Source organism: Muntiacus reevesi, chromosome 9 (assembly GCF_963930625.1).
Source record: "Muntiacus reevesi chromosome 9, mMunRee1.1, whole genome shotgun sequence".
Taxonomy (NCBI): domain Eukaryota; kingdom Metazoa; phylum Chordata; class Mammalia; order Artiodactyla; family Cervidae; genus Muntiacus; species Muntiacus reevesi.
Window position 1 is genome coordinate 82,775,757 of NC_089257.1, and position 288,358 is coordinate 83,064,114.

The following is a 288,358-nucleotide window of genomic DNA, read 5'->3' on the forward strand; positions in this document are numbered from 1 at the left end:
TTATTGTTACCACAAAAACGTTGACAAGAAACAGCACCATTTTTCTCCAAAGCTATATCTCAAAATGAAAATGGTGTTTGGGTTCCTTCTTTAAGGTTAGATGGATGTGAACACAACTCCAGTATTGATACCTGTAAAACCAAGGTTTTAGATTTTTACTACCTGCAAAGAAATGTATATGCCCTAAGCATGCAAGGTTGCCTGTAAGGTTCCTTTATGGTTCTTCCTCCTCGTTGTCCAGTCACTAAGTTATGTCTGACTCTTTGCAACCTTATGGACTGCAGCACACCAGGCTTCCCAGTCCTTCACTATCTCCTGGAGCTTGCTCAGACTCATGTCCATTGAGATGTTGATGCCATCCAACCATCTCAGCCTCTGCTGCCCACTTCTCCTGCCTTCAACTTTTCCCAGCATCAAGGTTTTTCCCAGTGAGTTGGATCTTCACATTAGGTGGCCACAGTATTGGAGCTTTAGCATCAGTCTTCCACTGAATATTCAGGGTTGATGTCCTTTAGGATTGACTGGTTTAATCTCCTTGCCATCCAAGGGACTCTTAAGAGTGTTCTCCAGCACCACAATTCAAAAGCTTCCATTATGATTCCTACAAAAGAATAAATCCCTCTCCTTCCAAAGGAGTAAACTCTCAATCACAGGTCCCTGTGCACACAGAAAAAAAAAAATAGTTTTTTTTAATGAAAGTTGCCATGAGACATGATAAGCCATGGTCATGGGGGTTGGGGACAACAGAGACTAGATCTAAAGCAATGTCCAGAGCAAGTGGTGGGACTGGGAGAGCAGGGACTTGTGGAAGTTCCCCAAGGCAGCCCTGAAAAATGAAGAGAGAGATACTTTGGTTCACCTGCACCAAGACCAAGGATGGAGGGCTGGGGGATTGAGATATTCGGGCGGTAGTAGAGTCAAGACCTGATGGTTGAGATGATACCTGCAAAAGCAGGTAGCTGAGTTTTAGGCTATGCCCTGCCCCTATCTCAAATATGATTCTCATACAGAGAAGCCCCAGGGGAGTAAGACTTCAAGGACTCTGTGTGGGCTGCTTCCAAACCCAGGAGGAATGCAGCAGACTTGCCAAGAGATGAGTTGCCACTGCCTGAAAGCAAAGGAAAACAGTTCTTTTTATTCTTTCCTTCTCCCATAGCAAAATGAAAGTACACCAAAGGCCATGGAGACCTGTTCTGCAGGACGACATGACCTTTCATATTCAAGCCTGGGCCAGGAAATAAGGCAGAATCTGCCACTTAAGCTATATATCCCATTTGGGAAAATATTTTCCTTTCAGATTTCTAGAAAATGCCATATTGCACACTGTATTTTTTTTAAGCTTCTCCTTGTTTAAGATTTGAGTAATGCAAGCATTTGGCTATGTGATAAAGAGACTTTAAAGGATAACATTTAAGAGTGTTTCTTTGTTTAATAATTTAGCATATTCTTCAATGACTTGTCAATAAATGTGCAAAATTGATCTTTATTTTTAAGCAAAAGCTTTACAAAACATTATTCACATGCTGATGAAGCAATGTTATTGCCAAAGTTGTGAACTGTACTGAAATAGTTGAATTGCTAATGGACATCTCTCCCACACTGGGTGCAGGAGTTTTATCTGAGGGCACTGGTAGACAAGCATGATTTCTGCATGTGTTGTTGATACAGCAACTAAGTGGACATCTGAGAAAAGATTCAGGGAGTGGAAACTAGAAGCATTAAAACATGAAAAACATCACTAAAGCAGTTGAAGATGCTGACAGCAAATCCAAAATGACTTTGTTGCCAGTTTTTGCTCACTTACTCCTCTTTCTAAAGACACGCTGTATTAATCAGCATTCAGATTCAATAAGTACCTCACAAGGCCAACATAAGCCAATAAAAGTATGTCAGACATGCTTACATATTATATCACATGATTCCTACCACAAACCTCTAGAGTAGGCTTTATTTCCACTGTAACTCAACTGAAGATTGCATTTGCTCTGTAGCTTTGAAGTCATGTAATTTTATACAAGGCAACTGACCTGTCTTAGACAAGGATTTTGTTTTGTTTTGTTTTCCTTAACTGCTTTGTACCATAAAATCCCAGGCAGACATAATCAGTGGTTCTGTATCTGGGGTGATTTTTACCTTATGAGGGACATTTGAATGTGTCTGAAGACATTTTTGACTGCTACCACGAGAGAGCTACTGGCATCTAGTGAATAAGGCCAAGGGTGGTGCTGGACAGCCTTGAACAGGGAAGCCCCACAACAAAGAACTACCCAGGCCCAAGAAAGTCTACAGTGCTGAGGCTGAGAAACTCTGGACAAAGAGAAGAAATTGGGGAGGCTAAGTCATGAAAGAGTAAGTCTCGCATTGTCAGTAGTTCATGGTAAAAAGAAAAAAAGCATTTTTAAACTGCATCTTTCTCTCAGCCCATCCATTTTTTGACAATCCAAACTTGTTTCTTGGAAGGAACAGTGAACACAAAATTTCATTTATTCAATATTTATTAAACATTGTTTGTGTGCTAAATATTATCCAGGAGGACATAAAAATTAAATAACCCATTGTTGCTGATCGCAGGAAGCTTAAGCTCAAATGAAAGGAGGCTGACTAAAAATTCAATTATGTTTATGTAATGTTAGTGTTGTACTAAAGGAAGGAAAGTCAAGGAACCCTGTCTGGGGTAAGTGGAAAAGGCTTTCAGTTATGAAATTTTTTTTTAAAAAAACGTTTTGAATATTTAGGAATGTTGACTCCAAGTTGAGACATTGTATGCTGGTTGAGTCTCAGTCTATTGGATTTTTAATGTGCTTAGTCATTATGTACTTGCTAATATGCTTTTAAAACCCCAGGTTTCATTTCAAATGCATTCATATGGGCTTATGCTTTTATCAAGTATGAACCAACTAAAAGTTGTACTCTACTATCTTTGTGAATGGGGTCATAAGTTAATAGTCTTTCTCTATGGAAAATGGCCACTCCAATGCCAACCCATGCTCTTCAATGCTTAGAATTTTGATAATGCATTCACTACAGCCCTTTTTAATAAAAAGCAGGAATCATAGTCTGCTTATTAATTTTTTGTTTATTTCCTTAGCAATTTTTACATCTGCTGCTGTTGCTGCTAAGTTGCTTCAGTCATGTCCAACTCTGTCAGACCCCATAGAGGGTAGCCCACCAGGTTCCCCCATCCCTGGAATTCTCCAGGCAAGAACACTGGAGTGGGTTGCCATATCCTTCTCCAATTCATGAACGTGAAAAGTGAAAGTGAAGTAGCTCAGTCATGTCTGACTCTGAGCAACCCCATGGACTGCGGCCCACCAGGTTCCTCCGTCCATGGGATTCTCCAGGCAAGAGTACTGGAGTGGGGTGCCATTTTCTTCTCCAAATTTTTACATCTAGATACTTTTTTACTAAGTAGCAACACCTAGAAAATAGATCATCATCTCTTGAGCGCTATTTGAGAATAAATATGTGTTGAGTGAAGCAATGAACAGGTCACAGAATACCTACTGTGTGACAGATGTTATGCTAGGTTTGGGGGTTATGAAGATAATCAAGTGAAAGGATGAATATGACCAGTTTGCTGTGCAGTCCCTTTCCTTCATCTACTCAATCACAATCATGCTGATTCTGTTCAATACCTTTGAAACTACCCACATCTCTTTAACTTCACTGCCACTACCTCAGTGAGAGCCACCAACATCCTTTAGTGTCCTGTAATAGTTTTTTAGCAGCATTCTCTCTAGCTTCAGAATAAAGAATGACCTGGATGGAGACTTTTAAGTGCAACTCGAATCACTTCACTTCTCTGCTTAAAACTTTTCAGTGACTATGTAGGCCTTTTGTGACGAATGAACTCTTAGAAAACCTAAACAGATCAATGCTTTACAAGAAATCAAAATGTTATTAAAATAACATGTGATAAAGAATTTCTATTTCCTTATGAATTTATCCATCTCATTTATTCATTTCTGTTGTCATATTTTTCAAAGTACTCAATAATTTCTGATAGAATTCATTTTTTTTTTTTCGTTTAACTGTTCAACTTTTTGCCTTTGAGTATTCTTATTTTTCCTGGTTAGGTTAGCTACTGTCTTTTTATGTGTGTTTTATTGTGTACCTTTAAAGCACATCATACATGTTTTAGTGATCCTATTGTTTTCCTCTTCTCTTTCTTTAACTTTTAATTTAATTATGTTGTTGTTGTCATTCAGTTGCCAAGTCATATCTGACTGTAGGCTGCCAGGCTATGGGAAAAATCCAGGTGTGGGTTGCCAATTCCTCCTCCAGAGCATCTTCCTGACCCAGGGATCAAACCTGTGTCTCCTGCCTTGCAGGAAGATTCTTTTTCATCTGAGCCACCAGGGAAGACTTATTATAGAATATTAGCAAAATTTCCTGTGCTCTACAATATAACATTGTAGATTATTTATTTGATATATAGTAGTTTGTGCCTTTTAATCTCCTACCCCATCTTTCCTTTCCCACCCACCATTCCTGCCTCCCACCACTGATAGCCACTAGATTTTTCTCTGTATCTCTGAATCTGCTTCTGTTTGTCATTCTTTGTTTACTTTTTAGATTCCACTTATAAATGATACCATACAGAATCCACATGTTCTTTATCCATTCATTGGTTGATGGACACTTAGGTTGCTTTCATATGATGGCAATTGTAAATGATTCTGCTACTAACACTGGGTTGCAAGTATCTTTTTTAATTATTTTCATTTTCCTCAACTATATACTCAGGAGTAGAATTGCTGGATCATATGGCAGTTCTATTGCTTTGAAGGAATCTAGACACTGTTTTATGTGGTGACTCCACCAATTTACATCCCCACAGGAATGAAAAGGTTTCCCTTTTATCCACATTTTCAGCAACACTTATTTGTGTGTGTGTTTTTTTAATGAAAATCATTATGTGACTATATCATTCTGTGATAGTGCAAGGTCATACCTCATTGTGGTTTTGTTTTGCATATCTATAATGATTAGAGAGGTTGAGGATCTTTTCACGGACCTGCTGGCTATCTGTCTATCTTACTTGGAAAAATGCCTATTCAAGTCTTCTACTTTTAATTAGGTTGTTTTGTTTTTCAATACTGAGTTGTAAGAACTGTTCATATATTTTGGATATTAACCCCTTATCAGTCCTTTTATCACCCCTTATAACCCCTATATTTTTTGAGAATGCTTTTTCCTTTCCAGTCTTTCTATTTTGCTAATGGTTTCCTTCACTGTACAAACCCTTTTAAATTTAACTAAGCCTCACTGTTTATTTTTGCTTTTTTTCCCTTTGTCTTAGGAGACAGATCTAAAAATATATTGCTACAATATGCCACTTTTCTGTTTTCTTCCAGGAATTTTATGGTTTCCAATCTAACATTTAGGACTTAAATACAGTTTGAGTTTATCTTTGTATATGGTATGATAAAGTATTCTAATTTCATTCTTTTACATGTAGCTGTCCAGTTCTCCCAGCACAACTTATGAAGATCCTGTCTTTTCTCCATTGTATATTTTAAAATCCTTTTTCATAGTTTAGTTGACCATAAGTTTATGGGCTTATTCCTGGGCTCTCTCTTCTGTTCCACTGATCTATGTGTCTGTTTTTGTCCCACAACATACTCTTTTGATTATTGTAGCTTTGTAATATGGTCTGAAGTCAAGGACCAGGATACCTCCAGCTTTGTTCTTTTTCCTCAAGATTTCTCTGACATTCATGGTCTTTTACCAATTTTAGAATTACTTGTTATAGTTCTGTGAAAAAATGTGATAGCTATTTTGATAGGGATTTCAATATATCTATAGATAACTCTGAGTAGTGTGTACATTTAAAAAATATTAAACTTCCAATACATGAACATGGGATATCTTTCCATTTCTTTGTGTTATCTTCAGTTTCCTATCACTGTCTTAAAAGTTTTTAGAATATAGATCTTTTACTTCTGTGTGATGTTTATTCCTAGATGATTTATTCTTTTTGATGTGACTTCCAATGGGATTGTTTTTATTATTTTCCCTTTTGGATTGTACAGATTTCTGTGTTAATTGCTTATTTATAGGTTCTGAGAGTTTTTGATTGGAGACATTAGGAGTATATGCCCTATATATATATAGTAACATGTTCTCTGCAAATAGTGATAGATTTATTTCTCTTCAAGTTTGGATTTCTTTTATTTCTTTTCTTTATTATGTTAAATGAAAGGGACAAGAGTGGACATCCTTGTCTTTTCCTTTATTTTAGAGGAAAATCTTTAATTTTTTCACCATTGAATAAGATGTTAGCTATGGGTTTGTGATAAATGGACTTTATTTTGTTGAGATATGTTCTCTCTCACAGACTTTCCTGAGAGTGTTTTTTATCATGAATTTTGTCAACTAATTTTTCTGTTTCTGACATAATCATGTGATTCTTACATTTCCTTTACTGATGTGGTATATCATATTGATTAATTTGCAAATATGAGCCATTCTTGGATCTCTAGAATAAAGATTCTTGTGTATGATCCTTTTTATATATTGTTAAATTAGATTTGATAATATTTTGTTGAAAATTGTTGCCTCTATATTCATCAGAGATACTGACCTACAATTTTTTTTATTTTTTGTAGTTATTTGGTATTAGGATAATGGTGGCCTTGTAGAATGAATTTAGGAGTGTTTTATCCTCTTCAATATTTTAGAATATTTTGAAAAGGTCTTTTTATATGCTTGGCAGAATTTCTTGTTAAGCCATCTGGTCCTGGACTTTTGCTTGTTGAGAATTTTTGATTACTGGCTGAATTTCACTACTAGTATTTGGTCTATTCAGACTGTCTGTTTCTTCCTATTCCATCAAAAAAATTAAAATTATCCATGTTTTCTAGGTGATCCGATTTGTTGTTATGTAGCTGTTTATATGTTTGTCTTTGTGGTATCAGCTGTAAATTCTCTTTTATTTCTTACTTTGTTTCTTTGATCTCTATTTTTTTTTCTTAATGAGCCTAGCTAAAGGTTTGTTGAAGCTGAAACTCCAGTACTTTGGCCACCTCATGCGAAGAGTTGACTCATTGGAAAAGACCCTGATGCTGGGAGGGCTTGGGGGCAAGAGGAGAAGGGGACGACAGAGGATGAGGTGGCTCGATGGCATCACCGACTCGATGGGCATGGGTTTGGGTAGACTCTGGGAGTTGGTAATGGACAGGGAAGCCTGGTGTGCTGTGATTCATGGGGTTACAAAGAATCCAACACGACTGAGTGACTGAAATGAACTGAACTGAAAGGTTTATTAATATTTCTTTTTATCGTTTTAAGAACAAATTTATTGAGTTCATTAGTCTTTTTATATTGTTTTCTAGTCTCTACTTTGTGTATTTGTTTTCTGATCTTTATTGTTTTTGTCCTTCTGCTGACTTTTGGCTTTATTTGTTCCTTTTACTAATGCCTTTAGATAGTATACTGTTGTTGTTCAGTCTCTAAGTTGTGTCCAACTTTTTATGACTCCATGGACTACAGCAAACCAGATCCCTCTGTCCTCTACTATCTCCCAGAATTTGCTCAAATTCATGTCCATTGAGTCAGTGATGCTATCTAAACATCTCATCCTCTTCTGCCTCCTTCTTTTGCCTTCAATCTTTCTAAGTATCCATCTTTTTCAATGAGTTAGCTCTTTGCACCAGGTGACCATAATATTGGAGCTTCAGCAGCAGCTTTTCCAATGTATTCAGAGTCAATTTCTAATTTTCAGATCACTTATGCTTTCTTATGTGTCACCTGACTTGCTGTTAATTCCCTCCAGTAAATTTTTTATTCCAGTTATTGTATTCTTCAGCTTTGACTGGTTCTTTTATATATATTTTTTCTGGGTCCTTGTTAAAATTCTCACTCTGCCTATTATTTCCTTCAGTTCTGTTAGCATTTTTATTACTAATACCTTGAACTCTTTATATTGTAAATTATTTATCTCAATTTTGTTAGTTGCTTTTTCTTCATTTTCTCATTTTGCTTAATGTTCTCTCTGTGTGAAACTATGTGAAATAATTACCTTGGTCTTGATGTGGTGTCCTTGTGTGAGAATGTCCCTGTGAAATCTTTGGTGGGAGAGTTTGACCTGAAGTTAGTGTGAGCCACATATTCCCCCAGGAGGTTTTAGTAGTTATCACTTTGATGTAAGCTGGGGCTACTCCTATGTTCAGTAGCTATCACCAGCTTATTGTAGTTTCAAGGTGCTAGAACAGAAGTCCTGGGGGTCATGTCTGAGCTAGTTCTATTCCCTCTAGGTGTGCTGTTTTCCTGCTCTCATCAATGGCAACTTCACCCCAGAAAGGAGCAGCACTGAAGCAATAGAGGCTGGAGTGATTGCTTGGCATGGGCCAGGGGTATCCTGAGACGATCCTGTCACCCCAGGCAGTGCTTCCAATGTCACCTCCATGAAAGCTTGTAATGGCTACCCTCACCCAGTTTTAATGCTATGTCAGGTGGAGGGCATCTCTACAACACACAACTGTGCACCCTTCTCAGCAGAAGCCGCTTTTGCACTAGTATGAAGCTGTGCAGGAGCCAAACCTCCCAGAGTGGGTTGATGTGGGTGTGCCCTGGGGCAGTCATGGGAAACTCATCAGAGTCCCAGACATCTCAATTTGCTTTCTCCACCTTGTTTTGTGAGCAAGTCAGCATGTACACATGGAGTCATACACATTTCTCACAACTCCAATGTCAGTCCCACTGACTTTCAAACCAACTAAGGATCCTTGCCTTTCTGCATCAATCCCCAGAGTAAGGGCATCCAAGCTTCTTACTCCCCAGGGAGGATCTCCAGGTCTTTGTAATTCCCCTCATTCTCTATGTCGCCTCCCAGGAGTGCATGTCCCAACCTTCACTTCTCTTCCCTTCCTACTGATTCTGTGTAGAACTTTTTAACAGCTTTAGTTATATACGAGTCTTTCTGCCAATATCCAGTCTGCTTCTAGGGAAAATTATTCCACATATAGATGTATTTTTTATCTTCTCATGGGGGAAAGTGAGCTCAACATTCTTCTACTTCACCATCTTGATTTCCAAGGCTGTTTTTCTATTGTCTAACTCATTAGTTTCTAAGAGTCTATCATTATTTATTTTTCTCTAATTGCTTAGGTTCATTTCTTCACTTTTTAGTGACTTCGTTAGCTAAATGCTTCAGTTCAGTTCAGTCGCTTAGTCGTGTCTGACTCTTTGCGACCCCATGAACCACAGAATGCCAGGCCTCTCTGTCCATCACCAGCTCCCAGAGTTTACCCAAACTCATGTCCATTGAGTCGGTGATGCCATCCAACCTTCTCATCCTCTGTCATCCCCTTCTACTCTTGTCATCAATCTTTCCCAGCATCAAGGTCTTTTCAAATGAGTCAGCTCTTTGCATCAGGTGGCCAAAGTATTGGAGTTTCAGCTTCAACATCAGTCCTTCCAGTGAACACCCAGGACTGATCTGCTGCAGGGAAATAACTGACTGGTGGCCTCAGCGGCTGCCCTTTTGAGTGGCATGCTAAGACCATGCTTCCCGTGACTTCCTCCTAGCTAATAGATGAGCATTGTTAAGGAGCTAATACAGAACTATTCCTTCAAAACACAAGACTCTTTTAGCATGTGGCTTTGCTTTAGAACTTCCACTGGGCCGAAATTTTCATAGAAGTGTTCTGTGGTCTAAGACCCTTATTACTTAATTCCCTTGACTTTCTCAAGACCTCCTTGTCTTCACAGAATTAAGATTTGTGCCATGGGCTAAAGGTTCTCCCTGCCTTCTCTGGTGTCGTCACTTTAATTATTTTTTCATTTAAATTTATTTTTAATTCGAGGATAATTGCTTTATAATACTGTGTGGACTTCTGCCATACAACAATGTGAATTGGCCATAACTGTACTTATATTCCCTTCCTCTTGAACCACTCCCTACCCCTCACCCCATCTCACCATTCTAGGTGGTCACAGAGTTCTGAGTTAAGCTCCCTGTGTTATGCAAGAACTTCCTGCTATCTATTTTACATATGGTCAGGTGTATGTTTCGATGCTACTCTCTCAATTTGTCCTACCCGCTCCTTCCCCTGCCATGTCCATGTTCTCTACATCTGCTTCTCTATTTCTGCCCTACAAATAGGTTCATCCCTACCTTTTTTTTCAATTCCACATATGTGTGTGTGTGTGTTAAAGAAGTTGTGGTACATATATGCAAAGAAATATTCAGTTCAGTTCAGTTCAGTCGCTCAGTTGTATCTGATTCCTTGCGACCCCATGAATCACAGCACGCCAGGACTCCCTGTCCATCACCAACTCCTGGAGTCCATCCAAACCCATTTCCATTGAGTCGGTGATGCCATCCAGCCATCTCATCCTCTGTCATCCCCTTCTTCTGCCCCCAATCCTTCCCAGCATTAGGGTCTTTTCCAGTGAGTCAACTCTTCACATCAGGTGGCCAAAGTGTTGGAGTTTCAGCTTCAGCATCAGTCCTTCCAGTGAACACCCAGGAGTGATCTCCTTTAGGATGGACTGGTTGGATCTCCTTGCAGTCCAAGGGACTCATAAGAGACTTCTCCAACACCACCGTTCAAAAGCATCAATTCTCCAGTGCTCAGCTTTCTTCACAGCCCAACTCTCACATCCATACATGACTACTAGAAAAACCATAGCCTTGACTAGACGGACCTTTGTTGGCAAAGTAATGTCTCTGCTTTTGAATATGCTGTCTAAGTTGGTTGTAGCTTTCCTTCCAAGGAGTAAGCATCTTTTAATTTCATGGCTGCAGTCACCATCTGAAGTGATTTTGGAGCCCCCAAATATAAAATCTGACACTGCTTCCACTGTTTCCCCATCTATTTCCTATGAAGTGATGGGACCAGATGCCGTGATCTTAGTTTTCTAAATGTTGAGCTTTAAGCCAACTTTTACACTCTCCTCTTTCATTTTCATCAAGAGGCTTTTTAGTTCCTCTTCACTTTCTCTCATAAGGGTGGTGTCATCTGTATATCTGAGGTTATTGATATTTCTCCCAGTAATCTTGATTCCAGCTTGTGCTTCTTCCAGCCCAGCATTTCTCATGATGTACTCTGCATATAAGTTAAATAAGCAGGGTGACAATGTATAGTCTTGACGTACTCCTTTTCCTCTTTGGAACCAGTCTGTTGTTCCATGTCCAGTTCTAAGTGTTGCTTCCTGACCTGCATACAGGTTTCTCAAGAGACAGGTCAGATGGTCTGGTATTCCCATCTCTTTCAGAATTTTCCACAGTTTATTGTGATCCACACAGTCAAAGGCTTTGGCATAGTCAATAAAGCAGTAATAGATGTTTTTCTGGAATTCTCTTGCTTTTTTGATGATCCAGCAGGTGTTGCCAATTTGATCTCTGGTTCCTCTGCCTTTTCTAAAACCAGCTTGAACATCTGGAAAGTTCACAGTTCACGTATTGCTGAAGCCTGGCTTGGAGAATGTTGAGCATTACTTTACTAGCATGTGAGATGAATGAAATATTACTCAGCCATAAAAAAAAAAGTGCATTTGAGTCAATTCTAATGAGTTGGATGGACTCTTAATTCTTAATTAACATTTCCTTCACTAAATCAAATCCCATCTTGACTTCTGCTTCTGAAAGGAAGTGAAATGAAAGTGGGTAGCCTCAGGCACAAGCTGGCATCTGAAATGTTAAATATTTCACAAGCAGTAACTGGAGAAACTCCTCAGTGGAGGGGAACATCACTGCAGGTACAAGATTCAAGCTTTTCCAAAACATGCCAGTGCAATGTATGGGACAGAGAAGTTTGTCAGTGGCTGCTAAACTATATTGATGTCCTGGGATAAGATATTGAAAAACTGAAGAATTTTAAAGCATTTAAAAACTAAGTGTGAGTGCCAGAGGTCTTCTTTAGTACCTCATGTCCTGCAGTGGGAAAGTTGACACAGTTGAATAGCTGAACAGAGATATAAATGTTGAAGTTGGAACTCCTAAGATGTAAAAATGATGAGAAAGCTTGGAAAAAATGGAGAAAACTTGGGACCCTGAAAAATGGAATGGGGGCATTGAGAAGTACACCAATGAGCATGAGAATGTTGGCTCTGTACACACACCCTGGACAATCCTCAGAATTTGCATTCTTTAATAAGAGCCAACACTTCCCTCTATCCCGAAAGATGCAACAGAGACTTCTGTCCAACCAGGTGAGAAGCACCACTTCATAAGAGCTTCTCCAACTTTATCTCCTATATCCCAGACTGATAACCTGTTGAAGATAAGCTGGGCTTGATAAGAGAAGGAAGAGATTATATACTGAGAGGAGCTGCAAAAACTGGCTACCCTATACTATATCATTACTGGATTTTGAGAGTATTTGATCAAAGGTGATGGAATTTAAGAGTGGTCATGCAAGATTTCATTGACTTGGGGGAAATTTCTCAAGACACTGAGTTTAACATCCACCCTGGCAAAAACCCTAGGGGATGAGGCAAATTCACTACTAGGGAGGCTATTGGAAACCTGGAGAAAATGATCGCTCAGATTGAGTCAAGTGCAAATGCTCAAGTCCTGGAAGACAGTGGAGGAAGGAATAAAGAGGCTGAGGGATGTGGGCATGCCAGCAAAGATTTATTCTGGGAGGGCAGAAGGGCAAGAAGAATTCTGTTCTGCAGGAAGATCAAGAGGATTCATCAAGGTCGACAGTAAGGTACTGATGACAAGGACAGCAGTTTAGGGGCAGCTCTCCTCCACAGGCCAGTGCTAGCAGTAGGAGAGGCAGTCACAGAACTGACAGAGCTGGGCCTACTAGTATCCATGGAGAAGATGGAACCTTGGGGTATTAGAGGTGAGGTGGCAGTACTTAGCACTTAACTGCCAGAAGCCAGGAGGCCATAATTACCATAATAACTGGCATGCACAGAGGGCTGCCAAGAGGGCCTGATCTTCAGGGAGTTTTGTAGATGGTCACTTGAGCATATCGTTCCCAGGAGCATAGTGGACAGCAGCCAAAAAGGGAGCTATAAAAAATCTACTGCCAGAAAAAGGAAGAATGGAGGAGCAGGAGGCTGGGGACAGTTGCTCCAACACAAAACCACAATTCCGTGCTCAATTTCCAGACCCCAGCCAGACGTCAGATGCTGATTGACATAATCCCTCCGGGGAGGGGTGACGTCGCCATTAAATCCCTAAAATATGAGCACTCATGGTCCCTATCATGTCTCCATACAAGTCATAGTCTGGCCTCCACAGAGACAAGACAGATCCTGGACCTAGACCGCAGTGTGCCGCAACTCAGAGGCCTGGTGAACCTGATCAGTGACCAAGAGCTGACCAGACAGGATGAGGAGAAGGTGGCGAGGGTGGCAGAGACACGGTACTGTCTAGGTTGAGTCAGCCTCCTCACCCCCGACTGCACCATCCTTCTCGGCCCTTCTACTCATGGGCGCCTGACTCTGCCCACCTCCCTGACTTCTCTCCCCTTTATCCTTGGAGTAAGCCTCTTATGCACCAATCCTGTCTTGAGTCTGCATTTAGGAGGGTCCAAATGAACAGAGGAGCCTTTGGTGTTGATCTAAGAGGGGAAAAAAAACCCAGAAAGTAAGAACCTCCATCAGGGCTTGTTTTTCCTGAGGAATTTTTTCTCTTGGATATTTTCCCCAGATCTCTGGTAAACAACCTCAATTAATGACTTGTTTGTCCCCAAGCCACTCTTACACTCTTAGGCTAAGAATTCTGTTTCCCAAGCATACTCCCATCCACAGCAGAGCTATAAATTACAACACTTAACTACAGCAGGGCTGGAAGAATGTGAGCCCACTTCAAGCATCCCAGGCCAGAGTCTCTCAATTTATGCTCAGGGCTCCCCTTCCAAATCTGCTTTAACTGGTGATCATTAAAGGGCAAGGAAACTTCTGATCTTAGTCTGTGTGGTCTCCCCTTCCCTCCCCTCACTTAGTCTTCTAGTGTGGTAGGTGGCCCATGAGGGAGCCACAGGCCTGTTCCACATGTGGCCCACCCAAGGCAAATTGTTGTGTGGTTCTGTTGAGGATTCAGAATCCACCCAGCCCAAGGCTTTTGTGATCTGACAAGAAGAGCCCCTATGTGGTCTGATGGAAAGACCTGAAGGTTCAAGCCCTTTGATTGCTGTGCCAATCACCTTTTTTTGAGCTGAAATTAATTAATGATCACTTCTACCAAGTACACCCTCACCTGTAAGCAAAGACTCACCTGGTCATTACTGACTGTGTACATCACGGTATTCCTTGAGGCTCTGAAAGCATGAATTCGTACAAATATTTGTCAGTATCCTTCCTTACTCACAGGTAGCTTTGTACAACGTTTATTTGTTGTGTGAGGTGCATGTCACTTTTGCGTACCACTGAACACTCATTGCTTGAGATGCCAGTAATCGTTCTGCCAAAATGGTTTCATGGTATAAAATTAATTAAACCTGAAAGCCATTAGACTGAAGTGACTCTAACATCACAGTGACCCATATAAGCCAACCAAATCTAAGCCTGTAATGACCTTAAGGAACTGAAACCTGAGGACAACTAGTCACAAACAGCCTACAGGGCTTTAAGCCATAGCCAAGCAATTATATATATATATATTGTTGTTGCTGTTGTTCCTCACTTTATAAATCTTTCTTCTAGCTCATACTGGAGTTCTCCTAACCACTTCAGCATTTTGCTGCCTGATACAAATTGATTTTGCTCAAATAGGTTTCTTTCCTTAAAAATTTTTAAAATTAATTAATTTATTTTAATTGGAGGCTAATAACTATAATATTGTGGTGAATCAACCATGGGTGTACATGTGCCCCCATCCTGAACCCCCTCCCACCTCCCTCCCCATCCCATCCCTCTGGGTTGTCCCAGTGCACTGGTCCTGAGCACCCTGTTTCATGCATTGAACTTGGGCTGGTCATCTATTTCACATATGGTAATACACATGTTTCAATGCTATTTTCTCAAGTCATCCCATCCTCACCTTCTCCCACAGAGTCCAAAAGTCTGTTCTTTATATCTGTGTCTCTTTTGCTCTCAAATAAATTCTTAAAATATTCAATATGCCTCAGTTTATCTTTTAACAATGGTTAAATAAAATTTTAAAATGCTGGGCTAAAAAAATGTGTAAAGGAATTTAAAAAAATGAAAATGTTTTGATTTCAGAATTTCTCAGAGTCTTTAAAATAACCAAGAAGCAATATTGTGATTCTTCAGGAGGAAATACAGTAGATAGTATTTTCCAAGATTATTTACCACAAAACCCATGGAGTCCATTCTGATTTCTATAGGGTAACTTTCCACAAATAATGCCCCAGAGACTGACACCTGCCAAATCCAAGGTGGAGGGATGAAACAGATGTCGGATGCCATCCTCTGTCTAATGAGTGAGGCGTTGAGGTTCCAGAGTCAACTGGAATAGAGCTGATCCCTGTTCCCCCGCTCTATGGAGCTTCCTGCAGCCAGAGCCCTCAAGACCAGAAACAATTTGATTTTTAACATCCTGGCTGTGTCTCTTGCAACATAAGGGTCTAACTGTAGTCCCTGCTTTCAACTTTCAGTTCAGTTCAGTCACTCAGTCGTATCCAACTCTGTGACCCCTGCAGCACACCAGGCTTCCCTGTCCATCACCAACTCCCAGAGCTTGCTCAAACTCATGTCTATTGAGTCAATGATTCCATCCAACCATCTCATCCTCTGTCATCCCCTTCTCTTCCTGCCTTCAATCTTTCCTAGCATCAGGGTCTTTTCCAATGAGTCAGTTCTTCTCATCAGGTGGCCAAAGTATTGGAGCTTCAGCTCCAGCATCAGTCCTTCCAATGACTATTTAGGACTGATTTTATTTAGGATTGACTGGCTGGCTCTCCTTGCAGTCCAAGGCACTCTCGAGAGTCTTCTCCAACACCACAATTCAAAAGCATCAAGTTTTCTGTGCTCAGCTTTTTTTATAGTCCAGCTCTCAGATCCATACATGACCATTGGAAAACCATAGCCTTGACTAGATGGACCTTCACTGGCAATGTCTCTGCTTTTTAATATGCTGTCCAGGTTGGTCATAGCTTTTATTCCAAGGAGCAAGCATCTTTTAATTTCATGGCTGCAGTCACCATCTGCAGTGATTTTGGGGCCCCGCAAAAATAGAGTCTCACACTGTTTCCATTGTTTCCCCATTTACTTGCCATGAAGTGATGGCACCAAATGCCATGATCTTAGTTTACTGAATCAACATTCAAAAAGCCAGTTTAAGCCAACTTTTTCACTCTTCTCTTTCACTTTCATCAAGAGGCTCTTTAGTTCTTCCTCGCTTTCTGCCATAAGGGTCATGTCATCTGTGTATCTGCAGTTATTGATGTTTCTCCTGGCCATCTTGATTCCAGCTTGTGCTTCATCCAGCCCAGCATTTCTCATGATAGACTCTGCATATAAGTTAAATAAATAGGGTGACAACAGTATACAGCTCTAATATACTCCTTTACCAATTTGGAACCAGTCTGTTGTTCCATGTGCAATTCTAACTGTTGCTTCTTGACCTGCATACAGATTTCTCAGGAGGCAGGTAAGGTGGTCTGTTATTCCCACCTCTTGAAGAATTTTCCACAATTTGTTGTGACCCACACAGTCAAAGCCTTTGGTATAGTCAATAAAATAGAAGCAGATGTTTTTCTGACACTCTCTTGCTTTTTCGATGATCCAGTGGATGTTGGCAATTTGATCTCTGGTTCCTCTGCCTTTTCTAAAACCAGCTTGAACATCTGGAATTTCATGGTTCACATATTGTTGAATTCTGGTTTGGATAATTTTAAGCATTACTTTGCTAGCATGTGAGATGAGTGCAATTGTATAGTAGTTTGAACATTCTTTGGCATTGCCTTTCTTTGGGATTTGAATGAAACTGACCTTCTCCAGTCCTGTGGCCACTGCCAGCCTTCAACTTTAAGTGTTGCCAGATCCAGACTGTAAGGTGTAAAGGTGCTTGTTTTCATCACTTTTTCCAAGGTTCAGCTGAGTCTCATCAGAAGACAAAGTCATGGTGGCAGTGGAAAATAGGTCACAGTGTGAATTCATTTGGCAGTGAAGGCAAGTGGATTGTGTCCCTGGATATATCTTTGGCAACACTAAAACTTCCAAGATTTTGCTAAATAAAGGGTTCTTATTTATGTGACACACTATAACAGCCAGTACTTCTTCCCTCATTCGGGAAGATCCTCTGGAGGAGGAAATGACAAAACCCTCCAGTATTCTTGCCTGGAGAATCCCATGGACAGAAGAGCTTGACAGGCTACAGTCCTTGGGGTGACAAAGTGTCAGACATGACTGAGCATGCAGTCACATGACAGCCATGAGTTCACACTGCCCTTTGGTTTGAAGGCCTCCCAAGCTGTGGTTTGTCCTTAAACCTCTTGTACACCACCATCCAACGTTTGGCAAACGTCTCCAGGATGCATATACATGCAGAGGCTTCCTGGTACGTGCTGTGGCCTAAACATGACCTGGGTTGATTCAGAGTGAACCCCTCTGCCAAGTCCTCTCTGGACTTGGCCACACAGATGAGCATGACAGACTCAAGTAGAGAAAAGCATCTAAAGACTTAAGTGCTTGGCTGATACAGGAAATTCTAGGGTTTGGGAGGAATATCCCTGTAGGAACATTTGCTGTTGGCTTTCTGTCGATCATGAGGCTCCATCTGGCCTCAGGGGACTGTCCACAAATGCAAAGTGACTTGCTGCCGCACAGTGGAATGTTCCAGTATGGAATGTTACATGTAATGTCTTCTAAAATCTCCATGAATTTTCTTCATTTAACATGAAGAATTTACTTCAATATTTATGAGATTATTACTTTCATTAAGAATCTGAAGGCATGTATTAATTCCAAGAATATGAGGCTTTCCGAGATACACAGATTTGTTTTCCATCCCTACCCTGTTTATTCCTCATCAGTGTCCAGAAGTGAATACAGTGACACTCACATAGCAAGAGGACATTAGGAATGTCCTCTTGGCCATCTTTTTTTTTTTTTTTTTTTTTTGAGATGTGTCAGATGTTGATAATACTCATTCCTATATCAAGACCACAAAATGGAAGCTGTCCTAGACACCCAGCACAGATCTCAAATCTAAACCTATGTCAGCCTGCACTTAGGAGAAACTCTTGTCAAGGAAACCTAACAAACACCAAATGTGGTCCTCCAACTCAACTCTAGGTACCTTACCTTTCCCTGGGAAATAGGACCTGCTTGGCCTTGGCCTTGACCTTCCAGCCAATTATGTCCTGTTTCCATGTTGCTACTTCTAAGTCTGTTAAAACTCACTCCATCCCAAACATCTTGGGCAGAATGCTCCACTGCTATGAGCACTGTTCTTCCCCAACCCATGAATTCAAGCCTTTAAATAAAAGACATAAAACTTTGACTACACTGTTTTAATTTTGCCAAAATTTGACAGTTTACATGAGGAGGCCTGTGTTGAGGTATCAGAAGCAGGCAGGGAAAAGACCTGTGAGAGGAGGGCTGGGGAAGGTGTGGGGAGGAGTGGCAGACACTAGGGGAAAAAAGAACACAGATTTAATGGGCTTGCAAAGAACAAGTAGAAGATGTCAGGAAACCCTGTATGCTTGACCCTTTAAACTATTGCATTTAATTACTTGCATTCACTTTGTGACTAAATCCATGGAGTTTGCCAATGCCCTTTTCTTAGGGAAAATGTCAGCACTTCTGGCCTGTAAAAGACAAAAGGAATTTTCTAGGATTTTTTTTTTTTTTTAATGTCTAAAGTAAATAAAATGAAGATAATCATTTTGCAGGAGAAAAAAGGCATGAAGTAAAGCTGGGTGCACAGACCCTATAATAGTACCATCCTGGGAGCACCAGTGGAGCAGCTGCCAGTGGAAGAGCCCAAGGAAGGAGGGTCACCACTTGGCACAGAAGGGAAGACGGGGCTTGGGACATGCTGGGAGGAATTGATTGCTATCTAGATGTGTCCTTTCTCCTCTCAGCTCTTTCTCATCAATTTACAGGAGGGGAAAGTTAGAATTGTGCACTGGGAAGCCATTTGCATTTCTTAGTGCGGTCTTCGGAGAAGGCAATGGCACCCCACTCCAGTACTCTTGCCTGGAAAATCCCGTGGATGGAGGAGCCTGGTAGGCTGCAGTCCATGGGGTCGCTAAGAGTCAGACATGACTGAGCAACTTCACTTTCATTTTTCACTTTCATGCATTGGAGAAGAAAATGGCAACCCACTCCAGTATTCTTGCCTGGAGAATCCCAGTGACGGGGGAGCCTGGTGGACTGTCGTCTATGGGGTCGCATAGAGTCGGACATGACTGAAATGACTTAGCAGTAGCAGCAGTGTGGTCTTCTCATGTCCATGAATTGAGAAGTTTTTTACAGTTCTTATTTATGAGATTCCATGCTGGGAGACCCAGGTTCGATCCCTGGGTTGGGAAGATCCCCTGGAGAAGGGAAAGGCTACCCACTTAAGTATTCCGGCCTGGAGAATTCCATGGACTGTACAGTCCATTGGTAGCAGAGAGTCAGACACGACTGAGTGACTGTCACTTTCATTGCTGTCTCAGACAGTAAAGAAGCTGCCTGCAATGCAGGAGACCTAGGTTCGATCCCTGGGTCAATAAGATGCCCTAGAGAAGGGAAAGACTACCCAGTCCAGTATTCTTGCCTGGAGAACTCCATGGACAGAGGAGCCTGGAGGGCTTATCTACAGCAATAGAATAAATCTCTTCTCTCTCTACTGCATCTTGTAGCTTTCACACATATATCTATTGTCACGATTACCACCCTATATGTGCTCACTTGTCTGCCTTCTGCATTAAACTAGTCCTGGAGGCACAAGAAGCCACAACTCACCTCACTGTCTCAGCACCCAGCATCCTGCAAAGCCTAAGAGCTTGGTTGATGTTTGTTAGACTTAATTGAACTGAAGCTGGGAGAGGAGAGGCAAGAGAGAGGCATAAAACCAACTTTCTTTTCATGCTCAGAAGGAAATTAAGGACAGAGCTCTTAGAATCATTAAGCTTCATTTTCCCACCTGCAGCCAGAAATCTGTTCACTGTAGTTATATTTTCACAGATATACATGCACTAACCCCACAGGCTACCTCCTGTATAGCTCAGATTGAAAATCCAGGCTCTACCTCCAGAGTTCACAGTCTGAACAAGCCAATCTGGGTTTGTACCAGCTACCAGCTGCTCCCTGTCCTTGTCAGACAGAAAAATAGATACATGACCTATAGCTGTCACAAATTACAGTGCTCATACTACCCAGAATAGTACAAGCTGTTCTTTCTTTTCTCAACAGTCAATCAACCTAGATGTGGAAAACCCATTAGAGCATCTTCGCTGTGCTGCTTCTGCCTCTCTCACCCTCTCATTGCATCCTGCAAACCGGTCTTTGGGCCGAGCTGTTTCTTTTTCTAAGTTAATTAAGGTGGGGGGGACAGCCATTGCTACTGATGGGAGGTGGTTACACACGGGAACGCATTTTACCATTACTTTTTCCCATTTAAATTGTTCCATCTTCAGGTTTCCAGGACTCAGTTTCACCTGTTACTCCTAATTAGAGTCCGCTCCTACTTATTCAACTCACCAGGTATTTATAAAGCATCGACCAGAAGTGTGAGCTGTGTCTGTAACCACTGAAAGGAAAAGGACAAATCTAAACATCATCTATGCTTGATCTTCAACACGCTCACTACTGATAGGTGTGAAGTGGACAGCTCAGGACCTGTGGCAGGAGGCATAGCTGGCAAAGGTCACCATCACCTTGTTACTGTCAGGGATACTAGAGCAGAGATTGGAGTCTTTTGGGTAAGTTTTCAACCAGCAGTTATGAAGGGCTCAATGTGGACAGGAGTCCCTGTATTGCTCACTGTTTCACTCCCCTGTCCAGTAAGGTAGCTGGATGAGAGTTTAGAATTGATGGTGGGGAAATGGGGTTAGAGATCATTGTCTAACCAAGTTTAAACTCTGATTTTCCTGCAAGAACTGGGTTAAGCTGCTGATTCACAGACTAATCCACTCTGCCTACAAAGAGAAAATTAGAATTATTTCAATTCTAGGTTCAATTAGCTCAATTTCAACATGAGTTACTGTTTCCCTCCTGGGTTTCATTTAGTCACTTATTTTAAAATATTTTTTAATGAGTTAGAAAACCTTTTCAAAGACATCAAGTTATCTGTAACCATAAAGCACCATTTTCTGCTTGCTAAAAAGAACATTTTCTTATTGATTTCCTGGATTTTCTGGAGAATAGATGCAGGAGCATATATCTATATTTATCTATCTATAGAGAGACAGAGACAGACAGAGACAGAGAGAGAGTTTTGGGGTTCTCTCACCTGGATCTCTTCAGAACGTAAGTGGGGTAACATCCTAGGAGGGTTTTACAGAGTGGGGCAATGGCGCCCTCTAGTGTGTCTGACTTTTGTCAAGATGCCTTCTGTTGATCTTGCCTGGTGACTTCAAAAACAGTTTCTTCTTTGTCTAACTTCACTGCGGATAGACAGGAGCAACTTGACCTGAACTGGATGATTGCTTCAACACTCCTCCTCTTGAAGATAGTTTCTTCTTTTATGGTTATGTAAAATGCAAGCATAAAGTACCAGCCTTGCATTAAAAGATCTGGAATTAGAATATTGGTCTCAAGCAAGAAACATGTTCACTCCTTCTTTTCTTTAAACCTCAGTATGGGAACTACTAAGAAGACTGAAATGAGCAAATATGTAAGGCATCACATGAAGCACACCCAAAGAAAACTAGTGCACATTAAACAAGCATTCTCCAAGGGGACTACTCATTGACATTTTCTTACTCTGAGTATTAGAAAATTGACTTTAATTGTCAAATGGGAAATGGGATTCCAACAAAAATGAGCAGAGGGGCACAGTGATTATGAACAAATATTTCAGTTACCTTTATATGATATTGAGTTAAATGCTTTGAAAGGAGAATTAAACCAAACTTACTCTGTATACTTAACAGAACCTATGTATCTCTTTTATCAGTTGCAGAGCTCGAGTGCCAATTCATTCCTACTGTGGAGCTGAGGTTTGTTTTAACCCATACGACAAGGAAATGGAAGAGAATTCTAATGGGATAAGCAGCAAAACCATTCTTTGTATGTTAGCTTCTTGGGCCCTTTGGGACCAACTGAAGTAAGTATTTCATATTTGTGATCTTAGGACCTGGTGATGCAGAGTGGGAGCTGTGTCTGCCGCCAGGGGCTCTGCAGACCTATCTGCCATCACACCCAGCTCAAGAGCAGTGTTTTCCGTGGGTTGTGAGAGTGTGTGGGATGGACACTGTAGTGGGAGCTGAGACGTATCCTTCCATTTGTGCGGTACTATAACACTCCCTGTGCAACGCCATTAAACACATGCAAACCACCCTCTATCCATCTGTCCACAGAAACCACCACTGTGAATCACAGGCATTTTAACTCCAACACCTGAACTGCCTCTACAGCGCTGTCATTTTCAAACAGACCTGTATTTAAGTCCTGATTCTACCACATTAATACGAGGTGCAGTTAATGCTGCAGGGCTTGGGGCAAATTATGTGATCTATAGTTCTACTTGTTTGTTTATTTTTGTCTGTTCTGGGTCTTTGTTGCTGTGTGGGCTTTTCTCTAGTTGCAGTGCACAGGCTTCTCACTGCAGGGGCTTCTCTTGTGTAGTATGGGCTCTAGGGTAGGTGGGCTTCAGTAGTTGTGGCTCCTGGGTTCTGGAGAACAGGCTCAATTGTTAGGGCGCCTGGACTTAGTTGCTCCGGGGCATGTGGGATATTCCCAGCTCAAGGACTGAACCCCTATCTCCTGTATTGACACATTAATTCTTTACCACTGAGCCACCAGAGAAGCCCAAATTATGTGATCTGAGTGAGCTTGAATGTTCTCACTTCTGCTAAAACAGTAATACCTACTTCACAGGGGTGTCTGAGCAGTACCTGAGACCACAGAGGTAGAGACCTAGCACAGAATCTGGCCTTGATGAGTGATGTATAGGTGACAACTGTCGATGACGATGATTACTAAATGTTCTGCAAGTAATAAGGATCTTTGAATGATGAAAACTTAAACTATAAAATAAAAATGTTATCATTTAAGAATCTCTGCAGTTTGAGAAGTGATTTATTTTATATATGAATGCATCTACTTGCAAAACTCAAATGTCACAGCAAAGTCCCATGCATTGTTAGGGAAGAAAAATGTGATGGAGAAATTTGTGTGTGGCCCTTGTACAAGTCAAGGCCTTCATGGCATTCCCTCTTTACACAGGCTTCAGGGCACCTTCTCAAAGGCCATGGTTATGAGCAGGGTTATTAGAGACCACCAGTAACCTTGCAAAAGCCATGGAGCTAGCGCTGGGCTACCAGGCAGGCTGCTCCAGAGGCTGGAAGACACACTGGTACTCAAGCTGACTCTGCCAACTGAAGAACCACAGTATCGACCCTTCTCTACCAGGGAGTGATGCTGGAGGGTGACCCCGATATATGGCTCACACCAGCCCTGAGTTACCAAGTGCATCTTGCTCGTCCTGAAATACTGGCTCAAGTCAGTCAGTTTTGTGAAGAAAATAATGGCAAGTTCTTCTTTTCTTCCTTCATCAGCTCCCCTCTTGACCTGTAATTCTTGGGGCAAGCATTCTGGTACATTTATTGTCATTTCTTGATAGAAATGGGCAGAGAAGTGGGCACAGAATCTTCCCATTAATCACCAGGCAGCTTGGTAGCTGTCACTAGCTTCTAGTAGATATTCAGAAAGCCCTGAGAATATTGCCAGTTTCCTGGAAAGCTAGGGCAACGTAGTCCATGTTAAGGAAGTTACAGGGAAAGAAAGGGGAAAGAGAGAATTCTTCAGCTAGACGCTTGCATGTATAAGCTGTGATCAGAGAGTATAAACGGCTGTGGCTGACCCAGTTCAGTTCCTGCAGGTATGCCAAGAGCAAATGTGTGCGGAGAGCATCACCACGTGGACTCTGACCCAGCCAGTTCTGCTGTTCCTGACATCTCACCAAAGCGCCATTCTGGGATGATGGCGACATGAGAGGAAGAAAGACGGCTCAGCTTCTAGAAGGGGTTTCCCTGAAAGTTTAGCGGTAAAGAATTCACTGGCAATGTAGGAGACGCGGGTTTGATCCTGCGTCCGGAAGATTCCCTGGAGAAGGGAACAGCAACCCACTTCAGTGTTCTTGCTTAGAAATCCCATGGACAGAGGAGCCGGGCAGGCTACAGTCCATGAGGTCACGAGTGTGACACGACTTAGCGACTAAACCACCTCCACCCGTTTCTAGAAACGAAGGTCTGAAACAGGCCCCAGGCAGGCAGCTGGAGAAGAATGGTGCTCTCGCTGACTTGAAGATCCCGCTACGGCTCCTGAGGAAACTCACAGTAAAAGCCTGGCCCTCTATGACCTCAAAGCTCCTCCCACCTGGCCGGCACGCATTTCCGGTCCGACCTCCTCTCTAGCTCTTCTGTTCGCGTTGTCTCAGCTCCAAACCTTCTCCTTTCCTCACTGTTCCTCAAATACAGCACACACTCTCCCGCCCTAGCGCCTCTGTTCTCAGGTGGGCCCATGAGACTGTTCTCCTCACGTACGTGCGAAACTCCCTCCCTCACCTCCGTTCGGTCTTTTCTCACGAGGCCTTTTCCACTCTGCTTAAAATTGCAACTCCCTCACCGCCTCAGTTTTCTTCATAGGACACGTCACCGTTTAACACACTGCGTACTTCACTTAGTTATGCTTCTCGGCTACTTCCCCTTCCTGAATGCGGGTTCCGTGAGGAGGCAGAGGTTCCGCGCGCCCTTCGCCCCCCAGGGCAGTGCCTCCTACAGGTGAGCGCGCAAAGCGTGTTTGTTCCACAGCAAATTTAAGTGTCGAACTCGCTGTTCTCAGCACGGTGTCTCAGGTAGGGCACGGAAACTCCAGGAGACAGGAGGCCTGAGCACGAGGGGCTCACCCAGGGTTGTCAAAGAGGTGTTTCTGATCCAGTGGGCTTTCGGAGAGCCGGTGTGTTTAGGACTCATCTGTAGAGCCCTTCAGTCTGTGGGGTGGTAACTTTGAGGAACGGATATAAGACTGAGGGTGCCAATAACTAAGCCCCTGCCATCCGGACCCCGGGGGTACCGGAAAACAAAGCCCAGGATGAAGCTGTCGCCATCAGAAAGAGCAACCCTATACTGAAGGCAAATTATATGTGAAGTTTGGAGGGGAAACGTAGGATCCCAAGGCCTACAGACAAAATGGGGTTGTGGACCTTGATATTTCTCTGGATGACTGCCCTCCCCCAAACACCTGGCAATGGTCAGTGAATGCCTCAACCTGGTCTTTATTGATCCAGATACATATCCTGAGGTGTGTCCTGAGATTATTTTATCTCAAAAGTGAGTTGGGCAACCTAAATGACCATCAACGGATGAAACAGATAAAGAAGATGTGGTATATTTATAAAACAATCCAATATTACTATGTTATAAAAAAGAATGAAATAATTCCATTTGTAGCAACATAGAAGAACCTAGAGATTATCATACTAAGTGAAGCCAGAGAAAGACAAATATCGTACATCACTTATATGTGGAATCTAAAAAACTGATGCAAATGAACTTATTTACAAAACAGAAACTGACCCACTGACATGAAAAACACTCTTCAAAGGGGAAGTGGGAAGCGGGAAGCAATAAGGAGTCTTGGTTTAATATATACACACTACCATATATGAGATAGGTTACCAACAAGGACCTACTGTATGACACAAGGAAATATACTCAATATTTTGTAATGACCTACAAGGGAAATACCCTGAAAAGTAGATATATGTGTACATATAGCTGAATCACTTTGCTGTACACCTGAAACTAACACACCATTGTAAATCAGTCTACTTCAGTTTTAAAGTGAATTGGGTATCTGGGGAGGACGGAAGGTGAAAGATGTCTGACGATTGTATCACCCAATGTCTGACAGAGATGCTCAGTTGTACTGTCCTTAGAGAAACAGTGCTTCTTGTACATGTTCTTATTTAATCCTTATGCCAGCCTCATGAGGAAGGCATTTTTAAATAACTGAGGAAAATGAGCCCCTTGGAAATGTTCAACATTTGTCTAAGCTCAAAGCAGTATCAGCATGTGGGGGGCAAGTGTCCTTCCAGGTCTGTCTCAGGAGCTATGTGCATCTCTCTGAACCACATTGCCACACATTGGCATCAGCAGGGTGGGGCCAGCTTGCCCAGTTCCTTGCAGGTCCTGTCGCCAGCCTGCCTGAACTGTGTCAGTGTGACCTTCTAGATCTGGGATAGAATACCTTGTGGTTTGGTCAGCAGCCAGGCATAATGGGAACAAAAAAAGCCCAAGTTGGATGTCATGTACAACACAGTAATTATAGTTAATAGTACTGTATTGTATATTTGAAAGTTGCTAAGAGAGTAGATCTTGAAAGTTCTTGTCACAAGAAAAAAATTGTAACTATTTGTGGTGATGGATGTTAACTAGAATTATCGTGGTGCTTATTTCACAATATAAGCAAATCATTATATATCTGAAACTAACATAATGTATTATGTCAATTACACCTCAATTTTTTTAAAAAAAGAGAATGAAAAGAATTCTGAATAGTAGAAGCCAAAGTGGACCCACCGATTAGCTCCTTTCAGAAAACCAGTCAAAGACTGGATTGATATTTGCTCTTTTCCCAGTACTTATCAATGAGATTTTGGTAGAAGAGTCTTAATTATTCCAAGCAAATGGCAACTCTAATGGGGTGAAATTCCATCACGGACATTCTGTTCAGGGAGGCTGCCTTGCTCTGTGGGGCAATTTGTAAACATTTTAGATATAGCACTTTTTTCTTTTCTTTTTTTGCACTTCACCATAATCTCAGGATGTCAAGTGTACAGTAAGGATTACTCCCCTCCTCTGATGATAAAGGAAACCAAAGTAGCAGAGATAAAGGCAGCTTTCTGCTTGTCCTTCCTCCCTAGAAATTCTGATCACACTGTATCACCCAGGCAGACATCTTCTCAACTCTAATCTCTCTTCTGATATAGCTGAAAGGTGGTACCCAGAAGGTTGGGACCAGAATAAATTCCTCAAAAAGTGAATAAAAGAGCCCAAGTCAAGCCAAACGTGTGTTCTGTCAGTCTAGGGTAGACCCCTATGGTGACCAGACAGAGATAGCTTGCAGCATTAGAAATCTGTGTCCCTCACTAGACCACAATGCTAACCAAGCCTGCAGGAGGTCACTGGGGTCTCCTGTCAAAGTGTTTGGACAGCAAGTCTTGAAAGTGTTTCTCTCAGAAGTTTTCTCTGTCCAAGGCCTGTTCTGTTTTTCTTCTCCTATGGAATAGCAGACCCTCTTGGAGTAGCAAGTGGCACCAAACACGTTCATCCAATATATATATTCATTCAGGAAATATACTTTGAGCACCCAGTATGTGTTGGGAACCCTGTAAGTACCTGTGACACGAAAGAATCTGCCTGCCAATATAGGACGTACAAGAGACACGGGTTTGATTCCTGGGTTGAAAAGATCCCCTGGAGAAGGAAACGGCAACCACTCCAGTATTCTTGCCTGGAAAATCCCATGGACAGAGGAGCCTGGCAGGCTACAGTCCATGCTCAGTCAGACATGCCTGAGCACACAGACACAATATATGTTTTTGAGGGGTCATGCAAATTGTTTTTTGGTGGCAATAGTGTCATGAATATTGTGAAGTAGGACATGTAAGCTAATCATTAGTCACTGATGCTCTTCAATGCTTTTTATTAAGGCTGTCCTGGGCTGTTGCATTCTCCACAGCCTTTTATTACATTTCTGCTGTTCTTTAAGCTAGGGATACTGCTATGATGTTCTTGGTTGTAAAGTGGTCTAATTGAACAGTCCCATATTCTCGATTTTTTCTTGGACCCACTTTCATCTAAAGTTACCAATTCTGGGTCTCATTCTTCTTTATGAGGAATGAGGACCTCTTTATAAAGGACCTCTTTATCCAGAGGTCTAGATAAATTCTTTAAGTTTGATGTTCATAACTGCTTAATATATCATCCTTATTAAAATTACATTTCAAAGAAATGCATTATACCTCTACTTGAAGGAATGCCAACTGGTGGGCAATCTGAAGGGCCCAGCTGCCTCATGAGGTGTGTCAGTCCAGCATGCGTGTTTAACTCTCAACACTTACCTAGTTCAATGGAGTATGCAGCCACCTCTGGAAACAGCCCTGTTTCTGATGCATACAGACACTGCCTGGTTTAACCCCAAGTATGACTAACACAGAATCTCCTTGGTTTCAAGAATCTGTTGGGGCTTCCCTGTTGACTCAGTGGTAAAGAATTTGTCTGCCAGTGCAGGAGATATGGGTTTGATCCCTGGCAAAACATGGGAAGATCTCATAGGCTGTGGAGCAACTATGCCCGTGTGCCATAATGACTGGCCCTGGGCATCGCAACTACTGAGGCCAAGTGTTGCAACTACTGAAGCCTGAGTACCCCCAAGCACCCTAGAGCCCATGTTCCCAACAAGAGAAGCCACCACAATGAGCAGACCATGCACCACACGTAAAGAGGGGCCCCCACTTGTGGCAACCAGAGAAAAGCCCACACAGCAACGAAGACCCAGCACAGCCCAAAAATAATTAATTAGAAAAGAAAAGAAAAGTACACGCCCACTGCACATTGGAAGTGGAGGGGATGCTGTCGGGGCTTCTCCAGCTGCTAGCAGACGCCTTTACAGTGCGCCCTCTCTGACATCTGTGTGCTTTTGCTTCTAAGTGTCTGTACCTGAAACGTGCTCTCTGCAGGCCTGCTCTTGGGCTACTGAAGCCTTACTCAAAGAGCCTGGATGAAGACCAATGGACCAGAGACAGAACTCCCTCCAGGTTGATGAAATATTTTAGAGCAGGTACTCTATTAGATCTCAATCAAAAACATTTTATTTAAAACCTATTATATTCTTTGCAATGTGCTGGGTGCCATTGCCAATAGCAGTACTAGAAATAGAAAATAAGTAGTTTATGTAGAATCAATAGTTCAATGGGGCCTACTTTAATTTATTCATCCTAGAGAGCTATACAACACTTAAGAAGAAATTCTTTACCATCTGCCAAGTGGAAAATGAAGCCTTAGTGGGATTTTGCCTGCATCACATGTTTGTGAGGATTTCTCCTTCCCTGTCCTGCTTTTCCCAGCTCTTCATCAGTTTATCCTGGGCCTGGGAGCATGGCTTCATTCCAAGTCTGCTTCTGGGAAACATTATTTAAGACAGCCTATATGAGAGCAAGCCTCGTGCCAAGCCACCACAGATGTATTTCCAATACTGCTATTTCCAGGAGGTGGAAAGAACAGTGTGTCAGCCTACGGGCAGGCTTGTTTGAAATATATGTTACTTCCAACCAGAAGTCTCATTGACCTGAAATAACACACCTCTCCCCCAATACCTTGATGCTCCCCCTGGGAGCTTTCACAGCATCAGACAGGTGACATGTCTGACTCCTGTATCTGACTAAGGCTCCTGGAGGGTAGAAAATGAATCTTGATTATTGTTTGAATTTTAAGTGAAATGACTGAATAAACCACCTATTGCTGACACTCACAACATTCCAGGATCTCCCAGGATCTCCCAGGCAGGGAGATGCATAAAAGTGCCTGGAATGAAAGTAGCATTAGATACTCCTTGTGTAAAGCCCAGGTCAAAGCACACTGAAAAATGAGTCCAGGCTTCATTTTCTACTTGGCAGATGGTAAAGAATCTCTCCTCAAGTGTTGTATAGCTCTCTAGGATGAATAAAGTAAAGTAGGCCCTGTTGAACTATTGATTCTACATAAACTACTTGTTTTCTGTTTGTAGTACTGCTATTGGCAATGGCACCCAGCACATTGCAATGAATATAATAGGTTTTAAATAAAAAATTTTTATTGAGATCTAATAGAGTACCTGCCCTAAAATATTTTGTGATAATATTTTATAACAATACAAAATTATCAAATCAAAAGTAACAAATATGCCTTAAGAGTTTTCTAAATATTATTCAAATATGATTTCTTTTTTCAAGGAAGGAAAACCTTCCTTGAAGTTGGGCAAGAGGGCCAACTTCCCATCTATATGGCAAGAACTGTTTAAATAGTGACTGTATATTTCTTTCTTACTGATCTCAACAGATCCCTTCTCAGCACAATGCTCCAGACACATTTTCCAACCGATCAGAGCAACATGAATTGAAACCTAAATTTTATACAATATTATGAGATTTAGGAGGGAGAGATTTAAGACAGAGTAGAATTTGAGAACCACATTCTTTCTCTATAATTGCTAACATTAACTGAATACTTACACACACCAAGAATGATTTTCTGAGTCTAAAGTGTATTAACTCATTTTATCCTCACAGAAACTTTATGCAGGAGATGATGTTAACTTCTTTACATCTGTAGAATTTAGATAATTATACCCAGAATGGTTAAACAGCCTAATGACAAATACACAGCTGATGATTGTCATAGGTCAGATTCAAGCCCACATGTTCTGGCTCTAGATCGTATACTCTGGACTACTAGGCTGAAGAAACTCAGTAAAGGAGGTAGATAACATACAGAGACTAGAAGAAAAAGTTGAAATCATTGAAATGAAAATGAAAGAAAAGGACAAGTGAGAAAAGAAACAGTTAAAAAGTACAGCTTTGTAAGCATAATCTATTTTTTGTGGCTGTGCTTGGTCTTCATTGCTGTATGCAGACTTCTCTCTAGTTGTGGCCAGCAGGGCCTACTCTTCACTGCAGTATGCAGGCTTCTCACTGCAGTGGCTTCTCTTGTTGCTGAACATTGGCTCTAGAGCGAGCAGGTTTAGCTGCTCCACAGCATGTGGGATCTTCCAGGAGCAGGGACCAAACCCATGTCCCCTGCATTGGCAGGCAGATTCTTAATCACTGGACCATCAGGGAAGCCCAAACATAATTGTTTTTTTCTAGGATTATAACCATATTTTGAAAAATGTCTTTGTTTTGATTTATATATATATATATATAAAACAGACATATTTTATACATGCATTATATGATTACAGACTAAATATAATGACAAACTATGTATATGTGTGTGTGTGTGTGTATTATTCTACATATTAATAGTAACAGCAATATGACAACATGTTAACATTTTTTAAAACATCATGTAACACTGAAATTTTACTTCTTCCAATTATTCTGAAGGATAGTCCATTTCCTGAAGGAGAGTGAAGGGTAAATGTCAGATGACCAAATCACAAAATACTGGAAAGGTTAAGGCAGAAGCAGAGCATTGCCATAGTACTTTTAGTCTCAGACACGATAATTAGTAAGCTTAATTTATTCTGAGACTGTTCTTGTAGTAATATGGAAGTCTATTTTCATGGACAATGGTGAGGACAAAAAGGCAGGGCAGTGATGTTCAAGACTCATTTCTTGAATGTTGTCATCAAGGTTTCCTCTAATGATTTAGGGGAAAAAAATTAATGTTCTGTGCATTTACTAGAGGGCACTCTACCTTTTACACACTGTTCCTACAGTTTATCAGTAGATAATGACAGAAGCTTACAGCTTTCAGAGTGACCATTAGAAAAAAAAAGAAAGTAAACCATTCTTAGATTCTGTACATACCAATATTTCTCTTAGTTTTTATACTTCAGTGTCTTTGACAACATTATACTTAGGGAGTACGATGACTATTATGAATCTGAAAAACTACTTTTTAGCACTATGACTAATACAATCTCTCTAGTAGGTATAATTCCCCTTATCATTGAATAAGTTGGCTGCTTGCTTTGTCATTTTCAAAGAGTTTGAAAAACTTGAATCAATGTCCCCATGATCCACCTACACTGGATAAATGTCTGTTAAATGGCATTAATATAAAAAAAAAAGCCTATCATACAGTTGGTCAGTGTCTCTAGCTATTTACTCAGTTGTACAAGAGTCTCATCAAAAATTGATTTCAAAAATGAAAGCTTTCTGTGATTTGAGTATTCAGTTCAGTTCAGTTCAGTTCAGTCGCTCAGTCATTTCTGACACTTTGTGACCCCATGAATCACAGCACATTAGGCCTCCCTGTCCATCACCAACTCCCAGAGTTTACTCAAACTCATGCCCATTGAGTCGGTGATGCCATCCAGCCATCTCATTCTCTGTTGTCCCCTTCTCTTCCTGCCCCCAATCCCTCCCAGCATCAGGGTCTTTCCCAGTGAGTCAGCTCTTCGCATCAGGTGGCCAAAGTATTGGAGTTTCAGCCTCAGCATCAGTCCTTCCAATGAACACCCAGGACTGATCTCTTTTAGGATGGACTGGTTGGATCTCCTTGCAGTCCAAGGGACTCTCAAGAGTCTTCTCCAACACCACAGTTCAAAAGCATCAATTCTTCTGTTCTCGGCTTTCTCTCACATCCATACATGACTACTGGAAAAACCATAGCCTTGACTAGACGGACCTTTGTTGGCAAAGTAATTTCTCTGCTTTTTAACATGCTATCTAGGTTGGTCATCACTTTCCTTCCAAGGAGTAAGTGTCTTTTAATTTCATGGCTGGTTTCTATCCGCAGTGATTTGGGAGCCCCCAAAAATAAAGTCTGACACTGTTTCCACTGTTTCCCTGCCTATTTCGCATGAGATGATGAGACCAGATGCCATGATCTTAGTTTTCTGAATGTTGAGCTTTAAGCCAACTTTTTCACTCTCCTCTTTCATCAAGAGGCTTTTCAGTTCCTCTTCACTCTCTGCCATAAGGGTGGTGTCATCTGCATATCTGAGGTTATTGATATTTCTCTCAGCAATCTTGATTCCAGCTTGTGCTTCTTCCAGCCCAGCATTACTCATGATGTACTCTGCATAGAAGTTAAATAAGCAGGGTGACAATATACAGCCTTGACATACTCCTTTTCCTACTTGGAACCAGTCTGTTGTTCCATGTCCAGTTCTAAGTGTTGCTTCCTGACCTGCATACAGGTTTCTCATGATGCAGTCAGGTGGTCTGATATTCCCATCTCTTTCAGAATTTTCCACAGTTTATTGTGATCCACACAGTCGAAGGCTTTGGCGTAGTCAATAAAGCAGAAATAGATGTTTTTCTGGAACTCTCTTGCTTTTTTGATGATCCAGCAGATATTGGCAATTTGATCTCTGGTTCCTCTGCCTTTTCTAAAACCAGCTTGAACATCTGGAAGTTCTCGGTTCATGTATTTCTGAAGCCTGGCTTGGAGAATTTTGAGCATTACTTTACTAGTGTGTGAGATGAGTGCAATTGTGCGGTAGTTTGAGCATTCTTTGGGATTGCCTTTCTTAGGGATTGGAATGAAAATGGACCTTTTCCAGTCCTGTGGCCACTGCTGAGTTTTCCAAATTTGCTGGCATATTTAGTGCAGCACTTTCATACCATCATCTTTCAGGATTTGAAATAGCTCAACTGGAATTCTATCACATCCGCTAGCTTTGTTCATAGTGATGCTTTCTAAGGTCCACTTGACTTCACATTCCAGGATGTCTGGCTCTAGGTGAGTGATCATACCATTGTGATTATCCGGCTCGTGAGGTGTTATCAAATTCATACTTGGAATGTTTTTAAAAGTGTCCAAAGAAATATTTACAGTTGTTGCTGTAAATACAAAGTAAAGAAGAAACTTCAAGCAATCATTCTAATGATTCAATTAATTTGCCTTGTTTACCTGGGTCTTTTGTTTGTGGTGTATCTCTAACCTCAGCTAGTCACATATAAAAGTAAACATTCAGAAAAGTCAATGTTTTCTATGGTAACAGCTGTTTAGCTGAATTTTGAACTTGACTGTCAGTGGTAAGATGCTGAGCTGTACTGCTACACAACCTGTGATTAACTTGCTCACTTGGAAAGCAGCTCAGATTAACTTTCCCAAGAACAACACAGAGGTCTGGGTCAAGAATTCACATCCTTTTTGCTAGATCCTAGCATTTTCTTGTTGATGGTTGTACAGCAGTTAGTTGTGATTTTGGTATTTTCATAAGAAGGGGGTGAACTTCTACTCTGCCACCTTGAGCTATTCTCTAGATGACTTCTTCTGTACAGTGATAGATGCTCAAAACAGATGAAGACCAAATTTTTGATATTGTTAATATTTTAGTTCTGACATTTTTGCTATTTTTTCTTATTGCTAATTCAACCAGGAAATAAAATTACCTTTTTATTCCATAATATTTTATTGTTCTGTACTTTAAATTGTCTGCCTATATTGAAGTGGACTTTTTGTTCTGGTATTCTGTAAAACAGAGATTATATACTCATTTCCTTTATCTCACTTTCAAAGGAAATATTAATGTACACTATATCATTTTTAGATTAGGCTAAACTGTTAAAAAACACTAAAGTGTACTTAAAAATAAACAGTTTTAAACAATGTGTACTTACTAAAAAAGCTTTTCTTAATTATATGAAAATGAGATTCAGATCTAAAAAAAAGAATTCGTATCTTTTTCTGCTTCTTTAGTGATTCAACCTGCAGCCTCTAGTTGGGCGGAGGCTCTAACTTCAGTAGAACCTCCCACCCAGCACCGGTCAGCAGAGCGGTGGGAACGCCTGGCACGTGACTGCAAGGGATGATTTTGGGGTGAAGAAGGAACACATACCTGCTTGTTGGAACAGATGAAGGTCATACTTAGACTGTGGCACTTGGAGAAACCTCTCTTCCTTGGCCTGAAGCTAGATGTTGGTCCAGACTGATTCTATTGGAGCATTTGTAGGTCAGGCTGCCTGGTTGGCAAATAGTCTCTCCATTTTAATTGAAATTTTAGTATATTTTTTTGTTTTTTAACTATTCACAGTGATAAGACTCTTCCATACAGGAATAGTGCTGGATGGGTGGGATAGATTGTCCAATGTCAATCTGTTCTCCTTAGACTGAGTCACAGCCACTGAATTCACTCTCTCCCTCTGTGCCCCACACTCATGTCCAACACTTGGCCTCGCTCACTCTATGCTCCCTCCTCCCTTAATATACATCTCCATCTCTTATTCTCTTTTATATCTGCAATCCTTTTGAAATCAGATCTTCTCTTTACTCATAACCTTCCTTGATTAATGTGATTGTGTGCCTCTGGACTGGGTATACAGTGCAACTGTGGGTTTTCAGGTACAAGCCATTTTTCTTTCCCTACAGATTGAACTTTGAGTTTTCACACTGAGGCAATCACACTGCAGATTAGCTGGTCTAGATCCCAGGTATGTGTGAGACCTCTATTGTGAAGCAGGCCTAGGTTTTAGTCCTGATTCTGACACTTACTCTATATGCAAGGCTTTTATACCCTAAAAGCCTCTATTTTCTCATTTCTAAAATGAGGATAGTAATAATAGTTACCTTATACAGCTGTTGTAAGCATTGTTTGCTGTTGTTCAGTTGCTTAGTCATATCCGACTCTTTTGTGATCACATGGGCTGTAACCTGTCAGGCTCCTCTGTCCATGGGATTTCCCAGGCAAGAATACTGGAGTGGGTTGCCATTTCCTTCTCCAGGGGATCTTCCTGACCCAGGGATTGAACAGCATCTCCTGCTTGGCAGGCAGATTCTTTACCATGGAGCCACCAGGGAAACCCATTGTAAGCATTAAGTTATATTAAATTACATAGAGCAGAGAAAGCATTTATCACAGTACTTAGCAGATGGTGGGTGTTTAGTAAGCACTTCTTATAGTTGTATTAAGTCCCATTTCTTTACTTGGTTGCAGTCTCCTTGAGGTCAGACGCATTTTCTCTCTCTCTGAATCCCTGGCAGAGTTTTAAGTAGACAGTGGATTCTGGTGATTAATTTTATACACCTAGTAAAATCGCATTGAATTTGTATTATTTCTCAATTTCAGAGTAAGAACAGCAGAGAGTAAAACAGGTCAGGGAGCAGGCAGGCTTGGCCCTCAGGGAGAAGCTGTGTGGTCAGAGTATCAGACATCACTGTTCTGTCCTCCTCCTGGGACCCAAAGTCCAGAATGCTCCAAATCGCAGAGAAGAAGTATGAGATAGAACAGTTTGGGTAAACACATTTAAATTTCTTAATCACCTAATTGTAAAAGGTTAAGCAGATTCAACATGAATACATGATTTAAAGCCAGTGGTCTTGAGAATTTTGAAGGATGGTTGTGCTTTGACCATCCTTTGCCAATATGCCTTGAATTAAGAAGCTCTTGCTGGAATTCTTAAACCCTTTCTTAAAATATGCTTGGTTTCTCTTTTCATCTTCCAATTAAAAGGAAATGAGAAGAGATGCCAATTCAGCTGCCCTTTGAAGGAAATATGTTGACTTCAGGACATCTAATTTGAATAATAGCATGTATCACTTTGCCTTTTGAGGGAGCCCACCATCATGCCTGTTGTATTTCCTAAAACTTACATCTTGTCAAGTCAATCCCACTTAAAAGTCAGTCCAATTCACCAACTGTTACCTGGTGAGCTTGGTCACCATGCAGCTGCTGGTGCTTTAGGTGGCTAGAGTGCTGAGGAATCTAAATGTCTTCTGTAGAATCTTCTAGAATCAAGCCCATTTGCCGTCATAGAGTGCTCCTTGACATGGAGGCCAGTCTCTTGCATGGCACAACACACAAGTTTTTTGCATTTAGGTTATTTTAATTCATAGGTAATGCATTTGGTATGAGTTTGATTTTTACAGTTTCTGATTCAAATATTGTCAAGAAACATTTGAAAACAGACCTTTTCTGTATCACTAATTAACTTTCCAATTAAGTAATAACCATAAATACAAAAATCACCTAATATAAAATCTCAGCTAAATTTTTGCATCTGGTTACATAAAGGTATTTTGATGTAAACTAAATCAAAGTTGGGGCTAACCAGATTCTCTGTGACCATTTTATCTTTAAAATAAAATTTTGCATATGAAGCCTCTCTTTATTGAGTTTAAAGAAGTACTTCCAGTCAATGCCCAGCATCATCTTAAATATTGATAGTCTTTGGGTAGCTGAAGTGTGAACCTTCATTTCTTTCTTTTAGTTGTTCTAGATATTGCATAATACATACATAATTGCAACCTCTTGGTAAATGCTCATGAATGCAAATTCTTGTTTTATATATTTTGAGAGGAGGGTAGTATATACTGAGAATAACAGATAAGCATTTGCAAGTTCTGTCAACACATTTTTTTCCTTTCCATCTGATGCCGAATTTGGGAAATCACCTATAAAGACCCTTGGAAATGGTACAAAATTGTGCTATCATTGGACCAAATAATGACAATTATCTGTGGCTCTGATGCTTATCCAATAAAAGGTTCTTATTTGGCCAACATCTTTTTAGTTACAATAAAAAGTACAACTTAAAGAGCTTTTAAGTGTCTATACTGGCTGCAAAATAAAACAGGACAAGTATTTCATATGCCCGCGTGCACATACACACACACACACACACACACACACACACACACACACACACCCCACACTGAACTATGTTTCCAAGGTTCAGTGAAGGCAACACTTTTTCACTGGTAACATATCCAAAGAGATGAATCAGAAAATTTAGGAAGGATTTAACACCACTTTGCACAGACAATATCAATCCTATTTTGTGGGGACTAAGAAGGGTGGATGATGAAACAGTATTCTCTAAATGGCAAGGGATTATTTTTCTCTAAATTCAAGTCTGGAAGTCACCATCAGGGGGTCCACGGAACAGGCAGGAAGATGCCTGAAGTGACCATCAGGGGAAATAACAGTGCAGTGTGTTTGCCCTGCCAGCTGAAACGATCCCCAGACAGACACTACGTGGCAGTCACACCATCACAACAGTTAGACCCAAGAAAGCAGTTTATGAAAAAAAAGCACCAAACAATTGGGTGTAATTTTCATCATAATCTGCAATCTTTGACCTGAATAATGAATTTAATCACCAAGAATATTAAATAGTAGAATTCCAAATGATAGGATGACCCAAGTTATCTTTGAACTTTTTCTTTTTTAAAAGCTGGTCACAGTGGCACTTAAAAAAATAAATCAGAAAATAATATGGCTTCAAGTGGACGAATAAATATGAATTTTTAAGAAAGTCTCTGCATTATCTATTGCTTTCCTCTTGATTTGACTCCATTGATAATTTCTCCCCAAGTTTTCTAATAAGTTCTGCCAGGTCTTCTGAATTCTGAGTTTTTTCTTCAAGAAGTTCATAGCGGAGGCTTGAGATGTCTTGTTTAATTTCTTTCAGTTCCCCTTTGAAAAACAAGAGTGACAAGAAGTCAATTGTAAATGTGTAATGCAGAGAAACTAGTGATTCTGTATAGATCAAAATCTTTTTTAATTCCACACGTATCTGTATTTTGAATCTTTTCAAAGGAAATCACTCTTAATGGGGGCAGATTTCTATTTTCTCAGCTAAGTATTTTGGGTAATGAAAAGATTATAGAGAAAACTTATAATGAAAGTCCTCCTAAAATAACTGAAATGGAAACACTGGCAACAAATGTTACAGGGTTTGGGGGCAATGGACCCTCACTTTACCCACCCACTTATTTCTCCCTCCAAGTGTAAGTGAAAGCGTTAGTTACTCAGCTGTGTCCAACTCTTTGCAACCCCATGAAGGCTTCTCTGTGCATGGGATTCTCCAGGCAAGCATACTGGAGTGCTGGAGCCATGCCCTCCTCCAGGGAATCTTCCTGACCCAGGGATTGAACCCAGTCTCCTGCACTGCAGGAGATTCTTTACTGTCTGAACTACCAGGGAAGCCCTCTCCCTCTAAACCCCCCACAAAAATAGTACAGTCTACTTTCCTTGTCTGCAGGTTCCATATTTGAAAAATGAAGGATAGACTGGAATACAATACTTACTCCTTTTTTATATAAGGAACTTGGTATTGACACAGGTCCTAGAACCAATCTCCCACAAATACTATGGGATGACCATAGATACTTATCTAGCCAATGGCATCTGCCCTATGGAGAAATAGCCTCTATTTCCCCAGCATGAGGCAGTGCCAATGCCTGGTGAGATGCAGTCTTCTCCCCTTGAAGCCCACCCTTCCCACGCCCACCTCTCCAGCTCTCCCTCATCTCGGCTTCAGGCCCCAGGTCCTGGCTCACGCTCATGAGCTGACTTCAACTCACCTTCATTCACTTCATCACTCTCCTTGTCTATCTGGGCTTGTAATACGTATCTTTTAATGAGCCTCTTCATTATTTTCTAGACAGGGAAAGGAGAAATCCATCTTAGTTTTATGTTCATGACCAATCTCTCATTTGGAATAAACTTCTGAATCTTTCTCTCTTTAGTCAATACTTTGAAGTGATAGCTATGAAAGATTAAGATTATTTATCTGATAGAGAATGTATACGATCTACAGATTTTAAAGTAAATTTTCACATCACCAGGGCCAATGACTCAAAAGTTAATTTGTGAGAAAAGAGTAAGTTTAGAGCAAACATATAATCCTTGATGTTCATTGTTTGTATTTTACATGAAAAATGTTAGAACAAGACACAGCCTTTCAGCTGGGCAGGTCAAAGGTATGCAATTTTGTCTCTGGGAATGGAAAGTTAAGTAAATGTGCCTCATTTATGGATGTTCCCCTTCATTACCAAGAAATATAGCCAGTTTTGATTGTATACTTGCTAATAATTTAGGAATGGCTAGTTTCAATGTAATAATATTTCTCCAGCACTTGACTTCTACCACGAGGATACTGTTTTTACTATATCAGTTCAGTTCAGTTCAGTCGCGTCCGACTCGTTGCGACCCCATGAACTGCAGCACGCCAGGCCTCCCTGTCCATCACCAACTCCCGGAGTCCACCCAAACACATGTCCATTGAGTCAGTGATGCCACCCAGCCATCTCATCCTCTGTGGTCCCCTGCTCCTCCTGCCCCCAATCCCTCCCAGCATCAGGGTCTTTCCCAATGAGTCAGCTCTTCACATCAGGTGGCCCAAGTATTGGAGTTTCAGCCTTAGCATCAGTCCTTCCAATGAACACCCAGGACTGATCTCCTTTAGGATGGACTGGTTGGATCTCCTTGCAGTCCAAGGGACTCTCAAGAGTCTTCTCCAACACCGCAGTTCAAAAGCATCAATTTTTTGGTGCTCAGCTTTCTTCACAGTCCAGCTCTCACATCCATACATGGCCACTGAAAAAACTATAGCCTTGACTAGATGGACCTTTGTTGGCAAAGTAGTGTCTCTGCTTTTTAATATGCTATCTAGGTTGGTCATAGTTTTCCTTCCAAGGAGTAAGCGTCTTTTAATTTCATGGCTGCAATCACCATATGCAGTGATTTTGGAGCCCCCCAAAATAAAATCTGCCACTGTTTCCACTGTTTCCCCATCTATTTCCCATGTGATGGGACAGATGCCATGATCTTAGTTTTCTGAATGTTGAGCTTTAAGCCAACTTTTACACTCTCCTCTTTCACTTTCATCAAGAGGCTTTTTAGTTCCGCTTCACTTTCTGCCATAAGGGTGGTGTCATCTGCATATCTGAGGTTATTGATATTTCTCCCAGCAATCTTGATTCCAGCTTGTGCTTCTTCCAGCCCAGCATTTCTCATGAGGTACTCTGCATAGAAGTTAAATAAGCAGGGTGACAATATACAGCCTTGACATACTCTTTTTCCTATTTGGAACCAGTCTGTTGTTCCATGTCCAGTTCTAAGTGTTGCTTCCTGACCTGACCTGCATACAGGTTTCTCAAGAGACAGGTCAGATGGTCTGATATTCCCATCTCTTTCAGAATTTTTCACAGTTTATTGTGATCCACACAGTCAAAGGCTTTGAAATAGTCAATAAAGCAGAAATAGATGTTTTTCTGGAAATCTCTTGCTTTTTCTATGGTCCAGTGGATGTTGGCAATTTGACCTCTGGTTCCTCTGGCTTTTCTAAATCCAGCTTGAATGTCTGGAAGTTCTCGGTTCATGTATTGCTGAAGCCTGGCTTGGAGAATTTTGAGCATTACTTTGCTAGCATGTGAGATGAGTGCAATTGTGTGGTAGTTTGATCATTCTTTGGTATTGCCTTTCTTAGGGACTGGAATGAAAACTGACATTTTCCAGTCCTGTGGCCACTGCTGAGTTTTCCAAATTTGCTGGCATACTTAGTGCAGCACTTTCACAGCATCATCTTTCAGGATTTGAAATAGCTCAACTGGAATCCCATCACCTCCACTAACTTTATTCATAGTGATTCTTTCTAAGGCCCACTTGACTTCACACTCCAGGATGTCTGGCTCTAGGTCAGTGATCACACCATCATGATTATCTGGGTCGTGAAGATCTTTTTTGTATAGTTCTTCTGTGTATTCTTGCCACCTCTTCTTAGTATATTCTGCTTCTGTTAGGTCCCATACCATTTCTGTCCTTTATTGAGCCCATCTTTGCATGAAATGTTCCCTTGGTATCTCTAATTTTCTTGAAGAGATCTCTAGTCTTTCTCATCCTGTTGTATTCTCTATTTCTTTGCACTGATCACTGAGGAAGGCTTTCTTATCTCTCCTTGCTATTCTTTGGAAGTCTGCATTCAGATGGGAATATCTTTCCTTTTCTCCTTTGCTTTTCACTTCTTTTCTTTTCACAGCTATTTGTAAGGCCTCCTCAGACAGCCATGTTGCTTTTTTGCATTTATTTTACATGGGAATGGTCTTAATCCCTGTCTCTTGTACAATGTCATGAACCTCCATCCATAGTTCATCAGGCAGTCTGTCTATCAGATCTAGTCCCTTAAATCTATTTCTCACTTCCACTGTATAATCATAAGGGATTTGATTTAGGTCATTCCTGAATGATCTAGTGGTTTTCCATACTTTCTTCAATTTAAGTATGAATTTGGCAATAACTCCTTATTAACTTTTACTATATACTTTTTATAAATAATAAGAGGCTCAGCACATATGTAGGAAGTCCTGAGTGGATGCATATACAGGAAAACCAAACCTTACTACCTAAGCCCAAAATTAAATGATAGACAGTAAAGTCCCACTTTCAAGAACTTATTCTAAGGATGTAATTAAGTATACAAACAAGTCTGTTCATAGTAGTACTACTTATAATAGCAGAAAAAATAAACCCTAAATGTCCATCAATAGGGGATTATTTATTTGTACAAAGGAATACAGTACCTCCATTAAAGTTAATATGAATATATGCTTTGCAAAGTGAAAAGCTATTACTCATTATATATTATTAACTCATTTAGATAACACTGCATATTTGTTGCTGTTGCTGTTTAGTCACTAAGTTATGTCCGACTCTCTTGTGATGCTATGGAGTGTAGTCCTCCAGGCTCCTCTGTCCAGGCAAAAATAATGGAGTGAGTTGCCATTTCCTTCTCTAGGGGATCTTTCCAACCCAGGGATCAAACCAGCATCTCATGCATTGGCAGGTGGATTCTGTACCACTGAGCCTCCAGGGAAGCCCAATGTTGCATAAACATTTCTATAATAATATTAAAATGTATGTAAAATTATATACATACATATAATCATCTGGCAGAATATTCACAAAAGGTAAGTAGTCTTAATTTCTCAGTAATAGGGTTTGAGGTGACTTTTACTCTCTTCTTTATACTTCTTGTAATATAGTCTTGATACAATAAACATGTAGGGTCTAAGTTCCATGATGGCAAGATTTCATCTATTTTATTTACTTCTATATCTCTAGTACTTAGTGCATGGTATGTGGTAGTTACTCAGTAAATATTTTTTGTACTAGTGCATTATTACTGAAAAAATATCATAACAGGTCATTATCCTTTCAATAATTGCATAATGTGAGTTTCTAAATATTACAAATAACTAGTCTTATTTTTTTAAAACCTCATGCTTACCTGATATTGTCTTGGAGAATTAGTGAAACTGTTTAACTGGAAATCTTCTGAACTCCTTATACTTGATTGTTTACTATGTGCAAACTGTAATTTGAAAAGAATTAGAAATGGATTCTTATTTAATTTTTAGATGATGTGATAGCATTTATCTCATAGTTACATATGTGATAGTTACATATATGAATTAATAGTCTTATATACATAAATAATCTTTTCTATATTATAGTGCCATTTTAACTTAATTTGCTTAATATTCTGTCTTCCAACACAAATCATAGATGTCTTAGGTGTGTTCAGCCTCTTGGTGGCTATTAGAGGTTGTCTGAGGACTGTCTTAGACTTTGTGGCTGTCAATCATGCTGTCATGAGAGTCATGCTTTAACATTCCCACAGTTGTATACTTGTAGAGGAAGAGGCAAACACATTGAGAAAATAATAGTGGTGATCTCAGGAGTCCACTGGTGAGGAAGCCACAGTCCAGCATGACTGACAACACCATCTGCACATGCAGCAGACTGTGATGAGACTCCTGAGGAAACACCAGGAGACAACTTTGTTGAGGGATAGGAGCCAACTGTCAAGAAAGCACTAATAAATCTATTTGAATTTTAGGATCTGTATAATATCCTATCTGGGCAGCACTTTTCAAATAATACATATGCCTGAAGAGGCAAATAACAAAGAAAGCAATCTGCAAGAGAGGTGGTAAAGCACCATACTAACATGCTAAGAGAAAGATCAGAAACCTCTTTAACACATTTTCTAAAGGGAAAATGGCCTTACAAAGAAATTAATAGGAGAAACTGAACAAAACACAGTATCTCCAGATATATATTTTGCAGGGTGCAAAATTTTTTCAGGGTAAAGAAACTTCAAGACCATTTACTAAGACAGCCATGATTTCTATTTCCCAGTGATATCTACGTTGTTAGAGCTTGGTTGCTTCAGTTGTGTCCGACTCTTTGTGACACCATAGACTGTAGCCCACCAGGCTTCTCTGTCCATGGGATTCTTCAGGCAAAAACACTGGAGTGGGTTGCCATTTCCTCCTCTGTTAGAAGTGAAGTGAAAGTGAAAAGTGAAAGTGAAAGTCGCTCAGTCATGTCCAACTGTTTGCCACCCCACTGGACTATACGGTCCACGGAATTCTCCAGGCCAGAATTCTGGAGTGGGTAGCCTTTCCCTTCTCTAGGGGATCTTCCCAACATAGAGATCAAACCCAGGTCTCCTGCATTGCAGGTGGATTCTTTACCAACTGAGCTATCAGGGAAGCCCAATGAAATTCAATTAAAATCCTTAACTCCAATTCTTTGATGCTGTAAATGGCCACACATTGAGGTAAAGCAACTATGCACACATTCATCCATTAAACAGGTATTTTATGAGCATCTTCTATATGTAAAGTACTGTGCTATGTCCTGGGTATTTAATGAAGAACATAAATAATTATCTAGCTGAGTTATAATAATAGGAAAAATATGGCAATACTGACAAGATTCATAAAAATATATATAATGGTGAAGATATTCTTTAGATTACATCCTTTTTCATGTAGCTATTTCCCTTTCTCTTTCACCCTTTCTAAAAATGTCAAGAAAATATCCGTATTTTTTTAACTTGATATCGACTTTTAAAAAAATAAGATAAAATTATACAATTGACCAGATTAACCAGAGAGATGGCTTAGGTTCTGTAGAAGAACTCTTGACAAAAGCCTGAAAACGCAAATCTGGTTCTGCCTTCAGGTTAGCCGTGGAACATTAGGTGAGAAGCTGAAATCCTATAATCTCTCCTGATAGTGAAGAGAATGCCCTAGTTAATCTCTGGAGTCCTTCAAACCCTATTAACTTATGAATTTGTGAGACAAATGCAAACTTCAGCATATTTTAACATTTAATTCATTTGCAAATAACATAATCATTAATTTTATAATGATATAAAATGGAATGATATTAACATATAATATTAGATATGATTTCTGAATTTCAAACTGTGACTTATGCTTTAAAGACATCATTAAACATGATGACCAGAGTCAAGCTCACTTTCACCCCTCAGTGTTTAAGACAAAGCATGGAGGGTGAGGACAGCTTCATAACCAGAGGGAAAGGATCCAGACAAAGGGAATTTTGGGGCATCATGGCCATCTACTTATGAACACCTAGCCTCATGGTGGCAAGTTATTAATTTAATGTTTTCTTTTGTTAGAGGCCACGAACACATCCAAATGGTGTTCATGGAAATAAGAAAGTGAAAATTTATACTTCTTTGAGATTATTTTAGAGATGAATGTGTGGACTTTAGTACATGATGACAAATTAAAGCAGCTCCACAACACACCTTTTTTGAAATAATCCTTTTTTGAAAACTTAATAACCACACAGGTGTCTTTCATTTGCTCTTTTCTAACTTAAGGCCTTTGAATTTGTTGTTCTCAATTCCCAAAACATTATCTTCCTGGGCTTTTGCCTGACTCACTTGCTTTGTCTGATCCTCTGGAGTTGAGGTCAACATATAAGCTCCTCAGATGGCTTTCTCTGCCCACCCCATGAAAATAGATCTTGAGAAAGCTAGGCCTTTTGTATCCTTTGTGCTCTGTGCGTCCTAAGTTGCTTCAGTCGTGTCTGACCCCTTGTGACCCTAAGGACTCTTGCACACCAGGCTCCGCTCTCCATGGAATTCTCCAGGCAAGAATACTGAAGTGGGTTGCCCACCAGGGGATCTTCCCAACCCAGAGATTAAACCCATGTCTCTTATTTCTCCTTAATTGGCAGGCAGGTTCTTTACCACTAGCGCCACCTAAGAAGCCTCTTGTATCATTCATAACATGCCAATTGCTTTATTCATTGGCTTGCTTACATGGTTATTATCTACATCCTCCTGAGCTCCACAGAAGGAGGGACTTTGTTTAGTTAACCTCAGTGTCCCCAGAGCCATCACTCTGTGACAGAAGTTGTTGGCTGATAAAATGAATGAAGAAGTACTTTTGTGTAACTAATGGAGATCACTTGGTTTCCAGACACCTTGCTGTACAAGGCATGTACAATCTAGGTTCATGAAACAGCTGGCTGCAATTCAGCCACATGGGAAAGTTATATCTGAAACCTGGAGAGCTGGTTTTAAGGTCTGAGGCAGATGACTTACAAACTAACATCCTGGATGACACAAAAGAGGCTAGGGAAAGCCAGGAAACAGTTTGAAGAATGCGCACAATTATAGGTTTCTTTTTTTTTTTTTTTTTTAAATATTTATTCATTTATTTGGCTGCACCAGGTCTTGGTTGCAGCATGTGGGATCTAGTTCCCTGACCAGGGATCGAACCTGGGTCCCCTGCATTGGGAGCTCAGAGTCTTAACTACTGGGCCAGCAGGGAAGTCCCCAATTATAGGTTTCTAAAGTGTAGATCTACAGGGTGCCATACAGTTTTAGCATAACACATGGATGTACCCAGTGGGCAGAGTCTGGCATTTCTCAGTTGCAACATTTTTGACACTTTGGGCTGAGTAAATTTTTTTTTACTATAAAAATTCCATGTATTTGAAAATTAAATGTCAATGACAGGTGTATCTAAGAAGCCATTACAAGGAAAATTAGAAAATATTTGTAACAGAAAATAATAGAATTTTATATCACTAACACTGCCATTTAATATAAAAATCTATAATCACTTTTTAAAATCCAGATGCACATTGGAATTTTTTGAAAACTACAAATACCCAGGTATTGTTTTTTTGCTCCAAAACTCCAGATGTAATTCCAATGAGCAGCCATGTTTAAAAAACAAGGTTTTTAATTTGATCTTTTACTATTATCTAGCCTGTTTCACTTTTTCTATTTCATGTTCAGTGCTCCCATTTCATTTCATTTATGGGTTGGGCAATTCCTTACTGTGGGGGTCTTCTAGTGCATTGTATAATGTTTGCCAGTATCCCTGGTCTTCACCCCTAGATGCCAATAATATGATCCATCACTAATTTTGACAACCAAACCTGTCTCCAGGTATTACAAATAGACTGCTGGTCATGTGGAATAAAAATCAGATCTCACTGGGAACCACTGATATAATTAAATGGCACCTGACTAAACAGTAATAAATCCACTTGGATCTTTTTTATGTGATGAGTTCTGCTCTAAATCTGCAATATGAATTTGAATGCAAATCTAACATCTATACAGCAAAAATTTCCAATCAGTTTCTAATACGTAATAGGTATTCGACAAACACATATTTAAAAACTTAATAACCCCAAGGAGTAATATGTAAGAAGAAATGTACCCAATGGTGCAAAGAAGCATTTTAACCACTTGGTGGCAGAAAATTCTAATTTATATTTGTTTTGATGTACGGCCACTAAAATAGACTGAGAAGTTGAAGCGATTCAGTGGGCAATATGAATAGCATTTAAACCTTAGTGATTTGGACATTTACAGATGATACTGATGTATAATATGTGATGGGAGTGAGGAAGGGGGTTTGGTGAGTGGAAGCAGGAATGATTGGGTGTGAGCTCTGTACCTGACTAATATGCAAATATACACTCCAGTTCTGAAGGAAGCACCGCCTGCTCCTTTTTTTTCATACCTTCTACCACATTTCCTGCATTCTTTATGCTGTCTTTCTTTCACTTCCTAGTAATTAGTTTGATATTAGCATTTTTCATCTTGCTGCAGCTTCACTGTAGGATGGGAGTGAGGAATGCTAAATAACTATTGTTATTTATTAAGTGGAACAAGCAAGCTTCAGTCTTTGGAATTTTTTATGTTTGGACATAGCAACAGTTCTGAGTTTCCCACTCTCCACAGGCATTGAAGGGTCTGAGGCTGGGATCAAAGCAATGAACTGAAAAGGTATAGGCAATATGATTAGTCAGCAGTGGATGCTGAAGTGTGGGAAGGAAGCCATGTGGTACAGTGTTTGTAAAAAACTCTTACTTTGGAATCAAGTAGATGTGGATTTGAATTCTGGCTCTGGCACGTGTCTGAAATGGGACTTTGAGCAATTCATTTCACTTTTGTTATCCTCAGGTTTCTCATGTATAAAATAGGGAAAATAATATTACCTACATCCTAGAACTAATGTGAGGATGAAAGAGATAAGTGCTGTAGAATATGTAGCTTGACATACAGTTGATGTTATACAAGTGTCAACAACTATTTTTACTGTATAGAAGGGTAAATATCTACTTTGTGGCTTTAGACCTGTTTCATGATTAGTTTGAATCTGTTTGTGTGTGTGTGTGTGTGTGTGTGTGTGTGTGTGTGTGTGTTTCCTGGAGCTACTTCGCTGAATATTGCTTTTCACTTATGTGTCCATGACTAAGGCATTCAGGCAACGAAATATTCAATGATTCCCACATCCAGATGAGCATTAGACTCTCTTAAGGACTTAATGAAATACACATTTCCAGGTCCCATGGCCAGAGATTTTAACTTGATAGCTCTAGAGCAAAGGATGGGTAATTTGCACAAATTCTTCTGGCAAAATGACCCTGGTGATTATACTTGGAACCACTATATTATATAACTGTTTCATCAGATGACTAAAAAGATAGCCTCTGACCTAATTGAAAGCTAAAGGACATAGTTCTTGGATATGTAACTGATGAAAAAAATCTACACGTCTCATTCAATATAGTGCAGAATGGACCCAAAATGCTAAGATAATGTCTTTAGGCTCCACTCTGGCCTATGGCCTGGGTCTCGTGAAACCTGCTCTGAAACTGACACTTGAAGGTGATCTGTTCTAGAACTGGAACAGAGCAGATCTTCAAGAAGCTATTTGGCATTTCAGGTTTACATATGTAACATAGTACAGCAGAGACTGAATGTATGCTGTCCTTTCAGACTCTATGTCTGAAAAGCTAATGCTAGAGACCACCAAAGTGAGTGACAGAATTAAAAGCAATGACTAAAGAGAATGAATGCTTACTTTGTTTCTAAAAGTATTGTTATATGGCTCATCTGACTGATTTCTATAGTTTACATGGAGCAGATATGCAGGAAGAAGATGTGAAGGAATGTTCATGTGACCTAACCACTTTAACCTTCAAGGAGTCAGAAAGAAGACCTGAGAGAAGTAGAAAGTAAACATCGACTTCACGAAAAAGTGAGCAAAAGCGACACAGAATGAGTAAGGGAAAACACACCATGAGAGTTTTTCTTATTACATGACAGCGTCAAACATGTTCCAGTAGGAGTTCGCCTCAGCAACAACAGGCAAAAATAAATGGAACTACAAATGGTCACTTTAAAAAATATTTTCTCGGGCATATCATTAATGTGTCATGCTAAAGCACGCTACGTGAAATGTGCCTAGTTTTGTTAATCATAAGCTTACATGGCAAGGGGAAATAGACATCTGTGTTGGTTTGGTCCTCTGGGAATCAAATGTCAAGACAAAGTCAGGAATATGAAATGTGTTCAGAATCATGCCTCTGAAAGATACTGGGAAGTGTGAGCAGATGGCAGAAAAAGCTTCCAGACCATGAGGCTTGGCTCACTTGTGAAAGAGGGAGAGGTAGGAAGATGGAGAAAGCTGGGCACAGAGTGCCCCAAGAGGTCTTGTGCTGGCAAGAAATACCCAGGACCCAAAAAGCATGACCGTGGTGGGAAAGCTGAGGGCACCTCAAAGAGGCTGCTGCAGGAGGCTGCCAGCTGACAGAGCTCTCCGAAGCAGGTTCTCTCTTGAAAGAAGACACGAGCCACACATCTCCACGGTTGCCAAAATAAACAGTCACTCTAGAAGGTTCCTTGGTGGCCTCCCTGGTGACTTGGAAGGTAAAGAATCTGCCTGGAATGCAGGCGACCTGGGTTCGATCCCTAGGTCAGGAAGGTTCCTGGGAGAAGGGTATGGCAACCCACCCCCGTATTCTTGCCTGGAGAATCCCCATGGACAGAGGAGCCTGGTAGGCTGCAGGAAACAGGGATGCACAGAGTTGAACACTGCTGAAGCAACTTAGCACGCACACACCAGAAGGTTCAGCTGACACTGGAGTCAACATTTATTGATCCACTACTACGGACACCAGAGGCTTTGTATTGATCTTAAAGAGTTTATTTTAATCTGGGGTTGAAATATATGCCACTAGAAAGCATAAAGCAATCCAAGTCATGTTAAAAGGATAGAAAGTGTATTTTTCAGATGATTTAAGCAAATTTTAATTTTCTACATTTTTGGAGAAATTACAGAGGTAATACAATTATTTCATTTGAAAGGTACTACAGATTCTATCTTCCTGGAGAATTCCATGGACATAGCCTGCAGGGTTACAGTCCATGGGATCACAGAGTTGGAGACAGTTAACTGATTGACCAACACACACACATGCTGCTGCTGCTGAGTGGCTTCAGTCACGTTCAACTCTGTGCGACCCCGTAGACGGCAGCCCACCAGGCTCCCCCATCCCTGGGATTCTCCAGGCAAGAACACTGGAGTGGGTTGCCATTTCCTTCTCCAATGCATGAAAGTGAAAAGTGAAAGTGAAGTCACCCAGTCGTGTCCAACTCTTTGCGACCCCATGGACTGCAGCCTACCAGGTTCCTCCGTCCATGGGATTTTCCTGGCAAGAGTACTGGTGTGGGGTGCCATTTCCTTCTCCAACACACACATAGATTCTATCACAAAGGGAAAAAAAGGCATTTTGATCCCCCTTAAATTTTTTATACTTGTTCAATGATTTATTGTTATCATTCACTCATCATACTTTCAGTATAAGCAATTTCTTACTGCAAAGTGATAAAATCCAACTTGAAGTGAAAGTATTAGTTGCTCAGTCATGTCCACCTCTTTGTGACTCCATGGGCTGTAGCCCGCCAGGCTCCTCTTGTCAGTGGAATTCTCCAGGCAAGAATACTGGAGTATGTAATCATTCCCTTTTTCAGGGGTTCTTCCTGATTCAGGGACAAATCTGGGTTTCCTGCATTGCAGGCAGATTCTTTACCATCTAAGCCACCAGAGAAGCCCCAAATCCAACTTACACTGACCTATTTTTTTGAAAAATTTTATTGAGTTAATTATAACCAAAGGACAAAAGCTGCTTCTCTGTAACAGGTACCTACTAGTGTTTGTGATTTACAAAGCTTCAACTGAATCCTCCCAACGATTTTGTGTGATGGGTTGTACAACTTGATCAGAGGTTCAGAGAAGGTTCAGAGAAGTTAAATGAATTGCTAAAGTGGCAGAGATGAGATGAGATCTTAATCTTCTGACTACTTAGTTCAATGCTCTCACTATATCAATATTATATCAATACTTAAGAGTATTCCTATTTTGTTAGGGGTGGTAACACACTTGGCCTAAAAACAAAACAAAATCGCAACCCTCCTTGGTATTTGTGTTGCATGTGGTGGCCCTGGAACAGAGTTCTGGCTAATGAGATATAATAACAGAGGTTGTTGGGAGGCACTTCTGAGGGTGGTGACCGAGTCCTCTGGTGCTCAGCTTTTCCTCTGCTCCCTTGCTTCTTCATGTCTGAATAGTGGGTGTGATGTCTGGAGGTAAAGGTGTCATCTTACATTTGCCTATGATAAAAATATCCAGGGGAATCACAGAGACTCACTCCTGACAAGAACCCTGTACTGCCAACTCTGGGGAGTTAAATGAGAGGGGAGAAAACAACTGTCTTGCTTAAGTCGCCATGTGTTTTTTTTAATTATTATTATGTGCAACTGAATGCAAGTCCCACCTAACACATTGCTCTTCTCCTAATTAGTTCACTCATAATTTCCTTCTGCCTTGTGCCCCTACTATGTGCCTGCTGCCAGAACAAAGCAAAAGTCCTCATCATGAGGGATTCTGCCACTCCAAATTAGGGAGCTGAGGTAGCTCTCGGGTACACTGCTCATTATAAACTGTGCTGACTGGAGCAGCCACTGAATTCTCAGGGAGCCTCTTGTGACAACTTCTCGATTACTGACAAATAATGGGGCTCTGCTAGGTGTGCATAATCGCCACCTGAGCTGTGGAGAATTAAATTAATTATATCTCCATCAGGTCCCTGACAGGTTCCTCTATTGTTTTAATTTTTCCTTCTCTACATCACAATTCTATATTTCGTCACCCCAAAGTACTCCAAATATATGTTTAATATCTGCCTTAAACAGCCATGGAATTCTTTTTGCTGATGCACTGGACACAGGCTTGTTTTCACTTCTCAATAACAGATTCTTTGAGCACTGCCAAATTGTTAATTCTTTAATGTGTCTACTGTTTCGTAAAATTGCTTCTGAATATTTGTCCTTCTCTCTGAGAAGATAAGCCAGATCATAAGTGTGGCTCCATATTTTCAAATGTGATCTTACCTGTTTTCTGTCAAGTGATAATTTTGAAAGGTCTTCATGACTTCCCAAAATTCCAAATTTCTTTCCTTCATTTCTCTTTTAAAGATAGAGAGTAAAATGAGTACAATCACTAATTATACATTGAGAACTGTAAAATGAATTTCACTCTTCCTTCATCCCATATTCTAAAAGCCATCTGGTCTAACCCTTCAGCAAGTTTCTTTGAGAGGAACATATTCTTAGTAGTGTCTTCCCTTGGGTGAATACTCGGACATTTCGTTTGGACACTGAATTGTCTGGGGTTGCAGTTTTAACCACATGTTACTAAGAGCTACATGCTTAGTAACATGGAGTAAGGTTAGGGAAATTTTTGCTATTCAACCTATTGAGTTCTATAAGGGATACATCTGGGAGAGCACCAAAGATCACATATTTTTTCCAAAATTCCTATCCAAAATAATCACCATACATTTAAAGAAAGCTTAAGGATTCTCAAAGCACTTTCACATATTTATCTGATTTGATTTGCATGACATGGATATAACTGTAATTCCCGTGTTACAGGTGAGGAAATTGGAGCTCAGGGAGCTTAACTTGAGAATCCCAAGTAGTAAGATGCAAACCCAACAGGAATTAAAATATTTCCCTTTTATTCAAAAATAGAACCTTATAATTGCAAGGGACCATTATGATTATTTGGCTCAGCTGCCCACCCAGTGCAGAAAATCTATAAAATCCTAATATTGGTCATCTAGCATTTATTGATTACTTAAAATGATAGGGAACTGACTATTTCATAAGAGCCCACCATTCTGTTGGACAGATCTTGTTTTTTTTTTTCCAAACATATAGCTAAAATTCACAGCTTTTGCACATGGCCTCTTTTCCTATATTTGAATAAAAAACTGTGTTTCCTCATTAAAATTGGAAATTGTAAAAAAATATTTACTGTATTCCCCTTCAGCCTTCCTTCTAGAAGCAGCCGACTCAGCCACGTCCTTATCTGTGGCGCTGTATCCAAACCCGTCTGCCTCCTGGCCCCCTCTGGCGGCATCTAGTCTCTGTGCTCCTCCTGGATGCAGAGTTCTGTCCCCTCGGAACTCCTGGCAGAGAATAGCCTCCCCACCCCCACGCACTCCCAGAGCGTTCCACCTGCTCCACACATTCCTTCACCCTCCGGGATGGCTCTACTCCTCCACCTGGGCACCAGACAGATCACTTCCACGGAAGCTTAAGAGGGCCCTGCTTCATGAGATTACTGTTTCCACTTAGTACCCTCAGATGTATCTTTCTTGAACTATGTAATGCCAAGCCTCATCTCTCATAGTACATGTGAGCAACTGATTTCTGAAATTCTCAGTGTAGAACTTACTTAAGAGTCTGTCAGAGTCCCGGAAGACATAATCAGCTAGCTGTATAAGCTAAAGGTGAAAAAACTGAAGCTGCATAAACTGAGGTATATAAGTATACCCAGCTGTAAAAAGTGAAGGCAGAGTGAGGGATATGTAGCTACAACAGCAAAAACATGCCCCAGAATAGCTCTCCCTTTTAATACCCATTCTGGATAATGTGACACATTATTCTAGCTACATTTCATGGATTTTTCTTATATTTTTTAGCAAAAAATGTAAAGTCAAAGGACTGCTCTGAGCTAAGTGACTACATTTGGGAATGGAGGGGCATGTCATCACAAACTGCTTCTTTATAAAGGGATGTGGTATTGTGCTTATCACGGTTTTAGTTTAAAAACATAATTTCAGATTATCAAGTGAAATCACCTTGTTCATTTCTGCATCCTCCTGCTCCTGGAAACCTTTTTTATGGCCTTGGAACAATTCAGAAATCCATTTTTTAAGCCTCAATAAAAGATAAAACAGGGACTTTGGACTTGGCACCAGGTTGAAGGGAACAGGAAGAGTTCTTCCCTCCTCAAAGTAAGAAAACCAAAGCTTGGCCCTTGCAAACTTCCATTCCACATCAGCATCATCCTATACAGATAAATATGACAGGTCAGCAAGGAAATGCACAAACAATTACTGGGATGCTTCTGACACTGTGTGCTAGATGGAAGTAATGTCACCTACAGCAACCTCAGGCCCCAAACACTACCCCAGATGGTCTCAAAATGTTAAGGTTCTACTCACACACTCTTAGGAAAGAAAATTTACTTAAAATTTTATCATTCTTACAGATCTACAGATCTCAAAACTTGCATGTATTTATAAATACACTGAAAGTTATAAATCTATTTCCTATATTCTGAAAAACACTATGAAAAATTATTCACTCTTATGTTTTGCAACAGATCACTGCTTTGATGAATGTGGGACACAGACCAAAAGATTCCTGGAATAAAAATCACTCTAAATTTGAGAAAGGGTCAATTTTGAACATCACTCAAAGCAATATTTGGAGAATAGTGGCATTTATGAGCAATAATTTTTGAATGAAATATAAATTCATGCTGATATAGTGTTTCTAAGAATTTATAAATAATAATACCAAATCATACAACATTTCTCATCCTTATTCCTTACTATCCCACCACACCCATAGATGTTGTGCTTGGAAGCAAAGGATTAAGATTGTCTAGATTACTACATATAAAGAATATAAAAAGTATAAAATTTTCTATAAAATATATAAAGAAGCATATAAAAAGGGCAAGAACAGATAGAAAGTAGTCTATAATATCACCACTATTGCTGAGCTGATCCCTGGAATAGTTAAAACATATACCACACAGTATACAAATGTATAGAGATTATACCTCAATTTCCTGGAATGAACTGTTGATCATTGCAATTAACATATTTAGCAAAACAATGACCATCGTAACATTATAGACTCCATAAAGAACATAACCGATGTTTTCAATGAATTTGTGATTATAGTTGATGACCACGGATTTCACTTCAGAAAGTCCAAATATAGCCCAGAACAGTGTCTTAAAACTCTCTTCCACTCTGGGTAAAAAGAAGGAAATAAAGGAAATGATAAAGCATACAAATGAATGACAATGATACCATAATAAAAACAAGCTGATTTAATGTCTGAAAATTATTAGATATTCATGAGAAAATTCTTTACTTCCCCGAGCCTCAGTTTTCTTTTTTGTAAAATGGGACAATAACTATTTCCAGGATTGTTGCAAGGATAAGGGAATATTTTGCATATGAAGCACACAACTCACTATCTGGTACATAATAAGTGCTCAGTAAATGCTAACATAACTTCAAACCACAGATATTAACATTTAAATAATCCATAGGTTTGGTAAAGGAAATATTAACTGTATTACTTAATAAAAATAATGTAATATTTTATAGTCCTTTTGTGTTTCTGCTCATCTACACTTCTAATATCCAATAAATAGATAATAGTATGTGTCTTAAGTGTCTTAAGGAAAATATGACAATATAAACATAGTCAGTGTTACTAAAGTCACTGACATGTCTTAGGAATGCCGAGGCTTTAGGCATAATTACTGACCAAAATGAAGTTCCTCTGCTTAGGTCAGGTGGTTCAGTTTCTCTGACAAACTGAACTTTACAGGAATATGAATATAGGTTATGCTTCCATCAATACTTCTCATCGTAACATTTTTTTGTTGTTCTTCAGTTGCTCGGTCGTGTCTGACTCTTTGTGACCCCATGGACTGTGCATGCCAGGCTTCCCTGTCCTTCACTATCTCCCAGAGTTTGCTCAAACTCATGTCCATTGAATCAGTGATGCCATCAATCTTTCCCAGCATCAAGGTCTTTTCCAATGAGTCAGCTCTTTGCATCAGGTGGTCAAAGTATACCTGAATACCTAATATTTGAGTAATGTATTCCAAACACACTTTATAAAAAACACATGTGTCCATGGTGAACATAAATTAAAACTCTTGTCACTGCTGGTAACTCAGATTGCTTTTGGAAGCAGCTGTTCTCGTGGGGCCCCAGGAATCTGAATTGAGCAGGACACAGAAGTGAAGAGCACAGATGCTAGAGTCAGTGGACAAGGGACTATGTCCTGGCTTTTCTACATACTAGCAGCTATGAGGCATTTAGCGTGTCATTTAACTTCCCTGAGCTTCAGTTCCTTTTTGTGTGAAACAGAAATGATCAGATGATGTGTGTGAGGTAGCTCCTGGCCCTAAAATTGTTAACTATTATTACTTACTATTAGAAAGGTTGCCCACATTGTTGAGTTCTTACAACACATTCCAAATTTCTCTCATAATGCTAAAGAGTAACTGGAAATAAAGTCTTTACTCAAACATTATTTATCCCACTGTTGCATATGAACACTATTAGGCTAGAGTTTAACTGACAATCATCATGATTAAAAGAACCAAAATCACCTACGTTGTGAAGGCTTCGTTTTGCTTCGCACCAATGTAGTAGGAATAGAGGTTGAACATTCCAATCATAAAGGCCACAAACACCATGATGAATATGACCATGAACTTGAAGATATCTTTTACTGTTCTTCCAAGTGATATCTGCAGAGGTCCAAAGCTTTCATTTGCTGGTAAAATGTAGGCTATTCTGGAGAAACTTAAAACTACAGCAATTGCATAAAGACCTTCAGATATAATTTGAGGATCAGAGGGGTCCCATTTTATCCTGGCTGGGAGGAAGGAAAAACAAAAGTTATGGTGAGTTTATTTACATTTTTTACTTGGGGCTTCCCTGGTAGCTCAGATGGTAAAGAATCTGTCTGCATTGCAGGAGACCTGGGTTTGATCCCTGGGTCAGGAAGATCTCCTGGAGAAGGAAACTTTTTACTTAGGTAACTTCTTTTCTGGGATAGAAATATAATTATATTAGCAATCCAGTTCCTGATGAAACTTCTTTAAGTGTCAGTTTCTGAATTTACAAAGAAAATTATCCCCCTGGTTTGCTGGCAGTTTTCCATAATGGTATAGCACAATGGTTGAGAGTACAAACTATGGACTTGTCATATGTAACCACTCCAATATTCTTGCCTAGAGAATTCCACGGACAGGAGAGTGGTGGGCTATAGTCTGTAGGGTCACTGAGAGTTGGACACGATTCAAGCGACTTACCACACATTCCTGCATGCATCTATCTAAAATCAACTAGAAGAACTAGTACAAATTATTTATCTTATTAATAGTTTTATTTTCCCATCTTTAAAAATTACATACTGCTTCTATCTATCATCTGTTGTGAGAATTTAGTAAGTCAACATACATTTAGTGTTTAGAAAGTGCTTAGCACTAGCTAAATAGTAGCATTTACTATTTAATCTTAAACTATAATAAAAGAAAATAAGGCCCTAGTAAATGATATCATTATTTAGTCTTAAACTATAATTACACTATAAAATAATTTGGGGCCTATGCAATACTTGTAGTTATTTAAACTTACTAAGGTCATTTATATTGGTCATTCAAGTCTATTTTTATCATAGAATGTAGTAATTATTCATTTATGAATTTTTCTGACATTATTACATCAGAACATCAAAAATCTAATTAAAAAGCCATTATGAAGAAAAATGCAAAGCAGTGTGTAACAGAGAGGAAAAATATAATTATAAATTTGTATTTGCTTATTTGCTGAGAAGTAGAATTAGGAACAATAAAGTAATAAAAGCAGTTTCTTTTTATATAGCACTTTGAATATTAGTACAGTATATAAATAGTTTGACTTGTAAAATTCCATATATTAAAATTTTTCTTATAAAATAATGGCTATATTCCCTGTGCTATATAATATATCCTTGTATAAAAGCCCTACATATGCTATAAAAATTGTCAAGTATTAAAATATTAAAGAGAAATAATAAAAAAGAAATCCCTATGTGATACAGCCAATAAAACTCATAGAGATGTCAACCGTATGTTAAATGACACCTTATCAGAGGAGGACTTGACGTAAGTAGTTAAAGAGAATGTTTTTCCCACCCTAGGTTTCTACAAGGAGAGATTTCCCCTAAGCAAATAACTGAACCTATTTATACTCCTAGTCACTTTCCTCCTGGGGAGACAGAGTGACTTCTCTGATTGCTGACTGGGGTGGAACACTGAACAGGCTTGACTCAGCTCTGCCCTCTTTACCTTGGGAATTTTCCTCTGATCTTCCATGGAGGAATCTCACATGACCATACCTGCTAACATACCCACTTCAGGAATGACTGCCCTGTCCATGGCTGCCTGGAAATTGGAGGGTACATCTGGCTAAGCCTGGGGTTCAGTATTACTGAATCACTTGACTAATAAACTCAGAACTGTATCATCCACGCTAAACTTTGTCAATATTAAAGGTGATGATTTGACCTAATGTTAGCACTTTGTTTATTTCTCATCTAGTTCAAAGGCTTCCCTAATGGCTCAGCAGGTGTTTATTTCTCATCTAGTTCAAAGGTTTCCCTAATGGCTCAGCAGGTGGGTTTTACCCTGGGTCAGGAAGATCCACTGGAGGAAGAAATGGTAACCTACTCCAATATTCTTTCCTGAAAAATCCCACGACAGAGAGCCTGGTGGGCTACAGTTCAATGGGTCGCAAAGAGTTGGACACAACTGAGCGACTATCCCACGACAGAGAGCCTGGTGGGCTACAGTCCAATGGGTCGCAAAGAGTTGGACACAACTGAGCGACTAAACACAGCACAGCACTAGTTCAAAGTCTGGGTGAGAAAAGGGGGAACTATTTATTAGCAGCCTTCGATGATTCCCTTGCTTTCAAGTAGTTTATATGCCTTAGACAGAAATGGTACTTAAATGTGTACTATTTTTAATAGACAAGAAGAAAAAAATAAAACCACAACATAATACCAGCATTCTCAATGAAGTTTGGTGGTTAGCCAACTAATCCCAGAGATAAAGTGAGATGATTCTTGTAACTGAGAGGTGTTCTGCCAGAAGAAATATCAGGAAAGAAGTAGAAAGCATGATAAAAAGATATAGATAATCTGAAGAAGCTGGAAACTGACCAATAATTTTTCTGAGAATTGAGTAATAACCAAACTGCTACTGATGTGTTCCTTTTTTATTCTTTCATCATTTTATTTATTTCAAAAATTTAAATAAATTTTTATTGGAGTATAGTTGATTCACAGTGCTGTGTTAGTTTCTGCTACATAGTAACAAGAATCAGTTATACATATACATATACCCACCCTTCTAGATTCTTTTCCCATATAGGTCATTACAGAGTATTGAGTAGAGTTCCCTGTGCTATACAGTAAGTCCTTATCAGTTATCTATTTCATATGTAGTTGTGTGTATATGTCAATTCCAACCTCCCTCTTGTGTTTATTCCTCCCCTCCCTTCCCTCTTGGTAACCATAAGCTTGTTTTCTACATCTGTGACTCTATTTCTGTTTTTTAAATAGGCTCATTTGTACCATTTTTTTTTTTAAAGATTCTGCAAACAAATGATATCATATAAATTCTACATTTTATAAACATATTGACTGGGTACTGTAAACTCACCCAAATTGTAGTATTTCACATTGTCTCCCAGTGTGACTTTTGTCAAATCCTTTAAAGTATCATTTGCGTCAATGATGCTCTGGGCTCTGGAAGCATGCCAGAACGCCATGAATCTTGCAATGAATGATGCTGCAAAGATTGCCAGCATTCCAAAGTCAAGCATATTCCACAGCTCAAACAAGTACTCCTTGGGGCCTTGAGTCCAAATTTCTTTACATTCAGCCCATATCATGCCTGTATGGGAAAGAGGTTAAAATAGCAATCCAATTTCATTCCAGCCTTAGTTTTTCACCAAAACAAAACAAATTTAAAAGGGCTCAGGCTGACATTCAAAACCCTTCAAAATGTGACCTCATCTTACACATTCAGCCATCATTATCCTGTACCTACAAATCCTACAAATCCTGTCCCTACAAGTCTAAAAATATCAGTGCATTATCTTAAAGCAATTTGACAAAGTTAATTAAGGACATTCAAGCAGCAAACATGATTTGATCCATTAATTCTATACATAAGATGTTCATTATAGGATTCTTTATAATAAAAAATGTAAACACACCCATACTAACATCCTCAAAATAGAAGTAATCATGGGACTTTCACAAATAGACTATTGTGTAGCCATTTCATATGATATTTTAATTACCATGGAATAGTGGCCACAAGAATGTGCCCCACAAGCCTCCAAATACGGGAATTTAACTGGCCATGGGCCAAAGCTGGAGCACTCTGAAAACTAGAGACACTTTTGCCCTAAGCCCATGGGAAGCATGGGTTGCTCCTCACCAATGACTGAGGGCACCCCTTCTTGGGACTCATGGGACTCCTCCGATGGCTGACCTCAGCTCAAGGATCTCTTGACAGCCTTGTCAAACTTTCTTTGGACGGAATGGAGATCTTCTGTCCTACTTTCCTTCCCTCTCTCCTGCCCTCAGCATCAACCTTGCATCACGGTCTTACAGCCCTTGCAGGTTTCTTCAACTCCTTCCCATTTCTCTCACATAGAATTTCTCTTAATAAAATTGTTGCATGTTAAATTCTGTCTTTGCATATGCTTCTTGGAGGACCTAGACTAATATACAATGGGAAATGTTTATGTCATAAACATTCAAGCATGCCAAGTAAACATTTTATATATTCTATGATATTATGTTTAAAACAGCATAGTAAAAGACTAGAAGGAATTACAGGAGTATAGTAGTAGTAGTTTCTTCATGGCAGAATTATTATTAATGTTGCACATCCACTCTAAAACTTAGTGTATTACTTAGGAGCCTAGGTTTTGAAATCAGACACCACGGCATCACTGATGCAATAAACATAAACTTAGGCAAATTTTGGGAGATGGTGTGGGACAGGGAGGCCTGGCATGCTGCAGTCATGGATGGGTGACTGAACAATCACAGTCATCCATTTGTTAACTGTGTAATCTTTGGCAACTTACTGAAACTTTCTAAAACTCAACTTGCAAAATGGGCATGATAGTAGTTTGTACCTACTTCATAGGATGGTTATGAGACTTAAGTAACTTATGAAAAATGCACAGCACAGTGTCTAGCACTTGAAAAAATAACTAATTTTATTGAGAATTTACTATTTCAAATTTTCTATGTCTGGCACATATTTTCTTTCTTTGCTAAAAAAGAAGTAACTTTACCTCTATTATCTTTAAGATACACTAATCTCTGGTGTCCTGTCTCCTCCTAGAGTGATCTGGAGAAACACAACCTGAACCCCAACAGTTCCTCAAAGTCTGCTTCCATCAAGAAGTCTCCAGGGTCCCCTCGTTGAAATTAATCTTCCGCTCTTTCTCCCACTAATCACCTTCCCCAAATGCCCATATTTGTCATGAACCTTTATCAAAGAACCTATGTGAATCATTGTGGGGCCCTATAGGGGTTTTAAAAAGCCATGCTCTCTGTTCTTCCAACAACTTGTGCGTGCATGCTAAGTCACTTCAGTTGTATCTGACTCTTTTTGCCACCATAGACTGCAGCCTGCCAGGCTCCTCTGTCCATGGGATTCTCCAGGCAAGAACACTGAAGTGGGTTGCCATTTCCTTCCCCACGGGATCGTCCCAACCCTGGGATTGAACCTGTGTCTCCCGTGTCTCCTGCATTGGCAGGCAGGTTCTTTACCACTAGCACCACCTAGGAATCCCCTTCCAACAACTAACTGTGCTTTTCTCAAAATCAGCATTCAATGTATCACACGACTTACTTATTTTCAAATTATTCCAAATTTAGAGAAGGCTGGGATTGAATTCATATACGCTTTAGTCGATCAAATTTATTAATAGGAAACACTGCATGTGTACACTCATGCACACACACATGCACACACACACACACAAACTATGAGCAGAAATGAAAAAATCTGAGGGCAATCTTTGTGTGGATGTTGTCCCTGGATTCCTGCCAACTTCCTCAATAGGAAACAAGGGTAGTTTAGAGTAGCTGAAAAATGGATTACTGGGGGTTTTAAACTCATATAGTCTAGCTGTTTTCAAAGCTTGTCTCCTTCTTCCCATTTCTCCTCCATCTTCTTCTCTCTTTAAAGGGTACAATTCTTGATAAAAATTATAATCTTCCCAAAGCTTAAAAGATAAAACAGATACAGCAAACCATTCTGTTTGAAGGAAGAATTTCCATGTTATATTTTCTGGGGACCCCCAGGCGTTGCCAAGCATGGTTCAAAATCCTCCATCTAGTCCAGTTTCTCCACAAGTAGAGAACTTTTCCACAAGGTCGAGCCTCTGAATATGTCCTGAGTTACTCCTACTGAAGACTGCTTATCCCATTGTTGACTTTGCAGAAAGTATCCCTTCACTGTGAACCTGTTAGTACTAATTCTGCCCTCAAGAGAATGAATCTGCTCCCTCCACTTTTAAATTTCTTAAAACAAAATTTTAAAAAAGCAAAAACACCTGTGCACTCATTAAATCTATTCTTCTAGAGCAGAGGTGGGGTGGCCATGAAGCTAATGAAATTTAAACTCTAGGATGCCTTGTTTGCCCAGGATCCTCTGAGGTCTCTGTTTGTCTTCTTTTTCTCTAAATGGGGCCCTCCAAAAAACTAAATTTCAGGCTTCACAATCCCCAGGTTCCGCCCTACCTCCCACCCTCCAGAGGAAGCTTCTCCAGTCCCAACAAGGGCTTTTCTATGGAGAAGCCACTCACTTTTCAGACGGCTTTCCACTTGGAATGCTCCCTATTTTGCCAATTGCCTGCAGCTGTGGTCTAGACAGAGTATGGATCAGGGACGTAATTACAGCCCTTGCCTGCAGTCCTTCCCTTCTGTTGAAGAGTCAGTCCAGCATTGCATTTCCTTCCTCAGCGCTCACAGTGGACATTAGGTTAAAACTGCTGCTTAAGACCTTTTCCTGTGAAGGTCACCAAGCACGTCTCCCCTTCCCTGGGTTCCTGCTATGCTTCTCATTTCTCCTTGGTTTGAGCTCGCCACTCTGTCTTGTCAGGATCTGCTGGAATGCAGATTCCATCATTCAGCTTTTCAACTTTTCACTAAAAATTATATCACTTTGCTTTCTGTGACCAATAATGTCAGCCTTTTCCTTCAAACCAGCTAGCATCTGACCTAAGTAGGCCACTTAATAATATTTCCAGAAGGTACAACAACTTTCAAGAAAACTCAAGAAAAATAAATATCAGTGTTAAAAACTGAACCAGGAGTCTAACACATGTTACAAAGTACCAGTTGTCCATTCTGAGTTGTTCATTGTTTTCCCTTTAAATGAACACTAAGATCATCTCTGAATCACAAATATAAAGGTTATTGGGCCAGTTGTTCCAAGGAAAATGCTTTTATTGGTAAAATTAAAAGTTAACATTCTTGGTTTAGGTTTCCAAGTGAAAAAGGAAAAACTTCTAATGCTTATATTAAAATAAAATATTAGTATGAGAAGAGCAAATTATCTTTGATAAAGAATCAGATGAACACAGATACATGTATATGTACGGCTGAGTCCTTTTACTGTTTATCTGAAACTATCGCAACCTTGTTAACTGGCTATGCCCCAATGCAAAAGAGAAAGTTTAAAATAAGAGAAAAAATAAAATGAACATTCATTATATCTAATCCCCTTACATAAAATTAAATGCTTTCAGTGTTTCACCTTGAATGAAAGAGTCATATCTTGATTAATATCTTTTCAGTAGGAAATACCACTTCTATATAAAACATAGGAACTCTTAAGGAAGATTTTAAAAATAATCATAGCCATTTCAAATTTATTAAACATTTCCCATGTGCCAAGTACTATATTATGTATGTTACACATACTAACACACACAAAATATGACGGCATATAGGCATTTAGCTTGAGATAAAGGCAATGTCCAAATGATCGTTCTTATTTGAAATCAAATATTCAAAGTGAGATGTAATATATTTCTAAGAGCTTTATAGCATAAGAAAAACCAATTAAATTAGAAAAGAAAGAGTGGATAATCAAACTCTTCTTTATCAAAGATTTACCTTAGTGATGCAATTCACATGTTAAGACACTATATTTCTCCTTGGAACATAACCAGGAAATGAAGTGATTCAGAAGTTTTGAATAACTCTCAATGCTGTTGAATTACCTCATATGCATTTAAAATGCTCATATGGTAATTTGTATAATGCTTAATAACATTTCAATTGATTATTCTATCAGCCCCAGAATGAGGAAGCCACGAAGATATCCCCTGCCACAGATGTGACATAAACCCGACTACAGATGCTTCTCCAGATCATTGGGGGAGAACCAAGCTGATGGACTGCCAGAGATTTTGGATTAAGATTCCTTGAGCTCTCTTCTCACGTCCTTCTCCACACATCTACCCTGCAGGACTTCCTGCATAGCCAGGACCTTATGGAGACAGCTGAAACTTTGTCCACAGCCTGGCTTCTCCCTGGGGTTGCATTTTCTATTATTTAGTAGACATCTTCACCTGGAAATCCCATGGGCACTTTAAAGTCAATCTCAACCCAAACTTCCTTACCAGCTTTTCATCCTCCTGGTCTCAATCCTTATCTTCCCTCTGTATTCTTCCTCTCAGAGACTTGCAGTCAGCACCGAAACCCAGCGTAGAATCCACAGCTCTCTCTTTCCATGTGCAATACATTACCAGGTTTTTTGAAGAGTATCTTTTACAAAGCTTTCAAGTCCTTTCCTCACTCCCTGACTTCTGGCCACACATTCCACACACGAGTCACTTCAGTTGTCTGCCTCAGAGCCACCCTCGACCTCACAGCCAACTGTGTTTTATGAGAGGTGAGGAATCACAGCAACCAATAGCTGAAAATCATCCTCTGGCCATGTCTCCTCCCCTCTCTCCCATCACTCACATCCATCAATGTGCCTGCATTATAGCTGAGCCTAACACATGACTTGGCAATGAGGTCTCAGGTATGGACCTAGTTCCACATCTTTGCTTTCAACACTTTGACTCATGCCTCGTAGGGTCCTCACCTCCCCATAGACAGTCAGTAGGATTAACATGCCCTTATCTTTAAAGTCCAGAGAAAGATATGGCAACCCACTCCAGTGTTCTTGCCTGGAGAATCCCGTGGACAGAGGAGCCTAGTGAGCTGCCGTCTATGGGGTCACACAGAGTCGGACACGACTGAAGTGACTTAGCAGCAGCAGCAACGGTATCTTCAGATTTAATGTATTGTCTAGGGAGACCTTCTCTGCCCCTTCCACATCCCACCCACTCAGATTTAGGTGCCCAATCTGTGTATGTTCATGACCCTCTAATAGCTCCTCAATAATATCATTTGTCACATAGTTTTCTTTGTTGACCTTACTTGCTGACCTGCCTGCCCCCCTCCAGCAGACTTAACTTCCTTGACAGTAAGGACTACAGTTTATTCACATTATTATCCTCAATAGGTAATAGCTACTGAGTCTATTCATTTATAAATATCCAATTGAAATATCTTTCATTTGCATTATATTTAATGTCAAGTAATATGGATGACTGATTGTAAAGACAGGATAGTAATTAAGACTGCATTCCCTCTGTTTCATTTTCCATCTGGGAGACCTAAAACCATAGTGTAGATGTTATTATTATATGATAGATTAGACCACTAAGGCACAAAGACAGTGTGTAATGTGATGGATGTAAAATGATCTGAACAGTTCTTAGTATATAACAAATGTTCAATAGATGTGAGTGGCTAGGACCTTCCGTTCCTATTAAATTGCAACATAAAATCATATGGTTATTTTTAAACTTGAAGTCACAGCTGTCCCAAAATATGAATGGCAGTTTTTCATCACTGGCAGGGTTTGATTCATACTATCCCATTCATTTTCTTCCTGGGTGTTTCTTGGAAATCTAAAAAGCACATGGCATGTGAGAGAACTGTGGTACTGAACATGAACCCTAGATAACTGCACTTTAAAAACACAAAATCATGTTGTGCAGAGCATTGTATTATGCTGCATACATTTATATAACTGACGTGTGAGGGAACAGGTGTCACTCAGTCCTATTGCTAAGGCTGCAAAAATAAACGATGAGAGAAAATCAGTCTTTACCTATTACCCAGGAAATAATGAGCATCTCCATCCATGAGAAGCAGGATGTTTTCATCCTGAACAGCTGTTTTGCATGATCTGTGCTGGTTTCATTAGGAAGGATTTTGGTGCCTTCGAATCTGTCAGCTGCATTCATGACTAGCAGTCCCAGGAAAATGGTGAAGGAGGCTGCGTGTGCTACAAACTTCATGAACGGTCCACGCATTATCTTCCCCATCTGCCACAAAACACACCAAAGGGAAGTCTTAGCTTTGTTCTGTGCATTTTGCAAAACACACGTGTGTACACACAAGAACAAACATCTGTGCTGTCCAATGTTCTTCTAAGATAATTATGTATATTTACAACTGATAATAGAAAAGTAATCCTTTATGCTAATATAAAATTTGGTCTCATTGCTCATCTACATATGCTGATATTCTGAATTGATAGTTAAATACATTCACTTCTATGAAATAATATTTAAGTTCTTAAAATATTATATGTAATACTGACAGAATATTTTATTAGTATAATAACAAAAGGCAGAGCAGAGTATCACAATTACTCATGAAAAGCAAACTAATTTAGTGGGCAAGAGGTGCTGAGGAAGAAGCAATGAAAATATTAAACTGAATCTACCTTGCCATATATACACCTTTGGTTGATATTTGCCTTGCGGGCTTCCCAGGTGGCATTAGAGGTAAAGAACCTGCCTGTCAATGCAGGAGACACAGGAGACATGGGTTCAACCTCTGGGTCAGGAAGATCTCCTGGAGAAAGAAATGGCAAACCACTCCAGTATTCTTTCCTGGAGAATCCCATGGACAGAGGGACAGAGGAGCCTAGCGGGCTACGACCGATAGGATCACAAAGAGTCAGACACAACTGAAGTGACTTAGCATTAGTACTATCTGCTTATGTACTTCATTGATGTGGGTGCAAAGAACTGACTCATTTGAGAAAACCCTGATGCTGGGAAAGATTGAGGGCAGGAGGAGAAGGGGATGACAGAGAATGAGATGGTTGGATGGCATCACTGACTCAATGGACGTGAGTTTGGGTGGACACCGGGAGTTGGTGATGGACAGAGAGGCCTGGCGTGCTATGTTTCATGGGGTCACAAAGAGTCAGACACGACTGAGCGACTGAACTGAACTGAACTGAACTGCTGTGGGTGCAGGTCAGGCTTCAAGTGATGTTGCATGCTGGAGATGCTGTAAGTGGAGCAGAAGTCGGGAGTACTGAGAAGAGGACGACCAGCCAAGGGCAGGACAGCAGGGCAGGTCCCGTCATGCACTGGACCAACGTCCTGGAATGACACTGCAGTGACAGTCCAGCATTTTAGGTTCAGGTTCCAGTTTCATTCCCTCATTAGCAATGAGTGAACTTTCTAAATTATGTGAAAATCAGATCCTTCATTAAAAATATGGAGACCATAAAAGCTCCCATGCATCAATAGTACAGGAATCATTCCCATCTGAGATGCATGTATCCTAGTCAGAGCAGAGGGGTGGTGTGTGCCCAAGATGTGTCTCAGGGGCTCTGTGCACCCCTAGAATGGTAAACAAAACTCAGTACATGCATGGAAGGATATTTTTGCTTAGGAGTGGGCTCATAGCTTTCAATAGCTTTTCAAATTAACTGATTATAACAGATAAATATAGAAATTAATAACACCACCACTTATCCAGTACTTGTATGTGCTAATTACTGTTTTAAGTGCTTTATTCTATTAATTATATGTAACCATTACAACAACACAAAGGGGTATGTGCTGCTGAAATGCCCATTTTACAGGTGAAGAAAAAGAGGAAGCGAGGTCCAGAAACTAGCTCCTTAAGTGGTAGAGCTGGAATTTGAATTCAGGTGTACTTGGGGATTCCCAGGTAGCTCAGCTGGTAAAAAATCTGCCTGCAATGAAGGAGACCCTGGTTCAATTCCTGGGAAATTGGGAAGTTCCCAATTGGGAAGTTGGGAAGTTCCCCTGGAGAAGGGATAGGCTACTCACTCCAGTATTCTGGCCTGGAGAATTCCATGGACAGAGGATCCTGTTGGGCTACAGTTCACAGGGTTGCAAAGAGTCAGACACGACTAAGCAACTAAACAGCATATTTGCTTAAGAGTTAATGTTTCCATTTGGTTTACAACCCAATTTCTTATTTTCTCATGGAAGTACATATACATGTAAATTCTCAGGGAAAAGAAAATGTTCTAAGGTTTTTAAAAAAGCTAAATGCTCTAATGGAAGAAATGCAATCAATATTCTCTGCTCCTACAAACTTTATCGGTCTATATGGTTTTCAAAATCATAAAAGTTAGAGCTAGAAGGAATCACATAGCTTAGTCTCTTCTCTCTTAATTAGAATCATTTTTTAAAAATTTTTATTGGAGTATAATTGCTTTACAATCTTGTGTCAGTTTCTGCTATACAACAAAGTGAATCAGGTATATGTACATACATTTTCTGCTCTTCTTGAGCCTCCCTCTCCTGCCATCCCACCCCCTGAATCGTCACAGAGCACGGAGCTGAGCTCCTTGTGCTATTCGAAGCGTCCTACTGGCTATCTATTTTATCCGTGCTATCCACGGCAGTGGACACATGTCAATGCTGCTGTCCCAGTCTGGCCCGCCCTGTCCCTCCTCTTCTGTGTCCACATGTCCACTCTCTATCTCTGCGTCTCTGCTCCTGCCCTGAAAATAGATTCATTAGTACCGTTTTCTCTAGGTTCCATTTATATGTGTTAATGTACGATATTTGTTTTCTCTAAGTTAGGCCAGGCAGAATGTCATGTTGTGCATGTGTGTGTGTGTATGTGTGTGTTTATCTAGATTAATAGATCAATCTAGTTTTAAGTCAAAGGATCCTCACAGTTAGATATATTGCAGAGCCAATCCAAAATTAATTTGTAAAAAGTTGCTGTAAAAATCATGTCTGAAAAGCATGTAAATGTTCCTTAGCTTGAATCAGAGTATTTTTTTGTGTTTCTTTCTAAGATCCTGTTTAAATAGAACACTTCTATAAAGTTAAAACAAATGCGAGAGAAAATAGGATTGATTTTCTTTTGCCTATTGTCCTCAGCCATGTTTTTCTTAAAATATGGACTGTTAAAAACTGAACATTAATGAAACTTTAATTTCTTTTCCATAGTGTACCACATATACAATTTTAATTTGACACTATTATATATACCATTTATTGTGACATGGCTATTTAATCATGTATTATGTAAAGTTTAATCATGTGTATGGCCTTTAATCATTTACTGCAAGGTTAAATATCTTTCTGGTGAAAAAATCTATTGTTATAAATATTAAATTAATTTTTAAAAATATTTCAATTTATTGACTGTTGTGGAAAACTGAGATTGGGGCATTGACTATTAGTAGTGAAATCCATGAAAAACTTATTTATTCCCTGCCTTGTTCAGGGTGGAATCAGAGGAAGCCTTCAAAATACAAAATAACAAAACTCAAGAAAGCACAAACTAAAATGGGAGGAGAAGAGAAAAGGCTAGGGCCGTAAAACAGAGTGAGAAGAGAACCACGCACGTTAGAGTGGACCTCAAGTCTGAGAGGTCTGGAGCTTGAGTTCAGCTGTCTGAACACATCTCAAGCCTGTGTTCAGCCATCCAGGGTGATGATCTGCACCTCCCTCCTGAGCAGGCTCACTCTCGCTCTTCATGGGGTTCCTGACCCTCTGCAATATGACCCCTTCATTCTATTCAGGGGGGAAAGAGGAGAATCAAGCCAAGGGCTTTAGTTGCTTCTTAAAGGTTGTGGTTTAAAGAAAAAATAAAACAAGAAAACAGATAAAAAGCTGGCTGACAGGAAACTAAAGTGATGTGTGTGGATATTCATATTTTCCATTTATTATCACAAATCATTGAGAGTTGCATTTCCCTATAAAGGAGATGCTAGGAGATTCAGTGGACTTTAGGAACCGGAGTTACTCCTTTGAGTTTACTATGAGTTACTCATAGTAAAATTTGTCATCTATATATTCTGTGATATAAACAAATTTCTAATTGACCAAAGTGAAAAACTGATGGAGTTTCAAAAGGGAGGGGATATTTGTATACCTATGGCTGATTCATGTTGAGGTTTGACAGAAAACAGCAAAATTCCATAAAGCAATTATCCTTCAATAAAAAATAAATTAATTAAATTAAAAAAACAAAAAACAAAAAAAGCACACACCAGGAAAAAAAAAAAACTCATTGGGCAAGGTCTGTATTTCGCTGGTATGATTATCTGGCTACAATACCCGTTCCCTCTCTGGGAACTACAGATCAGGTGTTATGCTACGAGTTGATGCTCTGACCAACTTTCAGCCCTTAATGCTGAACAAATACAAATTAGAAAGGTGGTTTTACAAAACAGATTGGCCTTAGGTATTCTAACAGCCACACAAGGAGGAACTTGTGCTATTTTTAATACCTAATGTTGTACATATATACCAGATATGAGTACTAATGTTACTCACTTTACTAAACACGTAAACAAAATGAATCAGGCTATGGATACTCCTGAAGCCGCCGTCACTTCACTTTGGGAAACGTTAACTAGCTCCCCATGGTGGAAAACTATCTAAATCGTAATAATTCTAATTGTTCTGTTTTGCTGTTTGCCTTACATCTGTAACTGTGTAACTGGATTTGTTTCTCGCCATCTGAAAGCTTTCATGTTAGAAATGGTTGTTTACGCTCCTACAAGTGCCAAAGCCTCCTCCAACTATTACTTGGGGACCCTGTATCAGAGACCCTCCATATGAGGGTTAGGAGAATATGCTGCCTCAGTGATTTAGGGACCACGCCCCTCAACAGCAGGAAGCAGTTATGGAACAAAAACAACGACCCTTTCCCTTGGCAACACAATTCTCCTAAAAGAAAAGGTGGGATGAGAGAGTCAATTCCTAGGCAGGTTGATAAGAAGCCCAAGGTCCACAAGGAGAGAGGGTCTGGGGTTCTTGAGGAGGAGACAGGAGTCTGGAATTCTCAAGGAGGAGGAAAGGACAAACTTGTTTTTTTTTTTTTCTTTAAACCCAGAACTGATGATTACACACAAAAAAACAATTCAGTTTAAACTCTGTACTAAGGATTATATAATGGCATTTTATCCTGCTTGAGGACAGTTTCTCCTTCCTGAAAAGCTTCTGACTAATCCTGATATCTTAGAATGTATATTATGGGAGTGGGTCTGGTAGGGTCCTTCTATTGTTAAGTTCTAATCCTGTCATCCTAAAATGTAAATTGCAGGAGTGGGTCTTGTAAGATCTTTACAACCTTGAGATGTTCTTTTGATTTATTGTAATAACTAATTTAAAAAGTACATAGCTCCCTTGCTAAGACTAATGAGGGGGGCATTCTCCATCCCTGTTGTGATGTCTATCTCAGAAGCTTTCTCTGCCCCTTTTTACTTTAATAAAACTCTGCTATACAAAAGAAAAAAGAAAAAAAAAAAAAACACAAAACTGATGTACCTGTAAAATGACTAAAAGGAAGAACTTTAAATATTACATCATATTCTTTTAGAGTATGTATTTATGATCAAATAGCTATTAAATACCAATAGTAAATAGAAAAGGTTGAAGCTAGTTCTAGCTGAAGCCAAAATGATTTGAAATCACAGCATGATCTATTTTTACTATAATGAGCATAAAACATATTTGGATTATGGTGGAAAAAAGAGAACAAGTAAGGACAAAAAAGAATTTCTTAAAGAGCAAACTAGAGGAATGAAAACCAAGCTCTAAACAGAAACAGGGATTCTGTCAACAGGATTCTAAACCAAACAGGTCTGGAATTTGATCTGGTACAATTTTCATGGGTGTTTTTGAATTTTTAAGTATTTAAAACAATATTTTAAATAAAAGTATCAATATAACTTGAGTAATTTTTCCTTATTAAAAAAAATTATCTAAGTTGTAATATTCATATCTATATCACTAAAGGGAAAATATAAAATATATTTTGTAATCATGCTTCAAACCCTAAATGAGAGTCAGTAAAATAGATTCTAGATATGAGAAAAAAATACCGTGACAGTGTCCTTTTAATTTGATTATTTGCCTGAATGATCCTAAATGAGGATGAAAAACAGATGCCAGAAAGAAACATAGTCAGGAAGAAGAAATAGTGAAGGAAATCAGGTTGATTAGGATTTAATAAAAAATTAAGAAACGTGCAACTCTAAGGACTGCCAGAAATAGTCTGTCAAACACCAAACCCTCTGAAAGGCATTATGCTTTTGAGCTCATTATGGAGATGGGCAATTATTCACTTTAGAAAATATATTACAGTTTAACTGATCACAGAGTAATAACAAGCATAATTCAGTTTAAATCTCCGAAGAACCCGGAAATGTCTGTAGAAGCAGAATAGGGACCACATACATAGATGTGGCCTATGTTCTAGTAAGCAGGATTAATTAGTTTTTTCAAAATGAAATCTGTCATTCCTATGAAAAAAGGAAAAAAAGAAAAAGTTTAACTTTCCAGAAAAAAAATGCATGCTATAAATTCTAATTCTAGTAAATATCACTATTTTCATTTATTTTCCTCCTTTATATTTTATTTATGAATCAATTTTTGGCCTTTATGGGGGCAACATTTATGATGATAGATTTTACCCTCAGGAGAAAATGCCCAGTTTCTAGCAGTTCCTATCTTCATCACTGGAAGTAATGATGAAGCTCCCGCTCTGTGAAAAAGGCTTTGCACCAGCTTCCTACTATAAGCCACTTAGAAGCATTCCTATCAGGTTAAAGCACCAAATATGTGACTAAATAATAATAGTAATAAAAATGCTGGCAATAAATTAAAAAAAAACAATGGCAAGATGTTTGGACCCATGTGTAACAAATGTTTGAAAATAAGCCATATCCGGGTTTAAGAACAGCAAGTGATTCAACTGGCATATCTACACAGCACATAAATAGATGGTCCCGCAGACATTTTAGCTACATAACTTTAGAATTATTTAAGCTTGACTCTCAGAGTTGAAACTTAAAAGGTTCCAGAAATGTGGCTTCCAAAATATGAAGAATAAGATTGTTGGCAATGCAGGGCAAATTTCTATGCCTGTTAAAGAATGACAGGTCAACATTTTCCAAACTTGTTCTGAAAGGCTAGGTTCATTTGAACAAACCAATTTCATCAAAGTCTGGGCAGAGGGAGTCTGCTAAAAATAAAAACAAACAAAAAAAGCTATCTTTGCTGTCAGGTTACAATGTATACTGTCCCAAAATAAATCCTCTTCATTGAAACAAGCATTGTAGGAGCATCTACACAATTGTCCTTTATTTATATTAAGATTTATTAGTTAAAATAAGTGATAAAAACTTTCATCTCAAATTTTGCCAGCGGGGGGAAAAACAAAAGGAAGCATTCTTTTATGACGTTATTTGAAATTCTGCTCAAATGCACGCCTCATTAAAAATGTAGAAATATATGCATAGGCATGACTAGAGAGAAGACAAATAGGAATAATCTAACTGAGGTTTTCTTTCACATATTACTAACGGAGATATTACAGGTGAATTTTGTCTTCCCATTGCTTTTAAAAATTTTCTTATAGCAAATATGGTACTTTTATAATGTGAACCCAACTCTGACTTCCTGACATTTTTGAGAAATAGAATTTTCCCTGCTTAACCGGCTCTGATACACAGACCAGACCGACTCGGGGCGGCGGCAGAGGGCCAGGCGTCACTGACATACCTTGCTGCAGGGGGCGAACCAGTAAAGCAGGGCCAGGAAGGGCAGGCCCACGGCCACGGCGAGCACCACCAGGAACTTGACGGCCACGGTCTGCTGCCGCAGGCCGGACAGGTTCTCGTACCAAATGGACAGGAGCTGCTGCTGGCAGTTCGGGTGGGCTACAAACTAGCAGGGATAACAAAACATTTAACAGCTTGATTAAAGAAGGGGTCAGCATAAGCCTTTTTCTTATGTCCCTTTCCCATAAAAATATTGTTACAATTAAAGAACAAACGTAAAGTATGTAGGGGACAAGCATCAAGCAATGTGGCAGGAGGTTCTAATACAGTTTACACAAATTCAAGGATTCAAGTTTATCAGACTTTTCCTTTAGGACTAATGGGCTTTCAAAGCATAGACAAATTTTGAAAATTTAGTGTTATAAAAAGCTTCATCAATATTTTATATGAGGCCTTTTATGGTTATGCACTTTTTCCATCTAGAAGGAATGATATAAAGATCCTGCTAATTTAGACATCCAAATACTTTTTTTTAAAAAAAGTATATTACCTTTTCTGCACTGACCTAAAGTACTAAATGTATTTTATAGTAGATTCCCATTTGCATATGGTCTTTTTATGGACTACCTATTCTATTCCATTGATATATTCCTGTGCCATAAGCTCTTTCAAATAAGAAAATTATATCATCAAATTTCAGAATTTTTACTTTTCAGAATATTTTTATTCTCACTTATTTAATTTTTACAGATGAATGCTACATATGACAGAGAGCATTATTTAATATACAAAAAGCAACAGTCCAAAATAACAATTGCCCAAGAATATTAAAAGGTTAGACAAAGGACAGATTATATAAAGGAACTAAAAATATTTCCTAAGGATGATTAACAGTCAAAGACAATTAAATCAAGATACAATGTTTGTCTTTGTAGAATGGTAAGGTCTAATGATACATGAGTGGAAGAAATAAGCCCTTCTATACACTGTTGACATGTGTACCTTTTTTGAGGGAAATTTATCAAATGTTTTGAAATAACAAAAACTTAAAGAAAAAAATGGACACCCTTAAACAGTAAATGGATTAAATGAACATAATAATATAAATCAGCACACTGATATATAGGCTTTGAAAAGATTGAGCAGATGTTTACATACTGATATGTGAAGATGTCCAACATAAATTTATGGAGAAAAATAGAATACTGACTATTCTCCATTAAGAAATAGGAAGACAGAAAGGGGTTCTGTCTACACTGTTTGAAAGTCAATCATAAGTCTGTATTACTTTTATTATAAAATCAACCTTTAGAAACTGTTTTTTTTTAAAGATATCTTACATAACCTAAGAAAGCAGTCAAGAATAGGAGGCACTGCCTGAAGACAGAGACTAAAAATATTCCACAAATAAAGATGCAAGAGATTCAAATGCACTAAAGAAGTAATTGAAGGCATTGGTCCAGAATTGGACTAAATTAATAAATGGAGATTGGTCTTAAATAATGATGTTCCCATTCTATAACAAATGCCTTGTAGTTTGAACACACAAAGCCATTTTTACATCATTCGTTAAGTAAAAGAAAGTGTCAATCATTGCAGAAACAAGTCTAGATTTTAAAGACCAGCATTTAGTGTAGGTGAAATGTCTCACAGTCAGGCACTTAGAATTTACAAGAGACCCTACCTAGAGCAATTAATCAGAAAAACCCAGCTTAGCCTAATTATGCCAACCCTTCATCTTGATTTAGCACCAATAAAAAATGAAATAACATAAAAGGGGCTTTGTGCCTGATCTTACTTTTTTTACATCATACTTAATGGCAAGTTTTAAACGGCTGAGGTTAGGACGGCCGTGATCTCCACCACTGTGGCGTATTTCAACATCCCCATTCAGAATGGCTTCCACTTCTTCAGTATTTCTGCACAGATCAAGGAGTCCAACAACGAAATCTTTGCACTGCATTGACAGTTTTTTGTAGTCATTCTAGGAAAGATAAAGCAAAGCAAAAAAAAAAAAAAAGTAGAAGTATCACATTTTACTATGTTACACTATAAAATTTATCAGTGATTTGACTGTAGAGAAAACAAAAGCTCTAATTTTAGGTTTATTATTCTTTTTAACATGCTTCAGTTGCTATTCTGTTGAGTGAGCTCTAAAATATATTAGCATCATGAAGATTGTCTTTATATCCCTGAAGAGGAAATTTGTCTAAAACACAACCAAAGTTGTCAAAAAGTACTGTACTACACCAAACTCACTTCCTGATTCGGGAGAAATAAAAAGCAACTCTTCCCATATCATGATCATACTTTTTGCACACATCATATCTCCTATGTTCATAAATTCATCAGCTAGGCACATAATACATATATTTGCTAGGTCTTTGGAAGACCTTATATACTGTGTTGATGAACTTGAGAAACACAGAACATTTGGAAATGTTTCAAGAAATGCAAACATATATCACTAATCTATTTACTAAATTGTTATTGAGGAACTTTGTTTATCAAACATGGGATCAAAAGGCAAGATCTAATATAAAGTTCACAAATTGAGATTCGTTGGATAAAAGGAAGTTTAATGAAAATGTTTTCATTATAAATTACTGCTGAGGACCGAATAGCATGTTGAGAGGATTTAGAGACTATAGATCATATTTAAACATCAAATACTCATTTTGAATTTACATACACCATGTATGTATATCTTCATTTGGGTCTTTCTAAAATTTCCTTCCTCTGTATTCTCTTACATGGAAATAAGGCCATTCATAACCCAATGTTAATAAAGAAAATCTATTAGCTAGAATTTGTTGCATTGCAAGTGGATCATAGAATCTCAGTTAATCTTCACAGTCACCTTGATCACTTAGGTTATGTCCAAAACTGTGCAGCTACTAGGTACCAAAAGGAGGCTTTAAATTTAACCCTGTTTGGCTACACTTTGCCTATAAGGGTTTTGTCACTTTGTCTCTTTGAAGAATGCTTTTTTGTTTCAATCTGTGAAGAGCTGCAAAGTAAGCCAGGTAAATAGTATTCCCACTTTGTACATCAGAGAACTAAGGTCCCTGAGGTCACAGCCTCCACAGCACAGTTTACTCTTAAATCAGCCTTGCAGATTCAGAATTAGTTGTCTCCTCCATTTTGAAGTCACCAGTGTGTTATAGGTTAAAAAGATTCCTTGCAGGGATCAAGAGGAGAAGATATTGGAGAAATAGGAGAGGCTCTAGATGTGAGTCTATAAGTAATATTGGGTTGAGTCTATAATGGAAAACAGTTTCATCCTGAATATATGCAAAGCACCTACTTGGGCATCTCCCTGTAAATCATGCCAAGTTTCACTTTGCTAACTGTAGGTTCAAACAGATCCTATAAAAGGAAATTTATAAACTATGTCACAACTGAGAATGACTCAAACTACTTTTCACAGGTATCTGGTCAGATAATATAAATAAGGTCACGAGGAAACAGCTCTACCCCTTTCATGATGTCGTCAGTTAAGGTCATGGGGAAGATTTGAGGTGTGGAAGTACATATGTTGTCCATGTCCACTATTCCATGTTATAGTGGTTAGGAGCTTGGGCTTTTAAGGTTAGATATGTGCTACATGCATGCTAAGTTGCTTCAGTCATGTCCGACTCTTTGTGACCCTATGGACTGTAGCCCGCCAGGCTCCTCTGGCAATGGGATTCTCCAGGCAAGAATACTGGAGTGGGTTGCCATGCCCTCCACCATGGGATCTTCCTGACCCAGGGATCCAACCTGCATCTCTTATATCTCCTACATTGGCATGCAGGTTTTTAACCACTAGCACCACCTAGGAAGCCCAAGGTTAGATATACTCATAATCAAATCCCAGCTTTTCCATTTTTTAGCCATGTGATCTAAGGTAACTTAAAATCAATCTATGAAGTAGGTGCTATTATTATTCTCATTTTACAGATAAAAAAAACAAGGCTTAGTGAGATTAGTTGTGCTAAAGCAATCACACATTTCTTTATATATAAAGAACATATATAAAAAATATATATAAAGAAACTATATATAAAGAAGTGAATATCAAGCACTTGATAAAACATAATTATTGTATTATATAATCAGAGGCAAGACCTGAAAACAAGCTGTTTCTTGACATTAGTAAGAACCCTTGGAGTTATGACAAAATTTAATATACCTGGCCTCTCTTCTGTTTGTAGCGCTCAATTCTAGATGTATCCTTAGTCCTTATGGAGACAAAAATGTAAGACTCAAAACCAATACTCTCTAGAATTCCAATAAGGCTCATGTGAAATTAGATATTTCAAAGGAGGGTATGACCCTTCAAATATGGGGTAATACTGTTTAGTAGAAACCACATGAATTGATAAAGTACAGGCGTTCTTTGCTGTACAATATCTTAAAAATTGTTTCCAGCTCATTGCTCATTCACAAGATATATTCCAAGCAAAAACAAAACCAAAACCCATTTTTTTGAAGAAAGAAAAAAATAAGACTGCTTTTAGAAATATGCTTTTTTTTCACCTTGGGAATCATTTACAAATGTTTTCATATTTATGTTCTCTCACACTGAAATGTAAACTCACTTAAAGTGAGATATTGGCAGTGGTTCATGAGCCAGACTTAACACTGTGATTTCAGTTTTTTGAAAGAAAAAGTGAAGCTGGTGGTTGATTTAATTCTGTCTTTGGCTCACACAGTCACACCATACATTAATAAATTAAAAGTGGGTGCTTGACTATTAACCTTTGACTTATAAAGAGATGACTGATAGTGGGTTAATAGAACATAAAGATTATAAAACATAAAAAGACCCTGGTACAATTATCCTTTCAAAGGGTCATTTCAGTTGGACTTTTATATAGTAGAAGATATGGTGTATAATTTTAATGCATAATTCCATATAAAGAAAAGTCTGGTTTATAGAAATTAAAAGGATGAGGAAAATGCATGTCTTAATTCTCATGAATCAACCCTAATTAATTAAACACTAATTAAGTGAGTTTTGGATAAGGGCAGACCTGGATTTCAAGTTAAGTACAGTCATCTACTAGGTGCATGAGTTGGGCAAATTATTTAAGCCCTTACAGCCTCAAAATTCTTATTTGTAAAGTGGAGATAATATAAGCTTCTTCCTAGGGTTGCTGTGAAGGTCATACAAGATGACAAATGCTAACTTCCTGGTTCATGGATGGGTTGAATCAATGGTGATTATTATTGTTGTTTTCATCATTTCACAAATACCCAAGTCCTCTCAGTACCTTGACACAAAATTGCACTAAAAAATATAAAACCATGATGAAATTCCTAGTGATAAAGGATATTTTCACATACTAAGGCATGGATAAGTCATTCTGGCTAATACATGAGTTAACTTAAATTTAAGCTAACTAAAATAGCCTGTTTGTGGCCTGTCAAACATACATTGTACATCTGCTTTAATTATTAAGAAAAGGGCACATTGACCAGAAGTAAGGAATGTCCATGTTAAAAATAAAAACTAAATGCCTCCCTTCCTAGGAAGCCAATACTGGTCCTCCTTTTTGGTAAGATTCCTTTCCCAGGTGCCAAGGCCATACTGACTAACAGTGTACATGCTGACCTGTGTTTTGAAACCTTGAAGGAATGTATCTCTGACTTGCTTAATGTTCTTTGTTGTGACAAGATAAAAAACTGTGCTAAAAACCATGCTTTTCCAGATCAGTTCTTCAAAATTATGAGAGGCTGTCTTCCAGGCTTCAGTTTGGCTCAAATAAAACTCTTTTCTAAGCCTATTGTAGATTGTTTATTGATTATTTTCATCAACATTGAGTATCACTTGAATGTACTGAAAATAAAACAATGATTCACTCATTTATTATTTCAACAAAAATTCTACAAATATTCAGCAGCTAGTGCTGTGATAGATACCGCATTCTATCTCAGATGGAATTTTTAAAATGAGATTGCATTCTTGAAGAATAAAGAAAGCATAGACTATCATTATCCAGCTAAGTGACTGAATTAACCAGCCATGCTCTTGGAACCACAAGCAACTCTAGGGCTTTTCTGCTCTTCAGAATAAATGTCACTAAATTCACAATGATCCCTGAGCCCTGTCACAGCTGGTGTACAGAAGAGTAACACACATTTATACAGCACCTACTATGCAGGGTTGTGAGCGACAAAAAAGGTAATCGAGATAAGTGCTCGAGGCTGGTGCACTGGGAAGACCCAGAGGGATCCGGTGGAGAGGGAGGTGGAAGGGGGGTTCAGGATGGGGAACACATGTAAATCCATGACTGATTCATGTCAATGTATGGCAAAAACCGCTACAATATTGTAAAGTAATTAGCCTCCAACTAATAAAAATAATTGGGAAGAAAAATAAAATTAAAAAAAAAAGGTAATCAGATACTGCTCTAAAGAAAAGGTAACAGGAGGTGAGATACAATTTCAGACAAGAACTGAAGACAGACATTTTCCTAGATATGTCAGATGCTACTCATTTTTATGTTGATCGTTGCCATGGCAGCAGCTACTTATTTAACTTAATATGGTGTTTGATTACAGTTTTTATTCTTCCTTCAGCATAGAAATTCTCAGGTTCAGCTGAAGCAATGAAACCTAAAGAGCAGCCATGAAGGTAAACAGGTGCTTCAGGGGCTGAGGGCTCTCGGGTTACAAACCGCTGCACTTAACTTCCCTCCCTAACTATTGACTGGCCTTCGATCTAAAGTTTTGCCAGAATGGATTTTCTTTGCCCATCTATTTAAACTGATAGGAAAGTCAAAGACAAGAACAGACTCATACACTTTACTGCATTTGTTCATGTACTGGCCTCTCTTCAGTAGACTGTGGATCCCAAAAACCTGGGGAAAATTCAGAAAGAGATAGGAAATACCAGACCACCTGACCTGCCTCCTGAGAAACCTGTATGCAGGTCAAGAAACAACAGTTAGAACTGGACATGGAACAATGGAACAGTTCAAAATTGAGAAAGGAATACCACAAGGCTGTGTATTGTCACCCTGCTTATGTAACATATGCAGAACACATCATGTGAAATGCTGGGCTGGATGAAGCACAAGCTGGAATCAAGATTGTTAGGAGAAATATCACTAACCTCAGATATGCAGATGACAGTACCCTAATGGCAGAAAGTAAAGAGGAACTAAAGAGCCTCCTGATGAAGGTGACAGAGGAAGAGTGAAAAAGCTGGTTTAAACTCAATATTCAGAAAACAAAGATCATGGCATCCAGTACCATCATTTCATGGCAAACAAATGGGGAAAAAATGGAAACAGTGACAGACTTTATTTTCTTGGGCTCCAAAATCACTGCAGACAGTGACTGAAGCCATGAAATTAAAAGATGCTTGCTCCTTGGAAGGAAAGTTATGACGAACTTAGTAAAACTCACTCGCTCATGTCCGACTTTTTGAGACCCCATGGACTATACAGTTCATGGAATTACTCAGGTCAGAATACTGGAGTGGGTAGCCTATCCCTTCTCCAGCAGATCTTCCTGACCAAGGAATCGAACTGGGGTCTCCTGCATCACAGGTGGATTCTTTACTAACTGAGCTATCAAAAGCGTATTAAAAAGCAGAGACATTACTTTGCTGACAAAGGTCCGTCTAGTCAAAGTTATGGTTTATCCAGTAGTCATGTATGGATGTGAGAGTCAGACCATAAAGAAGCCTGAGAACCGCAGAATTAATGCTTTTGAACCGTGGTGTTGGAGAAGACTCTTGAGAATCCCTTGGACTGCAAGGAGATCCAACCAGTCCATCCTAAAGGAAATCAACCCTGAATATTCACTGGAAGAACTGATGCTGAAGCTGAAGCTCCAATACTTTGGCCACCTGATGCAAAGAGCCGACTCACTGGAAAAGACCCTGATGCAGAGAAAGACTGAGGCCAGGAGCAGAAGGGGGCGACAGAGGATGAGATAATTAGATGGCATCACCAACTCAGTGGATACGAGTTTGGACAAACTGCTGGAGATAGTGAAGGACAGGGAAGTCTGGCGTGCTGCAGTCCATGGGATTACAAAGAGATGGACACAGCTGAGCAACTGAAGAACAACAATGATCCTACAGGGCTTCCCAGGGGGTGCTAGTGGTAAAGAATTTACCTGCAATGCAGGAGACCCTGGGCTGAGGAGATCCCCTGGAGGAGGGCATGGCAGCCCATGCCAGTTTTCTTGCCTGGAGAGTCCCATGGACAGAGGAGCCTCAGTCCACAGGGCCACAAAGAGTCGGACAAGACTGAGCAGAAGCACAAGACGTATGACAATTCTTCAGAACAATGCCAGGCATTTTTGAACATTTTGAATGCCAGAACATAGCAACAGTTTAAAAGCAAACACAGTAGTGTCTTCCCTTTTGTCTAAGTCAATGGCAGAGGCATCTGGAGAGCCAAGTGCCTGTTTAGATACACAGCCCCAGGAAGACAGGCAGGATTTGGTGAAGCTTCAGAAAAATCTATTTATCCAGAATGATAAGGAAGAGGGAAATCCCTGACATTTATACAGAAGGTAATCTTAGGGTAATTAAAGGAAACATTGTTAGCACAAACAATCTAAAATGTAAATAGGCTTAAAAAGTGTTCTGAGACATAGGTACATTCTGAGACAGTAAAGGGAAGTTCAAAATTTGGAAGAATGCATTTGCTAAAAAACTGGTACTGATCCTTTTGTCTTTATGACGATTCTTAATCTTGAGTCAAGGAGAGAAGGGAGGAGTTATACTCTCCTTTCTCAGTATCAAAAACAGTCAAAATTCTGAGTGTATATTGCCAAAATGAGGCTTAGCCCAAGTTTAACTTAAGGTGACTGAGGTCTCTTTCTACCAAAGCAAAAAGTTATTGATAAAAACAGTATATAAAGATTGAACTTGAATGGATGAAAGTTTTAAACCTGGCTTCTCCCCCATTGACTGTGAAGACCTGCAGTCTCTCAGGTCTATTGTTTTTTTTCTCTTCCTGAGGTTCCATCTAATTGTTAGATTTCTCTGCTGTGCTCTGGCTATCACCTCTGCATAGATCCATCTTCAGACCTGATGATACTGGTAATGAGTGCAATCTGTTCTGTTCAGAAGGGTCAAAATGCCAGACTACAGTTGCCTCAGGAACTCAGTTGCACCTCCTCTGTCCGCTTTTGTTAAACGACTATGGGTTAATACAGAAAAGGAGAATTTAGCTTAGAGAAGCTATATATTGGAGTTTGCAATCTTTGCGATCGTTCTCATCTCTAACTCCCATAAAATAGATTAGTTGCCTTCAAACAGAGAAATATGAAGACTTTTCAAGGGGCCAGAGAACACTGATAGTTTTAAGAGAAATAATTTCTAGATCCTCAACTTTCCTGTAACTAATTTTCTTGAGAACAGATCATTTATCCCTTTACAAAAATTCCTCACTCTCACTCACCCCTGCAGCAAACAATGGAAATTCCCCTTTAATAATTTATCCAGGTACCAAAGACCCTCAGGGGTTTCCTGTTATTTCCTTTCCTTAATATACATTTCCAATGAAGAGGAAGCTTAATGAAAGGAGTACAACATGCCAGTTCATGTTGGGATGTTCTGAATTTAGATGAATTTTAATGTACTTTGCCTCTTCATTCTTCAATAGCTGTCAAAGAATGCATCCTTCTTAAATGAGAGGACAATAAAGAAGACATCAGTAGGGAATACTGAATACAAAATTCACTACTTCATGTTATTTAAATTAAGTGATTATTTAAAATTATTCTTTTTAAAAATTTTATTGAAGTACAGTTGATTTACAACGTTAGTTTCAAGTGTACAGCAAAGGAAATCAATCATACGTGTACATGAACCTACTTGTTTTAGATTCTTTTTCCATATAGGCCATTACAGAGTACTGAGCAGAGTTCCCTGTGCTACACAGTACGTTCTTATTAGCTGTCTGTTTATATATAATAGAGCGTATATGTCGATCCCAGTCTCCCAATTTATCCCCTTCACCCTGATAACCGTAAGTTTATCTTCTACATCTGTGACTCTGTTTCTGTTTTGTAAACAAGTTTATTTTACCCTTATTTAAAACCATTCTTAGTACTCATCTTTTGGATGTATCATTAACTTAAAAGAAAGACATCACAAATGTGCAAGGCAGAAAAGTTTAGTCAGGATGAGTCTTTTTACTGTGACTTGGAATGGTTTCCAGGACTCAAAATTTTCATAGGCTATTGGCTAAAGCACAAGGATAAAACTTTTACGTGATTTGTTTCAGATCAGTGTGGGTAATTCAGTAAGGCAGTTATCAAATCATATCAAGAAATAATTTATCCCAAATATAGTCTACTATCTTTTAATTATATTCCATAAAATCTTTAATAATTTACATATTCCTTAACAAAAACTAAAACAATATGCTGGCTGACAAATCAGGTTATTTTAACAGGTTATAAGTTTTTCTTTCATTAAATACATAACAAAAGTATGGATATGACTTTTTCCTTTAAAATTCATTTCCAATAGGAAATGTGTCATATATTTAAAATTTATTTTTTGGAATTTGTGTATGTTATTTTGAACAATTATGTTCAATTTATGTAGTTTTGATCAAATATACTTCTAATAAGTATAATGGTAAGTATTTCCAGAATATTTTAAATACCTAGAGCCTAATGATAACAGAAAGTAAAACAAATTCTTAAAAATTCTTATAAACATACACATTACATAAGTGTTATGCAATATATATACATATATAATAGGTGATCTATAAAGGACTTTACAATAAAAAGCTATTACATTAGAAATCACATTTGTGGAGGAAAATGGACTAGAATACAAGTTTAAAGAGAAAAGGAAAGATGTAACTGTTATAAATATTAAAGAGGAGGTTGTTTGCTTATTTTGAAAATAGGTGATGGTATTACAAAATCATAACACTTAAAGGTCCCTACATACATCTGAAGCAGCCATTTAAGATATCTATTTTTAAATGTTAATATTTAGGCCATGCAGAAATTATACTTTTTAAAATTATTTAAACTTAAAGTAAATAAATTTAGATGCCAACTTTAAAATGTACTCATGAGCACAGAATTTTTCAAATGTTTTTCAGGTGAAAAGGAAGCAAAAGAATTTGAAGACCATGAGCAGAGAGGATTGCCTGTTGCCAGTACAATATTTCAGGTCCCTGTGAGGTATCTCAGATCCTGCAATCTTTGGTCCCTGAGACTCTAAGGGGCTTGACTACTAAAAATAAGACTGGAAGGATACATGTTGGCGTGTTGCAGTATCAAAATTAGAAATGATTTTTAAATTTTTCTTCATGCTTAAATTACTATTTTTTAACATGATCATGTAAGTTGACCTTTGAACAAAGCAGAGGCAAGGAGAACCAGTACTCTATTGAGTGAAAACTGCATATAACTCTCCAGAGGGCCCTTGGTATCCACTGTTCCACATCCATGGATTCAACCAGTCCAGGCTTGTGTGGTACTGTAGTGCATATTTAGTGAAAATAATCCACATTTAAGTGAACCCATATACTTCAAACTTGTGCTGTTCAAGGGTCAACTATATTCTTTTAAAATAAGAAAAGAGAAGTTATTCTTGAAGGACAGAGCACCAGATTTAGCAAATCTCACCAGAGACACCAAGCCCTTTTGGGTCCCATCCTGTTGTAAACTGAGGCTGTGCTGCTGTAGCAGGTTTAGCATCATCACACCAGTGCGCGTGGTTGGACGATAGCTTTCCCTGAGTTTACACACGCGAGTCGTGTGGCTCATTGTCACATGAGGCTGTCCTTGCCTCTACGGGTCAACAGAGTCTGGGAGAATAAAATCATTGTTCTAGAGCATCCTGTCTGGTGACAAAGAAAACATTATGCTTTCTCGTTTTGTATTTGCCAAAGGCTTTTAAAAACAGCCAAGAACTGGCCTTTCTCCTTGTGTAATACAAGGATTTGGAAAGTCAAATTTCTAATTAGAAAAGCCGTTGAATTGTCAAGTTCTAGGACATACTTTTAAAGACATTTTTAAAACTGCTACCCTCTTTTAACAGTAAACTTTAATCCTTGAGGATGATTTTTTAAAGATATTAAGAATGACATATTATTAAAGAGATTTGTGTTTTCAGAGAGAGTTACCTTTTCTTTGCCATTAACCCTTCACAGAGGTAGGGCATTAAGCAAAGGGTGAGCCTGATTAGAGGCTAAAGGTGTGGACCTACAAAGAGAACGCAGGGATGGAGGGAAAGTGCCTGATCCATATACCTCACACCTAGGTGTGCAGAAACAGTGTGCGGTTAATAAATAAAGGAATACACTGATCTCTAATTTATCATAAACCTAAAGAAGCCTTCACATTTTGTAATGCATTTAGGGACAATGAAAAACTCACACTCTGATTAGATGTGATTCTTTCACCTTTGGCCCACCAGCCCACCCCTCAGTCCACAAGGTCATGTCTTATTTTACAGTTACTTCACACAGGTCTTTGCTCTTCTATTAAATTATAAGTTAATTGAGGGTAGGGTTATTAACTGAACTGTCTTTGTGCTGTACGATATCTCCATCCTCATTCTTGACTCTCCCCAGTACAATATTTGCTACAACCATGGGCTCAGAAGATGTAAGCAAGTGAATGAATGAATGAAGAATGGTTTACAGTATTGTGTAAACAAAGATTCAATTAGAGAAACAGAAATCGTAAAACCTAAGCAGTAAAGTTTCATAAAAATTAAGTATAAATTTTAAGATCATATTAATCAGATTTCCAAGACAGCATAGTCCCCTGCATCCTTGAGTCCTGGGAGCACAGTGAGAAGTAGGAAAGAATGAGACATTGTTGGAAGAGATCGTCTGCTTGTCCTGCATCCTCAGCTGCCAGGGAGCTAGAGGAAAAGCACATCCTCCGCGCTGGGGGCCATCGGAAGGCTTCAGTCGGGGTGACCTGCCCCCTCACCTGGACAGATAGGGCCCGGGGGAGACACGTGCTAGCCTGGGGTTTGCGGTGCTGCTTCAGTGACAGAGGCACCAAGAAACTGCACAGGAGAGACCCCAAGGTACGGGACAGAGAGACGTGCCTTCTCACAGCACACAGGACAGAGAGGGTGAAACCAGTGTTTATCTTTGTGTAGTACTTACTATATTTGACGAATCAGACCTGATTCCAAGCAGTATACAGCTGAGTAAAGAAGAAAAGCCCACCCTAAAGAGTGACATACAGCGGAACACGATGCGCACTGTAAGAAAGGTCAGATAACCTGTGGAGGAAATTTAAAGGGGTGCATGTGTGAGTGTGTGACCTCAGACTAGGAATCGGAACTTTCACCCTCTTCAAACGAAGCACAAACCACGCAGACAATGGCAAGGTCTGACACCGTGTCTCCCCGCTTACCTCTTGTTTAGAGATCGCTCCAAGTTCCCTTGAGGCAGGAACAGAGACACCGACATGGAGGAAGGACATGTGGACTCAGGGCGGGAAGGGAAGCGTGGGGTGAGTTGAGAGAGCGGGACTGACGTGTACGCACTACCTCGTGTATATGTCAGATACGAAACAGGTAGCTGGGGGATCTCATCACTGCACAGCGAGCTCATCTCAGTGCTCTGTGATGACCTGGAGGGGTGCGACCAAGGGGCAGGAGGAGGATTCCCAAGGGAGGGGGCTTGTGTGTGTGTGTGTGTGTGTGTGTGTGTATGGCCGATTCACTGTTGTACAGCAGAAACGAATACATCGTAAAGCAACTGTATTGGACTACTTCTCCCGAATCTACAAGCTTTTGTCTTGGCTGTTACCTTGGCCTAAACTATCTTCTCCTTCATTCTCTGCCTTCAAATATGCTACTTATTCTGCCATATGCAGCTGAAATACCATTTTTCACGTAACTTCTCCGACATCTAATCTGAATTAAATACTACTTTCTCTGAACTGCTACAGCACACTGCTTATAGCCCTATCTAGTAGTTTCATTTCTCTTTATACCATATATACGCATGCATGTGTCTGTCTCTCAAGTCAAACTATGACTTCCTTTATCTTATTCCTCTTTCTGACCTCAACAGTAGCTATCACCATGATCTGAATATAGAAACAGAGTTTCACAGGAGACAGAACCTCGGTTTTAGAGTCTGCATCCCTGGGTTCTAATCCTGGCTCTGTCATTTCACCAGCTGTGGATCTTGGGCCTTACTTAACCTTTCTATTCCTCCATTTCTGCATCTGAAAAGGAGCTAAGATCTTCCCAAGGTTGTAATAGGTATCAGACATAATAAATGTAAAATGTCTAGTTCATAGTAGATCATCTCCAAATAGTAGTAACCACAACTTTTACTCTATGTAATAAAGAACTTGTTGAATCAAACATATAAAATTGTCCACAATCTATGAGACCTCACAGAGTGTGAGTACATAGTGGAAGCTTATAAATTCTCCTTGACTTTGACTTGTTAAAAACCTACCTTGAACTCCTTCTCTATGTTGGCCAGCACTGCCAGCTCATTGCTAAGCTCTAAAGCCGTCATGACTGGATCTTCGCTAGACAATGACAGGTAAGCTGGACTCGCCAGGCCCTTGTAGGCATTAATTCTAGATCTGGAGTGGCTGAAGGAGTCATGCTTCTGTTTCTGGTTGCATTCACTGCACTTGCAGAAATAGTCATGAGGCCGTTCGATCCGAGCACCCTTCCGCAAGAGGGTGTGCACAATTTCATATTCCTGGCAGTGGGCAGCCAGAATGATTGGGGTCACATCATGGGAGAACCGTGTCCCGTCTTCATCATATGCATAAAAATCATCTTGTTGGAGTTCAGACTGACTCGGGCTGGTTGCTAACCGCTTGCCTTCAGCAAAAGCTGGGTGGCTGAGAATGGCTTCCACAATCCGAACATAACCTTTACTAATGGCTAAAAGCAAGGCATCCCCAACACGAGAGAGATTTTCTTTCTTGAGAAGAAGTTCTGTAATTTCCAGATGCTCATTAGCCACTGCTAGCTGCAGGGCATTCTGGCCCATGTAATCCACACAATTGACGTTGAGTGAAAGGCATTCTTCCAACATCTTCCTTACCACTGGGATATTGCCATACTCAGCTGCATCTAGAAAGCGTTCCTCCTCAATAGACAGGCTTGTTGAGTGGTCATTAAACATGTACGCTGGTCCTCGGTTAGCTAACCGTCTCCCCTTCTCACGGAGAACTGTCTGCCGCCGGTGGGTCAGTCTGTTGTCGGTGCCCCGGCTGTAATAAGATAGAAAGATTGTGAACAAATTACATTAAGAGCATCTTAGTGGGTCAGATGACCTGCCATTCATCTAATGCAGTCCTCAAGTGTATTAGATGTTGTCCCATCATCTCTAGACCAACTATAATACAAATGAAGACACATTTATTTGTTAATGGATTCCAAGAATTTCTCTTTTTAGAAAGTCAAGCACGTTGCAGATTTAAATATTTTAATTTGCGTGAAGGTTCATGCAGTTCCCATAATCTCTCTGTGCTCTGCACATACAAATTAATATGTGCTTTTCATTTACAGGTGGGATAGATAAAGAGAGACCAAAATGTTGCCATTATGACATAGTATGTGAAAATATAAAAAATAAGTAGGAAAATAACAAATCGACTCAAGTCAACATATATTTATTGAGTCCCTCCTATGCCAGGGTCAGGCATTATATAAGGTCTGGAAAAAGCAAAGGTGAAAACAAAATAAAGAAAGTTTCTGTCCTTATAAATCTCATAGTCCAAAGGGAGAAATGGACAATTAGTGCCTTACCTTGTTATTAGCTGTTTAATTGTCATGATAAACCTACCGCAGGGGCATCTAGTCTACCTTCCTAGAGAAAGTGATGTGCTGAAAATGGAAGCATAGAAGAAGTCAAGTGTGACAGTGTATTTGGGGAAAGTGGGACAAGGTCAGGTACAGCTAGGGAGCTTCCTCCAGCACAGGGATCAATTAAATGCCACGGTGAGGGTTTCATTGACAGGGAAAATAAGTGGGTTGGACTCTGCTAGGCATTATTCTAAAAATCACTGGAAACCTGAAAAGCTGTGATCCAGGTGTTAAGTGGGAAGGAAAGAGTATGAGAGAGTGTGAGAGTGGGACAAGGTCAGGTACAGCTAGGGAGCTTCCTCCAGCACAGGGATCAATTAAATGCCATGGTGAGGGTTTCATTGACAGGGAAAATAAATGGGTTGGACTCTGCTAGGCATTATTCTAAAAATCACTGGAAACCTGAAAAGCTGTGATCCAGGTGTTAAGCGGGAAGGATCAAAAGGGTGGCCAGCCTTCAATGTTGACTTTCACTCTGTGATCAGAAAAAGCAATTCTCCCTCTGAAGGAAATGCTACAATGGGGAGGTTTTTTTTTTTTTTTTTCCCTAGTGATTCACAACTTCATGTCTTAAGGTCTTTTTGAGCTTGAAGCTGTGTCACTATCACTAACTGGAAATCCAACAAGAATAAGTTCCTGCAGAATATGAAAGAGCCAGGTTATGGGGGAGTATGAAATGAAGAAAAGTGTGACTGATGATTGATGTCACAGATCTTTATAAATGTTCCAAAAGTCATCCTCCTTCAAAGACTGTCACAAACTTCCCTGTATGAAGAGATTTAAATAGACCCAAAGACCCCATAAGCCATCTTCCTCTTCTATGGGGCCAAGCCTAGAAAACCTAACTTTCTTTCCAAACTAACCCTTGTCCATCTTGATACCAAAGTTCCAGGCAATGTTGACCATGGCAGTATGATGCCCCAAGGAGTTAGCAAAATGTCTGCAACTCAGAAATAGGTTGTGGCTGTCCAAGGAGCTTGAAGAATGTTCTGCCATATTCACAAATTTTTTTCAGAAATTTTTGTTCAACAGTGTAACCATTCACAGCCTCTTTAGAGCTAACCAAGCAGTTTTACTGAAAAGATAGCTATGTAAAATTTTTTAAAATGATGTTGAGGCCATAGCCAAACATGCTATGATACTAGTAATCTTTTAAAATTTTTAATTGGAGGATAATTGCTTTACAATGTTGCATTGGTTTCTGCCATGCAATACTGTGAATCACCTAAAAGTATACATATATCCCCTCCCTCTAGAACCTCCCTTTCACCTCTCCATAATTTTTAAGATAGATCTTTAAGTAATGTATATATAGCTTTTATTAAGTACTATAATAAGGGAATTATTTATACATCTATCTTTCTTTCTATAGCTATTGTTTTGTTTCCAATCCCATTTTAAACTCCATCCTAGTCATGCATGTGCATGCTGAAAGACTTGAAAAGCTTGTTACAGAAAGCAACAGTCCCTTATTCTTCATTTTCTCCACATCCTGATATTTAGAGGAAATACATTTCAACTATTTTAGTTGATTATTTTATAATTTAAATCCTTGCATTCATATAACTTGGTAATATTGCTATTTCTTAATTTTCCAGATTTGGTATTACCTACAGACTTCCCATTGTGAAAGTTGAGTATTTAGGTCACTTTCACAATCTCCCACCCTATGTTCACACCCTTCTTGTGCGGGCGCACACAGACATACACACACACACACCATGCTTTTTTGATGGTGGCCATTCTGATGTCTTGAGATGATATCTCACTGTAGTTTGATTTGCATTTCTCTAATAATTAGTGATACTGAGTATTTTTTCATGTATTTGTTGACCATCTATATGTCTTCTTTGGAGAAATGCCTATTAAGATCTTCTGCCCATTTTTTGATTTGGTTGTTTGTTTTTCTGATATTGAGCTACATGAGTTATTTGTATATTTTGGAGATTAATCCTTTGTCAGTTGCTTCATTTGCAAATATTTTCTCCCATTCTGAGGGTTGTCTTTTCATCTTGTTTATGGTTTTCTTTGCTATGCAAAAGCTTTTAAGTTTAATGAGGTCCTATTTGTTTATTTTTGTTTTTATTTTCATTACTCTAGAAGATGGGTCCAAAAAAAAAAAAAATCTTGCTTCAATTTTGGCCAGATGCTGTAAAACTCTTAGAAGAAAACATAAACAGAACACTCTTTGATATTTTTGATTCTTGTCTACAGGGTCCTTTGTTTCTGGAACTCCTTCTCTTTGAATGTTGGTAATTCTGGAATATTCTTCATTTTCTTCTTTTTTCTCTCCTATTTTCCAATTATTTATCTTTTTGTACAATACTCTGAGATATCTCTTAAACTTTAATATATCTTTTGAAAATTTTTCCTCTGCTATTACTTTTTTAATTTGCAAGGACATCTTTTATTCTTCACATTTAAAGAAAAATAATACCTTTTTCTGCTTTTGAAAACACAGTATCTTATCTAATTCTGGGGACATCAGTGATAAAGATTCTAACACAGATCAGAACACTTCAGGGAATTTATTCCTACTCTTTTTTTATGCTTATTTTTATATTTCTATTTTATGTTTGTTTTATACTTTATATTAAAGTTTTGCCTTAAGTAACTAGTGATCATTAGTTGATATTATTTTCAATTTTTTAAAAGTAAATATTACTTCTAATGTCTTTTCAAAGAGAATGTAATTTTCTCTTACAAGAATTAGCCAGAATCTAATGCTGATTTTGGTAAAAGGTGATTCTTGACTTAGAGGTGAATTTCTAGAAGAGTAGAATTATTTCTGAGTTAACAGAATGGAAGAAGTGAAAGAGACAAGAGGTCACCAAGATCTGTTGCATGAGCAACCATCCATCATCTTCCTTCTGAAATCCTGAGCCCTCTTCCCTTTTTTCTGTCACTTTTCTGGCTTCTAATAACCTCTTTAGCCTTTCACTTCCTCTCTTATCTTCTGTATATATTACTTTCCATAGATTCTGCTGTAGATAGGAGGAAGCTCAAAAATCAGGGGAGGGGAGACATCTCCTGAACATGATTAACACTCTGAGAAAGAAAAACTGTAAAATTAAAGGAGAAAAGAGCTAGGACCAGGGGATTTATAGAAGTGAGATTAAATTACTAGGAGTGAAAGAAAGGTTTTTGTGTAACTAAAAAATAAAAAGACACAGAATTGACACAAAACAGTATCAAGGACCAAAAGGCCAAGAACCAAGCCTCTTTCTTGTTCTTTTTCTTCCATAAAATCAGCAGAAATAATTATTCCAATCTATTTTACAGAATTACTTCTAGGCTCAATTGAAATTATGAATGTGGAAAGCATTTAAATGGAAATGTTCAAGTTCTAATAATATTGTTTGCTTTTCCACTTGATGTCCACGTGATATTTTAGGCTATTCTTATAACTATCAAGAGTGATTTAATCTACATAATCTGGGAACAAGTTGTCACCTAAGAGTACCTGAGATTTATTTATTTATTAAATTAATTTATTTATTTTAATTGGAGGATAATTGCAATATTCTGGTGGTTTTTGCCATACATCAACATGAATCGACCACAGGTATATATGTGTCTCCCTCATCCTGAACCCCCTCCCACATCCCTCCCCTCTGGGTTGTCCCAGAGCACTGGCTTTGGGTGCCCTGCTTCATGCATTGAATTACACTGAGGTAGAATAAGCCTGAGTTGTGACACCTTTCATTCTAAATTAACAATTTATGACTTTAATGTCATTAATTTGAATAATGGCAAGTTCTATCCTGGCAAGCCACTAAGGATATAACCTTCTAAACTATTATGACTTTCATACTTATAACTTTCATCCTTCTCAAGAACAGCAAAGACAGTTCCAGAGTAAATGATTTTCCAGTTTTAAAGCTCTCCTGTCTCTATCACAAATTTTAATCATATGCAGTGACATAGATTTCAGATATGTTTTTATAAAAAGGCTTGGATCATCATCATTTCCTTAGCACTCTGCCACAGGAGAGCCAGATATAGAATGTTTATAGAGGCGTCTAAGATTGTTTTAGGGAGATAACTCTGATGGGCAGAATGAAGGCAGTAGTCCTTGCATGGGTAGTGAGATAAAGGGAAAGTGTTTGCATGTTGACAAAATGTATGATTTGCTGTCTCCTTGTCTTCTTCAATGGCTTCCCTGGTGGCTCAGCTGGTAAAGAATCCAGCTACAATGCGGGAAACCTGGGTTCGATCCCTGGGTTGGGAAGATCCCCTGGAAAAGGGAACAGATACCCACTCCAGTGTTCTGGTCTGGAGAATTCCATGGACTGTATAGTCCATGGGGTCACAAAGAGTTGGACAGACTGAGCGACTTTCACTTTCACTTTGTCCTCCTCAACTGCCATCTAAAGAAGCAACAAAAGGTTCTGTGTATAGCATTTCATCACAAGTGGTGATGCTTAATGCTTAAGTGTCAAACACAAAAGCAAAATGTGTAAACAGCCTTTTAAATGACAAATATCTGAGCCTTTCAAGAAAAATACTAGCCATTGCTAGATTATATTACCTCTCTGAGAATGGATTTTACAAGACTATATTGTAGAACTGTATATTAATTGCAAATGTAACCTAGAACTGTCTACTAGATATAGGAACAATAGCCCAAAGCATTATATTAACAGAAGAGACATTTCCATTCCACCTTAAGTGCACACTTAAAAAGTGGGTTCTTGTATTTAAGAAAAATACTCAAGATTTTTTTCTTCATCCCTTTAATCATATTTAGCATGGTTGGATGTTTAGTAACCTACATTTTTGTGACCATATTTTTATAATTTGCTTTATCACAATACATAAATACCAGTTCTAGGAAATAGTATAAATAGTCACTGCCTCCATACTATTCAAATATTGATTAGGCCAAAAAACCAACTTTTTTACCTACCTCATTTTTATAATTATTTTTGTTGGCTAAATAGTGCCTGTTGCCCTAGATAGGGAGAGATGGAATAACCCATCTCTACTGAAAATGCCAGCAGTGCAAATTAGCTTCTGAGTCAAATGGACAGAGTGTTTGAATTACAGAGCATATGCAGTCATTTTCTACATCCTGTTCAAATATGATACACTTTTATCAAATGGAACTGCTCCTCTACAAACTAAGCTCCATATTAAGTATCTAGCTTCACTTTTACTTTTTGCTTCAAAAATCCTTGAAATATTTAAATAAAGCACAATTCTACTAAAGCAAAGTGCTGACACCATAAATGGCATGTAACTATTCCAGGCAGCATGGAAGAGCCACAGAGTAGACTTTTAGATTTCTTATAGGAAAGTGAAAATTAATTCTAGGATGTGTATTTTACTATGTGCACAATTATCCACAGGAAAAAAAAAAATAGATGTGGATAATTAGAGGTTAACAACCAACACAACTAGCAATTTTGCATACTACTTTAGGAGGATAAATGATAAAGTCATTTTATTCTGACTTTGTAATGAGACTGCTTTTACTCTGCCTAATCTCCAGCCGCATACTCTCCTCTGGGGCTTCCTCTGGTCCTTCCTCTGGGGTTGAGGGGGCAATAAACAGCTGCAGCAGTTTTCCTTTCTAACATGAGAACAAGGATATTTGCCTTATTCAACACTGGATTCCCAGTGCTTGGCAGAAAGGTACACTGCAAACACTCCAGACACAACATCAAATGCATGAACCCCTCTTGTCATAGGAATAAAAACAAAGCCTGTTTATTTGCTATTAAGCCAATAGCAAATCATTAGGATCTACAACCCTACCAAAAAAAAAAAAAAAAAGGAACACAAGAAGGTTGAATCATGATATGTCCTGGAGTACACATAATAATTTGTATTCATTTCAAATAAATGGCAAGTTCAATAGGGAATGAAGAAAATTGAAAGACATATTTTTAAAAGTAGCATCCTCGTGACTTGTCCATGATCCAGAAGTGGAGCCTCTCGTCCTTAAAAAAATTAATATTATCTCACCTCTATTGTTTTCCTTGTCTACCCTTGATACCACACATAGAGCAGAACCACTATCCTCACAATGTATTATCAAATCCCTTTAACCTCCAGGTACTTTTCAAGATCAGTTCTTTATTTTGATTCAGTTAGCTTCGATTTTCCCCCATGGACCCTTCCTAGTCCATCAAACACTAACTTTCTATTTGATTAGTCACACTATATCACACCACTGCTTCCGTATTCTGCAAAATGATAGAAGCCTGCACTGCTTGTCACTTTTAGGTGGGAGCCAGCAAAAATGTGACTGAAAAATGTCTTGTGCATATTATGTAATTTTTTAATTTTTATCATCAATTGACATCTTGTTTATATAAATTAGAAACCAAACTATGTGAGAGAATGAAAACATGAGTAAATACTGGAACAGTTATAGAATTTTTTTAGAACAACTAAATCTGAAATGTCATTGTTTCCTTTCAGCCTTTAGCTTGTAGTTTATTTCATGTGTCATGCCATCCTTCTTTGAAATGCTCTTGCAAAGAAAGAATGCCCATGGATTTATTTTTATTTGTTTTGACAGAGTACTCTTGGAGATATTAAAAGTTTGTGTTTAATACAAGCAAAATATATCCCAGTTATCTCACCAAACAGTTTTAAGCCCTTTGCCTCAATATCAACAGCCATCATAGTCCTGTGTATTACACAAGCATATTTTCCTATTCCAAAATAACTTCTATATAAGACAGATTCCGGGCAGGAAAAAGAATACTTAAATTGGGTAATCTGAGGACTTTAATGAAGAGATACTAGGACTGCGTGGTAGGAGCTGGGGAAATCCTCCACAGTACCTTGCAGTATTTTGGTCTAGGACAGCGGAGGCTTCAGGCTGAAGGGGCAAAAGGAGGAAAAGTTATAAGCAGTTAAATAGGATAACTCTAAGGCAAGGCCCGCTTGACAGTGTTTCTGGCCTTTAGTTGAGAGTAACAGCCAACCCTCGAGGGAAAAATCAGGGGGACTGATACTCTGACCTCACTCTCCCACCCTCTAATATCTCAGAGGAGCCTTCCCATGGGCTGCACCCAACCCAAAACCTGGGGGTAAAGGAGCACAGTGAAGCTGTCCACACAGGTTTGCACTGATGTCAACCCCTTGGGCAGAGGACAGTGTGCAAAGGTGGAGAGTGGGCCATGAGAGCAAGCCAGCAACACCCAACACATACTCTGGAGGTGAATTTGACTTTGCCATGATTATCTCCTTCAGAAATCACTGATGAAAACAGGCATAGAAAATTGTAAGTCTACAATTTTTTTTTATGAGTCATTGATGCATAATTAGTTGTCACCTTTCTGAGCTTACTTTTCCCTTCTATAAACTGTCAGGAGAGACACCCACATTCAATTTCAGGCAGTCCAATATCTTAAAAATGAGCCTTCAACTAAAACTCATCTATCCACATTTCGATTACTGTTCCTATGATGCTTAAGAGGAATAGCTCTGATTGTGAGGGTGAGAAGGAGGGCAATGTGATGTCACTGAAACATTCAGAATTGTTAAGATTGTGTGTTTAGCATGATCTGAAGCTGCCAACTGCTAGAGCTAACAGTGCTAGACTATAATAATAAGTCTGAAACATGCTTTCAACATCTTTGTTGGAGGCTAGATCCAGTTGTTCACAATGTAGGTTTAAATCTATATGCACCCAGAATGTATAAAGGAGTACAAATATAGAGAAAGATGACTAAAAGATACAGTGCATAGTTTATTTAGAAACCAAAATTGTGGACTTTCCCTGTTGATTCAGCATAATTTTACCATTATCATGCCTCATATCAACCATCATGATCTTAACAGTTCACTCATTCAGCAGATCAAATATTTGCAATTCCAGGTACTATGCTAGACACACGAGGGACACTTCAAGGAAAGACACTCAAGACATGGCAGAAAGGAGAAAAATAAGCTGAAAATTACAGGGTGATGCATATTAATAAAGAAAAGGTACAACATGCTATATAAATGAAGAGCAAGGAATTTTCAACTTAATCTATGGGTCAAGGAAGGCCTTCTGAAGAATTTTCCTTCTTGTTAGAACAAGGAAGAAGTTAGCAGAAGGGAGAGAGGAGAAAAAAAGGCACTCCAGGCAAGACAACCATACTTGCAAAAGTCAGCAGTCCAAAGAAATGGAAAGATGTCCATTATGGCTGGAATGCACTGGAGTTCCCTCCTCCAAGGGGCTTCTTATTCCTGGCTCAGTTTAATTGAAGGTTGAAGACTCAGGCTTGAGAAGCTGGGGTCTGGGTTCCATTGCTAATCTCAGTTCAACACTTAGGATGTATGCCTTAGGCAAAAAGGTGAAAATTTAGATAACTCTAAGGTAAAAAGCTACTAATTTTATTTTAGGCGATTCAAGCTTCAGAACTCAACTGTGAGGTCTCTAGCTCAAGGGTCTTTGTTCTGAGGCATTTGGAGATTACATAATTCAAGTGCACAAGTTTGGAAAAATTAAGGACACATATATGACTTCTGAGAATTAAGTCTTTAGGGATCTAAAGAACTTGAGGCAAGTCTGGGGAGCTTTGCCAAGTCCTGGGAAGAACACTGCTTTGAAGAAAGACAGACTTTGTTGGGGATCCTGCGTGGACCATTTACTAGCTGTATCACTTCTCTGAGCATCCAATACTATTAAATGGGTAAATTGGGGAGCGAGGGGAATAATGTAACTTTGCAGAGTTACTATGAAATCAGTGACTCAGACAGTTCAGCTTAAAGTAATTCAATGCCTTAAGCCTTATGGACATTAAATCCTTCTTAACTATAATTGTTCAAAGCTTTCCAGTTTGAAAATGTTCTGTTTAATAAACAAGGTGGAAGCTAACTAGTCATTAAATGGCTTTCCTTTCCTCAATGTAATCTCTTAAATGTGCATCACTTGTCCAAAATGACAGATTGACCTTCCCTTGTTTTTTTCCTTGCTACTTTCATTGCCTTAGTTTTGTTTTAATCTTCATCATATTCTGAACTTCATTCTTGCTTGCACTGCTCCTAAATAATGCTCCAGTCTTTTCTCTTCATCCCTTGACTGTGTATGTCCCATACCCTTCTTGTATACATGTGTTCTTAAAGCACCATTTTATCTTCACACTCCAGTGTCAGGCACAAACCGTGCCTATAATGTCTGTGAATCTACACATCAATGAATAAGTAATAGAAAGAAACATGTATGAAAAGAAAAATTAATGGAGAGCATCCTGTTTTGTCACATTTCTAGGAGCTTCCAAAGCTATTTTACTCCATGTGTATCTGTGTGCGTGTGCTTAGTCGTACCCAACTCTTTGTGACCCCATGGACTGCAGCCCACCAAGTTCCTCTATACATGGAATTTTTCAGGTAGTAATACTGGAGTGGATTGCCATTTCCTACTCCAATTTTTACTCCATATCAATAACTGTCTTTTTTTTTTACTATACAGTTAGAATGTTATTTATCCTTAAAAACCAAGTATGCAACAACCATACTGCACAAGCTTCCTGTGCTGGCAGGGAGGTAAATTTTGAAAAGTACACCCTGTATTCACCAAGTAAGGGTAACTTCTCATAATGTTCCTGCATCATTCAGGTAGCCGAGGGGAAAGTAGACAAACTACTCTGTAGATATAACCATACTTGCTAAACTTCCTACAAAATGAATGTCTATTCATTTAGGATTTCTTCCATCCAGAAGGATGTAATCTAATTAACAACACATCAGATTTTTAGATCATGAATTTGTGGGATAAGATAATTTTATGTCTAAATATTAAAATAGTCACATGGCTAAATCAACCAATTTTTATTTACTCATTTGATACAATAATATCTCCAATTGATACAATTGGATCAACTGATACTTGATACAATTAAGATCTCCAATAATCCTTAGTGTTCTCTTTTTAATAGACTGGTTCCCTAGAAATATAAGGCAAAGTATTTTAAAGTACTATAAATAAGTAAATATTGCCCCAATGACTTTCAAAACTAATCTATATAACTGTGTCCTTTACCATTCCTAGTAGAGCAACATCAGACTTTGCAAAGCTACACATCTTTTCCTCATTCTGTGATCAAACCATAAATCTTCATTAAATACTTCAGATTCACAGTGGTTTAAAGCACAAGTGCTAGAGTAACCAGGCATGGGTTCAGGTTCTGATGTGCCAGGTTGTTGACTCCCTGGCTTCCTCCGAAATAAGGATGATAATTATCCCATTCACAGGATTGCTGGGAGGGTTAAAAAATTGTATGTATTCTTTTTGGAAATATCAGTTATAGACCCAGCATAGTAACAAGGGTTCTGCAAGTCTTAACTCAAGTAATCTTAACAACCTTATATAGTAAGTACTCTTATTATTCTCAATGAGGTAAAGGGCGTAAAGCATTTACTACTTACTAATAGTAAGTGTTCAGAAAATAGTCTTGTTATTATTATTCTACTGCATTTGAAAGTAATTTTTACTTGTAATAAAATCAAATATATTTGTCTACCATCAGTGATAGTGAAGTGAAGTGAAGTGAAATTTGCTCAGTCATGTCCAACTCTTTGTGACCCCATGGACTATATAGTCCATGAATATCAGTGAGAATGAAATATGGCAATTTGGTAGAGCTTGATTTTTAGCATACCAATCGTGTCAAGTAAAGTTGTTAGTTCACTGTATAGTTACTATTTTTTCTAGCTTTGTAAGTAAAAGTTATATAAATAAGATTAAAACACATATGCAATGCTGGAAATGTAAATTGGTGCAGCTGCTATGGAAAACAGTATGGCAGTTCCTCGAAAAATTAAAAATAGAACTCCCATATGATTCAGTAATCCCACTTTTGGGTATATATTCAGAGAAAACGAAATTGTGATTTCAAAAGAGTATCTGTGCCCCCATATTCACTGCAACATTATTTTCAATAGCCAAAACATGGAAAGAACTTTAGCGTCTATTGGCAGATGAATAGATAAAGAAAATATGATGTATGTGTGCAATGGAATATTATTCAGCCATAAAAAAACCAAGAAAATCCTGCCATTTGCAACAATGTGGGTGGATGCCAAGGGCATTATGCTATGTGAAATAAGTCAGAGAAAGGAAAACAGTGTATAATTTCACTTATATATAGCATCAAAACAAAGCAAAATAACAACAACAACAAAAATCTAAACTCATTGGTACACAGAACAAATTGTTTGTTGCCACAGGCAGGATGTAGGAAGTAGGGTCAAGATGGGTGGAGGTGGGCCAAAGGTACAAACTCCCAGTTATAAGATAACTAAAAGTTGCTAAGGGAGTAGATCTAAAAAGTCTCATCACAAGAAAAAGATTTTGCACTTTTATGTTGTGATGGATGCTAACTAAACTTATCGTGATAACCATTTCGCAATACATACAGATGTTAATCATTAAATTATACACCTAAAATTAACACAGTGTTATACATTGACTGTACTATACTTAGTCGTTCTGTTGAGTTCAACTCTTTGCAGCCCCATGGACTGTAGCCCGCCAGGCTCCTCTGCTCAAGAGATTTTCTAGGCAAGAATACTGGAGTCTGGTGCCATTTTCTACTCCAAGGGATTTTCCTGACCCAGAGACCAAACCCACGCCTCTTGCATCTCCTGCATTGGCAGGCAGATTCTTTACCACTAGTATCACTTGCAAAGCCCTATGCATTAATTATCTTTCAAGAAAAAATAAAATATTATAAACAAAATTACTGGATAAACTCTTACAAATCTATATATTAAATTAATTTGACTAGAACTGGGAGAATAAGAACTGATCATTACTAAGGATTACTATGTACCAATCTCTTTATCAATTATATTTTATTTAATTTCCCTGCAGTTGGTGAAGCTGGCATTGTTACTTCCACCATACACATGAAGAAATGTTCAGAGATCAATCAGAATCAGAAATGGTATACATAGGGAAAAGTGTTGTTTTTGTTGTTGTTATATTTAGAAAATTCAGTTCAGTCACTCAGTCATGTCCAACTCTTTGTGACCCCATGGACTGCAGCACACCAGGCTTTCCTGTCCATCACCAACTCCCGGAGTTTACTCAAACTCATGTCCATTGAGTCAGTGATGCCATCCAACCATCTCATCCTCTGTCATCCCCTTCTCCTCCTGTCATCAATCTTTCCCAGCATCAGGGTCTTTTCCAATGAGTCAGCTCTTCACATCAGGTGCCCAAAGTATTGGAGTTTCAGCTTCAACATCAGTCCTTCCAAAGAACAGTCCGGACTGATCTCCTTCAGGATGGACTGGTTGGATCTCCTTGCAGTCTAAGGGACTCTCAAAAGTCTTCTCCAACACTACAGTTCAAAAGTATCAATTCTTTGGCACGCAGCTTTCTTTACAGTTCAACTCTCACATCCATACATGACCACTGGAAAAACAATAGCCTTGACCAGATGGACCATTGTTGGCAAAGTAATGTCTCTATTTTTTAATACAGCTGGAAAAAAAAAAAAACTAATACCCTAAAAAATGTTTATAAACTCTCTACAGTACCTGGAACTAGTTATGATACACTAAATACTCCTTAAGTAAGTACGTGTTAGTCGCTCAGTCGTGCCCGACTCTTTGTGACCCCATGGACTGCAGCCCACCAGGCTCCTGTGTCCATGAGATTTTCCAGGCAAGGATACTGGAGTGGGTTAGCCATTTAAATTCATACTAATGACAAGTATAGTAAAGCAAGATTAGAAAATAGCTTTGTAGATGTATTTCACTTTTTAAATCGTATTTTTATTACTGTGAAACATATATGCTGAAAAGAGCTACGATTTTAAGATTAATAGTAAAATGAACACCATTTACCAACCCTGCCCCCCACCTTCCCTCTAAAAATAGACCACTGATAACTGGAAACCTCCGAGGCTCACTCGGAATTACTATCTCCCCTGCGCACTGCAACAAGTGACCACTACACCAGCCCCTTGGTTTGGCATTAAACATTCTCAACATTATTATTATAGCCATTCCATCTGTGTCTGCCCTAAGTAATATAGAAAACTAAGTACTTAGCACAAACTGGGCAGAATAAGGAAAGGGAACCACTCCGCCATTCTCCTGGTGGGGAGGCTCTTGGGACAGGACCAGCAGAGTGGAGTCCGTAGTCCACTCTCTGGCTCCAGCCTCCCTGACGGTTTACAGGGGGCCCTGTGTGGTGGTAGCAGCAGACCACTCGGAGTGCTGGGAGACAAGGGGTTCACCCGAACTGTAGCATCTGGCCTTCTGCAGCTCGTGACTCCGCTGCACAGAGGTAAGGCAAATCACCTCAGACGGAATGGGGCCTCGCCCTTCTCCTATTTTTTCCATAAGGGCTTTAGAGGTCAGTTATCCAACTTTGCTTCATCTCCTCTTTCCTCTGTATTTAAAAAAATAATAATCTCAGGAAACAAAACGCCAAATCACACGGAAAGCTCCATAGCATAACTAGGCATGCTAATTGAAAGCTACTAGTTATCCTGAGCCACGGATGGAAAGTTATATCTCCATCTGCAGCTATATTCAACTTTCAGAGGCATGGTAAGTGAGCTTCCCTTAAATGGAAGTCATATGACTTCCCTAAAGTAAGATAAAAAGGGAAAAACAGTGAAGCCACTGCTTTGACAGAATACAAAGCAAACCTAGTTGACTAACCTCTAGCGTATTTGATATCACCTGAACAAAAAATAAGGGTCCATTTTTCCACAGAGTAGTAATTCTTAGCTTACCCTTCTTTTATGGTAAAAATGAACTTCAGCTCCTATAGGTATAACACAAACCCCTTTTTTATTAACTGCATTAAATTGCTATGCTAGTAAATTTAAAATTGAGAACCCTGTCCAAGGGTCATATTTCCTCTAGGCATACTACTCTGTGATTTTTTATTAATACCATCAGTCACTTAGTGAATGCTAGCTACTTAAATGTCTAAATGTATGGGATACATTTCTGCATCACTCACTTTATCCACCAAAGCAATAATAGCGGAAGCACAGACTGGAAATGTTAGAAGGACACTTAGAAATTCTCTCTTCCAACTTTCTGCTTTAAGTTACTTTCTATTAAAGAAAACTGAGGTCCAAAATAACTTGCCCAATGTTAAATAGCTTCTTATAACCCTGAGTTCACTCATTTTCACTCCAAGATATCATTACCTCAAAATAAATTTTAAAATAAAGGAAATTAGCTTCTGTTCTTGTTAAGAGGAATTTTCTCATGATAAAGATCAAATTTAATAAGTACCTCTTGTTTATCAGACAGTCTCATAGCTGGTATTAAATTTATTCCATAGAGACTGTGGCCAGATAAAGGAGAAAAGTCAAAATATTTGGCTGGATCTATAGACTTCATCTCTTAGCTGAAGTCCAGAGTAGTGAATACAACTCAGAGAAAAGCAACAATATTCCTCTCTGGTCTTCCATATTCTTGCTTGTAAAGGATTCTCTAAGGTCCATTCTAGTTAATACTATATTTGATTCTGTTTCTTTATTTTAAATAATGGAATACTTATCTTCATTTCCAACAGCTTTGAGGGTAGAGACAAAACTGAATAACTTGAAGTCAGGTGAAAACTTGAGGAAAACATTCAACAATATGATGCTTTTTGCCCAATTCTGCTTCTCTTATCTTGTTCCCTCAGTTAATGGCCCTCCAATCTTCTAGTTACTCAAAAAAAAAAAAAAAGAAAAAGAAAACAAACAAAATTGCTACCACTACAATATTGTAAAGTAATTAGCCTCCAACTAATAAAAATAAATGAAAATAAATAAATTTTAAAAAATTGCTGATGGCATTCATCCTTGACTTCTTCCTTTCTTGGATACCCCAAGAACTTTAAATTAGAAAATCTTCTCAATTGTACCTTAAAATGCATCCAGAATCTGAGCGCACCTTGCTCCCACCCTAGTCTAGACCCTATCATATAAACCACTGCTATAGTCTCCACCCTGCTCTCATCTCATAAGGTTACCACCATCCAGGAAAGACTATTCTTACCACAATAGCAGTCAGGGCAATACTTTTAAAACACTAGTCAGACTGTGTCACCTCTCATCTCAAAACTCTACAACTACTGCCTGTCTCAAAACAAGAGCAAAGTTCTTACTGTGACTACAAGGCCAGGCACAGCCGGGACTTCGCACCGGTTCTCTGAGCTGGAGCCCAGCCCCACTCAGGCCTTTCTCTCCAGCCACTCTGACCTCCCTGCTCTTCCTTTATGTGACAAGCATGCTTGTGCTTTTGTACTTCTATGCCCTGCCTAGTATCTGAGTTCCAGTCTTCACTTAATAGCCACCTTCTCATTGAGGTCTTCTCTGATTACTATTTAAAGTAAAATCCAAACCTCTAACATGTCCTGCTTTTATTTCATCTTACTGCATATCATCAACATTGACATGTTCCACTTATTTGTCTTGTTTATTATCTGTTTCTCTCACAAGAATGTAGAGTCTATGGAGGTATGGGTTTTTGTTTTTGTTTTTGTTTTTTGCCTAATGTATTCTCAGTGCATCTAGTAAACTCTCAGTAAATGTCTGCTGAATGGATGAAAAGATGAATAGGATACTCTATACTGACTCCCTATGAGAAACTGGGTGGGTGTAGTTTCACTGCCAGCATTATATAGAGGTTTGTTGTTGTTGTTGTTGTTGTTTGAGAACAATACAATCTATAAAATTCTATCAGGATAAAAACTGAAAGGATTTCCTCTAAGATCAGGAACAAAACAAAGATGCCCACTCTCACCGCTGTTATTCAACAGTTTCGGAAGTCCTAGCCACAGCAATCAGAGAAAACAAAGAAATAAAAAGAGTTCAGACGGGAAAACCCTCCCTGTTGGCAGATGACATGATCCTCTACATAGCAAACCCTAAAGCTGCCACCAGAAAATTACTAGAGCTGATCAGTGAACATGGGAAAAGTTGTAGGATATAAAATTAATACACAAAAATCCTTTTCATTCCTATACACTAACAATGAAAAATTAGAAAGAGAAATTAAGGAAACAATCCAATTCACCACTGCAACAAAAAGAATAAAATACTAGGAATAAACTTACCTAGAGATAAAAGACTTGTATGCAGAAAGCTATAAGACACTGATGAAAGAAATCAAAGATGACACAAACAGACAGACATATCATCTTCTCGGGTTGGAAGAATCAGTACTGTGAAAACCACTATACTACACAAAGCACTCTACATTTCCAATGCAATTTCTATCAAACTACCAATTTTTTCACAGAACTAGGACAAAAAATTTCACAATTTGTATGGAAACACAGAAGACCCCGAATAGCCAAAGCAGTCTTGAGAAAGAATTATGGAGCTAGAAGAATCAACCTTCCTGATTTCAGACTACTATAATTCTACAGTCATCAAACAGTACCGTACTGGCACGAAAGCAGAAATATAGACCAATGGAAAAAGATAGAAAGTCCAAGAACAAACCCATACACCTATGGGCACCTTATCTTTGAAAAGGAGGCAAGACTATACAATGGAGAAAAGAGAGCCTCATCAGTAAGTCCTGCTGGGAAAACTGGACAACTACATGCAAAAGAATGAAGCTAGGACTCCTCCTTAAACCATATATGAAAATAAAGTCAAAATAGATTAAAGACCTGAGTATAAAGCCAGAAAATATGAAGCTCTTAGAGGAAAACATAGGCAGTACACTCCTTGATATAAATCACAGCAAGATCCTCTATGACCCACCTCCTAGAGAAATGGAAATAAAAACAAGAAAATAAACAAACAACAACAAAAGAACAAATGGGACCTAATTAAGCTTAAAAGCTTTTGCACATCAAAAGAAACTATAAACAAGGTGAAAAGACAATCCTCAGAATAGGAGAAAATAATAACAAATGAAGCAACTGAGAAATGATTAATCTCCAAAATCTACAAGCAGTTTATGTAGCTCAATAACAGAAAAACAAACAACCCAATCAAAAGTGGACAGAAGACCTAAACAGACCTTTCTCCAAATAAGCCATACAGATGGCTAATGACCACGTGAAAAGATGCCTAAGGTCACTCATTATTAGAGAAATGCAAATCAAAACTACAGTGAGGTATCACTTAACACCGGTCAGAATGGCCATTATCAAAAAATCTACAAACAATAAATGCTGGAGAGGGTATGGAGAAAAGGAAACCCTCTTGCATTGCTGCTAAGAATGTAAATTGATACAGTCACTTTGAAGAACAGTAAAGAGATTCCTTAAAAAACTAGAAATAAAACTACTATATGACCCAACAATCCCCTTTCTGGGCATTTACCCTGAGGAAACAATAACTGAAAAAAGAATATGCATCCCAATGTTTATTATAGCACTATTTACAATAGCTAGGAGGCAACCCAGATGTCCATCAACTGATGAATGGATAAAGCAGCTGTGGTACAGACAATGGAGTATGACTCAGCCATAAGAAGGAACCCATTTGAGTCAGTTCTGATGAGGTGAATGAACCTAGAGCCTATTATACAGAGTGACCTGAGTCAGAAAGAGAAAAACAAATCCCATGTCCTAACACATATATATGTAGTCTAAAAAGATGGTACTGATGAATCTATTTGCAGGGCAGCAATTTAGATGCAGACATAGAAAATAGACTTGTGAACACAGCGGGGGAAGGAAAGTGTGGGATAAATTGAGAGTAGCATTGAAGCATATATACCACCATATGTAAAATATATAGCTAGTGGGAATTTGCTCTGGGATGCATGGAGCTGTGACAACTTTGAGGTAATCTGTGACAACCTTGAGGGGTGGGAGGTTGGAGTGAGGTTCAAGAGGGAAGGCACATATGTATACTTATGGCTGATTCATGTTGATATATGGCAGAAACACACAATTTGTAAAGCAATTATGTTTCAATTAAAAATAAATAAATTATAAAGCTCTACCAGATTAGAAACAATGCCAACAATGAGAAGTGACATTATTACTGACTCTACAGATGTTAAAAGGATAACAGAATATTATGAACTACCTTATGCCTACAAATTAGACAATTTTGAGAATTCTAGATATGACACCAAAATAATGATCCATAAACTTAAAAAATTAGTAAATTCTGCTTCATCAAGGTGAGGATCTTTCACTTTGTGTAAGACACTGTTAATATGGCAATCCACTCCCGTGTTCTTGCCCGGAGAACCCCAGGGACGGGGGAGCCTGGTGGACTGCTGTCTATGGGGTCGCAGAGTCGGACATGACTGAAGCGACTTAGCAGCAGCAGTTAATAGAATTTAAAGGAAAGTAACTGACTGTTTGCAAATTACCTACCTGATCGAGGACTTGTATCTAGAATACATAAAGAACTTTTATAGTTAATAACAAAATTTGATTAAAAAGAAAAAAGGAACCCAATGAAACAAAGAACCCAATTAAAAATAAGCAAAGATTTGACAAATATTTTATCAAAAAATAAATATGGATGACAAATAAGCATAAGAAAAGATGCTCAGTATTATTAGCCATTAAATAAACATAAACGATGTGATATCACTTTTTGTGATATCAGTGCATACCTATTCAATTCAGTTCAGTCGCTCAGTCGTGTCCAACTCTTTCCTACCCCATGACTGCAGCACAACACGCTTCCCTGTCCATCACCAACTCCCGGAGTTTACTCAAACTCATGTCCATTGAGTCGGTGAGGCCATCCAACCATCTCATCCTCTGTCATCCCCTTCTCCTCCTGCCCTCAATCTTTCCCAGCATCAGGGTCTTTTCAAATGAGTCAGTTCTTCACATCAGGTGGCCTAAGTATTGGAGCTTGAGCTTCAGCATCAGTCCTTCCAATGAGCACCCAGGACTGATTTCCTTTAGGATGGACTGGTTGGATCTCCTTGCTGTCCAAAGGACTCTCAAGAGTCTTCTCCAACACCACAGCTTAAATGCATCAATTCTTTGGCACTCAGCTTTCTTTATAGTCCAGCTCTCACATCCATACTGGCGAAGGCACTGGCACCCCACTCCAGTACTCTTGCCTGAAAAGTCCCATGGATGGAGGAGCCTGGTAGGCTGCAGTCCATGGGGTCACTAAGAGTTGGACACAATTGAGTGACTTCACTTTCCCTTTTCCCATTCATGCACTGGAGAAGGAAATGGCAACCCACTGCAGTGTTCTTGCCTGGAGAATCCCAGGGACGGGGGAGCCTGGTGGCCTGCCACCTATGGGGTCGCAGCGTCAGACACGACTGAAGCGACTTAGCAGCAGCAGCACATCCATACATGACCACTGGAAAAACCACAGCTTTGACTAGGCAGACCTTTGTTGGCAAAGTAATGTCTCTGCTTTTTAATACACTCTTTAGGTTGGTCATAACTTTCATTCCAAGGAGCAAGCACCTTTTAATTTCATGGCTGCAGTTAGGATGGCTAAAACTAAAAACAATGATCACACCATGTTTTGGTATGGATGCAGGACAACTGGAACCTTTTCTGTTCCTTTTTTTATTGCACAAAATTCCTAGTTCAATTGTATCCTCTTCTGTTAATATTGCAAAGCTCAGATAGGTGAGTAGATTATTGCTCTTTTGGTGGTGGGAGATCAGGTTGTATATCCTTCAAATTTTTGGTTATCCATTGTCTTCCTGGACAGAGACTTTTCTTTTTGGCCTCTTTTATCTTTCGCTACTTAATAAATAGCCAAAGCGGGCTTTTCACATCATTTTTTTCCTTTCCTCCTAGAAGGTATACATTTTCAAGAATGCTCAACATATACCCAGTAGCTCTTTCCCTGGAGTTCATGATCTGATCTACCAGGGCACATTTTTTTTTAGTATTTTTCAGACTAAGGGTAGGCTTAGTCTTTCTGGGGCTTCCCTGGCAGCTCAGCTGGTAAAGAATCTGCCTGCAGTGCAGGAGACCCCAGCTCAGGTAGGGAAGTTCCCTTGGAGAAGAGATAGGCTACCCACTCCCGTATTCTTGGGCTTCCCTGGTGGCTGAGATGGTAAAGAATCTGCCTGCAGAGCGGGAGACCTGGGTTTGATCCCTGGGTTGGGAAGATGCCCTGGCAAATGGATAGCCTATTCACTCAAGTATTCTTGCCTGGAGCATCCCCATGGACAGAGGAGCCTGGCAGGCTACAGTCCATGGGGTCACAAAGAGTCAGACACGACTGAGTGACTAAGCACAGCATACTCTTTCTGACAGTGCTTTAGATCAACCTGAGACTCTTCACTAGCTTTCTTCTCTCTCACACATGGTTTTTCTTGGTCTGTCCTTGCTTGTGCCAAAACAAAGCAGGCCAGGGTAGAGCGGAGGTGTCAGGAGGATGCGATCTTGCACTAGGATTTAGTAAGTTTGTTTTCCATTTTCTTATTACAGTTATTTTGAAGTTTGATCACTCTTTGTTTTCAAGTTATACCATGGGTATGTTTCTGTGAAATTTTATTTGCTCTTTCTTGTTCTTTATTGTTTCTAAGATATATTAAGCTATGCAGTGACCCTTGTCTTCCTTTATCTGGAATTCTCTGTTGTTTTGCCTTGATTCTGAAACATTTTAAATCAACTGTAGCAGAAATAAAACACAGATTTCACTAATCACTGGAGACTAACTCTGTGATAAAACCAACTGCAATCTTCAGTAAAAAGCAAAAGTTCTGTATTTCCCCTTAGGTAAGACAACTGTCCACAAATATATATCTGAAACTGAAACAGAACAAATTGAAAAGGACCAAAGCTATTCATTGGTGATAAAAATGTATCTAATCACTACTCAAATATTCTCTATTTGCAATGACTATTTAAGTAATGCATATATAAATGGAAAAAAAGTTGTTTACAATTTTTCTGACGCATTAAAAGATCAAAAATGGATACAGTGATTCCACATGAAATTTTCTACCCCTCCCACATCAACATTTGAGACAGACTTTCACTTCTCTCTCACTTCTCTGCCTCTGTATTCTTTTATGGTTTTAAAATTATAATAGCTAATTTGGAAGCATCTCCCTAAACTAGACAGACTCTGTCCTTGCCAAAGTCAATTTGGGATTACTCAGTGAAAGCCAGGTAGCATCTCTCCAATCTGAAAGGAGACTCTCACTCACACTAATTTTTATCTTCACTGTAGTGTCACTTTCACAAATGTGGACTGTATACCCATCAAGACCGTTCTGGTGAATGTCTAAAGACAGGGACCTCAGTGTCTGTCAGGCCTGTTTTATCCCTTAGATCTGAATGTATTTAAGTCAAAATGTAATTCTACCATATTGTAAAGCTTTGCTTTCAAGACTGGGTCTTTTGTTTCAATATTCTCCATTTTCCCCAAAAGAGTGAGTAGCAGGAAGTATGATACATGTGTATACATTATTATATATATAATCTACAAAATATAGGAAAATTTGTTAACAATGGTTAATGTGGGTGGGTGGTAGAATTGCCTGCAGTTTGCTTGCAATATCTTAAAATTTTTATTTGTTAATAGGAGATTCATAACTACAATGACATTTTTGTCTGATTAGAATTAATTTTATTTTTTCATAAAATTGATTATATTGAAGGTTTACAACCCAATGATTTGATATATGTACACATAGCAAATGATTACTGTGGTCAAGCTAATTAACACATCCATTTACTCACATAGCTACCTTTTCTGTGAGAGTAAGTGAACCTGTAGTCTACTCTCCTAGTAAATTTCCAGTATTTGATATGGAATCATTAATTATAATTATCATGCTGTACTTGAGATCTCTAGCCCATTAATTTTACATAAGTGAAACTTTGTACCTTTTGACCAACATCTCCCCATTTATCTCATTTCCCTGTCCCTGGTAACCACCATTTCACTTACATCTCTGTATATTCAGCTTCGTTAGATTCTACATATAAAGTGAGATCAGCCTGAAATCCCTTTTAAATAATTTATTTTTCTTTTATTTAAAATGAAAGCATCTGCTTCATTCACTTTTCAATTATTTCTCACTTTCTATCCCTTAGAAATATAAAGTAAAAATCTAGTGCTCAATTTTGTTAGCCACTGATTTTTATATAAATATGGAAGAAACAAAAAATTAAATTAAACATCTTAAAGCAATAACATTTTTGGAGCAAACACCCAATGGTTTAGTCTGGAAAGGTAATAGAAAGGCAATTTGCTAGAGCACTTTGGTTTTGAAGTCAGATGGAATTTGATTTTCATCCCAGATGTCTGACCTATTAAATGCGTGCTCCTGAGTTGGCAACTTAACCCCTTTTAGCTTTAGTTTTACCAGGGGAACAAGAATACCAACCTTGCAGGTATGTGTTAGTTAAGTAGGAAAAATTTAAATAATTCACAGTAAAGGTGCTTAGTCTTAGAATTTTTAGGATATGATGATTCATTAAATGAAAAGGACAAGATAAAGGGAAGATAGTAGGAAGACACATGTTTTTGGCTTGGATGAATACATCTGAACAGAAACCTAAACAGTGAGAATGAATTAGCCAGGTACAGGTGCAGTAAAGGAGATCAGAATGTTCTAGAGAGAGGTAATACCTGAACCAGGGGCAGATTATGTGCATAAACATAGCGTGTCCTTGGAACTCGGTAGTTTAGTTACACTTTAGGGTCAAGTGTAACGAGATAGCTAGAGATTAGGATGGGAAGAACATGGCATCCCAACTATGAAAGACGTTTTGAGACATAATACTGTGTTTTAACGTAATCCTGAGAGTGATGTGGGGACAGTGAAAGCTTCTAAATTAGATTTAGAGTGGACAGGAGCAAGGACGCGAGGCAGGACGACCAGTTAGGAGACTACGGCTAAAAGCTGGGTGCAGACGAGGACGACCTTAGGGCAGCAAGAACGGGGGCTGAGAAACACACAGGAAAGCTCTCTCTGACCTCTGGGTAGGGCAGCTGCTGCTCTTCTCTGCGCCACGGCCCTTGGCGCTCACTGCCTGCGTCGCAGGGTACTCGCCACAGCGAGCTTTCATCACACGGTAGAATGTGAGTTCAAGCAGGACAAAAATCAAGCTTTTCTTTTTCAGTCCTACACACTGGCATGTGGAGAGTGTTCAATATACGTAAACATTAATGAAGAGGCATAAAAATGAATCTCCTTCCCATTCTGCATCTCTCCTTTGAACAATGAAGACTCATGCGGATAATGCAGACACTTCAGAATAATGGAATTGTTTCCTCCAGCGTAAAGAGGAGCATTACCATCCCCATTAAAGCTCTGAGTGCTGACTTCCACGTGAAATTGCATTAAACACTGAACATAAGCTACCTACGGTTTATTTTCTGTTCTTAGAAGCTTACATATAAGATATACGCTTCTTTTTTTTTCATATTTTTGATTCTTTTTTTTTCTTTTTCCTTTTATTTATTTATTTATTTTTATTTTTTCCCATTTATTTTTACTAGTTGGAGGCTAATTCCTTTACAATATTGTAGTGGTTTTTGCCATACATTGACATGAATCAGCCATGGATTTACATGTATTCCCCGTACCGATCCCCCCTCCCACCTCCCTCCCCATCCCATCCCTCTGGGTCTTCCCAGTGCACCAGCCCTGAGCACTTGTCTCATGCATCCAACCTGGGCTGGTGATCTGTTTCACTATATATAACATACATGTTTCGATGCTGTTCTCTTGAAACATCCCACCCTCACCTTCTCCCACAGAGTCCAAAAGTCTGTTCTGTACATCTGTGTCTCTTTTTCTGTTTTGCATATAGGGTTATCGTTACCATCTTTCTAAATTCCATATATATGTGTTAGTATACTGTATTGGCCTTTATCTTTCTGGCTTACTTCACTCTGTATAATGGGCTCCAGTTTCATCCATCTCATTAGAACTGATTCTAATGAATTCTTTTTAATGGCTGAGTAATATTCCATTGTGTATATGTACCACAGCTTCCTCATCCATTTGTCTGCTGATGGGCATCTAGGCTGCTTCCATGTCCTGGCTATTATAAACAGTGCTGTGATGAACATTGGGGTGCACGTGTCTCTTTCAGATCTGGTTTCCTCAGTGTGTATGCCCAGGAGTAGGATTGCTAGGACATATGGCAGTTCTATTTTCAGTTTTTTAAGAAATCTCCACACCCTTCTCTATAGCGGCTGTACTAATTTGCATTCCCACCAACAGTGTAAGAGGGTTCCCTTTTCTCCACACCCTCTCCAGCATTTATTGCTTGTAGACTTTTGGATAGCAGCCATCCTGACTGGCGTGTAATGGTACCTCATTGTGGTTTTGATTTGCATTTCTCTGATAATGAGTGATGTTGAGTGTCTTTTCATGTGTTTGTTAGCCATCTGTATGTCTTCTTTGGAGAAATGTCTGTTTAGTTCTTTGGCCCATTTTTTGATTGGGTTATTTATTTTTCTGAAATTGAGCTGCAGGAGCTGCTTGTATATTTTTGAGATTAATCCTTTGTTGCTTCATTTGCTATTATTTTCTCCCAATCTGAGGGCCATATTTTCACCTTGCTTATAGTTTCCTTTGTTGTGCAAAAGCTTTTAAGTTTCATTAGGTCCCATTTGTTTATTTTTGCTTTTATTTCCAATATTCTGGGAGGTAGGTCATAGAAGATCCTGCTGTGATTTATGTCGGAGAGTGTTTTGCCTATGTTCTCCTCTAGGAGTTTTATAGTTTCTAATCTTACATTTAGATCTTTAATCCATTTTGAGTTTATTTTTGTGTATGGTGTTAGAAAGTGTTCTAGTTTCATTCTTTTACAAGTGATTGACCAGTTTTCCTAGCACCACTTGTTAAAGAGATTGTCTTTTTTCCATTGTATATCCTTGCCTCCTTTGTTGAAGATAAGGTGTCCATGGGTACGTGGATTTATCTCAGGGCTTTCTATTCTGTTCCATTGATCTGTATTTCTGTCTTTGTGCCAGTACCATACTGGTCTTGATGACTGTGGCTTTGTAGTAGAGCCTGAAGTCAGGCAGGTTGATTGCTCCAGTTCCATGGAACTGGAGATATATGCTTCTTAATTTTCAAAAAATGTTATACATCTTGGTTTCCCTTCCCCTTTTAAAAATCAAGATCAACAACCACAGTTATTTTTTTACTGTGTGGGCTTTTTCCAGATGAGTCATTCCTAAATTGTCTTTTACTGTATATATAAATCCTTTCTAGAATGTTCTGATATAAATGATGATTTTATTAGATAGACATCTCCTAAAGTATAGCCAGTGTACATTTTAAAGTACAATTAATTAAGTCATGTTTCTAATGAATTATACTATTCACTATACACATAAATGTTGATGGGATGAAAAAGGCTACAATTTCAAAATGTATAGGTACAAGGTTGTGCAATATTTTGTACATCATAGTACTGAAACTGGAGAAGGAAATAAGACTAGCAATATAAGAAAAACTTAATTAGTTATAAATTTTCAGGAATAAAACTAATGTTTTCCTTTGGTTTTTATTTCCTGCAGAATATTTGTTTTCCTCTGAAATCTTCACTTCTCCTGAAAATGCCAAGTGATGTTCCCTGGACTTTGTAGGCTCTGTTGAATTATTGCCTCTAAGTCTTGGTTAAACTTGTTTTACCAATTAAGAATAATTGGTAAGTTATTTAAAACTTTTAAAAGTTTAAAAAACTTTTCAAAAACTTTAAAAACAATTGAAACACTACCTAAATTAAAATTGAATCTTCTAGGACACTTAAACATTCATGAAGTAAAATCTTTTGACTTTGCTTGATAATTTTATGCCCACAGTGACTGGACTGAGCAAACAAGCGTTCTTATATAATGTTGAGAGAAAACATAGATTTCACAATTTATACTTTTTGATGAGCGAGTTCCAGTACTATATACTAGATTGACAGGAGACTATATGCTTTTGTGTAGTGGGGTCTGAATATGATACATTAATTGTTTTCATGGACACTTTCAGTTCAGTCACTCAGTTATGTCCGACTCTTTGCGACCCCATGGACTGCAGCACACCAGGTTTCCCTGTCCATCACTAACTCCCAGAGCTTACTCAAACTCATGTCCATTGAATCGGTGATGCCATCCAACCATCTCATCCTCTGTCATCCCCTTCTCTTCCTGCCTTTACTCTTTCCCAGAACCAGGGTCTTTCAAATGAGTCTGTTCTTCGCATCAGGTGGCCAAAGTATTGGAGATTCAGCTTCAGGATCAGTCCTTCCAGTGACTCTTCAGGACTGATTTCCTTTAGGATAGACTGGTTGGATCTCCTTGCAGTCTAAGGGACTCTCAATAGTCTTCTCCAACACCAGAGTTCAAACGCATCAATTCTTCAGCACCCAGCTTTCTTTAGAGTTCAACTCTCACATCCATACATGACTACTGGAAAAACCATAGTTTTGCCTAGATGGACCTTTGTTGGTAAAGTAATGTCTCTACTTTTAAATATGTTGTCTAGGTTGGTCATAGCTTTTATTCCAAGGGGCAAGCGTCTTGTAATTTCATGGCTACCATCACCGTCTGCAGTGATTTTAGAGCCCAAAAAATAAAGTCTCTCACTGTTTCCATTGTTTCCCATCTATTTGCCATGAAGTGATGGGACTGGATGCCATGATCTTAGGTTTTTGAATGTTGAGGTTTAAGCCAACATTTCCACTCTCCTCTTTCACTTTCATCAAGAGGCTCTTTAGTTTTTCTTCACTTTCTGCCATAAGGGTGGTGTCATCTGCACATCTGAGGTTATTGATACTTCTCCCAGCAAGTTTGATTCCAGCTTGTGCTTCACCAAGCATGACATTTCGCATGATGTACTCTGCATATAAGTTAAATAAGCAGAGTGTCAATATATAGCCTTGATATACTCCTTTCCCAATTTGGATCTGGCCTGTTGTTCCATGTCCGGATCTAACTGTTCCTTCTTGACCTGCATACAGATTCCTTAGGAGGCAGGTAAGGTGGTCTGATATTCCCATCTCTTTAAGAATTTTCCACAGTTTGTTGTTATCCACACAGTCAAAGGCTTTGATATAGTGAATAAAGCAGAAGTAGAAATCTCTTGCTTTTTCAATGATCCTACAGATGTTGGCAATTTGATCTCTGGTTCCTCTGCCTTTTCTAAATCCAGCTTGAACATCTGGAAGTTCATGGTTCACATACTGTTGAAGCCGGCTTGGAGAATTTTGAGGATTATTTTGCTAGCATGTGAGATGAGTAAAACTGCGGTAGTTTGAACATTCTTTGGCATTGCCTTTCTTTGAGATTGGAATAAAAACTGACCTTTCCCAGTCCTGTGGCCACTGTTAAGGATCTGAAATAGCTCAACTGGAATTCCATTGCCTCCAGTCGCTTTGTTCATAGTGATGCTTCCTAAAGCCCACTTGACTTCCCATTCCAGGATGTCTGGCTCTAGGTGAGTGATCACACCATCATGGATATCTGGATCATAAGCATCATTTTTATATAGTTCTGTGTATTCTTGCCACCTCTTCTTAATATATTCTGCTTCTGTTAGGTCCATACCATGGACACTTTACAGCTTTTATAAAAGCAATGGTGCACAATTTAAAATTTATTAATTAGCTTCATGAAATTATCTGTTTACAAAAGAACATATTTTAAAATGAAGTAACTAAATAGTTACACCTTTTGTTTTTAGTTTTTTCTTTAAATCCCTGCCACCACAAATTCTTTTTGATATACAATGGATTATATATTTTATCTGTGTCTATCTGTATATCCATATCTACAATTAGGTTTAAATTTATTTGAATAAATAAACTTATGTTACACTTATGTAGTTTTTATTTTAAAAATGTGTGATAGAAAAGGTAAAAGTCAGATTAATAAGTATTAGCCAAATGTGAGATTCAGAGATACTGACATGGAAAGAGGTCTACTGTGATTTTAAAAGGGGAAAGGGAAACTAAGATATGATTTACAAATGTAATGCAGTTCATAAAGTAGCATATGCAATGTAATCTTATTCACTAATGTAATATTGTTATGAAATATTTTGGTTAAGAATTATTTTTAAAATACAGATATCACCTTAGGGTGTGTCCTTTTTTTTTTTTTTTTTTGTAAGTCACTCAGTTGTGTCCAACTCTGTGACCCCATGGACAGTAGCTCTTTGTGACCCCATGTATAGTTCATGGAATTCTCTAGGCCAGAATACTGGAGTGGGCAACCTTTCCCTTCTCCAGGGGATCTTCCCAACTCAGGGATCGAACCCAGGTCTCCCCAGTTGCAGGTGGATTCTTTACCAGCCTGAGCCACAAGGGAAGCCCCATATATTATAACATATAAAGAACTGCTTAGCATGGCCCTTGGCATAAAGACACAATAAATGCTGTTATCATTATTTCCTTACTATTTCTATTATTATCTCTCATTTGTAGGCTGTTTCCTCTTCTCATATAAATCTATGAGGATGCAGGACCATTGCTTTTGCCATGTGATGCCTTCTCACCTATGTGTATTTGAAAAATAAAAACCTATTCAGGAGTGTGAGGTCATAAGTAAACGTACCAAGAAAAATTTTCAGACAAACAGAATTTTGACTGGCCAAAAAAAGTTCTTAGATATCTTCTAGGAGGTTAAACTGATCTAAGAGTGTAGAAACGAAGCAGTAATTTATAAACTAAAACCAAACACCAATTGGTATTGGAAATCATGAAAATATTAGTGGTCCTTGCCAAGTCATACATCCTGGAAATTTCCAACTAATCAATAAATAACCTATCAGTAGGAAGGAGGCATTAACCATGGACAAGCACAGTTTTCCTCTTTTTAACTACTAATGAACTGAATTTCAATTGAAAGTAAGGAATAAAAGAGTTTCCCAGGTAGCTCAGTGGTAAAGAACCTGCCCGCAGTGCAGGACACTGGGGTTCGATCCCTGGATCGGGAAGATCCCCTGGAGAAGGGAATGGCAACCCACTCCAGCATTCTTACCTGGAAAACCCATGGACGGAGGAGCCTGGTGGGCTGCATACAGTCCATGGGGTGGCAGAGTTGGACACGACTGAGTGACTTTCACTACACTTCAAGGAGAAGAAAGTATATTTGCTAAGGAAATCTCATGCGTTTTAAGTGCCAGACTTGTAGATCCCTAAGATTTCATTTATAGCTTTATAAAGGTTTATAGCTCAAAAGGTTAGCAAAGTTCAAGGTAAGGCAGGATTAAAGGAGTTCACATGCTACTAAAGATGGGAGTAGGCTAACACACATGCAGTCTATTAACCAGGAAGGATGGAGTGACACAGAAGAAATGGGAAGCCAGGAAGAATACCAGGCGGCCTCCTGGCCCTGCAAGCCCTGCCTTCAGAGCCCTCTCTTGAGGGCAGGTGCTACTGCTGCAGAAAAGGAATTAAACAGCCTGGGGACAGGCATGAGTGTGCATGGAGCAGACTTCTGTCCCTTAACTAGGTCCTCTGACATACATGGGTTTCCCTTGTGGCTCAGATGATAAAGAATCTGCCTGCAACACAGGAGATCCAGGTTCTATCACTGGATCAGGAAGATTCCCTGAAGAAGAAAGGGCAACCCACTCCAGTATTCTTGCCTGGGAAATCCCATGGACAGAGGAGCCTGGCAGGCTACAGTCCATGGGGTCGCAAATAGTCAGACACAACTGAGTGACTAACACATACACGGTATGTTTTAAAATATTTGTCAGTGTAGAATCACCTAAAAACAAAGTAAAACAAGGCTAAAGATTGGGCAGAGCAGACTCTTCTATAAAATTAGATAATCTGAGAATTAGGAGAACCTTAGAAAACATTTATTTATGAAATACTTAGATACTACTTACTCTGTACATGCCAGGTACAATTCTAAAGTTTATTTTATAGTTAATAATTCAATTGTCATAACACCTTTAATACTACAAGGTATATAACTACGAGTATCTCCACTGTCCAGATGGGAAAACTAAGATGAGAGCATATGTAACTTGCTGTTAATCACACAAGGGTCTCCTCAGTGACAAAGCTGGATTTGATGCCAGTAAGTCTGGCCCAAGTCTGCAGCCCTCATCTCATTAATACGTTACCTTTTATCTAGGTAGGCACTCCGTGTTACATTCTCTACAATATGAAAGGTGGTGATGGTGTGTATGAACAACATGCATAGCCTGTGTTCTAAGAAATATTCTGATTCACAATCTTGAATATAAGAATATCTGTTTGGTTGTTCTAAAGGAAGATTATTTGCCAAAATTCTTACTGAATCCTGTGAATATGATGAATAAAGTAGATATAATTTGAGGCTTTCTGTATTGACACAGTTTTACCTTCTATCGTATTTTCAACTAATCTAGATATGCAGACTTAAATCAGCAACTTTTCCACATCCATTCCCCCCTCCCAGTCATTTGGTATTAACACCATATACTGTTTTGTTTTCATCCCCTATAACCAGTCAAGTTCACCCTCTCTTCTCCCTGTTCTCTCTGCTCCACTGAAGTTCAAATTCTTATCACCCAGATTATTGCAGGCATGTCCCCAGCGTTCTTTCTCCATCTCCTTCTTCCCGTTTTAGCCATGGCAGAGATGAGCTGGTCAGGGAGGGCCCTGTGGGTCTTTACCTCTGAAGATAAGGTAAGCCGGATCCTGAGACAGAGGCGCAGCTGGATGAACAGGGCCCAGATCAGACCAATTACTCATAGTGCCAAGGCAGAAGCAAGGTCAGAGGTCAGATCAAGCAACCAGGCCACGCAGCTGAACTCAGAGCATATTTATCCTGAAGCTAAGGAGCTTCAGAGCTTCTCACTCCCACATTAGAAGCAGTGGTTGATAAATGCGATGGGTCACATCTCTACCATGCCCACTTCACAGCAAACCAAAGTTTTAGTCCAATATGTTTTTTTCAGAAATTAAAACAACGGTTTATTAAGAAATCTTGATTTGCACAACAGAAATCTTATACAGCTTATGTAAGATTTATGTGAGAAAATATACACATATAAATTATGTGGGATGCCAAAGCAACTAAGAAATATATAGTAACATAAAAGAGGAGTTCAAAAGTCCAGGATGCTCAGAAGTAATGTGTTCTGGTGAATTTATTTTGTCGTTAACTTAGTTACTATCCAAACAACCCATTAATTTTATTTTGTTTTTCCTGTTTTTATCTTTATTATTAAAAGCCCTCAGAAAAATAGTTACCCACTTTTGGGCCAAGATAATTAATTTTTTTTTTTTTTTTAATGATGTGGGACTTCAGAGGACCATAGGGTCCTTATTCTGAACATTCATGCTAACCTCTAATAGAAAAATGTAGAAAGCTGAGCTAACTCTGGGACATGTCTTAGTAGTTCTGTTCCCAGTTTAGTAAAATCTCTGGTAATAGTCTTTCCTCTCATTGGGCTTTCTTACCCTGTTAAAAGCAGAGTATAAAAGCATTACTAATTGAGAATACTAGTTAATTGTTTTTGTGTACTATTTAGAAGTTTTCCATGGCAAGCTAAATCACTTCAGTCGTGTCTGACTCTTTGCGACCCCATGGACTGTAGCCCATCATCCTCCTCGGTCCATGGGATTCTCCAGACAAGAATACTGGAGTGGGTTGCCATGCCCTCCTTCAGGGATATTCCCAACCTAGGAATCAAATCTGCATCTTTTATATCTCCTACATTGGCAGGGGTTTTGTTTTTTGTTTTTTACCACTAGTACCACCTCGGAAGTCCATTTAAAAGTTTAGATGGAAAGAATAAAATGTTCTGCAATTAAATCTAAACACCCGACTGGAAAAATTTTAAAAAGTTGATTGCCAGATAAATGACTGTGGAAAGGGAGAATATCCTACATATAATACTCCTATAAATATAAAATAGATGACATCACACTTGGTTTTAATAAATGCAAAGATTAGAGGAAAGAAATTAACCAACATTTTTATGTCTCAGTCTTGCCTATTTAAACAGTCATTCCCTTATTCATGGGGTTCCCTTGTGGCTCAACTGGTAAAGAAACTGCCTGCAAGGTGGGAGACCTGGGTTCGATCCCTGGGTTGGGAAGATCCCCTGGAGAAGGGAAAGGCTACCCACTCCAGTATTCTGGCCTGGAAAATTCCATGGACTGTATAGTCCATGGGCTTGCAAAGAGTCAGACACGACTGAGTGACTTTCACTTTCACTCCCTTATTCATTCAGTAAATATTTAATCAGTAACTGCCATGTGCTAGGAAATGGGAGTTATGTGGGAAATAGGTAGATTCCTCTCTTCATGGAACTCCCACGCTGATGGGGAAAATTGGCGTTAAAAATACAAGTGCTCAGGGTGTTCCTTAGAAGTACAGGATGCTAAATACTCAGGGGTATTTCCTCTAATTAGGGGTAGTAATCAGGAGAATCTAGAGAAGGTGACATTTAAGCTGAAGCTATAAGGAAGAATGAGATGGTGCAATAGGAGGAAGAATGTGTAACAGGAAGAGAAAACAATCCATGTGATGGCCCTTAAAACTCTGGCATGTTTGAGGAGCCAAAAGAAGCCCAGCAGGACTGAAAACTCAGAACCGGAGGGAAATGGTGCTTCTGAGGACTCGGCATCAACAGCAGTTGCATCATCCAGGCCATTGTAGCCACTCTCAGGACTCTGGAAGCCACTAATGAGTTTAAAATGTGGAGCGGAATGATCATACTTGCTGTACAGGGATCATTTTGCAAAATGAGGAATGGGTTGGAGGGGCAAGGAGAGATGTAAGGAGACCACTGAGGAGATGACAGCAGAGTTCCCAGGTAAGATGGTGGCACCATTAGAATGGAGAGGAATGGATGGATTTGAGAAATATCTAAAAGGTAGAGTTAGAGAAATATCAATAATCTCAGATATGCAGATGACACCACCGTTATGACAGAAAGTGAAGATGAACTAAAGAGCCTCTTGATGAAAGTGAAAGAGGAGTGTGAAAAAGCTAGCTTAAAACTCAACATTAAAAAAGTAAAATCATGGCAACCAGTCCCATCACTTCATGGCAAATAGATGGGGAAAAGATGGAAGCAGTGACAGACTTAATTTTCTTGGGCTCCAAAATCACTGTGGATGGTGACTTCAGCCATGTTTAATAGACTCTTGCACCTTGGAAGAACAGCTATGACAAACCTAGACAGCATATTAAAAAACAGAGACATCATTTTGCCAACAAAGGTCTGGATAGTCAAATTACGATTTTTCCAGTAGTCATGTGTGGATGTGAGAGTTGGATCATAAAGAAGGCTGAGCACCAAAGAATTGATGCTTTTGAACTGTGGTGTTGGAGAAGACTTTTGAGAGTCCCTTGGACTGCCAGGAAATATAACCAGTCAATCCTAAAGGAAATCAATCCTGAATATTCATTGGAAGGACTGATGCTGAAGCAGAAGCTCCAATACTTTGGCCACCTGATGCGAAGAACTGACTCATTGGAAAAGACTGAGGGCAAGAGAAAAAGGGGGTGACAGAGGATGAGATGGTTGGATGGCATCATTGACTCAATAGACATGAATTTGAGCAAATTCCAGGAGATAGTGAAGGACAGGGAAGCCTGGCGTGCTGCAGTCCATGGGGGTCACAGAGAGTCAGACACAACTGAGCAACTGAACAAGAGTTAAGCATTTGCAGGCTGATTGTCTGTTAAGAGGGAATGAAGAAGAAGTAAAGGAATTAAAGTGTTAAGTGTGGCTTATCAAGTTTCTGGACTTAATGTGTAAGAGAAGTAGGAATTGGGGATAAAGTAATTCAGGCATTGAGTGTCACTTCCTTTAGTAAAAGATAATTTTAAGATAATTTAATCTTTTAAGATAACATTTGTACTGATACATTCAATTCAAATCCAAATTCTAAACCAGAGTTCTTCTATGTATATAAGAGTATTCTTATATATACTTCTCTCTTATATACACTTCATCTGTACCCAGAATCCCTACATCTCAAGGACACAGGGAATAACAGAATATCCCACATATATTCATTTACTTTTTCCCACATTTCACACATAAGGGTCTCAGAATAACAACAGTAATTCTACTATATTAGAATTATTAGTTACCTATATAATTACTGAGAATGGGTGAATATTTTTTTCTTTTACATATGTGCTTTTTACTCTCTGTTGCTTAGTAGTTGGACTATATTATGCCTAAGCATATAGCCATCATATGCTATCCTCTCTCCTCCTAAAATCATTTACCCTTGCGTTTCCTAAGTAACTATACATTTAACGACAGCACATGGCCTCATGTTGCTGTTTCTCTTGTCATTCTGGTAGTTCAGGAGCAGTCTCTAGAAGCTTCCTCAGGAAGAAATCTTGGGAATGACCTCCTTGAGTTCTAATGCTATTTGTTTGTCTATACCCTTTAAATTGGAAGGTAAGTTTGATGAATATAAAATCCCTGGCTAACATTTCTTCCCTTGAGTACCTTAACTTTATGTTACTCCATTTTCTCTTAGCATAAAGTACTGTAACAAAAATGGTCTGATGATAACATAATTTTCTTTCCCTTATAAATCACCTGCTGATTTTGCCAAGATGAAAAATAAGCCTTTTTTTCCTTTAAGCTGTAGTAATTTTGCTAGAATATATCTTGATTTTGGTCATTCTAGATTGATATTATTAGGTACTCAGTATGCATCTAATACATAATTTCAAATATATACATATACAAATATATACATATTTTCAGAAAGTCTTCTTGTTAGTGGGTTTTCCTATTTTTTTGCTTTGTTTTCAATTTTTTCCAGAGACTCCAATAACATTTATATTGAATTTCTATTGCCAGTTCTCAGTGTTATAAACTTTATCTCAAATTCTTCTTTAATTTTTTTTTATGTTTTATATTTGATATGTTGTTCTTTTGTACTATCAGTTTTTCTTAAAGTAACTTCTTTATTCTCTCGTGTTGAATTTTTTTCTTTTATTTCTAATACCTCAGCTCAGTTCCATTACCTCCTTTCTGAATTTTTCTCTGATGAATATTTTTCTTTCACATCTTATACCATATTTTTAAATCTTTAACTTGTTTATGAAATATTATAAAAGGCTATATCTATACTTTCTTTGTTGAATTTAGTTTCTATGAACTTTTGGCTAAATTTTTAACATCACAGAGCTCCCTCTTCTGTTATTTTTGTAGAGCAGCTTGCTTCCTGAGATCTCCAGGCTCTGTGCCCCTCCCTTCTTAGTGTAGAATGAATGGTCACCCGAAGATATCTGAGTCCTAATCTCTAGAACCTGTAAAGACATAACTAAGGTTACAGACCATAAACTAAAATCCAGGGAGATATCCCGGATTATCTGTGGAAACACAGTCGAATCATAGGAGCGCCTTAAAAGAAGAGAACTTTGTTTGGCTGGAGGCAAGAGGGATGGGGCAGAACAAGAGATAAGAGAGATCTGAGACAGGAGGACTGACCCACATGAGGAGGCCCCTGATTCTGGCCTCAAAAATGAAGAAGGCCATGAAGCAGAAAATGCTGGCATGCTCTGGACGCTGAGAAATGACCCTCAGAGCAAACAGCAAGGAAACAGGACCTCAGTCCCTTAACACATGGCAGTGAGCTCTGCCATCCCTCTGAATGAATAGAGGGGGATTCTTCCTACAATCTCCCCATAAGAACCCAGACACATACACCTTGGTTTAAGTCTCGTAGCAGAGAATGTGCTGAAACCATCCAGAATTCTGACCTAAGAACGCTAAGATAGTACATTATGTTGTTTCTAAGTCACTAAGTCTGTAGCAATGCCTTAGAGTACTAACTGCAAACAAACACACCCAGTTTTTTTGATAGGCTTTACTTGTTAGAGCTTCCCTTGTAGCTCAGTCTGTAAAGAATCTGCCTGCAATGCAGGAGATCTGGGTTCAATCCCTGGGTCTGGAAGATCCCCTGGAGAAGGGAGTGGCAACCCACTCCAGTACTCTTGCCTGGAGAATCCCATGGACACAGGAGCCTGGCAGACCACAGTCCACAGGGTCGCAAGAGTCAGACATCACTTAGCGACTAAACGACAATGACAACATTTTAGAGCAGTTTTAGGCTCATGAACAAAACTGACTGCAAGATGCAGAGATTTCCCATACGTGCCCTGTGTCCGCTCATGCAGAGCCTCCTCTAGAGTCACATCCCCCACGACAGCGACATATTTCTTGCAATAGATAAACCTACAGTGACATACTGTTACCAATCAAAGACCACAGTTTACATTAGAGTTCACTCTTGGTATGTTCTATGAGTTTAGGCAAACATACAATGGCATATATCCATAATTAAAACATCAAACAGTAGTTCTGCTGCACTAAAAATCCTCTGCCCGGCCTACTCATCTCTCTCTACCTTCTAGCTCCCTCAGCTACTGAGGTATTCACCCTCTCCATAGATTTGCCTTTTCTAGAATGTCGTAGAGTTAGAATATCACACTATGAAGTCTTGCAGATTTTCTTTCACTTAGTAACACGTATTTAAGTTTCCTCCATGTCTTTTCGAGGCTCATGGCTCACTCACTTTATCTGAAGCTTCCTTTTTTCTCTCTGTCCTGCTTACCATGCTCAGTTTTGACTCCACACTTCACTGTGAGACCCTTTCTCCAAAAGGAGCTCCGAAGGCGCCGTGTGGAGATCTCACAGGGACCTGGCTGCTCGTGTGTTTAGGATTCACAGTAAGCCTCTTGTGCCTTGCAACTGAGATGAGCAAAACCCTCCCAGATGCCCAGCTGCAGCTGCTGTTCTCTGATTGACTTCTGGTAAAGAGCTGTGAGCCGACCTGCTCTCAGTTTCCCAGAAGCCACACTCAGGGTCCCTCTGCTACCTGCAGTTCAGGCACTGATAACAAGCTGGCCTTGGGGCTGCAGCCAGTTTATTCCAGCAGCCTGCATTTTGGGGGTTTGTGGAGATATATTGTTACCAGTTTTGTTGTAAATGCCCATTGGTTTTGGTTCTGCTAAATAGCTGCCTTGGTTGTTTATGTGTGGGAATTCAAATACACTTAAAAAAACTGGATGTCTTCTGCTGGTGAAATCTTCCCAGAATTTCAAGCCTAATCTAGACATATAGACATTTTTGAAAAATTGTTTCTAAATATCATTCTTAGAAAGTGGGCCATATTTTAATCACCCAGTAGCAGCTTTTCTTGTAAAGAAATTTAGTAATAAGTTACTCTGTAAAAAGAGTTACTTAAAATATATATCTAAGTATGCCCTAAACTGTGCATTTTATGAATCTGGGGTGTTTATGAAGTGAGGTCCACCTATATATTACAGACTAGGTGCATCAATGCTGAGCAAGTGGCAGATAGTAAAGGCAACAGCCATTCAGAGTCAATTATAGATGTTTCAGTGGGATCATTTACTTTTGTTCTGAGATTAACTATATGTCTGAAATACTAAATCATCTTTAAGTCTCCAGTTATGTCAAAATACAGCAAGGAATTGAGTAAGTTATATAAGAAGATGAAAAATTTATTCAAAATATCTATAGTTCCTCTGAGCACTGAGCAACACATTTGTGTAAAACTTCCTGTTTTCTAGGAAATGCTTAAACAATTATCAGCAAGAAAATGAGGTAACACATGGGGTAGATAGGAGAAGACTGTTTTAGGCCTCTCCTCCCCAAATGGGAAGTCTAACAGCTGATCAAGAACAGATTAGGGAATACAAAACTGGGTAGGAAACCAAGTAGACTTAGGTACTTAAAGCAATTATCTTTCAGTTTTCATCATTCTTAAAGATATGAAACAAAGGGAAGAAGTGGTGTTTTCCATAGTCAATACTTAAAAAAAAATGTTTTATCAGATGTATTTTCCCAGGCTTCTATGTAGTATTAAATGTCCCCATTTATCATATGTGTTTGAGTACACTAAAATTCATTCCTGTTTAACTTTGTTGCTATATGTAAAAAGATTGTATTTCTGATAGCCTCCATGAGATCAAAAGCTTGGCCAGGGCCAAGCTGATTGGATTGGATATGAGGAGGGAATTCTTCACACGCAGCTTCTGATTAAGGGCTCCACTCATGCCTCCTTTTGCCAAGGACTGCAAAATCCCTCGGAGGATGTTGGACTGGGAAATACCTTTTCCAATTGCCACTTAGAGAAAACCAGTGTCATCCTGTTAGCATTCGCAATAATTTAGGAACTAAAATACACATGCATGTTTAGCACTGTTAACAACATGCATGTTTAAGCACTGTTAACAACAATGTGTTCTCAAGGCACCTTTGATGTTTCCATTGTAACTGTTTTAGGGCACCATGAAACTTAACCATATAGATGGCAAACTTTATTGATAAATGTGTGTGTTCCATTTCACTAACCAGCAATTCCCATCTTTTTCCCTCTCTGCCAGCCTTCTATTCCCTGACACATAATAATTTAAAAAGAAGAGTCAATCGATGTGGCACACTCCACTGTTTTCTTATTTTAAGAAATTATCTCAGCTACCCCAACCTTCAGCAACATCCACCCTGATCAGTCAGCAGCCATCAACATGGAGGCAAGATCCTTCACCAGCAGAAAAATATGGAGGATCAGAGGATGGTTAGCATTCTTAGCAATTATGTATTTTTTAATTAAGGTAGTACATTATTTTTTAGATATAGTGCTATTTCACTTAACAAACTATAGTGTAAGCATAAATTTTATGTGTACCAAGAAACCAAAAACTCTGTGTGACTAACTCTGTTGCAGTAGAGTGGAATCCTCAATACCTCCAAGGTATACTTGTACCCAGACTCAGGTGATAATGAAATAAAACAGCAAGTGCAAACATTTCAAGGGAACACAGAGGTTATTCAGTAACAATTTACTGATTAAATACATGCATAAATTAATTAATGAGTGAATTAAGGGGCCAGAGGAACCTCAGTTTGAATCCTAGCTCTTCCACTTAGTATCTAGAAACTTGGGCAAACTACATAGTCTTTCAGAGCTTTGTTTTATTTTTTCATTTCCAAGATGGGAATAATTATACTTACTTGGCAAAACTGATCCGAGGACTAGATATGATGTATATATAAAGCATCTAGCACATTATTTGGGAAACAGTAGATTTTTTAAAAAGTAAAGCACAGCTGCAGGAAGATTTGACAAAATTTAACTTCTATTTATGATTTTAAAAAAAGAAGGCTCTTAGCAAACCAGGAATAGAAGGGAACTTAGTCTGTCAAAACATGGCTATAAAAATCTAGGAAATGCAAATATCAAATCATAGATAAGAAATTCTTGAAGAACAAATTAGAAAGACTTTCATTATCAAATAAAACTTATTGTAAAACTTTCATAATAAAGAAGGGTAATATAGACATAGTGGGAGAAAAACATACCCAGGAGAACTAAATAAAGTAGTATAAACAGACCAATGGACATTGTCTTATAGAGAAGATTTGGGGAGAAAGAATAGAACTTTCAATAAATGATGGTGGAAGTCTAATTTTCTTTATTATAAAATTTTACCACCACTTAACAAAAACAAAAAAACCATCCCAGGTAGAAAAATGACCTAAATGAGAGAAACAAAACTGTAAGGCTTTAGAAAGACAACACAGAAGAAGAAATCCATAGCTTCAGGGTAGGGAAGGATATCTTAACAAGAAAGAAAAAGTACAAACCATAAAGAAAATATTTACTAAATCAAATAAAAATTTAAGAACTTAGTTTTATTATAAAAAAATAAGTAACTGGCAAACCGCAGGATAGGAGAACATAACTGCAACACTTATGATCAAAAAAGTACTAGTGTCCAAAATAGTAAAGATAATTCCTATAAAGAAGTATGAAAAAAGTTGGCAGCCTAAGAGAAATAAAGGGTCAAACCTTGACCTGGTACTTAAAAAAAAAAAAAGACTATCAGATTATAAATAACATGTGAAAAAAATGGGATAGTATGTGAAAAATCAAGGGAAGTAAAATTATAATGCAATACCATTATACTTCTACCAGATTTGCAAATATCGAAACATCTAATATACCTGTTATAGGCTGAATTATGCCTCTTCTGTCCAAATATATATGCTGAGGTCTAACCCCTGGTTTCTCACAACGGAGCCTTATTTGAAGATAGGGTCTTTACAAAGGTCATCAAGTTAAAATGAGGTCATTAGGGTGAGGTCAAAGGGGAAATCTGAATCCAGAGACATTTAGAGGGAATACAATGTGAAGACTCCTGGAGGAAATGGCCATCCACAAGCCAAACAGAGAAGCCTGGAACAAATTCTTTCCTTACAGCCCTCCAAAGGAACTATGCCTGCTGACAACTTGATCTTGGGCTTCCAACCCCCAGAACTGTTAGAAAATAAATTTCTGATGTTTATGCCACCAAGCTTGTGGTACTTTGTTACAGAAGCCTTAGCTGCTGAGCTCCAAGCCAAGTGTTGTTGAGGATGCAAGGGCATTAGGAGCAGGATTCTCTTATACAGTTGAATGGAATATAAACTAGTACAACCATTTTGAAAAACAGTGTGATATCATCTGGAAATGTCTATCTGAGGTCCTAACAATTCCACTCCCAGGTATGTATTCCTAGAGTATTGCTGTTGAGTAGAACTTTCTGGAGTGATGGAAATGTTCTAGAAATGGTGCCGTCCAATACTATTGCTGTGAGTCAATAGTAATAGTGACACAATGTGGTTGTTGTACACTTGAAATGTGGTTAACACAACTAAAAGACTGCATCTTTAATTTCATTTAATAGTAACTAATTTCAATTTAAGTTGTCACTCTAGTGCTTGCCACAGTTGCCACAGCTGCACTATCAAATGTGTACAGTGGTATTGATCATAATACTCCAACCTAGAAATAACACACATAACTATAAATAATAGGATGGATAAATTACATTTATACAATGGGATACCATACAGTAATGAAAATGAACTAGAGCTACATACCAAATTGACGAATCTCAAAATTATTATATAAGCAAATTAAGCAGAACTAAAAAATTACAAATGGCATGATCCATTTACATAAAGCTCAAACACAGTAATGGGTCATCAACGAGGACCTCTTGTGTAGCACAGGGAACTCTGCTCCATGTCATGTGGCAGCCTGGATGGGAGGAGTTTGGGGGAGAATGGATACATGTGTGTGTGGCTGAGTCCCTTCCCCGCTCACCTGAAATTATCACAAATGTGTTAATCAACTATACCCCAATACAAATAAAAAGATTTTGTCAAAAAAAGAATAAATACACAGGTGGTAAATGATAAAGAGAAACAAAGAAATGATCATTACAAAGGTCAGGTTGGAAAGAAGCCCATGGGAGTCTTCTGGGTTTTTGTGTGTTATCTTTCTTCATCTTGGCATTGGTTACATGGGGGTCAATTTACAGTTATTATTTAAGCTATGCATACATAGGTCTAATATTTCTGTATATGTGATATGTATCTCAATAAAGAACAGGAACAAAAGTATAGTTTTATCATTATTCTTAGACTTTGTCTTTAATTAATGTTTCTTTTCTCTTACAAATACATAAAATCTACATGTGTGAAACTAGGGTCAGAGATATTTTTTAGTAGGAATCCAAATCCTTATGTTCTTTAACATACCTGAATTCTCCAATTTAAAGGCACAATCCAATGACCATATACAGACTACTCTCTTAACTGACCTCCTCTTATATAACCCCTAAGTTGACTAATGTTTACCATTTGGAAAATAAATTCACTGGTTCTCTTAGAACACAAAATGCTTGTGGCTACTGAATATTGCAACAGCACCAACAAAAATCAATTCTGCATTTTTAATAACAGAATAGGAATGTAAAGTGAAATTTGTAAACTCTATGAAGAGTAATTTGGATACTTTGGGAGGACAAGATAAGGGAGAGTCTATAAAGAAAAAAACTGCTGTACATTTAAATCCACTATAAAGATGAAAAATCATAAGACTCTAGAAGAATTCTATTCTCAGATTTCTGTACTTTTTAACTTCTCATTAACACTATAGATTTAAAATTATGCATTTTAGTGTAGTTGATAAGAGAAAAACATGAATTTAAAGGCACAATCCAATGACCATATACAGGTTACTTTCTTAACTGACCTCCTTTTACATAACCCCTAAATTACTGTATTTTCAACAGCTTACTGTGTGGAGGGCACTGGAAGTTTGATTTAAAAAATCTCCCCCTAAGTAGCTAAAGTTTTCAGAAGTCTCAAATAGATACATTATCTCCATCCTCTCAACCTTATACTGTCCTCAACTTATTCTAATCTGGATTTTGTATTTACTGGCTGCATTGAACACTTTGCACTGAGGTGGTTATTGACCTCTACTGTGAAAATTCAAAAGTCAATTCGTTTATATCCATCTTGATTGTTATGCTGACATCAAGGACACAAAACAAGTGTTTTACCTTCTTGAAAGATTTATTTTCTCTAGGTTCTTGAGATGCCACATTCCCATGTTCTCCCATTGTACTAGCCAGTCCCTCTTCCTCTGCCTGATGTCTAAAGGTTATAATTCCCAGGGTCCTTGTCCTGGTTCCCTTCTCTTCTCTATTTCCACTTACTTCTTAGAAGAGTTCATCCAGTATGTGACTTTAAATGTCAAATCAATATACCCAGATCTAGCCTCATCCCTGAGGCCATTGATTCCACTTCCTGATGCCTAACAGGCATTTAAAATTTAATATGACCAAAATGGTACTCTTGTATTTATTTTTCCTGTTCCCCAATTTTCTTTAATTCAGCAAACAGTCCCACCATCAAACTTAAGGTGAAAACTTGGAGCAATCCTTCATCTATGTCTTTTCCTTACAAGTCAATTTTTCAGTGTATCTATCTCCAAAATATATTTGGAATCTAACACTCATCAATGTGTCTGCTCCTAGAATTCTCGTCTAAGCCTCTCCCACCCATCCCTGATCTACAATAACTCTACAATTGCTCTTTTGCATCCATTCTTGCCCCCTACACAGAGGTCCAAATATTTTCTGAAAACATAAAACCAGACAGTATACTTACTTTGGTAAAAGATGAACTCCAGTAGTTTCCCATTGCAATCAAAGAGTATTAAACTCTTTCCCAAGGCAAATCAGGAAAAAAAAAATCAAATTGGTAACTAGCAGTCTGATAATATATGGCTCACACTTCTGCCCATTTTCCATTCTGCTCCACGGACACTAGCTTTGTTGCCATTGCTGTTCCAGGAATACTCCAAGTCCATTCCTGTTTCGGGGTCTCTCCAGTCTATCTGGAATGAACTTCCCTCCAGATTTATACGTAGCTCTCTGCTCCTCAGACAGTACTTTGGACAGCCTAGCTAAAGAAGCTCTACATCCTATCACATTGTATCCCACTGCACAATTTGATTTTCTTAAAGTAGTATTTTACCACGCTTTAAAATGTGTTTGCTTATCTTATATATTTGTCAGGATTCTGCATCAAAAGGCTTCTCTGGTGGCTCAGATCATAAAGAGTCTGCTTGTAATGCAGGAGACCTGGGTTCAATCTCTGGGTCAGGAAGATCCCCTGGAGAAGGAAGCAGTAACCCTCTCCAGTCTTCTTGCCTGGAGAATCCCTTGGACAGAGGAGCCTGGCAGGCTACAGTCCACAGGGTCGCAAAGCATTGGACATGGCCGAGCAGCTAACACACACTCCCCATGAAAATGAAGTATTTAGAGGAGGAAATTTGGATCTACACATTGGGTTACTATTGTGAGTGTGAAAGTATTGATAAATAAATAAATGACTGAATGAATAAATAAAAGAAGATAAATAAGACACAGTCTCGGGGTTGTGGTCCCACATAGAGAGACACCAAGAAAGAGACTCAAAGGCCGTTCATACCCCGTGTTCTCAATATCCCCAAAGTATCCTTATACCTAGGAGCAAGGCAGGGCTTAAGATTCCTAGCATTCATAAACCATTCTAGTAAGATTTTTCCTTTTTTGACATGGAAACTAACAAAGCAGCTCGAGTTCTCCAGAGTGTACACAGGATGAATGGCAAAGGAAAAAGCTCTGCTGCCAGGAAAATTTTTAGAAATCTAGTACCTGAATTTAGAAATCCCCCAAACCTCCTTGGTTCAAACTAAGAATTTATGGTCCCTGCAAATTATGCCAAGCATACCCCCAAGAGGGCATTAATTACTGTTAAAGTTTAGTCTTATGAATGTCTCTTCCTGTCTGTAATTTACAAGCAGTGAGTTATAAAAAACTTTGTACAGAAAACAGGCTTTCCGAGAAGACATCTAAGTGATTATGTTCCTGTGAGAGTTTTAGACTCATGTCCTAACAGACAGTTCAAAGGCCAGACATACACTAACATAGGCACATAGAGAATGGAACAGGTATATTATCAGTTCAGTTCAGTTCAGTCGCTCGGTCTTATCTGAATCTATGACCCCATGAACTGTAGCATGCCAGGCTTCCCTGTCCATGACCAATTCCCAGAGCTTACTCAAACTCATGTCCATCGAATCGGTGATGCCATCCAACCCTCTCATCCTCTGTTGTCCCCTTCTCCTCCCACCTTCAATCTTTCCCAGCATCAGGGTCTTTTCAAATGAGTCAGTTCTTTGCATCAGGAGTTTTAGCTTCAGCATCAGTCCTTCTGATGTATATTCAGGACTGATTTCATTTAGGATTAACTGGTTGGATCTCCTTGCAGTCCCAGGGACACTCAAGAGTATTCTACAAGCACAGTTCAAAAGCATCAATTATTCGATGCTCAGCTTTGTTTATAGTCCAACTCCCACAATCCATACATGACTACTGGAAAAACCATAGCTTTGACTAGACGGACTTTTGTTGGCAAAGTAACATCTCTGCTTTTTAATATGCTGTCTAGATTGGTCATAGCTTTTCTTCCAAGAAGCAAGTGTCTTTTAATTTTATGGCTGCACTCAACATCTACATTGATTTTGAAGCCCAAAAAAATAAAGCCTGCCACTGTTTCCATTATTTCCCCATCTATTTGGCATGAAGTGATGGGACCAGATGCCATAATCTTAGTTTTCTGAATGTTTAGTTTTAAGCCAATATTTTCACTCTCCTCTTTCACTTTCATCAAAAGGCTCTTTAGTTCTTCTTCACTTTCTGCCATAAGGGTGGTGTCCTCTGCATATCTGAGGTTATTGATATTTCTCTCGGCAATATTGATTCCAGCTTGTGCTTCGCTTGTGCATTTCGCATGATGTATTCTGCAATAAGTTAAATAAGCAGGGCGACAGTATACACCTTTGATGATTATACACACTTATATTTTATTTGGTCTCAATAGGCACTATATTCTCCTAGCCTGTTGTCCCTCTCTTCCTATTATTAATTTCTGATACTTATGACTACAGAGCAAACCAAGAAGCACTAAAGGGAGACTACTAACCAATTTCAACATCAAAATTGTTATGTCAATAAATATAAATATACTACATTCAAATGCATTCACACACATTTCTTACAGATAAACTGTCTCTGGAGATGCCAATTATGACCTTAAGATCCTTTAGGGCTGTTCAGAGCACAGAAATTTTACCATATACATTGAATCTATTGTTTCAGACTCTCTTTTTTCCTTAGTTAGTGAGGAAAGCTAAACATAATCTTATATACAGAAAACCTTAAAGACTCCACTAAAAACCTGTTAGGACTAATCAATGAATAAAGCAAATTTGCAAGATACAAAATCAATATACAAAAATGTGTTGCATTTCTATACAGAAACAACAATCTATCTGAAGAAGACATTCTTTTTTTTTTTTTTTTTTAGGCCCTTTTGCAATAGCATCATAAAGAATAAAATACTTAGGGATAAATTTAACTAAGGAATGAAAAAGTTATACATTGAAAACTATGAAAAACTGATGAAATAAGTTGAAGATGAAACAAATAAATAGATATCCCATGTTCATGAATTAGAAGAATTAATATTAAATATCCATACACCCAAAGCAATTCAAAGATTCAGTGAAATCCCTATGAAAATCCCAATGGCATTTTTCACAAAAATTGAAAACAATCCTAAAATCTGTGTGGAACTCCAAAAGGCCCCAAACCAATGTTGACGAAGAAGTGTAAATTTGGAGACATCACATTTCCTGATTTCAAACTATATTACAAAGTCATAGCAGTTTAAACAGCACAGTATTTGAATTAAAAAAAAAAAAAAAAAGACTCATAGATCATTGGAACAGAATAGAGGCTCCAGAAAGAAACCCACAGTATATAGTCACCTGACTTTTGACAAAGGCACTAAGAACATACAATGGAAGGAGAGCAGTCTCTTTTTAAATAGGTTTGGGAAAATTGGACAAATATTTTAATGACCAAAAGAACAAAATCAGACTCTTATCTTGAAAGACAAAAATCAATTCAAAATGAAGTGAAGATTTAAACATAGGAGGGCGGTCCTAAGATAGCAGAGGAATAGGACGGGGAAACCACTTTCTCCCCTACATATTCATTGAAAGATCATTTGAATGGTGAGCAAATTTCACAAAACAACTTCTGAACGCTGGTGGAGGACCCCAGGCACCCAGAAAAGCAGCCCATTGTCTTCAAAAGGAGGTAAGACAAAATATAAAAGATAAAGAGAGAGGCAAAAGGGTTAAGGACAGAGACCCATCCTGGGGAGGGAGTCATGAAAGCGGAGAAGTTTCCAAACACCAGGAAACGCTCTCAATGGCGGGTCTGTAGGGAGTTTTGGAATTTCAGAGGGCAACATAACCGGGAGAAAAAAATAAATGAATAAAACCCACAGATTACGTGCCTAGCCACAAATCCCAGCTGAGAAGTAGCCCAGATGTTCGTGTCCACCACCAGCAAGTGGAGGGTGAACAGGGAAGCAGGGGCAGGCTGCACTGCTTAGGGTAAGGACCAGGCCTGAAAGCCCTGAGGACAATCTGAGCGAGCTAACATGAGATAGCAACCCAAACTGTGGGATAGCCAGAGAGAGAAAAAGAGAGAAGGAACTTTCCCACGAAAAGCCCTAACCTAAGGCGCTGCCGGCCCGCTCACAGAACAAAGGACTGAGCAAATAGCAGAGGAGAGCTAGCTGACTGCAGATCAGCCCATCCCCTGCTGGAGACAGGCAGGCGGAGGGCAGCCAGAGCCGGAAGGCGAGGGGCAATCTCGGCCCCAGAGACGGCATCCTCCACCAAACTGTGAGCAGGCTCCCAGTTGCTAAACAAGTCTTCCTGGGATCCTGGATGGTTGACATCCATCAGAAGGGTCACAGCCAGAGATCAGCTCCCCAGAGGAGACACACAGCACACCTAGGACGGTGCTCCTGCTGTGCACCCAGGAAACTAAGCATCTGGGATGGAGGAGGCGATAAGACGCACCCCCGACCTGGGGAGTGTGTGCTCACCAAGCACCTGATCGCCTGAGCTGCTCAGACCTGGGAACTGCACAAAATGCAAGCCCAAACGAGTCTACGCCTTTGTGGAGTACCCAAGAACCTGAACCGGAGTGGCTTAGACCTGGGAAGTGCACGCAACACAGGGCCCACCTCAGACAGTTCCCCTGCAGAGCAACCTGGAGCCTGAGCAGTGTAGACGGGGAAAGCACACAGGCCATGAGCGGGGACAAACCCAGTGCTGTGGAGACACTGCGAGCGCTCCCCACACATGCCAGTCATTTTTGCTTGCAGTATTCTTCCCTCCCCACAGCACGACTGAACAAGTGAGCCTAGATAAGTGGCCACCTTCACCCCATTGTGTCAGGGCAGAAATTAGACACTGAAGAGACCAGCAAACAGCAGAAGCTAAAATAAATAGAGGGAACCACTTTGGAAGTGACAGGTACAACAGATTAAAACCCTGTAGTTAGCACCAACTATACTGGAAGGGGCCTATAGACCTCAAAAAGAAGTATAAGCTGGAACAAGGAACTATCTGAAACTGAACTGACCCCACACTGCCTGTAACAGATCCAGAGAAACTCCTAGATACATTTTACTATATCATCTTTTAAATTTTTTTAAATTAATTTTTAAATCCTTTATTACTCCTTTAATTTTCATTTTTATAATCTACTATTACCTTGCAAAAAAAAAGACCCTATTTTTAAAGCAAATTTCATATATATTTTTTATAATTTTTTGTGATTTTGTTTTGCTTTTTTAATATTGCATTTTTGAGAGTCTAGCCTCTACTCTAGATTTGTAATCTTTGCTTTTTGGTACTTGTTATCGATTTTGTACCTTTAAGAATCCAATCTTCAGTACCCATTTTTACTTAGGAGTGTGATTACTAGCTTCATTGCCCTCTCCCCCTTTTGACTCTCCCTTTTCTCCCCCAGGTCACCTCTATCTCCTTCCTCCACCTTCTACTCTCTACCCAACTCTGTGAATCTCTTTGGGTGTTTCAGGCTGTGAAGAACATTTAGGGGACTGATTACTGACTAGATCTGTCTCTCTCCCCTTTTGATTCCCCCTCTTCTCCTCCTGGTCACCTTTATCTCCTTCCTCCCTCTTCTCTTCTCTATGTAACTCTGTGAACCTATTTTGGTGTTGCAGGCTGTGGAGAGCACATAGGTAAGTGATTACTGGATAAATCACTCTCTCCCCTTTTGATTCCCCCTCTTCTCTACCTGGTCACCTCTATCTCCCTCCTCCATCTTCTCTTCTCCATGTAACCCTGTGAACCTCTCTGGGTGTCCCTTACTGCAGAGAATGTTTTCTCCATTAACCTAGATGTTTTATCATTGGTGCAGTATGGATGGAGAAGTGATGAGGCTACTGTAAGAATAAGACTGAAAACCAGAGGTAGGAAGCTTAAATCCAAAACTTTAGAAAACCAAAAAACACCTGACACCAGGAAACATTAATCGACAAGAGCTCATCTAAAACCCTCCATACCTATACCAAAACCAAACTCCACCCAAGAGCCAACAAGTTTCAGAGCAAGGCATACCACACTAATTCTCAAGCAACACAGGAACATAGCCCTGAGCATTAATATACAGGCGGCTAAAAGTCACACCAAAGCCACAGACACCCCAAATCTCCCTACTGGACACTTCATTGCACTCCAGAGAGAAGAGATCCAGCTGCACCCACCAAGAACACGACGCAAGCTTCCCTAACCAGAAAACCTTGACAAGCCACCTGTCCAATCCAACTCACAGGGAGGAACCTCCACAATAAAGAGGAACCACAAACTGCCGGAATACAGAAAGACCACCCCAAACACAGCTATCTAAACAAGCTGAAAAGGCAGAGAAATACCCAGCATGTAAGGAACAGGATAAATGCCCACCAAGCCAAACAAAAGAGGAAGAGATAGGGAATCTACCTGATAAAGAATTCTGAATGATGATAGTGAAAATGATCCAAAATCTTGAAAACAAAATGGAGTTGCAGATAAATCGCCTGGAGACAAGGATCAAGAAGATGCAAGAAAGGTTTAACAATGACCTAGAAGAAATAAAAAAAGAGTCAATCAATAATGAATAATGCAATAACTGAGATCAAAAGCACTCTGGAGGGAGCCAACAGTAGAATAACTGAGGCAGAAGATGGGATAAGTGAGGTGGAAGATAGAATGGTGGAAATAAATGAAGCAGAGAGGAAAAAAGAAAAGAAGAATTAAAAGAGAGGACACCCTCAGAGACCTCTGGGACAATGTTAAATGCCCCAACATTTGAATCATAGGAGCCCCAGAAGACCATAAGAAAGGGCATGAGAAAATACCTGAGGCAATAATAGCTGAAAACTTCCCTAAAATGGGGAAGGAAATAGCCACCCAAATCCAAGAAACCCAGAGATTGCCAAACAGGAAATCCAAGGCGGAACACCCCAAGACACATATTAATCAAATTAACGAAGATCAAACAAAAGAGCAAATATTAAAAGCAGCAAGGGAAAAGCAACAAATAACACACAAGGGGATTCCCATAAGGATAACAGCTGATCTTTCAATAGAAACTCTTCAAGCCAGAAGGGAATGGCAGAACATACTTAAAGTGATGAAAGAGAAAAACCTACAACCCAGATTACTGTACCCAGCAAGGATCTCACTCAAATATGAAGGAGAAATCAAAAGCTTTACAGACAAGCAAAAGCTGAGAGAATCCAGCACCACCAAACCAGTTCTCCAACAAATGCTAAAGGATCTTCTCTAGACAGGAAACACAGAAAGGTTGCATGAATGCGAACCCAAAACAACAAAGCAAATGGCGACAGGACCATACTTATCAATAATTACCTTAAATGTAAATGAGTTGAATGCCCCATCCAAAAGGTGAAGACTGGCTGGATGGATACAAAGACAAGACCCCTATATATGTTGTCTACAAGAGACCCACCTTGAAACAAGGGACACATACAGGTTGAAAGTGAAGGGCTGGAAAAAAATATTTCACACAAATGGAGACCAAAAGAAAGCAGGAGTAGCAATACTCATATCAGATAAAATATACTTTGAAATAAAGGCTGTGAAAAGAGACAAAGGACACTGCACAATGATCAAAGGAGCAATCCAAGAAGAAGATGTAACAATTATAAATATACATGCACCCAACATAGGAGCACTGTAATATGTAAGGCAAATGCTAACAAGTATGAAAGGGTAAATTAACAGTAACACAATAATAGTGGAAGACTTTAATACCCCACTCACACCTATCACACCTATCAACTCACACCTATCAATTAAACAGAAAATTAACAAGGAAACAAAAACTTTAAATGATACAACGGACCAGTTAGACCTAATTGATATCTATAGGACATTTCACCCTAAAGTAATGAATTTCACCTTTTTATCAAAAGTGCACATGGAACCTTCACCAGGATAGATCACATCCTGGGCCATAAATGAAGCCTTGGTAAATTTAAAAAAAAAAAAAAAAAACTGAACTCTTTCCAAGCATCTTTTCTAGTCACAATGTGGTAAGATTAGATGTCAACTACAGGAAAAAAAGAAAAAACTATTAAAAATACAAACATTTGGAGGCTAAACAACACACTTCTGAACAACCAACAAATGGGACCCAGTTAAATTTAAAAGCTTTTCCACAACGAAGGAAATTATATGCAAGGTGAAAAGACAGCCTTCAGAATGGGAGAAAATAATAGCAAATGAAGCAACTGACAAAGAATTAATCTCAAAAATATACAAGCAGCTCTTGCAGCTCAATTCCAGAAAAATAAGCGACCCATTAAAAAAATGGGCCAAAGAACTAAACAGATATTTCTCCACAGAAGACATACAGATGGCTAACAAACATGAAAAGATGCTCGACATCACTCATTATCAGAGAAATGCAAATCAAAACCACAATGAGGTACCATTACACGCCAGTCAGGATGGCTGCTATCAAAAAATCTACAAACAATAAATGCTGGAGAGGATACGGAGAAAATTCTTACACTATTGGTGGGAATGCAAACTGGTACAGCTACTATGGAAACAGTGTGGAGATTCCTTAAAGAAAAAAAACTGGAAACAGAACTGCCATATGACCCAGCAATCCCACTGCTGGGCATACACATTGAGGAAACCAGAATTGAAAGAGACGCATGTACCCCAATGTGCATTGTAGCACTGTTTACAATAGCCAGGATATGGAAGCAATCTAGATGTCCATTAGCAGATGAATGGATAAGAAAGCTATGGTATATATACGCAATGGAGTATTACTCAGCCATTAAAAAGAATTCATTTGAATCAGTTCTAATGAGGTGGATGAAACTGGAGCCCATTATACAGAGTGAAGTAAGTCAGATAGAAAAACACCAATACAGTATTTTAATGCATATATATGGAATTTAGAAAGATGGTAACAATGACCCTATATGTGAGGCAGCAAAAGAGACACAGATATAAAGAACAGTCTTCTGGACTCTGGAAGAAGGCAAGGGTGGGATGATTTGAGAGAATAGCACTGAAACATGTATATTATCATATGTGAAACAGATCACCAGTCCAGGTTCATTGCATGAGACAGGGTGCTCAGGGCTGGTGCACTGGAATGACCCTGAGGGATGGGATGGGGAAGGAGGTGGGAGGGGTTTCAGGATGGGGAACACATGTACACCCATGGCTGAATCATGTCAATGTATGGCAAAAACCATTACAATACTGTAAAGTAATTAGCCTCCAATTAAAGTAAATACATTAATTTTTTAAAAAAAGACTTAAACATAAGACCTGAGACCATAAAATTTCTAAAACACACATTGAAGAAAAGTTCAGTGACATCTGTCTTGGCAATGACATTTTAGATCTGACTACAAAAGTGCAGGCAACGACAGCAAAAATAAACAAATAGAAATAAGCAGAATCAGAAAAAATACTTGAATGATCTCTTTGATAAGGAGTTAACATTCAAAATATATAAGAAGCTCATACAACTCATTAGAATGGAAAAAAAAAATCTGATCTTAAAATGGTCATAGGACCTGAATAAATATGAATTATACCAAAAGTAAATGAGTAAAGTGAAATTTGTCCTTTTTCATTGACGACACAAATTTGAAAAATCCTTTTGGAAAAAAATAATATGTCAAAGAATAATTAAAATGTATTAAGTTTTTGTAGTTTAGAATTCTCCTTTTTGGAATTTAGTCTACAAAAGTGTAAAGGAAAAAATATGCATATTGGATGGTTTTCTAACCACCATGTATAAGTACAAAAAATTTAGAATCAACTTATATGTGACAAACAATAAGGGAATTATTAATAACATAATAAATTCTTCAATAAAATTTTCTCAGTAGAATTTTATGTGACTTTCAACATAACTATTATAAAAAAATACATATCCTACATGTGAAAAAATAGGTATATTAGTACATCACATGTAGAAAGTATAGAGATATATACTATGATGTAAAATAATACATGTATACACCTGGGTAAAATAAAGTAAAATAATTACATTTTGATTTGTTAGGGTTCAGATGTATTGATACATTTTTCTTAATTTTAATTTGATTTCTATTAATATTGCTATGAAAATGTTTGTGCAACTAATGATAAATTTTACAACCATAAAACAGTGTAGTGTTTTTAAGCAACAAAAAGAAAAAACAAAAATTAATTTCAATTGCAAAATTTATAATTAGTTATAAGCACTAATAAAAAGTGACAAAGGGCAGTTGAATATTATATTACTGTTTATATATAAATGTTTCTTAGAGATTTTGTAAGGTGACATACCACAAAACACAAACAGGTTAAGCAAAAGTATATGTAATAGACCCAGTGTAGGAGGTATTAATATTACCTTTAACATTTACAGAAATAGTAAACATTTGGATCAAATATAGTACTTTTTAAGATTCCACATTGATGTTTCATTTTATTCAAAAAACAACACACATGCTAAATTTTGTGTTCATTACATTCACTTAAGTGTTGTGAGGTAAGAGATGATTCCTACATTTTACTGAATTGTAATATTAAAAAGAAACTGAATCATATGATTTAAAAATGAAACCAAAATTTAATTTTTGGTGCTTCATTAGCCAAAATTAAAACAATCATTTTCATTAAGAGTAGTTATACTACTATAAATATGTAAGTATTTAGGATAAAGTAGTTAGTTTCTACAGTCTAGCTTGCTTGGAGAAAATGCTTCTTTTGTAATCAGAAAATAGTTTCTCCATATAAGAACATATTTTCAATTTAATATACGTCTACAAAAATAGCATGATTTCAACATCATAGAAATGAGTATTTAACATTTAATCAGCAAACACATTCAGTGAAACTATGAAATAAATTAAAAGGACTAAACGAATAGCATGAATTGGCACTCATTAAGCTTGACCAACTTAAAAGCATTAAACTATATGTATGGCCAATTTAGGGTGACAATCTTAATTTTAAAATTTTATAATAAGTTTGTTTTTAAAAAGGCCAAAAATATGTTAGCTTTGACCATTTAAACTAGTTTTCTTTTGGGAGCATAACTTCTGTTTCTGAAAAAGGAGCAATGTTATTTAAATTGCTCTACTGAGAAATCAGTTAATTTAGTTCAGTCACTCAGTTGTGTCCAACTCTTTGTGACCCGATGGACTGCGTCATGCCAGGCTTCCCTGTCCGGTGCTATCTCCTGGAGCTTGCCCACATTTATGTCCATTGAGTTGGTGATGCCATCCAACCATCTCATCCTCTGTCATCCCCTTCTCCTCCCACCTTCAATCTTTCCCAGCATCAGGGTCTTTTCCAATGAGTCAGTTCTTCACATCAGGTGGCCAAAGTATTGGAGTTTCAGCTTTAATATCAGTCCTTCCAATGAATATTCAGGACTGATTTCCTTTAGGATGGACTGGCTGGATCTCCTTGCAATCCAAGGACTCTCAAGAGTCTTCTAAATAACATTTTTAAAAAACCTGACTTAACATTTTCAAACCTAAGTTAAATTGCTTTCCACTATTTCCTCGTAGTCATAAGTATGCAATTTTTTCTATAGCTAGAATTTTAAAATCACCTTTCCCCCCCAATATATTGTCTCTATTAATTATTGACTCAAAAAGACTCTTAAAATGCAGTTATTTAGAGATGAGTCTAGAGTGCCTACATGGTTTGTGTGTGAGGCAATGACTGTCCTTTGTTCCAAACTATAATCTAAAGAACGTTGGCAAACAGCCTTGGAAGACAGAGATGCTGTCTTTCTCCAGAGCACAAGGGCAGTCATGGTCACTGTCCACTTCTAAAGATTTAGGTTCCCTAAGCTCAAAGTTTCTCTCCTGCAAGGTAACTCACTGAAGATAGCACCATCTTGACCACCCATGTCGCCTTGTGGAAATTGGAGCTTGGGGGACCAATCCAAAAATGAGAATACACTGGTCACTGTCACTGCTAGTATAACAAACTGTCCTTTACTCTGACCTGGGAGGCTTGTGTCTTCTACCAGTATCCATGAAGCTTTGACAGGCTGTCTTGTAAGTCTGCACGTGAAGTAAGATCTTATACCCTGCACTGTACTGGACATCAGTAAGACATGTAATTTACATACGGTTTATAAATTATTTTCAGGATTTATTTGACTGTGATTTTCTTTAACTAAATGAAGCCAGGGCCACTCACTGCACATCTTCCAATGTGCAGCTAGCTACTGTTAGCTTCAGAGACTAAGAAATATGTGATGAAGAGAAATCAACATAACCCATATTTGAAACACACAATGACCTACATTTGAAAAAAATCATAAAAAAGCCACATGGGGCAGAATTTTCCAAAATTACTTGGCTCTAAATATTTGTATCACCTTCTGTCTCATTGGTTTATATATCAAGAACGAAAAATTGTCCAAGAAGCATTTGTATGAAATAATAAAATTTTAGTCAACCCATTCTGGCACAAAATAGAAGCTAAGGCAGTAAGTCAGAAACTTCAAGTTTTGCTTTTGAGACATCTTCTTTTCTCTCCATTTAGGTCTGTGTATTGGTTGCCTGGGCCTGCCCACCTCCCCCCCCACCGCCCCCCTCCCCTGCCCAAAAAAAGAGCAATGGTCAAAACTCCAACCATGAATTCTAAAAGAAATTGTCTTAGTTATCAGACTACCCAGTTTTTAAAAATTCTGTCCAACTGATTATAAGTGTCTCAAACTCTGCACATTTCCTCTACAATTTCCACATTATTATTGTATATTAATATTGAGTATTTATCTTACCCCAATAAAGGATCTGGTCTAATTCTGGGTTCTAGGCAATGCCTAGAAAAATAGATGTGTAAATGCTATTATGTGAACAAAAATGATAGCTATAAATATTGTTGGACTTTATCCAGTGTGGTTTTCCTGTTGCAAATGGCAGAAATGAAACAAATATATCATGGATGGGAAATCATTTTTTCCCTCTGAAAATGGAGAAGAAATTAAGCTGTATTCATTTCATGTGAAAAGAGAAGCTTTCTTAGTCTGGTTTGCAGAAATCAGGAAGTAGGGTATTAATGAGAAGTAAGATAAGAGCTATGAGGTGGAATGCAATTTTAAAAAGAAGCAGGCAGTCTCTTCTTTGCATGCCTGACTCAGCAGCTGGTGCTCAAGACCATGAATCTGAGCTGGTCTTGACCAATTACTCTAGTCTGTAAAGTTAAGAATCGCAACAGTCCTGGTGCAGAAACCAGAATCCTCCTGAGCTGTGTTCTTCCCTCATTTGCCAGTCCTGATACAGCCTGCGGCTTTTATGTTTCTCCCTGCCTAGGCTTTGTAATTCTCTCCTGGAATCTTTATTAGAGTTGGTATCTTATTTCAAAATAGATGAATAGAAAATAATTAAGCTGACATCATAGAACGAATCTAAATGTCTAACTAGCAGTTGGCTCCTGCTGCCTTGACCACCTGTTAGAACAGACCCCTGTGGATGCCAGTCACCTAAACCAAGTAACTTGGTCCCATACTTTTGGATATTATAAACTAGACTCCTGACCAAAACTATAGAATCAACCTAGACTGTGTTCCTAATAGTTTCTGACTTTCTTCCCTTCTCAAACAGTTCACTTGCTTAAGATCTCAGCATACACTGTATCAGGTCCACAAAGAATCATTAAATTTTCAATGATGTTGTATCTGAAAGTTCTTTTGTTGTATCCATGTCCCCATTGACCCCCACCGTTAGTTCTAGAAGAGAAAATACACTCACACATCATTCTTTCCACAGAAATTCATTTAACGTTTGTCATGTTCGAGAGACCAACCCGTAGTAATAGGATGTATACAAAGGAAAATAAAACACTTGCAGACAAGAGGTATTTTGTAAACATCTGCTCTGTACAGGAAGCGGTGGTAAGTTCATACTTCAGTGGGAAAAATGTTCACATGAGCATCTTTCATATTTGTTTTAAATGTTACACCACTTTATATACTGAACATGAAAATACAGAGACAAACAACTTAGCTTGAGTTGGAACAGAATTCACAGGGAGGTGATTTTAAAATACATTGAGAAGATGCAAAGAGGTTGTCTAAGTGAGAGGAAGGAAGCCCAGGCAGACAGACTAGTGTGTGTAACGGAAAGGAAGTACTGAGACCATGTGCTGTCATTTCAACAGGAAGAACTGAAACTCAGCACTGTTCCTTTTTACTCCATTTTTACTATTGAGGGGTCAGTTTCAGAGAAGCTGTACAAAAAAAGTTTTGATTTGCATATATTCATCTTCTTAAACTTTTGTTTGCGTTTATTTTATGCTTGGTATATTAACTAGACACAAGCTTACATGAAAGTTGAGCAACAGTGGAAAGTTAACTTCTTAAGAAAATAAGCAATAGCCTAATACGTTGGAACCCCTCATGTTCCCCACGTCTGTATGACTCTGACTGTGAAGTATCTATGGATTGGGTATATGGGGGTCTTCCTGGCTCCAGGGAGAGTTACTGACAACCTCAGTAACCCCTGTGTCCCGGCCAGTTTCAGCTGGTAGTTGCCCGGGGCAGGGCAACAAAAATAGACAATTATCTGTTTCACTGCATCCGTTTTTGGCCTCACCCAAACAGTGATAACTTTTTTTAATGAAATACAACCAATCCAAAATATTATTTATTAAGTATAGATGAAAGAAATTTAATCTGCAAGCTCAGACCAACAGCAGCTGGCCCACCTATCAGAACTGGAGGTTCCCTCGGGCGATCTCAACTCTATCTCCTTGCCTTAGATGTGGGTGAGCTCATCTCATAAAGAATCCACCCGCAGTGCAGGAGACCCTGGTTTGATTCCTGGGTCAGGAAGATCCCCTGGAGAAGGCATGGGGTACCCACTCCAGTGCTCTTGCCCAGAGAATCCCATGGACCAAGGAGCCTGGGGGGACACAACTGAGCGACTAAGCTCACAGGTGTGGGCCCTAGCTCCCCTGCTCTGCCCCCTCACTGTCCTCGCACAGTTTGTCTTGTTCTCTGAACTTCGGAGTCCTAGAACAGGCCACAAAGATGCTATCCGCTGCATCAGTGTTTATGTAGTTTTCAGAGACAGCAGAGTGTGGGCTGATGTGCACTGAGCCCTCACTTGCCAAGCCCCATGCAGCTGAGTTCAGGCTTTGGAGCTTCCTCTCGCTGCTGGTTTCAGACGTGGCATGTGCATTCACTAGATGATCCAGCTGACTCTCCTACTGGTGAAGTCGGCTTTCTTCACCTATTCTTCAAAGCAGGATGCTTTTTTCTTGGTGTCAACCGGTCATGGAACATATGGGGGCTCCATTTTTTATTTCTTCCCTTCCAAACACCTCTCTTTTCAACATCACTATGTGGCATCCTACTCTTTCAGCATGCCAAAAGGGGCCTTCCCTTTATTCCATTATTTTAAAAAGGCTTCCTCTTGGCTCCCCTAAGTGTCTTTTCCTGTCTAGGAAGTTCCTGGGTGCTTAGTGTATTTGCTCACGGTCTGAGTTTGGGAAGGGGCTGAGCTGACGTTTTCTGTTCATAGTCACTAATGTGACTCATTGGCTCTTCCCCAACCTGTGTTAGTTCACTGAGCGTGTGGCAAGACCTAACGGTACACAAAGCTATAAATAAACCTATTGCATCTTTCTGGAAGAAGAGGTGGTGGAAAGCTGTTTCCTTTCCCAATAAATATGGGAACATTATGGAATAAAGTGCAAACTTGTATTGGGAAACAGATGTCAAAGAATATTTGTGGCTCCAGTGGACTGTACCAGTCTCAAAGACGTCTATGAGAACCAGTCTTTTTTTTTTTTTCCCCCTGTGGCGGGGGATATAAAATGTTGAAAATTTTATATAAAAAATTCATAAAATTTTATATACAAAAAAATTGATAAAATTTTGAGGAGCATTATCCCTAGAGAGTTTTTTCATGAAATTGTCTTTATAGATTTTAACAGAGTAAATAAACCTTAAAAATCATAACATCATGAATGTACCTTTAAATAAGGACAAACAGTTTTTGTTTTGTTTTGTTTTTTAACTAGGTAGTTAACAGAATTTCTTGATAATTTGGAGGTATTCTTATTACTGAGATTTTTCAAGATTTATTACTCTAAAAGCATCAATTCATTCTTTTGTTTTTAATTTCTTTTAAAAATAGCACTCTATCTTGTGTAAAAGTAACATCTGTAAGTCCAAGTTGAGAATTACAATAAAAACCTCTATGTCACCAAGATACAGTAACATTCTGTTTTTATCAATAATGTGGTAGATTCCATTACAACAGAATATCAGCAAGCAAAATTTGTTAAACTTCTAACTAAGGTTTCATGGAAACTGACTTTTTACTCATTCTAAATCTTTAAAATTGTCAATCTGGGAGTTAGATCTGGTCTATAGACCCTTTGGACCATTTGATTTTTTTTTAAAGAAAATATTTCTCATATAAAAATCTTACCTTGGGCTTCTCTTTAAAAATTAGAGGATTTAGAAACATGGACCTCTAGTGCCTCATGGTAACAATTGACAAATGCTAAGTGGAGACTGCCATTTTTATACAGGGTATCTTCTTCAGGTCACAACCTTCCCAACACTCCCAGCCTTTCTAGCAGACTTGATTTATTTCTTTCCATAATTTGCCTAGGCATTTGAGTTGACACTATTGAATCTTTCTACCAGTCTTGCATTCATCAGACATTTTTAGACATTGTAATACCTCATGAGAAATGCCAGACTAGATGAAGCACAAGCTGGATCAATATTGCTGGTAAAATATCAATAACCTCAGATATGCAGATGACACCACCCTTATGGCAGAAAGTGAATAATTAAAGAGCCTCTTGATGAAAGTGAAAGAGGAGAGTGAAAGTGTTGGCTTAAAACTCAACATTCAAAAAACCTTAAGATCATGGCATCTGGTCTCATCACTTCATGGCAAATAGATGGGGAAACAATGGAAACAGTGGCAGACTTTATTTTTTCGGGGCTCCAAAATCACTGCAGATGGTGACTGCAGCCATTAAATTAAAAGATACTTGCTCCTTGGAAGAAAAGCTGTGACCGACCCAGACAGCATATTAAAAAGTAGAGACATCACTTGTGGACAAAGGTCCAAGTAGTCAAAGCTATGGTTTTTCCAGTAGTCATGTATGGATGTGAGAGTTGGACCATAAAGAAGGCTCAGCACTGAAGAACTGATGCTTTTGAACTGTGGAGTTGGAGAAGACTCCTGAGGGTCCCTTGGACTGCAAGGAGATCAGACCAGTCAATCTTAAAGGAAATCAGTCCTGAATATTCATTGGAAGGACTGATACTGAAGCTGGCCACCTGATGTGAAGAGCCGACTCATTGGAAAAGACTCTGATGTTGGGAAAGATTGAATGCTGGAGGAGAAGGGGACTACCAAGGATGAGATGGTTGAATGACATCACATGGACATGAGTTTAAGCAAACTCCAGGACATGGTGAAGGATAGGGAAGCCGGGTGGGGTTGCAAAGAGTCGGACATGACAGAGCAACTGAATGTCAACAACAAATGACACTGTTCTGCACCTATCTAGTATATTACTTAGCCCTTGCCCCTGCCCTTGAATACCCAGAAGTCCCATACAACAGAGGCAAAAATGAATCACTGAACTATGGCATTGTGAAAGCAATGACAGAGAACTGCTTTGAACAGTATGAGAGCTCTGAAGTGAAGCAACTCCAGTCGGGAATGGAAAAAAGGGTTCAGGGAAGGAGTCCCTGAAGGGGTGTGCCTGGTAACAAAGGACACAAGGATAATTTAGGCCAAGTGAACAGTCTAAAGAAAGGCATGGCAGTCAAAAGTGTCTGTACTTTTATCGTGAGAATGCAAAGACTGGAAAAAGGTGAAGAGAGTTGACACTTGAGAAGGAAGGAAGAAGTCAGACTGAAGAAGCCAGTACACCGAGTTGCCCACATAGGGCCTCAGGTTATATGTGGCATCAAAAAAAACAATCCACAAAAAGTAACATTACAGTTTACTCCCATGTCTTACAACATGAACATTTTGTTAGCTATATTGGATTTAAAATCTTCCTAAAATGCATTGCATACATCTCCTCTTTCTTAAAGTATGGAATGATAAATTTAAATTTCTTTGGATGACTCAAGAAGAGCAATATAAATGTCAATGATTAAATCACTGCCAATAAAATGCCAATGCTATAAGTGGGAATCTTCCTCTTACGTGAATCAGGGATCCCCGGTGGCTCAGACAGTAAGGAATCTGCCCACAATGCAGGAGTTCAGTTCAGTTCATTTCAGTCACTCAGTCGTGTCCAACTCTGCAACCCCATGGACTGCAGCACACCAGGTTTTCCTGTCCATCACCAACTACCAGAGCTTGCTCAAACTCGTGTCTGAAGAGTTGGTGATGCCATCCGATCACCTCATCCTCTATCATCCCGTTCTCCTCCTGCCTTCAATCTTTCCCAGCATCAGAGTCTTTTCCAATGAGTCAGCTCTTCACATCAGGTGGCCAAAGCTTCAGATTCAGCATCAGTCCTTCCAATGAATATTCAGGGTTGATTTCCTTTAGGATAGATTTGATATCCCTGCAGTCCAAGGGACTTTCAAGAGTCTTCTCCAACACCACAGTTCAAAAGTATCAATTCTTCGATCCTCAGCTTTCTTTATGGTTCAACTCTCACATCCATACATGGCTACTTGAAAAACCATAGCTTTGACTACATGGACCTTTGTCGACAAAGTCCTATCTTTGCTTTTTGCTTTTTAATATGCTGTCTAGGTTGGTCATTGCTTTTCTTCCATGGAGAAAGCACCTTTTAATTTCATGGCTGCAGTCACCATCTGCAGTGATTTTGAAGCCCAGGAAAATAAAGTGTGTCACTGTTTCCACTGTTTCCCCATCTATTTGCCATGAAGTGATGAGACCAGATGCCATAATCTCAGTTTTCTGAATGTTGAGTTTTGAGCCAACTTTTTCACTCTCCTCTTTTACTTTCATCAAGAGGTTCTTCAGTTCCTCTTCACTTTCTGCCATAAGGGTGGTGTCATCTGCATATCTGAGATTATTGGTATTTCTCCCAGCAATCTTGATTTCAGCTTGTGCTTCATCCAGCCCGGCATTTTGCATGATGTAATCTGCATATAAGTTAAACAAGCAGGGTGACAATATACAGCCTTGATATGCTCCTTTGCCAATATGGAACCAGTCCATTGCTCCATGTCTGGTTCTAACTGTTGCTTCCTGACCAGCAAACAGATTTCTCAGGAGGTAGGTCAGATGGTCTGGTATTCCCATCTCTTTAATAATTTTCCACAGTTTGTTTTGATCCATACAAAGACTTTAGTAACGAAGCAGAAGTAGATGTCTTTTCTAACTCTTTTGCTTTTTTGATGATACAATGGATGTTGGCAATTGTATCTCTGGTTCCTCTGCCTTTTCTAAATCCAGCTTGAACATCTGGAAGTTCACGGTTCACGTACTGTTGAATCCTAGCTTGGAGAATTTTGAGTATTACTTTGCTAGCGTGTGAGATGAGTGCAACTGTGCAGCAGTTGAACATTCTTTGGCATTGCCTTTCTTTGGGATTGGAATGAAAACTGACCTTTTCCAGTCCTGTGGCCACTGCTGAGTTTTCCAAATTTGCTGGCATATTGAGTGCAGCACTTTCACAGCATCATTATTTAGGTTTTGAAATAGCTCAGCTGGAATTCTTTCACCTCCAGTAGCTTTGTTCATAGTGATCCTAAGGCCCACTTGACTTTGCACTCCAGGATGTCTGGCTCTGGGTGAGTGATAACACCATCATGGTTATCTGGGTCATTAATCTTTTTTGTATAGTTCTTCTGTGTATTTTTGCCATCTCTTCTTAATATTTTCTGCTTCTGTTAGGTCCGTACCATTTCTGTCCTTTATTGTGTCCGTCTTTGCATTAAATATTCCCTTGGTATCTCTAATTTTCTTGAAAAGATCTCTAGTCCTTCCCATTCTACTGTTTTTTTCTCTATTTCTTTGCATTGATCCCTTAGGAAGACTTTCTTATCTCTCCTTGCTATTCTTTGGAATTCTGCATTCAGATGGATGTATCTTTCCTTTTCTCCTTTGCTTTTCACTTCTCCTTTTCTCAGCTATTTGTAAGGCCTCCTCAGACAGCCATTTTGCCTTTTTTGCATCCCATGACCCCTGCCAATTCAGGAGACCTGGATTCAGTCCCTGGGTGGGGAAGATCCCCTGGAAAAAGGATGGTACAAACTCCAGTATTCTTGCCTAAAGAAAACCATGGAGAGAGGAGCCTGGCAGGCTATAGTCCATAGGATCACAGAGTGTTGGACACAACTGAGTGACTAACACTCATTTTCATAAGTTTGACTCTTACTCCTATGCTAATAATATTCTGTTTGAGTAACATCTTTTTTTTTCCTACTTTACCAAAACCTGTCTTTATTAAAGTGAACAAATCTTTAGCACGCTATCCCAAATATAACGGGAGAGGGCTGTGTAGACTCGACCTGCATGTCTCCAATCACACGGATGCCAACAGACTATGTTCACCTTCCACATGACTGTATGGCAGGAGAAGTCTCCACACTTCTAAACATTATTTTAGCAGAAGACACAGCAGATGTCAGTGCTTTTAGTGACTTGGTATTTTCAGTAAACTTTAACTGAGCAGCAAAGAACAAGAAATTTTTTCAAAACTCTTAGAATTGGATATAAATGTTGGTAGTAGATACAATCAATAAGTATCTTGAGTAAACTCATCTTTTTTTTTTTCATATATACCTGTTAGGTGAATTGAAAGCAATTAAGGAAAAAGTAAGAAGTCTCAAGTGTTGTCTCCCCCTTATTTGTTGTTCCTGAAACAATATAGGCTAAAAGTAAAGCATTAAACTTATTACAAATACACACACTATGTCTTTTATTTGGGATAAGTACTTTTATAAACTGGTATGCCTTAACTTCATGCCAACTCTTTTATTTACTCAGAACCACCTCCTTGCCCCCCTCCCCTTTTTTTAACTGTCATGTGGACTTGAATATGTTTGAGATCAGTGGCTCTCATCCCTTTATTCCTCTCTACATCCGAGCTGGTGGATATCAAAAAGGAAATCTTCCTTGGACTGGATACAGACAGTATAGGCTGGGTTATACATAAATCTCACTCCTCTCTTCTACTCCCGCTTCCAAAACATATGAAAAGGCAGGTCAGTAACAGGATTCTAGAGATTACCTTAAGTCCCCTAAAATTTAACTTTTTTAAAGCACATTCCTTTGAGGTATTAGTCCTTTAACCCTTGTTGCTAATGAGTTGCCTGGGGCACAGCTTCATAAATGCCTAAGAGACACCATAACATCACAAAAAGACAGTCTCTGTTGCTTGGATGAGTGAGTGAATCTGTGGTGAAATAAATATCTTGAGATACTAAAATTCCAAACCTGTTTTGACTATGAGTGGTCCCTATCTCTTCCTCCTCTAACCTTCTTGAAAACGGATAGGCCAGGTCATAGAAGAGAAGGAAAAGAAAGGAATTAAAAAATAAAGAACTGAAGAAAGAAAAGGTACACAAGAGGAAGAGAAGAAACCATGGGAAATCACCCAATTTCAATGGATCTTGCTAGGATTTGAATAAGTATTTATATATTTAGTAACTATCTTTTCGGGGCAGTCTCTAAATTCAAGAAACTTATGACTTCATCCTTGGTCCCAGAATATCACCAGGGTAAATCCCTTTGCAAATCACATATTTTAAAATTCTTCTCTATTCTCTTTCCTTTTAACTTATTTCATAAAAATGGCATTTTCTGTACAACCTGAAATTTTAAAGTGGCTAAATTTTGTCCTAGACATTCCTACAAAGAATCTTAGTTTGTAATGCACTTTATATTCATATGTAGGTAGTTATCTTCTGTTTTGAGTTCAAATATAATAGGAAATGTATCTTTTTCCTTGTTTCTGACTTTGGGATTATTTTGCTGGAAATGGGCATTAAGACTATCTCACTAGAGAGTGTAGAATTTTAGACTCTGGAGTCAGACTGCTTGGGTTTGAATCTGAGATCTGACAATTGGGAAAATGACTTTAGCTATGTCTGCCTACGTTTCCTATTCTATATGGAGATGACTGTGGGTGGAGGTGTGGCTTTGGGGAAAGATAAATATGGTACAGTTGGAGCTGGCAAGGTGCACTGTGTGCCCATGGGTGCTCGGGAGGGAGGGAAGGAGACGTGGGCCTTGAGGGAGAGGAAGGAGAAGGTGGGCTGGGGTGTGCTGAGTGTCAGAGGCGTCACAGACGAAAAGCTCAGATAGACTGCCTTCTGCGTATTATGAAAAACGACCTGGAACACTCCACCTGAGTGGCTAGGAAAAGGGCACATAGAAAACAACTTCATTTACAAAAATCTATGTAAACCACCCCTCCCCCAAAAAAACACTTTTGTGTACATATTCAGTTTTCTGAAGGGGCTTCCCTGGTGACTCAGAGGGTAAAGCAAATGCCTGCAATGCAAGAGACCCGGGTTTGATCCCTGGGTTTGGAAGACACCCTGGAGAAGGGAGAAGGGCAGGGCAACCCACTCCAGTATTCTTGCCTGGAGAATCCCATGGACAGAAAAGGCTGGTGGGCTACAGTCCACAGGGTCGCAAAGAGTCGGACACGACTGAGTGACTTCACTTGCTTTCTTTCTTTCAGTTTTCTGACAACAAAGCAACTTGCAAAACTTGCTTGAACTTGAGCATTACCTTTCCAATGAAATAAAAATTAAAATTCAAATAAATAGGAACCAAATGAAATAAAGTCAATTCCAGATACGATCCTACAAGCTCTGCTGCCTCTCCCACTGAGTGGCAGGATTCAAGTCATCATTAGGAGGAAATTTTACTTTAAACATGTCATCTTAAGCTGTAAGACTCTCCATTAAACTCTACCTCATAGGGTTATAGTGAGGTTTAAATGAATTAATAGGTGGGAAATGTTTAGGGCAGTGCCTGGCGCATTGTCTGTTCTTTATTAAAGCTCCTTCTGCTGGGAATCTGGAAAACTAACCTGTGCAAAGGTGTTGGAACAGTTCTGTCCAATATAGTGGCCTCTAGCCACAAGTAGCAACTGAAGCTTTAATTCACTTAGCTGAAATTAAATGAAGCTAAAAATTCAGTTGCTCAGTTACATTCATCACGTTTCAGGGGCTCAGCACTAGTGGTTGTCATGCTGGACACGGCAGGTATAAAACACATAGCCCCAGAAAGTTCTACAGCACAGTGTTGTGCTAGACACTGGTTATTATAATAGTAGCAGTGCAACAGAAACCCCAGGAACAGAATTAGGACAAGAATACACTGAGTCAGGCAGTCATTAAACATGGAGTGAGGGTTTCCTCTGGACCAGATGCCATATGAAATGCAGAGGATACCACGTCTGTCCGTGCATGCCTGAGTGTGTCCCCATGTGCTTGTCAGGGTGGGGGCAGGCTGATGAATCAGGAAAAGTAACTGTAAGGAGACTTGAAGGGTGATCAGGTATGTAGGAAAACATTACAGAACATTAAAGCTGTTTAGTAGTCATCTGTGCAACTAAAATCTCAACTCCATATACCAATATTATGTGTGTCTTGTTCATCTTTTTAACTTCCTGTTCCTTGCACAAGGTTCACCACAGGACTGCTCACCACACATTTTCGAAGTAATGAGTTTTAAAAGTCAGATCTGAATGGGGTGAGGATGGTGAGGATGAGCGCCTGGAAGCGAGGCTGGAGGAAGGAGGAGAGGGAAGGGCAGGACGAGAGGAGAGAAGTTCCAGGAGAAAGAGTCAGCAGAGCACACCCCGAGGAGGAAGCATCAAGAGGAGTGTGGAGACGGAAGGTGAGGGCAGATCACGCCCCCTCATCCTTTGCCTGGGGATGCCCACCCTGCTTGTATTAAGGATTTCCCTTCTTTATGCCCATTTTTACCTGTACATTTCGAGTGGGAGAAAACAGGGTTATATGTTTACTTCATGGAGCTGTAGCAATGGACAATGTCTATCCACGCACACATTGGGAAGGTCCAAGGACCTCCCCCAAGAAAACTAATGTGAGGGAAATTGACTGGTTCTGGTTATGTTAGTATCCTCTACTGCTAATTTGTTTTCAAACTTGGCAGGTCTACAGACAGCCTACAATTCCTTCTCGGGAAGGTTGCATAACTGCTTGATATTAGAAACAATGGTTTGAACATTCCTGCATGTATACACTGGGACACATGAATAAAAATTTCTCTTGGGTAGTAGCTTGCAAAACTTAGCATGTATTAGAACCACCTAGAGAGCTTGTTAAAACACAGGCTGATGCTCTTATAAGTGAAATCCAAAAACAAAAAATGAACTCGGAGAGACAGAGAACAGGTGGGTGGTTGCCATTGCAAGAGGGTGAGGGGGAGGCCAAATGAGTGAAGTGGATCAAAACTTCCAGTTACAAAATAAATAGGTCCTGGGGATGTAATGTACCACATGGTGACTGTAGTCCATAACACTGTATAATATACTTGAAAGTTACTAAAAGAATAGATTTTTAAGAAAAGATTTGTTAACTATGTGTGATGATGTATGTTAACTAGACATTTATGGTGATCCTTTGGAATACATACACATGTCAAACCATGTTAAACACTTCAAGCTAATACAATGTTATGAGTCAATTACAACCATAAAGTAAATAAATATTTTTTAAAACTAAAGCTTGAGAAACACTAGGGCTTAAATATTGCAACTCAATGTAAATGAATAAAATTAAGCCACTAATTATTGGGACTTTCCTGTTGGCCAAGTGGTTAAAAGTCCGAGCTCTCAATACAGGGGGCGTGGGGTTCAATCCCTGGTCAAGAAACTAGTACTAGATCCCACATGTTACAACTAAGAGCTCATCTGCTGCAACTAAAGATCCCACATGCTGAAATGAAGAGCGAAGATTCATGTGTCACAACTAAGACCCAGTGCAGCCAAATAAATAAATAAAAACAAACAACATGAATCGTTGTTAAAAAAATTTGTCCACACATCACAACTCCTTTTGGGCTTTAGTAAACCTCAGTTGATACTTTTATCAAGCATTTATTCAAACATACTGATTATCTGCTATGAGATAGGTGCCATTCTAGGCACTGAGAATATGAGAATATAGTAGAAAGGGTCTCTAAGTCCCTCATTCACTGAGATTATACACTAGTGAGGCTATACAAACAGCATGATCTAAAATAATGGAGAGGTTAATGCTGGTCAATCAGAGACTTATCTCTTGACTCTAACCCCACACTTCTCAGAGCAGAGGACACTCTATCCCCTTTCTCACAATCTAGGAATAGAAGCAGGGGCTATTTCCTTCCTTCCATAGCCAAAGACACCACCAAGTCCTCAATTCCTACTTGACTCCAATTCCTGACACCAGCCTACCGCTCCTTTCACAACAGGTCAGTGAATCCACAGATGCTTACTGAGTATCTCCTGTTTCCTCGGGATGAGGCCCTTGTCAGGGCAAAAAAAGGGAAAAGTAAGAACCCAGAAGGACATGTAGCAAACAGAGAAGCCCAATGTTGACGTGCACTCAGCAAGTCTCTACGCCACAGGTCCCACATAACCAAGTCCTGAGGGTGAGAGGAACACGGAGAGAAAGAAGCCGCGATTCTTGCCTTCGGGTAGGACTGATCCTCTGGTAAGGCAAGACAACACTTCATTCAATCGAAGATACTTCTTTTACATTTTAAGATCTTTGAAATTGGACTTTGTCTTACAATTGTGGTGCTTTCAACTGGATGAGATCATAAAGATGGCGCAAAGAGCATCACGCCGTGAGAGCTGTGTAGAATCTATGGCGATTAGGACAGCGGCCTGCAGTCAGGCTGTACATTAAAAAAGCAAGTAAGAACCGCACATGTTGCTGGTCTCCACCCTCAGTTCTGATGCACTTAGTCTGGAATGAGGCCTGATGATCTGAATTCCTAACATGTTCCAGGTGCTGTTAGGCACACGCTTTGAGAAGCCCTGTTCCAGAGCTCTGACTTTAAACTGGAGTACTCCTACTTGTGGAGGACAGAACTTTGCAAGAGGTGAAGGGTCAGAAAGAGTCCACTGAAATCTATCAACTCCTCCATATCTGTATGTGTTCTTTCCTAAAACACCCCTCAGGTTTCCCTCAGAACACGCTGGTCGTCAGTCACCACTTCCCAGTCACGTCACCCTTGTCTCACTTTGCAAAGGAAAAGCACGCCCCTCACCCATTCCTAGCACTGACCTCAAGTGTAAAGGCTTCTTGAATATTAAACAAATGCTCCAAAGTTCAACGTTCAACCTACGCCTCTCTTAATCAGGGCACCAGAAGTATCCCCGTCCATTTTTGCAGTAGATGCTTTGTACTTGTGTGTGTGTGAGTGGCTCAGTCATATCCAACTCTGCGACCCCATGGATGATAGCCCACCAGGCTCCTCTGTCCATGGGATTCTCCAGGCAAGGATACTGGAGTGGGTTGCCATGCCCTCCTCCAGGGGATCTTCCTGAACCAGGGATTAAACTTGGGTCTCCTGTATTGCAGGCCGATTCTTTACCGTCTGAGCCATCAGGGAAGCCCTACTCATTAGTAAACAAAAAATAAACTATTACTGATCAAAATGCATGAAGATTTGATTTTTTAAAAATCTGAAAAAAGGAGTCACAGAATCCAATCCTGAACTACTTAACTAGCTGTGAAGTCTTGAGAAAGTTATATAATCTCCCTGTGCCTCACACTTCACTTCTGTAAAAAGCAAATGGTAAGTTCCTTTTTTTGATTATTGTAGACATTAAACAATATACATAAATAGTGTAAGTGTAAATTATATACATTAATATATTTAGAAATGTTTAGAACTGTATCTGGCACATAGGAAATGCTATATGTGTTAGCCTACAGTGTTGTTGTTGTAATTATTAACTAATAATAATATCTCAAGATATATTTTAACTTAAAAATTTACATAGATTTGTTTCAGAAAATTTTCTGAAGGTCATTAATAAAAAAGCCTTTAAAAATATGTTGCAACATGATGGTTAAATTATGTAAAAAATAATTTCAAGTAAAAGGAAGTAAAAATTTGTAATTAAAGAACTTACATAACTTTTCAAGTTAATGGTGATTATAATACAACTTTTAAAGTAAGGCATCAATTTTATCTATAAACATTAATTTCACAATATAATGACAATTACATATTTTGCAACTATTTAAACTCATGATAAAAGTTTCAGATGTTAATATTCTTTTAGGGTAACCAACCTGAACATCATCAAGACCAGAGCTTTAGTGCTTTAGGTATATGCCAAGGAGTGAAATTACTGAGCTATGTGGTGTTCCCATCTTCACCTGTACTGAGTTTTGCCATTTTTATTCTAACAGTTTCTCCCATTTGATGTAAACTCCTACTAACTGGGTATAGGGTTTCATTGATCTACATCATCATAGATACTTAATATAAACAAACTCATTTTTTTTTTTTTTTTTTGCCAATTTACTGGATGTCAAAGAGTAACTCTCTGTGATTTCTTTGGCATTTTCCGGATTATTAATATGACTGTGGATGACTATTGGTCATTTCTGTTTCTGCTGCTATAAGAAAAAGCTGTATGTCTTTGCTATTTCTTAGAGAATCTATATATTATCAGTATTCTATATATTATCAGTATTCTATATAGTGTCAGTATTTTCTATGTTTTCAGTATCTTTTGCCAAACTGTAATCTTGTCTTCATTTTCCACTTATGGTATCTTTTGGTAAGCAGAGTTTCTTAATTTTTATGTGTAAAACATCAATTTTATGATTAATGTTTTGTGATTTTTTGTGTGCCATAGGAATCCTTTTCTATCCCAAAGTCATTAAAATGTTTAGAAAAAAAATGAAACCAAATGTTTTGCCTCTTAAAAATCATCTGGAATAGAATTTTCTGTAGGGTGTGAGTTAGAGATCCAATTTATACTTTTTTACCCCCATAGGGATGTCCAATTTCCCTATCACTATTTTAATGGAAAATCAGCTTTCTCTCATGGAGCTGCCCAGCCACCTCCTTCATATAAATTTAATTCAACAAATTAGTCTGTTATTACAGCAATATCACACTGGCTTAATTAGTAAAGCCTTAAGGTGTAGTCTGATATTTGGTGAGACAAGTTCCTCCAGATAATTCTTCAGGATTGCACTGGCTATGATTTGATTCTTTGCAGATCTGAGTAAATATCAGTATCAACTTATCAATCTTCTGGAAAGAAAAAGATCTTATAATTTTCATTGAAATTAAGGTTAAATTATACATTAATTTGAGGAAAAGCTGACATCATTAAAATATCAGGTTTTAGTATCTATGAAGATAATTTAGTATATTTGTATTTACATGAACATTCTTTTATTTTTCAGTATAATTTTAAAGTTTATTTCATAAAAGCATGCACATTTATGGTTAGAGGTAGTACTGATGCCTTAAGTATTATTTTTTTTCAGTGAATAGTAATTTTTGTGATTTATTACAGTCTGTTGCTAATATAAATAAATGTAATTGATTTTATATGTTGATCTCATAACAATGTGTTAAATTCTTTTATTATTTCTATATTTGTCTATAGAATTTGGGGACTTTACTATGCAGACAATATTATGCTAATAATTTGGGCTTTTGTTATTTCAGCTTTATTGTGATATAATTGACTTTATAAAATTATAAGATATTTACAGCATATACATCTTGATGATTTGATATACATAAGTACTGTGAAGGGGTTCCCCCATCTAGTTAATTAACACATTCATCACCCCACATATTTACATACTTTACTTTTTTTGGTGAGAATATTTAAATTCCATTCTCTGAGCAAATGTCAATTATACAATATAATGTTAGCAGCTATATTCACCATGTTGCATTAGATTCTCAGACTCAGACTGTATTCATCTTTTAGCTAGAAGTTTTTACCAACCTGACCCTATTTCCCCAACTCCTCTCCTCTGGCAGGTCTCCCTGGTGGCTCAGAGGTAAAGAATCCACCTGCCAATACAGAAGACGCAGGTTCAATCCCTGGGTCAGGAAGATCCCCTGAAGAAAGGAAGTGGCAACCCACTCCAGTACTCTTGCCTGGAAAATCCCAGTCTACTGGGTCTCAAAAGAGTCTGGACGACTAAACAACAACAGTCCTCTGGCAACCTTCTTCTATTCTGCTTCTATAATTTTAAGTTTTCTAAGTCCACATATAAGTGATACCAGTGCAAAATATGTGTATTTCTCTGGTTTATTTTACTTAGCATAATGCCCTCATGGTTCATCCTGCTGTTGCAAAGGACTGGATTTCTTTCTTATGCTGAGTAATATTCCATTAAACATATATACCACATCTTCTTTATCCATTCATTGATGAAACCTACTTTGGCTATTCTAAATAATGCTACAATACATATACAATAACGGCAGGTCTTTTCTTCCTTTAAAACTTATTACTTCTATTTATGTTCTTTTCCTTTGTGCTTGTTAATTCTCCAATACACACTACAGAAGAAGTGAGGTGGTCATCAATGTCTAGATCTAGAATTTTAAAAGGAATGTGTCAGAATATTTTCCTGTAGATCTGGGGAGATTCCTACTTTGTTGAGTTTTACTGTGAATTAATACTCAAGTTTATCAAATGATTCTTTCTTTGATTTATTGATCTGATGAATTATATAAATTATTTCCTTAGAATTTAACTGCTGGGTTTGGTTTACCAATACTTTGTTCAGAAAGCTTTGAATAAAACTGTCTTATAAATTTCTTCCCTTACACTCCTATTCTGGGTTGTGTATCATGGTTACAATGACTTCCCTATAAGAGTATCTGAGAGATTAAAGTGATCTACTTTTAGGAAACTTACTAAAACTTATTTATAAGATTCCCTGAGCCTGTCTTTTCTTTATGAGAATATTTATATACTGAATAAATTTCTTTAAAAAATAATTATGAAACTATTTGGGTCCTTGATATCTTCTTGAGTGAACTTTGGTATGTTTTATTACTCTAAAAATTCAGCATTGTGCTTTAAATTTTCAAATTTTGGCATAAATTTACTCTATTATCATACCTTTTCCAACTTCTGATAACTGTTATTATGTTCTATCATTGTGTTCTTTTTCAATCTTTAGGTACCTATGAATATATCTTTCATGTTTAATATTATTTATTTGTGAATTATCTTTTCTGGATAAAACTCACCAGTCTTTTCTACTTAGTTTTTGAAAATAATAAACTTTTAGATTTGTTGCACTCCACTATTTTATTGTTTGTAATTTTAATTTTATTCATTAGCTAAATTTATGAGTTCATTAGTTCAATTCATTAGTTCAATTTATGAAAGAGAGCACAGAAGAGAATAAACACAAGAAAAATAGTATTATAGAATAAAAATATTTGCTAGATTCTGTTTTCTCTAAGCATTTAAGTACCAATGTTATTGCCACTACTATAAACTGCTATATTATATTTTCATTGTAATTTATTTTTAAATTTCTATTATAATTTCTTCTTTGCTCCATGAAATGTGTGTGTGTATGGATAGATTTATCATATCAATTTTTAAGTTGATGGAAACTATTTTTGTTGCTCATCTCTATTTCAAATATATTGTGATCAGATATTTTTTCTACGAGGTATATGTTCTTTCAGTAAAATTTATATGTATTATACCAAAAAGCTATCTCAACAAATTTTAATGTTCCACACTAAAAAAGTGGATATTATTTAAACAGCCAGGTTCTATATATATCCAATTAATAATGTTTCATAATTTTACTTTCAGGTTTTCCCTATTTAAAATTTTTTATTTGCTCAACCTATCAAAAATTGAGATTTCCCACTATGATGACAGATTTGTCAGTGTTGCTCTTACAGTTCTTTTGATCTCTGCTTTTATGTTTTTAAGACGACTTTATGATGGGTATACAAGTTTTTAAGTTCTATATCTACCAGATGAATTATACCTTTTATTATTTTGTTGTTGCCTCTATTTTCCTACTAATGATTTTTGTTTTAAAACATTTGTTGAATTTGATGTCATTATACCTACCAATATTTGTCTTTGATTTTGTCATATATATTTTTGTTCTTGTCTTGATCCCAGTCTTTCCATGTCTGTTAATTTTAAGTATACTTCCTATTTAAATGAAAAATAACTAAAGAAAACTCTATGACTCTGGGGATTTTCCCCAGTGAAGTTAGTCTGTTTATATTTATTATCTTAACTGATAATATATGAACTTGTTTCTACCAACTTGCTATTCTCTGAATATTTCTTCTTCTTTCTAGGCAGCATTTCTCTTGCTTGCTTTTCTTTCCAGTTCTTTTTTTCCGTTTTCCTTTCTTTTCATCTTCCCTCTACTGATCCGTACAGCTATATCCTCTATTTCTATTCTTATGTGGACTTCTCTTGAAATTTTATAATGTAGACTTTAAGTCCCACTGCTTCCTAACCAACATAAGGACTTTAGAACTTTTTAAGTCTGAAAATTCCCTTCCAGTCTAAAGGAAATTGTTCAGTACTTTAGCTCTGTCCTCTTTTTTAAAGACAAATTAGACATAACTATATTATAGGAGAATGATTATTTAATGTTATCTACATTTATCAATTTCATTGCTCTCATTCCTTTAATATCACAGACCATCCTCCTAGGATAAGTTCCCATCTTTCTGCAGTATGGTCTATCCCTTACAAGTTCTTTTCATGTAGGCATGTTGGTATAGAAAGAAAAAAAGCTTTTGATTTTTTTTCCCCCTGAAAATATCTTTATTTCAAATTCACACCTAGATACAAGGAACTAGATTCCAAAAAAAAAAAAAAAAAACACACATTTAAAAAGACTTTGTAAGCAGTCAGAAGGAAAAATACAGATTATGTACCAAGGAAATAGAGTTTTCTTTCAGCAAATATCTCAGCAGTAAGAAAGGAAAGCAGAAAAGAATGCTATGTCCAAAGTCATATTAATATTTTGCACTCAGTTCCTTGTAACTAGGTGTGAGTTTCTTTTTATTTATCTTATTTGATATACAGAAGTCTTTCTCTGTAGCTTTATATCGTTCATCAATTCTGGAAAAAAACAAAACCTAAGCCACCATTTTTCTAATTATTTCCTCAACTAGATTCCCTTTATTCTTTGCTTATGGTATTTTGGATATATGTAAACTGTTCTTTCCAATTCTAGCCTCTATATTTCTTAACCCCTCTCATATTTTACAATTCTTATCCTTCTCTATTGCATTCTGAGAAACTTTTTAGAATCTATCTCCCCAATTATCAATTCTGTTGCTAGCTGCTCTTAACCTTCCACAAAGAACTCTGGTCCATTAATACTTTTATTTCAATAACTTTTGGTTTTTTTCTGAAAACTCCAGTGTTGTCATTTATTTCAATATGCTTGCTCATTTTTGACAGTTTTCCATTGTTTTTTCACTTTTGAGACTCTATGTCTTTACACAGTTCAAATAACTTTATGTGCTTATCATTAATCTTTACATTGACATGATTAAAAGTTTATACTTTGCTTGTTATTTCTGCTGACTCCTACTTCTTGGCTGTTTTCTTGTGTAATTATGGTAAATTAAATATATAATCACACTTAAAGATTACCAATTTGTAGAGAACCCAGGGGACCAGGATTAACTAAGAATTTTCAGGTTCAAAGCTGAGTCTCCTGACCATAATGCTGACATTAGCACCTTATTATGGAATTCTGCCTTTAAAGAGAGTTCACCGTTCACTGCTGCTCTGATAGAAATCTGTGACTTCCATCATGCGTGTGTTTGCATACAGAGTTGGCTAAGATTTTTCTTCCTTCCTATAAGCACAGAAATATAAGCTACTATATTTCATGCAGAATCTAGCTATTTTGTAACAGGATGACCACCAAGATTATTCCACTGGAGGCAGAATTTCAAAAGAGTGTTTCAAAACTTCATAATATTCAGAAAAAGAAATCCAGTTAAATGATAATAAGCTTATATAACAGAATTTTCATCCTTTTAAGAAATTTTAACTCATAAAATCGTGGATGATTTAAGGTCAAACTTCCTCCATATTTTCTGAAAATAGATAATTCAAATCAAGAGGGAGGTCAACATTAAGATAAAAATAAAATTCAAACAAATTACGTTCTCCTCTAATTTAAATATAAAATTATTGTATCAAGCTTGATTTAAGAAACAGATTGGAAAAAAAGACTAGTTTTTCTCATATACTTTCTCATAGAGCAAGCTATTACTCTCCTGACATCTTATCAAGCATATTTCCTATATTATCACTTGTTCTTCTAAATATATCAAGAATAGCACCTTACATATAGCAGGTACTTGATGAAAATTTGCCACATTAAAATATACTGTTTTCAATTTATTTGATTATGATTGATCAGTGGATCTTAGGTAGAAAAATTAATTTCAATCTCATATTTTTGCATGGATGAATACACAATAATGGTTTTCTTGATTGAAATTAGGTTTAGTTCTTAACTGGTTTTCATAGTGAATCTAAAGCAGCTAAAACAATAGGTAAAAAACTGACTACGATTTGAATCAACTGGGGAAATTTTTAAAAAGTATTAATCCTAGGTCATATCACCCCCCAACCCAGAAATACTGATTTATTTGGGTTCTCATAACTATTAGGGAACCTGTATTTTTAAAAAATAAAACTCAACATTCAGAAAACTAAGATCATGGCATCTGGTCCCATTGCTTCATGGCAAATTGATGGGGAACAATGGAAACAGAGACAGACTTTACTTTTGGGGTCTCCAAAATCACTGTAGATGGTGACTGCAGCCATGAAATTAAAAGATACTTGCTCCTTGGAAGAAAAGTTACAACCAACCTAGACAGCATATTAAAAAGCAGAGACACTACTTTGCCAACAAAGGTCCATCTAGTCAAAGCTATAGTTTTTCCAGTAGTCATGTATGGACGTGAGAGTTGGACTATAAAGAAAGCTGAGCACTGAAGAACTGATGCTTTTGAACTGTGGTGTTCGAGAAGACTATTGAGAGTCCCTTGGGCAGCAAGGAAAGCCAACTAGTCCATCCTAAAGGAAATCAGTCTTGAAAATTCATTGGAAGGACTGATGCTGAAACTGAAACTCTAATACTTTGGCCACCTGCTGTGAAGAGCTGACTCACTTGAAAAGACCTCGATAATGGGAAAGATTGAAGGTGGGAGGAGAAGGGGATGACAGAGGTTGAGATGGTTGGATGGCATCACCAATTCGATGGACATGAGTTTGAGTAAGCTCCGGGAGTTGGTGATGTACAGGGAAGCCTGGTGTGCTGCAGTCCATGGAGTCCCAAAAAATTAGACACAACTGAGCGACTGAACTGAATTGAACTGAGTCTAATATATAGCCAGATTACTAAACCACTGATAGAAACATTTTTTTTAAATTTTATTTGCATTTATTTTCTGCGGCATTTATTCGTGGGCCATAAGTTTTTGTTTCTTCAGTTTCTTCTGGGACATCTTTTTCTTCTGTGAAACCTCCTCTTCTGGTTGAGGAACAATCTGTTCTTTTTCAGTAAGGATCATCTCAATGTGGCAGGGAGAGCTCATGTAGGGGTTGATCCGACCGTGAGTTCTGTAAGTGCTGCACCGCATCTTGGGGGCTTTGTTCACTTGGATGTGCTCAATAACCAAAGAATCTACATCTAAGCCCTTAAGTTCAGCATTACTCTCTGCATTTTTGAGCATGTGTAGTAAAAATTCAGCACTCTTTTTGGGCCATCGACCCTGCGTCCAGCCCCACTGTTTGGCCTGTGCACACCTACCAACTCCACCATTGTAACGACGGAATGGCACACACTGCTTCTTTAAAGTGACATCCTTCAGATACTTGGTGGCTTTTCGGATATGCATACCCTTTATGGCCTGGGCAGTCTCACAAGTGTTCTTAAAGTGAACACGAAGATTTGAACCTCTTGATTTGCATGATTTTGTGGGGTTTTCTGGGTCAAGTGAATAGCGCACCATTTTTAAGGGTCAGCTCAGGCTGCTTACCGGAAAAGCTGATAAAAGCATTTTTTAATCCCCATCATCTGGTGCATGTTTAGACAAAAGGCTGCTGACATTTTTTCTGTGTTCACATTAGTCAGTGTGCAACACTATTCTGTTGAGGGTATATCAGATTCTTACATATAAGAAAGAGACCAAGGAAGCTGTCTAAGTCTGAGTGTAAGATAGATTGCAATATAATTTGAGAATAACCGATCAAATTTTAAGAAGACATATTGCTATGAAATCAACTAAATGACATTGTAAGTTTTGCCCAGGCACAATGTGATTCAATTAAAGTTGCATTAAAATTAACATGTAATTTTTAGATCATTTTATTTAATCATGATTTCCTCGATTGTGAGCTGGATTTTTTTTTTTTCAATTTATGTATTTAAAACTTTCCTGAAAGCAATGAGCTTTAGTCTCAGGAAGTTCAGTTTTCATAAACTTTTTCAACTTAAACAAAAAGAAACTCAAGTAACTTTCCTCTTGCCATTATAGTAAAAACAAAAAAGATTAATCCCCATGAATGGTCTATCAACATAATGTAAAGAAACTGGATTATATTCATATTTTCTTATTTGTAAAATTATTTAAAAATATTTAACAAGCACAATTTTAGAGATCAAATAAAATATATATCACAAAACTCTTAGAATTCATTAAATGACTGAAGCTACAAGAATACAAGACTCTAATACTGTAGTATTCTTGAAAAGACTAAGATGAAAACATGGTACCCTAAAGGCAAAGTCTCACATAACTGTGTGAAACCCAGAAAAAAAAAAGAATTTTAGAGGTAAGGCCAATCAACTGGAATCAATTTGTATAAGGAAGATTTTGTATTCATTCACCCATCAAATATTTACTGAGTCCCTGACAAATGCTACTCAACGTTTACAGACTGTATCCTGCCCTCACAGAGCTGCCATTCCAGTGGGGGAAGAAGTTCAGAGAGTGAAGGTGAAAAGTGAACAAACGAACAAATGAAACAGTCAAATATGAGTTCAAACACAAGCTCAACTTTTTAAGAGCTATAAATTCTTAGACACATTACTTAACTTTTCTGAACTTGTTTCCTTATTTACAAGTAGAAATGATACTACCTATCACACAAGTTTGCTGTTAGGATCAAACAAGATTGGTGTGGTCTTACCTGTGTTTTAAAGTGAGGTAGAGATTAAAACTTAAAACTCTCAAATTCTGGACAGATAATAAAACGTACTGTCTGCCTTATAAACTTTCCTATCTCACCTGCTTTCATTTACCCCAAGTCTAGCACACCAAAAATTAAATTTCATTGATTCTAGAACATATATTTCTCCCACTTTAACTTCTCTGGAAGACAACATGTCATCATATAAGCCTTCTTGAAATTGCTGCTAGCCAAATATCAATTATTACCATGATAGTTTTCCATTGCCAGCATCTGTGTAAGAATGAAAACAAATGGCTCCAAAATTGCAAAATGGATGACAGTGGCTTGAAAATAAACCTTGGAAACAGTAGCTAAGCATACTTTTCAAGCCCAAAAAAACTAATATGTGTTTGTATGTGCACATGTGTATCGGTGAGGGAAATGGTTGTGAATCACATGTGTTCAGCAACACTCAAGAACTGCTGGGTCAAAATAGTCTAGCTCTATATAATTATAAAGCCACTGCTGATGATGACTGCAGTCATGAAATTAAAAGACATCTGCTCCTTGGAAGAAAAGCTATGATAAATCTAGACAGTGTATTAAAAAGCAAAGACATCATTTTGATGACAAAGGTTCATCTAGTCAAAGCTATGGATTTTCCAGTAGTCATGTACAGATGTGAGATTTGGACCATAAAGAAGGCTGAGCGCTGAAGAATTGATGCTTTCAAAGTGTGGTGCTGGAGAAGACTCTTGAGAGTTTCTTGAACAGCAAGGAGATCAAACCAGTCCATCCTGAAGGAAATCAACCCTGAAGATTCACTAGGAAAAACTGATGCTGAAACTGAAGCTCCAATACTTTGGCCACCTGATGCGAAGAGCTGACTCATTTGAAAAGACCCTGATGCTGGGAAAGATTGATAGCAGGAGAAGGGGATAACAAAGGATGAGATGGTTGGATGGCATCACCAAATCAATGGACATGAATGTGAGCAAATTGCAGGAGACAGTGAAGGACAGGGAGGCCTGGCATGCTGCAGTCCACGGGGTTGCAGAGTTGGACACAACCACCAAACACATATAATTGCAAAGTCAGCTTAACTGCCTAAAAACAAAAGCTTTGGTTTCTTTGGATTCTTTAAAGAAATGCTGCATCACCAATGTCTTTTTGGCACAGAGGATAACACTGTGTGGAGAAACATAGATATTGAAAATCCTGAGTTGAAAATGACTCAGGAAAGTTCGTCTCTTAATGTGAAGAAGCTTTATTAGAACTTTAACTAAATTCATTTTGTTTAGACTTTCTTTTTTCATATGTGCATAAGAGTTATATATGACCCAAACCTATACCTTGTTCTTGTTTAGTCACTAAGTCATGTCTGACTCTTTGCAATCCCATGGACTGTAGACCACCAGGCTCTTCTGTCCACGGGATTTCCCAGGCAAGAATACTGGAGTGAGTTGCTATTTCCTTCTCCAGGAGATCTTCCTGACCCAGGGATTGAACTCACATCTCCTGCACTGCAGGCGGATTCTTTACCACTGAGCCACCAGGGAAGCCCATAATTAAGTATAAAGATACAGTTCAATAGTCATCATATAAAAATCTAAGGTATAATTTAATTGATATCATCTTTTCTTGCTTTTCAGAGGCATATAAAACATCAGGATAGATTAAAATTGATAGAACCTTGGACTCTGTGAAATATGATATCCAGAGTTCTCTAATATGGTACCTGGCCCATTAAAGGAGCTTAATAAATACTCATTCAAATAAATGAATGCATTTTTCAAGAAAGAATACTGTGTCTGGCCCTGAATGCTCCTCCAAGAAAAGGGGTCCTACAGAAAACATTTTCCTGGGGAGAGGAGAGGATTCTTACAGGCTCCTCTGTAAGGATTCCAGTTCAGGAATCAGCTGTTCATAGACCATAGCTGTTCATAGCTGTTCAACCTATTCAATTCAAAATTCTGTTTCAAAAAGGTTAACGTAGATAAAACTTATTTGTATTATTACTATAACAGTTCAACTGCCTAAAAGAAACCTTAAAAGAGTTTTAAAAATCACATCATTTCTAATTCTTATTGTAACTTTCAAGATAATTTTCTTAGTAATTCCCATGAAGAGAACTCTCCCCAGTTTTGTGCAAGGGTTTTGTGCTGACCCACACAAGTCAGGACAAAATGCTCTTTATGCTACAAGCAGAGTTTCTGTAACCAAACATGAAATCTGCCTTGAAAAGGCAATCAATCTTAACATAGCTATTCATGCTATAATTGATTTCTGGCAATATATACTTTCATATGAATACCATGTAAAATGCTTTAAAAATTATGCAAATCCTTGCAATGAAATAAATCCACAGTATCGCACTACCAGTTGAGTCAGGTCAGTTTTTCTGATACAACCTGTTTTATAGCATAGAAGCAATTTATCCACTTGATAGAAATCAAGACCAAAAGAAAGTTTCATCTTTTGTAACCTTTAAAGTGTCATAATCAGCTTATGGACCAAAATTAGTAAGTAATTTACAGATTACCTAGCTTTAATGCATTATTAATCTTCCTTTGGTGGCAAAGATTGACAGTTATTTAAAACCTAGTTTCACTGTTTGTCTAGATAAGTGATAAAAAGAATCTTCTGTTCTTTCCTTTCTTTCTGTCAACTACTGGCTGTGTAATCCTTGGCAAGTTACCCTCTCATTACTGTGTTTTTTTTTTTTCTTATCAATAAAATATCAGTTAAACAGTGATTATAAAAGTGCATATCTCACAGATTTGCTAAAGTATTAAAGGCTATAAAGCACTTAGAAGAGGGCCTAGCACATAGAAACCCCTAATAAATCTAGTTGCTATTGTTATTAATATGCGACATAATCACATAAGGTCAAAGATGAATGAATAAACAGAGTAATGAATTAGGGGAATATAAAGCTTGACCTTCATAGGTGATTAAGATTTCAACAGAGAGAAGAGGGAGAAGTGAAACATACTTATTCCTGCTATTCATAACCTTTCTTCCTGTCTTCTCCTCTTGCCAGAGTATAACTTAGATAAAAGGATCACAGGTCAGGAATCTTGGTTCAGTGCATCAGAGCCAACCTGTGGCTTCTCAAGTGCCTATCAAAGAAGAGATGAGAAGGAGCGATGAGTGTGCACTCCCAGAGCACACTCACAACATAGCCAGCTGTGCTGGGAGCAGGCATGATTATATGGGATGCTGAGAGGAGACTCTGCAACCAGCCAGCCATTCCTCCATGAGCTACAGCCTGCACTATCTAAAGTGCATTTGGTTATTGCCCAATTGACAACAATTTGCCAGCTATGTAACTTTCCAAACATTGTCTAGCATCTCTAAACTTCAGCATGGGTCATCTATAAAATGGACATTAAAAATAGCCAAGTGGTTGCCTTGAAAAGCAAATTATATTTGTATGACAATTAGAAAAGGATCTGCTACAGAGTAGGTATTCAAAAAATGGTAGTCCCTCAAAATATATGTAAATAGTTTACAGATTAGTCCTCCACAGAAACAGCAACTTGCCTGAGCCTGGAAATAACTCCAGTCAACACCATTGCTCCTCTTTGTCCCATCTGACTTACTAGAATGGGGCTGAGAACAATTAAGCTGCAACTACACGTGTTGTTTGGGTGTCATTGTTTCATTGTAACAGCATGTATCATTTCTATACCCTGCTCCAAATGGACATTCTGTAAGAAATGTGATTCAATCCATTCCAACTGCTTAAGGGTCTTCAACAGCATACCAAGTTTTAGATATCAAAGTTTAACTGAAATTTGGCATACAGATGAGCACTTCTCCATGTACTAAAACCCAGCAGATGACTCATAAACAAAGAGCAATCACAAATGGTAATTTTATCCAACTGGATACAATTATATTTAGCATTTTTTTATGACAGAGGCAGAAAACGAAGAATGGGCTCAAGAAAATGTGTTCCTTTTATGATTTACTCTCTAGGAGGCAAAGATGAATTGCCTTATGAAATTAACTTACTTCTTAAAACTCAAGGAACATAACTTTCTAGAGAAAAAAAAATTATGCAAGGTCTTCCTAGAGGTAAACATTCTGTTACAGAACAAGTGTGTGCATTTCAGCACATCCAGCAATAACTCCACAACTCACAGTGCTGAGACCCTAATAATGTTTCATGATAATAAACTGTTATCAGCAGATGTTGATTACTTCAATCCAGGGAGATTTAGAAACAAAATATGTGGTTTCTGTCAGGCAGAACATAATCCTGAAAAGTGGTCAACTGAAAGAGATCCACCATTAACCCAAACGGCAGCTAGAGGAGATGCAGATTGCTAAATGAAGAAGAGGAAGCAGAGCCATAGGTGATTTTCACACTTGCTTTGCAGCTTCCAAACTGCAAACTCTTAACCAAAATCCAGGTTTTTGCTTTATGGTTATGGATGCTATTTTTTTTTCAAAGGACATAATATATACATAAGATTCTCTGAATTCTAAACAACTACATATGTTTGTGATATCATAAAGAATCATGATATCACACATACTCCTTTTGATGGGTTTTATTTTTCACTTGATAAGTGTGTTTTTATGAGGAAATGAGCCCCTTGATTTTATTTGTAAATCCCTTTTACAGCTGCTGGGTGGCTGTGTTCTCAGGTAACTGCCCCTGGGGCCCAAGAGTGAAGTCATACCTGTGGGGTTAAGTGGTGGGGTCTCTGTTAAAGGATTAGACACACCTAATGTCAATGATCCAGGAAAGAAGAAAGAAGAAACTAGAAAAACAAATGGAGTTTGAAAGGCATATGCTACACTGGATAAAGGGAGAGGGTGGTATTCCTTTATCCATCTGGGCTGCTGCTGCTGCTGCTAAGTCGCTTCAGTTGTGGCCAACTCTGTGTGAACCCATAGACGGCAGCCCACCAGGCTCCCCTGTCCCTGGGATTCTCCAGTCAAGAATACTGGAGTGGGTGGTCATTTCCTTCTCCAATGCATGAAAGTGAAAAGTGAAAGTGAAGTCACTCAGTCATATCCAATTCTTAGCGACCCCATGGACTGCAGCCTTCCAGGCTCCTCCATCCATGGGATTTCCAGGCAAAAGTACTGGAGTGGGGTGGCATTGCCTCCTCCAATCCATTTGGGCTAAGACTGACTATTAAGAGTTAGATTGTTTGGGGATGGTCTTGGGGAGTTGGGGGAGAATACTCTCTGCCAATTGGATGAAGTTTGGAGTCAGGGAGCGGTCAGTCCTTAAGAAGCTTCACAAATGAGGGGAAAGACAGTCACAGCCAGCTGGGAGTTTGTCTCTCTGTTTTAATTCTCATTTGTTATCCCTAAGCATTTGACAAGTAGTGATAACGATACAGCCTTACCTCAGGTGAGCGGAAGGAAAGTGAAGAGAAGAGCCTGGCACTAGGGCTAAAAGGTAAGCAGTGCTATGGCACAGAAGAGGGTGAATCTCCAGGAACAAGCAGCTGGAATAGAAGATCTGGGTATCTCCTTCTATGTGGACATTCACTCTTTTACCTTCCTTAAAGGACTCAGATGCTATTTTATGAAAAGAGCCAGCATCACTTTATTCTTTATCAGAATAAACACCAAGGACAGTACCATGTCTCCATTGAGGAATAAATTAATTTATACCTTCTCTTTGCTAGACACTCTGCTAAGTGTAGAGGAATGGACAGCCCCACCTCTGGAGGCATAGTCTGGTAGAAACAGATATGTGAGCAAAGAAGTGTAGAAAAGTAAAATAGATGTTTGAATAAATTTATTTATCAGACATATGGAGGCAAAAATGATGGAGGCATAACAAGCATATAAAAATGTAATGTGATTCATAGGTTTGATGGATACTCTGAAAGAAAGTGAAAGTCCTCAGTCATGTCCACCTCTTTGCGACACCATGGACTATACAGTCCGTGGAATTCTCCAGGGGATCTTCCCAACCCAGGGATTGAACCCAGGTCTCCCACATTTCAGGTGGATTCTTTACCAGCTAAGCCATCAGGAAAGACCAAGAATACTGGAGTGGGTAGACTATCCCTTCTTCAGTGGATCTTCCCAACAGAGGAATCGAACTGGGGCCTCCTGCATTGCAAACTTCTCTTGAAGCTTGACTGAAGTTATATCCATGCCCTAACTTCAATCAAACTTCAAGAGAGTCATGTACTGTACTCTGTCAACAGTTAATGTCAGAAAAACATTTTCCAGGCTGCAGCCTGAATTTTTCATTTCCTTATTAATACATAATTTTGCCTGGAAAAAAGATGGCTAGATGGGGGGGATTCTATTTATCTGTGGTCTCTGATATTAGGTTACCACTCTTAAATCAGGAGTTCATAGTCTGGATCCTTGGGCTCATTAGACAGGTTTCGTCCAAAACCATTCTGAGGTCAATAACAATTTTAAAAGGTCTGTGATCCATTAAAACATTTCTTTAAAAGGTCATTTTTGTTTTATCATGTGAATTAAAGAATCTCTTTGGGTTTTTTCTGAGACCATGATTTAATGACCCTTGGAATCCCTTTTTGTCTGTATCCACGTTTAAACAGATTCTACCAGTAATGGAGCAGTGACTTTGTATTAAAAAAATAAAAGAAACTACATTAATAACTAGAGATTAAAAACTGCTTTACATAAAAGAAAATCATGGTTCTCACAAGCTACACATTGCATAACCTAGGTATCAAGATACAGTATGAGTACATTTCCATATTTTGAATTTTAAAACTTATTCAAATCTCTCATATTTTGGTTCATTTTTAATGTTTCTTCTTTAGTGTTCTGCAATTTCAATATGATGCATTTAAATGAGTTTATGTTTCTGAATCACACTAATATTCTTGTACTTCATAAACATGAGAATTAATCACTTCTGAAAAATTATCACCCATTATCTATTCAAATATTGCCTTGCCCTCATTCTCTTTATTTTCTCCTTCTAGAATTCTTGCCTTAATGTTTATATTTTCCACTTATTTATATCTCTGTATTCTAGGTATTACTATCAATTATACCATGACTAGTCTGCACTTTTAACTCTTCCATTGTTTTTATTTCAAAATTGTATTTTTCATTTACAGGTTTTCTATGTGTGTGTGTGTGTGTGTGTTTTAGTAACTTATTCTTTGTTAGGGCTTAATATCTTCTTTTATACTGTCAAGGTCCTCTGTCCATGGAATTCTCCAGGCAAGAATACTGGAGTGGGGAGCCATTCCCTTCTCCAGGGGATCTTCCCAACCCAGGGATCAAACCTGGGTCCCTTGCATTGCAGGCAGATGCTTGCACCTGCCTAAACCACCAGGGAAGCCCTCAAAACTGTAGATATTTATATAATCTGTTTTATGCTGCAATATGATCTCAAGTTTTTAAGGATCTAATACTGATGTTAGGTGTCATGTTAACTCTCTCTCTCAGGGATTGTACTGTCTGCTAACTTTTGTTTAGTGGATTGTTTCCTTGCGTGTTTCATCATGTATTACAGCGGTCATATCTTTAGCAGGGCTTGCTGTTTTCCTGAAAATCCTTAGCAGTCTAGATGGTTACTACTGTACTTTCAGAATGGTTTTCTGTTTTACTCTTCTAGGAGCCTCAGGGGTATTTTTCAATTTGAAGATTTCTAGGTCAGTTAGGTGGTATAAAAAGCAAAAGCAAAACAAAGTCACATGATGTGCAGGCCTGAAGAATGAAATTCTTAGAGGAAGATTTCTTTTCCTCTTGTTGATAAAGTTTTTTCTTCTCACTCTGTGCTGACAGCATATTGTTCTAGGCTAAATTTTCACTAATATAGGGTCCTAGTTTTAAGCAGGGGCTAAGGATGCCTCAATTCCAACTCTCTGCCTCTTATGGGGCCAAGGCCTTAGCTTCTCTCTACCTCAAATGGACATTAGACTCCAACTTTCTGGTCACCCAAACCTCTAAACCCTGGGGCAACCACAGCATCAGTTCCCAGGGTATCCTCTGGCTTTTAACTTACTTGCTTTTGGCAAATAGTAATCACTTTTACTTATTTATTTATTTTTGCAAAATTGGGCACCATGTTAAAATCCTTTTAATCATTTTATCCATTACTGCTAGGTGTTTGTAACCAAGAGTCTGTTTCAGAATACCTCAGTCTACTGTTTCGCTGGAGCTTTAGTTTGCAGTTTGTAATCAGTCAGTCATTTCCAAGCAGGAATTTTAGCGGGACTGTTTCAGATCTTGCGAATTTAGAAACACTTAACCTACTTTATGTCTAGAATTCTTCTCCGTGTTTAGAAGTGATGGACTAAAGACATATTTACATTCTAAACGAAGGAATTTTGTGACATAATTTCTGGGATCCTCCCAGGACATGGACATTTCTTGCTAATCATCATTACAAACTGATTAAAATAGACTGTATTCATTTATTTTCAATTAGAAGTTGAAACAAAAGGAAGAATTTGAGTCTTTTTCTTCTAAATACTAACTTCAAAATGTTACTTCTTGGACTTAATGCCTGAAAATATGTAATTACTCTCAAGCAAGATAGTTAGACACAAATTTCAGTAGTAAAAGCCTCATAAATAATATGTAAGAAAATCTTTATACAAAAGTGAACTACGAAAAAGAATATTTTAGCAAAAGTCCATAGAACTTATCACAGAAATGACAATTTGCAAAAATCTGTTCTTACAAGGGAAAAACCTGAATAATTTAAGATAATGGAAGAATCAAACCTAAAGTGTACTTGTTATTTCAACTTTCAAAAATAATATGCCTCCTACTCTAGGAAAATATATGAAATTGTTTAAATTATAAGTCAAAAGCATAGAGAAGGGCTTATTTGTACCCTCCACCAGAAGAAAATAATTTTCCTTAATTCTTTCTCATAAATCATAGGTGTGAAGTGCTGCTGTTTACTGGTGAAGATTTTTCAGTAACTTGATTATTCAAGAGGAAAAACATAAAAACCTTGTAAGAGTAAACAGTGATGAAAAGTTACTATAGAACCTTTTGGAAATAATAGATTTGGACAAGCCTAAAGTCTTACTCAGAAACATGGCTCACTCTTAAGTTTACTATCATATGTTTGACCTGACAGGAGGTGCTCATTATGAACTAAAGCACATTAAAATATTTCTGTTGATCTCTCTGTTGCCAATGCATTAAGAATGATCTGGGATTCCTTATTGCAGAAAAATACTTTTTCTCTAAATAGTAGATAATACAAAAACTAGATAAATCAACAAGGAAGTAAACCAAATTTGAAGAAAGCATTAGGGTTATTTTTCAGGACAACTTGAAATTAGTATTTTATTTAGTCTCTCTCACTACTAATATATATCCACAAGTTTTAAAAATCAATTTTCCCCACAAAGTAACAAGTGACTACAGAATGATAAAATGATAAAAAAAAAATAGATTTTGTCTATGGAACAGCACAACTTTTAAAAAGCAATATAGCTTTTATAAGTTACTTAACTTACTCACAGGTAACATTACCAAACATAACCCTCAGACTTAAGGCTAAGCTCAAGTCTAAGTCAATGAAAAAAATCCATGTGTTTTAAACATACCCTCGAAGCAAACTTGTTAAGTAGCTACATTCAGAGTATGCAGAATTGATTTATTTTCTGTCTTTTCTTGGGATATATCTCCTTGCTACTCAAAGTGTGCTCCACCGACCAGCAGTCTCCACATCTTCTCAGAGACCATTGGAAATGCAGAAATTTTGGCTGCACCTAGATCCTACTGAATCAGAATCTGCATTTTAATAAGGTCCATAGGTAATTCATGTGTCCATTAAAGTTTGACAATTTCTGTAGTAACAGACACAGTAATATTTTCTAATTTAACGTCAAGTTAAAGTATAAGATTTCTTTAAGGGAGGATGTCCTGGAAATAGATAGTGGTGATGGTTTCCCCAACTCTGTGCACATACTAAACACCACTGAACTACGCAAATTAAATGGGTAAATTTTATGAAATGTGAAGTCTATTTTATTTTTTAAAAAAGAAAAAAAAAAAAAGGAATAGTAAATGTTTTCAAACCGTACAGCACACAGATGAAGGGAAGGAGTTACAATTTTTTTTTTTTTTTCTTTTATCTAGGGGGAAAATTACATGCAGCATCTTCTGAGGGTCACTTCCTCCTGGGAAAAGGATCCACACTAGACCTTGATGCTGGGCAGCCCTGAGCAGTGATCTGAAGGTGTCCCCATCCATCCTGCCCCCCCATTCCGCCCCCAGACACACACACACACACACACACACACACACACACACACACACACATACACACACACACTAGAGCTGCTTACAAACTGCAGCTGAAAACTGCTTTCCGTGGGAAACCCCATGCAGATGATGCGATGTGTCAAGAAACCAAACGACACAGTCAACTAAAGGGGCTGGGAGACAGGCTCTCTGCCGGCCGCACTCTGGGCCCAGGCCTCCAGGAGGAGGGAGACTTCGCCCCTATTCTGCCCTCAGCTCGCCCCTGCCACCCATCTTCTAAACCGCCCCCCCCCCTCCAAAAAAAGAAGAAACCCTCCAGACTTTTGAATAAGGTCTCGTAGTTACTCGGAGTCCACCCCCAACCGCCCTCTAGGGCTTCTCCCACGCCGAGTCTCCCGGGCGCGCACCTGTAACAGGTCCCTCCCCGGGAGCCCTCGGTGAGAGGTGCGCGCGGCGGGGAGGTGAGCCTGGAGGCTGCGTTTCTCCGCCGCCTGCTAACTCGGCGGCCGGCCGGGGCCCGCGGGCGCCTCCTGAAGGGCGCCGGCGGGGCGCGCGGGTTCCCGAGTCCCCCGCGGGCAGGAGCGCCGAGCTGCGCCCGCGACCCTGAGAGTTCTCATCGACCCCCAGCGGCGGGCCACAGGGGACGCAGCTGTGAATCAGCCCTGCCCCGACCGTGACGAGGGAGCTCCTCGAGGGAGCGGGGGAAACGGAGCGGACCGGCTGTGGCGGCGTCGGGACCCCGCGCCCCGCGCTTCCCGGGGCGCACTTGGCCCCCTCGGGCCCGGGAGGGACCCGCCCGCCCGCACGCCCGCGGCGCCCGCACTCACAGGCAGGGGTAGTAGCCGTAGGCAGGCAGCGGGGGCTGCGCGTCGTCTCCCAGCTCCGAGTCCATGAGCAGGTAGTCTTGGCTCTCGTTGCGCCGCGCGCCAGCCCGGGCCGCCACAGCGGGAGAGCCGCCCCTCCGGGGCCCGAACGCGGCCGGGCTTTGGTTCATGGCGGGGACGCCCGACTGACTGACTGGCTGGGGTCCCGCTCGTGGCCGAGCCGCCTCGGCAATTCCCGCGGGGACCCGGTGCCCCCCGGGCGAGGCTGAGGCTGGGCGCGCAGACGCCCCGCGGGCTGAGCTCCGCTCGCGGCTGCCCCGCGGGCCCGGGGAGCAGTCGCCACGTAGCGGGGCGCCAAGCAGACGGGCCGGGTCCCCTCGAGGAGGTGGCCGGGGCTCCCGGGCCGAACGAGGCCAGCCGGGGCGGCGGGCGGCTGTGGAGCCTGAGAGCGGAAAGCCCGTGAGACCGCGCTGGAGTTACTATGTCAACCGAGACTCTCCAGCCCTCGGCTCCCGCCTTCTTCCCCCGCGCCCTCCGTCATGATCCCACCTTTAAAGGGATCGGAACGAGGTTCCAGAAAGCAGCCGAAGCCTGTCGTGGAGCCACAACTTTCAGAACCAAGAGGAACCTCAAGTAGGTGGAGCCACATACACACTTTTTTTCCCCTTGGCCCTAAGAGACTGCTTATTTAGAAACCATCCAAATGAAGAACTTTCTAGGAAGCTTCTCTTAAGTAAGACTCAAGAAAACCAAGAACCCAACTGTTTTAAAAGACAGGAGCCTCTCCTTGCTCCATACTGCCTGCATTTTCTTAGGACCTTCTCTCTCCCCCTCCCTACCCCCGAAGTGATAACTCTTCACTTTACAATCCACAGCATTCTGTGTTCCCAGTGCCAGATGGTCCCAGTTCCTGAGCAAATCAACCAAAATAGGCCAGCATTTTCCGATAACACCAATAGAGGCCAACAACCTGCTTACTTCAGAGAAAAACTTTTCTTCTATCATTGCAAATGCCAGAATTACTTCTCTGCCAGATGTTTTCCACATTTCAGAACTGTTTTTAATCTTAAGACTTAGTTTTAAATTATGACTTAATCTCCATACACGTGTGAAGTAAAAAACTACTCAACAAGAATGAATCACTAACTGTAGTAGTTCAAGCAATTGTTAATTAAGAATCCATTCATTCATTCAACAAATATTTCATTGATCCCAGTTGTGTTCCAAGCACCATTTTAGGATTCAGAGGCAAACTAGCCAGATAAGGCCCACATCAGCCCTTGTAGAGATATAATGGAAGAGAAGGAGACAGAGATTAAAAAAGCAAATGAAAAAGTTTCAGAGACAAAGGTAACAATAAAAATAAGACGGGTTGATGTTATAATAACTGGAGACTGTCTACTTAATATTATTAGGTGGTTTAAAGAGGCCTTTTCAAGCAGGTGCTAGCTAAGTGGAGATGGACAGGGCAAGGAGCCAGATATGAAAAGATCAGAAACGGGTTGCAAAAGGATTGAAGACTGTTGTAAAGGTACTTTTGCATCCCATAAGTAAGTGGACAATAAAGTGGATGTTGGAAGTGTGAAAGCAAAGAACTTAATAGAGGAGAAAAAAGGTCACAGATTTAGAGTTTTTACTTGGCCAGTACACTAATGAAGACTCAGAGAAGACAGGAACCACTTGTATTCTAAGAGTCTGGTTCTGTATTTGTCACTGGTATGTGGAATGAATGAATGGATAGATGGATGGATGGGTGAAGTACAGAAAAAATAAGAAAAGAGTCTTGACCACTGAAACAACATTTACCCTGAAAAACTAATTGCCATCATTCTGAAGTACATTATTCCTGATTTAAGAATCTCCTCTTTGGATTTCTTATCCTGTGGAGCCATGGCTTAAACTTCTTACTATTGCCTGGTAATTATGCATAGTGATAACATTCACTGCTTGAAATTTGTTTGTGGTGATTAATATCTGTAAGAACACTACTTTTCATTCTTGAATGAATTAGTTAATAAATGTTTAATTAAATAGTGCTAAGATAATCTGTTTGGGAACATCAAGTATAGTAAACAATTTAAGGACTTCCCTTATGGTTGGATGGCATCACTGACTCAATGGACATGAGTTTGGGTAAACTCCGGGAGTTGGTGATGGACAGGGAGGCCTGGTGTGCTGCAGTCCATGGGGTCTCGAAGAATCGGACACGGCTGAGCGACTGAGCTGAGCTGGTGGTTCAGTGGTTAAGAAACTGCCTTTCAATGCAGGAAATGTAGGTTCCTTTCAATTCAGGAAATGTGGGTTTGACCCCTGGTCAGGGAACTAGAATCCCATATGCCACAGTGCAACTAAGCAAGTAGAGACCCCAACCACCACAACTACTAAGCCCGCATGCTCTAGAGCCTGTGTTCTGTGCAACAAGAGAAGCTCAGACGCCCCAACTAGACAGAAACCCCTAGTGCCGCAAATGAAGACACAACACAGCAAAAAAAAAAAAAAATAGTGGGGAAAGTAATCAAATGATTTTGAACTGACTCAAATTCTGTGAGCTAAAGAAAAGTTAGAAACGACTGGTGGTGTTAGTTTAAGTGTTAGTCTAACTTAGAAAACAAAAATTGAGACAGAATTAATGGTGTTGTCATAGTTAGTTGAGCTGTTTGTGCCTTTTCTTATAACACTGTTTTTCATTCTCAGGTAGCAACCTTCACACTGAAAAAATTATTACAGTAAACTTATAATGTGACATAAATTTATCATTTTGCAAGATAGGACATGCTTTTCTCTGTTATTTGAAATGTAGTTAGTACTGGACCAAAAAAATTCCAGGGCTGTTTTCACAGGAGGGAGAAGGTGGTGGACAAAGGATTAGAGGATTCTGAAAGAGTTTAATAATCTGATGAAGTGGAAAGAGCATTTGACTGGAAGCCTGAAATACTTGTTCTAACCACTCCACTAACTGAAACTGTATAATTTCAAAAAGGATATGTAATTTCTCTCTGCCTCTTTCACTAATCAGTAAGCAGAGAGATAATTAATAAGCACTCCTCAATCTCTAACTTTCTGCATTTTATCCTTACCTATGCAATTATCTCTTCAATTACATTAAAAAGAAGACAACCTCCCAACAAATTAATGTATTTTTTTAATCAAGTGGGGCATTGTTTAGTAGTAGATCTGAAATAATGAAGAAAATTGGGGAATGAAGTTAAAAAAAAAAGTAAAAAATGGTTGGTTGAGAGAAGAAAGTATAGTTTTCACAGAGCTTAAAACATTTCTATGCAAGTTTATGTTGTATGTATGTCATATGTTTATGGTATTAATAAAAAAAGAACACCAAGTGGTAGGTCTGAGATGTGGAGATGAAGGCAGGCTGTGTGTCTTAATGGGCAAATGGTGAGATGCCATTAAGAGAGGACTTTTACCTCCTTATACATACATGCAGTTTGTTTCATTGATTGATTTTAATACAACACAGTATTTTGAAAAGTCAAGAAGAAGAGTTGCCCTCTAGAGGGTCTCAAACCAGGAGCCCAGAGGAAAAGAAAATGAGATTGCTAGTGGCATCAGGGACAAAAGGTTGAGAAAACCTTAGTAGATGCCTAATGACTCAAAAAGAAGGCACTGCATGGAAGACTTTAGGCAGTTGCTGTTTATCAGATGCTGCTGTTGATAAGAAGCCACTGGCACAAGAGCTTTTCTGGGAAATGCTTTGGGGTTAGTTGACCAACAGTTACAAATAATACTTTAGTCAGAAATTCATGTAGATAATTCAAACCATGGAGACCCAGAACCCTGACTTCTCATGCACATAGAGTTTACAGGGGAGAATCTACAGGGGAAAAAACAAACAAGCCAACAATAACACCCTGGAAGCTTCAGAAAGCCTGATCTATGAAGAAAGGTCCTCTGTAAATTCTGGTTTGAGTGAAATAGTTGCAGGTGATACCAGATCTTTGAACCTCAGTTGCTTAATTTTTAAAGTAAAAAGGCTATAACAGTTATATTTAAATCTCTACTGCAGATATTAAAACTATATTATATTAAGTATTAGAAGCAGTAGAATTAAAATGGTGGCTCAGTGGTAAAGGATCTGCCTGCCAATGCAGGAGGCGCAGGTTTGATCCCTGGGTCAAGAAGATCCCCTAGAGGAGGAAATGGCAACCCACTCCAGTATTCTTGCCTGGGAAATCCCATGCACAGAGGAACCTGGCAGGCTACAGTCCACGGGGTCACAACTGAGTCGGACACAAATTAGGGACTAAACAACTACAACAAAAAGTTAAAACAGTGACCTATTTTAATGTTTTCTTTGATTTGAGCTTAACATAGCTATCTAAAATTCTAACATTATCATATTTGTATTTTGTAAGCACTTGTGATTACCATGGTTTCACTTAGAACAAGTCATGTTTGACTAAATTAATCTCTCTTTTAATAAATTATTAAAATAGTTTCAGTAAACTACTGGCCAAGGGCATTATATGACATTTATCAGTAAGATTGAAAATGTGGACTGAGGAGCAGATGTATGATTTAGAAGTAGTCAGAAGACTGTTGAGAAGATGGCTGGTCTATGGATCAATGTCACTCAAGCTCAATAAATGGAGACATGTCAAGAATGGATGGAGTTACTTGGTAACTAGTTAGTTTCCTATCACTGGACACATTCAAATACAGCCTAGACCTTAAGTTTTGCTATAAAATGAGCCAATGTATTTGTGGAAAATTAAATGAACTCTAAGATCCTTTAAGTCTGAAATTCAAAACTAATTGTCATCTCAGTTCAGTTCAGTTCAGTCGCTCAGTCGTGTCCAACTCTTTGCGACCCCATAGACAGCAGGCCGCCAGGCTCCCCCGTCCCTGGGATTCTCCAGGCAAGGACACTGGAGTGGGTTGCCATTTCCTTCTCCAGTGCATGAAAGTGAAAAGTGAAGTCGCTCAGTCGTGTCCGACCCTTAGCGATCCCATGGACTGCAGCCTACCAGGCTCTTCCTTCCATGGGAGTTTCCAGGCGAGAGTACTGGAGTGGGTTACCCCTCAGTGGATCCAAAATGCACTACGTGTAACTATATGGCTGATTCATGTCAATGTATGACAAAACCCACTGAAATGTTGTGAAGTGATTGGCCTCCAACTAATAAAATAATATTAAAAAAAAAAAAATGCACAACTGATAAAATTCCATCTTTTTTTGACTTACTTTTTTTTTTCATAAAGGCTTAGTAAACAGGTACATTCTTTGACAAGGTGAAGAAGATCTACTTCAGACAAAACCAACGTGGGGAAATACTGGACATGTTTACATAAGTGTAAGGAAGAAGACAAAGATGTTACCATCATTACTATTAATTATTAGCTAAGAACTTCTATAATAAGCTAAATAAAACGTTATAAATAAATGAAGGAAAAATTTGAAAAGGAACATAAGTCAATTGGTTTACAGATGATATAATTGTGTACTGTAAAAATTTTAAGATCTTTAGCTGAAAATGTTTAGAACTACAGAGTAAGAAATGTGTTTGGAACAATGTTGTTATAAAGGTAAGCATAGAAACTTCAGTAGCTTTCCTATGTACTAGCAATAGCCAGTCAAAATATAATAAAAGCTTTACCAAGCACAAAATAAACTGAAATAAATTTCACCAAGCACTGTAAGACCTATGTAAGGAAAATTGTAAAAGTTTACTAAGACCTAATTTTAAAATGAGTCAAAGGCCTAACTCAAATAATACAATGAATTTTATTGAGAGTGTGATGGGATGGGTATTAAAATTTACAGATTAGTGGGTGGAATGTAGTATTTTCAATATTGTCTTTCTCTCTAAGGACAGGTTTTTCTCTACTATTTATTTTTTCTAAGAATAAGATGTGAAAAAAAGTAAGAAAATTCATTTTAAGAAAGAAATGAAAGGATATTCCTCTATTAAACATTAAATAAGTTTTGACTATTCATTTGTTCACAACAAATAGATTCATAGTAACAAAACAGAAGCTTTCGAAGAATATAAGAGAAAGTTTAGTAAAATACTTCAATATATTAAAGATTTTATGATATGATAAAGAAGACATCTTAATTCAAGAGGGTAAATGAAGAACTGTTGAATAAATGGAACTGGGTGAAAGATTTCGGTCTCCACCTTTGTCAAAATTAATGGAAGGCATTAAAGTTGAATGTAATTTTAAACCTCTAAATCTTATTAGAGAAAGATAGGAGTGAATTTATTTACAATATGTAATCTTCAAGTGGAGAATGCCAGTCTAAGCATTCACCAAAAGTTGAAACAAACAAACAAGCAAAATTTAAATTTATAGAATCTATTAATAAAAGCAAAAATATAGAAATGTTAATACATATAACTCAGAGAGTTTAACTGATGCCACTCACCAGAAATGCTGGGGGTCTTCAAAGAGGCAGCAGCTTAAAGTTTAAGCTCTGTTGTGGACTTATAGTTCCTTTGGCAGATAATTTTCTGAAAATTAAAAAATTTCTTTCCATTTGATTCTAGTAAGTTTCGTGTTCCAGTGGTCATAGCCATTCTTTTCTAGTCACATTCCTTGGATTTGCCACATTTCAATGACATCTTCACCCCTGTGACTCTCCTATTCCCTCACTGTCTTTTATAAATGCAGACACCAAACACAGATCAGGGTGCAGGGAGAGCCCCACACTCTTAGCCATTTCCTGCTCTTGAAAGATTTTACTCTGTGCCACCTAAATCCATCAGGATTTTAACAGTGAGCCTCGTGGCCACAACTTTGACTTGATCCTTCATGTAAGGCTGAGAGGTATAGGTCTTTGGGGGCTCAAATAATTTCTCACTTTTATAGTTTTACTGTTTGAGGATGAAAACCAGCAACAGCCTTTTTAACTCTGATGTACATGCATGCCTGCCTGTTAATTTGCTTTAATTGTGTCTGACTCCATATGACTCTGTGGACTATAACCCACCCATGCTCCTCTGTCCATGTGGATTCTCCAGGCAAGAATACTGGAGTGGGTTGCCATGCCCTCCTCCAGGGGATCTTCCTGATCCGGGGATTGAATCCAGATCTCCTTCATTGCAGGTGGATTCTTTACCGTCTGAGCCACCAGAGGAGCCTTTAACTCTACAGGTCTCTGAATTTCAGGACTCTATTCTTTTTCAATTTTGCTCGCAAACTTTCCAGTACTGTTCAGAGATCATCTCCTTCTTGTCAAATTGCCAAATATAGCCAATAGTAACCAACATTTGCTATGAACATTCATTTTTTTCAATTCTTCTTTACAATTAGCACCTCATTAGGTACATTATCCTCCAAGTAATTGGAGGTGACAGTCTTTGACATTTTTTCCTACCACATAACACCAGTAATATGAACTGCCTTCTTTCTAGGAATTGATAACAAATTATTTGTCTACCATCACTTGGCATCTGAGGAAATGCTACATATTTCAGTTTAGTTTGTGTGTTATTTTGTCTTGTTTACAGAATCACTCCTCTTCTTATTACTAATCTTGGTGACAGAGACAAGGAAGGTCATTCTATTAGAGGAGATCCCCAAGAGGGCATGACTCCCAGCTTTCCTGTCCTTGGAATGTGTGAAAGTACCTACACTTAGACCCAATTCAAGGAAACAGCCTTGAAATCGTATGTGTTGTTGAGATCACCTGGACTGTATATGTGACTGAGCCCAGTCAAGTTTGCTCTGTAAATGTTCGAGATGCTTGCAGGTGAATGCAAAGATCTACTCATCTTGCAGCCCCCCAAGACAAGACTTGGTTATTAATCCTGCACCTACCAATTGAGTGGTGTGCTCTTTCTTCATTCTTTCCTTGCCTTCTGTGTAGGGGAGCCATTTTCAGATTTCACTGGAGGAACTCCCGAGTTTGTAAACCGACAACTTCATAGTGATAAAATGTTTAATTTTTTAGAAAATATGGTCATAACACAAGCACCCCCCTAGTGATGATTATCCAGTTTCCTTCAATATCCGAACTTTAGAGAAAGTACCGAGTTCTCATTATAACATTTTTGGACTTGATTTCTAAGCAATAAGCTAATATTTACACACTCAAACTAAAAACAACATTTTAAACAAAATGATGTGCATTTAGTTGAGTTCCATTCCAAATGCAATTGATGAAGTATCATCAAAAACCCCAAATATGTAGATTTTTCTGTTGAGAAGTAGCAAGTTTTATTGAGAACCTCCTGTTGTTGCAAGATGACAACTTGATGTGTTGGGCTTCCCATGTGACTCAGTGGTAAAGAATCCACCTGCAGTGCAGGAGACCCAAGTTCAATCCCTGGGTCAGGAACATCCCCTGGAGAAGGAAATGGCAATCCACTCTAGTATTCTTGCCTGAAGAATCCCATGGACAGAGGAACCAGGCAGGCTACAGTCCATGGGATCACAAAGAGTCAGACACAACTGAAAAGACTTAGCACGCATGCGCATACCTCAATATGAATTTTCTAAGAGCAAAGATATTCAGATACAGCTATCAAAACTAGAAAATTTAACATTATGAAATTCTCTTGTATAACCTCCAGAACTTAATCTGATTTTGCAAATTGTTCCAAGAAGGTCTTTTTTGGCAATTTTGTTTGTTTGGTCCAGGGTCCGATCCAGGTTCATGCACTTCATTCACATGCCATCTCTTTGGTCTTCTTTCATCTTTCATCAGTTTCTCTGAGTGTCTTCACCATGATATTGGTATCTTGAAGGGATAGGTCAATTATTTTATGAAATGTCTCCCAATTTCAGTTCATCTGACACTGCTTTATCATTAGATTGAAGTAATACATTTTGGGTAGGAATACTATAAAAATGACAAGCTCTCCTCAGTGCATATCTCCTCGTCAAGAAAGATAAGATGTCATCTTGTCCATCATTTGTATTGTTAACCTTGATCACTTGGTTAAGATGGTATTCGGATGGCTTCTACTGTGAGTTATTATTTTCCCTTTGTAATCAGTAAGCAATTTTTAGGGTGATATATTGAATCTATGAAAATAAATACCTTGTTCTTTACCAAACTTTATACACCCTAGTTTTAGCATTCATTAATGATTCTTGTCTGATTTAACTATTATTATGGCTACAATAATAGCCATAAGAAATAGTGATATTTCTAATATCATCATTCTTTCATATTCATTTGTTGGCATTATGCTGTAAGAAAGAGGCTTTCTTTCCTTGCCATTCATTCATTTTCTGAATGTATTTTATTCTAAATGTTGTAATCTATTATTGTCATTATTTATTTTAATACTCAAATGGTCCTTGATTAGGCCCTTCTTATTGGGCCTCTTGACAATTGTTCCATATGTTTACAGAGAGTCTCTCAATTTTTCTTAAAAAATAAGTGCATAGTACTCCATTACATAAATCAGAGCTTGATAAATTATGAGCCACTGGCTAAATCTAGTCCTCATTTATCTGTTTTTGTAAATAAAGTTTTATTGACACACAGCCATGCACATTTGCTGGCACATTGTTTATGACTGTTACAAACACAGAGGTAAGTAAGTGATACAGAGACAGTATGAGCCAAAAATCACTACCTGGATCTTTAAGAAAAGTTGGCTATCACTTGGTGAAATTTATTCAAAAATTTTTCAAATAATATCCAATGTATTGATATTAAGATGTAACCAATATTTTAAATTATTAATGATGCTATAATTAATAACTTTATAAGTGTTTTCATATTATTAGAGATACATCTTTAGAGTAAATTCCTAGAAGCCAGATCAAAGCAGATGCAGAGTTTCTTGAATTTGAAAAACAAAATTTAGGCAATTATATGTTCAGATACTTTTCTCCCATCTTCCCCTCTCCTGTGACTCCAAACACATGTACATCCCACTTACTGTCCCACAGATCCCTGAAGCTTTGTTTGCTTTCTTTCAATCTTATTTCTTATTCTTCTTCTGATGAGATATAGTCTATTGGTTTATCTTTAACTTCACTGCTCTTTTTCTCTCTCATCTTAATTCTGTTGGTAAAACCATCCAGTGATTTTAAAACTTCAGATATTATGTTATTCTGTTGTATTCCTATATATGTATGTTTTTTACTTCACTGCACAAGGTATAACAGCTCCTTTTAAATCCTTGACTACTAATTCTAGAATCTAGATCATCTCTTTTCATTATCTTTTTCCTTAAAAATGGGTCACAATTTCCCGGTTCATTATTTTTTGGTCAATTTTTATCGTATCCTGGAAAGTGTGAATATTATGTTTTGGAGACTTTGGAAAAAGTCTGATATTTTTGTTCTGAAAGAAATTTATTTGATTGAAATTAAATTGGAAACTATTTCTCCTGGAAGGCTGCTCAAATCTCAGTTCAGTTCTTTTATATGTGTTCACTACTTTGATTCTGCTCCTTGTATGCATAGTTCAAGGGCCAGCCAAAGACTTGGCTAGAGTTCACTCACAAAATTTGAAAATTACTCTACTCTGACTCTTCATTTCAGGACTCTCTCCAGACTTCCCAGCAGCTGAAATTGCCTGGAATTCTGTTCTTTGTTCTGTAATCTATACACACTATGGATATTGGAGTTTTACCCACCCTGCTTGGTGACTGTTTTGGCCTGTTCTCACATAAAAGTTGTACAAGGGGAAACTTGCTGTGTGTGAGCCTCTTCTTTCAAGTCTTCACACTCCTCAAGAAATCCTGAGCGAGTTATTCATGATTCTTAAGTGACTTCGTGTATTTTTGTTGTATTTTGTCCAGAGTTAACAGTTATTACGTATGGTAGGTTTGAGTCTGAAAGGAATTTAATTTGCAGTATGGAAGTAGGCACATCGTAGATTAACTGCTGAAAACCAAAGGCAAGGAGACAATCTTGAAAGAAGCTGATGGCAAATGATACATTATACACAGGGAACCAACAGTTCAGTTAATGCAGTAACTTCTTTCTAAAGGCCAGAAGACAGCAATATAGCTTCATTAAATCTTATCAAATCTGGGTTTCAAGTCATAGTTAGATTGTATGGGTGTAGAGAAAATTACCCTTTCTAGTAATTGCATGACTTTATTTTTATATCATTTTGAAATTTATCCTTGTGTGCGGTGTGAGATATGGATTTACTTTTATCTTCTTCTACGTGGTTATTCACTTACCCCAGCACCACTGAGTAAAAACTTAACTTGTGTCCCAGTGATTTTAGATACCATCTTTATCACATATTAAATTTTCATGTGTACTTGAGTCTTTTTCCAGATTTGATGTCCTATTCCATTAATGTTTGTTTATTCACATGTGAGTTCCAAACTAGTTTATCTACAGAGGATTAATAATATATTTTAATATATTGTAAGATTAGTCCCTTATTTTAGCTTTTCTTTTCTATGTTTTCCTAGCTATTCTTATATGCTTATTTTTCCATATGAACTTTGGTATCAACTTTTCTAACTCCAGAAAAAAATATTCGTTGGTATTTTTATTGGGATCACATTACAATTATAAATTAAGCAAACTGACATCTTTATGGCTCTCAGTTATATTCAAATACAAGGCATGCTTTTTTTCTTTGCTCATATCTATTTTTGTATCTTGTAGAATTGTTTTAAAGTTTTCTTCATACAACTTTTACACATTTCTTTCTAAGCACGTTCCCACATTTAAAAAGTTCATCAACCTATTTTAATTACTGATTATCTACCATTATATTATCTAAATAGTTATTTTTGCTTATGTGAAATCAACTGATTTCTAGGTTAACCTTATGTCCTGATACTTTGCTGAGTTCTTTTATTTTTTCAGTTTGCCATTACTCACTAGGGGTTTCCAGAAATACCATCATATCCTTTGAATGAGAGATAGATTTTCTATTTTTTTTCAAATTTCTACTATTCTAGTTGTTTCCTGTTACCAGAATATTGTTAATATTACTTTGGATTAAATATAAATAATAGAAATGTGCATGTGTGTGTGTGTGAGGGGGGTGTATATGCTAAGGAAATGTCTGTCAATTTCTATTTTCTTGAGCTTTAATTTTTTTTTAAAGAGGCTTTCCAAATCATTATGGAGGTAAGCATATAAATTTTCTCTTGAGATTTATTAATGTGGTCCATTATACTAATGAATAACAGTACTGAACCATTCTTGCAGTACCAGCATAAATCCCACTTGATCATTATATTAATATATTATGTCCCAAATTTGGTGCAGGATGTTGCTTGCTAATATTTTATTTGGGATTTTTGTACCAATATTCACAGTAAATATTGATCTGTAACATTGTTTTTGCGCTATAAAGGTAGACATTTTGAAAAGCATTCAGAGTGTCAACAAAGGTAATGAATGTTTGCCTGAGATGTTATTGGTGCTAAAAGAGACTGTTATTTATGCAAACAAGATATTGGTTAACAGATGTTGATAAACTAGTTTCTTTGGTGATTAAAAAGTAGTGTTTTGAACATCTTTTGGTATCCTATCATGTTACTTTATAGCCATATAGATAGTTACAGGGACTTCCCCGGTGTCTCAATGGTAAAGAATTCACCTACCAAGCAGGAGGCGCAGTTTCAATCCCTGGGTCAGGAAAATCTTCTGGAGAAGGAAATGGCAATCTACTCCAAGATTCTTGCCTGGGAAATCCCATGGACAGAGGAGCCTGGCAAGCTACAGACCATGGGGTCACAAGAGCCAAACATGCTTTCTGACTAAACAGCACTCCAGATTAGTGTTTTTGCACATAATGTCATTTTTCCATGGGCATATTACTGATATTAAGCAGAAATTGCTTATATAACAGTTCTCGATAATAAAGCCTCAAAATATATAAAGCAAGAACTAATAGGTCTACAAATAGAAATAAATTGACAATATACGGTCTATTAGTCATATATAGACTAGTAGATTAGTCATATAGACAATATATGACCTAATAGTTATATATAGAACAATCAATTGGAGCAGGAGCCGGCAAACTGGGCCAAATTCTGCCTGTGGCCTACTCTTGAATGAAATGTGAGTTGAGAATGGTTTTTACATCTTAAAACAGTTGTGAAAATTAAATAAAAAATTGGTACAAAGACCATAAGTGGCCCACAGAGCCTAAAATATTTACTATTTACTCTTCAGAGAAAAAAAAAATGCTGACCCATACACATACCTTTACAAGCATACCTGAAATATTAAAATGTCAGTCAAAGAGGATCTCATAATGGTTAGTAAATGATGAAATATGCTGCTTTATCTACTTGTGTTGTAATGTATTCATCAAAGTTTATTTAATTTTCCTCTTTCTGAGCATGTAAGAAAATAGCACTTGTCAAATTCTTCTACACTAAAGGGCCATGTAACTGACTATGAGAGTGTTACAAACATTTCTGTACATCAGTTGACACTCTTCCAACTGATATGTCTATGCCCCCCCCCCTTGAATTGGAATCAACTTTAATGACACATTTATAACTACTAGAATGTAGGAGAAACAATGATGAGTAACTGCCATGGCAAAGATTTAAAAAAAAAACCTTTCTCTGTTTCCGCTTAACTCTCTCTGGTCACTTGCCTTCAGCGTGACCCAACTGGAGGTCTGACTGGAGAGCCTCATGCTGTGAAGAATCCAGATCATGTGTAAAGGCGACAGTTTCAGCTGACAATCAGCAGCAACAGCCAGATACATGCACAGAGACAGTCATAATTTCAGCCCTGAGCTTTGAAGTCATCAAGTGTTAACAACAGAGGCTATAGACTTTGGGGGCCAGAGACAAGCTAATGTATCCTGTGAGGATACCTGCCCCACAGAATCTGTGAACATAATAAGTTGGTAATTTCATACTACTAAGTTTGGGGGTAGTTGGTCATGCAGCTATAGTGACTAGATCAGTTATCAGTGGAATAGAGGTAGGAGTTATACATGCCACTTTGATAATTAGCCATAAATCCCACCTACTCTTAAGTTCTCTTCCGTAATGACTCTCTCATAGCAGGAGGTTTGGCAGGCATATTGATAAGACAAAAGGTGCCTGGATTTTTGAGTGGCCACCTGGAGAAGACTGGCCCATGAGTTTTCCTTGACCCACATTAGACTCATACATAAGTGAAAAATAAATCATTACTGTGCTGAGCCCCTGATATTTGGATTAACAGCCCATCCTATCTTACTAACACAAATACATTTTTGGACTTTAAAAGATGAAGCTAAGGCAGAATTTAAAGCATTCATCTTTAAATTCATGTATTACAAAAAGAGAATGGTGAAAAGTTAATGATGGAATTACTCATCTCGTGGTGTAATAAAATCAAAAGCAAAATGATACCAAAGAAAGTAGAAGAAAATAATAACAGAAAGTAAAGGAATAAAATCCAATTTAAAAATACACAATAAAAGCCCAATTTAAAAAAAATAATGAATGTGATAAACCTAATGCAAGACTTACCAAAAAAAGGAAAGGGAAAAAAAAAATTTCAAAAGAGAATATCACTGTACCTCTTACAGACACTAAGAAATAGTGAAAAGCTATTATAGACAGTTATAACCATATGAAAGTTACAGAAGTCCTAGAAAAATACAGCTTATCAAAACTAACACAAGAAGATAATGTCTTACTAGTCCTGCATTATTAAAGAACTGAATCGGCATTTAAAACTGCCCCACAAAGAAAACATTACCAAATGACTTCAACATTTCAAGAAACAGAGTCCAGTCTGAAACTAACTTATCCACAGAATAGTAAAAAAAAAAGGGGGGGGGGAGGGGGAGCGGGATATTTTCCAATTACTTCCATAGTCTCAATATCAAAGCAAACTAGGCAATGTAAGAAAAGAAATTTCTAGGCTAATCTTCCTTACTACTATTCATTCATGTAACTTCAGAAGCCCATCCAGAAGCTCAAATTCATACAAGCAAAACAAAAGCATAAATAGTATCATGTACATAATGAACAAATTGACTTTATCCTAAGACTGTAAGGGGAATTTAATATTAAAAAATCAAGCAAGCTATTTTGCACCAAAGAATTGATGCTTTCAACCTATGGTGCTGGAGAATACTCTTGTGAGTCCCTTGGACAGCAAGAGATCAAACCAGTCAATCCTAAAGGAAATCAGCCCTGAATATTCATTGAAAGGACTTATACTGAAGCTGACACTTCAATACTTTGGCCACTTGATGAAAACAGCCAACTTATTGCAAAGGATCCTGATGCTGGGAAAGATTGAGGACAGAAGAAGAAGGAGGGGGCCACAGAGGATGAGATGATTGAATAGCATCACTGACTTAATGGACATGGGACTCTGGGAGACAGGTAAACTCTGAGAGATAGTAAAGGACAGGGAAGTCTAGCGTGCTGCAGTCCATGAGATCGCAAAGAGTCAGAGGCAACTGAATTACTGAACAACAATTTGGTGCATTAATAATTTAAAGGAAAATGCTCAAAAGATCAATCACCTCTTAATTCCTGGGTTTTTTATTCTAAGTGAATAATTAGGGATTTGAATAAATATTTTTATAGATAATCTAAATTTTTCACAAATTTTTCTGTCTATTCCCTTTGCCATGTGACTGTAGTTTCTCCTACTAAAGAGGTGGAGTCGATTTTCTCATCTTTTGATTCTGAGGTTAGCTGTGTGACTTGCTTCCACAAGAGGTATTAGCCGATAAGATCACATCAAAGATTGGCAAATGCGGTTCTGCATTTATACTTCCTTTTCTGGCTCTTCTTCAAACATGCCGAGAGCGCTTCTGCCTGCCAACCTTTGGTCATCCTGCTCCGCCCACCTGAAATGCCCCTGCCTGTAGATGTCTTGACAGCTGACTCAGTTCTGTTCAGTTCAGCTGCTCAGTCGTGTCCCAGCATCAGGGTCTTTTCAAATGAGTCAGCTCTTTGCATCAGGTGGCCAAAGTACTGAACTTTTAGCTTCATTATCAGAACTTCCAATGAACACCCAGGACTGATCTCCTTTAGGATGGACTGGTTGGATCTCCTTGCAGTCCAGGGGACTCTCAAGAGTCTTCTCCAACACCACAGTTCAAAAACATCAATTCTTTAGTGCTCAGCTTTCTTCACGGTCCGAGTCTCACATCCATACATGACTGCTGGAAAAACCATAGCCTTGACTAGATGGACCTTTGTTGGCAAAGTAATGTCTCTGCTTTTTAATATGCTCTCTAGGTTGGTCATACCTTTCCTTCCAAGGAGTAAGCATATTTTAAATTCATGGCTGCGATCACCATCTGCAGTGATTTTGGAGCCCAGAAATCAGCTGACTCCTTGCCTTCAAATTCACATCTGAGCTTTTAATTGTTACCTCACCAGAGAAGCCCTTTCTGAATATTAAAGTTAAAAATGTGCATCCAATAAAAAAGAAATTCAGGACATCACTCCTTATCCTGTTTTCCCAGTTGTCTTTATAGCACCAGTTGTCTTAATGCTGATTTTGTTCATTGTCTATCTTCCTGACTGGATTATTGAGTACAGGGATTTTTTCTATTTTACCAATGAATTTTTAGTTCACAAGAACTAGTGCCTGGCATGTAGTTAGCACTCAAGAATTATTGGCCACATCAAAAACATGCCTTGGGTCTTACCAATTCAACCACTTTACTCTTTATTAATTTAGCAAAATATAATGCACCCCAGAACCTGACACTTGTTGGGGGCAAGAGTGACAAAGTGAGGCAAGACTTAAAGTTGGTAAAAGATGGGATGGTTAACTTAAAATATAGCTACATGCATGCTAAGTCTCTTCAGTAGTGTCCAATTCTTTGAGACTCTGTGTATCGTACTCTCCCAGACTTCTCTGTCCATGGGATTCTCCAGCCAAGAATGCTGGAGTGGGTGCCATGCCCTTCCAGGCTGTCTTCCCCACCCAGGGACAGACCTTGGTCTCCTGCACTGCAGGCAGACTCTTTACCTTGTGAGCCACCAAGAAAGCCCAAAATGTAGGTAAGAGAGGGCATAACCAGAAAGTATTTACCCATAGAAAGTACATACTTGCCATTTGTCTTTACAGCTATCCTACACACTGAGAGAATTACAAATTGATCATTCATAAAAAGTCATATTAAGAAAGAGATGATAGATAAATTTTAGACAAATTGAAAAAAAAATTTGAAGGAAGAACTTGAAAAATATAATGAGTCAGAAACCTAAGCATAGATAAAGCATTAGTGAGTAATAACCACAATGTTCAAGGAAGAAATGGAGAATCTTCACTCAAATAAACTGTATATATGCAGGGGAGGAAAAGTACAGAAGTATCTAGATACAGATACTCAATGTACAGTGACCAAAGAAACCCAGAAATTAATGGGACAGGGAAATGTGTAAAACTACCTAATTCTATAGCCAAAATATTTAGATGTTGAGAATGGACTTGTTTATTACTTGTTACTGAACATGTTGTTCAATAACCAGGCAGATGATGAAGAATTTGCAGTTATAATATGGTAATAGCATGTAACAAAATGCAATTGGAAACACAAATAATAGATGCTCAGCAAAAGCTGAATTCTGAGAATTACTTTCCAGAAAGTGACTCCATATGTATAGCAGTCTTGTCCATACCACATAGATGATTTCATAACATTAATAGAATGCCTATGACTAGATGTTCAAAAAAGAAGGGAAAAAAAGCAACTATGTAAAACAGGATAAATAGCTTGCCTAACTGAGCCTAAATTAGTCTAAGCTATTTTTAGTCTGTGATTTGGCCCTAGAAGCTCCTTGGGAATTGGAGGGAAATATGGAGATAGAAAACTTGTTTTTTCCCAGCTGAATGAGACCAAAATATTCCTGAAATACAGTTTAAAAGGTTTTCTGTTCCAAAGATAACTCAGTTTCTGTCAGTCACAGAGAAAATTTAAATGTGGAAAGTTTATTATTATAGCACAATATTTCCTCCAGTGAGTCCTCTCCAGGGTGACCACTGACTCCTGTTATATGTAGTAGGAACAGACAGGGATGTAAACTCTATGAGATATTAAACATCTGTAAGTTTGACTAAAAATCTGGTTATGTTCAGTTTTGGAAAAAATTCTTCTGAATTTTGTTTGGATATCCCTGGCCACCCTCTCAAATACAACTCCAGATGGTTGTCAGTCCAACATTACTTTTCCAGTGTATTTGTTTAAAATATATTGATAGTTTCTGGCCAGCATTTAAGGAGTTTGGGGGGGGGGGAGGGGGAATTGAGTCGGTTCGTGAGGTGGATGATTCTAGAGCCTGTTATACAGAGTGAAGTTAGAGGAAAAAAATATTTTATATTATTGCATATATATGGAATCTAGAAAATTAGTAATGATGAACCTATTTGCAGGGCAGGAATAGAGACGCAAATGTAGAGAACAGACTTGTGGACACAGCAGTAAGAAGGAGAGGGCAGGCCAAATTGAGAGAGTAGCATTGAAACATACACATTACCATATGTAAAATAACTAGGTAGAAGTGGCTGTAAAACACAGGGAGCTCAGCCCAGTGCTCTGTGATGACCTAGAGGTGTGGGATGGGGCAAGAGTTGGGGGGAGGTTCAAAAGAGAGGGGACATACGGATACTTATGACTGATTCACCTTGTTGAATGGCAGAAACAAACACAACAATGTAAAGCAATTAAAAATAAAAACTTAAAAGAAACTTTAAAAAAAAAAGGAAATAATGCCTGGAAAAAAAAGAAAGAAAAAGTCACCCTAACAACAAGGAAAAAACTGAGCAAACTGAAAATTGAACAACTCTTCTTAGATCCATAAGACAAAAGAAGTCACAGGGCAAAGTGTTTCTCCCTTAAATTGGAGAGACTGAGGAGCGAGTACAGAGAACCATATTCACTGGAACAGAAATGTCCATGGGAACCAGTGGTGGAGAATTAAACCCTAAAGTGCAATTAACAAATGCTGGAGGCTTGATATGGGCCATCTGAAAGATTAAAACTCTAAAGAAGTCAGTGACCAGGAGGCCCTCATATGTCTGTGAAGTTTACCTTCTGAGAAACTCTACCAGGTTCTCATGGTGATTAGAAGAGAAAATCTCCCAGTACTTCATGCAGAGGAAGTGGAAAGGAAACCATTTTTAAAATATTCTAGAACGTTCTTTTATTCTTGATAAGCTCTGCCCTCAGGAGAAACTAGTTAACCAGGGTTCAAATCAATAAAATAAGAAATGAAAAACAAATTACAACAGATACCACAGAAACACAAAGGATTATAAGAGACTCCTAAAGGAAACTATTAATATATACCAATAAAATGGACAACCTGAAAGAAATGACAAATTCTTAGGAAGCTACAAACTCCCAAAACTGAACCAGGAAGAAATAGAAAATATGAACAGACCAATCTCAAGTACTGAAATTAAAACTGTGATCCAAAAACTCCCAGCAAATAAAAGTCCAAGACCAGATGGCTTCACAGGCAAATTCTACCAAACATTTAGAGAAGAGATAATTGATGAGAGAAACTGGAAGACTAGCAGAAAATATCTCCTACAATTAAAAATGTAAAGAATCACAATGAAATAGGAGGAGCAGAAACAGATACAGTCAAGACCCCATACCCTCTGTGGGCAACCCACAATTGGGAAGATAATTACAATTACAGAGATTGCACCCAAGGATCAAGGGGTCCAACCAGTACACCGATCTCACCAGTCTGGGGTTCTGCACCAGAAAGATAAACCTCCAAAACACTTTGTTGAAGTCCAGTGGAACTTCCTTTCAGGGAAAGCAGAGGACTGTGGGAAGATTCCACTCTTAAAGAACACATAGAAAGTCTCACATGACTGAGGACCCAGGAAAGAAGGAATAATTTGAAAGCAGCCTAGGTCAGACCTACGTGCTGATCGTGGAGAGTCTCCCAAAGAGACAAGAGGCAATAGGAACTCATCCTGAGGACATGGACATTGGTGGCACCTATTTGGGGGAGCCTGTTCTATCATTTGGACCCAGGTCCTGGCAAGTGCCATTTTGGAATCTCCTGCTATCTTATTAGCACTAGAACCCAACCACATCCACTAGCCTGTCAATACTAGGATGCTCACCAATATTGGGACACTACAGACCAAGACACTAGCTGTGTGGAGACACAGTCCTACCCATGAATAGGCCTTCTGCCTTAAGAACTGGTGAGCCATACTGTGACCCTGCCTTGTCCATCAGAAGGCCCAGAACCAGGACCTATGCACTAGTGCACTAGCGTTAGTCCAAGGATCAGCTTCACCCACCAGTGGGTATGCACCAGTTTGGGGATATCTCTGAACCTGCAGTCAATTGTGTCAGGAACTGGTCCTCCCCACCAGCAGGTTGAAACCAGATCCAGCATCACCAACCCCACAATCACCCACTCCATAACCCAGCTTCGTCCAGTAGGACAGCACCAGCCCTCGGACTCCAAGAACCTCACAGCCAGCAACCTCATGACCTAGCCCTGCTCACCAGTGACCAACAGCCTCTGCACAAGTCAAGGTCTGGCAACCAATCAGACAAGGGTCACCCATGCCAGTCAGGCCACCTATAGTTAGCCCTTCAAAGCAGAAGGACCCATGAAGCACAAATAGAGGGCACTCCTAAAATATATAGCTCTGGTGACCAGAGGGAAGTGCACTACTGGGACATATAGGATATTCTCTACAAAAGGCCACTTCTCCACACTTACCAAATGCATAGAAATAAAAACAACAGTTTAGGCGAAATAAGGTGAGAGATGAATATGTTCCAAACAAAGGAACAAGACAAAGCTCTACAAGAAGAAGTAAGTGAAGTGGAATTAAGTGTGTCTACCCAATAAAGAGTTCAAGGTATGGATCATAAAGATGTTCAAAAAACTAAGGGAAGAGTATATTAACAGACTGAGAAATTAAAAGAATACAATAAATGAAAAATACACTAGAAAGAAATAACAGTGACTTATGGACTGAAAGTGAGGGGTGGGAAAAGATATTTCATACAAATGTAAATGACAAAAAAGCAGAGATAGTAATACTCATATCTGATGATGTAGACTTTAAAACTGGTGAAGGAAATGGCAACCCACTCCAGTATTCTTACCTAGAGAATCCTGTGGACAGAGGAGACTGATGGGCTGCTGTCCATAGGGTCACACAGTGTCGGATATGACCGAAGCAACTTAGCATGTATGCATGCATTGGAGAAGGAAATGGCAACCCACTCCAGTATTCTTGCCTGGAGAATTCCAGGGATAGAGGAGCCTGGTGGGCTGCCGTCTATGGGGTCACACAGAGTTGGACATGCCTGAAGCGACTTAGCAGCAACAGCAGCAGCAGCAGACTTTAAAACAGTGTCTATAACAAAAGACAAAGAAGGGCATTATGTAATGATACAGGAATTAACTAAAAAAAAAGTTAGCATTTGTTAACATATATACACTTATTATAGGAGTACCTAAATACACAAAGCAAATGTTAACAGACCTAAAGATAGAAATTGACGATAATGTAATAATAATAGAGAACTTTAACATCTCACTTACATCAATGGGCAGATCATTCATATAGAAAATTAGTAAGAAAAGAATGGTCTAACTACACATTAGACTGGTCTAACTAAGAAAACTGGTCTAACTACACATTAGACCAGTTGGACTTAATAGAGATCTACAGGACATTTCATCCCAAGTCAGCAAAATACACTTTCTTTTCAAGTGCACATAGGACATTCTCCAAGATAGATCACATATTGGGCTGCAAAGCAAGTCTCAACAAATTTAAGTGGCTAGAAGTCATGTTAAGCATCTTTTACAACCTCAATGAAATGGTATGAAATAATAGAGATTAATTACAGAAAGAAAAGTGGGGAAAACACAAATATGTGTAGACTAAACAACAAGATACTAAAAAGCAATGGGTCAATAAATAAATCAAGGAGAGAATCAGAAAATACCTCAAAAAATTGAAAATAAAAATACAACTTTCCAAAATCATTGGTATGTACAAAAGCAATTCTAGGAGGGAAATTCATAGCAATACAAGCCTACCTCAAGAAACAAGAAAAATGTCAAATAAACACCCTATCCTACCATGTAAAGGAATTATCCTAGGATTATCTGGTATACCACGACGCTATTCTGACTACCCAGATGCATATACAATGTGAAACACCTAAAAAAGGAATAACAGGCACAAAGTCAGCAAAAGGAAGGAATAATAAAGATTAGAGCAGAAACAAATACGATAGACCTCCCCTACTCCCCAGGAGAAAGAGAGAGACAGAGAGAAATTAAAGGAAATCAAGAATTTGTTTTTAGAAAAGAAAGACAAAATTAATAATCATCTAATTAGACTCATTAAGAAAGAAATGAGAGAAGACCCAAATTAATGAGACAAGAAATGAAAGAGAAGAAATTATAACTGATAATACAGAGACACAAAAAAATCATGAGGGAACACTAAAAATAGTTATAGGTCAACAAATTGAACAACCTAAAGAGATGGATAAATTCCTATAAAATTAAAATCTTCAAAACTGAATCAGGAATAAATAGATAATATGGACAGGACCATCATCAGGTTGATAGTGAAACAAATAGGTAATTAAAAAACAAAACAAAACTCCAGCAAACAATAGTCCAGGACTGGATGACTTCAAAGGAGAATTCTACCAAACATATGAAAAAGAGCTACTACTTATTCTCCTCAAACTATTCCAAAAAACTGGAGAAGGGAACACTCCCAAATTCATTCTGAGGCCACCATTATCCTGATTTCAAAAACCAGACAAAGGCAAACTACAAAAAAGGAACATTATAAGGGCAACATCTCTGATAAACATAGATGCAAAAATCTTCAACAAAATATCAGCAAATCATATAAAACAACACATAAAAAAGGTCATATGCCATGCTCTAGTGAGATTTATTTCAGTGATGCAGAGTAGTTCAATAGCTACAGATGAATATGATATACCATGTTAACAAAGAACAGTCTTCCCTGGTGGCTCAGACAATGAAGAATCTTCCCACAATGCAGGAGACTCAAGTTCAATCCCTGAGTCAGGAAGATGCCTTGGAGAAGAGGATGGCAACTCACTCCAGTATCCTTGTCTGGAGTATTCAATGGACAGTGGAGCCTGGCAGGCTACTGTCCAAGGGATAAAAACCACATGATTATCTCAATAGACATATAAAAAGCATTTAACAAAATGCAACATCCATTCATGATAAAACCTCACCAAAGTGGATATAAAGGGGACATATGTCAACATAATAAAGGCTATTTATGACAAACCCACAGCCAACATCATACTCAACAGTGAAAAGCTAAAAGGTTTCCTGTTAAATTCAAGAACAAGACAAGAATGCCCATTCTCACCAACTCAATTTAACATAATATTGAAAGTTTTAGGTACAGCAATCAGATAATAAAAAGAAATAAAAAGCATCCAAATTAGAAGACAATTATCAGTATTTGTAGATGATATGACACTATATACCTTAAAGTTGCCACTAAGAAACTATCAGAACTAATAAATGAATTCAGTAAATTTCCAGAATCCAAAATTAACATGTTGAAATATGCTGCTTTTCTATATATTAATAATAAACTATCAGAAAGACAAACCAAGAAAAAAAAATCCCACTTAAAATCACATCAAATAGAATGAAATACCTAGTAGTAACATAACCACAGGGTGAAAGACCTAAACTCTGAAAATTACAAACATTATGAAGGAAACTGAAAGTGACACAAAGAAATTGAAAGATATCCTATTTTATCAAAGGATTAATACTTCTTAAATGAATGAAATTATAATACTACTCAAAGCAATCTACAGATTTAATGTAATCTCTATCAAATATCCAAGATATTTTTTGCAGAACTAGAAGAAATAATCCCCTACACAGTTGTATCCAACTCTTTGTGACACCATGGACTTTAGTCACTAGGCTCCTCTGTCCATGGAATTTTCCAGGCAAGAATAGTGAAGTGGCTTGCCATTCCCTTCTCCAGGGGATATTCCCAACTCAGGGCTTAAACCCAGGTCTCCTGCATTGCAGGCAGATTCTTTACTATCTGAGCCACCAGGGAAGCCCCCTAAAATTTATATGACACCACAAAAGACTCCGAGTAGCCAAAGCAATATTGAATAAAAGAACAAAGCTGGATGTATCAGGCACCTTGACTTCAGGCTACACTATAAAGCTACAATAATCTAACACATATGGTACTGTCATAAAAACAGACACAAATGCCAGTAGGATGGAATAGAGACCTGAGAAATAAATCAAAAGATTTATGGTCAGATAATCTATGACAAACTTTATTTTCTTGGGTTCCAAAATCACTGCAAATGGTGACTGCAGCCATAAAATTAAATGATGTTTGCTCCTTGGAAGAAAAGCTATGACAAACCTAGACAACATACTAAAAAGCAGACATTACTTTACCGGCAGAGGTCCATCTAGTCAAAGCTGTTTTTCCAGTAGTCATGTATGGATGTGAATGTTGGGCCATAAAGACTAGATGCAGAAGAATTGATGCTTTTGAACTGTGGTGTTGGAGAAGATTCTTGAGAGTCCCTTGGACTGCAAGGAGATCAAACCAGTCAATCCTAAAGGAAATCAACCCTGGATACTCATTGGCAGGGCTGATGCTAAAGCTGAAGCTCCAATACTTTGGCCACCTGATGCAGAGAGTAAACAGTTCATACAGCTCAATATTAAAAAAACAGTTTAAAAATGTGCAGAAAACCAGAATAAACATTTTTTTCAAAGAAGAAATACAAATGGCAATAGGCACATGAAAAGATGTTCAACTCTGATTGATCTGGAGGGCATCATGTAAAATAAGTCAGACAGAGAAAGAGAAATATTGTATTATATCGTATATCATTTATATATGGAATCTAAAAAATACAGCAAACTATGAGTAAACAAAAAAGAAACAGACTCATGGATATAGAGAATTTGGTTATCATTGGGAAGACAGGTGGGGGGAGAAATAATATAGGCATAAGGGATTAAGTGGTACAAACTATCAAGAATAATGTAAGGTACAGGGATATATTATACAACAGGGGGAATATAGCCAATACTTTGTAATAACTATAAATGGAGCAAAACCTTTAAAATTACATATCTCTCTATTGTACATCTATAACTTACAGAATATTGTACATCAATAAAGAATAATAATAATAAAGATACACAACCACGCTAATTATCAGGGAAATTCAAATCAAAAATCACAAGGAGAAATGCCTTGTAGATATCAATTAGGTCTAAATATCTAATTAGGTCCATTGTATCATTTAAAGCTTGTGTTTCTTTGCTAAATTTCTGTTTGGTTGATCTATCCATAGGAGAGTGGAGTAGTAATGCCCCCCAGTTTTATTGTGTTACTGTTAATTTCCCCTTTCTTACTTGTTAGCATTTTTTGCTTACATATTGAGGTGCTCCTATGTTGAGTGCATATATATTTATAATTGTTATATCTTCTACTTGAGTTGATCACTTGATCATTATATAGTGTCCTTCTTTGTTTCTTATCATGGTCTTTATTTCAAAGTCTATTTTATCTGATAGGAACATTGCTACTCCTTCTTTGTTTTGCTCTCCATTTGCATGAAATATCTTTTTCCAGCCCCTCACTTTCAGTCTGTGTGTGTTCCTAGGTTTGAAGTGGAGAAATATACCATGTTCATGGACTGGAACAATCGGTATAGTGAAAATGAGTATACTACCCCAAGCAATTGATAGATTCAATGCAATCTCTATCAAGCTACCAATGGTATTTTTCACAGAACTAAAACAAATAATTTCAAAGTTTATATGGAAACACAAAAGACCCTGAATAGCCAAAGCAATCCTGAGAAAGAAAAATGTAACTGGAAGAATCAACCTTCACGACTTCAGACTATACTACAGTCTAGCTACAGTCACCAAGACAGTATGGTACTGGCATGAAGACAGAAATATAGATCAAGGGAATAAAATAGAAAGCCCAGAGATAAATCCACGTGCCTATGGACACCTTATCTTTGACAAAGGAGGCAAAAAATATACAATAGAGAAAAGACAATCTCTTTAACAAATGGTGCTGGGAAAACTGCTCAGCCATGTTGAAAAGAATGAAACTAGAATACTTTCTAACACCATATGCAAAAATAAACTTAAAATGGGTTAAAGATCTAAATGGAAGACCAGAAACTGTAAATCTCTTAGGGGAAAACATAGGCAGAACACCTCTCTGACACAAATCATCGCAAGATCCTCTATGACCCACCTCCCAGAGTAATGGAAATAAAAGCAAAAATAAACAAATGGGACCTAATTAAACTTAAAAGCTTTTGCACAATGAAGGAAACTATAAACAAGGTGAAAAGGCAACCTTCAGAATGTGAAAAAAATAATAGCAAACTAAGCAATTGACAAATAATCAGTTTGCAAAATATACAAGCAGCTCATGCAGCTCAATCCCAGAAAAACTAACAACCCAATCAAAAAGTAGGCCAAAGAACTAAACAGACATTTTTCCAAAGAAGACATACAGATGGCTAATGAACACATGAAAAGATGCTCAACATCACTGATTATTAGAAAAATGCATATCAAAACCACAATGAGGTATCATGTCACACCGGTTAGAATGGCTGCCATCAAAAAATCTACAAACAATAAATGCTGGAGAGTGTATGGAGAAAAGGGAACTCTCTTACACTGTTGGTGGGAATACAAACTGGTACAGCCACTATGGAGAACAGTGTGGAAATTCCTTAAAAAAACTAGAAATAGAACTGCCATATGACCCAGCAATCCCACTGCTGGGCATACACAATGAGGAAACCAGAATTGAAAGAGATATGTGTACCCCAGTGTTCATTGCAGCACGGTTTACAATAACTAGGGCATGGAAGCAACCTAGATGCCCACTGGCAGATGGATGGATAAGGAAGCATGGTACATATGCACAATGGAATATACTCAGCTATAAAAAGGATGTGTTTGAGTCAGTTCTCATGAGGTGGATGAAACTGGAGCCTATTATACAGAGTGAAGCAGGTCAGAAAGAGAAACAACAATACAATATACCAATGCATATATATGGAATTTAGAAAGACAGTAATGACAATCTTGTATGCAAGGCCCAAAAGAGACACAGATGTGAAGAGCAGACTACTGGACTATGTGGCAGAAGGCGAGGGTGGGATGATATGAGAAAATAACATTGAAAAATGTATATTACCATATGTAAAATAGATGATCAGTGCAAGTTTGATACATGAGTCAGGGCACTCAAAGCTGGTGCTCCGAGAAAACCCAGAGGGATGACGTGGGGAGGGAAGATGGAGGGGGGTCCTGGATGGGGGTGGTGCATGTGCGTTCATAACTGATTCATGCCAATGTTTGGCAGGGGCCACCATGATGTTGTGAAGTGATTATCTTCCAATTAAAATAAATAAATTACTTAAAAAAACACACAAAGAAACAAACAAAAAAAACCACGAAGGGATATCATCCTACCCCTGCCAAATGTCTTTTATCTAAAAGAACACAAATATGAAATGTTGGAGAGGATTGAAAAAAGGGAACGCTTTTTGGTGGGAATGTAAATTTGTGCAGCCAGTATGGAAAACAGTGTGGAAGCTTCTCAAAGAACTGAAAATAGAAGTACAATATGATCCAGCAATTCCTCTTGATTTATATCTGAAGAAAATACTAATTTGAAAAGATCCATGCAACCCAATGTTCATTGCAGCATTTTTACAATAACCAAGATTAGAAAGTATCCATCTATTGATGAATGTATAAAGTGATATATATATATATATAGCTATGATATATATATATATATATATATATATATATATATAGCTGTGAGATATATATATATATAAATACTACTCATCATTAAAAATTTTTTGAACGTTTTATTTTTATTGAGGTATAGCTGATTAACGACATTGTGATAATTTCAGGTGAACAGCAAAGGTACTCAGGCATATATATACATGGACCCATTCTCCCCCAAACACCAAATGAAATTTTGCCATGTGCATTTCAATGTGAATGGACCTGAAGGGTATTAAGCTTAGTGAAATAATTCAGACAAAGAAAGACAATACTGTATGTTATCACTTTTATGGTGTCTGAAAAATAAAATAAGGGAATGAATATAACAAAACATAAACAGACTCACAGATATAGAGGAAAAAACTAGTAGTTACCAATGGAAAGAGGGATAGGGGAGGGATAAAATAAAAGTAGAGGATTAAAAAGTGCAAAATACTATGTATAAAATAGATGAAATACAAGGATATACTTTATAGCACACAGAATACAGCCACTATTTTATAACTTTAAAGGGAGTATAGTCTATAAAAACATTAACTCTATATGTTGTACACCAGAACTAATATAATATTGTAAATCAGCTATACTTTAATAAAAGAAAAAAAAATGAAATGTAAAGGAGAACATCACTGCCAATCCCATGAATATTAAAATAGTAATTAAGAAATACTAAGAACTTTTTTTCTGACAGTATTATGTAATTCTTTTAGCATGGGTAGATGAGACCATTGCTCGTATGTTACCATACAGTTAACATGTAGTTCTGTCTATTCTTTATTATCTTAGTCATTTTATGCTATGTTTGTACCATAACCATGATATTCCCTATAAGAAATACATAAGATACTTTACTTACCACCATTTTTCCAGATTTATAATGTATTTTCTATTCAATTTTATATGTATGCCGTATAACATTCAAAAGGATTTTTTCTTGATTAAGAAAAGGACACAAGATGCAAAATCCACAATTTCGATAACAGAAAAATGCCAATTGTTTTTCAGTGCTTTATTATATTGTGTGTCTTATCTTTCTTGGGCTTTTAGTTAACTCATGTATGGACATATTAGATAGTTTTGGATTTTAATTGGAATTTTATATATCTTTCATTTTAATTTTTTGCTTCCTTATTGTTTCTATTAATTCATAACATTATTTTAATTGATGCTATAAATAGATGTCAACCTAAAAAAAGAAATACTGTAAATAATTATGACCATGAATCTGATAACTTAGATGAAATGGATCATTTCCTTGAAACACAATTTCCCAAAGTTGAATCAAATCCAAAAATATATGAAAAGAATTGTACGCTACGACCAAGTGGGATTTATCCAGGGTATCCAAGGCTGATTCAACATTTAAATCATTAATATAATCAATTACATAACCTAGCTAAAGAAGAAAAATTTCTTGATCATATCAATAGATGCAGAAGAAGTATTTGAGAAAAACCAATACCCATTAATAAAAATTTTCAGTAAACTGGGAATAGAGAGGAACTTTCTCAACTTGTTAAAGAATATCTACAGAAAACCTACAGCTAACATTATCCTTAATGGTGGATAAATATTTCAGCTTTCCCACTAAGATCAGGAATAAGACAAAGATATGCCCTCTCACCTTGCTTTTCAACATCATATTGAAGTCCCAGGTAATGCAATAAAATAGAAAAAGGTGATAAAATGTATGAAGATTAAAAGGAAGAAATAAACCTGTCTTTTTTTGCACATTACATGGTCATCTATGTAAAATCTGAAAAGAATTTATCAAAGAATTCCTGTAGTTAATAAAACAATTAGAGCAAGGTTACAGGGCACAAGGTTAATATTTTAAAATCAATTGCATTCTTGTGTATCAGCAATGTAAAAGTGAAATTTGAAATTGAAAAAACAATACCATTTATAATAGCACTTCCAAAAATGCTTATACATAAATCTAACAAAATATATGCAAGATCTATATGAGGGAAACTACAAAACACTGATGAAAGATATCAAAAAACTAAATAAATGGAAAGACACTCCATGCTCAGGGGTAGAAAGACTCAATAGTGTAAAATTTTCATTTCTCCCCAACTTGATCGATAGATTTAATGCAATCACAACAAAAAATTCAGCCATCTATTTTATGGCTATCAACAAACATTCTAAGTTCATATGGAGAGGCAAAAGACCCAGAATAGCCAAAGCAATGCTGAAGAATAACAAAGTTACAGGACTGATATTACCCAATTTTGAAACTTACTATAAAGTTACAATAATCAAGATAGTATGGTATTTAAGAGAAAATTGACAAATATATCAGTGGAACAGAATAGGGAGACTAGAAATAGATTTATACTAATACAGTCAATTGATCTTTGACAAAGGGGCAAAAGCAATGGAGACAAGCTCTCAACAGATTGTGCTGGAACAACTAGATATCTGCATGCAAAAAAATAATAAATCTAAACAAAAATCTTTCATTCTGCATGAAAATTGACTCAAAATAAATCACAGACCTAAATATAAAATGCAAAACTATAAAACTCACAGAAAACAACATAGGAGAAAATTTAGATGTTCTTGGGTTTTGTGATGACTTTTTAGATATAACACCAATGTCATTGATATGCTGGACTTCATGAAAATTAAAAATCTCTGCTCTGCAAAGGAAATCATCAAAAGGATAAAAAGACAAGCCACAAACTGGGAGGAAATATTTATAAAATACATATTTGATAAAGGACTATTTAAAAAAAAAAAAAACTCAAATAACTTTCAAAAAAATAGCTCAACTTAAAAATGAGCCAAACACCTTAACCGACACCTCGGCCAAGAAGATATACAAATGGAAATTAAGTATTTGTGTCTGGAAAGATACTCCACATCATAGGTCATCAAGAAAATGCAAATTTAAAAACAAAGAAATACCACCACATACTACTAGAATAGCCAAAGTCCAGAATACTGGCAACCCTAAAAGCTGGCCAGAATGTGCAGCAATGAAACTCTCATTCATTGTTTCCAGGAATGCAAAATGGCACAGTTGTTCGGGAAGACACTTAGGCATTTTTTAACAAAACTCAACATTCTCTAACCACATGATCCAACAATCATGCTCCTTGATATTTAGCCAAAGAAGTAGAAGACTTACATTCACACAACAACCTGCACATGCATGATTATAATAGTTTCATTCATAATTGTCAACAATTAGAAAGCAACCAAGATGTCCTTCAGTAGGTGAGTGGATAAATTAACTGTAATACTGTCACTTCTTTATCCATTCATCTGTCAACGGACATCTAGGTTGCTTCCATGTCCTGATTATTGTAAATAGTGCTACAATGAACATTGGGGTACATGTGTCTTTTTCAATTATGATTTTTTTCCTAGAATATATGCCCAGTAGTAGGATTGCAGGGTCAAATGGTAGCCTTATTCCTAGTTTTATAAGGAATCTCCATACTGTTGTCAATAGTGATTGTATCAACTTACATTCCCACTGACAGTGAAAGATATTTCACTTTTCTCCACATTCTCTCCAGCATTTGGTATATATATAATGGAATATTACTTGGCCATAAAAAGGAATGAATTTGAGTCAGTCGAACTAAGGTGGATGAACCTAAGAGCCTGTTATACAAAGTGAAGAAAGTCAGAAAAAGAAAAACATATAGTGTATATATTAACACGTATATATGGAATCTAGTAAAGCAGTACAGATGAACCTATTTCCAGGGCGTGAATAGAGACATAGACACAGAGAACAGACTTGCAGACACAGCAGTTGGAATGAGAGGTGGGCCAAATTGAGAGAGTATCATTGAAACATATACATTACCATATGGAAAATAGAAGGCTAGTGGGAAGTTGCCGTACAACACAGGGAGCTCAACCTAGTGCTCTGTGATGACCTAGAGGGGTGGGAGGAGGAAGTGGAATGGAGTTTCAAGTGGGGGGATATGTGTATACCACACAGCCAATCTGGGTCTTGTTAAGTCGCTAGTCATGTCCAACTCCTTTTGTGATCCCATGGATGGCAGCCCAGCCGGCTCTATTGGATTTCCCAGGCAGAACTACTGGAGTGGGTTACCATATCCTTTTCCAGCGGATCTTCCTGACCCAGGGATCGAACCCATGTCTCCTGGATTGGTAGGTGGATTGTTTACCACTGAGCCACCACGGAAGCCCAATCTGGGTCCTGTGCTCTCCAAACTGGTCAACAACGCTTGCATTATCCACCTACATTTTTCTAGTATCTATTCTTGCCAAGGAACAAATTTAATAGTGCCCAGGAATCTCAGATTGTTCTATGGAATCTGACATAGATTTCCTTTGACTTGATACAATAGACAGGCAGGCAGGTTGCAATTAGTTGATTCTTGATACATTAAGAATTACCTGGCACAATTTTCCTGTGAAGAAGGTGGTATAATCTGAAGGATCTAGAGGCTTCGTGATATTCCCAGAACCTACAAGCCTGCCAGGCTTCTCTGTCCATGGGATTTTTCCAGGCAAGAATACTGGAGTGGGTTGCCATTTCCTCCTCCAGAAGGGATCTTCCCCACCCAGGGACTGAACCCATATTGCCTGCATCTCCTGCATTGGCAGGTTCATTCTTTATCACTGTACCATCTGGGAAGCACCATTATAGACCATACTTAGGAATAAATAAATGGGTTGTATGACTTTGGACTTCCCTGATAGCTCAGTTGGTAAAGAATATGCCTGCAGTGCAGGAGACCCCAGTTCAATTCCTGGGCTGGGACGACCCCCAGGAGAAGGGAAAGGCTACCCACTCCAGTATTCTGGCCTGCAGAATTCCATGGATGGTATAGTTCATGGGTTTGCAAAGAGTTGGGCAAGACTAAGAGACTTACACCTTCGCTTTCATATGATGTTGTCTAAATCTTTTTCATCTTTTGGGGCCTTTTCTCTCTCCACTGCAAAATTAAAATGTTGGATAAAAATGTGAATTTCAAGACACCAGGGGAAACCATCCAGGGTAGCTCTAAGCAATTCATCACAAATGCTTTCTAATCCCATCCTCCCTTTCTGCATCACCCACAACTTTCTTGAGGGCTCAAAGCTCACTTGTTTCCAGTGCAGGGTGCTAAGCCACTCACAGTTCTGTGCTCCCCTTCTCTTTGTGGTTGCTCACTTTCATTCTTCTGGGTTTGACCTAGGATCCCACTGGCTATCCAAAGGACCTGGAGTTCCAGGAGAGTAAAGGGCATAGCTGTGAAATCTCAGTTCAGTTAATGATCTGATCTATTTATAAGTAATTGTCACTCTGCCTTCACTCCAGCTCTTTCTTCTAAGACTTGATTTTCACACTTCACAACTTTCTTCCTGGTGAGGGAATGACCCACCAGTATTTCTCTCACATTCCAGTCTTCACTGTCAGACACTTTGATAATGTATGGGACACACACACATTTAAAGAAATATAAGATAATGTAAATATTTGAAATTAGATACTGGACAAATCAGTACTGGGTTAGATTAAGTTTCTTCATTCTAAAATATAGATTTAAAGTAGAAATTTGGTGCTTTGCTTTGATGAAAAATTTGCTTTTTTAGATTCTGTATTAGAAGTTCACATATTCACAGATTTCTCAGGAAGAGAGTTAAACTAACTTTCATAAGATGCCAGGCTCAGGATGTACTTTGTCTTATGACATTTACAGGTGATATTTACATATGTAAGAACATAAACCCTGCATATCAGCTCTCTTAAATTTGGCTTGTTTTCCACTGAGTCTTTGTGGTTCTGGGTCATCTGTTTTTTCAGTGTGGGTTTTCAACACCTCACATAGATTGACTCTGTTTAGAATGGTTTAGAATTCAGTGCAACTGAAAAAGTGCAGCAGTCAGATAAACCAGACAGTCTCAACTTCATTCTGTTTTAAGCATTTGAATATATTTAAGTCTTCCTCTTCTCTCCCTGAAACAGCAAAAATAAGCAAAGGTGACCTTTACTATTCTGCTTAAGCAGAATCTCTTTCCTTCGAGCCTCCTTCTGAGGATTTATTAGAAGTTCCCTACTAGTCCCATGATTCTTATTTCCTGGATTTGCTTGCTCCCATCCTTTTTGGTTTGCTTTTTCATAGACATGGAATTAATACATAAGGGTACATTTAAAATTAATTTTTGTTTCTCTGAAATGATGTGATATATTCCATTGATGTCTGGTGTAGCTAACATAGATGTTAGGAAATTTCAGAACTCATCCTCTGTGCATTGATAAGAGGAAATATATTTTCTGTGCTGTACAAAATAAGACAAAATGAATAACAAAATGGCTCAAGAGAAAGGAAATAAAGGTGACTCAGAAGCTTTAATTCTATTCTGTTCATGACTAAGCACCTACAAACAGCTTTGAAACAACGCTTTTACCTTTTCCATTCCTGTTCTCAAGTTCTAAAATAAAGTTATAATATAAGAGCTTCCAATTGCTGTGCAATTTTGATATACCAAGAACTACGTGTACTGACATTTTTACCCTGATATTTTAAGACACTTGCTTGTATACAGTTAAGCTGAAGACCCGAGATTTCTGAAATAGTTTCCTGAGTCCAAAGCTCATGATCTGGGATACATGGCCTTTCCATCTTTGTTTATTGCTAAGTGATGAGCAGGGTTTATGTGATCAGGGATAGTGATGAATGGAAATCTTCCCAGTAACAAGGGGTGAGTGGAACAATGAGACATTAATTTAGGTTACAGAGGTTGGGGGGAAATAGGAAAGGAATAGAACTAGTTCAGTAAAGTTTATGAAAGAAATTATTTCTACTCCTTATCCTGTCTTCCCAGTCCCCAACTTCCTTAACTATTTATTGGAGTTAGTTTTAGAGAATGCCTTTGGTTCTAAACATCTGTTAAACAACATGTGTATTTTAGTGTTTTTGAATTCTGATTTATGGTAAAATTTTTAATGATCTCAGTAAGAAAATGTTATATTAATGAATTTTATATTAAAATAAAACTGCCAAGTTGATGTAATATCCTATATTCTGAAAGATGTCTATCCTGCTATTTTCAAAATCATTGCATAAAAATGTTAAATAAAAAAGTAAAATAGTTTTTAGCTTTTATTTTGTTCTATTTTAAGACTGGTAGAAACACTCTGAAATTTTAAAGTTTATAAAGGTAATTCTAACCAAAGCGAGGTTTAGAGCAAATTATTCAGGAAGATAAATCTAGCAGGCACGTATGGAAATGGAAAGACAGAAATGCAGGTGTAGAAGAGATGATGAGGAAATTATTGCAGCAATCCAGCATGAGGGTAAAAGCATATGGTTATACGGTAGCAAAGGTAATAGATAGAAGGAATGAAATGTAAGGCATATTTCAGAGGGAGAACCAGATGGACTTTGTGTCATGGGAAATTCATGGAAGAAAAGAATTGTAAAAGGTATGCAGTGATCATACACTCAACTAAGCAGCTGTAGTACATCTAGTCAACTTTCCTGAAGTTAACTCTCTAGCTTCAAATTAATGAGACTTCCGTATCACCTGGAAAGCAGTCCAAAGTGTAGCTCCGCTGGGAATGACTTTTAGCAGATTAATGACTGACACCATGCCAGGCTCGTAGTGAGTGCTCAATCGTTATTGTTCATTTCCAGCTATGTGATTCTCTTTCACCGTCACAGATTTCTAAATGTAACCATGGGGAGCTTATGTTACAAATGTCAATGCTGAGATCAGAGAAGCTCATTTCACATGAGTAGAAACTAGTTTGCATGGTAGAGAAGAAATCTGAATACAGATCAGGGAGCATGAGAAGTGAACATGAGTCCACCTTTTGTCAGAAGCAGTACTTCAAGACCTATTTGGTTAATTTATCATGGAACCACAAGAAACAGGAACAGTATCAGTATCACCTGTGACCTCATTTGTAATAATATTCTACAGTTGATTTAATGAAACCAAATTGTCAAAGATGAACTTGGACCCTACTGTGTGCCAGACATTGTGGTAGGTCCTGAGTTTCAGAAAATAAAATATATCTTGCCCCAGGGGAGCTCAGCACCCGGTGGGCAAGCAAGATAAGTGGGAAGGAAACAACATTGTAGAGTTGTGCAGAAACTCTTCAGTATGAACCTCAGCACTACCAATTTACTGTATGAGAAGAAATACACAGATTTTTCTCAAACCTGCTTTTTGAGACAGCCTGATTTATATTACACAGAGAGAGCTAAGACAATTCATTAGAAATGGAACTGAATTTTATAATATTGTACATTTTCAAAGCAGCTGTGTAAAATTTTCTGCAAATAACCGTTTAATTCTGTCCTATATTTACTGAATAAATCCAGGTATATTTTAATTCTGACTAAATCAGAAAAACTCTTGAGAGAGTCTTCTTTGTATCCATTTATTATTCCTATGAAAGTTCTGAAGTTTTTGAATCTGAAACTGCTTCTTAAAATTGACTTTTTAAAAAGAAAAAGTATGAGCTTTAGTTTCTTACTAACCAGATAGGCTGCAGGTAGATTATTAAAACCAGCCACAACTTAAACTTTAAGTACTAAATCTATTTGGCTCTAAATGCTACTAATACTTGCAAGGCCCTGGCTTGGACACTGATCTCATCCGGTAATCAACAATGACTCCCACTGCCGGTTGCTTCAGTCTGGTTTTCTTAAATATGATCTCTGGCTACTGACCTAGTCTTATTCTTCCTAGAGCCCCCACATGCATTTCTGCACCACCACCACCCCGCAACAATGTTACTCCTATCTCCTGCACACACACACTACACATCTCTAAGCTTACTCCCTTCCCCACCCAGTTCACTACCTACAGCGAGTGCTTGTGTCAGTGCCAGGCTTATCGCTAAACCTTTTTCCCTGGATTTATCAAAGAGGGAGTGAGGGGATGGGGGATAAACTTTTGCAACTTCACTTCCAAGTTCTGTGTAAGCTGGCTTCCAGCAGGATGCAGTTAATGTGAAGCGTTCCCTAAAGACTGGGGGGCAGAATGAAAAGAGAAACCAGGGCCCGTCCTTCCCTCTCTCTGTGCCTGTGGCTCCTTCTCTAGCAATAAAGGCAGCTTCTCTGTGGCTCTGCCTCCTGCCCCGTGTGTTTATATACATATACTATAGGAAACACAAGGGCTTTATCTCTTTAAGTCTTAAAGTCATCTCTTAAGTCCCAAAGTTGGTGACAGATTCCAGATTGTAACTAAGACTTAGTTACTTTTCACTTGTTTACACATCTATTCAATTAGGTCATAAACTCTTTAGAGTGTATATCTATGTTGGATACCCTTCCTATGTCTCCTTCTTTGATATTTGGTACAGTTGGGAACAGAGTAGAAGTTCAAAGTTTCCAGGCTCAGAAAACCTGTCTTGTAAGAGCATGCTTTAACTATTTCAGTGGTTTAGTTCCATCCATCTTCTCGCATATCAGTAAGATTTATGGGGGAGAAGAGTTAGCTCTTGATGACAGTAAAAGAGCAAAGTGAAAAGCTGGCTTAAAACTCAACATTCAAAAAATGAAGATCATGGCATCTGGTCCCATCACTTCATGGCAAATAGATCAGGAAACAATGGAAACTGAGAGACTTTATCTTTTGGGAGCTCCAAAATCACTGCATATGGTGACTGCAGCCATGAAACTAAAAGATGCTTGACCCTTGGAAGAAAAGCTATGACCAACCTAGACAGCATATTAAAAAGCAGAGACATTACTTTGCCAACAAAGGTCTGTCTAGTCAAAGCTATGGTTTTTCCAGTAGTCATGTATGGATATAAAGAAAGCTGAGCAGCAAAGAAATGATGCTTTTGAACTGTGGTGTTGGAGAAGACTCTTGAGAGTCCCTTGGACTGCAAGGACATGAAACCAGTCAATCTTAAAGAAAATCAGTCCTGAATAATCATTGGAGAGACTGATGCTAAAGCTGAAGCTCCAAGACTGTGGCCACCTGATGCAAAGAACTGACTCACTGGAAAAGACCCTGATGCTGGGAAAGATTGAAGGCAGGAGGAGGAGGGGACAGAGGATGAGAAGGTTGGATGGCATAGAAATTTTTGATCCTAGGACAGGGCAGACACCAGGGTTCATATCAAGTAGCAAAGCCTCACATTCAAGAAACAAAGCAAAGGTTTGACTTCAGGAGGTGAGAGAATGTGATTTCCCTGGTGGCTCAGTTGGTAGTCTTCCTGCAGTATTGGAGACCTGGGTTCCATCCCTGGGTCGGGAAGATCCCCTGGAGAAGGAAATGGCAACCCACTCCAGTATTCTTGCCTGGAGAATCCCAAGGACAGAGGAGCAGATCAGAGAGAGACACAGCAACCAGATGGCAGAGACATGCCCTGGATAGTATCTTTCTGAGATGAACCACGAAATACTCAAAACAGAGCTGAGTCCAGAGAAACAAAGTTGGGCAGGAATGAGAAAAGAATGCATGTCCCGGCCAGCTGGCCTGCGTACAGCACGATGTCTGGCAGGGTGCAAAGAGCTGGAAACCAAAAGACTAGACAGACTATCTTCCATGGGAGTGGACAATTGTTAACACTGCTAAAACTCACAGCAAAGAGCTTAATACTCTTCAAGATTTTAGCCATTTGATATAAATCTACACAGAAGACTTCCCAACCACTGGTGGGCGTGGTTTCAAACCTATCTCAGCAATACTGCATTGTGAGCATGGCTTGAATACAGTATGTGATTTGTAGCTGGGCCTCATAGCTTCCACTCTACTGCGAACTATATATGATCTTTTACTAGATTTTCTTCCCTTTTCAAAGGAAACATGGCATATTCCACAGAAATCTCATGGGTGCTAGCATCCATTTAGTGGGAACAAAGTAGAAGCTTGTCCCTGAGAGATTATTGGGTAGGTTGGGACGTACCTTCCAACTTCTTTCCAAGAATGATAGTACATTATTTCCTCCACTGGCCTTGCCTTCCTCTTCTTATCTCCTTGCCATCAGATAACAAATTTATCTTTTACCTATTTAAGACAAGGGATAAATTAAGATTCATTGATTTCACTAAAGCCTTTGACTGTGTGGATCACACCAAACTGTGGAAAATTCTTAAAGCAATGGGAATACCAGACCACCTTACCTGTCTCCTGAAAAACTTGTATGCAGAACAAAAAGTAACAGAACCAGACATGGAACAATGGACTGGTTCAAAATTGGGAAAGGAATACATCAACAACAATAGCAGCAAACCTATTTAGGAAGAAAGAGGAAAGCTTAGAGTAACTGGCTTCACAACTGCAAGTAAAGAAAGAAAATGAAAGAGGGAGAGGTCAATCAAAGCAAATTCAGCAGCAAAATTACTTTTCCTCAGCCTTAGTAATTGACATACAACATTGTGGAAATTTAAAGTGTACACTGTGATGATTTAATATACATATATATTGCAGCATGTCTACCACAAAAGTTTGTTAACATATTCTTTATCTTACATATTACTATTTTGTCATTGTTGTTCTTATGGTAAGAACATTTAAGCTTTAGTCTCATAGCAACTTTCAAATATACAATACAGTATTGCTAACTATGGTCACTAGGCTGTATCCTTGATCCCAGGAATTTATTCATCTTATGACAGATAGTTTGTGCTAGTTGACCAACGTCTCTTCATTTCCCTCACCCCTCAGTCCCTGGCAAATACTGTTTTACTTCTTCCTCTCCTATATGGATACCTTTTTCTTTCTTTAAATCTAGTTATATATATGTTTGTATTTGCCTAACTGCCCTAGCCAGGACTTCCACACTAGGTTGAATAGTAGTGGTGAAGGTGAGCACCTTTTTGTCTTGTTCCTGACCTTGGAGGAAGAGATTTCAATATTTCACTATTGAATATGGTGTTAGCTGTGGGCTTGCCATATATGACCTTTATTACCTTGAGGCGTGTTCCTTCTACACCTAGTTTGTTGAGAGCTTTTATCATGAAAAGACATTGATTTTTGTCAGTTTTCTGTGCCTATTTAGAGAATCCATGATTTTTATCAATCATTCTATTAATGTAATAAATCATGTTTATTGATTTCTGTTAGTAAACCATCCTTTTATGCCAGTGATAAGTCCCTCTTGGTTATACTGTATGACCCTTTTAATGCACTGTTAAATTCAGCTTATTAGTGTTTTCTTAGGAATTTTTATAACTTTATTCATCAGAGTTACCAGTCTGTAGGTTTGTTGTTTTTCCTATAGTGTCCTTACCTGACTTTTATATCATAGTAATCTGGTTCTACAGAAATGAATTTGGGAGTATTTCTTCCTCTTTAATTTTTTGAAACAATTTGAGAAGAATTTGAGTTAATTCTCCTTAAATATCTGATAGAATTCATCAGTGAAATGATCAGATCCTGGCTTTTCTTTTTGGAGAGCATTTTGGTTACTGATTAAACTCCTTACTTATTATTAACCTGTTTAGATTTTTTTGTTTATTCAAATTTGGTATGATATATATTTCTAAGAATTTATTCATTTCTTCTGTTGTTCAATTGTTGGCATATAATTGTTCAGTGTAGCCTCTTATGATCCTTTGATTTCTGTATGTCAAATGTAAAGTCTTCTTTTTCTTTATTGCTTTTATCTGAGTCCTTTCTTTTTTCCTTGGGTAGTTTAGCTAAGATTTTGTCAATTTTATTATTCTTTCTATAAAAGCTTACTTCAATGTTTTCTTCTGTCCTTTTACTATTTTCTATTTCATTGATTTTTTCCCCTCTAGTCTTTATTATTTCCTTCCTTCTGATAAGTGTGGGCTTACTTGGTTCTTCTGTTTTAATTCCTTGAGGCATAAAGTTGTTTATTTCATATGTTTTTTCTCAATATAAGCATCTATTACTATAAATTTCCCTCTCAGGACTCCTATTGCCCCCTTCCATAAGTTTCGTTATATTTCACTTTGTTTTGTTGTCTGTCTCATGGTACTTGCAGATTTCCCTTTTGGTTTCTTTTTCAACACATTGGCTTTTCAGGAGAATGTTGTTTAACTTCCAGGTGTTTGTAAATTTTTTAGTTTCCACTGTGATCAGAAGATACTATGATTTTGGTCTTCTTAATTTTGCTAAGACTTGTTTTCAATTCAACACGTGGCCTATTGTAGAGAATGTTTTATGTATACTTGATAAAAATATGTATCTCAGCGCTGTTGCCTGGAATGTTTGTTTATGTCTGTTAGGTCAATTTGTCTATTAACGTTGTTCAAATTCACTGTTTCCCTATAGGGGTTCTGTCTGGGTGATCTATCTAACGTTGAAAATGGAGTATTGAAGTCCCCTACTATTATTGTATTCTTGGCTATTTTTCCTTTCAGTTCTGTTAGTATTTGCACTGTGTATTTAGGTTATCTGATGTTGTATGCTTAAATATTTACAGTCTTGGCTGAAAAGAAAAAGAGAGAGGGAGAGAAAGAAAAAGGGGAGGGGGAGAGAGAAGGGTGTTAGAGAGTGATTCATGGATTAATAGATGGAATATAATTATGGCAGTATAGCATCTGAGTGCAGTTAGATTTATGAAACTTGGATTAAGGAAGGATAGCTTTTCATTAAGAAAGGCAGTAAAAGAATAAGGATGGGTGTCATGGAGAAGAAGAGTTTGGACGAGTGATGAAGTGCAGTGGGACAGTGCCTAGGTCCCTTCTAAATTATTTTCACAAAACTTATACCTTATTAGCCTCTCCTTAGCACAAATACAGATTATCAAAATAGCATTTATGTAGGTCAACACTCTGTTTTCTCTTAATTTCCTACCTTTTCTTTCTTATACTCTGTGCTATAGGAAGCTATATTTTCTAGTATCTCTTTCTTCCGGCTTCATGGTAATTTTGACTAGTTTGGTGTAGCTGGCAGAAGAAAGGAGGACAGAAGGAAGGAATAAGCCAAAGTCTTCCCCTCCCTCTTTCTCTTCTTCTTTTGGTGTTTGGCAGCAGACAGATCTTAACCAGAGTTCAAGATCTTAAAAGGCTGTGTTCTCTGCTCTCAGCTAGTGATTCCTATCTTCTTCTGTCACATTCCAAACAGTTCTAGCTTTTAGAGTCTGGAGGCATTTCTTCTCTTACCCTCCTGCTATTGCTAATCTCAAAATTGCCTCAGCACCTCCAATTGGCTTTAAAAAAAAAAAAAGCTTTTTTACCTCTGTATAACCAATTTCTTGTATTGCACTTACTCTATTTGAAAGAAATAAAAGTGTTTCTCTTTTCCCAGTTGGACACTGACTGATCAAGCATCCATCCGACGTAAATTGTTTATATAACCACATGTATGGTGTGATCCCAGGGTCATAACAGATGAACCTTAATCAAATTTCTTCTTTTTGAGAAGCATTCTCAACTATAACACAGCTAATTTTTTTTCTGAAACACAGACTAATAGCTATTATAACTCTTTCTTTTCAAAATCACTATTGATAATTGGTTATGATATTTTATACTTGATTTTAAACTAATTTTTAATCATTGATTATAATTAGTTATTCCATAGAAAAGTATAGAATAGTTTTTCTAGATAGTTTTGTAATCAATAAATAATAAAAGTTTGTGTTTTATCTTTATTGTTTTAATTTATTTTTAACTGGAGGATAATTGCTTTACAATGCTGTGTTTGTTTCTGCCTTACAACAATGTGAATCATCTATAAATATACACATGTCCCCTGCCTCCCAAGCCTCCCTCCCACTCTCTCCCATCCCATTTCTCTAGGTCATTACAGAGCACTGGGTTGAGCTTCTTGCATTATACAGCAGCTTCCCACTAGCTATCTATTTCCCATATGGTAATGTTATGTTTCTATGCTATTCTCTCAGTTCATCCTATGCTTTCCTTCCCCCACTGTATCCACAATTCTTTTTATGTCTGAATCTCTATTCCTGCCCTGTAAATAGGCTTATTGCTACCATTTTTCTAGATTCCATATATATGCATTGTGCTAAGTCACCTCCGTTGTGTCTAACTTTTTTCAACCCTATGGACCATAGCCCACCAGGTTCCTATGTCCATGGGGTTTCTCCAGGCAAGAATACTGGAGTAGGTTGCCATTCTCTGCTCCAGGAAATCTTCCCAATGCAGGGATTAAACCTGTGTCTCTTATGTTTGTTGCATTGGCAGGCAGGTTCTTTACTGCCAGCGCCACCTGGGAAGGCCATATATGCATTACTATATAATATTTGTTTTTCTCTTTCTGACTTATTTCACTCTATATAAAAGGCTCTAGTTTATCCACCTCAGTTCAACTGACTCGAGTTCATTCCTTTCCATGGCTGAGTAATATTCCATTGTAAAGATCTACCACATTCTTTATCCATTCATCTGTTGATAGACAATTAGGTTGCTTCCATGCCCTAGCTATGGTAAATAGTGCTTCAGTGAACACCAGGGTACCTGTGTCTTTTTAAATTATTATTTTCTCAGGATATATGTCCAATAATGGGATTGCTAGGTCATATGGTAGTTTTATCCACAATTTTTAAAGGAATCTCCATACTGTTGTCCAAACTGGCTGTATGAATTTACATTCTCACTAACAGTGCAGGAGTTCCCTTTCCTCCACATCCTCTCCAGAATTTATTGTCTGTAGATTGTTTTGATGATAGCCATTCTGACTGGCATATCTTTATTTTTAATTGTCCTAAATATAAAAAAAAGCTTCCTCACTCTATAGCATAATGCTACTGCCCAATCACATGACAATAAGAATATTCTACATTTGTTACATAATTTGTCCATTAGGACCTAGTAGAAGACTCCTTCACTTAGCAAGGCCAATCTGCTTAAAGTTTTTTTGTTTTTTTTTTTTTTTTTTTTTTTTTTTTTATATGAGAAAAAGAAATCATCTGAAAGGGCTGGAATATTTTGAATTCCCAAAGGAAAATCTGAAAGGAAGGACACAAGCATCAGTGAAGTGCCAGCAATGCCACTTGAAGGAAAAAAAGAAAATCTCCCTTTCCTCTAGCCCCAGCGTCCTTGGCTGGGAAAGAAGTTTAAAAATGTTGTAATAGATAGCTAATGAGAATTTGCTGTACACCTCAGGGAACTCAAACAGGGGCTCTGTGACAACCTAGAAGGGTGGGATGAGGAGTGAGATGGGAGGGAGGGGACATGGCTGTACCTATGGCTGATTATTGTTGATGCTTAACAGAAAACCACAAAATTCTGTAAAGCAATTATCCTTCAATTAAAAAAAAACAAATAAAGTTGCAAAGTAAAAGTTGTTTCATCTAAATTGTTAACTGTGAGATTTGTCAGTTAAATCTCTGCTGTCTCCTCTAGGGAGTCTTCAGAATGTTTTTATTCATGATGTTATGCAAGTAAATTCAGAGCAAATTCACTCATGTGAAATCAAACTGATAAAAGAAAACTGATAAGTGTGGGATAGCTTTTAAGAGAAAAATTCCTCTGAGATTCAATAAGTATGTTGTCTACTTTGTGCTTTTCTGAATTTGAAGTTACGAAGTGCTCCATAAACAGAAGACTCACTCATTCATCCAGACAGCCATCTCCTGTCCTGAGATGTGATGTGCACACATGTGTACTGAGTGGGTTCAGTGTCCACTTACTTCTAGAGCAGGAAAATTATCAAGTCAGACTAAAATATTCAGGTGAATTTTGAATTTACGCTATGATGTTGTCTTGCAACACTGAGATTCAGTGAAGCTCTTACAGATCTGAGGAAGCAGCAACAAGGTCACAGGAAGGATGACAGGAAGCACTGGCATAGGTCACTTTTCCCATGACCTGCCTAGGGTCACAAAATGAATTTCTTTTAAGAGTACATTTTCTCATAATTTTCTGGGCATCTATAAGCTAAACTTAGTATCCAAGAGTCCTTTCATGACACCCAAGTAGTTCTTCAAGTGTATTTATTTCTCCTCTGCAAAACGGGCATGCTCTATCTGTAAGATAGGTTGATGTGTGGAGGGAAGCTGCACTTTCTGAGAAAATGTGCTTTGTAGGCCCAGAAACAATATTGGGTCAGTGCCTCGAGATGGCCAGGCCCTGAGGACTTGGCTCATGGTGGGTAAAATACACAAGAGACTAATGTTACCTGGTGGGAAACAGCTGCCGCTGTGACAGCAGACGTAGGCCAAACATGTTCTCTTCCTGTGGTAAGCAGCATAGGAAACTGTTGAAAAATCGTGAACACTTTACTGTCAGTGCACTTTTCCCCCATGAATAGATCTAGGTATGAATTGAGATGTTCCTTTGTGAACTTTGCCTCAGGACAAAAGGAGTGAGTACTATTCTAATGTTGTCTGAAGGTGCCTTCTCAAAAGCTCTCTTTCCTGTACTCCACTCTGAGATGGCAGTATTGAGAGGATTTGGGTTAATAAGTACCAAAGTAATAATGAATCATAAAAGACAACACACACACACACACAAACAAGAAATAGCTTTTCATGTACTGCCTCATCTCAACAGATTGGATGCATCTCATTTTATCAGATTACCAACATTTGCTGGATCATAGAAAGAGCAAGAGAATTCTAGAAAAACATCTACTTCTCTTTCATTGACTACACTAAAACCTTTGACTATGTGAATCATATCAAACTGTGGAAAACTCTTAAAGAGATGAGAATACCAGACCTCTAACCTGTCTCCTGAGAAGCCTCCATGCAGGTCAAGAAGCAATAGTTAGAACCCTGTATGAAACAACTGACTGGTTGAGGATTAAGAAAGGAGTAGGACAAGGCTACTTATTGTAACCCTGTTTGTTTAACTTATACAAAGAGCATGTCAAGCAAAATGACAGGCTGGATGACTTACAAACTGGATTCAAGATTGCCGGGAGACAGTGCATTCCACTCACAGGCAGTCTTAGCATTGGAGCTCCTGATTTAGCTGGTAGAGGATTTGTCAGGATATAATGAAAAATGAATGCTTAATGCTGAAGCTGCAGCTGAAAGAGAAGGATGAACTAATTTCCCAACTTCATGAAGAATTGGAAAAAGTTCAGCATCTACAGAAGGCTTTTCCTTCAAGAGTAGATAAATCCACACAAACTTAACTTCTAGACTATGATAACACAGGATCATGAAGAATGTGATGGAGAATTAACTGAAGTTGGCCAAGGCAGAATCAAGAAGCCAAGTCAGAAGGCTATCGCCATAGTCCAGAGATCAAGCCCTGAGCCTTTGGAGTGGGAGCACTGACTCCAAGACCCTAGACTACCACAGAACTCCTAACCCTGCTGCTGTTGCTGCTGCTAAGTCGCTTCAGTCATGTCCGACTCTGTGTGACCCCACAGATGGCAGCCCACCAGGCTCCTCTGTCCCTGGGATTCTCCGGGCAAGAATACTGGAGTGGGTTGCCATTTCCTTCTCTGATACTCCTAACCCTACAGAGTATCAAATCGTGAGAATGGAAACCACTTGAATACAAGACCGGGCATCACCCGCCTACCAGTAGCATCTGTACAGGATGCCTCATCCAAACAACAAACAAGACAAAAACGCAAATCCAATCATCAGCACACAGGATTACCACCTCACTCAGCCCTGCCCATCAGACAAAAAAAAAAAAAAAAAAAAAAAAAAACAGCACAAATATCACCCTATATGAAGCTTACACAAACCACTGGACCAACCTTAGGAGGGCAGAGACCAAAAAGAAGAAAGAATTCAACCTTGAAGCCTGGGAAAAGGAGACCTCAAGCATCATAAGCTTAAAAAGATAATGAAAAGGCAGAGAAATACTGCACAAATGAAGGAACAAACTAGAACTACAGAAGTCCAAATAAATGAAGAGGAAATAGGCAAACTCCCTGAAAAAGAATTCAGAATAATGAAAGTAAAGATGATCAAAAATGTTGAAAACAGAATTGAGAAAATGCAAGAATCAATTAACAAAAATCTAAAAGAATTAAAGACTAAATATGCAGAGATATACAGAACAATTACTGATATTAAAAATACTCTAGAAGGAATCAATAGCAGAATATCTGAAGCAGAAGAACAGATCAGTGAGCAGAAAGATAAAATGGTGGAAATAACTTCTGAAGAGCAGAATAAAGTAAACAGAATGAAAAGAACTGAGGATGGTTTCAGAGACCTCTGGAAAATATCAAACACACCAATATTTGAATTAAAGGGGTCTTAGAGGGAGAAGAGAAAAAGAAAGGGTATGAGAAAAATTTTGAAGAAATTATAGTTGAAAATTTCCCTAACATGGAAAAGGAAATAGTCAATCAAGTCCAAGAGACTCAGAGTCCCATACAGGATAAACTCAAGAAGAAACATGCCCAAGACACATACTAATCAAACTAACAAAGAAAGAATGGTAAAAGCAGCAAGGGAAAATCAACAAGTAACATACAAGGGAGACCCCATACGTTTAACAGCTGATCTTTCAGCAGAAACTGTAGGCCAGAAGGGAATGGCAGGATATATCTAAAGTACTGAAAGGGAAATATCTATAGCCAATATTACTCTACCTGGCAAGGCTCTCATTCAAAATTGATGGAGAAATCAAAAGCTTTTCAAACAAACTAGAGTTAAGAGAATTCAGTAGAAGAATGAAATGGCAGAAGGAGAAGGAAAGAAGAAAATAATAACACTCCAGTACTCTTGCCTGAAAAATCCCATGGATGGAGGAACCTCGCAGGCTACAGTCCATGGGGTCACAAAGAGTTGAACACGACTGACGACTTCAGTTACTTACTTAAACCAGCTTTACCAAAAATGTTAAAGGGACATATATAGTCAGGAATTAAAAGGGAAGAAAAAGATCTACAAAGATAAACCACAAACAATTAAGAAAATGGCAATAGAAACATATATATATATATATATATATATATATATATATATATATATATATATAATTATTTTAAATGTAAAGGGACTAAATGCTCCAACCAAAAGACACAGACTGGCTGAGTGGAAATAGAACCCACTACAAGAAGCCCACTTCAGATGTAGAGACATATATAGACTGAAAGTGAGAGGATGGAAAAATATAGTCCATCAATATAGAATATTTGTAAGTGCAAATATTCCAAATGGAAAGTAAAAGAAAGCTAGAGTAGAAATCCTCATATCAGAAAAAATAGACCTTAAAATAAAGGATATTACAAGAGATAAGTAAAGACACTACATAATGATCATGGGATCAGGCCAAGAGGAACACATCACAATTGTAAATATCTGTGCACCCAACATAGGAACATCTCAATACACAAAAAACACTAACAGACATAAAAGGAGAAATTGACAATAACACAATGATAGTAGGAAACTTTAACACCCAACTTACACCAATGGATATGTCATCAAAATAGAAAATTAATAAGGAAACACAAGTCTTAAATGATCCATTAGATGAGATGGATCTTAGTGATACCTTCAGGACATTCCATCCAAATGCAGAAGAATACACCTTCTTCTCAAATGCACATGGAACATTCTCGAGGATAGACCACATCTTGGGTCACAAATCAAACCTCAGTAAATTTAAGAAAATTGAAAATGTATCAAGCATCTTTTCTGACCACAACACTATGAGGCTAGATATCAATTACAGGGGCAAAAAAACTGTAAAAAACACAAACAAATGGAGATTAAACAATATTTTTCTAAATAACGAACAGGTTATTGAAGAAATCAAAAGGGAAATCAAAAAATTTCTAGAAACAAATCGCAATGAAAGCATGACAACTCAAAACCTATGAGGTGTGGCCAAAGCAGTTCTAAGAGGGAAGTTTATAGCAATACAACTGTACCTCAGGAAACAAGCATCAAATAGACAACGTAAAATAGACAACACCTAAAACAATTGGAAAAAGAAAAACAAAAATACTCCCAAAATTAGCAGAAGGAAAGAAATCATAAAGGTCAGAGCAGAAATAAATGAAAAAGAAATGAAACAAACAATAGTAAAGATTAATAAAAATAAAACTGGTTCTTTGAGATGATAAGCAAAACTGAAAAACCTTTAGCTAGACTCATCAAGAAAATGAGAGAGAAGAATCAAATCAACAAAATTAGAAATGGAGAAGGAGAGGTTACAGCAGACAATGCAGAAATACAAAGGATTATAAGAGACTATTATGAGCAAATTATATGGTAACAAAATGGATAACCTGGAAGAAATGAACAGATTCTTAGGAAAGGTCAATCTTCCAAGACTGAAGCAGAAAGAAATAGAAATTATGAACTACCTAATTACAAACACTGAAATAAAATTGTAATTAAAAAAATCTTCCAAAAAAACAAAAGCCCTGTGCCAGATGCCATCACAGGTGAATTCTATCAAACATTTAGTGAAAAGACTCCAAATGCCTAAGAGTCTTTCAAAAAATGATGCAAAAAATTGCATCATCACCCTGATACCTAAAGCAGACAAAGACAACCCAAAAAAAGAAAACCACAGGTCAATATCAGTGATGAACATAGATGCAAAAATCCTCAACAAAATTTTAGCAAACAGAATTAAACAACACATTAAAAAGCTCATACACCATGATCAAGTTTGATTTATTCCAGGGATGCAAGGATTCTTCAGTATATACAAATCAATCAATATGATGCACCATATTAACAAATTGAAGGATAAAAAACATATGATATTCTCAATAAATGCAGAAAAATTCTTTAACAAAAATCAGCACCCACTTATGATTAAAACCGTTCAAAAAAATGAGCATAGATATAACCAATCTCAACATAGTAATGGTCATATATGATAAACCCACAGCAAAAATTATACTCAATGGTGAAAAACTGAAAGCATTCACGATAAGATCAGGAACAACAAGGGTGACCACTTTCACCACTATTATTCAACATAATTTTGGAAGTCCTAGCTACAGCAATCAGAGAAGAAAAAGATATAAAAGGGGAACAGATCAGAAAAGAAGAAATAAAGCTCTCACTGTTTGCAGATGACATGATACTGTACATAGAAAACACCAAAGATAGTGTAAGAAAATTACTAGAGCTAATCAGTGAATTCAGCAAAGTTTCAGGATACAAAATCAATACACAGAAGTCACTTGCATTTCTTTATATTAACAATGAAAAATCAGAAAGAGAAATTAAGAAATCAATCCCATTCACCTTTGCAACACAGAGAACAAAATATCTAGGAATAAACTTACCTAAAGGAGACAAAAGCACAGTATTCAGAAAATTATAAGACACTGATTAAAGATATCAAAGATGACATAAGCAGAAGGAGATATGGAACCCATGTTCCTGAGTAGGAAGTATCAGTATTGTGAAAATGACTATACTACCAAATTTAATGTACAGATTCAATGTGATCCCTATCAAATTACCAATGGCATCTTCCAAGAACTAGAACAAAAAATTTCACAATTCATATGGAAACACAAAAGACTCACAATAGCCAAAGCAGTCTTGAGAAAGAAGAATGGAGCTGGAAGAATCACCCTTCCTGACTTCAGATTATACTACAAAGCTGCAGTCAACAAGACAGTATGGTACTGGCACAAAAATAGAAATATAGACCAATGGAGCAAGATAAGAAGCCCAGAAATAAACCCATGCACCTATGGATACCTTATTTTTGACAAAAGAGGCAAGAATATACAATGGGGCAAAGACAGCCTCTTCAATAAGTGGTGCTGGGAAAGCAGAAGAGCTACATGTAAAATAATGAAATTAGAACACTTCCTAACATGATACACAAAGACAAACTCAAAATTGATTAAAGTCCTAAATATAAGACCAGAAACTCTTAGAGAAAAACATAGGCAGAGCACTCGATGACATAAATCAAAGCAAGATCCTCTATGCCCTACCTCCTAGAGTTATGGAAATAAAAACAAAAGTAAACAAGTGGGACATGATTAAACTTAAAAGCTTCTGTATATCAAAGGAAAACTATAAGTAAGGTGAAAAGAAAACCCCTAGAATGGGAGAAAATAATAACAAATGAAACAACTGACAAAGGATTAATTTTCAAAATATACAAGCAACTCATACTACTTGTTACCAGAAAAACAAACAACCCAATCAAAAAGTGGGGAAAAGACCTAAACAGACATTTCCCCAAAGAAGGCATACACATGGCTAATAAACACCTGAAAAAATGCTCACCATTGCTCATTATTAGAGAAACATAAATCAAAAGTACAATGAAATATCACCTCACACCAGTCAGAATGGCCATCATCAAAAAGTCTACAAGCAATAAATGCTGGAGGGGGTGTAGAAAAAAGGGAACTCTCTTGCATTGTTGGTGGGAATGTAAATTGATACAGGCACTATGGAAGGTGGTATGGAGATTCCTTTAAAAGCTAGGAATAAAACCACCATATGATCCAGCAATCCCACTCCTAGGCATATACCCAGAGGAAAGGCAAATTGAAAAAGACACATGTATCCCATTGTTCTTTGCAGCACTATTTACAATAGCTAGAACATGGAAGCAACCTAGATGTCTATCGACAGATGAACAGATAATGAAGTTGTGGTACATGTAAAAAATGGAATATTACTCAACCATATACAGGAATGCATTTGAGTCAGTTCTAATGAGGTGGATTAACCTAGAGCCTACTATACAGAGTGAAATAAGTCAGAAAGAAAAAGATAAATATCATCCAATAACACATATGTAAGAAATCTAGAAAGATGGTACCAAAGAATTTATCTGCAGTGCAGCAGTGGAGAAACAGACATAAGAAACAGACTTATGGGCGTGGGCAGAGGTGAGGAGACAGTGAGATGTATGGAGAGAGTAACATGGAAACTTACTTTTCCATATGTAAAATAGATACCCAGTGGAAATTTTCCATATGTCTCAGGAAACTGAAACAGTGACTCTGTATCAACCTACAGGGGTGGGATGCAGAGAGAGATGAAAGGAAGGTTCAAAACGGAGGGGATATATGTATACTTATGGCTGATTCATGTTGAGATTTGACAGAAAACAACAAAATTCTGTAAAGCAGTTATCCTTCAATTAAAAAACAAATTAAAAAAAAAAGATTACTGGGAAAAATATCAAGGACCTCAAATATGCAAATGATACCACTCTAAGGGCAGAGAGCAAAGAGGAACTAAAGAGCCTCTTGATGAGGGTGAAGGAGAGTGAAAAAGCCAGCTTAAAACTCAGTATTTAAAAAGTTACATTACAGCATCTGTTACATCACTTCATGGCAAATAGAAAGGGAAAAGGTGGAAGCAGTGACAGATTTCCTCTTCTTGGGCTCTAAAATCACTGTGTATGGTGACTGCAGCCATGAAATTAGAAAATGATTGTTTCTTGGCAGGAAAGCTAGGACAAAACTAGACTGTGTTAAAAAGCAAAGACAGAACTTTGCCCACAAAAGTCCGTATAGTGAAGGCTTTCCAGTAGTCACATACAGATATGAGAGCTGGACAATAAAGATGGTAGAGTGCTGAAGAATTGGTGCTTTTGAACTGTGGTGCTGGAGAAGATGCTCAAGAGTCCCTTGGACTGCAAGAAGATCAAACCAATCAATGCTAAAGGAGATCAGTCCTGAATATTCATGGGAAGGACTGATGCTGAAGCTGAAGCTCTAACACTTTGGCCATCTGATGTGAACAGCTGACTCATTGGAAAAGACCCTGATGCTGGGGAGAGATTGAAGGTAGAAGCAGAAGAGGGTGACAGAGGCTGAGATGGTTGGAAGGCATCACCGACTCAATAGCCATAAATGTGGGCAAGCTCCAGGAGATGGTAGGGGACAGGGAAGCCTGGCATGATGCAGTCCATAGGGTCATGAAGAGTCGGATAAGACTTGGTGACTGAAGAACAACATTGCAATGTATTGTTCACATTCCTCAGATTACAGTTTGTGTGATTGTCTTTCCACCTTCATGTTAGCTCTCCTGACTTTCATGAAACAAATTCTAGTTCAGTTTGGATATTTGGATCATAAAATGGCCCACACTGATGAGTGATTATTTTAATGACATCTACCTAGTGAGAGTTTGCAGACATGTTTTGGCTTTCTAGTTATTTTCTTGCATATCTTCTGGCTTATGGGTCACTATTTGTACTATCAAGTTAGTGAAATCATTAATGTCAGTCATTCCTAAGAAAAGTGAGGTCCTGAATGCTAACTTTCTAAAGTCACAATATGGCAAAGCTAGTTTCTAGTCCACTTGTATGTGAAGCCAAGTTGGGGTTCTTTCCAGCGCTTCACACAGCCTCCATCAACGTCTCTAGGCCCCACTGGTCTGGGCATGTTTATGAAGGTTTCCTCCACTGCCTTAGCAGTGAACTGAAATCCTTCTAGGCTAGATGATGTTGGAATACTCATAACTGCCCACAACTCCTGTTAATTCAGAGGTAAGAAGCTTCAGTATGAAAGGTTGAGAAAATTTCCAAGTGCTTGCTTATGAGTATTAACCATTCTGTTACAGGATACAATTAACTTATGCCATCGTGTCTTGTCTCTACTGGCAAATTACTTTGTAAAGTGTCTTTATATACCAAATTACTCTACCACTGGATAGATCTGTTATCCTGAGAAAGTGATTTAAACTCCCTAAGCTTTAATTTCTTCATCTTTAAATACAGGATAATAAAGGTCATTATATCAAGGGTTTTGTGAGCTTTAAATGAAATTGTGTGGAGAAAGATCTGGGAATAACTAATAGAAATACAAATATTGGATATAGAAGAAATGATAAAAGTTACAGTAATTTTTGTGGAAAACACTAAAATATTGCAAACACTTTTACACAAATCCCCTCATTGCATCTTTCAAATATCTATACTATCTCCATCTTACAGCTAAGGAAACAGAAACTTGTAGAACTTAAATCCTTTGCTCAAGAACAGATTAGTAAGTGCAGAAGAGTCTGACTTTCCTATAATTCATACATATAGATACTAGATTCTAATCTAAATATTATACACACACACACACACACACATATATCTGCCTAGTAATACCTATGTTCCTAGCACTGTGGTAAGTGCTTTATGTTACCTTAACTGTCAAAATCATGCTCTGAGATGTTTATTATCATTATTTACATATTTAAAAACTGAAGATTAGAGAGGCTAAACAGCTTGCCTCTCTTAATATCTTGGGAAATGGTTAAGGCCAATGCTTGACCCCAAAGCCTGTGCTCTTTTCAGGGGGTCTCCTTAATACTATTAATAATTAATGTAAGCAGCCCTTAGTTTCTTAGTCTATAAATTTTAAGGAATACCTACATTGTAGTACTGTGTGAGGATGAGATGACATAAAATAAAGTACTTATGATAAGACTGGACAGCATAATAGACAACAGAATGTTAGTTCTCTTCCTCTTTATCTGAGGGAACAGCGGCTCAAAGAGAGGAACGGAAGACAGGTGCAGAGCCATTGGCCTTATCTCTGAGTGACATCTGCAGGCAGCTCAGTGACACTAGAACCGGATTGTTCTCGTCTCAAGATGGCCGCCGCCCTGTGAGCGTCGTACAAAGATCAGTTGCTGAGGGAGACAGCGGCAGATCAGGGGGGCTACGTCGTAAGCTTCCAGATTTAAATAATGCAATTCTAAACGTCTTCAGACTTTTGCACTACTCTGTTACTCCTATATTGTTACTTTTGTCTTAGAAATGCTATACAACTCTTCGATAAGTGAAAGTTAACTTTTAAAGACCAAATATTTATCACCATTTCTAAAAATGCTATTTAATCTCCATTGAGAACAGATGAGCAACACAGAAGGAATGCAGCGAATGAGGCTGAACCCTGTGGGGTCTCATAGTTAAATTCTCTATAGTTGCAAAGCTTAGCACAAAGCTTTGGAATCTACAGATAATACCCTTAAAAATACTTTCCGAGTTTCTGGGTTGGTGAATCAGTAGAGGTGCCCGGAGATGCTGGGAAAGCTCCCCACACTTTCCCCATACCTTGTCCTAATGTTTCTCTTCCATGTGGCTATTCCTGGGTTCTGTTTGTTTATAATTGACCTGTTATCTAGTTTCTATATGTGTTATTCCACACAAGATAAATCAGGCAGACTATGCACTAGATACCCAGTACATTTTAAAAAATTAATTTATTTAAAGGACAATATAATAACTTTTTCAGTCCAGTATCACATAATATCCAATATCACTAATATTAATATTGAGATGTTTTCTCAGGAATTACATGTGATGTATCACTGTTTGAGAAATCATAAGTAAGAGCATCAGGGGGCTTCCCTGGTGGCTCAGATGGTAAAGAACCCGCCTGCAATGCGGGAGACCTGGGTTCGATCCCTCGGTTGGGAAGAGCTCCTGGAGGAGGGCATGGCAACCCACTCCAGTATTCTTACCTGGAGAATCGCCATGGACAGAGGAGCCTGATGGGCTATAGTCCACTTAAGATAAATAAGTGGACTTATAGTCTTAAGTCACACTTAAGTCACAAAGAGCCGGACACCACTGAGTGACTAAGCACACAGCATCAAGAGTCTGAATATTAGTGTAGGTTACTAAAAATTGGCATGCTAATCTAGTTTTAGTAAATTCTTACACAACAAATGGGTATCTGATTCAAAGTTTATCAATACTGAGTAAAGGAATATTTATATCTTAAGTGAATGTTAAAAATGAATTGAGTTTACCTTTCAAGTGTTTTTCAAGCAATTATTTAATAAACTATAAGTCATATTTGCCCAGTTTATTACCCTTAGCTTTTTTGATACTTTTTCTGCATCTCTCCATTTTTCTTCAAACCCAGTATTAAACACATACAGTTTTAACTCAATAATAATAAAGTCGCTATGCTAGGTTACATGCATACAGACATTAAACAAAAATACAACCCCAACTTGATTTAGTTATGTGGGACACCAGGAAACAAACTAATCATTGCTTTGTAGGATATGAAGAGTTGTAAAGAGAACCGGGAGGGAGCAGCGGTCTAGGAGACACATAACTAAAAATAAGCTTAGGATAAGGGGACTTGGAGGGATTCCTGGAAAAGCTGATGTTGATATAACTTTGAAATATGGAACAAATTTTGTCAGGCAAGAAAAAAAGAAAAGTATATCTAGACAGGAAAGGGCATGTGCAAGAATATAGGGAGGCAGTAGTCTGGGTAGCATCAGTGAATGAATAAAATGAGTAAACCTGGGATCATAACAAGAAGAGAAAAATCTTATAGCTTGGGGTAAAATGGGAAGTTTAAGTTGGAATCTTAATGGGGTCCCATTACATATAATGTGTGAATAAACTTCATAGTAAAGTTAATGAAATGTCCATGGGCTGAGCAATTAAAATGAAGTGGCCAGGAACATAATTGAAGTAGAGAGGGTCAAGGAACTTTGATGATGGAGTAGGGCTATAGGCTACCATCTTGACACTGATGAACTCCAGGACAGAAGTTCTTAGATGTGCAGAGGAAGATTGTGTGTCTGTTGTCAATGCCAAACATTGACCTTCTGTGTTTCCGGGAGCCAACACTGCACAACTGATTGGAAACGGTGAAAATTCATGACCTTGAAACTAAGCTGATTTTGGTCAGGAATTCTTCTGTGATGTCTAGGTAGAGTTCACTCTTACTCCTTCACAAGTATTTCCAGCCTTCAAAATCCAACTTGTTTTTTACCATGTAAGCTTCCTCCCCATTCTCAGCAGATTTCCTCACCTTCTGCTTTATAGGGCCAAAGTGAGGTCTATAAGCAGTAAAACATCAATTTCTTTTCCCCCACCTAAGAATTCATCTGCATCTACATTCTCCTCTTTGTATCTTATTTCCTAGGTTATAAAAATGAAATAATAATTACACAAATCTGACAATGCTTTGGAGGGAAGACTAAATAACATGCAATACCCAGACAGGTGTGCCATGCAATGACCAATCCTTGTTAGTCACCATCATTGTTATTATTATGGTTGTTGTCCAAACTTGATGCCAACATCTATCCTTAAAGTGTCACCCCAGGCAGCCTCCTGGAGCCTCTTACTTCATTATTAATCTTGTCTCTCTCCTGTATCTTCCAAATTTTCCTCTCTTAGCTCTTTTCTCTCAGCATAGATCACTTCTCTCATAACTGAAAAAAAAAATCTTCTACATTGATTACTCTCTCTAAGTCACACCCTACATTTTTCTTGTGCTTTATGTCAAACTCTCTGAGAGCTGTTCAGAATCTGCTATGTTCACTTCCTTCATTGATATGAAACTGCTACATTCTGGCCTCTTTTCTGAAGAAGCTGCTTTTCAAAAGTTACTTATGAGTCAGGTATCAAATCTAATAGATGCTATTTGGTTCTTACTGTATTTGAACCCTCATGAACATTGGCAATGTAAAAAATTCTTTCCTTTTAGACATTTCTTCTTTTTCCCTTCCTTTTAGACATTCCCTCTTTTCCCCTTCCTTTTAGACATTCCCTCTTTTCCGCTTCCTTTTAGACATCTCCTTCCTCTTCCTCCCCCTCTTCTTGACTGATTTTATTCTTTGATAAATTTAAACTCCCCTGTTTAGCAGGATATTCAGTACATGTTTAGTACTCAGTAAATATTTGTGGAATTAATAAAAATGGCCTTGATGATAACCTATTGAGCAAAAATGAATTTCTTTTGTTGTTCAGTCACTGTTGTGTCCTACCCTTTGTGAGCCCATGAACCGCAGCATGCCAGGCTTCTCTGTCCTCCACCATCTCCTGGAGTTTCCTCGAACTCATGTCCGTTGAGTCAGTGACAACCTCCAACCATCTCATCCTCTGTCATCCTCTTCTTCTGCCTTCAATCTTTCCCAGCATCAGGGTCTTTTCCAATGAGTAGGCTGTTTGCGTCAGGTGGCCAAAGTCTTGGAGCTTCAGCTTTAGCATCAGTCCTTTCAATGAATATTCAGGATTGATTTTCTTTAGGATTGATTGGCTTGATCTCCTTGCTGTCCAAGGGACTATCAAGGATCTTCTCTAGTACCACAGTTCAAATTTCTTTTGAGCACTAAGTATATTTTTATATTTTAATGTTTAAGAACTGTTATGTCTGAACTGTGGAATACTCAGGGTAGAAAGTTGTCTCTATCAGTGTAGAAATTAAACTATCCTCTGAATTATCTTTTCTTAATAGAGTAAAAAAACAATTAGCTGGTGCCCAACTACAATATTTAAAATTATTCAGGTTTTATTTGCTCTCAAACTGTAATAAGAAGAGATACATTACCACAGAAATAGCTCCTTCATTGTAAATTCTCTTTATCATCTTGCTATATTTTGACTAGATCATAAAATAAAAGTGTTGGTTAAAAAAATTCATGGATGCTTTACAGTTACAAATATTTGTATCTGGTTAGGTGAAGCTTCAATGCACCCTCTTATAAAGTTAGTGCCTTAAATGGGAAAAGGGGCCATTTCAGGTTTCCCAGCTGGCAGTGAACTGTGGTAAGATGCACTTATTTAGGGGATCTCAAATCCCTGATTAGCATTCATGGGACTTGCAAGTGTAGCACAGTAAATATCTCATTGAAAATGTTCTGCACTGCTTTCCTCATCACAGTCTTTGTGTATACAAGTACAACAGAATCAGATGCAAGAACAAAAACAGCTAGTCAGCTTCTCTGTGGCTTATTACCATAGCCCTCCAAAGAGCAGAATCTGTACTTCTGGTCTCACTCTCTTCATGAAACTATAAATGAACTTGCCACATCTGTTGCACTTGTTGATTTATTCATTAATTTACTCACTCATTCACATTCTCACATATGCTTTGAATGGACGAGGCTGAATCATTTTTGCAGTCACATAGATTGGTCCTAGTGAATCCTAATGACAGAATCTCCAAGGATGTCTACATACAGCAAAACCATCCAATGGATGAGCTGACTCTGTTATGTCTGCCCTTTCTATTCCAAATGACACTACTCTAATTTTTGTCCTATTGCCTATCATCTAGACTAGTAGTGCAATCATATCATGAGTAATGTCACATATTGATTTCCCTGGAAAACAGGCTCTGAGTTGGAGTTTAGGATGCAGGATATTTATTAAGAATTGCCCTTGGGATCAATATCTGTGGAAGGGAAGAAAAGGAAGCAGGAGTGGACAGAGAGAAAAGTCAGGCCACAATCAAGTCCAAGGGCAGCCTGAGCTCAGCTTGACCCCACAGTAAGTTCAGAAGCCAGGATGACTTTTCTGAATTGTCCCAAGTTTGGACAAGATATGCAAGCCTTTATGTGCATGAATGCTAAGTTGCTTCAGTCATGTCCGACTCTGTACGACCCTATAGATCGTAGCCTGCCAGGCTCCTCTGTCCATGGGATTCTCCAGGCAAGAATACTGTAGTGGGTTGCCATGACCTCCTCCAGGGGATCTTCCTGACCCTGGGATTGAACCCACCTCTGCAAAGTCTCCTGCATTAGTAGCTGGGGTTTTTTGTTTGTTTGTTTTTCGTTTTTACCACTAGCGCCACCTGGGAAGCCCTGCAAGCCTTTATAGTACTGCATAAAATGGTCACTGGATGTGAGCTGCTCCTGTCAGAAACTTGACTTTGGCAAAGATAGCTAAGCAAACCATGGCAAGCCTGATAATCAAAGGCTGCCTGTGGCTAGCACTGCCAGCATCATTCCCCTCATTTGGAGGCACAGCTCACTGCTCACCATGGAATCCACCATGGTTGGATTCCTCCTTCCCCCTTTCCCCACTGTAATTCACCACACATAGTATAACCAATTCCCCAGATCAATCTCCCAACAGGCCAGGCTTACTCATGACACCAAACTGCGCAAAAGCTAGCCTGAGCTTCAAAAAATGCAATAAAATTTAATTTGACTAGTTCTCGTTTTTCTGCCCCCCCCCCCCCCCCCCCCGCCAAACCATCTCTCTAAATTCTCATCCACAGTACTCATGTATGCATCCTCAATGTGGCAAAACCACATCCCTAAGCTAGTGCAGCTCTCAACTGCAGCCAGATGAAGCGTGTGTATGTAGGAACAGTGGTGGACAATCTGGAAAAGCATTTTCATGAAAGATCACTTTTCATATCCCACCCCTATTCTTATCTTTGTTTCTAATGTTTCCTTGATAAATGCCCTGTTTTTCCCAATTTCTAAGTGTATAAATCCTATTGTTCTTCAAGGCCTAGCTCATTACACTATTTCTTCCATATAATTCCTCACGTAGGGAATACCCAAGTGACTTTTATGAGGCATAAAGTCCAACATTAAGTTTTATGTGATTTGGTATGCAATAGTGTGTCTCTCCTTTACCCTCAAAACTGCCAACTGCCTTGTCTGGGTAGTGCCTTAGACACCAGAGATGGGGGACTATGCTCCATGTCTTGTTCATCTCAGAGACAGAGGATGGAATGGTTGCAAAAAGCAAGACTTCAATAAGGGTAAGAGCTCTTAAAAATATAGGAGTGGAACAGGACCATAAAACTTTTAATCCTTGACAAATTGCATACATTTGGTAAGACACATTACTCCCTTAATATGAGGAAAGAGGACTTGTCGCCATTTAAACTTTAACATTAACGAGTCCATGAATTCACAAATCTGGGCACTACATGTGTCATTTAGAGTTGAGTTTAATGTGTAAAATGAGCAGGGTGGATTAGATGGTTTCAAAGTTTCCTTCATGAACTATTAATATAATTAAAAAAAAATTGGAGGACCCGGGTTATGATTTATATTTGCATAGTCGCCTTGTTGATGTCCATGTTTGTGAGCTCTTTGAGGGCACAGACTTGGTCTTGTTCATCTCTCTGTTACTGAAAGAACTGTGTCTTACAGGTGAGTGAAAGTGAATGTTGTGTCTGGCTTTTTGTGACCCCATAGACTGTAGCTTGCCGTGCTCCTCTGTCCATGGAATTCTCCAGGCAAGAATACTGGAGTGAGCTGCCATTCTCATCTCCAGGGATTGTCGTGACCCAGAGATTGAACCCGGGTCTCCTGCATTGTAGGCAGACACTTGAATGCGCCACCAGGAAAGCCCTAGAGGATACTTAATGAATGCTCAGTAAATGTTAACTGAAAGAAATACCTCATCACAAGTCAGTTCACCATGAAGGAAATTTAACTAGGGATGGAGTTTTAGGTGGTGAATTTAATTAGAGAAACAAAATATTTCCAGTGAGTAAGCTTTAAAGACATCTTGGGATATCCCAGTATGCACCCTTTTCATTTTCTTAAGCTCTTAACAGTTGTCAAATCAAAGGGCCAAACATTACAGCCTAGAGTTATACACTCACATTCAGTAAAATCCCCACAGCCTGGAGTTAGGTTCCATTACTTTTTTTTTTTTTTTTTTTTAGGGAGGAGCATAATCCTAATTACATAACAAAATGAATGTAAAGCAATTATACCAATGTATATGGTAAACTTTTGATAAATCCTAGCTATTATTTGTTATTTGCAAGATATTTGTGTCAAATTAATATAGCTGGAAAAATCAGTATTTTATTAGATGAAGCTCCTTCTGGTTCTGATTTCAAGGCTCTATGATTCAAATCTCCAAAGCAATTTGGGAAATTTGCAGTCCAAAGCTACAGGCTAGGTAAATCCCATTTTTAAAAAGGTTACACAGAATTCCATGAGGCTTCCTGGCTGCTGTTGCACTCTATACACATCCTCTAAAATATGAAACAGAGATAAAAAATAAATCTTTAAAACTGAGGAAGCCAACTCATGTTTTCTAAGATGGTCACATATTCAAGTCTCATTTTTTTGTTGTTTGTTTTACACTAAACAGATGTAATCAATCAGGGTCTTGGGAAATAGCACACCCAGAGAAGAAAGCAAAGAGGCTTTTATGAAGAAATGGTTTAAGAGGCTGTGGGCAAGTCCGAAACTCACAAGTAGTGGTGATGAATCCCAGGACTAGAAATCACAGAAAGATTCTGCCTTTCTTCAGTTGAACGGGTAAGGATAAGTAGAGGTAGCTTTTAAGAAAACAGCAAAATTTATAGTGTGGGTGAGATGTCATGTGATGGGAACAATGGCCTTAGATAAAGGAATGCAGTTACTATAGTTCCCCAAAATAAATACCCCTGTCTCTCTATTCCCAATTATTAATATCTGGCTGTTGAAAGTCATCCACAAAATCCAACCAGAATCTAGAGAGTGAATAGAGAGTGAAGGATTATGAGTGACAGTTAAAGCAGTCGGTCTCCTAAGGCACAGAGCCTAGTGGCAAAGGTGAAGAGCAGACTTGGAAAAGCAAGCAGAAATATCCAAAACATTGGTGGTGGTGGTTTAGTTGCTAAGTCATGTCTGATTCTTGTGTCCCTAAGGACTGTAGCCTACCAGGCTCCTCTGTCCATGGAATTCTCCAGGGAGAATATTGGAATGGGTTGCCATTTTCCTTCTCCAGGGGATCTTCTAGATCAGGGATTGAACACATGTCTCCAGCATTGCAGACAGATTCTTTATCACTGAGCCACCAGGGAAGACCATCCAGAACATTAGGCAACCCTATATTTATGCCATATCTTAAGACAGTGGGTACATATTAAGCACAAAATACTAGACAAAGGCAGAAAGGCTGAGAGAAAAAGCACCAGTAAAAAATGCAATAGGAAATCATTATCTTGAATTGTAGAGGGAATTATGAGGAAAACAATAGACAAAACAATTGTGACAACAATATTATGAGGCTTAAAAGAAGACACATGTGATGAAATGGGGAATAAAGTGGGTCATAATACGTGCTTAGTTGGGCCAGGCAAAGGCCCCGCAATCTGTGGATGCCATTATTGAAAGTAGAATCAAATGATAACTGGGGAAAATGTCATCATGCTTCCTTATTATACCATCTTCACTCTCCAGGAAGTGTTTTCAAGGTCTTGAATTATAGTGAGGAGGAGTTCAGCATGAGAGATACAGGGAGAAGGAAAATGACAGAATTTGGAAACCATAAAAGGAAAAGTGTGAAACGTGCATAGCATAGTTTATAAATATGTTCTTTTTTTTTTTTTTTTTGCTGCTGAGATAACATTTGTGAAACTTATTTAGGATGCTAAGCTGTTTATCTCATGAAAACAGAAAGGAAGGTTATCTTCCTGTTATTATAGGTTCATAACTGTGGGCCAGAGTTTGGTGCAGTCTATTTGCAACAGTCTGATATTAGGGAAATTTCTGTTGTTTATAGGGTAGAAATCATGACTTCTTTCCTCTTTCATTTAAAAATAATTTAAAAATTTAGCTCAAAATTATGAACATAAATATTTTTTGCCATTTTTCATTACTTTAAAGCAATATGCAATGCTAATAAGTACTTGGAATCAACTGAGATATATGTGGTTCTAAAGAAAAAATTGTATTTCAGCCTTTGCTGAACACTTATTTTTATGTAGTAAACAATTTCTTTTTTCTCAAATTCAAAACATATCTCTTCTTTTTTTAGTCTATTAATTAATTATAATTTACACATAATGAAATGCACAATTGTTAATTGCATAGGTCAATGAAATTTTCCTATGTAGACATTCATATAACCATGCCAGTTTAATATATATATATAGGACATTTTCCTCATTCCCTATGTATCTTCCCAATCAATCCTAACATAAATTTTATCTATTCTTAAAGATATGGACCTAACAGAAGCAGAAGAGACTAAGAAGAGGTGGCAAGAATATCTAGAAGTACTGTACAAAAAAGGTCTTAATGACCTGATTGCAATGATGGTGTGGTCACTCATCTATAGCCAGACATCACATATAGCCATAGCAAAGTCAAGTGGACCTTGGTAAGCATCACCATGAACAAAGCTAGTGGAGGTGATGAATTCCAGCTGAGCTATTTAAAATCCTAAAGGATGATGCTGTCAAAGTGTTACACTCAATATGCTGGCAAATTGGGAAAGCAGCAGTGGCCACAGACTGGAAAAGGTCAATTTTCATTTTAAACCTAAAGAAGGGCAATGTCAAAGAATGTTCAAACTATCACACAATGGTGCTCATTTCACATGCCAACAAGGTACTGTTCAAAATCCTTCAAGCTAGCCTTCAGCAATGTGTGAATTGAAAACTTGCAGATGTACAAGCTGGATTTAGAAAAATCAAAGGAGCCAGAGATCAAATTGCCAATATCCACTGCATCATACAAAAAGCAAGGAAGTTCCAGACAAGCATCTACTTTTTCTTCACTGACTATGCTAAAGCCTTTGACTATGTGGATCACAACAAACTGTAGAAAATTCTTAAAGAGATAGGAATACCAGACCACCTTACCTGCTTTCTAAGAAACCTGTATGCATGTCAAGAAACAACAGTTAGAACTGAACATGGAACAACAGGTTGGTTCCAAATTGGGAAAAGAGTATGTCAAGGTTGTTTATTGTCACCCTACTTACTTAGCTTATATCCAGAGTACATCATGAGAAATACCAGGCTGGATGAAGCTCAATCTGGAGTCAAGATTGCTGGGAGAAATGTCAATAACCTCGGACATGTGGTTAACACCACCCTAATGGCAGAAAGCAAGGCAGAACTAGAGTTTCTTGATGAAAGTGAAAGAGGAGAGTGAAAAAGCTGGCTTAAAACTCAACATTCAGAAAACTAAAATCATGGCATCTGTTCCCATCACTTCATGGCAAGTAAATGGGGAAACAATGGAAGCAGTGGCAAACTTTATTTTCTTGGGCTCCAATATCACAGCAGACAGTGACTGCAGCCATGAAATTAAAAGATGCTTGCTCCTCAGAAGAAAAGATATGACAAACCTAGACAGTGCGTTAAAGAGCAGAAACGTTACTTTGCTGATAAAAGTCCATCTAGTCAAAGCTATGGTTTTTCCACTAGTCATGTATGGATGTGAGAGTTGGTCTATAAAGAAAGCTGAGTACTGAAGAATTGCTGCTTTTGAACTGTGGTGTTGGAGAAGACTCTTGATAATCCCTTGGAATGCCAGGAGATCAAACCAGTCAGTCCTAAAGGAAATCAGTTCTGAATATTCATGGAAGGACTGATGCTGAAGCTGAAGCTCCAATATTTTTGCCACTTGATTCAAAGAACTGACTCATTGGAAAATATTATGATGCTGGGAAAGATTAAAGGCAAGAAGAGAAGGGAGACAGAAGATGAGATAGTTGGATGGCATCATTGACTCAGTGTTCATGAATTTGAGCAAACTTCTGGAGATAGTGAAGGACAGGGAAGCCTGGCATGCTGCAGTCCATGGGGTCACAAAATCAGACATGATTAAGTGACTTATCAACAACAAACCTTCAAATAAAAGAAATCATATGCTCCGTACTCTTTTCATTTCTTTGATTCAACCAAATGTTTTAACATTCTTCCATGATGTGGTATTTTCATCTGTTCATAATGTATCCACACCATTATCCATTTGCCATTAAGACTGTTTTCAATTTGGGCTGTGGTTTAAAAAAAAAAAAAGAAACAACTCTCTGCTCCAAATTCTTGGATATACACTTGGTATTGTCAGCCATTTAAACTTTAGTCCTTTGGGAGGACTAAAGGACTGTGTGTTGCTATATTATGATTTTAATTTGCATTTTGCTGGTGATGAATTATGCTGACCACATTTTTATATATTTATCAGCTTTTTGGATATTTTATTTTGCTGTGTTTAAAAAACTAGGGTTGCCTTTCTTTTTCTTTGTATAATCTTGATATAAGACCTTGTCAATTTATGAATTATAAATATCTTCCAATAGCATATGACTTGCCTTTCCACTTTCTTAATGATGTCTTTTGATGAGCAGATTTTTCATTTTTATAGCATCTAATTATAATTTTTTCTCTTATAGCTAGTGTTTTGGTTTTTTGTTTAGGAAATCTTTACATACCCCAAGTCTTAAAGCTATTCTCTTGTTTTCTTCAAGAAGTTTTACAGTTTTAGTTTTCACATTTAGGTCTCTGTCTCATGTAAAATAAATTTTTATATAAGGTGTAAGTTATAGGGTAAAGAGTTACTTTTTTTCATATGAATTTACCAATTTCCCAGCACCATTAATTGACAAAACATTCACTGTGCTTTTAATTGCATTAAAATCTTTTTGAAATTAATTATCTGCATTCTTGTATCTATATTTCTATTTATCTATCCTTGCACAAATATGTTACCATCTTAATTAATGAATGTTCACAATAATTTTATCCAAGAAGCATTTATTAAGCACTTAGCTACTGTTACAAAAAATCAGTGTAAGCCACTGAGCCCTTTTAGGAACACACAAACAAAACCTCTGGGACAAGACCTTTAACATATGATCTGCATGGAGACACTCCTACCACCCATGTTTGTTTTATATTTGTCCACATATTTGTTCATTACATAAATATATATAAAGTGCCAAACCATGTTCCAGGTTTTGCTCAAAATTTTGTGAATATAGTAATCAATAATAAGGAAAGATTCTGTCTTCTTGGGATAAAAGTGACAATATGCAAGTACACATTCTATAAAGCAAATGAACAAATAACATTTTGTCAGATAACAGTAAGGTTTTATGCTCAAGAATGGTAGGGAGCAATTTTACAGAGTGATTCAGGTTAGATGTACAAAACTGAACCAGGCTGCACATTGCCCAACCCCAGAACCATTGCATAGACCACAGTGTAAATAGTGACCTCTTGAGCTGTACTATATAGCCCTGGCTGATCAGGGAAGGGCCTTTTTAATGAGATGACATTTGAGTGGAGTCCTGGATAACAAGAAGGTATCATCCATATGACCCTCTTGAGTAGGAGTGTTCCAGGCAAAAAGAACAAAGGATCCCAAGGCGGTAGCAGTTCAGTGTGTTTGAGAAAAGAAAGACGACCATGATTGCAGGAACACAGTAAAAGATGAAGATGGTTTTAGATGAGATTGGACGGCAAGCAGTGGCAGGTCATGTTAGGCCCTGTTGACTATGGTAAGGAGCTTCAGTTTTATTCTAAGTGCTCTGAGATACCTTCAAAAGGCTTTAATTAGAAAGCTGATCTCCTCTGATCCATGATTTGAAAAGATTACTTTGACTGTTCTGCAGTTTAGTTCAATCTCTCACTTGTGTTTGACTCTTTGCAACCCCATGAATCGCAGCACGCCAGGCCTCCCTGTCCATCACCAACTCCCAGAGTCTATTCAAACTCATGTCCATCGAGTCAGTGATGCCATCCAGCCATCTCATCCTCTGTCATCCCCTTCTCCTCCTTGCCCCAATCCCTCCAAGCATCAGGAGTCAAGAGTCAACTCTTCGCATGAGGTGGCCAAAGTATTGGAGTTTCAGCTTCAGCATCAGTCCTTCCAATGAACGCCCAGAAATGATCTCCTTTAGAATGGACTGGTTGGATCTCCTTGCAGTCCAAGGGACTCACAAGAGTCTTCACCAACACCACAGTTCAAAAGCATCAATTCTTTGGTGCTCAGCTTTCTTCACAGTCCAACTCTCACATCCATACATGACCACTGGAAAAACCATAGCCTTGACTAGACAAACCTTTGTTGGCAAAGTAATGTCTCTGCATTTTAATATGCTATCTAGTTTCGTCATAACTTTGCTTCCAAGGAGGAGGCGTTTTTTAATTTCATGGCTGCAATCACCATCTGCAGTGATTTTGGAGCCCCCCAAAATTAAAGCCTGACACTGCTTCCACTGTTTCCCCATCTATTTCCCATGAAGAGATGGGACTAGATGCCATTATCTTAGTTTTCTGAATGTTGAGCTTTAAGCCAACTTTTACACTCTCCTCTTTCATTTTCATCAAGAGGCTTTTTAGCTCTTCTTCACTTTCTGCCATAAGGGTGGTGTCATCTGCATATCTGAGGTTAGTGATATTTCTCCTGGCAATCTTGATTCCAGTTTGTGCTTCTTCCAGCCCAGCATTTCTCATGATGTATTTTGCATATAAGTTAAACAAGCATGGTGACAATATACAGCCTTGACGTACTCCTTTTCCTATTTGGAAAGAGTCTGTTGTTCCATGTCCAGTTCTCACTGTTGCTTCCTGACCTGCATACAGGTTTCTCAGGAGGCAGGTCAGGTGGCCTGGTATTGCCATCTCTTTCAGAATTTTCCACAGTTTATTGTGATCCACACAGTCAAAGGCTTTGGCGTAGTCAATAAGGCAGAAATAGATGTTTTTCTGGAACTCTCTTGCTTTTTCGATGATCCAGCAGATGTTGGCAATTTGATCTCTGGTCCTTCTGCTTTTTCTAAAACCAGCTTGAACTTCTGGAAGTTCATAGTTCACATATTGCTGAAGCCTGGCTTGGAGAATTTTGAGCATTACTTTATTAGCATATGAGATGAGTGCAATTGTGCGGTAGTTTGAGCATTCTTTGGGATTGCCATTCTTCGGGATTGGAATGAAAATTGACCTGTTCCAGTCCTGTGGCCACTGCTGAGTTTTCCAAATTTGCTGGCATAGTGAGCACAGCACTTTCACAGCATCATCTTTCAGGATGTGAAATAGTTCAACTGGAATTCCATCACCTCCACTAGCTTTATTCATAGTGATGCTTTCTAAGGCCCACTTGACTTCACATTCTAGGATGTCTGGCTCTAGGTGAGTGATCACACCATCGTGATTATCTGGGTCGTGATGATCTTTTTTGTACAGTTCTTCTGTGTATTCTTGCCCTCTCTTCTTAATATCTTCTGGTTCTGTTAGGTCCATACCATTTCTGTCCTTTATCAAACCCATCTTTGCATGAAATTTTCCCTTGGTATCTCTAATTTTCTTGAAGAGATCTCTAGTCTTTCCCAATCTGTTGTTTTCCTCTATTTCTTTGCATTGATCACTGAGGAAGGCTTTCTTATCTCTCCTTGCTATTCTTTGGAGCTCTGCATTCAAATGGGAATATCTTTCATTTTCTCCTTTGCTTTTCACTTCTCTTCTTTTCACAGCTATTTGTAAGGCCTCCTCAGACAGCCATTTTGCTTTTTTGCATTTCTTTTCCATGTGGATGGTCTTGATCCCTGTCTCCTGTACAATGTCATGAACCTCTGTCCATAGTTCATCAGGCACTCTATCAGATCTAGTCCCTTAAATCTATTTCTCACTTCCACTGTATCGTCATAAGGGATTTGATTTAGGTCATACCTGAATGGTCTAGTGGTTTTCCCTACCTTCTTCAATTTAAGTCTGAATTTGACAATAAAAGGTTCATGATCTGAGCCACAGTCAGCTCCCAGTCTTGTTTTTGCTGACTGTATAGAGCTTCTCCATCTTTGGCTGAAAAGAATATAATCAACCTGATTTCGGTGTTGATCATCTGGTGATGTACATGTGTAGTCTTCTCTTGTGTTGTTGGAAGAGGGTGTTTGCTATGACCAGTGCGTTCTCTTGGCAAAACTCTATTAGCCTTTGCCCCGCTTAATTTCATACTCCAAGGCCAAATTTTCCTGTTATTCCAGGTGTTTCTTGACTTCCTACTTTTGCATTCCAGTCCCTTATAATGAAAAGAGACTTTCTTTTCATCTTTTTTGGATTTTAGTTCCAAAAGTTCTTATAGGTCTTCATAGAAGCGTTCAACTCCAGCTTCTTCAGCATTACTGGTTGGGGCATAGGCTTGGAACCGTGATATTGAATGGTTTGCCTTGGAAATGAACAGAGATCATTCTGTCCTTTCTGAGATTGAATCCAAGTACTGTATTTTGGACTCTTTTGTTGACCATAATGGCTACTCCATTTCTTCTAAGGGGTTCCTGCTCACAGTAGTATATATAATGGTCATCTGAGTTAAATTCACTCAACAGAAGAAAGCTTTTTGAGAATTCTGCTTTGGTATATGGAAGATTATCAGACTAATCATAAAGGTAAGAACAACTAACAAAGGTGGATAGTACCTATTAAGTATCTATTAAGCTGAATTAAGCTGACATTAGCTTAGAAAGTTGTTTTCTTTGAAAAAAAATAGAGTGGGTATTTTCTTATTAACATTTAATATTAGGATAAAGTACATGAGTTATGTATGTATTCAAAATATTCTTTTATAATTTGTTTATTTACCAAGAATTATTTTTATAGTTCCTATTTCTGAACATACGGTCAGGTGATTTTTAAAAGTAATCTGTGTGTACATTCTAAAACCTTTGAAGATCTATTTCAGTATAAGATTTAGGGTTGTACAAGTCAGTTTTTGGCTCAGATTTGATTATGCCTATGATTTAAATGTGTTTCTAGGTTTATAGTCACATTGAACTGTAATGACTCTAGAGTGGTGTGTATTATAGGGTTTATTTCAGAGGTGGTACTTAATCAGCATTACTGATACCTTTAATAACAACACAAATTTGTGTCCATTATTCACGTCACCATCCAGAACTGAGGGGTGCTTGCTACCTAGAGATTAAGGCCAATTTCTGAGTGAAATGAGGAGTATTGTAGGCAGCCTGTAAAGTGGCTCCAGTGACCCCCACCTCCTGGTAGTCATCCTTTTGTGTGATGCCCTCCACTTGAGTGTGGACAGGACCTTGTGACTTGTTTCTGATGAGTAGACTATAACAGAAGTGATGGAATATCAGGTCTGGGATTCAGTAACAAAAAGCCTCTGACTCTCTTCTTGGGAACTCTGTTCTGCACGCTTGCTCTCTCTTTGATTGCTCACTCTGGAAGTGGAAGCTAGCTACCACTTGTGAGGACACTCAAGCAAGCTAAAAAGAGCTTCATGTGGCAGGGAACAGGCCAACAACCACTGAGGAACCGAAACCTACAATAACCACATCAGGAGTTTAGAGGTGAATTCTTCAGCTCCAATCAAGTCTTGAAATGACTGTAATCTTGGTCAACAGCCTAACTGTGACTTCATGAATGAACTTGAGCCAAAGACATCCAGTTAAGTCACAACAATATTTCTGCCAATAAAAACTATGAGATAACCTAACATCTATCTGACAGTGGATGTTTTTAAATCAAAATTCCCAACAAAGAAAAACTATAGGCCTTTATGTTTTCATTGCATCAAACATGTAAGGAAGAAACAGTACTAATATTGTACAAAGTATTGGAGACAATAGGGTGAGGCCATACTGTTCAACTGGTTTTATGGGGCCAGTGCAACCTTGATAACACAGCTTGCCAGATATATTAAAACAGAAATAAAGCATAGAACAATATCTACCATACCATGAGCAATGAATAAGGATGAAGAAAATCCTCAATTAAACATTAATATTTTAAAAATGAGCCATTGTGACTGAATATGGTTATCTCCCAGGTATACAAAGCTGGCTTAATACTAAATTTTAATTAATGAAATGATACAGAAAAGAATTACTTAAATGGTCTTGTTAATAGATTCAGAAAAGACATTTAACAAAATTCAACACTATCCTCTCCTATATTTTATGATTCTATACTCTAACTTTTCTTCACATCTTCTGATTATTTTTTCTTATCTTTTTTATAGACTCCTCTTCTGTTATCTCTAAGTGTTGTTTATATCTCTAGCTTAAGCCACCATCTTTTCTCCACCACTTCTTTACATAATATCATTGTTTCTGTGGCTTAAATTTTTGCTCATATATACAACTCTCACTCAACCCTCTCTTCTGCCTTTCAGACCTATATGCACAACTTTTTATGTATACATTCTTTGGGAAATCTCATACTTAATATGTTGAAAGCTGAACTCATATCATATATATGCTCCCACTTCCCAAGAAAATCTATTTCTCCTCTAGTTTCCTCCTTCACAATAAATGTCAGTGTAATCTGCACAACGCTTGAGTCAATGGTACTGGTATCCTGTTTGATTCCCCCTTCTTACTCATTATTCTTCTCTTCTAATTTATCAAGTACCATATTTTATATTTATACGATGTAACATATTTTCTATGTCATCTTGGGTCTATTTTGAAAAGTTTTTTGAAAAAATTTTCCTAATTCAATAAAATTGAATTTGTTGTCAGATTCATAGTGGTTTATGCTACTCCTTCCTTTTTATTTTTAGGCCTGTGACATAGGTAGTTAAATTATTAATACCAGGAATTAAAAAGGAGATAGTTGTTTTTCTCTCACTATTCTTTCTTTCTTGAGGTACATGAACTAGGTTTTTAAAATATATATTATTGTCTTCAAAGAATGGACATTACATTTTCTTAATTTATTTATATGCTAATTTTCTACTGATTGGTTTTAATTTGCACATCTTTTGAAGCTTTTTAATTTGGAAGGTTAAAAAAGTGAGTTTGAAATTAATGATATAAACATTTAAAGTTATAAAATTCAATCAGTGCAATTATAGCTGCTTCTAATGGTTTTTCTCCCCTTCAAGGCTCACTGTCTGGTTGTGGTGGAAGGGCTTGCATAATTCAGTGAAGCTATGAGCCATGCTGTGTAGGGCTACTCAAGGTGGATGGGTCATAGTGGAGATCCACTGGAGGAGGAAATGATAAACCATTTCAGTATATTTTCTGTGAGAACCTCATGAACTGTATAAAAAGGCAAAAAATACGACGCTGAAAGATGAGTCCCCCGGGTCAGAAGGTGTCCAATATGCTACTGGGGAAAAGCAGAGGACAATAACTCCAGAATGAATGAAACGGCTGTGCCAAAGCAGAAATGACACTCACCTGTGAATGTGTTTGGTGATGAAGGGAAAATCTGATGCTGCAAAGAACAGCATTGCATAGGAACCTGGAATGTTAGGTCCATGAATCAAGGTAAATTAGACAAGATCAAGCAGGAGATGGCAAGAGTAGACATTGACATCTTAGGAATCAATGAACTAAAATGGACAGGAATGGGTGAATTTACTTTAAATGAGCCTTATATCCACTATTGTAGGCAAGAATCCCATAGAAGAAATGGAGTAACCCTCATAATCAACAAAAGAGTCCTAAGTGCAGTACTTGGGTGCAATCTCAAAAACAACAGAATGATCTCAGTTCATTTCCAAGGCAAACCATTAAACATCACAGTAATTCAAGTCTATGCCCTACCACCAATGCCAAAGAAGCTGATGTTTATCAGTGCCATGAAGACATAGAAGACCTCTTAGAACAAACACCAAAAAAGATATCCTATCCATCATAAGGGCTTGGATGCAAAAGTAGGAAGTCAAGAGATACCTGGAGTAATAGGCAAGTTTGGCCTTGGAGTACAAAATGAAGCAGGGCAAAGGCTAACAGAATTCTGCCAAGAGAATGCACTGGTCATAGAAAACATTTTTCAACAACACAAAAGATGACTTTATACAGACATCAACAAATGGTCAATACCGAAATCAGATTGATTGCATTCTTCACAGTCAAAGATGGAGAAGCTAAATAGAGTCAGCAAAAAAATTAGACCTGGATCTGATTGTGGCTCACATCATCAACTTCTCATAGCAAAATTCAGGCTTAAACTAAAGAAAGTGGGGATAGGAGGCCAGCCAGGTATGACTTAAATCAATCCCCTATAAATATACAGTGAGGGTGATAAATAAATTCAAGAGGTTAGATCTAGTAAACAGGATGCCTGAAGAACTATGGACAGAGACCCATAATATTGGTCAGGAGGCAGTGAACAAAGCCACCTCAAAGAAAACGAAAAACAAGAAGGCAAAGTGGTTGTCTGAAGAGGCTTTACAAATACCTGAAGAAAGAAGAGAAGCAAAAAGCAAGGGGGAAAGGGAAAGGTACACCCAACTAAATGCAGAGTTCCAGAGAATAGCAAGGAGAGACAAGAAAGTCTTCTTCAATAAAAAATTCAAAGAAATAGAGGAAAACAACAGAAGGGGAAAGACTAGTGATCTCTTCAAGAAAATTTAAATTATCAAAAGGGTATTTCATCCAAAGATAGGCCAAATAAAGGACAGAAAATGTAAAGATCTAATAAAAGCAGAAGAGATCAAGAAGAGATGGAAGAATATACAGAAGAACTGTACAAAAAAGATCTTAATGACCTGATAACCACAATGATACTTGGTTACTCTTGGTTACTTACCAAGAGCCGGACATTCTGGAGTGTGAAGTCAAGTGGGCCTTAGGAAGCACTCCGTCAATAAAGCTAATAGAGGCAGTGGAATTCCAGCAGAGTTATTTAAAATCTTAAAAGATGATGCTATCAAAGTGTTGCACTCAATATGTCAGCATATTTGGAAAACTCAGCAGTGGTCACAGGACTGAAAAAGGTCAATCACCATCCTAATTCCCAGGAAGGGCAGAACTAAAGAATGTTCAAACCACCAGGCAATTACACTCATCTCCCATGCTGGTAAGGTTATGCTCAAAATCCTGCATGCTAGGCTCCAGCATTATGTGAACCAAGAACTTCCAGATGTCCAAGCTGGGTTTAGAAAAGGCAGAGGAACCAGAGTTCAAATTGCCAACATTTGTTGGATCATAGAGAAAACAAGGGAATTCCAGAAAAACATCTACACCTTTTTTATTGACTACACTGAAGTGTTTGACAGTGTGGATCATAACAAACTGTGGAAAGCTCTTTAACAGATAGAAATATCAGACCATCTTACCCGTCTCCTGAGAAACCTGCATACTGGTGGAGAAGCAACAGTTAGGAACCTTTATGAAATAACTGACTGGTTCAGGATTGATAAAGGAGTTCAACAAGGCTGTTTATTATCACTCTGTTTATTTAACTTATATGCACAGTACATCATGAGAAATGCTGGGCTGGATGAGTAACAAGCTGGAATCAAGTTTGTGGGGAGAAATATCAACAATTTCAGATATGCCACTCTAATGGCAGAAAGCAAGATGAACAAATGACTTCTTTATGAGGGTGAAGGAGGATAGTGAAAAAGCTGCCTCATAAATAAATATTAAAAACTAAGATCATGGCATCTGGTCCCATCACTTCATGACAAACAGAAGGGGGAAAAGTGGAAGCAGTGACAGATTTCCTGTTCCTGGGCTCTAAAATAACTGCGGATGGCGACTGCAGCCATGAAATTAAAAGACGATTGTTTCTCAACAGAAAAGTTATGACAAATCTAGACAGCGTATTAAAAAGCAAAGACATCACTTTGCCAACAAAGGTCTGTATAATCAAGTCTATGGTCTTTCCAGTAGTCACATACCATTGTAATAGCTGGACCATAATGAAGGCAGAGCACGGAAGAACAGATGCTTTTGAACTGCGGTGCTAGAGAAAAATCTTGAGAGTCCTTGGACTGCAAGGGGATGAAACCAGTCATTCTTAAAGGAAATAAACCCTGAATACTCATTGGAAGGACTGATGCTGAAGCTGAAGCTTCAATATTTTAGCCACTTGATGAGAACAACTGTCTTATTGGGAAAAACCCAGATGCTGGGAAAAATTGAAGACAGAAGGAGAAGAGGGTGACAGAGGATGAGATGGTTGGAAAGCATCACCGATGCAGTGGACATGAACTTGATAAAACTCTAGGAGATTGTGTGGGACAGGGATGCTGGCATGCTGCAGTCCATGAGGTCTTGGAGTCAGACAGGACTTGCCAACTAAACAAAAACAATTTTTATATATTGTTTTTGTTATCTTTAAGTTGGAATATTTTCAATTCCTCCTAGTGTCTTTTTCTTAGATTCATAGGATATATTAAAATGTGTTGCTAATTTACCCATAGTTAGACTTTTCTATATATTTAACTTTTGTTGGTTTCTAATTTAATTTTCTTTTGTCAAAGAACATCCTCTCTAAGATTCAATCTTTTTTAGCTAATTGAAAGCATTTTTATGGTCCAGCATATAATCTATTCTGATATACATTTTATGTGTAGGATATGTTTTTCAATTGCTCACTTTCAATTAGTGTAAAAATGTCACTTGGTCAAGATGGTTGATCATGTTGTTAAATACATTTCACATTCTTACTGTTTTATTATCCTATTAATTAAAGAGAGGGAAATGGTAAAATTTCCCACTCTAATTTTAGATTTGTGTCTTCCTCCTTTTAGCTCTGCCAGTTTGGCTTCATGTATTTTGAAGCACTTCTTTTTATTGTGTGTGTATGTATTTACAGATATGATGTCTGCCTGTTGAACTTTTTACCATTAAAAAATTACACCTTATTCATGTTCTTTTTCTTGAAGTCTGTGTTTTTGATGCTTGGATGGTCGCACCAGCTTTCATATATAATTATGAATGGTATGTTTTCCCCACTTATTTATAGTTTACATGCTCTATCTTTGCAGTTACTACAAATCAGATATCACTTTTTTGTTTTTAAGTTAAACAATCTGCAATTGGATAGCCTCTGCCTTTTAACTGGAATGCTTAGTTTATTAACATTTAATGCAATTGTTTACATGATGGTACTTAAGTCTACCTCTTTATAATTTGTTTTCTATATGTCTCTCTGCTTTCATTCTTTATTTAAGATTAATTTAATAGTTATATTATTGCATTTTTAATTCTTTGTATTTGGGTATACCTCTCTCCTTAAATTACAGCTGTAGCTATTACACTGCATCTTTAATTTGTCACATTCTACTTAGAATTAAAATTCTGTTTTTTATACAATGTAAGAATTTTATACATAATTCCATTCACCATCTCCTTTGTGTTATTGTTTTCATATATCTTGTATCTGCATATATTATAAATTTTGTTTTACTTTACTTGATTGTATGGATTTTATAAAAATTAAGAAAAAAATCAGTTTCCATTGCATTTATGCACATATTTAAAATTCTAGTGCCTTCATTCCCAACTGTAAACATGATTTTCCCTGTGGTGTAATTTTTTTCTAAAGAAATCCCTTCAGTATTCCTTACAGTATAGGGCAGCTGGTGAAGAACCCTCAGTTTTTTTTTCTTACCTGAGAAAGTTCTTGTCTGTTTTTACTTATCTTGATATATTTTTGAAGGATATTTTACTGAAAGAATTCAGAGCTGAATTTTTTCTTCTTTCAGTACTTTGAAGATGTTTCCTACATTCTGGTCTTCATTAGTTCAAATGAGAATCCAGCAGCCATTATTGGTTGTCTATATAATTATCATTTTTTGGTCTTTTTCAAGACTCTCTATAATTAATTTTTAGCAATTTGACTATGATATGCTTAAAAATATTATATGTATTTATTTACTTTAGACCTTGCTGAACTTCTTGAATCTATCGATTTATATGTTTCTCCAAGATGGGAACTTCTCAGCCATTATTTTTAAAAATATTCTTCTTTCTAATTTTCTTTTTCTCCTTTCCTTCTGAGAGTATAATTATATGTATATTATATTTTTGTGATGATAGTCCACAGGTCCCTAAAGCTCTGTTCACTTATTTTTTTGTCCTCTGTTCTTTAAGTTCACCAGAGAAATGTGTGTGTGTGTGTGACTTATTTGTGTCTGCCTCTTTGCAACCCCATGGACTGTAGCCCTCCAGACTCCTCTGTCCACGGGATTCTCCAGGCAAGAATACTGGAGTGGGTTGCCATGCCCATCTCCAGGAGATCTTCCCAACCCAGGGATCAAACCCAGGTCTCCCGCATTGCAGGCAGAGTCTTTACCATTTGAGCCACCAGGGAAACCCAGAGAAATGCGTGGACTTTATCCAGTTTTTAAGGTCAGACATTATTTTGTCATGATCAATCAGCTAGTAAGTCCATGTCATGAATTTTTTAGATATTTTATATATTGATTATTTTTCTTATAAAATAGCTATATTTTATATTTTATTCAGTTTAGTTTTTAGCTCCAGAAACTCTGCTTAGGTATCCTATTCACTGTCCACTTATTTTTAGACAACTTTGTGAGCACTGTGAATATATTTTGCAGTTCAGGGACCCATGAGGTAGAAAATACACCAATAATTTGAATAGCAAAAGTATACTTAAAAGAATTATTAACTAGTTCCAGGGAATTAACTACTGAGAGATAAAGAGAACTTGAAAGAATATATAAATAACTTACACAGAGAGCAGTTACTGCCACTTATTTAGGTATAAATAGACATGGAATAAGGTATAAATAGACAAGGAATGAAGTATAAATAGACATGGAATAAAGTATAAATAGACATGGAATAAGTCACTTCCATCTTCAAGACTGAGATTCATACATTATTAGATTGAGTATATCTTTGGACCACTGGATGATATGAAAGTTCATGGTGCACTTTGGGCAAGGGATGGCAAGCAGGAAATCACCTGCTGGGATGGCAGTCAAGTGGAGAAACAAGTGGGAAGCTGCCTGCTGAGGTGCTGCTAAAACTCATTGGAAAGCCACTGTCTGGTGTCACACATTCTACTGGCTGCCTCATGCTGCAGCAACCAGCATTTTTTAAAAGTTAAAAGCACACCATAACCAGGAAGAGGAGCCTCTATCCCTTGCAATACTCATTCAGTACCTTCTATTAACAAAATTTTTCATTGTGCCAGCTGGCAAAAGAGAAGTGTTTGTAGACTCTACTTCCAATATCACAAAGCAGGGCAAAGAAAGGTTAAGTTGAGACTGAGAAACAATAAACAGAGAAATTCGTTTGCATATTGTTATAACCACTGCTTTTAAAATTCTTGTCTGCTAGTTTCAACATCGGTGTCATCAGGGTTGGTTCTTTGGTTCACTTTTCTCTTGTCTTTGCATCACATTTTCCTGTTTCTTTGCATAGCTACTAATTTTTAATATGTACTAGACATTGTGGATGAGAGTGCAGAAGCTCTAGATCCTCCTATCATCCTCTGGATGGTGTTTATTTCTGTTCTAACAGGCTGTTACATTATTGGCCATTTACATTGAACTTGTGAAGGCTTGGTTCTATGCTGTCAGGAGTGAGTCTCATGATTTATGTTCAGGCCTAGAGTGAACCCTTTAGATCTGGTGCACAGTCTTTAGTCCAGTGACTTGAATTGGGGGGGCGGGGGGCGGTTTATGAACAGCTTGAGTTAACCAAGCCTTCCAATACGGCCAGACTCAAAATTCTAAATAAACTCTCGTTTCCCTCGTGGAGGCAGCAACTGAAATTTCTTTCAGCTTTCCCACTGTTGCTTTCTGTAGGGTGTCTGGGCATCTCCCCTATGTTGGGGTATTTGAGAGGAATTTATATAGAGATTTTGGGGGCTCTTCCTTCTGTGGTTTCTTTCTTGTTATGATTTCCTCACTCAATTTCCAGTCTTTCTGGCAGCCCTCAGCTCTATCCTGTGATAGCTCAAGTCAGTAACAGAACAGCTTTCTGCTCATTTTCAGCTTTTCTGTGCCTCTCAGACTAGAGATTTCCCTCAGAGAAAAAGCCTGATTAAAATGCATCCCGCCCAGTGAAGTTTTCCCCCTTTAAGGGTTATATCCTTCACAGTTTCTTTCCTGCTTTTTGTTATTCTCAAATTCCTGAGATAAACATCTCTGCCACTACTGGAACACGGTACATTCTTACTCTAAGGGCTTTGGATCCAACTTCAAGAAGTAAGTAGACTGCAACACACATGGAAATGAATCTCTGGGTTTATTGGAAAAAAAAATCATAAATTGTCATTTCAGTACAATGTGTATTATATTTGAGTACATACTGACTGCAGTTCTATGCAGATTATTAGTCATCTACAAGTATAATGAAGTGGAAATATAGGATAAATGTACCCATATAATAATTTGCAGCTCCCTCTTTCAGAATCAGCAAGAAGTGTTATGTCTTTATAATAAATAACTAGTTAGTCAACTGAGCATACTTATGATATGTGCATGTACATAAAAAAGAGTTCAGCACAATATAAGGTTTCATTTTGCTCTTGAACTTGCTCAAGCTCTTTCTTTGGAAATATACAAATGCTTTTGCATGGGTGAACTGTTCCATTACAATCCATTGAACATGAAATTCTCATGGGCAAAGCACTGGGTCACCTAGCAGAGCTGGCAAAAAAGAAGTAATCCAGGAAAGAATTTTTAGCTCAGTGACAAGCAGACATCTTCAAAGGCCTGTTTCTTTCTTCTCTCATTAGCTTCTCTGAGGTTTCATTTCCTTGCAACTATAAGCTGCACATGGCTCCATCTTATTCAGGTAAAGCACTAATAAATCTAGTATTAGGTAGTGCTTACTCTAGTTGTCTAAAAATAGTGTTAGTAAGAAAAACAGCTCCTCCCTGTGATGGCGAAGGTCATCAGCCTTTATCTGCAAAAGAGAAATGCTCAGGGACAGCCTGTCTGTATTCCTTTTTATCTATTTTATAATGTAATTTGTGTTGCTTTTCTTTCCTTTTTGTAAGAAAAAAATCATACACACTGCAAGAAAAAGGTCAGGAGACATATGAAGAGCAGAATTTTTAAAGATGATTCCTAACCTCACTACCTAGAGGTTGTGATTATAAACATTTTGTGGTATAAACTTGTATACACATTTAAACACACACACACAATTTCCTCTTTATCTAAATATACATCATCATTAGTTTTAGTGGCTATGTATTTTATGGATACATTAAAAATTATGCTGTTAAACATCTAGTGATAAGTATTTTCAAGATCCCAGCACATATTTTTTTTAAAATTTTGCTTCACTTTTGTGTTTTTATTGATCTATAACAGACAAAATTGTAATATATTTAAAGTGTCCAGCATAATGATTTGATATACATATACATTGTGAAAGAGTTCTAGAATGAAGATAAATAACATATCCATGAACTAATGTGAAAGAAAATGAAAGTGTTAGTCGCTTAGTTGTGTCCAACTCCTTGTGACTCCATGGACTGCAGCCCACCAGGCTCCTCTGTTCATGGGATTCTCTAGGGAAGAATATTGGAGTGGGTTGCCATTCTTTTCTCCAGGAGATCTTCCCGACCCAGGGATCAAAGCTGGGTCTCCCACACTGAAGCTTTACTCTCTTAGCAAATTTCAAGTATACAATACAATATTATTAACTTTGGTCACTATACTATACGTTAGACTCTTCAAATTTATTTATTTAACCTTGGACCAACCTCTCTCTATTTCAACCACACCCTCACCAACTCCAGTATTCTTGCCTGGAGAATCCCATGGACAGAGGAGCCTGGTGGGCTATAGTCCACATGGTCACAAACAGTCAGACATGACTGAAGCAACTTAACACACACACATACATAGCACTGTTACTGTTGATAAGACAGACAGTTGTGATGCTCTTTATTATGGGAGCTATATAGTTCTGTAATCAGGCCATTTACACAAAGTGGCACTTTTGGGATTTGTCTAACCCCTTAAGCTAGATATCAGTGAAGACTGGTGTACAAGTCATCATCAATAAGCATGTTTACACTTCAGCCAACCTCATGGTCTTTGTTTATTCCAATTGTGCTACCTTGGTCAGATGGCTCTTATTATGTTTTACTTTAGTACCATACTGTGGATGACAAAAAACTTGAGTTTGCCAATGAATAATCTCCTGAGATGCAATGTCATGAACGAGAATGATCTAGTCTAACTCAATAAAGTCATAATTTCTTTGTACTTGCTAGACAGTTTGAATTTTTGCCATTTTGTATCATGTATATTCAGTAGAATTTTACCATTTTATATAACCACTGACAACCCAAGCTAACTGTCAAACTGTCTTCTTTTCTGGACGTACATTTCCAAAACTGTCTGGAATATTTTGTGCTTCTATTGTTTCCTTTACTGACTTGAGTCTTTGATAAAATGTGTTTTCTTCCTCATCTGGGTTTTCTCCAGTTTCTCCTTCAAATATGAAGTTGACTTCTTGTGCCATATCTTGTCCCATTGGAGGGTACAGTACTTCAGCTGTGCAGTTCAATGTAACTTCTTTTTGAATAATTTCTTCCACAGAAAATTTAAGGCAATGCTTATATCCTCTTCCTGAAGTATCCTCCAGGCTGGCTTGATTGACTGTTTGCATCAGAAACACCCTGTGAGGGGTCCCCTGCTGGTTGTTGATTTAGCTCTCTACCTCCAAGGCCACCCTGGAAGCCAGGTAGTGGGTCAGAGGGACTTTCATTCTTGCTGAGTTTTGACTGGGCGGGTGTGAGTCCCTGTCTTTATTCTGCCTGCTGCCGGGTCCCCTGGGAGGAAAAGTCTCTATGAGTTTGACTTTTTAAAAAAATAAAGTTCACATATAAGTGAGCTTTCCTGGTGGCTCAGATGGTAAAACATCTGCCTGCAATGCAGAAGACGCGGGTTCAATTCCTGGGTCAGGAAGATCCCTTGGAAAAGGAAATGGCAACCCACTGCAGTATTCTTGCTTGGAAAATTCCATGGACAGAGGAACCTGGTAGGCTACAGTCCATGGGGTTGCAAAAAGTCATGATTGTGCGACTTCACTTCTTCTTCTATAAGTGAAACCATACAGTATTTTTCTTTCTGTATGCTCCTTTCATTTAACAAAATGCCCTCCAGGTTCATCCATGTTGTTACAACTGACAAGATTTCCTTCTTTTTTAGCCTGAATATTATATATGTATACATATATATAAATATATATATGTATATATACACACCACTTTTCTTTATCCATTCATCTGTTAACAGATAGACTGCTCTATATCTTGGCTATTGGAAATAATTCCCAGCATATATTAATTAATTAATTCTTCAGAGGCCTTTCTTAATTATTTAAACATAAGTCATTCACTAATACAATAGCTTACTTTAATTCCTGGCAATGCATTTATCATTCCTTGATATTTGCATGTTTGTCCATTCATTTCCCTGTTCACTGTCTATGTCTTTCTCTAGATTATAAGTGATGTAAATTAAGACATTATTTTATTCAGTCCTATCTCCCAAACAACAAGAACAGGGTCTTATACGAAGAAAGTTTTCATAAATATTAGCAGTGTGAATGGAAACTGATACTATAATGTTCTAACTGTTCTGAGTGGAGAGAGTGAGATTTTTGGCCTATAACATTGTCAAAGTTAGGTCCTAAGACCATTGCCTGACATAAGTATTTAAGAATTTAAGAATGGTCTTGGCAGACGGCTTCATAGCTGAATTCTACCAAAAATTTAGAGAAGAACTAACACCTATCCTACTCAAACTCTTCCAGAAAATTGCAGAGGAAGGTAAACTTCCAAACTCATTCTATGAGGCCACCATCACCCTAATACCAAAACCTGACAAAGATGCCACGAAAAAAGAAAACTACAGGCCAATATCACTGATGAACATAGATGCAAAAATCCTTAACAAAATTCTAGCAAACAGAATCCAACAGCATATTAAAAAGATCATACATCATGACCAAGTGGGCTTTATCCCAGGGATGCAAAGATTCTTCAATATCCACAAATCAATCAATGTAATACACCACATTAACAAATTGAAAAATAAAATCCAAATGATTATCTTAATAGATGCAGAGAAAACCTTTGACAAAATTCAACATCCATTTATGATAAAAAAAAAAAAAAAACCCTCCAGAAAACAGGAATAGAAGGAACATATCTCAACATATTGAAAGCTATATATCACAAACCCTCAGCAAACATCTTCAATGGTGAAAAATTGAAAGCCTTTCCCCTAAAGTCAGGAACAAGACAAGGGTGCCCACTCTCATCACGACTATTCAACACAGTTTTGGAAGTTTTGGCCATAGCAATCAGAGATGAAAAAGAAATAAAAGGAATCCAGATTGGAAGAGAACTAAAACTCTCACTGTTTGCAAACAACATGATCCTCTACATAGAAAACCCTAAAGACTCCACCAGAAAATTACTTAAAGCTAATCAATGAATATAGTAAAGTTGCAGGATATAAAATTAACACACAGAAATCCCTTGCATTCCTATACACTAACAATGAGAAAATAGAAAGAGAAATTAAGGAAACAATTTCATTCCCCATTGCATCGAAAAGAACAAAATACTTAGGAATATATCTACCTAAAGAAACAAAAGACCTATATATAGAAAACTATAAAACACTGATGAAAGAAATCAAAGAGGACACAAATAGATGGAGAAATATAGCATGTTCATGGATTGGAAGAATCTATATAGTAAAAATGAATACACTACCCAAAGCAGTCTATAGATTCAATGCAATCCCTATCAAGCTACCAACGGTAATTTTCACAGAACTAGAACAAATAATTTCACAATTTATATGGAAATACAAAAAATCTCAAATAGCCAAAGAAATCTTGAGAAAGAAGAATGGAACAGGAGGAATCAACCTGCCTGACTTCAGTCTCTACTACAAAGCCACAGTCATCAAGACAGTATGGTACTGGCACAAAGACATAAATATAGATCAATGGAACAGAATAGAAAGCCCAGAGAGAAATCCACACATCTATGGACACCTTATCTTTAACAAAGGGGGCAAGAATATACAACAGAGAAAAGACAATCTCTTTAACAAGTGGTGCTGTGAAAACTGGTCAACCACTTGAAAAAGAATGAAACTAGAACACTTTCTAACACCATACACAAAAATAAACACAAAATGGATTAAAAATCTAAATGTAAGACCAGAAACTATTAAACTCCTAGAGGAAAACATAGGCAAAACACTCTCTGACTTAAACCACAGCAGGATCTTCTATGACCCACCTCCCATAATATTGGAAATAAAAGCAAAAATAAACAAATAGGACCTAATTAAATTTACAAGCTTTTGCACAACAAAGGAAAGTATAAGCAAGGTGAAAAGACAGCCTTCAGAATGGGAGAAAATAATAGCAAATGAAGCAACGGACAAAGAATTAATCTCAAAAATATACAAGCAACTCCTGAAGCTCAATTCCAGAAAAATAAAAGACCCAGTCAAAAAGTGGGCCAAAGAAATATACAGACATTTCTCCAAAAAAGACATACAGATGGCTAACAAACACATGAAAAGATGCTCAACATCACTCATTATCAGAGAAATGCAAATCAAAACCACAATGAGGTACCGTTACACGCCAGTCAGGATGGCTGCTATCCAAAAGTCTACAAGTAATAAATGCTGGAGAGGGTGTGGAGAAAAGGGAACCCTCTTACACTGTTGGTGGGAATGCACACTAGTACAGCCACTATGGAAAACATTGTGGAGATTCCTTAAAAAACTGGAAATAAAACTGCCATATGACCCAGCAATCACACTACTGGGCATACACACTGAGGAGATCAGAACTGAAAGAGACACGTGTACCCCAATGTTCATCACAGCACTGTTTATAATAGACAGGAAGCAGCCTAGATGCCCATCAGCAGATGAATGGATAAGAAAGCTGTGGTACATATACACAATGGAATATTACTTAGCCATTAAAAATAATACATGTGAATCAGTTATAATGAAGTGGATGAAACTGGAGTCTATTATACAGAGTGAAGTAAGCCAGAAAGAAAAACACCAATACAGTATACTAACACACACACACACACACACACACACACACACATATATATGAAATTTAGAAAGATGGTAACAATAACCCTGTGTGCAAGACAGCAAAAGAGACACAGATGTATTGAACAGTCTTTTGGATTCTGTGGGAGAGGGCGAGGATGGGATGATATGGGACAATGGCATTGAAACATGTAAACTATCATATGTGAAATGAATCACCAGTCCAGGCTCGATGCATGAGACAGGGTGCTCAGGGCTGGTACACTCTTATGACCCAGAGGGATGGGATGGGTATGGAGGTGGGAGGGGGGTTCAGGATGGGGAACACATGTACACCCATGGAGGATTCAAGTCAATGTATGGCAAAACCAATACAATATTGTAAAGTAAAATAAATAAACAAATTAAAAAAAAAAAAAAAGAATGGTCTTGGACTTGTACTGGAATATTTTTGGAGAAGAAAAAAATCATAGCCTGTGTATGGAAGGGAAGTTGGCATTAGTATGATCAAAGATATTCTCCCAAAATATAATATTCATTAAACTCAGTTCAAATGTTCATCAACTTCCTATCATACACCTAGGTTAATCATTACCATCTGTGCAACCTCTGATGTGGCCTATATAATCGCTGTAAAAGTGGCAGGCTGAGGCTGCAGGTATTAATAGATAAATTGTGAACTACACTCTGACAATGAGATAGGACAGGCACTGGGGTCAGTCCCAGCTGTAATTGACAGAATAGCATGGTAGCCAGGAGCATGAGGGCAGAGAACACAACACACCCAAACAAGGACGTGGCATCAAAGACATAAAAGGGAGTGATCTGTGTCCTGAAATGATGCCAGAACACAGTGATGGGGATTCCAGAGCAGGCAATAAATCACCAAGTAGAAGGGAGTCAGGCACTGGGCCAGGACACCAACTCAAGAGCTTTAGGAACCAAGGGGTGAGGATGAAGGATGGAATTAATCAAAACAAAGCACAGACCAAGTATTTCTGATTGATTTGCTGCACGTGTTACCAATGCAGGAACACTGACAAAGGTGGGAAAAATCAGTATATGAAACACTCCATGGTAAAGACACCTGGACCAGCACAGGAAAGGATCTACATTGTTCTTCTGTTTTTATTTATTTATTTGGCTGCATCAGTTCTTAGCTGCAGCATGTGGGATCTTCTTTGCATCATGCAGGATCTTTCACTGAAGCCCATGGAATTTCTAGTTGTGGAGGGCAGTCTTAGTTTCCCTGCAGTATGTGGGAATCTTAGTTCCCTGAACAGGGATTGAACCCATGTCCCCTGCATTACCAGGCAAACTCTTAACCACTGAACCACCAGGGAAGTCCCATAGTTTCTCTGTTTAAGGGTGGCTGAATACAGGCCCAGGTGCATAGCTTCCATAGGAGGTTAGGAGAGTTAGGTTCAACATTTTGTCAGGGCAAGCTTATAAGGAGCTCTCATTGACAGCATGGCAGAAACAGCAACTTATCGCCCAATAGCTATTCTTATTTTCTTGTTTAGAAAAAGAACCTTGATTTAATTGGGGCAACAATAGCTCCTGTTAAAAACTACATCTTTCAGCTTCCCTGTCAGCTCTGTGCAACTAAGGTATATGTAAGCCTCAGCTATATGTAAGTTTTGTCCAAAGTGATGGACTGCTTTATTGGAGCTGCTTTAGCTGGGTTGAACATTTTGCTATTTTTCTATCCTATTTTTTATGTTAGTGATGGCTATAACTATCAATAACCATATTGAATGATGAAGTGACCTTAAGACTAAATGCGATGACTGAAAGATACACTAAGAATTGAACAAAGAGAGATTTTGGGTCCCAGATAAATAAGAGGACCTGCCATACTGGTCTTGATATGTTTTTTTTCTGGATTTATCTTTTTCTGGGTTTTTTTCCCCCATTTATTTTTGTTAGTTGGAGGCTAATTATTTTACAATATTGTAGTGGTTTTTCTCATACATTGACATGAATCAGTCATGGATTTACATGTATTCCCCATCCCAATCCCCCCTCCCACCTCCCTCTCTACCCGATCGCTCTGGGTCTTCCCAGTGCATCAGGTCCGAGCACTTGTCTCATGCATCCAACCTGGGCTGGTGATCTGTTTCACCATAGATAATATACATGTTTCAATGCTGTTCTCTCAAAACATCCCACCCTTGCCTTATCCCACAGAGTTCAAAAATCTGTTCTGTACATTTGTGTCTCTTTTTCTGTTTTGCATATAGGGTTATCGTTACCATCTTTCTAAATTCCATATATACTTGCTAGTATATTCTATTGGTCTTTATCTTTCTGGCTTACTTCACTCTGTATAATGGGCTCCAGTTTCAACCATCTCACTAGAACTGATTGAAATGAATTCTTTTTAATGACTGAGTAATATTCCATGGTGTATATATACCACAGCTTCCTTATCCATTCGTCTGCTGATGGGCATCTAGGTTGCTTCCATGTCCTGGCTATTATAAACAGTGTTGCGATGAACATTGGAGTCAGTACTGTCAAAATGACTATACTACCCAAAGCAATCTATAGATTCAGTGCAATCCCTATCAAGCTACCAATGGTATTTTTCACAGAACTAGAACAAATAATTTCATAATTGGTATGGAAATACAAAAAACCTCGAATAGCCAAAGTAATCTTGAGAAAGAAGAATGGAACAGGAGGAATCAACCTGCCTGACTTCAGACTATATTACAAAGCCACAGTCATCAAGACAGTATGGTACTGGCACAAAGACAGAAATATAGATCATTGGAACAGAATAGAAAGCCCAGAGAGAAATCCACAAACCTATGAACACCTTATCTTTAACAAAGGGGGCAAGAATATACAATGGAAAAACGACAACCTCTTTAACAAGTGGTGCTGTGAAAACTGGTCAACCACTTGTAAAAGAATGAAACTAGAACACTTTCTAATACCATAAACAAAAATAAACTCAAAATGGACTAAAGAGCTAAATGTAAGACCAGAAACTATAAAACTCCTAGAGGAGAACATAGGCAAAACACTCTCTGATATAAATCACAGCAGGATCCTCTATGACCCACCTCCCAGAATATTTGAAACAAAAGCAAAAATAACAAATGTTCATCACAACACTGCTTATAATAGCCAGGACATGGAAGCAACCTAGATGCCCATCAGCAGACGAATGGATAAGGAAGCTGTGGTACATATACACCATGGAATATTACTCAGCCATTAAAAAGAACTCATTTGAATCAATTCTAATGAGATGGATGAAACTGGAGCCCATTATACAGAGTGAAGTAAGCCAGAAAGATAAAGAACATTACAGTATACTAACACATATATATGGAATTTAGAAAGATGGTAACGATAACCCTATATGCAAAACAGAAAAAGAGACACAGAAGTACAGAACAGACTTTTGAACTCTGTGGGAGAAGGTGAGGGTGGGATGTTTTGAAAGAACAGCAAGTATATTATCGATCGTGAAGCAGATCACCAGCCCAGGTGGGGTGCATGAGTCAAGTGCTCGGGCCTGGTGGGCTGGGAAGACCCAGAGGAATCAGGTGGAGAGGGAGGTGGGAGGGGGGATCGGGATGGGGAATACGTGTAACTCTATGGCTGATTCATATCAATGTAGGTCAAAACCCACTGGGAAAAAAAAATAACTAAACAAAATTTTTTAAAAAGTAAATAAAAATAAAAAATAAAAAATGTAACGCTAACATGTAAAAAAAATAAAATAAAATAAACTGTGAATGCCCGGGGGAAAAAATAAACAAATGGGACCTAATGAAGCTTAAAAGCTTTTGCACAACAAAGGAAACTTTTTTTGCTTTTATGTGAGAGAAAAATTAAGTTCTAATTTTGCTTTAGTCATTATTAACTTGGCTTTTCCATTATAAGCAACTTTCCTTAATCTCAGTCAATATAGACAGGCTAAGGACTAGGATGAGCAGACTCTACAATGGTCCTTATAATCCCCACTTCCTTGTTCTCATGGCCACATAGAATTGCCTTCCCTGGAGTGCGGGTAAAGCCTGTCACTTGCTTCTACTAGGTGGAAAAATGGCAAAGCAGAAGGTAAGTCCCTCTTATGTTTATATTATGTTTATAAGACTATCTTGTTGGCAGATTAACTAGATTCTCTTTTTTCCTAGCCAACTTTCTTTTTCCTTGCCAGGAAGACTCTCCTGGCAAGGAGCTGGGGGTAGTCACTAGGATCTGAAAGTGGTTTCCACAAAACAGCCAGCAACAAGGCAGGATCCTCAGTCCAACAACCAAAGGAAATTAATTCTGCTGACAACCTAAGTAACCTTGGAAGTGAATTCTTCCCATCAGCTTCCAAATGTGAACATACCCCAGCTAGCAGTTTGGTTGAATCTTTCTGAGATCCTAGGCAGAGAACTCAAACTTGGACCCTCAGACATTGTGAGATATTAACAATAAACCTGTGGTGCTTGAAGCCCTTGAGTTTGTTGTATCTGTTATGCAGCAGTAGGTTGCTAACACAAGGAATCTAGACTTAATCTGTAGTTCTCAAATTCCCTGTGACTGTAGCCTACAAGGATAGTATCGGTCCATTACCCTGTAGAATGTGTATATTTGGAGTTCACAGTTACTTTGTACCTACAATGTGAAAAAAAAATGCAAAAGCATGATTTTACCTCCCAGAAGTCCATGAAATGGACTTTTTTTGTAACTTTACTTGTGGCTTCATTTGCACCTTCACCAAATGAAGGTAAGAAAGTTAAGACCCATTCAGGTTTCTTGGGAACCACAGATGAGTGAGACTCTCGTTTTATTTGCACAGTGTACCATGCAAATGCATTACTGAACAAAAAAGTTTTTTTTTTTTTTTTAATTCATGCACTATTTGTACTAAAAAAGAAAAAGTAGAAAAGAAAATATCACTGATTCACATCTCTCGAAAGATATGATGAATATTAAGTAAACATTGAGATTCTCAGACAAAAAGGTGCCACAGAACTGCAAAACATTGTTATTAATTAACATAGCTGTAAAATTTCAGGTTCCAGGATAGAAAAATCTTGGAAACAATTATGAAAGTCATTGTATAACATTTAGACTAAATAAACATTACTCTTAAGAAAAATAAAACATTAAATATATCCTTTGATTTATCAAATATGAGTAATCCAATTTGCTAGCCCTCACCTAACACTTTTTAGTGGTACTGAAAAAATTGCAGATGACTTAATAAGCATAAATAGCATCTAACAATGTCACACCAATCAAACACAATATGTTATATAAGCATACTTGTTTTTTATACCACAATAACAGGATAACACAAATGTCACATAACCAGTCACAGGCAAAGGAGATGCATTCACTTCCTTTTGAATTAGTACACAGTGAATAAATTCTAGATAATAAAGCAGCTTGTGAGTGAATATTTTAGAAGGCTATGGATGAGCACAATGAATGTTATATATCTAATTTTTAAAGAAGTACAAGTTTTAAACTTATTAACCCCATTATGTCCCAAATGAAGATGAAATAAGTGAACTTGTTGTCAGTTTAATACATACAACTAAAACAAACCTTTTGATATGAAGTTTAAATATCTGAGTTTAAAACATTTTTTCAACTACAAATTTTATCAACTAGAAGCTTGTCTCAAACGCATCACATGGCAGGCTTTGCCTCTTCTTCCATCCCTCCTCCCAACCAAAAGCAAACAATAACTAGAAAAATTGGTGTGTTAACCCTTAAATATCCTGTATGTGATTCTTTGGAAATAAACTCTTTGAAAGGAAAAATAGTTTCACCAGCAATTGTAATTCTTAATTATGATCTCTAAGACTTGTGATAACTAGGATATGGATTGTTAACATTTTGTGTCTTTGAAAGACATCTTATAATGAGAAGTGGAAGAAGATAACTTGGCTGACTGTATTGTATTAGGTGCAGCTGTTTGCTTCATATCAACATTCTAATGGGATATAAGATTAATATTCCAAAAATTAAATTTTCACAGGCTACTTAATTTTTAACACATTGGAATCTCATGTACAAATCTCATGTACTTTGTGATAGATTACTCCTACTCCTATTTCCTGAGCTTGAGCGTCTGAACTACTTTTGAGTATAATTTTTAATATCAGGTAATTGTTTGTGTTAGTGACAATAGTTAATTGTGAAGCCTTAATTATGAAAAGATTTAAAAACAAGATCATGCTGACTCTTCCAAGAGAAGTAGAATAGCTCTGGTGTTCTAAAGCAGAAAAAAAACTCAAGTGCACATGGAACATTCTCCAGGATAGATCACATCTTGAGTCACACATCATATCTCAGTAAATTTAAGAAAATTGAAATTATATCAAGCATCTTTTCTGATAACAACACTATGAGACTAGGTATCAATTACTAGAAAATAACTGTAAAAAGCACAAACACATGGAGATTAAACATGTTTGTAAATAACAAACATGTAACTGAAGAAATCAAAGGGGAAATAAAAAAACATTCCTAGAAACAAAGAGCAAAGAAAACACGACAACTCAAAACCTATGGAATACAACAAAAGCAGTTCTCAGAGGGACATTTATAGCAATATAATCCTACCTCAAGAAATAAGAAAAACATCAAATAGACAACCCAACTTTACACTTAGAATAACTGGAAAAAGAAGAAGAACAACAACAAAAACCTGACATTAGCAGAAGGAAGTGAATCATAAAGATCAGAGCAGAAATAAATGAAAAAGAAATGAAAGAAGCAATAGTAAAGATCAATAAAATTAAAAGCTGGTTCTTTGAGAAGATAAACAAAATTGACAAACCTTTAGCCAGACTCATCAAGAAAAAAAGAGAAAAGAATCAAATCAGCAAAATTACAAAAGGAAAGGAGCTGTTGCAATAGAAGAGGCAGAAATAAAATAATTATGAGACTATTATGAGCAAATATATGGCAATAAAATGGACAACCTGGAAAAATGGACAGATACTTAGAAAAGTTCAATCTTCCAAGACTGAGCCAGGAAGAAAGAAATTATGAACAACCTAATTACAAGCACTGTGATGAAAAATCTCCCCCAAACCAAAAGCCTAGGGTCAGACAGTTTCAAAAATGAAATGCTTGAAATCTATCAAACATTTAGAGAAGAGCTAATGCCTATCCTTCTAGAACTCTTTCAAAAAACTGCAGAGGAAGGAACACTCCCAAACTCATTCTATGAGGCCACCATCACCCTGATACCAAAACCAGGCAAAGATGACAAAAAAACAGGAAATTACAGACTAATGTCACTGATGAACATAGATGCAACAATCCTCCACAAAACTCTAGCAAACAGAAATCAACAACACATTAAAAAGCTCACGCACCATGATCAAGTCAGGTTTATTCTAGGGATACAAGGATTCTTCAATATACACAAATCAGTCAATGTGATACACCATATTAACAAATTGAAAAGTAAAAACCATATGATAATCTCAATAGATGCAGAAGAAGCCTTTGACAAAATCCACCACCCATTCATGATTTAAAAAAAAAAAAAAAAAAAAACTCTTCAATAAATGGGCATAGAAGGAATCTACCTCAATATAGTAAAGGTAATATATGATAAGCCCACAGCAAACATTCTCAATGGTGAAAAACTGAAAGCATTCCTTAGACTAAGATCAGGAACAAGACAAGGGTTTCCATTCTCATCACTATTATTCAACATAGTTTTGGAAGTCCTAGCTTGAAATCAGAGAAGAAAGGAAATAAAGGAATCCAACTTGAAACAAAAATAAAACTCTCATTGTTTGCAGATGACATGATACTATACACAGAAAATCTTAAAGATACTATCAGAAAATTACTACAGTTAATCACTGAAGTTAGCAAAGCTGCAGGATACAAAATCAATACCCAGAAATCACTTACATTTCTATATGCTAACAATGAAAAATCAGAAAGAGAAATTAAGGAATCAATCCCATTCACCATTACAACAAAAAGAATAAAATATCTAGGAATAAACCTACCTAAGGAGACAAAAGAACTGTATATGGAAAATCATAAGACACTGTTGAAAGAAATCAACAATGACCTAAAGAGATGGAAAGATATTCCATGTTCTTGGGGTTGGAGGAATAAATTTTGTGAAAATGGCTATACTACCAAATTTAATCTACAGATTCATTTTGATACCTATCAAAATACCAATGGCACAACTAGAAAAAAAGTTTCAGAATTCAAATGGAAATGCAAAAGATCTGGAATAGCCAAAGCAGTCATGAGAAAGAAGAATGGAGCTGGAGGAATCAAACTTCCTGACTTCAAACTACACTACAAAGCTACAGTCAACAAGACAGTATGGTATCGGCACAAAAACAGAAATGTGGACCCATGAAACAAGACAGAAAACCACAGAGGTAAATCCACACACCTACTGGTAACTTATTTTTTACAAAGGAGGCAAGAATATACAATGGGGCAAAGACAGCCTCTTCAATAAGTGGTGCTGGGGAAACTGAACAGCTTTGCATGTAAAACAGTTGCATGTAAAAGAATGAAATCAGAACACTTCCTAACACCATACACAAAGATAAACTCAAAATAGATTAAAGACCTAAATGTAAGACCAGAAACTGTAATACTCTTAGAGGACAACATAGGCAGAACACTCGATGACATAAATCAAAGCATGATTCTCCATGACCCATCTCCCTGAGTAATGGAAATAAAACCAAAAATAAACATGTGGGAGCTAATTAAACTTAAAAGATTTTTCAAAGCAAAGAACTATAAACAAGGTGAAATGACAACTCTAAGGCTAGGAGAAAATAGTAGCAAATGAAACAACTGACAAAGGATTAATTTCCAAAATATACAAGCAGCTCATACAAGTCAATACCAGAAAAAATAAACAGCCCTATCAAAAAGTGGGAAATGGACCTAAACAGACATTTCTCCAAAGAAGAAATACAGATGGTTAACAAGCATACAAAAAGATGTTCAACATTGCTCTTTATTAGAGAAATGAAAATCAAAACTACAATGAGATATCACTCTACATCAGTCAGAATGATCATCATCAAAAAGTCTATAAACAATAAATGCTGGAAAGGGTGTGGAGAAAAGAGAACCCTCTTGCAATATTGATGGGAATGTAAATTGATGCAGCCACTATGGAAGGCAGTATGGAGATACCTTTATAAACTAGGAATGAAACTACCATATGACCCAGTAATCCCATTACTAGGCATATACCTTGAGGAAACTAAAATTGAAAAAAACACATGTTCACCAAAATTTAAAAGGAACGTGTACCCCAATGTTCATTGCAGTACTATTAACAACAGCTAGAACATGGAAGCAATCTAAATGCCCATCGACCGATGAGTGGATAAAGAAGCTGTAGTACATGTATACAAGGGAATGTGAATGCATTTGAGTCAGTTCTAATGAGGTGAGTGAACCTAGAGCCTATTATACAGAGTGAAGTAAGTCAGAAAGAGAAAGATAAATATCATATACTAATGCACATATATGGAATCTAGAAAGATGGTACCAAAGAATTCATTTGCAGGGCAGCAATGAAGAACCGGGCATAGAGCACAGACTTCGGACATGTCAGAGAAGGAAGAAGAGGGTGAGATGTATGGAGAGAGTAGCACGGGACCTTGCATTAACAGATGTAAAGTAGATAGCCAATGGGAATTTGCTGCATGAATCAGGGAACTCAAACAGGGGCTCTGTAGCAACCTAGAGGGTTGGGATGGAGAGGGAGACGGGAGGAACATTCAAGAGGGTGGGGATATATGTATACTTATGACTGATTCATGTTGATATTTGGCAAAAAACAACAAAATTCTGTAAAGCAATTATCCTTCAATTAAAAAATAAATAAATTTTTAAAAATTAGACAGAAAAAAGCAAAGTGTGAAAATCTCAAAATAGAATTCAGGAATATAGTTTTAAAAATCTGTCCTTTTGAGAAAGAGATGAAGTTTAGCTAAGTGGAAGCCAGGGACCAAAAGAGATATTCAGATTGCCTGCTTACTAAAGAGATTGTCATGAAAGTTACACTCTCCATGAAATCTTTTGCTGAAAATACAGGTAACTGATATGTACATCATTTGGTAATTGTAAAGGGGTTCCATTTCATATCCATTATTTTGAATTTAAACTCAGTAAGAGCCTATGAAGCTTACATTAATCAATCGCATCTGAGGTGTTCACAGTCACAGACTTATAAGTGGCTTGAAAAGAACTTAAAATCTAAGTGCTCTTTTCTTTTTTTAATGGATGCATTTTATTGTATATAAGTGATACCTCAGTAGAATTGCTTTAAAAATGCAAAATCCATGGAGTACTTTTAATGTCACCTTGTTTATCATTCCAAAGATGTTCTCTAACATTTCATTTCAGTTCAGTCATGTCTGACTCTTTGCGACCCCATAGACTGCAGAACACCAGGCTTCCCTGTCCATCACCAACTCCTGGAGCTTACTCAAACTCATGTCCATCCACTCGGTGATGCCATCCAACCATCTCATCCTCTGTTGCCTCCATCTTGTCCTACCTTCAATCTTTCCCAGCATCAGGGTCTTTTCAAATGAGTCAATTCTTTACATCAGGTGGCCAAAGTATTGGAGCTTCAGCTTCAGCATCAGTTCTTCCAATGAATATTCAGGACTGATTTCCTTTAGGATTGACTGGTTTGATGTCCTTGCAGTCCAAGGGTCTCTCAGAAGTCTTCTCCAACAATACAGCTCAAAAGCATCAGTTCTTCAGTGCTCAGCTTTCTTTATAGTCCACCTTTCACATCCAAACCTGACTACTGGAAAACCATAGCTTTGACTAGACAGACCTTTGTTGGCAGAATAATCTCTCTGCTTTTTAATATGTTGTCTTAGTCGGTCATAGATTTTCTTCCAAGGAGCAAGTGTCTTTTCATTTCATGGCTGCAATCACCATCTGCAGTGATTTGGGAGTCCAAAAAACATTTCATTTATTTTTTTATTCATATATCTGGTAGATCTTTTCTCCACAAGATCTCCTTCCTGGGGCAAAAGACTATGTTATTCATCTTGTTATCTCTCATAACATCTAGCACAAAACATGATAATTGTAGGTGCTACACACTATTGCTCTTAGAAATGGACCCAAGAGCCCAGGAAAAATATATCTGTGTATGTCTGTGTGTGTGCACATGCTGTGTGTACATAAAATCACTGTGAAAGCAAAATAGAAAGGACTCAGTTGCTCAGTTATGTCTGACTCTTTGTGACCACATGAACTGTAGCCTGCCAGATTCCTCTGTCCAAGGGATTTCCCAGACAAGAATACTGGAGTGGGTTGGCATTTCCTTCTCCAGGGGATTTTTCCAACCCAGGGATCAAACTTCAGGCACGAGGATAAATTTACCATGCTGTTTATTCAGCAGATTAAACAGTGAAAGACGCAACATACACTTCAGTTATGGCAGTTTGGGTTGAATTTAAGAAAGCTGTCTTGAAAGCACACTGGACTAATCACAGTGAAAACAAACAGGAGATGAGGTATGGAACTGTGATGTCATGGTCACAGGTGTAGGAAAAGGCTTCATGCCTTTGTGAAATAAGATAACGAGTTCACGCTGCCATCATGTCACACCACAGGCTATGGAGGAGAAAAGCCCACAGCTCTTATCTTTAGGTCCGCGGAGCTAATGCTAATCAGAATTCTGATTTTTTTTTTTTTAAATGTTCTGGTAGCTAACAATTTTTAAATTTTTGATTCAGTATTTCTACGTGGAGTGAAAACCTTACCAGGTTAAATGAATGTATCCTACAGCTTACAAGATAAATTAGCCTTAGAAAGATTGTTTTGGTAAATTGCCTTAGGAAGATATGTTGCCTAAAATGGAGAAATGCTAAAATGGTTTACCCTGTACGCTTGTATAATCTATTAGATGCATTGTACAGAATGATGTTTTCTTTCTCTTAGGACAGAAAAAGAAACATCTTGAATGCAAGGCATTTATAAATAGTTTTTGCAAGACATTACTGAAAAAATAAATGAGTTAATTATTTCAGATGTTTTTGGACAAGCCCAACTATTCCTTTCAGTGGTTCCAAGTTACTACTTGAAATATGTGCCTATTTATCAACTTGGATTTAATTTTAAATCCAAGTTGATACATTTCCTTTTAAGCTTCTATTTTTATATAAATATATGAAAAATGTAAATGCTCATACAAAGAAGCATTGTTTTCTTAAAATGGATGTTTCCCACAGACTTGAGGTATCAGAAAGATAAATATTACTTGACTAAATTTTCTCATTTTAAGGGGCAGTATGACCATCAAGTCACTAACTTTTTAATCGCTATGAAGTGCAATAACTATTTCACATTGTGACTTATTTTGAAGAGAATATACTAGCTTGGAGGAAAAGACTGCTTAAGTTTCTTAGCCTGACAGCAAAGCTTACCATCTCCAAAGCATATTTCAAAAAAATATACTGATAGAAATTGAAGGAAAAAATAAAGCAAAGCTATACTTAAGTAGATTTAATTATCAATATTTTTATGGAAAAAAAACTTGAAAAATAATGGATATGTGTACATATATAACTGATTTACTTTGCTGTATGCCTGAAACTAACACAACACTGTAAATCAACTGTGTTCCAACAAAGTTTTTTTAACTGGATGTGTGAAAGGTATTTGATAAAGTCCAGCACCTTATCATGATAAAAATTCTTATCAACTAGAAATAGGAGGAAACTTCCTCAATTTGATAAAAGATACTAATACAACCTCTAGCAAATACAGTATATAATGATTAAATAGTGACAGCTTCTCTTTTAAGACAAATGAGATAAGAATGACACTATCACCACTGATATTCATCATTTTCCTGGGGATCTTGGTCAGTGCAAAGGGGTTTAATTAATAAATAGGAAAAGTATTGGAAGAAAATAAAAAATTGTCATTTACTTATAATTTAGAAAAACTAGTAACATTGATTAATTCAGCAATGTTTCTATATACAGTATTAACATAATCATCAACACTGTAAAATTTAGAAAATAAAAGTTATATATTTATAACTTTTAGAACGGCTTCCCAGGTGGCTTAGTGGTAAAGAATTCATCTGCCAATGCAGGAACTGCAGAAGACTCGGGTTCATTCCCTGGATCAGAAGATTTCCTGGAGGAAGAAATGGCAATCCACTCCAATATTCTTGCCTGGAAAATCCCATGGACAGAGGAGCTACTGTCCATGGGGTCACAAAGAGTTGGACACTGAGCATGCACGCACCACCAAAATGTTAAAATACATCAACACCTTGGAATAAATTTGGCACAAGATATACAAACTCTCTGCAAACAAAGCTATTGGACGTGAGAGGAATTAGAGAAGACAATAAATGGAGAGAGATACTATATCTATGGTTTGTAAGACTCAATTTTGTAATAACACCAAGTACACCTTAATTGTTCTATACATTTAAAAAAATATTTTTGTTAAAGAACAGTAGGTAAAATTAGCTAAAAATCAGCTTCCCATGTGGCGCTAGTGGTAAAGCACCAGCCTGCCAATGCAGAAGATGTAAAAGATGCAGTTTCAACCCCTGGGTTGGTAAGATCCTATGGAGAATGAAATGGCAATCCACTCCAGTATTCTTGCTTGGAGAATCCTGTGGACAGAGGAGCCTGGTGGGCTGCAGTCCAAGGGTCACAAAAATTTGGACACAGTTGCAGTGACTTAGCACGCATGCACACACACACACCTTTTCTAGATTCTAATTATTTGAAATTGCAGCGTTAAAGAGATTTTACTGTATGCAACATTCTATGAATAAGATGAGTTGGTTGAGACAACTGTTGTGAATAGCTTTATTTGAAACCATCTTCTTATATAAGGAAAAGAACAAAAAGTATGAGGTTTTATTTGATATTTTTTTCTTAAAGAAAACTATTCTTTTGATAAAATTTCAAGCTATTTTAATTAAAATGGGTGATTCTGAATTTCCTTATGTGATTACTCTGCTAAATATTATCAGGAGTTCATTTTAAAAGTATTTGACATGTCATTGACATTAAGGTAAATATCTAGAAGAGAAATAAGATTATTTCTCTATAAGAAAAATGATGAAATCCATATGTAGATCCAATAATTAATATGGAAAACAAGAAAGAAAGATACTAGTGTGGGCTGGTTTCATCAAAAATAACTACCTTATAGATTAGTACTCAAATCACTAAATTTTTCTACATCTGATCTGTTCTTTTTATAGATATGAATAATAGATTAAACCTACTTTAAGCTAATTTTATCTTTCAGAACTAAAGCTATTCTACCTTGATCAAAGATCATCAAACAGCACAGAGTAAAGGTTCTACCAAGTTAATCACCTGATAAATATGCCATGATGCATTAGAGATCTTAGACACAACGAAGCTGCAGATGCCTCTCCAGCTGTTACTTTTCTATTTATTAATCAAGTTTCAATATGACAAAGGAAACTCTGTACTTACCCATCTATTTTAATTTTCAAGATTCCCTATCTTTTAACTTGCTGCTGGGAAGAGCAACAATGGAAGAGTTTATGGGAGAAACTTATCATTTTGTGTACCACACTTAGCACAGAACATATTCAGTCTGCTGTCTCAACTTCCACCTGTACCTTAATTGATATTTTTACATTACATAGCCTTTCTTCCTCTTCCTCTTTTCTTCTTTCCTTCCTTCCTTTCTCTTCTTCCTTCCTTTCTGTACTCTTTCCTTTCTTCTTTTCTCTCCTTCCTCCCTTCACTCCACTTTTCACTCTTCCCTCCCTCCCTACCTTTCTTTCTTCTTTCCTTTTTCCCAAGTCAAAAACATGACTGAGCCCTTCAGAAACCTGGCTTTTGGAACTGGAGAAGCAAAAAAAAAAAAAAAAAAAGTCTTAGCAAAAGTACCAGATTTAAAATTGCAAGTAGCTATGTTTGAAATTCTGTTATTTACTAGCTGAGTGAATCTGACCTGTATTTCTGTTTCTTCATCCATAAAATAAAAAGAATTAAAATTTATATAGGGTATATAAATTAAAATTTATAAGTATCAAATGATAAAACATACCTGAAAACATTCATGAAACTTCAAAATTTTCAATAAATTAAGATATTTTTATAAATTGTATATCCCTCCAAAGCAGATATTAATTGGTCTTAGATGACAATGATTTTCTTAGGATGCCACGCTTGCCTAGTAAAATGTCTGGAGTTGTCACTTATAGCTTATTTTTAAATAAAAGTTGAAGAAAATACCTTTCAAGATTCATAACTGAACTTAGCATTGTTTAGCAATGTTGTTAAGAAGGGCAACCTATTCAATTACTCACATAGTAGGAGTAGATTTTATCAATTCAGAATAAATATAGAAATAGGTAGGACTTCCCAGGTGGCATTAGTGGTAAATAACCCATCTGCTAATGCAGGAGACATAAAAGACCTGAGTTTTATCCCTGGGTGGGGAAGACACCCTGGAGAAGGGCATGGCAACTCACTCCAGTGTTCTTACCTAGAGAATGCCGTGGACAGAGAAGCCTGGTGGGCTACAGTCCATAGGATCACAAAGAGCTGGACACAACTGAAGCGACTTACACATGGAAATAGCTAAGTGTAGATGAAAGAATGGTAAGAATGGAAAACATAAGAGAAAGAAACTAAACCAAGGAGAGAAGTCTGAGCACCATAAGGAGATTTAAGATTCATTAAAGCTAGGAAGGAAAGGGAGGGTTCCAAAGACTGAAGTTTTGATTACATGCCCCCTCCCACAATATGAGGTCATTTCTTGTTCATTTATCTATATCCCAGCTTGCTTGCAGGAATTACATTTTCTAACCTTGTGTTGTTGATGCTCAGTCGATAAGTCATGTTCAGCTCTTTGCAACCCCATGAACTATACCCTGCAAGGCTTCTCTGTCCTCCACTACCCACTGGAATTTGCTCAAACTCATATCCATTGAGTTAGTGCTGCCATCCAACCATCTCATCCTCTTGCGCTCAATCTTTCATAGCACCAGAGTCTTTTCCACTGAGTGGATTCTTCACATCATGTAGTCAAGTTATTGGAGCTTCAACTTCAGCATCAGTCCTTACAATGAATATTCAGGGTAATTTCCTTCAGAATTGACTGGTTTGATCTCCCTACTGTCCAAGGGACTCTCAAGAGTCTTTTCCATCACCACAGTTCAAAAGCATAAATTCTTCACTGCTGAGCCTTCTTTACGGTTCAACTCTCACATTTATACATGGCTACTGGAAAAACCATAACTTTAGCTATATGGACTTTTGTCATCAAGGTGATCTCTCTGCTTTTGAATATACTGTCTAGGTTAGTCATAGCTTTTCTTCTAAGGAGCAAGTGTCTTTTAATTTCATGGCTGCAGTCACAATCTGCAGTGATTTTGGAGCCCAAGAAAATAAAATCTATCACTGCTTCCACTTTTTCTGCATCAATTTGCCGTGAAGTAATGTGACCAGATACCATGATCTTCTTTTTTTTTTAAATGCAGTTTTAAGCCAGCTTTTTCAGTCTCCTCTTTTACTCTCATCTAGAGTCTCTTTAATTCCTCTTCATTTTCTGCCATTAAAGTAATATCATCTGAATATCTGAGGTTGTTGACATTTATCCCAGAAATCTTGATTCCAACTTGTGATTTATTCAACCCAACATTTCGTATAATGTACTCTGCATATAAGTTAAATAAGCAAGGTGATCATATACAACCTTGATGTACTCCTTTCCCAATTTTAAACCAGTCCATTTTTTCATGTCCAGTTCTAACTGTTGCCTCATGACCTGTATACAGGTTTCTCAGGAGAGAGGAAAGGTAATCTGGTATTCCCATCTCTTTAAGAACCTCATGTTAGTGCATATAATTTTAAAGAAAAACTAAGTAGATGAGTTAAAAGTCTGTTTCAATTTTCTTGAGATCAAATCCAGGTCAAGGTGGCCCAGTAGGAAGACCCTGAGTTCACTTCTTCCCATGGGTATATCAAAATTACGACCACATACAGAACAATTATCTTTGAGAATGACCTGAAGATTGACAGAACAGATTTTCTACAACTAAAGATATAAGACAATATCAAGACACGTAGAAGGGGCAAAGATGTGGGCTAGTCAGAACCCACACCCCTGATGCAGCAACTCACAAGTGGGAAGGATTTCACAACCATGGAGGTCCCCACCAGAGAGTTAGGTGTCTGAATCCCACACTGGGTTCCTAAGACCAGGGAACCTGTGCCTGGAAAACAGCTTGTGTAACTTCTGGTCTTGAAAACCAGCAGTGTCACATCCAGGAGAACCAGAAGCTTGTAGGAAACCAAGACACCCACTCAGTGGGTGTCACAGAACATAGGCAGCAGCTTGAAAAGCACCTGAGTCATTCAAAATAAAGACTCACTGGCTGATTTTAAGGCATGTGGCACAGGGGCAGGGATCGGGTGGAACTTTCTCCAGGGAAGGAAATGGTGGTACAGAAATGGTGATACACACCAATTTTTTTAAACTTTCCTTTTACCTAGCCAGTTAGTGCCAGCAGTTGCCATTTCTGTCACTCTCAGTCAACTTAGCTAACACCATGTGGCCTCCTCAGCCAGTCCTTCCAAAGTGGCTCCCAACCCACCTTATCCAGCAGGCAAATACAGGTGGCACTGGTACCCTTCCAGAGCTCCTGGGGTTCCAACTGTGCCCCACCTGGAAGATGATCCTGGCCAACATCACTCACCTCCAAGGGGATGTGTACTCCAAGGGGTCAGCCTGATACATCAACACAGCCACGCAGTCATTGACCAGGAACCAGCCCCACTCATCAGAGTGCTCACTCATCAGAGTGCTCATCAGGTCTTGCAGCTGGCCAGCCTGGGCACCAACACTACCCAAAAGCATACTCACAGCAATTGCAGCACAACCAGAATGGGAATATGCACGCAGCCCACACTAGGAATACCCTTGGAGCACCTGGTTCTGGTGAACAAGGTAGGAATCATGCCCCTGGGCTTCACCGACACCTTCTACATGAGGTTACTCTTTCAAAAATGGAAGACATAGCTAATATACCTATTACATAGAAAAGAGCACAAATAGGCAAAATTAGGAGATAAAGGAATACCTTCCAAATGAAAGAAGAAGGAAAATCTCCTAAAAAGAACTAAACGTAATCATATAAGCAATTTTTTAGAAAAAAATAACATTTTAAATTAATGATTTTTGCTCTATACTTCTCAGTACTGTGTAGATATAATCTTTATTATTAGTTACTCAAGAACAGTTTAAAAATTAGTCTCACACATGCTCACCAAACTCAGAACAATGGATGAACAGAGTAAGAACTTTAACTGAGAGATAAAATGTAAAGAGAATCAATCATAAATTAAAAATACAGTAACTGAAGTAAAAAATATGCCAGAGGCAATCAATAGCAGATTAAAGGATGTTGAAGAACAGTTTCATAATCTAGACTAAGACAGGGTAGTGAAAATCACACAATCAGAATAGCAAAAGAAAAAAGAGTCAAAAAATGAGAAAAGTTTCAGAGACCTCTGGAACATCAAGCAACTAACATTTCAACATTTCAATTAGGGCACCTCAGAGGAAGAGCAAGAAGAAGAGATGGAAAATCTACTTGAAGAAGTAATGACTAAAAATGTCCCCCACCTGGCAAGGGAAACAGATATCCAAGCACCAGAAGCACAGAAAGCCTCCCAAAAGAAGAAAACAAAAAGACCCACACCAAAACACATTATAATTAACTTGTCAAAAGTTTAAGAGACCATCTTCAAGGCAGCAAGAAAAACATTTAATCACATATGAGGAAACCCCCATAAGACTAGCCACTAATTTTTCAAAGAAACTTTACAGGCCAGTAGGAATTACACAATACTTTCAGAGAGATGAAAGGAAAAAATTTACAAACAAGAATGTTCTGCCTGGTAAGATTATCATTCAGACTTGAACGAGATTTAAAAAAAAAAAAGCAAAAGCTGAAGGCGATTTGTCACCACTAAACCAGCCTTGCAATTCATGTCAAAGGGACTTCTTTAAACAGTGGTTTCTTTAAAACAAAACAAAAAAATATATATATATATGAAAGAAAAAAATCTCACAGGTTAAAGCAAATATATGATAAAGATCAGCTACCTATAAAGGTAATATGAAAAAAGACAAATGTAGTAAACATTGATGTATTGATATAAAATAATTAAGTGCTACATAAAAATTTAAAGATGTCAAATATGATTTCAAAGAAGAAAGCATGGGACAGGGGAATAAAAATATAACACTTTCAGAATGCATTTGAACTCAAATGAACACTGACTTAAAATAGACTGCTATATATATAAATTTTTACAAATGAACCCCCAGTGACCATAAACAAAAAGATCTGTAATAGATACACAAAAAATAGACTACAAATATAAGACAAAAGTCATCAAATCATAAGAGAAGTGAGCCAAACAAACACATGAAAAGATGCTCAACATCACTCATTATCAGAGAAATGCAAATCAAAACCACAATGAGGTACCATTACATGCCAGTCAGGATGGCTGCTATCCAAAAGTCTACAAGCAATAAATGCTGGAGAGGGTGTGGAGAAAAGGGGACCCTCTTACACTGTTGGTAGGAATGCAAACTAGTACAGCCACTATGGAAAACAGTGTGGAGATTTCTTTAAAAACTGGAAATAGAACTGCCATATGACCCAGGAATACCACTTCTGGGCATACGCACCGAGGAAACCAGATCTGAAAGAGAAACGTGCACCCCAATGTTCATCGCAGCACTGTTTATAATAGCCAGGACATGGAAGCAACCTAGATGCCCATCAGCAGATGAATGGATAAGGAAGTTCTGGTACATATACACCATGGAATAGTACTCAGCTGTTAAAAAGAATTCATTTGAATCAGTTCTAATGAGATGGATGAAACTGGAGCCCATTATACAGAGTGAAGTAAGCCAGAAAGATAAAGAACATTACAGTATACTAACAGATATATATGGAATTTAGAAAGATGGTAATGATAACCCTATATGCAAAACAGAAAAAGAGACACAGAAGTACAGAACAGACTTTTGAACTCTATGGGAGAAGGCGAGGGTGGGATGTTTCGAAAGAACAGCATGTATATTATCTGTGGTGAAACAGATCACCAGCCCAGGTGGGATGCATGAGACAAGTGCTCTGACCTGGTGGGCTGGGAAGACCCAGAGGTATCGGGTGGAGAGGGAGGTGGGGGGGGGGGGATCGGAATGAGGAATACGTGTAACTCCATGGCTGATTCATATCAATGTATGACAAAACCCACTGAAAAAAAATTAAATTAAATTAAATTAAATTTTAAAAAAAGTATATTATCACTTATATGGACTGAAGGATAATTTAATAATCCTTAACCAAATTGTAAAAAGTTCATTTGTGTCCTAAAATGAATGTATGCTATTCTAAATAATACCTCTTTTTGGTATACTAAACAAGTGAAACGGTTTTTTCCCCTAAATAAATAATTAAGTTAGGTGCAAAAAAAAAAAAAAAAAGAGAGAAGTGAGCCAGAGAAAAACAAAGAACTACAAAAACAACCAGAGAACAATCAACAAGATGACAATAAATACATATCTATCAAAAGATGCTTTCAATTTAAATAAACTAAATGCTCCAATTAAAGACATATGGTAACTGAATTGATTAAAAAAAAAAGACCTATCTATACGCTGCCTACAAGAGCCTCATTTCAGATCTAAAGACACACATAGGCTAACAGTGACAGGATGGGAAAGGTATTCCATGGAAATGAAAATTTTAAAAAAGTTGGTAGCAATACTTACATCAGGGAAAATAGATTTTAAAACAAAGACTGTAAAAGATAAGAACATAGAAAACTGTAACAAGATACAAAGAACATTATAGATTGATAAAGGGATTAATCCAACAAGATGATATAATACTTATAAAATCTATGCACACAACTTAAAAGTACCTAAATATATAAAGCAAATTTTTTTAAAAAAACATTAAAAAATATTGAAAATAATACAATGATAGCAGGGGATTTTAACACCCTGCTTATTTCAGTGGATAGAGCATCCTCACAAAATCAATAAGGAAACACTAGCCTTTATTACATTAGATAAGATGGAATATATATACATATATTCCATACATTTATATACACATACATACATATACATATATGTATACATATACATATATGTATATATGTATAGATATAACTTTTCATCCAAAAGCACAAAATAGACACATACACATTCTTCTCAAGTGCTCATGAAACATTCTCCATAATAGATTACATGCTAAATCACAAAGCAAATCTCAATAAATTCTACAAAGTTGAAATCATATCAAACATCTCTTTGGACCACAACAGTATGAGACTAGAAATCAAAGACATGAAAAGTATTGGAAAAAGCACAAACATGAGTATAAACAATCTGCTGCTAAACAAACAATAGGTCGTTGGAATAATTAAAGAGGAAGTCAAAAATTACCTCAAGACAATTGAAAAAGAAAACCAACTTTCCAAAGTCTATGGGACACAGCAAAAGCAATTCTAGCTATGAAGTATTTCAATCGTGTCTGACTCTTTGGGACGCATGGACTGTAGCCTGCCAGACTCCTCCATCCATGGAATTTTCCAGGCAAGAATACTGGAATGGGTTACCATTTCCTTCTCCAGGGGATCTTCTGCACTGCAGACAGACTCTTTACCATTTGAACCACCAGGGAATCCCTAAAGCAATTCTAAGAGGGAAGTTTATAGCAATACAGGCCTACCTCAAGAAATGAGAAAGATCTCAAATAAGCTATCTAACTTTACAACTACAAGAACTATAAGAATAATCAAAACCCAAAGCTAGTAGAAGAAAGGATATAATAAATCTCAAAGCAGAAATAAATAAAATAGAGATTAAAAGCAATAAAAACTGAGTTGGTTCTCTGAAAGATAAACAACACTTATAACTTTTTAACCAGACTCATCAAGAATAAAAGGAAAAGGGCACAAATAAATATAATCATAAATGAAAGAAGAGACATTACAACTAACACCACAGAAATACAATGGACCATAAGAGAATACTATGAATAATTAAGTACCAACAAATTGAATAACCTAGAATAAATGGATATATTCCTAGAAGTGTACATTCTTCTAACGTTGAACCAGAAAGAAATAGAAAATATAAGCATACCAATTACCAATAATGAAACTGAATTGCTAATCAAAAGCTCTCAATATATAGAAGTCCAGGTTCAGACAGCTTCACAGCTTAAGTCAACCAAACATTTAAAGAGGTGTTACACTTAGATTCCTGAAACTATCCCCCCAAAAGGAGAAGGAACAAAAGCTTTCAAATTGATTTTATGAGACCATTAATACCCTGATACCAAAACTAGACAAAGACTACTTTAAAAAGAGAAAATTACAATCTAGAAGACAGGGTAGTGAAAATCACACAATCAGAATAGCAAAAGAAAAAAAAAAAGAGTCAAAAAATGAGAAAAGTTTCAGAGGCCTCTGGAACATCAGGCATACTAACATTTCAATTATACAGGCACTTCAGAAGAAGAACAAGAAGGGGCTGAAAATCTGCTTGAAGAAGTAATGACTAAAAATGACTAAAAACTAAAGACAACTAAAAAAATTCATCTCTCAGTTACAAAAAATTCTCAAAAACTGTTAACAAACCAAAGTCAACAGCACGTTAAAAAATCATACATCATGGTCAAGTGGGATTTATCTCAGGGATGTAAGGGTGACTTAAAATTCACAGATTAGTCAACATGATATTCCATATTTATAAAAAGAGACTAAATAGTGTATGATCATCTCCATATACACAGGAAATAGGTTGTCAAATTTCAGCATCCATTTTTGACAAAAACTCAACAATATTGGTACAGAGGGAAATATCTCAACATAAAAAATGTTATATAGGACAATCCTGGGCTTCTCAGGTGGTGCTAGTGGTAAAGAACCCACCTGCCAGTGAAGGAGACGTAAGAGACACAGGTTCAATCCCTGGGTTGGGATGATCTCCTGGAAGAGAACATGGCAACCCACTCCAGTATTTTTGCCTTGAGAATCCCATGGACAGAAGAACCTGGCAGTCTATGGTCCATAGTGGGTCCCAAAGAGTTAGACACAACTGAGACAACTTAGCATGCACGCATGAGGCTACTACAGCCAACATCATACTTGAACCATGAAGAGATGAAAGCATTTTCTCTAAGATAAGAAGCAAGACAAGGATGTCCACTATTGCCACTGTTATTCAACATAGTATTGGAAGTCCTAGCAAAAGTGATGACAAGAAAAAGATTTGTTGTTGTTCAGTCACTAAGTTATCTCCAAATATTTAATACCCCATGAACTGCAGCAAGTCAGGTTCTTCTATCCTCTAGTGTCTCCTGAAGTTTGCTCAAAGTCCCACTCATTGAATTGGTGAAGTTATCTAACCATCTCTTCCTCTGCCACCCCTTTCTCCTTTTTCCTTCAATCTTTCCCAGCATCAGGGTCTTTTCCCATGAGTCAGTTCTCATCAGATGGTCAAAGTATTGGAGTTTCAGCTTCAGCATCAGTTCTTCCAATAAATATTCAGGATTGATTTCATTTAGGATGGACTGGTTTGATCTCCTTGTGGTCCAAAGGACTTTCAAGAGTCTTCTCCAACACCACAGTTCAAAAGTATCAATTTTTTGGCACTCAGCTTTCTTTATGGTCCAACATCCATACATGACTACTGGAAAAACCAGAGCTTTGACTAGGGGGACATCTGTTGGCAAAGTAATGTCTCTTCTTTTTAATATGCTGTCTAAGTTTGTCATAGCTTTTCTTCCAAGAAAGAAAAAAAAAAGCTTTTCTTTTAGTTTTATGGCTGCAGCCACTGTCTGCACTGATTTGGGAGCCCAAGAAAATAAAATCTGCCCCCACTTCCACTTTATTCCATTCTATTTGCCATGAAGTAATGGAAGCAGATGCTTTGATCTTAGTTTTTTGATGTTGAGTTTTAAGCCAGGTTTTCACTCTCCTCTTTCACCCTCATGAAGAGGTTCTTTAGGTCCTCTTCACTTTCTGCCATTAGAGTGGCATCATCTGCATATCTGAGGTTGTTGATATTTATCCCTGCAAACTTGATTCCAGCTTGTGATTCATCCAGCATGATATTCCACATGATGGATGTACTCTGTATAGAATTTAAATAAGCAGGGTAACAATATACAGCCTTGATGTACTCTTTTCTCAATTTGGAACCAGTCTGTTCTTCCGCATCCAGTTCAAACTGTTGCTTCTTGATCTGCATACAGGTTTCTCAGGAGACA

General features: G+C 38.0%; 1 protein-coding gene and 1 pseudogene across 2 annotated transcripts; both read right to left on the bottom strand.

Annotated features, from left to right (window-relative positions):
* Positions 1 to 36,579: 36,579 nt before the first annotated feature.
* On the bottom strand, positions 36,580 to 179,923 carry TRPC6 (transient receptor potential cation channel subfamily C member 6). 2 transcript variants are annotated; one of them, XM_065944153.1, is made up of 13 exons: positions 179,326 to 179,923; positions 88,148 to 88,922; positions 75,526 to 75,711; positions 73,729 to 73,893; positions 66,030 to 66,246; positions 59,481 to 59,714; positions 56,383 to 56,647; positions 54,801 to 54,996; positions 53,809 to 54,018; positions 52,052 to 52,126; positions 42,752 to 42,835; positions 39,048 to 39,123; positions 36,580 to 38,157 (listed from the first exon to the last, which is right to left on the bottom strand). In XM_065944153.1, exons 1-13 carry the CDS (start codon positions 179,490 to 179,492, stop codon positions 38,006 to 38,008), a joined length of 2,802 nt encoding a protein of 933 aa, XP_065800225.1. In that variant the 5' UTR covers positions 179,493 to 179,923; the 3' UTR covers positions 36,580 to 38,005. The 2 variants fall into 2 exon arrangements, with proteins under 2 accessions (XP_065800225.1, XP_065800226.1); XM_065944154.1 differs by lacking the exons at positions 73,729 to 73,893; positions 75,526 to 75,711.
* An 80,082-nt stretch (positions 179,924 to 260,005) lies between these two features.
* Positions 260,006 to 260,677, bottom strand: LOC136174214 (latexin pseudogene; annotated as a pseudogene).
* Between the last annotated feature and the right edge of the window lie 27,681 nt (positions 260,678 to 288,358).

What these genes read in the sequence shown, in the direction of transcription:
- TRPC6 (XM_065944153.1), bottom strand. Translation starts at nt 179,492, where the DNA reads ATGAACCAAAGCCCGGCCGCGTTCGGGCCCCGGAGGGGCGGCTCTCCC. An exon ending in GGTTCGCCCCCTGCAGCAAG is followed by an intron (nt 66,247 to 73,728) that starts GTATGTCAGTGA and finishes GTTTTGTGGCAG; the next exon opens with ATGGGGAAGATAATGCGTGG. An exon ending in GAGTGATGAAGTGAATGAAG is followed by an intron (nt 38,158 to 39,047) that starts GTGAGTTGAAGT and finishes TGTTTTTCAAAG; the next exon opens with GGGAACTGAAAGAAATTAAA.